At 41.3% G+C, this 221959-nt stretch overlaps 9 protein-coding genes across 14 annotated transcripts; 3 read left to right on the forward strand and 6 right to left on the reverse strand.

The window, feature by feature from the left end:
* Positions 1–12465: 12465 nt before the first annotated feature.
* Positions 12466–24210, reverse strand: bmp5 (bone morphogenetic protein 5). The gene is made up of 7 exons (XM_052079412.1): positions 23274–24210; positions 20801–20993; positions 15814–15962; positions 15122–15319; positions 13726–13802; positions 13528–13638; positions 12466–13377 (listed from the first exon to the last, which is right to left on the reverse strand). The coding sequence occupies exons 1-7, from the start codon at positions 23761–23763 to the stop codon at positions 13228–13230; spliced, it is 1368 nt and encodes a 455-aa protein (XP_051935372.1). The 5' UTR covers positions 23764–24210; the 3' UTR covers positions 12466–13227.
* Positions 24211–25156: 946 nt separating this feature from the next.
* On the reverse strand, positions 25157–53694 carry col21a1 (collagen, type XXI, alpha 1). 2 transcript variants are annotated; one of them, XM_052079410.1, is made up of 29 exons: positions 53344–53686; positions 46969–47095; positions 46319–46879; positions 45298–45463; positions 45002–45230; positions 42573–42746; positions 41382–41459; positions 40527–40610; positions 40071–40133; positions 39787–39840; positions 39659–39712; positions 39507–39560; positions 35800–35853; positions 35672–35725; positions 35546–35599; positions 35147–35200; positions 31109–31153; positions 30970–31023; positions 30842–30895; positions 30563–30616; positions 30356–30427; positions 30112–30147; positions 29639–29683; positions 28430–28462; positions 28199–28345; positions 28060–28114; positions 27786–27977; positions 27631–27708; positions 25157–27349 (listed from the first exon to the last, which is right to left on the reverse strand). In XM_052079410.1, the coding sequence occupies exons 2-29, from the start codon at positions 47063–47065 to the stop codon at positions 27162–27164; spliced, it is 2883 nt and encodes a 960-aa protein (XP_051935370.1). In that variant the 5' UTR covers positions 47066–47095; positions 53344–53686; the 3' UTR covers positions 25157–27161. The 2 variants fall into 2 exon arrangements, with proteins under 2 accessions (XP_051935370.1, XP_051935371.1); XM_052079411.1 differs by lacking the exons at positions 25157–27349; positions 27631–27708 and having other exon boundaries at positions 27813–27977; positions 28199–28341; positions 53344–53694.
* Positions 53695–57294: 3600 nt separating this feature from the next.
* zmp:0000000760 (collagen alpha-1(XXI) chain) lies at positions 57295–70449 on the reverse strand. 2 transcript variants are annotated; one of them, XM_052081220.1, is made up of 27 exons: positions 70185–70449; positions 69528–69641; positions 68960–69083; positions 67139–67532; positions 66970–67044; positions 66799–66894; positions 66673–66726; positions 63737–63790; positions 63596–63649; positions 63448–63501; positions 63306–63359; positions 63024–63077; positions 62876–62929; positions 61764–61817; positions 61603–61647; positions 61467–61520; positions 61226–61279; positions 61093–61146; positions 60905–60976; positions 60762–60797; positions 60134–60178; positions 60024–60056; positions 59808–59954; positions 59240–59416; positions 58299–58389; positions 57937–58014; positions 57295–57815 (listed from the first exon to the last, which is right to left on the reverse strand). In XM_052081220.1, the coding sequence occupies exons 2-27, from the start codon at positions 69604–69606 to the stop codon at positions 57598–57600; spliced, it is 2304 nt and encodes a 767-aa protein (XP_051937180.1). In that variant the 5' UTR covers positions 69607–69641; positions 70185–70449; the 3' UTR covers positions 57295–57597. The 2 variants fall into 2 exon arrangements, with proteins under 2 accessions (XP_051937180.1, XP_051937181.1); XM_052081221.1 differs by lacking the exon at positions 70185–70449 and adding an exon at positions 70035–70142.
* Positions 70450–71177: 728 nt separating this feature from the next.
* On the reverse strand, positions 71178–171813 carry dst (dystonin). 2 transcript variants are annotated; one of them, XM_052081217.1, is made up of 104 exons: positions 171443–171813; positions 171196–171227; positions 170153–170341; positions 164280–164493; positions 150737–150798; positions 149339–149428; positions 146024–146122; positions 144507–144584; positions 143017–143109; positions 138803–138969; positions 137627–137739; positions 137383–137489; positions 137186–137305; positions 137007–137102; positions 136793–136920; positions 135505–135598; positions 134938–135092; positions 134441–134855; positions 134219–134347; positions 134067–134144; positions 133821–133982; positions 133585–133689; positions 133364–133459; positions 133160–133285; positions 132912–133064; positions 132616–132770; positions 132421–132547; positions 132158–132341; positions 131902–132059; positions 131652–131830; positions 131423–131561; positions 131151–131344; positions 130710–130872; positions 130495–130578; positions 130267–130374; positions 130084–130182; positions 124111–124257; positions 122853–122941; positions 122657–122765; positions 115348–122151; positions 115110–115256; positions 114438–114653; positions 114221–114364; positions 113493–113729; positions 112793–112945; positions 112438–112671; positions 112062–112334; positions 110468–111016; positions 110110–110286; positions 109767–109890; positions 109464–109672; positions 108706–109023; positions 108460–108626; positions 108204–108360; positions 107914–108040; positions 107729–107779; positions 106997–107232; positions 105454–105583; positions 105047–105246; positions 104003–104501; positions 102037–103505; positions 94732–94893; positions 94451–94621; positions 94026–94192; positions 93569–93728; positions 93066–93392; positions 92829–92913; positions 92505–92746; positions 91586–91792; positions 91338–91457; positions 91155–91262; positions 90859–91077; positions 90575–90778; positions 89874–90099; positions 89507–89733; positions 89299–89421; positions 89101–89202; positions 88155–88256; positions 87456–87629; positions 87217–87372; positions 86856–87053; positions 86202–86330; positions 85619–85780; positions 84633–84788; positions 84276–84482; positions 84027–84146; positions 81707–81876; positions 81276–81435; positions 80050–80373; positions 79783–79926; positions 79514–79702; positions 78990–79119; positions 78634–78797; positions 78392–78554; positions 77799–77953; positions 77466–77540; positions 77283–77300; positions 76256–76372; positions 75058–75175; positions 74452–74565; positions 73100–73290; positions 72781–72891; positions 72232–72358; positions 71178–72079 (listed from the first exon to the last, which is right to left on the reverse strand). In XM_052081217.1, the coding sequence occupies exons 1-104, from the start codon at positions 171624–171626 to the stop codon at positions 71823–71825; spliced, it is 24822 nt and encodes an 8273-aa protein (XP_051937177.1). In that variant the 5' UTR covers positions 171627–171813; the 3' UTR covers positions 71178–71822. The 2 variants fall into 2 exon arrangements, with proteins under 2 accessions (XP_051937177.1, XP_051937179.1); XM_052081219.1 differs by lacking the exons at positions 113493–113729; positions 114221–114364; positions 114438–114653; positions 115110–115256; positions 115348–122151 and having other exon boundaries at positions 171443–171786.
* Positions 171814–173698: 1885 nt separating this feature from the next.
* Positions 173699–179806, forward strand: znf451 (zinc finger protein 451). 2 transcript variants are annotated; one of them, XM_052080570.1, is made up of 13 exons: positions 173699–173813; positions 174435–174495; positions 174689–174772; positions 174852–174965; positions 175251–175353; positions 175506–175653; positions 175743–175869; positions 175949–176108; positions 176270–176417; positions 176672–178110; positions 178620–178712; positions 179184–179246; positions 179351–179806. In XM_052080570.1, exons 2-13 carry the CDS (start codon positions 174439–174441, stop codon positions 179389–179391), a joined length of 2577 nt encoding a protein of 858 aa, XP_051936530.1. In that variant the 5' UTR covers positions 173699–173813; positions 174435–174438; the 3' UTR covers positions 179392–179806. The 2 variants fall into 2 exon arrangements, with proteins under 2 accessions (XP_051936530.1, XP_051936528.1); XM_052080568.1 differs by lacking the exon at positions 173699–173813 and adding an exon at positions 174169–174302.
* Positions 179807–180348: 542 nt separating this feature from the next.
* On the forward strand, positions 180349–183532 carry bag2 (BCL2 associated athanogene 2). The gene is made up of 3 exons (XM_052080581.1): positions 180349–180620; positions 180777–180886; positions 181206–183532. The coding sequence occupies exons 1-3, from the start codon at positions 180499–180501 to the stop codon at positions 181598–181600; spliced, it is 627 nt and encodes a 208-aa protein (XP_051936541.1). The 5' UTR covers positions 180349–180498; the 3' UTR covers positions 181601–183532.
* Positions 183533–184119: 587 nt separating this feature from the next.
* Positions 184120–190488, reverse strand: rab23 (RAB23, member RAS oncogene family). Of its 2 annotated transcripts, none has more exons than XM_052080580.1 (7): positions 190138–190488; positions 188139–188340; positions 187980–188065; positions 186648–186804; positions 186458–186540; positions 185756–185848; positions 184120–185662 (listed from the first exon to the last, which is right to left on the reverse strand). In XM_052080580.1, exons 2-7 carry the CDS (start codon positions 188291–188293, stop codon positions 185529–185531), a joined length of 708 nt encoding a protein of 235 aa, XP_051936540.1. In that variant the 5' UTR covers positions 188294–188340; positions 190138–190488; the 3' UTR covers positions 184120–185528. The 2 variants fall into 2 exon arrangements, with proteins under 2 accessions (XP_051936540.1, XP_051936539.1); XM_052080579.1 differs by having other exon boundaries at positions 188139–188375.
* Positions 190489–191206: 718 nt separating this feature from the next.
* On the forward strand, positions 191207–205067 carry prim2 (DNA primase subunit 2). Its single transcript, XM_052080573.1, has 14 exons — positions 191207–191356; positions 191755–191904; positions 192000–192112; positions 192208–192302; positions 192382–192502; positions 193766–193861; positions 194393–194530; positions 196690–196757; positions 197734–197806; positions 197883–198068; positions 203364–203490; positions 203729–203811; positions 203979–204047; positions 204493–205067. The coding sequence occupies exons 2-14, from the start codon at positions 191760–191762 to the stop codon at positions 204736–204738; spliced, it is 1560 nt and encodes a 519-aa protein (XP_051936533.1). The 5' UTR covers positions 191207–191356; positions 191755–191759; the 3' UTR covers positions 204739–205067.
* A 3435-nt stretch (positions 205068–208502) lies between these two features.
* LOC127610412 (CSC1-like protein 2) lies at positions 208503–219250 on the reverse strand. The gene is made up of 20 exons (XM_052080571.1): positions 218541–219250; positions 218200–218267; positions 217184–217283; positions 217053–217090; positions 216800–216942; positions 215635–215680; positions 215449–215557; positions 215243–215313; positions 214620–214700; positions 214416–214530; positions 213582–213952; positions 213329–213482; positions 212606–212712; positions 212438–212524; positions 212269–212334; positions 210454–210616; positions 209941–210046; positions 209384–209551; positions 209187–209302; positions 208503–209092 (listed from the first exon to the last, which is right to left on the reverse strand). The coding sequence occupies exons 1-20, from the start codon at positions 218718–218720 to the stop codon at positions 209003–209005; spliced, it is 2379 nt and encodes a 792-aa protein (XP_051936531.1). The 5' UTR covers positions 218721–219250; the 3' UTR covers positions 208503–209002.
* Positions 219251–221959: the final 2709 nt, after the last annotated feature.

Raw genomic sequence — 221959 nt, forward strand, 5'->3', positions numbered from 1 at the left:
TGCCAATGTCAACTGCATGGTGTAATAAAATCCCTTGTTAAACCAGATCAACAAAGAAAGAGCCATTCTTCTCAAGCCAGATGTTAACAATAGAGAGGCTTAATGAAGTCCTTGCATTCAACCATCTCAGTGCACTCAAGGAGAGACCTCAAACTCTCTCTCAGGGGACTGAGGCGACCGTGATGTCTATCAGTTGCAACCCCCCCATCTACAAAAAGATTTACCCCAAGATTTCGTCTTATCATGAAACAGAAATTTCCATTGCATTTTGTTTCGTATCTCACTTTTTAATTGTTACAGGTGAACGTTACAGGTTTTAATCTTCAATCCAGCCTCAGCTGTCAGCGAATGACTTTTTTGGGTGTTTCTGGATTCATTCCAATTGTATGTGTGCTAACATTAGCTAGCAAGGCATATAATTCATATGATTTTTTAAAATTTATCTGGCATCAAAATATTAATGTAGGTCACTGTGCACTGTACATAGTGCATCGTTTTCTATTAGTCCCAATCAGCACTAAATTAACTCATTTTCTGCAGTGTATTTTCACAGGTCCCCTCTCAAGGTAGTGACCAAAAATCAATCGGTTGAAATAATTTTATTAGGTTTTACAAGATATTTTATTTTTTCCCAGTACCCGTAACTAACTCGAATTCTGTTTTTAATGTATGATATTCACATGTATGCAAAACAATGCTATGTCAAAGTACCATATTTTTGGGACGATAAATCACATTTTTTTTCGTAGTTTGGCTGGTCATAAGACATTCAGTATAATCAAGTGTGTCTGTTCGGACAGGCAGTGTGTACTCCACTCCCATTAATTTCTGAACGCTGCCCATGTTATAAAAAAAATCAGTATCTCGTGATTGAAGCATTTCCATCCGTACTACTTGACTCAGTGGGCTGCGTCACTCTGAATAAAACCAAAAGGCACATTCGAACAATGCTCGAAGTTCCCCCACACTCGGTGCGTTTTTCAGAACGCACCCACAATTAGAGAACGGGTATGTTGGGTACGGGACTCAGCTCTACTGTTCTTGCTGAACCTCACCACCCTGAAAATGCAATTTATTGTCTGGAGCGACTCATGTTTTTTTTTTCCTTCTTCATGAATTTTTTGACTGGTGCGACTTATACAGTCTGAAAAATACCGTAAAACAACACATAATAAGTATAGGTTAGTAGTTTGGGTGTCCACTGTGACAAAATGTTGGCCCTTTGGGTACTTTAAAATACCGTATGGACTTTTAACCACTGATAATTGCATCAGTCACTGAACCCTGACTGGCCTTTTAACGTTTCTTTTTTGAGGAAACTCAGCAGCTCCGGTTTATCTTGACAAATACCAGCTGCAGCGAGTCACTTGAAACGAGTGGCCTTCTGGGGCTTTTAGGAATGAATGCAATCCACGTTTGTCAAAAACCTAAGTCAGCTTTAGAAAGGAGGAAAGGTGGTAAAATCCTGTTAAAACAGGGGATTAATCTTTAATAAATGCATCAATTTTTCAGTTTCACAATGACATTCAAAATGATTCTACACTTTGGAAGGCTAAAAGGTTTACTTAATTTGGCCTTTATACTGTACACCAAGAGAGTGAATTTGAAATAAAACTGATACTGTATAACTGAAGGGTGGACTCATCTTTAAAAGTAAAAGTTGGAATTGAGAAACAAAGTCAATTATGCAGATTATCTCAAACTCCAAGCAACCAAAATTCTTAGCAGCCAATGACTGCTTTAAGTTAGGAACCCATTCAATTGCCACCGTCAAGTGAATTTTATTCCTTGAGGTGTGTTGGATTGCGCATTACTGGCAGTACCACTCCCCACCAGTAGAGAGCACCAGTGTGTAAGGGACTGGGAGCAGACTACGAAGAAGCTGAGAGAGTGACCTGCGAAAAGTTCAGAGCAAAGAACGAAGGAATGAAGGGAACAGTTTGCTACAGAGATATGTAGGCGAGTGCTGAATATAAAGACCTGAGTTACAATACTATGATTAAAAGTGACTCAACGGTTCATGGGCTCTCCTGATCAGTCACCAACTCAACAAGGTGCTTTTCCAAAGCCTTGACTGCAGTTCATATATATATATATATATATATATATATATATATATATATATATATATATATATATATATATATATAGATAGATAGATAGATAGATAGATAGATAGATAGATAGATAGATAGATAGATAGATAGATATAGATATAGATACAGATATATATTTAGAGCTGTCAGTTTAGTGCGTTTTTATTGGCATTAATTTAAATGAATTTTAACGGGATTAAAAATTTTCTCGCGAGATTAATGCGGCACACGTCACAAGCGGATGTTACGTTGCTCTATAAATACACCAGAAACAAAACAACAAGCGCGCTGCAGAAGTCCACGCCCATGTCTGTTTTGCCAGCCACGGCTGTGCGAGACACCGAAAACTGATACTTAAAGTGTTTATGAATGGAAAGTTTACATTTAAAAAGTCACCATATTGCTCCACTGACAAGACAAAAGTTATCTGTTCTTCTCTCTCTCTCTGTATCATACAGGTATTCGCTGTATGCCACTGATGCGATTGTTACTTGTTTGGAACTATTTTGTGTGGAAGGTTACAGTGTGCTGTGTCCATATAAATAAAGCGGGTGGAGCTTCTCTGTGTTCGTCTGACAGTGACAGTGCGCTACAGTGGTAGCGACCTAGCGAAAGTAAAAGGTCTCCATTGTTGTCATCGAACCAAGTGTAGTCATTCGAAATGAGGTCTACACAATATCGTAGAGAGACTTCCGCGCAAGAAGGACCAACACAATAAACATAGCCTGACTGTGTTAGAGGGAGTGACCACCCCCTTTCAGAATGGTTTGCTCCTGCAGCACAGGGGAAGTGCGTGTGCTTGTTTGTACGGCCGGCAGTTTCCAATACAGCGGCACATAATGAACACTGGTGTCCGGTGTCTCGTTATTCGTTAACAAACATACAGAAACAGACTGCTGTGTTGAAAGCAAACTTGAGAAAAATGAAGTATACAACCATGGTTTAAATCCACTACAGGCCGAGTACTAGTGTACTCTAGATGTGCACTTTATAATGTTATATTGCTCTGTTTTGATTTCATTAAAAAAACTGTTAAAGCAGCTGTTGTGTGACAAAATATTTTTTTCACCGTTATTGATGGACAGTAATATTGTGTGAGGGATTATGTGTGAATAACTGCACCAAGTGAAAAATGTTCATGTAAAATTGAAAATCGAAATTGTTATTTCAGTAAATATTTGCATTTGGCACATTGAAAACTGATTCATGATTCCATGTTGACGAGAGCATTAAAATGGGGGAAAAATAGGACAAAAATGTAAAAGGAAATTCAGAAACGATAAAAAAATGTATGAGTAATCATGATTAATTTTTTAGTTCATTTGAGTTAATTATGACAGTTGCATTTTTAATTAAATTAAATATTTTAATTGTTTGACAGCTCTTATATGTATATATAAGAGCTGTCAAACAATTCCATATATATCATGGCGAGAATGAAAGCTGGGCAACCTAGAAACCGATTACAACGGCTATGTGAAGTACCATCTGAAAGTCTCATAGAAAGTGTGAATGCAGCACTTAGGGCGATCCCTACCGTAACGATCACAGAAACCAATGAGCTGATATACGCTTCAGCATCAGTGATCCTGGAGACTGTGGGCTATAAGAGCAACCATGGAAGCCATGAGATACGTTACCCACCATGGAAAAGACGGTTGGAGGCTAAGATCAAGGCGGCCCGGAAAGATGTGAGTCAATTGACAGAGGCCCAGAGAGGTGTGATGAAAAGGCCGATACCCGAGAGGTACATCCAGATGACCATACCTGAAGCACTCGAAACTGCCAAACAAAGGCTCCAAGCCTTGTCCAGTCGCCTAAAGCGGTACACGAAAGAGAATGAGGCCAGACGAATAAACAGGTTGTTCGCAACACAACCTGCGAAAGTGTACGCTCAGTGGCAGGGTCCTAACAACAGAGCCGACCCACCAAGACTGGAAACTGAAAGGTACTGGAAAGGCATATGGGAGAAGGAGGTTGCACATAACAGCAGTGCACAATGGCTGGTGACCCTGAGAGAGGAGCACAGCAACCTCCCTTAACAGAACCCAGTTACCATAACAGTGGCAGACATACAGGAAAGAGTCTCAGATATGAAGAACTGGACAGCACCAGGCCCGGACATGGTCCACACCTACTGGCTAAAGAAACTCACAGCACTCCATGAGCGCCTAACAGTACAAATGAACCAGCTGCTGAGGGATGGGACTCACCCAGAATGGCTAACCGAAGGGCGAACGATCCTGATCATGAAGGATCCCTCGAAGGGTGCAGTTCCATCCAACTATCTGCCAATAACCTGTCTCTCCAAAACATGGAAGCTCATGTCAGGCATCATTGCGGCTAAGATAAGTGGACACATGGATCAATACATGAGCGAAGCACAGAAGGGCATTGGTAGAGATACTAGAGGAGCCAAACATCAACTCCTGGTTGACAGAACAGTCGCACACGACTGCAGGTCCCGACGTACCAACCTGTGCACAGCTTGGATTGATTACAAGAAAGCCTATGACTCGATGCCACATACATGGATCACTGAATGCTTGGAGTTGTATAAGGTGAACAGGACCCTAAGAGCCTTCGTTGCAAACTCGATGAGGATGTGGAAAACCACACTTGAAGCCAATGGCAAGCCACTTACCCAAGTGTCCATCAAATGTGGCATATACCAAGGTGATGCACTCTCCCCACTGCTGTTCTGCATAGGACTGAACCCCCTAAGCCAAGTAATCACCAAGACAGGCTATGGATACCGCCTCAGAAATGGAGCTACAATCAGTCACCTCCTCTACATGGATGACATAAAGCTGTATGCTAAGAGCGAAAGGGACATAGATTCCCTGATCCACACAACCAGGATCTACAGCAGCGACATCGGGATGTCATTCGGGCTTGAGAAATGTAGTCGGATGGTGACTCAGAGAGGAAAGGTAGTCCGCACTGAAGGCGTCTCACTCCCTGACGGAACAATAGCAGACATTGAGGACAGCTACAAGTACCTTGGTATACCACAAGCCAATGGCAACCTCGAACTGGCAACAAGGAAAGCGGCTACGGCCAAATACCTCCAGCGAGTGAGGCAAGTCCTAAGAAGCCAGCTCAATGGCAAGAATAAGACCCGGGCAATAAACAGCTATGCCCTGCCAGTTAACAGATACCCTGCAGGAATAATAAGGTGGCCAAAGGAAGAGATTCAGACCACGGACGTTAAGACCCGAAAGCTCCTAACCATGCATGGAGGGTTCCATCCCAAATCCAGCACCCTGAGACTGTACGCAAGCCGAAAGGAAGGAGGCCGGGGACTAGTGAGTGTGAGAGCCACTGTCCAGGATGAAACATCCAAGCTCCATGAATACATCAAGGAGAAGGCTCCAACGGATGACGTACTCAGAGAATGTCTCAGACAATGGGGAACAGAAGATGAGGCGCTGGAAGAGGGACCATCATGGGAGGACAAGCCCCTACACGGGATGTACCACCGGACCATAACTGAAGTGGCTGATCTCAAGAAGTCCTATCAGTGGCTAGAGAGGGCTGGCCTGAAGGACAGCACAGAGGCACTCATCCTGGCTGCTCAGGAACAGGCCTTGAGCACCAGAGCCATCGAGGCCCAGATATACCACACCAGACAAGACCCAAGGTGTAGGTTGTGCAAAGAGGCACCTGAGACGATCCAACACATAACTGCAGGGTGTAAGATACTGGCAGGGAAAGCCTACATGGAACGCCATAACCAGGTGGCTGGCATAGTCTACCGAAACATCTGTGCGGAGTATGGACTGGAAACCCCAAGGTCAAAATGGGAAACACCTCCGAAGGTGGTGGAGAATGACAGAGCGAAGATCCTGTGGGACTTCCAGATCCAGACTGACAAGATGGTAATGGCGAAACAACCAGATATGGTGATCATAGATAAAGGGCAGAGGAAAGCCGTTGTAGTGGATGTAGCGGTCCCAAGTGATGGAAACATCAGGAAGAAGGAACATGAGAAACTCGAGAAATACCAAGGGCTCAGAGAGGAGCTGGAGAGAGCCTGGAAGGTAAAGGTGACAGTCGTGCCTGTGGTGGTCGGGGCACTCGGGGCAGTGACCCCCAAACTAGATGAGTGGTTGCAACAGATCCCTGGAACAACATCGGACATCTCAGTCCAGAAATGTGCAGTGCTGGGAACAGCAAGGATACTGCGCAGAACCCTCAAGCTTCCTGGCCTCTGGTAGAGGACCCGAGCTGAATGAGGGACGGACACCACCCGAGGGGTGAGATGAGGATTTTTTTTTATATATATCCATGTTAAAAAAAGGAAATGGTTAAAAAAAAACGAAAACATTAATTCTGAACAAGTAAACTTGAACCATACGTTCAAGAGTCTGTGCAAAGACAGTAAACATTCCTTGGGTATATGTTGTAAAACTTCATTGAATTTTCATTATAAGCAGATAACCACAGATGCTTTTCAAGCTAAAATGAAAAGCCTTGATTGTAGCATTCTTTCCGGAAGGCTGCTGCTGTCAGCCAACTTTCCACAGTTAACCTTGGAGACAGCATGTGTGTTACACATTATCTTGACACGGAGGATCCCCATGTTGCTTTTAGTGCCGAAAAGTCACTAACCTTTATGTGAGGTTTACGGTATGTTCACATTATATTGAATAGTATAATCATGTAAATTTGCATTTCGTATGCAAGTTGTCATCGTTGTGCTTGCAGCTTGATGTGCGGATAGTTTTGTGGGGTTTTTTTTTCTCCATTTGGGACCTCATAGGTAATTTATCATTGCAACTGGATCATAAAAAACTTTTTATCGGTCCAATATGCAAGGAAACCAAGGGAGCCCCGCTTGGCTTAAACCATGGGTGGGAAACTCAGGATTGTTATCAGGCTTTGACTGAGCTTGCTGATGAGATGATAATTTGAATCAGGTATGTTGAAGGAGGGAAAAATCTACAAGCAGGATAGTGACCCTCAGGTACCGGAGTTGCCCAGCCCTGCTTTAAATGGTCAGTCCCTCAGGGAAGCCTTGTGCTGGAAAAAATCATGAAATTGTAAGGAACCTTTGGGGAAGCAAGATCGGATACTGTGAGAGGGAATGGTTGTTTGTCTCAATGTGCCATGAGCTTGCCAAGTGACCGTTGTGTACTCCAGCTCACAACCCTAATGATGAAAAGAACTATAGAAAATGGATGCACAATATGAAAATACAAATAAGTACAATAAAAATGCATTAAAAAAAGCCATAATGCCCTCCGCTTTTGGAATTGGCATCCACTGTCTTGGAAAACAGTCCAATTTACTTAATGTTACATATTTTCCTGATAATGTTACAATGTCATTTACTATACGGTTGTTTAATTTACCTGTGATCATTTGCAGAAGTTATAGATTATAAACCACCAAACCACCACTGAGCACTTGCCTCTTTTCTCGCCAAGAGCAGACTACTTTCTGACACCAAATTATCAGCTGCGTTGGGGATGAGGCTTCTTCATATGCTGCAACACACAGATGGGTTTCGAGACAGCACCAAACATGCTTCACAAGACTTGCGCTGGCACGAAAATACAGTTCTGCCTGTTTTCAACCTGAGCATACAGCCCCCCTGACCCTCTCTACTAAAAAAGCGCCCATGATGTTACCTTGAATTTTAGGTTACTTTAACATTGCATTGTGGCATAAAAGACTGCGAAGTTGTGTTATTTGAGGAAATAATTTTCATCTTTGTATGTACATATACAGTATATTATGTATACTTTTTTTTAATGAGCATAATTTAGTTTTGGAAACACAATGTTGCTTCATTCAAAATGATCCAGTTACCTCTCATATTATCTAGAGCAGGGGTGCCCAAACTTTTTGGATCGAAGATCTACTTTTTGATCAACTAACCTCACGGGATGTACCCTTACCGGCGCGCGCACGCACACACACACACACAAATTTAAGATTTACCTGCTTTATTTTATTTTTTAAATACATGTACAAAGACACACAAATGGTTGTTTGTTTTTTTTCTTCTCGACACTCCTCGGATCTACTTGGACCTGTCTTAGATCTACCGGTAGATCAGGAGCTACCTAATGGGCACCCCTGATCTAGAGCATTATTATCAACACATTATTGTTGTGAAATGACGTGAGACATAAAAAGCCAAAAAGATGATAGCAAAAGCAAATATAAAAACTGTCTCGAAAAGTAAAAAGTTAAATATTTTGCTACTTTGATGAGTGGTTTCCAATCAGGAAAATACACATAAGCCAATATAAAACACCCTTTAATTAAAGAAACAAGAGTAGAAAAGAAGAATAACAAATAACGGAATCAGTCTTCACTCAACTGCAAATAAATGATGCAATTGCAGAGTTCCAGCTTGACTGAGTGAAATTACCTCCAATCTACACGAAAAACAAAAGATCTGCACTCTCTTGGCTCGTGCTGTGGTGTACCAATTAGTTCAAACTATCATTTAAATCACCGTGCTGTTCATGTTCAGCATCCAAATTGCAGGAAATTGTGTCAATATGTTACAAGCATTTGTGAAAAGTTAGCTGTGCCGATTCTGTCTTTGTGTGATTATTCATATTAGTCAACCTTTCCTGTGACCATGAAATAAACTTGCCACTGGTGCTGCCTTACGTGATAAAAGGATATAATGCTCAAACTCTGCATGCGCTTTGTTCTAAGCACAAGACATACAATCGTTTAATCTGATGGCCCGCAGATGGACTGTGCACATGCTGGTGGCAAGAAAAACCTGACCATGTTGAAGCATCACCCTCTGAGAGCACACATTCCTTGTCATACCAAACAACATGTAAAAATGTGACCGGCACGCTCTCCCTTCTCAGTCGGGACTGATTGAGCTGCATGGAAGCTATCGGCCACCCACCGAACACAAATAAGGAGAACCATATGTGTTGAGAAGGACTGGGTAAACTGCACAACATTTTTATTAGATACAGTTTCACTTGCCTTCTCGATGGACTGCAAGGTGACACCATGAAAATAAACTCAGGGCTATAGTAAGAAAATAAGGTTAACAGAACTCGAATCAATGAAACCAGGATTTATTATTAAAGCAAATACCTATAACAATGTTAACTGTTACGACATCAAAAATAACGAAAATGCTCAGTATGGACCCTTTTGGATTTGTTTTTCCAATTCCCTTTGACTCATCGCATATGTGGTTTCAAAATGGGGGTCGCAAATATTTACACAAATTACATACAAAACAGTCTTTGCAAACAATCACGATAGAATCTTTTGAGGAGCTTGTAAAAATCACTGGTCTGCTTGGACATAGAAGCAACTTAAAAGAGAGTTTTTAGAATGTGGTGGTCTGCTGAATTAAATTTGATAAATCATTTTATTCAATGGTTCTTGCGTTGTGCCCAAGAAACTAAGAAACATACATATAATCCTCAAATCATTTCTCATAAATATGCAGGCACACATTTCCACATTAAAAAGAAACCTTTTGCAATTCCTGTTAGTGAACAAATTGGATTAGTTTTAAATTAACAACCACTTATACTGTCTTTCGCTAGATTTCAATAATAAATGAGTAGCAATTGAAGTCAAACACTATCTTTCTGAAAGCACTTGGGGCTCTATTTTCACAATTTCTTCCCATTTTCTGCATACAAACTCACATCTTAATTTTCATAGCCTCTTCTAGCTTGTTTGAGAATTAGGCAGATTGCGGTGGTGGTCCGAGCGTGTTTTCCTTTACCTGCTCCCTATGCACATGACAATTTGGTGACTACAAGTAGACTAAACTTTATGCCTATTGGAAGGAGGTCTAAGTTGTGGCGCAGGGAGGGCAACACTGTTTTGGTGAATTTCATGGAGGGACAGGCAAACAGATTCTGAGGATGTGGGGTGAACGTCATCATATTTCATTCAGAAAAATGACAACAGCGTACATCAAACCCTTTGAATCATTGTAGAGAGCGTTCTCCAAGTGCGCACTTCACAGCGCTGTTCTGCGAGCACACCGGCTAACTTAACATCATCCGCTGAACTGCCCCAAAGTAAAAGAAAAATAATAATTTTACTTAAATGGTTTGTGATGGAAGCCACCCTCTGTAGAAAAAAAGTGTGGCATTCATACTCGTGCTGCCACTGCATTCATATTGTTATGAAGACTAAACCTGAGATGATGATGTATACACAATTAAGAACCTGCACTGCAATCTTTCAGCGCAAAATGGCCATGAATGTGATGGAAAGCACGAATGAACCTCTGACTCACTTCTGGGTGATTTGACCACAGAGCTCTTTGAGGAGAATAGGTCACCTACTCTAAAAGTTTGCTAATTGTTTCTTTTTTTTCTTTTTTTTAATTAATGTGGCCAAAATTTGGCCTTTCCACTCTTAAATAAGTGCTTATTCATAGTAGCTACCCCCAACCCCCACAAGAAGATATATTGCTGAATTGCAGGGAACCCGTGATATTAAACAGTTGATGCGATTGTGAAGTGCAGTGAATAATCATGCCAAGGCAACAGGCCGCAGGAATGCAAAATCAGCCCTCAAGCCAAGTGTTAAGTTAGCAGGTGGCCTCTTCCATTCACTGAATGTCAACATAGTCCACAGAACATCTGGGCAGGCCAGCCACTGCTTTTAATTACGTGCAATACAGACACTCAATGTTCCAGCATATCCGAAAAAAACATATACAGGTATATAAAAGTAGGAAGGTGGGGGCTTGCAACGCGACGTATCGTGTTTGCCTTCTCCTCATTTCTACAAACTGTGAAAAATCTCTGAACAGCCAATCTGTGCAAGTGCACTTCTCTAGAAAATATGCGAATCCTGACTGATGTGCAACAACACTGCAACATTTACGCCCTCAGTTTTACTTTCAAAATATGACTGCAAATTATGTGATGGATATGTCTTTCAGACATAATGTGGAAATGATTGCTGAAAAAAATTACAATAATTTTTTTTCTACTGGCAGCTAAGCTTGTCATCATCACTCATCTGTGGTCTAATGGAGGTCAACGGAATGCCTCTACACACTCCCTACCATTAGCACATACCTAAAAGCACACTTTCATGTTTATTGGGGCGGCATGGCGGAGTGATAGAGTAGTCGTTTCCCAACAAAGAGGTTGGTAGCCCGATCCCCGGCCATTGCAACCATGTCAAAGTGTCCTTGAGCAAGACGCTGAACCCCCAGTTGCTCCTAATGCTGCGTCATCAGTAGGTGAATGCGGTAACAGTGTAAAGCGCTTTGAGGTAGAAAAGCGCGATACAAGTTAGAAATTCAACATACATTTTAGAAGGAGTGTTTTTGAGGTAAGTTTACTTGCATAGTATTCGTTTTAAAAAATTCAAGAAATGAGGATCAATACCCACAACCTTCAGTTTGGGAGACAGCTCCACTCCCACCTGAGCCATGCCACTCTGTTCTCGTGTGTCTCCAGCAGGGGACAGAGGAGGGCCTTCCCTCCAGAATGCACACCTGCCATTGTTAATCAGCCGACTATTTAAGGGCCTCCAAGATGGCATGTCTCTGTCGGATCAGTCGTGTTGCTCATGGCTCTGCCGCCAAGAATTGAATTCTTCTAGATGTTCCATGTTTCATGCTTTACGTTTTTTTTAACCTAACCGTTGTAAGTAGTTTTTCGTTGTAATTATTTGCCATGGTTTTTTTTATATAACACACGTTTTCTTTTCTTTTTTTTCTATTTATTGACAGGTTATTTCTGTTTATATTCAGCATTGTGTGTTGTATTCCTGGTGTTTTACCGACGTCCTTTGTTCTACTTTGTCGGTCTTGCGACCAATTTTTTTTTTATCAATTCTTTCTGAGTTCACATTTCTGGAGTACAATTCAGTCCGGAACCTTCAGAAAAAACCTGACGGTGTTGTTTGACAAATGGAAGACTTGTACCTCCAAAAGGACACAACATTTTGGCTCTCCTTTTTACTGTCTATCTGAAATGGTAGACCAGCCCCAGTGTTGCAAAAAAAAAAAAGTGTCTTTCAAGTCAGGAGACACTCCAGCTAAGCATTATAGAATATGGATGACTGGAACAATTAATTAACCCCAAATGGCTGACTTACAGTAAGTGCATATCATGAGGAATTTAATTACTGTATTTCCTAATACTCAGCAGTGAGCAGTAATTGCAGAGAGAACCGAAAAGGTCATCCCCACATTTTGTAACATCTGTGTTGCCGTTTTGGTGAGCAACAGATTCTGCAAATATCAGCAGCAAACCCCCATAATGACCGTGTTAACAATAATGGCAACAAAAGTAGCCTCAGGCTGTGGGAAGAGAGCTCTCGAGTATTAAAAGGCCACAGGTCATTGTGTGGAGAATACAGGAAAATTGTAAAAATCAATCAGCAAAGATTGGTATTTACAGGTGTTATGTTTATTAAAAATACACTGCATTCTACATACGCTTTGTCCAAATATCACATTGAGATAGAATGACTTCTGCAGCGAATGCCATAGAAGAATGACATATTTGGTGAAGTAAAGTGAACAATGAATATGAAATCGAATGAAGAGTTTTGCAGCGAATGCCATGGAGGAATAAGATATTTGGTGAAGTTAAGTGAACAATGAATATCACAATTCCATATGGGCTCATAGCAAACAAAAGAGCTGCAATGGAAAAGGTGAAGAATATCATTGGAGCTGAAAGATGATGACAGCTACATAGAAAATGTCTCTGCCGTTTGTTTGTATTAGAAAACTCCCATTTTCCTCTCCAACATTTCCAACGGCCATTTGTGATCGAAATTCTTTTGCCGTTTTTTTTTTAAATACACTTTAACCTCAACAGTTCACAATTTGTCGCAAAATGAATAGAGCTCAGCACGGTGTTTTGCAGAGTAATTTCAATCGCTTCGAAAAGAAGAGCAAATTGTCTATCACGATAACTCCGGAAAGACTATATGCCGACGGACGTAATTATTTCAGATCAAAATGAAATCAACATTATGATTACTAATCATATAAATATCACAATATTCAGTGCTATTTTGAACAGAGAATAAATTAGGTAATAAAACTCTATATACATAACACTGTACATCACACCACAGCCAGAGACGATGCGTTTTCCAACATATTCCAGATAGCATAAATTAAAATCAACCGCAGGCACTAATGGCAACCGCAAGACCTCACCACCATATTTCGATACTTTTTGAGAATGACGTTTGAGCTGTCATCAAAGTAAAGCACCGAAATAGCATTGAGTTTGGTCGGGGCGCAGCACGGCTTTGGCACATTGTCAGGAAACATTAAATGGACCTATAAAAGACAGCAAATAAAGTGGGCTTCAGAAGAGGTAAGAATGTTGTCATTTTGCAAATGAATTACGGCGGCGGCAAACATAGCGGTGACATTTACGCTGACAGTGTTTGCCCTAAAGGTGTGGAATGAAGTTGAGTGAGAACTTACCAGAGTTTGGACAATTGCATGATTGGTTGCGTTCATGTGTGCGTTGAGCGGAAATGAACATTCACCGTCACAGTAAAAAGCGGCATAGCCTTCAGGCGCTATAATCCAATCCTGCAGCGAAATGAGAGCGGTTATCTCATTTGATCACTGGTGACAAAATAACCACTGTTGACTGCGCTGAAAATGGTTTTGTCTTACCTGCCAACCCAAGTCACGAAAGCTGACATAAAGCTCGTGCTTCTTGCAGGCTTGCTTTTGTTCACTTGTGTTATAATCTGAAATATAAATTGTTTGTTGTTGTTGTTGTTTGCTTCTTTGTTTTTAAAGCAGGACATATACAACAAAAAGCAATTAGCACAACTGATGAGACTTACAGCTACAGTCAGGAACAACACTTCTCCCATCGAGCCATCAAAATGAACTTCAGCTGTTATTTTAAGTTCCAATTGAAGCATGTTGTTGCTTTAAAAAACATTTGGTGCATGAAGTTGTCAAGCTTGGAAGGGTGGGCCTTTGGACAAATGCCAATTTTATGACTCCATATGTGTCGGGTGCAATACAACTTTAACCCATTTTGTACGCACATGACCTGTTAAGCGACTGCAGACGAGTCATTTCTTTTCACACGAGGCGATAGTGGCATCAAAAGAGTGAAATACTGTTTTGTGCAAAATGTGAAAAATTGATGTTGGCCGCCCCAACTCAAACTGATATCATCATCTAGGCCGTTTCGACACTGCACATGCACTCGTCAATGGAGGAAGCACACATGCATATACTTACTCTCCTTATGTAAGGACGTCAACAACATACAGTGGTGAGAATGTGTTTTGGAGTTATAATAACTTACATCTGCAGGATTTTGTATCGGTAAGCGGCCCTTCTTGTATGAGTTTGAGTTTGAGGCTGATTATCAAATGTCAAAATCTTTACGAAATACGCATTACATGGAACTCATCGGTGCAACTCAGCCAACAAACCGCACTATGTGCGAGCCAGCCTCTCCTGTAGTTACTTCTTAGCATGTTGCTGTTGGCAACAGTAAAGTAACCGGTGCTGAGTGGTTAGGCCCAACAAAGCCTTCTCTGTTGGCCTATATATTAGAAGTTGTACATTTAAAACTTCAATTCTAGTATTTGTCCCATAAAACAGTATTACTTCTTCTCTTCATTCCATGGTGTCTCCGTTGGCTGCACTGCTTCCACGATATGTGTGGATGGTAGAATTTTTTTGTTTCTATGTATTTTTTGGACAATCAGATTTCAGCGTCTATGCATTACTATGTCCATCTAATTTGCCCAGGTCCTTCAGAATCAATAGTGTCGGCTGATGGGTTGTTTTTTTTATTGTTGTTGTTTTTTTTGAGAGGACATTGAGGGCCACTACAGCAAAGTGGAGACTGGTGACTATATATAATCCTGCAACATCCAGAGCAAAGGCGGAGCAACATGGTAAGATAACGTCAACATGTCAGCTTGAAACATTAGAATACGGCTGACCGGGTTTCAAAAATGCTAGGTGTTAGTGGCTTGTTTTGCCAATGGAAAAGCGTCATCACAAGCAGATTAGCGAGTGCCAATTGTGTACCGTGTACCTCCAGTTTTCGGTGCCCTTGATGATTCCTGTTGATGGGTTGATTTATTGCGGTTGTGGTTTTTCTTTTTCCCACCGGCGGCTCTGACGGAGCGAAGCAACACCCCGCTGGCCTTGAAGAAAGCAACCAGGAAGGGCTGCTGGGACTGAGGCCCATTGCGCCCCACAATGCCGGCGGACTTCATGTTGATACTGCGGCCTTCAAAACATCACAATGACAACATATGTAGAGGACGAGAGAAGGAAGGAGAAGGACAATCCATTGGCCTGTTAACATAATGAGGCAGTACATGTGTTGCATGTTAAACGTACTCTAAACATTAGAGGCGTTTCCAAAAACACTAGGGACGGTCTGACTGACGTTTAAACAATACATGTTCATTCGTGTGATTGCCATTTGAATCGGTCTATGAAGGCAGAGGATTATCCTCGCAGCTGCCTTTCAGATTTTGATGAATCATATTTCTATCACATCTTTGTATTACTTTCTGCTAGATCCTACTGCATGCGGAATGTTTTTTTTTCTGTTTTTGCTTCCTCTTTATACTCATGCCGTGTCGAGTTGAGATCGTTTCTTTGCTTCAGCTCCTTGCACATTATTAACAAGATGCTTTCAAAAGATAGTTTAAAAGTAAACATCAAAACTTCATTTATTATGAGGGGGCACGGGGGTGGAAGATGACCTTGACATACCATCTAAAGTCTCCACACATAGTTGGAGGCCCAGATTCTGCTGTGGGTTCATCACCCAGTGGTTACTGGTAGCCGTTATGTCAAACACCAGCCAACCGCCGTCAGATGCTTGGACCCTTTTGGAGTCGAGCAAGAAGGTCTCCGCATCTCTGCAGATGAAAGCACAACTATTCACCACCAGAACTTAATGAATGCATACACTTTGAAATGACTTACAACCCCTTCTGCAGTTTGAAAGGGCCGTTTGAGGTTCGTTATCAAGTTTCACTCGTTGTGCTTTTCAGCATCAGCTCCGCTCAGTCGGTAAAATGAACGCGGGCACTTATTTGCTGCATTACAAACAAATTACTAAACACTTGGGCTCGCCTCGGCTCCAAAGTAAATCAAAACTTTCTGTGTACCTCGGTATTGCAAAGCCTTAATAGGCGCACGCAGACAAAAAGAAACCATATGGGTCTTTGAAGGTATTCTCGTGAAGGATCGGGGAGGCCAGCAGAAGTCACAAAGCAACAGATAAATGAAGTAACAGAGACTTGCAGGATCACTAATGGATGCCTGAGGTCCTACTCTCCAAAAGGAGCCAAAAGCCACGTTCCGTGTTTCAGAGTCTCCATCTCCTCAAACTGATAACCTCTTAAAACTATCTTCCTAGAAAGTACCTCTAACATTGAAACCAAAAGATGCACGGTCCATTTTTTTCCCCACTTTGTTTTGTTTGAAAGCTTTGCGCTGCATCCATGATTGATTGCAGAGCTGTGTGGTGAAGCGTGACAGTCAGAAAGAAACACGGTTTTTCCACATGGCCCCAAAAGTTCAAGAGTTAGTCACGTGTTTATTACAGGTGTAATAAAAGCCAACCTCATGAGGAATTCCACATAAATGTACAGTAGTGAACCTAAATCATGTGCCAATTCAGAGCGCACGTGTTGTACAACTGCAGTAGTCCTTGCATTCAACCATCTCAGTGCACTCAAGGAGAGACCTCAAACTCTCTCTCAGGGGACTGAGGCGACCGTGATGTCTATCAGTTGCAACCCCCCCATCTACAAAAAGATTTACCCCAAGATTTCGTCTTATCATGAAACAGAAATTTCCATTGCATTTTGTTTCGTATCTCACTTTTTAATTGTTACAGGTGAATGTTACAGGTTTTAATCTTCAATCCAGCCTCAGCTGTCAGCGAATGCCTTTTTTGGGTGTTTCTGGATTCATTCCAATTGTATGTGTGCTAACATTAGCTAGCAAGGCATATAATTCATATGATTTTTTAAAATTTATCTGGCATCAAAATATTAATGTAGGTCACTGTGCACTGTACATAGTGCATCGTTTTCTATTAGTCCCAATCAGCACTAAATTAACTCATTTTCTGCAGTGTATTTTCACAGGTCCCCTCTCAAGGTAGTGACCAAAAATCAATCGGTTGAAATAATTTTATTAGGTTTTACAAGATATTTTATTTTTTCCCAGTACACGTAACTAACTCGAATTCTGTTTTTAATGTATGATATTCACATGTATGCAAAACAATGCTATGTCAAAGTACCATATTTTTGGGACGATAAATCACATTTTTTTTCGTAGTTTGGCTGGTCATAAGACATACAGTATAATCAAGTGTGTCTGTTCGGACAGGCAGTGTGTACTCCACTCCCATTAATTTCTGAACGCTGCCTATGTTATAAAAAAAATCAGTATCTCGTGATTGAAGCATTTCCATCCGTACTACTTGACTCAGTGGGCTGCGTCACTCTGAATAAAACCAAAAGGCACATTCGAACAATGCTCGAAGTTCCCCCACACTCGGTGCGTTTTTCAGAACGCACCCACAATTAGAGAACGGGTATGTTGGGTACGGGACTCAGCTCTACTGTTCTTGCTGAACCTCACCACCCTGAAAATGCAATTTATTGTCTGGAGCGACTCATGTTTTTTTTTTCCTTCTTCATGAATTTTTTGACTGGTGCGACTTATACAGTCTGAAAAATACCGTAAAACAACACATAATAAGTATAGGTTAGTAGTTTGGGTGTCCACTGTGACAAAATGTTGGCCCTTTGGGTACTTTAAAATACCGTATGGACTTTTAACCACTGATAATTGCATCAGTCACTGAACCCTGACTGGCCTTTTAACGTTTCTTTTTTGAGGAAACTCAGCAGCTCCGGTTTATCTTGACAAATACCAGCTGCAGCGAGTCACTTGAAACGAGTGGCCTTCTGGGGCTTTTAGGAATGAATGCAATCCACGTTTGTCAAAAACCTAAGTCAGCTTTAGAAAAGAGGAAAGGTGGTAAAATCCTGTTAAAACAGGGGATTAATCTTTAATAAATGCATCAATTTTTCAGTTTCACAATGACATTCAAAATGATTCTACACTTTGGAAGGCTAAAAGGTTTACTTGATTTGGCCTTTATACTGTACACCAAGAGAGTGAATTTGAAATAAAACTGATACTGTATAACTGAAGGGTAGACTCATCTTTAAAAGTAAAAGTTGGAATTGAGAAACAAAGTCAATTATGCAGATTATCTCAAACTCCAAGCAACCAAAATTCTTAGCAGCCAATGACTGCTTTAAGTTAGGAACCCATTCAATTGCCACCGTCAAGTGAATTTTATTCCTTGAGGTGTGTTGGATTGCACATTACTGGCAGTACCACTCCCCACCAGTAGAGAGCATCAGTGTGTAAGGGACTGGGAGCAGACTACGAAGAAGCTGAGAGAGTGACCTGCGAAAAGTTCAGAGCAAAGAACGAAGGAATGAAGGGAACAGTTTGCTACAGAGATATGTAGGCGAGTGCTGAATATAAAGACCTGAGTTACAATACTATGATTAAAAGTGACTCAACGGTTCATGGGCTCTCCTGATCAGTCACCAACTCAACAAGGTGCTTTTCCAAAGCCTTGACTGCAGTTCATATATATATATATATATATATATATATATATATATATATAGATAGATAGATAGATAGATAGATAGATAGATAGATAGATAGATAGATAGATAGATAGATAGATAGATAGATAGATAGATAGATAGATAGATAGATAGATAGATAGATAGATAGATAGATAGATAGATAGATAGATAGATAGATAGATAGATAGATAGATATAGATATAGATACAGATATATATTTAGAGCTGTCAGTTTAGTGCGTTTTTATTGGCATTAATTTAAATGAATTTTAACGGGATTAAAAATTTTCTCGCGAGATTAACGCGGCACACGTCACAAGCGGATGTTACGTTGCTCTATAAATACACCAGAAACAAAACAACAAGCGCGCTGCAGAAGTCCACGCCCATGTCTGTTTTGCCAGCCACGGCTGTGCGAGACACCGAAAACTGATACTTAAAGTGTTTATGAATGGAAAGTTTACATTTAAAAAGTCACCATATTGCTCCACTGACAAGACAAAAGTTATCTGTTCTTCTCTCTCTCTCTGTATCATACAGGTATTCGCTGTATGCCACTGATGCGATTGTTACTTGTTTGGAACTATTTTGTGTGGAAGGTTACAGTGTGCTGTGTCCATATAAATAAAGCGGGTGGAGCTACTCTGTGTTCGTCTGACAGTGACAGTGCGCTACAGTGGTAGCGACCTAGCGAAAGTAAAAGGTCTCCATTGTTGTCATCGAACCAAGTGTAGTCATTCGAAATGAGGTCTACACAATATCGTAGAGAGACTTCCACGCAAGAAGGACCAACACAATAAACATAGCCTGACTGTGTTAGAGGGAGTGACCACCCCCTTTCAGAATGGTTTGCTCCTGCAGCACAGGGGAAGTGCGTGTGCTTGTTTGTACGGCCGGCAGTTTCCAATACAGCGGCACATAATGAACACTGGTGTCCGGTGTCTGTTATTCGTTAACAAACATACAGAAACATAGATGATGAAAAGATGTGGAAAAGTTCAAAGGAAAGGAATGCGGATGACTACATTGAAATGCTCGTCAAATGGCTTGTGGGTTTGCTTGTACACTCCATATAGAGTCGATGAAGCTTTCGCAGCAGTATCCTCAAAAGTCGACGCAAATTACCGAGTTAAAAAAAAAAAAAAGCAAACAAACAACAACATTTTCTCAAATTGATTGGCTCACGGACTCTAACATACATCATCCTTACTTAATATTTCCAGGTACCACCATTTAGAATTTTTTTTTCTCAGTTTGTGTGATCGACTTCCAGTGTGGTTTATGTGATTTGGGTTTCAGTAACACAACCTGCAATAGCCTACACCCTGTGAAAACAAATATGCCAACATAAACCTTTCCCCTTTAAGACGGTGGAGTTTATTGACTCTGGCCTATTCAAAGCCCTCGAGGGTCATATCTCCCTTTCGATCACCCACACTTTTTTTTTTTCAGCAGGCAGTGCATTCAGCTATGTCACCATTTAAACTTCCGTTATATAGTGGAAACAGGCAGGTATAGTGGGTATAACAGTGACCGCGGGGAGCACTATGGAAGCCCCCGAACCCTCTGATAGGGGCCCCTGCGGTTTTGTCTGGGACTCGGCCAACCAAGCAAGAAACACAAGACGAGTGATAAGTGATGGACCCTCCAAGCTTCATAAGTGGCTAACTTGCTAATGGGCTTCTCTTTATCCGAGAACTATATTTGTAAGGCTGACGTGGTGTGAATGAAGGAGAACAGAGATAGTGATCCAAGGTTGTAAGATAATAGCTGCCACTGTCGCTTGTTTAAAAAAAAAAAAAAAGAAAAAAACGGAATCAAAAGAAATCCTTTCCAACTGGAGTGCTGAGATGAAAAGGTAAAATAACGCAAGACTGATCATTTTAATTTATTTCGAGATGAATTCTAAAATGTTTAAACCATCACTCTCTGAAAACCTTGTACAACTCATCTCAACATTTATAACTCTCATATAACAGCAAAAATAATAATTGAAGTCATGTTTTAGCTGAAAATGATGTCAGACTTGCAGTTCCATTCTGGGTCTTTATGTTTGATACTCACTTATTTGGAAATTCCTGAATGACTTGATGAATAGTGACCTTCAGTGTGAGATTGTCAAAGCGGCCATGGCTGCGGTCCTTATAGATGCGAAACTCTGCAGCAGTGACCGCCTCTCCATCCAGGATCTGAGTCAGATCAAAACGGAACTCCTTGTAGTGTCTTCGTTGGTGAGAGAAATCTTTATCTTTCTCCACTAGGAAGTAAAATAGTACAGTGTGAATTGCATTTCTCGAACTGCCAAATACGACTTCACACCTCCTGAACATATTGTCTGAAGTGTGTCATTTTTCACATCTTCTTTTACATTCCCGATCCAATCCAAACATTTTGACTCCCAACAAAAGTACTTTCCACTTCATTAAATCAGTCAAATGAATACAGGTAGTGGTTCCCAGACAGGCCCTCCACTGTGTGCCTAACTGCATTCTGTGGCCATGATGAATGAGCTGTCAGTGAAGAAAAACAGGCTGATTTCAATTAAAGACACTTTTCTGTGCTCCTCATGACAGAGAAGAGAGCAAACGGGATTCCTCAACGTCAGGTGAGGCTCTGCTTGACCTCATTGCTGACCTTGAGTTGACCTTCTTTGGTAAAACCTGAATACAGTAATTCTGTAAATAGTGGCCTCTGATGATAGACATATCTCAATTGATGACAAACACAGACACCTGAACGAATAGTATCTGTAATAAAATCTCAATATATCAATGATTCAAATTCATTTGCTAACAAAAACAGCAGCACCCACTGGATGCTGGATTTCATCCAGTAGGTGCAATGAATTTGTGCCGCACCGTCTGACTCTTGCCATTTCTGTGCTTTTTCTGCATGACAGTATTTTTATTTTGCTTTAAAGCTCACTTCAGACATCATTTATTTGGTATCATCCAACCATACTTTAATGCTTGCTCTCATAAGGGTCGTGGATGAGCCTATCCTAGGTGACATTGAGCGAGAGGTGGGGTACACCGTGGAAGGGTTTTCAGATCAGCTACACAGTTATCATACATATTTATTTCACATGAATATAAATTTTGGCATGCAAAGGCCTCTTCCACTGCTTGTAAGGAATAGTGAATATGAAGAGGTGATCCATATTGAATTGTACATGATCATCCTACATTTTCTGTATCACAATATATGTAAATATAACTAAACACCAACATAAATACTTGTGAAATAAATTGAAAATGGTTGAGCGCAATAAATGCCCAATAAGGTTCTCTGATCCAAGAAAAAAAGTCAGCCAAAATGTGACATGCCTGAAAGGTTGTGGACTGGGACGTGCGACGTGACAACCCGCAGTCTTGCTTTCGCAGTTGGATTGGCTGGCATATGCAGTGAACTTTAATATATTTTTACCGAGAGCATTCAGTGCACTTTAATATTTTTTATCGTAAGGGGACGCCTGTGGCTACTTAGCACAAACAGGTCAGAGGTCAGGTCTGACGCTTTTCCCTGCTGAGTGTGTTCCATTAAAGGAGCCACAGGCAGTAATTTGAAGCAGAGGAGACACCGACCATTAAACATTCCGCTTTCAAGTGGAGAAGAGTTCAGTGATTCGGATTAAGGTGGGCTCTGAGTCCAGTCGTGGTCAATGCGATGCTTTAAAGATTCATCAATATCTGTCTCAACTTTTCTGTAAACTAGCAGATTTACGATAAGCCCTGTCAAGTTGCTATATTTGAGTGTACTGTAATAAAAACAGAGGCCCATTGAACACTTCACTGACAGTCACTAGAACGAGAGCAGAGCTTTTAAGGCTGACAATGTACATGCCCCGGTGGAGCGTTAAGTGGAAGCAGATGGGCTCGGGCCAAAGTGAGTTACTGCCAACAAACTCCACACAAATTCACTACTACTGAAAAATAAAACATTGAACCTGTCAGCAAGATGCAAAACCTTGCAGAGATAATCTTGTGGTACAATCACCGTCCAGTTAATTTGGGGACACGAAGCGCAGCTCGACAGTTATGAAGTCAAGGTATGCGTCAATATCAGGCTTGCTGCCTTCTCAAGTTTAAATGGCAGGAAATAATTAAGACCAATTTTCTCAAGGTCAGACAGTCATCTGATAAGTCGCACTGAACTTCAGGCTCAAAGGTCACAGCTACTGAACAAACACACCAATTATAGAGATCAGCAGTCTTTTGCACCAAAGCAGTCCAAATGCACGCAATGTGAAACGGCATTTGAACGCTAAGACCAAATGACTCGAGGCTCACATCCCACAATCACCGAGTAAATTATATGCTCATTCTACACACCATATTCAAATTTTAAAAAAACAACAAAAAACCTACGGTAAATACGCACATATTTTAACCAAACAGTCAAACATTCCTTTGGATGCCAGCCCAATCCTGTACATTATAGAACTGCATGCCTAATTTTATTTTTTTATTGACTGTTTTCTAATGGGTGGTATTTTAATTTGAGGAGTTGTTGCATTTAGATAAAGTCTGTGACTTACCTATATTGACAAAACTCATCACCATATCGGCGTCATTGAGAAAGTGGTTGTCATGCGCTATGCTGAGCGCCGGGCTTTGACCCAGCAGAGGGGCCGCTCGGTAGGACTGGGCCACACGGGAGTAGCCCACATGCTGGGGGCTATAGTAACCCTTCCTGGAGTGCCCTTGGGTCTTGGCAATGTGGCTCTTCCCCGCACCTTGCGGCACCCCCTCTTCCTCCACGGCCATGGCGTTGTAAAGGTCGAGCATGAAGAGTGGAGCGGAGGACGCCTGTTTCCCGGGAGAGAAGGGCCTCGGACGATGAGGTAAGCCCAGGATGGAGAGGATCTCCCTCTGGATCTCCCGTCGTTCGTGATTGCGCAACTTCCTGTAGATAAAACTGGAGTGCACATGGTTGTCACTGAAGGCGCAATGAGCACAGGACAGAAAAGTTAAGCAACTCCAAGTAAGTCCAAGCACGGCACGGCTCCGAGGGGACATGTTGCTCATGACAGGCTCACAAGTTCAACCACATTGCACTGTGTGGAAGACCTTGAGCAGAGATATCCAGAGTGGAATCATGGACGCATGGATGAAGCAGCGCAGCGTCCAGGCTGGTAACGGAGGAGAACTGAGAGGAGACAAATGAGGTATTAGCTTGCAGCCAAAGCAGCACTCCTCCGTTTCCTTCTCCTGCTCAACTTTGTACTCATCCACGGTCCATCCAAAGCCTCACTGTCTATTTATGGACTTGTGACAACGTCCCTCAACTCACGCCTCTTTGATGAAAAAAACAAAACAAAACAAAAAAGCAAGACAAAAAAATATATAGCTACTCCCAGAAAGGTAGGCAGGAGTGTACTGGGGATGAAATTGTAGTGGAAGAGTCAACTTTTGCCCCTGCACTCACTTTTCTCCCCACAGAGAGGGAGAGAGAGAGAGAGCGAGAGAGTGAGAGAGAGAGAGAGTGGCGGGGTGCATGTTACCCTCTGAGAACATCCCACACTCCACTTTTTGTTTGTGCATCCACCTCTAGAGGCCGCAATAAAAATGTCACAACCCCACTCCCACGGTGAATGTGTAAACGGAGACACTTGAAATTCGAGATCCCATCCTAACGAGTGAAAGAATAGTGGCCGAGCCTTTTAATCACCTCGACTTATTGAAGTCACTATGACTGCAGCATTCACACACAATGCGCTGGAAGCAGGTTTTATACTGAATGGCATGATGAATGGCCCACTGAGGAGATGTAATGAAAACATTCTTACACTTCAACAACAACAATTACTATAAGTGTGGTTCGCGGATCTGAACCCTACTACAGTGAAACACAGCGCCAGGATAAAGTATTATACATAAAAACCTTGTGTGCACAGGACTAAATGATAACCAGCTGTATCTCTATGTAGAATTGCACATCAAATCAAGCAAAAAAACAACTCTGCAATCGGGAAATACCTTTAGAGAAGCTGCCTTTGAATTTAATCAGGATTTAAATAAAAAACAAACAAACTTGTCTTAAGATGTTCTCCAAAGTGAAACAAATGATCTTAGGTTCCATTAAAATGACCAACAGCACCACCTAGTGTAAAATACAGTACACGCACGTCTTTTCTGTCCCTCTATGGTCAAGTCAAGAATCTCTTCAGAAGACTTAACATTTGCCAAGGATAAGACAGAGACTGAGGCCAAAAATTGACACCCCGTAAAATTGGGATGTGATGTTATTTTAGGTTGCTCAAAGGTCCTTCACTTTACATTTGGAAAGTGTTAGGGCCATTTAAAAGGATTAATGGCTGTCTCAGCACCTGCCGTTGAGTTCCATTTTTCGATCATTTTAATATGGGCAAATATTCGCACAACAGCGGTATTCGTTTCTTGAAATAAAGATAACATAACCTGAAAAAAAACCGTTTAATTTGAATATGTTTGAACACAAGGTACAAAATAAAAAATAATAATAAAAAAAGAAATCTTGGCAATGCTACAAATCAACAATTATGACTCATCATAAATAATAAAAATAGTTGCTACAGCAATGAAGGGCCCGATAAGTAATTGAAAACATAATGCTAGCCAATATTACAATCCTTGTGTAATACCATGGTGATTGGATAGAAAGTGAATTCATGATTAACGCTTTGAAATTAATACCACTGAATAATTAGCTAAAGGCAGCCAATTAAATGTTTGCTTTTTTTGTTGTTGTTTTAACTGAAAAAAAACAGTCCACTACTGTTCTGTAATATATTGACTGAGCATTTAATCATTGTTTCTCAAATTGTTCTTTTTTTTTTTTTTTTTTTAATACGGAACACTTACCGATTCAGTAAATGTATTGTGATCTCTTACCATCCAGTCCCAGAATATGTTTTACGCTATAAACACGAATGAAAAAGAGCATTAGTTCTTCTGTTGAAAAGACAAAGTGAGTTGGGCTGCTCACAGTTTGGGAAACAACGGTCCACGTCATAATCAGTCCATTTAGGGCCCATTATGCAGCATTCCATCACCAGGGGGCAATCTGGGATCATGGCCCAGCCATACAAACTCGGACAGTCCAAAGCTTAAACTTAGCAAAGAGTTTTGCATTGTATCATTTGTTCATTTTTATGTCAGGATTCAAATTTCAGGGCCTTAAGCCTTAAGGAGACCAAAGCTAGACCAATTTTATCATGGACATTTTATCATGAAAAAATGTGTGGTGCAATCTCGCCATGCTGATTAGCGAGATCATAGACTGTGATCGACACAAAGTCTACACACCAAATTACAGGTTACTCTAAAGCAACTATCGGAATGATTTAAAAATATCTTGAAAGTTTTGACTTGGACAATACAAGAGGAAAAAATAACAAGGGGTGAATTTTTATTTTTTGGGGGTGAAATTATTTTTTGCACAAATGTCATGTGCACTACTACCTTTTTACCAAAACGTATTTGTGAGCACTATCCCTTGTGATTTTTTATTTTATTTTTATTTTTTGGGCTGATTTTTTTGTTTTTTTGCACAAATGTCATGTGCACCGTACGCCACGGGCAACTTTCAACTGGATTTCATCTTGGAGTCTGACTGTGCCATTCCAAAATGGTTCCTCTGGCAAAGTATTTGGATGTATGCTTTTGGCTGTTATCATTCTGAAAGGTTAAATACCTCTTCAACCTCTCACAGAAACCTGGAGGATTTATGCCAAAATTGACTCCTTTTTGGACAACAGTACTCATAATTCCCTCCACATTGACTAATTTCCCAGTTCCAGCTGAAGAAATATAGTCACAAAGCACGATATTTTTACCACTGTACTTCACTGCTGGATATTGTTTTCTTTTTTTTTAGGTGTGCAACATTGATTGTGAGCCAATCATACAGTATCTTTTGGAATTGTGCTCAAAGTTCAGCCTTGCTTTCATCAGATCATAAAACAGAGAATTCATTGCAATAATAGACGTGACAAGATGAAGATGGCAGATTTCTGTCAGACATGATGAACAAAGCCTGTCTTTTGCTTGACATTCATGCAGATGCACCTGGAGCTGATGTTCCTGAAATCAGCGACACAGTTTATCGAGCAGTCTTTTTCTTTTCATTAATTTGAAAGGGGCCTCAAACTACATACAAAGTCATTGCTATGCCATATTATGTCCACTTGGCAGTTACTTCCTTCTTTGTGATCAATGGTATACTGCATAAACCACCTTGGAAATTCTTTTGTACTCTTCTCCCGACGTTTGAAAATGATTCATTCGTTTTCGTGACAAAAATGGCTTTTTGATGGTTGTATGTAGATTGATTGTCGATATTTAGAAGAGGTCAATTTGTTACTTTCCAGAGGACAACTGTAAGGATGAGAACTTCCTGAGAATGGTTGTTTGCTTCACACCAGCCTCACACTGGTGGACTTTAGTCAATAGTTTGGTCCTTTGCTGTAGTAGGACCGCCTCATCATGCTACCATAGCATAAGGATGGGTCACACACCCCAGGCTGGCCAGGTGTGCCGGGTTTACCGCTTTTACCCTCTGCTCCGTTAAGACCAGGTGGTCCAGGTTGACCTGAAGTGCCCGGTTTGCCATAACCCTGACGACCTACAGGACCTGTCAAGATAAAAATGACTTTGTTATCATCAGAGGCTAACAACGTGTCAACGTTGCTTCAAATTCTTGAACCAGGTTTTAACGTGCTTTTTCGTTGTGTAGTTTTTGTTGATGTTGCTGTCTGGTCATTTTGTCACTTTTTGCCAAATAAAGAGAAGACAAGTAACATCCAGACTCTTCAGTCTCACCGGTTGCACAGCAACTAACCTCGGGTTCATTCAGACACATCACTTGTACTGCATGACATGCGAAAGGAAAAGCAAGGTGATGAGGCATCTTACCTGGGGGCCCAGGTGGTCCTTGGTCCCCATGTATGGTGCGGCCCGGGCTTCCCTTTTCACCCTTAAGCCCAGAATCTCCTACAAAGGTACATACAATTCTTATTCGGACATGTCAACAACAGGAACAGACTACAGTTAATTCTGACTGTTTTTACCTTTTACTCCATTAACACCAGGTAGCCCTGGATGACCACGGTAGCCTGGCTGCCCCCTGGCGCCAGACATGCCAGGGAGTCCCCTGGGACCCCGGGGCCCTGTAAGACCTGGGACGCCAGGTGTTCCAGGAAGGCTTTGGCACATGGAACAGCTACTTGACTGGTGGCTCAACAACATTGACGGCAGTTCAGCTACGATAATTGTAAGAGAGGATATTTCATGTGAATGTTTGGAAACGATTGCTGACAAATAAGGAGATCCCAACGCACTCACACTGAAGAATTTCTCTGCAAACTTGTCGAATGTGCATGTCTGAAACGTCACCCGCCTGTAGTGATGCAAGTCACAAACATGAACATGCAGTTGCACATCATGAAGAAATACACCGGTGGTCAATGTGTGCAAGACGTACAGAGCTTCCTGCCGGGCCAGGTTGTCCGGCAGGACCCGTGTCGCCCCGAGGGCCTCGGGGTCCCGTTTGGCCCGCCTGACCTGGCTGTCCAGGGCGGCCCATTTGACCTTCCTGGCCTCTCTGACCCGGATCCCCTGTTGTCCCTTTCTAGCAAAATCACAAGGCCAGTGTTAGAAGTCAACATCATATTGGACAAAGGTTTGATGAGAGATTACCGGTAGGTTCACATACCTCCCCTTTAAGTCCCCTCAGTCCTGGTGAACCCTGTGGAACAAGAAGAAAATACATTTGGCAATGACAAAGCTCTCAAACTGCAGTATAAAGCAACAGCCAAGGGCAGCGCCAGAACCCAAGTACAGGTTAACCAAAGTGTCTCTTGTGGCACCTCGTCAAAACCAGGCAGACTGCAGTCTAATTTGCCCTCTTCAAGTAATACATATACAGTCCTCTATTGCAGTGGTTTTCAACTCCAGGCCGTACAGAGAGACTGCACAAACTAGTCGAAATAAAGTTTTGTTTGGTAAATCTGGTGTAGCCTGGTGCGCTGCAATCAAAATATTCATCAAGGTCAAGTGATACAGGTAAATAACAGCCTGTAACACAGAAAAATAGAGAAAAAAAGCCGACAACTTCCAAAAAAAAAAAAGAAAACTGCTTTTCAGAGTTCAATTTTAGAGGACTTGCATGCATCGAAACCAATCTGTGAAATATATCAGGAAAGGCTCGCAAAAGAGGCAACAAAGCCATCAAAACAGCTTTGGCTCAAGGCGGCCAAGCATCCATTATAAAAGACACGAATTCGGAGTTTACTAAAAGAAAATATAGATCAACATAGCGATGTTGAAAAGAATTGAAACATCACATATAATGATTTATGTAAGCATCTTTCACCCGGTACAAGGTAAATTGGATAAATTAAAATCTTATTATGTCATGATTCATGAATAAAAACACACATGATTAATGAAAGTCATTCATTGTGGATGTTATTTAGAACAGTGACCCTCAATCACTGCAGTGCCAAATAAATGTGCCATGAGATATCATCAGATGTGCCTTGAAAAATAATCTAATTAAACCTAACTGGAAGAAAATTTATCTTTTTTTTCATCAGTCAATTACCTGTATATGCTAATGATGTCTACTTGCAGGGAGAACACTTAAATGCTCCTCCACTAGGTGGCAGAAAGTACAATTAACGTGTGTATCCATGCTGCCCACATTCTGCCATTCACTAGATGAGAGAATACGTGTTAGCAAGCACACTGAGGAAGTACATTTGCGAGTAAATTGAGATGAGATCATCGTTATTTCGGGATTCGGTCAGATTTGTCTGCTGGTGTGCTGTGAGATTTTTTTCTCATGTGAAAAATGTGCCTTGGCTTCATAGAGGTTGGCAAAGACTGCCTCATGAAACGGAATGGGTCAAAATGAACTCACGTGATTCCCTGATTTTCCATCTGCTCCCTTGTCACCTTTCATTCCCTGAAAATAAAACAAATTCAATCGTTTGTACTCAAAATACAGGAAGATGTTAAGACTTTATCACTTTATTAAGCACGGTATTAAATGTAAATCACAGTTTCAATAGCTTTTAAATGATTGCCGGCTCAATTCTCAAAACTGTTTTGCTGTTTTGGAGACTCTTGAATATATTTTATTCATACAACAATCTGAGCTTGTCTTTTACTTTCGGGTTGATGGGTACACTTTTGTTCATGTGTGTTGTTTTTGAGGCCAAACCAAAGTTTTATTATCAGAAATTCAAAACTCAATCAAAATAAGTTGAGCAAGTTTTGAGCAAACGTTGGCAAGATCCACGTGGACTGTGAATTATGGAGTTCAACACTCGCTTATTAATTTATTATGTTCTTTTTACTAAAAGAAACCAGCCATCGAATTTGCAGTCTTACCAGATCTCCTCTTACACCTGCATGTCCCCTTTCACCCTAACGGAATAGACAAGAGTACATTTCAGAGTGAACAAACTGAAAGGAAAATGTTTTACATGATTTATTTAGTTCGTTTTTTTAACCTCATCTCTTTGTACATGTGCAAAAATGCACCAACCACTGGACTAACAGAACAGAATAGGGATGGCACAAGGTGTCCATTCGTAATACAGTCCTCAGTTAGTGTCATTTTAAATACCGGTACCTTGCTTCCCTTTAGGCCGGGCACCGCTGGGTGTCCGGGCTGACCCGCTTGTCCAGGATCACCTGGTCTGCCCTTTAAAAAGCCAAGCACAGGAAATTAGCAAAGAAGACTTATTTACATTCTTCGTTTTCAGATCCAAAAAAACTGAACAATACAAATGTTCACGTGTCATTATTTATCAAAAGATAAGTGACAGTTGAAGCATACCATAGAACCTGGTATCCCTTGTTTACCCGGACTTCCATTTTCACCCTTACTGCCCTGTGAAAACAGTTACAGGTCGCAGAACCGCATTGTTCGTGACATAGTTAAAATTATTAAAATCCATGTTAGCATGACATGCATGAACTTTGCTTTTCACTTCAATCTCATAACTACACAACTTGATGTATCACCTCAAAATAAGAATGGAAAATGTTTTAGGTCGACATTTCCATGTTGGATTTAACATTTTATTTTGGTATTCTCTTATTTTATGATGAATACCTTTGGGCCAATATTTCCCTTGAAACCAGGTGGACCTGCTGGACCCATCTCCCCCTGTAAGAGAACAAAACCATACAATTGAACAAGCTCTTATAATCTTTTAAATTAATGGTCAAACGTGAGTTTACAGGTGATCCATCTGATCCTTGTGGGCCCTTTGATCCAGGAAAACCAGCTTCCCCCTTAGACAAAAATATACACTATTAGACAACCATGTGCTAAGTGGCTCACTGAATGTATTCAGGTGAGAGAAAGGCAAATACTCACTTTTTGTCCTGTGAGGCCGGTGCTCCCTGGCAAACCAGGCAAACCCTAATAAAGGGGAAATAATCAGATTAAATATGTGTATTTAAAAATGTGAACTATAATCCATCCATCCATCCATTTTCTAATCCGCTTATCCTCACACAGGTGGAGGGGGGTGCTGGAGCCTATTCTAGCTGTCTTCGGGCAGTAGGCAGGGGACATCCTGAACCGGTTGCCAGCCAATCTCAGGGCCCACACCGAAACGAACTAACAACCGTGCTCACACTCACGCTGTGGGACAATTTAGAATGTTCAATCAGCCTGCCATGTGGGAGGAAACCGGAGTACCCAAAGAAAACCCACGCATGCAAACTCCACACAGGGAGGCCGGAGCTGGAATTGAACCTCCACACTGTGAGGTCGATGTGCTAACCACTGGTCCACCGGGCCGCCCGTGAAATATAACAACAATAATAATCATATCATATTATTATGATATGATATAATAATATGATATGTTCCTCCTCTCTCTTCGTTCCTCCTCCTCTGTCCTCCTCTCTGTCCCCCCTGCTCGCCTCGTCACCATGGGAAATAGAGCCTTCAGTCGCTCTGCTCCCCAGCTATGGAACTCACTCCCCGCTGACCTTCGTAATACAGCCTCATTAACACATTTCAAATCCCGCCTCAAAACACATCTGTTTCGACAAGCCTATTCACTCAGACCATAAAGCCATTGTTTTATTTATTTATTTTGTTGTATTTTTTCTTATCTTATTTGATGTAGTTTTTTAACATTGTACTCGTGATTTTAACTGCTTGTTGTAAGGTGTCCTTGAGTTTCTAGAAAGGCGCCCACAAATAAAATGTATTATTATTATTATTATTATATTGTTAAAGTAAAGAATTCCCATACTAATTCATACATTTAGCCAACATCCACAATAACTGTAGGGATGAACTGTGAATTAAAAAAATGCCCTTCTTTCAACTCTTAATGACACACAAAAAAAAAGTACTTGCAACACAATCAAACAAAATGTAATATAAACATTGTGTACTGTAATAACCTTCAACATATGTGTTGAAAGAGTTGCACATCTGCACACTAGTATATACAGTTGTGTCTGTTGCACCTAGCAAGAGCAGCAAATCTTAGCCATGGACCAAAACTCATTGAAATGAAAAATGAGCAGAATGGGCCGGTACTAGCAGGAAACAAATAAAGCCCTATTTAGAAAACAATGACAGTGATATAATTTTTTGGGTGGTTAGCAGGAGCCCTGTTCCTAAATACCAGCGAAAAGCTTTTTGTAGGGTTATTTTTCTACTGAGATCAAGTCTTCCAGATGTTCAGCGCGAGTCCCTGACAAAGAATCCGGTCACAAAGCCAATGATGAATCAGATTGGTGAGATTGTTAGGGAACATTGACGCTGATTGTGTTTTATAGTGGAATAATTTGTGTGGGTTTGTTGGACTTTTTGGAGCAAACTGAGGATGCTTTTCATGTACTAAATCAGTCTCTGTGGACAGCCTCTGTTCATGGATGCCTGGGGATGGCCTGGAGCTTTGTGGAGCATGTGAGTCATGTTTTATAGACCCATGATAGACTCTGGACAAGACTTCTAATCATGAGCGGTGGGATTGTGGCCCAGTTGAAACACTCCCAAAGCAGAATTGCCAGAGCAGCACAGCTTTCCCTCGATTAGTCATTTTATGGCTTTTGTTTAGAGCCAGCGACTTCTTACATAACAGGGTTGTCCTGGGATGGTTTACAGGGGGAATACCCTTATATTTCTACATTGTCACATGTACTCTCCATACTTTCACCCAATGGCGTCAAACAGCTGTCAAGAACATGCAGTTTGTATGATCCATCAAATCATTTGCTCCGAACAAATTCCCTTTTCGCGCTCTTGTCAGAACGCTTCCTGGCGCTACAGCCCCCTCCGAAAGTATTCGAACACTGAGAAACAAGAACATTTCACTTTTCAATATTTACATCGGCATCAAATCCACAATTTAAACTATAGGCCTATGGTCTGAAACAAAAAAAGATATATCAGTGATAATGTGACTGACTGTGTTATAACATATTTGTTAACCAGGCAGGACCTGTTACATTGATGATTGAACAATAGTATTGAATGGCTATCCTATGTTTCATACATGAGTTTTGCCTGTAAAGATACGTTAATACAAGTTAGCAGTGTGAGAGACGCTATGCCATTGCCAATATCATCATTTGTATAACAATTGTTGTGCTACATAACAGATGTCAAATAAGTAGAATAAAGAAAACAACAGTCTTGGATGACCCAAACTTTTGAAAGCTGAAAAGAAAGTCTTCCAAACACATGAAAGGGTCATATTTACTAAATAAATCCGAAATAGCAGATGCTAAATTGCATGTCCACTAACATATTACGCACGCTGCTTGTACAAGGTGTAAAAATAGTAGAGGCCACAATAATTAAAAGATTTGCACTTTATGTGACACTGATCATTTTCACCATGAACATGTGCAATTGCATTACTGAAATACAGAAAATCGATCGCTGCAGTAATTTGAGGGAAGCCAGTGAATGCATGAAAGCCATATTTTGTTTCATGCCCAGTTTATGTGCACATCCTTTGTAACATTACATCTAAGACTTGGAATAGCACCCCAGAAAACTGCTCTCAACAGTCAAAGTCCACTGAAATAAGCCAACTCAAAGAAATGCGAATTGAAGGGAGATTTGTCAGGTGACAGGGCATTGGTAAAAACAAATAAAAATAAAAATAAAAAAAAATCTGCACTAGATCATTCATAAGCTCCATAATGGCAAATCTCAATAGACAATGAATATATGTCTGATCATTTTTATTGGCATTTAGAAAATGCCACCGCTTTGTGTGCTGGTTTGGCGCTGCCTTTCAGATGTGGTATTTAAATAAAACGACGAAGAGAGCAATTCCTTTCAGGGTTCATCAATCACGTTGCATGTGCCAGATTATTTTATTATTTGCTTATACTCCTACCAATATATGAAAAATTATTCTGTCGAGTGATCCCGCATAAGTGATGCAATCTGAACAAAAAGCAGTGTTTGACAGACATTGGAAAGTAGAAAATAGCAGGAAGACTCCTGACAAGTAAAAGAGAGTTTACGAGTTCATCAGCTAGCTAACCAGGCAATGAAGGATACCGTAATGTTTCCCATGGTTGCCACAGTAATGCACAGTATCTTTATGGCAGAGTGGTAACTAGTTTTGTGTAATTAAAATATCCTGAAACTGCGAATGAAAAACCTTGAGTGCTTGGTTTGAAGTGTAGAAGTGGTCATTATGAGAGCTAACGCTATCACTCTTGGCTATGGAATCAGACATCATAAATGTTTCCGACAAATCCATCCACAGTCGTTTTTCTTATCTTTCGAGCTGCTTAGTGAGAGTAGCATAACATTCATTGTGCTGTTCAGTGTGGAAACTTAAGCTGGGAGGAACTGCTTAACCCTTAGTCTGGTTAGCGAGTAGGGTAGCCACCTTTCAGATCGGGAAATAAGGGAATCAACTCATTTCACCACACATGTGCCAACATATGTGCATGAGAGTGGACAAGAGGACTTTAGTCATTCATTTGTTTAAGTCTTATTCCGTGAGTGAATATGGGTCGCAGAAATTAAGAAAACTTCAAGCAGAATTGGTTGGACATAAATTGAAAAGGGATCGGAGACTATAAATGATACAGTTCGCCTTTTTTGCCTCATATTGATGTGATGAAAGATACACCATACTTTGATCCAAGGATTTTTGAGACAGGCAACAGTAGCTTTTTCTGTCTGGTGACTCAATTGGACACGAGTATTCAAAGTTCAACATCTCTAATTGCAGACTTTGAAGGGACAAAATTTACCCTGAGAAACTCACTTGAACCCGCAACATCTTAGAGGTTTGTAATGAACGTATCGGAAAAGTTAAAACATTTAATACAGTGTACACATGATAATCCTGCAAAATAAAAGTATATACCGGTGTATTTTTTTTCAAAAAACACTGCAGGTGCATGTATGACTCACCATATGGCCATCCCTTCCATCGAGACCGGGGATTCCATTCTCCCCACTTTCTCCCTTCAATTAAAAAAAATTAAATTAAATGAAGAAAAACAACCGACGAAGCAATGGCTAGGAAGACACACAGAAATCACACAACAGCCTCAAAATGACCAGATTCTACTCTACAGATTAAATTGACTTGTGCAATTATGATTTCAATGTTCCTTGCAATATCTAGTTTACTAAAAGCACAGTACAGTAATCAAAAAAGGTTATTGCCAGATCTGTCATTCCGATAGCTGCCAAACCTCAACAGCAACCTTTGGGAACACCAAGTTTGTCGGAACTTGCATACTTTGCCACACTGTCTGAATAATTTCACAAATCATTCAATGTTTGCACTATATTAAAAAAAAACACCTTTAGACCAGGTAGCCCAGGAAATCCATCCTTTCCATCTCTCCCAGGTTCACCCTTTAAAGACCACAATAGGTTATAAGACACTAGTAAATGGAAGAACCGTATTCTGTTTGTTTTGATACATACAGGTGCTCCTCGATAACCCGGAGGCCCGGGAGGTCCAATACTTCCTTTCTCTCCCTGTAAACCAGTAATAGTGTAAACAACCACAATTAAATCGGTGGTGGTGACAGACTTGGTATTAACACCCTCACCGTTTGTCCGGCTTCACCCACCATCCCTACTCGTCCGGGTGATCCAACCGGTCCCTGACAGCAGTAGAGATTTGGAGAAATTATGACAAGCAATGATTACAAGATTTCACATCTTGACTAGGCTCCTTTCTCAAGAGATTCCATTTTCAGTCCAGTGACAGTTTGAATGGCGAAAGGCCGTGACGGCTTACTGCACTGCCAAATAAGTATTAGCATGGCTATTCTTGCTTTTTTAATTTTTATTTTGCAGGAATACGTTCACAAATCCGGATATTAATGTTTAAATTGGAGACTAAAGTCGACTGGAGGTTGCGTGATTCATGTGGTTCGTACACTGTTGGATTTAATTCAGTGCAGCTGCTTTTTAAATCCCGATGGTGGCATAAGAATGAATTTATTTCCAGTTACTGGGAGAACAAGTTGCCTATTTTATCATTGTGGGTACAGTTCTGACAAATGTGACATTTGATAGCACTGGCATCTCCTGTCTTGCCTTTGGATTAACTGTAAATTCAGCGGTTTTAGATGCGCTTTAGATCGGCATGGACATTCGCCAGGGACACAAAGTTTCCACCATTCGGTGGCCATTCAAAATAAGAATATTTTACAAAGGCAGATGTTGCAGATGTTCTTGCATGCTGTGAGACTGGTGCTCTACATATCATGGAAAATCCCTAGAAAATCCCTGTCAACGCTTAGCTCGACATTATGGGATATTTAAAGATGACTTTTTATTGCACTTCCAAAGGCAGAAGAATACAAGAACAAGACTATATAACAAGAAATGGAACAGCTTGCGGAAAAGTTCATATCTCAAGCGAGCACCATATTACCTGACTAAACCACAATGTATCCCACAAGACATCTACTGGATGCCATTCATTCAACTACAAACAGTAGTTTTTGTTGTCGTTGTAGGTATTTTTACCTGATGGCTAAATTCATTCATTCATTCATTCATTCATCTTCCGTACCGCTTGATCCTCACTAGGGTCGCGGGGGGTGCTGGAGCCCATCCCAGCCGTCTCCGGGCAGTAGGCGGGGGACACCCTGAATCGGTTGCCAGCCAATCGCAGGGCACACATAGACGAACAACCATCCACGCTCACACTCACACCTAGGGACAATCTGGAGTGTTCAATCAGCCTGCCATGCATATTTTTGGAATGTGGGAGGAAACCGGAGCACCAGGAGAAAACCCACGCAGGCCCGGGGAGAACATGCAAACTCCACACAGGGAGGCCGGAGCTGGAATCGAACCCGGTACCTCTGCACTGTGAAGCCGACGTGCTAACCACTGGACTACCGGGCCGCCCCTGATGGCTAAATTGCAATTGTTTAAAGATTTCAGGCATCCTGTACATTGTGCCCAATAAGATGATTACAATTGACGACACAGTCGAACAAAGTGCTACAATTCTACTCTTATCAGGAGAAGTGGACATTTCTAATCACAAAACATTCATTGGCGCCTGGATATTTGAAACTGTCAGTGGGGTCCAGTCTATGAAAAAAAACTAAATAAATAGCAGATCACAATGAGCACCTCAGTCTAAATGTTAATTGGTTCAATATTTAAGTGGACACCAATAGCCACATATGTTATTCAGACTTTAAGATAAGCAGTAATATTTATTTAAGGCACAGTTCTGTATCTTCTTTTATCGCGAGGGTAAAGAGATAGGGACGGTTATCAACCTGAGACGCCAATGACTCCAGGCTGCCGAATACAATACTGTACATATTTTTTGCCGTCTTGATACGGTTAATTTGTTATACGATGATTTGAGGCCCCTCTTCCTGCAAAGTGGGAGTGGATGTCAAAGAGATTAGCCTGTCAGACCTCCGTGGGGGCAGGATGTGTTTTTTTAAGAACACTTTGGTTTCCACAAGAACTGTATCTCAAGCGGTTACAAAATAGATGTCCTCGTTTCCTCTATGTGTTTGTCTTTAAATCAAGTCTTTATTGGATCTGTACCAAAGACGTATGTCACCTGGGGCTATGGAAATAACACACACGTGAAAAAAAACAAAAACAAAAACGGCACAGGCTGGGCTTTTTCGGGGATACGGCAGGAATGAAATCCAGTTAAATCTGAATGCCAAGTCACAAAAAAACCAGCTACAAGGCGCTTTCCATGTGGAGCAGATCCAGGATCATCCTCCCCACACATTGAAGAAGTCCAACGAATCCCACATGAAGATGCGATTTGGCAACAGAGGCAAGGAAAATCTCCCATGCACACAACAAAACATTGAACACAACCAAGACTCACAAAGTCAGCAAATACAACACAATTTTAAATGTGTTTCGCTCTCAAGGGATCTGCTTTTATATTGAAAACACATGGCGACAAGAGAGATCGACGCAACAGCGTCAAACAGTGAATGTGTCTTGCAGAGACTTCCTGTTAATTCACCAGTTTATCGTCAGAGAAGCATACAATTCACTTTGAACTGATGCTTGTATTTCTCCGCTCACAAACAAGTCCTACATCTTGAATGGCGTACAAAGTTATGTTCATGTTTGTTCCTTGTAGTTTGCTTAAAATTAGTTCCCGGAGCTTCATAGGCAGTCTTATTTGCAACAGCTGTAACCTCTATTGATGTGTTTGTCATTTGGTTTCATTTAAGAGTAACATAAGCTCCCATTGTTAAGTAGTTGTGGACACGACAGATCGGGATTTACATTACATGTTTCCTGTGATCCAACTCTGATTGTTTTCTCACTTAAGGCCAATACGTATTGAAGAATCATAAAGAGGACAAAAAATGCTTTCAGCAGTTGAATGGTGTCAACTCATGAGTGCCCACTCAAACGCATAAAGTAAATCAGGTTGCAAAAGCTAAGAGGCTAAACGAAGTGAATGTCACTAAAAATTAAGTGCCAAGCAAACTGGGCCAGTTCTACGGTATTCTGCTTCAGCACCTTTCACCCTCCCTCTTCTGCACCCTGTTGGCTAGCATTCACGCGGCACTGCGTTTGTTCACCTGTCAGTACAATTGCGCATGTCATCATATCACACTGAATTATTTGGAGCTCCTTCACCGTATCATGTTTTTGTTTTGTTTTGTTGCTGTTTCAGCGTATCGCAGATTTTTAAATCGTACGGATCTAATTTTGTGTGGTGGATTTTTCACGATACCTACTGTGGGATTTTGTGGAGGTTAAAATCCACACAGACCGTTACTGCAGATTTACACAGCAATAAGTGCAAACCAAGAGTGTGTAAAAAACAGAGTAAAGTGTAGGATCATTCCACACTTTAAAAAAGAAGAAAAAAATAAGCGCAATTCCGTATATCTACTGCAAGGCAGAACTGTCTTACCCAACTTCACAACGGTAAAATCAGGATTAGCTCATGTCATTTAGCCTAGCAGCGCTAGATAGTATCTCAACAAATAGTCTTGGGTACAAACGTCATCACTTTCTTGAACAAACGATGAAAAAAAAACTGCTGATGGTCACAATTTCCGAAGAGTAACGTGAAGATTGGCTTACGGTTAGCCACTTAACAGCCGCGCTATCTTGACCTAATTCTTCACTGTCATTCGCTCACGCTGACGTGACTCAAGTGGCTAAACCACAAGATTGTGAGATGATTAATAATCCATCTAGTGAGTTGTCTGCTGGGTTGGACTCCAGCTTCTCCGTGACCCTAAAAAGATTGAACAAAGAATATGAAAGAATCCATAGATATTAATACCTTTTCTCCAGGTTGTCCAGGTGATCCAATTAATCCCGGTACACCTCTTTCACCCTGAGTGAAAAGAAAGGGATTAGAAAATTGGATTTGTTCAGGGCTACAGATGATGAACGAACAGTAATGCCACAAATGAGTTTTTTTGACCTCCCTACCGAAACACCGGGCCTCCCCTGCTCCCCTTTCAACCCATCTGCCCCACGCTGACCCTGACCAAACAGAACACACATTTTTACAAAGTATTTTGTGACTGCATCGATGTTGTCATTGGAATATTGATCACCTTCATTCCTGCCACACCAGGAGACCCTGGACTTCCTCTAATGCCAGCCACTCCCTTTGTTTGGGAAAAACATACACAAATATCCACTTAGTTAAAGCTATTTGACTGATCATGTCTTCAGTGACACATTTTGATTATGAACAAATTAGCACTTATTATTATTATAAAACTGTGTTTCAGCGGCTATTTTTTCCTTTTAACCTGTTGGAAACGTGTGGTTGTTTTTTTTGGGGGGGGGGGGGGGGTTGGGGGGGGGTATGTATATTGAACTATGTAGTACTCACAGGCTTACCATCAGCACCAGCACGTCCAGGCAGACCTGCTTTGCCACCATTTCCTGGTTCACCCTATAGAAAACACGATGAGCACTTTCAATGGCATGCAAGTTTTGACGGAGCCTTTCAAATGGAGTAATGACCTACCGACAACTATCTTATATGGTGGCAAACATTACGTTACAATTCATTGCACGTTTCCTCAAGGATTAACCGAAATATAAAGGCAACTTGTCTTACTGGAGTTAATATATATTTTAATTGTAATAAACATGTCAATTTATACTTTACATTCAATGCAAACGCAACACATAGTAACCAGTAAACGTAGACGTCCTCGATACTCAGATAGTGTTGGTTGCAGTAAACGTGCAGCAGTTAATGTTAAAATAGCAAAAATGTCTGTGAGACGTTTTTGGAATATTCAAAAGGGGAGAATACAAAACTTTATTAGGAAAAACTGACCTTCATCCCCGGATGTCCTGGAGGTCCCGGAGGACAAACACAAGGTTCTTGAGTTGGCTCAGCATAATCTGGACTGTTGGAACACTGCCGGAGCGAAAAAGGATCTTTTATGTATTCAGCTTTATATTTAGATTTACGTCACATCTGTCATCAAATTATAGTTAAGATATCTTGTAGAAAATTAAGATTAAGCCTATAAAAGGGGTGGGCTGTCTCTTGTATGATGCTTCTTAGTACATTGTGAGTGTTTGTATATTCACAATCACAGTCCAATGTTGACATCAGTGCAATGTCGTCGTTTTATTTCTGTATGCACCATATATGAAGGATGTTTTCCGCAGCGCAAAAGTGCTACAAGTGTAAAAATGAACACCTGATTCTACCATAGAAATGTTTTATTGCAAAGCAGATTGATAAGTCAATGAGAAGCAGATGCATTGCAAAGCTGTAACGATTGGCAAACATCTGTAATTTTAGACTTCAGAAATTGTCTCCCTTAGTAATGTAGCAAGACTGCAATAGGGAGTTCCAAACAACAAAACGATGGGAGACTAGGACATTCGCATGGCTAGAAAACACACAGCTGCAGGACCCCCTCCAACAAATATTCTAATTTACAAAATGTGTTTTCGTAAAATTTTCTGCTGGGTTGACGCATTTACTACATGGTATGATGGTTAAGTATGGGATGGCAAAATCATTTCACGCCAAATGTGCAGTCAACTGATGGTAAAATTGAGTATTAGTGGAAACAGATGTGGAATCCCGGAGCAAGAAGAAAGTGAAAAGAAGTTATCTTTGTCGCTTTTGGGAAGAAAAATTAGAAAGCCAACCTCGTTAAATTCTTGTACGTACCACTCCTGGTATTTCACATGCAGTCTCACGGTTGTTCTGCTCAGGGTCACAGTAGATACGCAGCTTCTGAATTTCAAACTGCACAAATTTGCGGACAAGACACAATTACAAGGTCAATGGTGATATAAATCAAATTAACAACTAAAAGTGGTAACAGTAATACAAGGCGGTTGTGTAGTCCCAATATTGTTTGTGCCTTGCCACTAATCCATTTTAATTGCTCTAAAACTAACCCCTGCCCAAAAAACAAAAACAAAATAAAACCGACTTTATATATCTATAGTGAGGAGTGTACTTAAGCTAGAGGCCACCAGGTGTCATGAAGTTGAGGGCTTCATCCATGCATCCATTTTCCTTGCAAGGGAAGTAGATTAAGTAGATAGGTGTTGCTGTTTTTTTTTTGCAAATGAGTTCCTAACAAAGTTTAGCTGGACTGAACAATAGTGCCAATGATGGTCGGTAATTACAGTTGTCACCCCTTGTTTTTTCTCAAGGGGAAAATATAAGCATTTACTTGCCAAGAGGTGCTTATCGGTTTCAAGTGGATGACACACCTGGCAGTTAATTGAGGTACAGTGTTTATTCGAGTGGAGGCGAGATTTTCGGAAACACAGCATACTCTCCAAAGCAGCTACGTTGAAGTCTTTGACACTTCGAAAAGGAAGGAAGGAACACAGACCCGTCACTTCACTTGGTATTTTGTTGGGGGTTTGTGGAAAATTGGCGCCAGAATGTCCCACCGAGTATTTGGCATCAGTTACCATGAAAGCAGAAAGCTTTATATTTATTTTGATGGTGCCATGACAACGGCGATTTGTATATTTGGATGATTTGAAAGCTGCATTCATGCCTTTTTTGTTTCCCATAGCCAAGTAACTTGTCTGAGAATGTACAGTATTACTTGTGCTAATGGTGAGAGTGGTTTCACTGCAGTAATCAAAATCATAGCTCCTGCCGCAATGAGCAAAAAGCATAACTGTTTACATCCGGTTTGTGTCACAAGAGTTTTGAATTGCCCGCTGTTACATAACTCCACTAGAGGTTTATCAACATTGCACTTACTAAAGGACATTTTGTTGAAAAGTATTTCTTCAACCAGAAGGAAAATAATTTTCTGTTGATAAAAAAGCACATTGAGAAAATGGTCTGAATATATTCCATGTTACATGTGAACAATCCTACAGTGCTTACCGGTGCTGTTGTTTCTTTACTGACATATTTTCCAACTTGAGTTTTTCCATTGATGAAAATGCCAACAGGAGGCTCCAATGTCAGTGTTTCCATTTGCAGGTCATCAACATAAAGAGTGACGTCTTCCTCGGTGACCAGCAGTCGTAGTTGGTGCCACTTCTCATCAAACAGGTTCTTTGGGCAGAAAACCAATGCAAAAATGAGAGGCAATTAGGAATTAAATACATAAATAAATACATAAATATTATAAATACAGATATGACCAATTTTGTAGTTGTCTTTTGTTTTGCGTCTTCATCTGCCTGTAAATATAAGTAAAACGATGGTTAAGTTCAGTAGCCCTCCATGAATACTATTCTTAATATATCAATGTAGCCGCTTACAGGGCAAGGACCCATACTTGGTTTCTTGCGTTGAATCACTTCACCTTATTTTTAGGCAGCGGAACCATGTAATATTCTTACAAATGAATAGGGGTGGGAATCAGAGTAACTTGGGATACTAACGTGATATTTGTCCAAAGCAACAATATTCACAATAAAGTGATATTAATGATCACTTCATTGTTGATTATTTGAGGAAAAGCATCCTTCACGCATAACAACTTATACTGTATGTCTTCTTGCACATTAAGCCTTCGTAATGATCAAACATTTTAAAGAAGTGGGCTCAAACATTAACTTTTTTTTATTAATTACTGGTCTATAGATTCTGGAAGTGGGAAATAATGCTACATGGTTCCAGTATTGATATTTTGTGCCCATCAACACTAATGATTATAATGGAAAACATTTATAAGATAATGAAACAAATATACAGTATATGATAATTGTCACAATTATTATGTATTAATAGTTGGCCTTTTTTTCATATTGTACAATGCAACAAAAAATGTCTGCTTCAGGAAGGTGAATGGAAGAAGTCACAATATAAGTGGATACTTTCACGTCGTAGTCGAGTACATATCAAAATCGTTAAGCACATGTAGTGAAATGTGGCGTGTGTACGTGTCAAAATCCATCAGCGCCTCCATTTATTGGTGCCTCCATGAATCTTCTGTTACTGTTTTGAAGTCTTTCTTATTGTATTACCAGCTGGTCAAGTTCATAGGTCAAATATTCTACTGTATTTTTTTTAAGTGCAGGGGAAATGCTGGGTGCACCCACACTCCTTTGTCTTTCTCCCAAGACACGTTTGAGTACTGGTAGTCATGATTTTCACTGACCCTTCTAGTGTTCTGAACTTTGCGCTTATGAACTCAACAGGGCGGGGGCTAAAACGCGCAACATTCACCCAAACCAGTTAAACTTTAAAACAGGTTTTCTCCTTTGGGCCCAAGAGACAACAGGGAGCCTCTAAAATAACAAGGTTTTACCAGATGCAAGTGAGAAGTACACTGGGAAAAAAATGATGTTTTGAATTTTATTTCGTCAAGTGGTTGCACGAATCCAAATCATCTGTATCCAGATACATTTGTCAACTATACATCTAATTAAAACATGCATCCACGTGCATACAATCCAAATGATTTTATTTTGTGGAACCACTTGATCAAATATTAGTGTGCTTTTTTTGTAATGCCACAATGATTATATTAAGGCTCCAATAATTGAGAATAACATTATAGATATTGGAAACCATATAATCAAAACCTTATACCGGTATTTATTTTATTATTTATTTTAATCATAGTTTCTTTGTTCAGTGGGGGAATACGGCGATTGAGTGGTGCCTACATGTCTTTGCAAGCGCTTTCCCTCAGTACTCTGGTTTACGTTTCAAAAACATATACCTGTATGTTCTGTTCAGTGAAGACATTAAATTGTCAATCGATGTGAACATGATTGCGGATGGTTATTGGTCTATATGTGCCCTGGAATTGTCTGATGAACAGTCCAGGATTCACTCTGCCTCAAAACCAGCTTGGCGAGTGTGGGTGCATGTTCATCTAGCATGCTGCAGTTAGTTGTGTCTCCAAGTATGTGGTTATATGATAATGACAATAAATTACCATATTTTCCACAATATAAGGTGCAGCTAAATGCATTCGATTTTCTCAAAAGCCAACTGTGCGCCTTATAACTCAATGCGCCTTATACTCTATATGGATCAATATTCTTATTTCTTGGATGTAGTGTTTTAAATGTTCTGCTTTGTTACAGCTGCAGCGGTTGTGAAGGCTCTCTCTCTCTATATATATATATAAAGCTGTATTGTATTGTATTCCCTTTGGCTTAGCTCCATCTTGTGGATGCATAATGAAGCCACTATTGTAGCTTCTATTTTATGCACCTTATAATGCAATGACCTATATTTATGAAAACAGTTTTAAATGGGCCATTCATTGAGAGTGCTCCTCATACTCCAAAGTGCCTTATCGTGCGGAAAATACGGGGTAGCTTGCCAATCCCTCCTACACACCTACGTACCATTGCTGTGTTCTGTGAAAATGTAACCGTTTGCGTTCCAGTTAGTGAGTGGCTGGTTGTGGTGAACTGAACGGTGCCATGAAGTCCATTTAGGGTCACCGCCATTTGAGGTGTACCGTCACGCGTCTGGATCCTCCATAGATCCCACTCCTCCAATGCCACCGATCCCTTGTATCTCAGGGTGGCGACAAACACATACGATGGTGGGAGGCCATCAGGGAAAAGTGACCTGAAACAACAAATTACCTCAGCTTTGAAAGCACAAATACAATGCAGAAAAAAATTAAAAGTCCAACCTTGTAGCTTCACTCAAGTCAATACGAGATGTCACCTCATAGGCCTTAGTGCCATGATATGTTCCTTTTGTTTTCTTGGCTTTTTTGGCAAAATTTAAATGGTATAGGATATCAAATCCTTTCTCATCTCTGGAATCGATAGGTATTCTCGCAGGACAAACAGTCTCTGAAAAAAGAGAGGGACAGTGAAAAACCGGAAAAAACAACTCATTTGATATTTAAGTAGTCACGCTCTTCAACTTCACTATAATACTCTCAACAAAGCCTGAAACTCAATAGTTTGCAGGATAGAGTAAATGAAAAGCAGGGGAAGCCTTTCAATGACGTGTTCATTTTTCCCGTATGGATGACGTAGATGGAGCAAGTCCAACAGATCCACATTTGTAATGACTGAAAACCTGTAATAGGAATGCCGGCCAAGTAGCTCATTTGTATCTCAGGAAACGCGTCACATGTGAATGCAGAAATTGCTTTTGCAATATGCATTATCCTGTGGGAGTTGGTCTGCATGGATGTACAGTAGCTCAACTTGCTCGCTGCTGTCATTTTGGCAGCACACTGACATAGGGGTGAGCAAGTCCATCTCACTGTCAGGAAATCTAGATTTGAATCCCTGCTGGAACCCCGTGTGGTGTTTGGATGTTCTCCTTGGGATTGCAGGGGTTTTCCCAGAGTACTCTTTTTCCCTTCCATAACTAAAAAAAGATGACTCTTAGGTCAATGGTAGACTTTAACTTGTCTTTAAGTGTGACTATGAATAACTGTTGGTCTAGTACGGACATGTGATATGGGAAATCAATGGGTGGATAGATTGCTAGTGGCTAATTGCAGCCAAGTGTTGCACTCCCTTTTGCCCTTAAGTTACTTGACAATGAATTCCACACATTGATCAATTATGACAATAATTATCCGTCATTTATGCCTGTTCATATAATAAGTGAACAAAGGCTCGGCCAAGGTATTTCCCTTTTCAGCAAAACACAAAGCTGTGTAAACAGCCCCTAAATAAGCAGTTTCTTACCTTCACACAGTTTTTGTCGAATGACTTGTATGATCCTGGAAATACCTTTGTAGTCCTCCACAGAGAAAACGTAAGTTGAAAAAGGTTTGTTTGCGATGGCTCTCAACTGTGCCTCCTCCGTCTCTGACCCCACACCAATCGCAAACAAAATGACTCCTTTTTTTCTCGCGGCTTCGGCTGCCTTGGAAACCTCATCTTGAGACTTCCCATCGGTGAGGACAACTGCAATTCGGGATACGCCCATCGGGCCACGCTCAGAGAGGCCAAACAGTTTGTTTGTGGCAAATTCGATGGCCGTGCCTGTCCTCGTGTTTCCTCCCATATACTCGATGGATTCCATCGCTCTGATCAGGTCTTTGTTTGTAGAATACTTCCCCAGCGGTATTTCTAAAATGGGATCATCTGTGTACTGGACTACACCAAATTGGGTAAATTTCTGTCCAATTTGAAAATTTTGGGTTATGTTTACAAGCCACCGCTTTACTATTTCAAAGTTGACATCTTCAACACTCCAAGAACCATCGACAATAAAGACCAAATCACCCGGCGCAGTCCTACAACCTGAGGAAGAAAGAAAGCAAAACCCTGGCTCATACAGCGCATTGACAACATGAAGATAACAAGCAAGTCCAGAAAGAAGAGCTACTTACTTCTTAAGTCTTCATCTTGTGCTGCGTTAAGACAATGGAGAAGCATGAAACACATGCATCTTAAGACACAAGGCATGGATGTTGCTTTGTAACCCATATTGTAGCCACACTAACTTACCCGTTGCACCTGAAGAGAAAGGGGGAAAACATAATATTGGACCGTCAAAAGCTCCTTTCACATCGGCCATCCAAGCCAGCATTTGCATTTCCCATTCTGCATTGTCATTTTCCAGCTATGTGTGTAAGGTACCAATTGATGCCTTGAAGTGGACCGCTTGGTAGTTTCAGAGGAGTTAAAAATATTGGACAGCAGGAAGCCAGAGTGCATGTAGTTTAACACCAGAATGGTGCATGTAGTTTAACACCAGAAACTCACTGCGCAAGTGTCAACCGTCATTGCTTCTGACATCGGCACTGGTGTCATCTTATTATCTGGGTGCATAAAGCCGCATTACCTGTGTAAACATGCACTTCAGACACAGTAAAATCCTGCTTTGGCAAATTTTGTCTTCAAGGACCAGCTGAATAAACTTCGGCTCTACTGTTACAGCTCAAAGAATGCCAAGTAATAAAATACGTTTTCGCTCCTTCTAATGCCAAGTCACATTCTTGCAGTTGTTTTGAAAGAGTCACTAATATTGTAAAATGGCTAATTACTTGTCAAATGACAGCAACACAATGGATAACATACGATATTTTCCACACCATCAGGCACTTCGGAGTATAAGGCGCACTTTCACAATTTTTTTTTACTGTATATTGGGCGCACCACATTATAAGGCACATAGAATAGAAGCTACAATAGTGGCCACGGTTGCGTGATACATCCACTAGATGAAGCTATGCAAACTGAATACAATACAATACAATATAGCTTTATTTATATCAAGCATTCACAACTGCTGCAGCTGTAACGAAGCGCTTTACAGAACATTTAAAATACTATATCCAAGAAATCAGAAAATTGATCCACATAGACGGCATATCGGATTATAAGGCGCACTGTTGGCTTTTGAGAAAATGGAATGCTTTTAAGTGTACCTTATAGTCAAGTCAAGTCAAGTCAACAGCATTTATAGAGCACTTTCAAACAGCCATCGCTGCATACAAAGTGCTGTACATGGAGCAACTTAACATGCACAATAAACAGTAAGACAAATCGGTAATAGAGGTGGTAGAAAGCACCAAACAGTAAAACCAAGAACAAATCTAAGTAATGCTGAGTCGAATGCCAAAGAATACAAGTGAGTTTTGAGGAGGGCTTTGAAGATGGGCAGCGAGGAGGCTTGCCGAATGTTCAGTGGGAGGTCATTTCAGAGAGAGGGACCAGCAACAGAAAAGGCTCGATCCCCTCTGAGCCTCAGTTTAGTTCTTGGTACTTCTAATAATGTCTGGTTCACAGACCTGAGGCGCCGGGCAGGTGTGTAGGGGCGGATGAGCTCAGAGAGGTAAGGTGGCGCGAGATTATTCAGAGATTTGAAAACAAAGAGGAGGATCTTTCACAAGTCTGCAGGATGGAATGTACAAGGGCCACTGGGACCAAACAATATCACCTCTGTCTTCTTTTCGTTGAATTTCAAGAAATTTTGTGCCATCCAGGTTTTGATTTCTTCCAGACAGGATAGGAGTGGCCTTAATGAGAAGGCGTCTTTCTTGCTCAGTGGGACATAGATCTTGCAGTCATCTGCAAAGCAGTGGAAGGGAATACCATGTTTCCTTAAGATGGAACCCAATGGGAGCAGATACAGTGAGAACAGCAGAGGCCCCAGAATTGAGCCCTGTGGAACACCACATGACAGGGGAGCAGTGCGTGACTCAGAGCAGCCAAGGCTGACACAAAAGGTTCTGTCAGCTAGATAGGACCTAAACCACTCAAGAGCACTCCCGCCAATGCCCACCAAGTGCTGTAAACGAGTCAGCAGAATACTGTAATCCAGTGTATCAAATGCTGCAGTTAAGTCCAATAAAACTAGACACACGTGATCTCCAGAGTCACTTGCCAGGAGGATGTCATTAGAAACGCTGACTCCGTGCTATGCATCATCTTGAAACCTGACTGGAAGCCCTCCAAGATGTTATGTTCATCCAAGAAAAGTTTCAACTGCATGTGCACCACTTTCTCCAGAATTTTGTATAGTTTGTATATTTTGTATAGTGCTGGAAATATGGTGCTAGATTTTGCAGGCTACTTGCCCAATGCTGTTAGTATGTACTGAACTGGAATCGCAACTATTTTGCTGCCAGCCGGCCAACAGAAAGACTGGAGGTTACTTCACTTCAAGTCTCGCCCTTGCCATTGACTTCAGAGCCACCCCAATCCTGTTTCTCAGCTCTCAACGCCTTAGCACACAAAAGCATTTTCCTTTTTGACGTTGTCCAGCACATCCTCACATTACACTCTCAGCCTTCCTAAATGAATGGCCTATTAAACCTCTAAACCACAATTACCCTTGAGCTAGTACTCATTCCTATGGGATTACCAGTTCATCCCAAAAATTTGAAAACACGCTTTGTTCAAGACTTATCGTTAACGCCCCCCCCCCCCCATTTGCCAATACTTGTCCATCACATGTTCTAGACTGTTAGATGTTTTCTCCCCTCCTCGTTTAGTAGTTTAGCACTCCATCATTGAAATCAAACATTCTTAGTGACATGACAAAAGTGCCTCATCTCCCTCCCTCCTCTTCCTAAAAATGAATGTGGAAGCATTCTTCCAAAGACCACGTGTGTCTTTGTAAATTATAACGGCTGTGTACTTGCTAACTTCCTTTGCGACTTTGGTGTGTTTCCATGCTGGCAGCACCAAATGTATTTTGGGATATTTTCTGAGTCAAGCCTTCACAAGTATTGATGCATCTCTGTTTGAAGCTGGATGACAGGAACAACAATCAGGGTGTTCCGTGACTTTTTGGTTTCTTCGTACTTTCACTTGGACTCGTGCTTGGACCGTGACTGATGACATTTCACGAGCTCACCAGGGTCTAAGGATGGATAAAAACGCTAAATGAGAGGTGGCTCAAGATTTTTTTTTTCTTGTTTCTTTGTGGATCAACTTGTCTGGCCTCAGCATGGTAGGAAGGTGTGGGCCTGAGCTTGGCAAACTTGTTCATGCATAAACGCGAGTACCCAACCTGGGCATATCATCGATGTGCAGGTTATCAATGATAATAAACACCATTTATAATCCGAATAATATAGATTATCAGAAAATGTGTTATGTTGTAAGAGAATGTGACAAAGGTGTTGAAGTATGGCGAAGAGCAGCACAGTGAGGGCAGGACAGCTTGGGACAGGGAAGGGGGAGTTAACTCGTATGATGGAACAGGATGGCTGTGTCTTATTCGCACCAGTCTCATGTTCACCTGAAATAAAATACATGTCGAGGAATTTTAGGGAGAACCTCACAGAAGCAAGGGGAGAACATGCAAACATCACCGGCTAAAATTTTAAACCGTGATGTTGTGAGACAACAGGTACGCTAACAAAATGCACCGTTACCAAATATTAAATGCAAATGAGCCGTTTTTGTCCTTCAAAAGATTTTGCTCCATTAATGTTTTCTCAGTTACTGGCTCAAACGCCACTCATTTTACCACATATAAGAATACAATTAAAATGCCATGTTTCCAGGACAAGTTTGAAGCCAGACCTGTGATCATTCTGTGTTTTTGGCATTTTTTCAGACCACATTTTGACATCATAATTATATGATTACGGCATTTATCTGTTGAGCAGAGTCTCTCTGAATTGCACGAAATGACTGCAGGAGTTCTGCATGAACTTAATAGAGCACTTGTCAAAAAAATAGAATGTGATCCACAACTGGAGATGAATCAGCATAACCTGTTGAAGCATTTCAATAAATGTCACAATCTTAAAGTGCGTTGATATAAAACTAATGGCATTGGCTTTTTACATCACTCGGCGGTAATTATGCAAGGCGCAATTTCAACTTCACTGTGCCTGCTACTACGACAAGATTGAACACAATGTGGATTTATTATGACATCCAACCTCATGAAAGGAGAGATGCAATGTCGCAAGCTGATGAATGAGTTGCTTGTGAGCCGACAGCAGACATTCGATCATCGAACTCGTTTCTGCGGTCGCACTAAGAGATTATGTCTTCAAACACGGGACTGAGAAACTGCTGACATGCATTAAGGAAGCACTTGCAAATGAGGACCAGATATTGTGCAATGTACTGGAAAAAGCAGGACTCCTGGAACATACCGTTTTCATACAAATGGAAATAATATAAATCTCATTTCAGATCATGACGCATCAAGATCAACTGAACAGTAGCTGAGATTTCACTCTTAGCCTATCACGTTCATCCATTTCTGTTCAACAAAGGAGGGGTTCCAGGATCTACATGACTCAGTTTTTCCACAATGCTCACTCAGCACTGAAGAGACACACTTGAACATGTTTCAACTGGTTGTGAAAGCCATTTTATTCTGAATTTTCCCCACTAGTGTTTTCGGGGGGAGACTGCTGGAAAACCCCCTAATTGGCAAGGTGCAACCTGGACGACTTTCCCCTTCTATGACTTTCCCCAAATACGGCGTTCCGACACTTCTGCTAAAACCACATAGAATTCATTTACACCGTCGGATAGTCAAATTCCCGACTCTCCGCCAGTTCCAAACACATGTAGGACTAACGCACTTCATGATGAGCGACAGCAACTTACTTAGTAAACTCATGTTTTGCATTGCATTGCATTATTATGCATGTCTAACACCAACAAACTAACAGATGTCCACATTTGCATTGTTTTGAGCGCAACGTCACTTTGCAGCGTTGGGCTTCGAGCCTGAAAAATCTCAAATGAAGTCCCAACTCGTTGGAGGAAAAATTCCAGCAATAACTGCAGCATCTTATTCACCAACGCTTTGAAAATGTTAATGTAAATCTTATTTTTTGACTTTTGGAAGCACGAACAGTTTGTCACATCTCGATTGATATCAACGTAGAACCTCTAAAATGGAAGACAGTCCGGTCTGTGGCGATGGTTAACTTTCAAAATGTTCTAATTACAGGAAAAGTGAATGGATTTGTTCAGGCTCTCACCATCACAATAATTAAGTGCCTCTTACAGGCACATTTTAAGTCACATTTTATCGTTCTGAACAATCACACAAATACAAAAATTGTACATCATGTGATTGCGTAGCAACCACACGAGGGTGTATCGCACCTCTCGTCCAAAGTTAGCTGGAATAGAGATCACCTCACGCCAGAATTGTGGACAAGTGCTAAAGTACCGGTAAATGAATGGATGGATTATGAACTGTGGAGCTGTGTTAGGCAATATTCATTCATTTATTCATTCACTCATTTTCTTAGCAGTACTTATCCCATTGTACTTATGTGCTGACTGACATTTCTGTGACCTGCAAGATTGTTCAAACTTCAAGTTATGCTTTGTTTTGGAGGCATAAATAAAAAATAAAAAAAAACCCTCCATATCGCAACTTTTTTTGCCACTTTGGAGAATTCGCTGTCGACTAAGTCAGAACATCGACTGTAGATTCGAGTGAGATTTTTAGAAACAGCAGGTATGGCCAACCGTAATGCACCATTTGAACTATTAGGCCCCGAAGAGTTGTACAGTATTCAATTAGTACTGTATCTGTATTTTCAGTCGAAAAACTCCAAGGAGTAGATCCACTTGTCCTATAGTTGTAAAGCACGTATCTGAAATAAATTTGGCAAAAAAGAGCATTTCTTTTCCAAAATCAACAACTTCTGTTGCTGAACTGCGGCCAAGACCTTGGAAATTTACTGCTGCCAAATTCTTCAAGCAACAAAGGGAAGCCAAGTCATGTTAGTCATCCTCCTTCGAAATCTACTCAACATCCAAAAGTCTTGTAAGCATTAGCTCAGAGGGCTCACCATTCTTGCCAAATAGCACATCCAGTTTTTACATTTACTGCTCCAAGTGTCATAGATAATTACCCTTTATATGCTCTGCATTGTATGATCACCTTTGCAACGACAACAAAAACAATACTACCGGTATTCTTGCAGCTCTCGTGATGCCGTTGCGCTTGCAAAAATTCTGCAAAATGTGACTGAAGAAGTTAGTCAGGCATCATTCCTTGATGATTCCATGCATTTTTGACAGCAGCGCAATCAAGGTCCTGAGAACTGCACTTAAGAACCTTGATATGCCTTGCAATGCACTCAATAAAAGTTGAGCATACAATTCAAAGAACACTGACAACATTTTCATTAGTATGTGTAACCAACTTGCATTGACAAACACAGACACACACACACAGACACACACACATACACACACACACACACATGAGAATTCCCCAAACTCAGGTGTCCCATGCATCCCAAAGATTTGCAAGATATTACCTGTAAGCGTTCCAAGACAATGTCGGGATTCCTGTTAATCCTTCTCATTAAGAGGGATCAGTGATCATTACTGTTCCCAGTGCAGCATTGTCAGAAAGTGCAGGAAGAAACGCAGGTTTTGTCGAGTGAATGAAAGAAGGCCCTCCCTCGATTGCCTTTGCTTCTGTCCTTCTTCTTCCTCTTCTCCACCCGCCTCACTGCGCACTCTCCCTGGCATGCCGCCAGCCACAATTACCGCGGGTGGAAAGAGAAGCCGATAAGGAGAGCATAAAATTGTACAACAGACAGCCATTCTCTGACGGTCCAGAAGGAAAGTCAGAGTAATGAGAGCAGGCTCCTTCCAAGTGTTGTGGGTTTGGAAAGGCGGTTTACTGAGGGCATAACCAGAGAACATGGACATTTCTGGATGACAAGCACGGGAGCAACCCACAAATTGGAGCCTTTTTTGCTGAATAGCACATGCATTGATCGGCAAAAATGACAATATCCCCACTTCTTACAATAATGTCTCGAGACACATTTGTTAGCAGACTTTTGTTGTGCTATAACGTGATTTACTAACATTCTCTCGTTAGTAACTCATTGGTACTCAACACTGTACTCGTTGTTCCTGACGGCATTGTTGCGATGGATCTGCTTGAAAAATCCCCTCATGATCGGTACAATTTGAGAATTGTGATGCATCCCTTAAATGACATTTCAAGCTGTGAAACCAATTTTCTTGCAAGGGTAACTGATGTTAAACACCCGCTGTTTTTAATTTTTTTTTTTTATCATTGGGTGGATTTACAAGTGACACAATATTGGTGGAGTTCTGATATGGGTCATGGCAGTGTAAAGAGGAAAAAACGGCATCCAAGAACTGTATCAGATATCTGCCAAAGGGAAAGCACCATAAACGGACAGATGAGCTCTACTCTGTCAATTCGAGCCTGATGTCATGGCAATGAACCAATCGAGAACGCGTATGGTCCGTGGAAAGTTCAATGCGGTCTCAGCATGGTACGTGAGCGGTGCATAATGCATTAGTACATTGGAGCTAATGCCAATATTGGCGTATTGCTGAGATCAGATACATTTTAACATTGGTAGAAGAGGTCAGGTCAAAGATGTGGAATATTTGTAAAATTTTTACTTGGGGGTTGTTGCTGCCTAGTTTTGACACTCGGCACGTTGTTGTTCACATGCATGGGCCGTGATGCCTCGGACTGGCCTGTAATAGTAACCCAATTACTTTTTGGAAAGTGAATTACTTTTTGTACTACTATTGTGTTTCAAAGTCTGCCTTGAGACAGACAGTCAGACTGAAAATCACTGTTGGCTGCACTTTGCTATTCAAACAGGAAATTACGAAAGCCGTGCCGCTTTGAACACATCAGTTGGAACAAAACAATAACAAAGAACCACAATGGAGAATGAGGCCCTCGAAAATTTCCTTCTTGGTATGTGGCTGTTGGCCATGGTAAAGACACTTGAGACTTGTTCATCAAGAGGAAACTGGGGCGGCAAGAAAAAAAAACACACAGCCCCAGCAAAGCGGGCAGTGTTGAATAACACAACATCCAGGAAAAAGGTACAACTATAGTTTTGTCATTTTTCTATCCCTTATCCTCAAATGTCCCAAAGTTGCGGTGATGATGAATCTGCTCAAACAATGAGCGACAGGCAGTAGTTTGCATCACCTATATGGTCTCAGTGTGACTCAAAATATTAATTGGTAGTACATTCGCAGTACATACAGTACATTCAAGCTTAAAGACTTAAGTCCCACCAGATCGTGTGACTAGCAAGAGGTCCCCAAATGTAATTGTTATATTTATAAATAATGTACATTACAAATATTGGGTTTTGCCATTCCAACATTAATAGATAAATATTTCAAGTAAAAAGGAATTTTTAAAAAATTGATAAAAATTGAGGAGGCATGGTGGGCAACTGGTTCGCGTGCCCACCTCACAAGGCAGAGGTGTCGGGTTCAATTCCCTTCCTGTGTGGAGTTTGCATGTTCTCCCTGTGCCTGCGTGGGTTTTCTCCAGGTACCCCAGTTTCTGCCCACATTCCCGAAACATATACGTCAGGTTAATGTAACAGTTTAAATTATAGGTGTCAACTTCAAGGCCCGGGGGACAGATCTGGCCCGCCACATAATAATATGTGGCCCGCGAAAGCAAATCAGGCATGTCAACTTCTACCATGATTGCTAAAATCTGAACCAAAATTTCAACTCCTCATGTGTAATAAATAAGACAGATATTATAAGAATTTTCTTGTTACCAAATCCCTCATTACAGTAACTTAAACAATCATTTAATCAACCATTATTCTTGACTTCTTTAAATGCTTTCACAGTAATAACGGCCCTCCAAGGAAAACGGTCACTTCAATGTGGCCCGCGACAAAAATGAGTTTGACACCCCTGGTTTAAATTGTCCCTAGGTGTGCCTATGGAGCTGGAGGGTTGTTGGACTATGTGTGCCCATGAGTAGTAGTGCTACGTCATCTGGTTCCTGGCAGGAGAAAAGTGACTTTTAGGAAATAAACTGTTTTGTTTTATGCTAAACCTCTTTCCGCGATCCATGTTGTGTGCAACACAGAAGACTGAAAGATGACTGAGAGTTTGATGAAACAGAACGGAACAACACGAGGTGGAGGATGACGGCTGAAGTCAACACGATGCCAAGGAAACAAACGAGAGCCAGGAAAAGCCTCTGACAAGAGTCTTGAGTCATTCAGAAGTCTCAGCGGGGTCCCCCTTGAATATTTTGCTCCATAAGCTGTCGGAAAACAAATCATATTTCATGTAGAAATAGTGTGCTCTAAGGTGATTGGAGCAGTTTTTTTTTGAAAGAATCCCAAAGCAGGCAAGTCCTGCTGCCAAGGGCAAGCCCATTGCAAAGCATTCAGATAAACATTGCGAATTGAACCCAAAAGGAACATGTGGGCTTCATTCCAATCAAACATAAAAATTTTTGTTTTATTTTTTATGGGCTACAAAGTCAGCACTGGGACACAATCAGGGCAGGAATTGAAACAGTCTTATGGTTGAAGGCCCAACCGTTTGTAACATTCTCCACACGGGGAACTTTTTCTGTTAGTGTCATGACAGTCATCACTGCGGCAGCTTCTAACGACGATATATGTTATCTACTAACACGGTGACAGCTAAACTCACGCGGTTGCCAGTTAAGTCAAACAAAATGTGAAATCAAATGACATGTGGTAGGTAACAACTTCCAAAGTTTCTGGGGTGAGATTTCTCGCAGGTTAAGTTGTTCAGCCGCAGGGAGTGGGAAAAAATAATAAAAAGTGAGAAGTTAATGGTACTTCCGTCCCGGTGGGGGGGGGATGAAGACTTTAATAAATGTATACATTTATTTACAATTACAACAAAGCTCTTGATGATTTCAAAATGTACTTTCATTTCTTTTTGAATCACTTTCTTGGTGTTATTTTGGCATTGGTGTTGATTTCCGTTTTTGAATGAATTGTTGCACTGAAACAAGGATTGTTCCATCAATTATTAATTACTAGTATTAGCTTGCTTCTGGTGAAATTGTTCTGGTGATGTTGGAAATTGATGCAAGAGTTTACTACAGAAAATGTTTGGACAGCTGTAGCACAGGTGGTCCGTCTGCATGTTTACTTTCCCATTTTAAAAACTACGGTGTTCTCAGGGTCAGAGGCAAGATTCATGTAGCACAAATTTTCTGTGTAGTGGCTTTCTGAAAAATGAAATCTTTAAGAATAAGCTTAAGGAATGTACTAGCTAAGAATAAATCTGACAAAAATGTTTGAAGTTTTTTGGGGGTTTTTGAATATGACAGTGGTTTGAAATAAAATTATTATACAAATTTTATATATGATGTACGGACATACTGTTGCAACAATATTGATTGCTGTATATTAGAACCAGGATTTGCATCACATGGTAAATAAATATCAGTCTGATCGTAAGAGTCAAACCATTTTTTCTTTGTTTTTTATTATAAAGAAAAGAAAATGTTTAAAAAGTCAGATTGTGAAATCTTTTAAATAAAATCAAATAAAGTTTCCATTTTTACATGTTAACGAGCATTCCATTTTGGTGTTTTTCGGGTGTTTATTTGTTCATATGGTCAAAAAAAAATCAGCCTCAGTAACAAAGAATATTTACATTAAAAATTCTATTTATATGACTGAAAACATATTAACATGATGATGAATCCAACACTTTTTGGTCCTTTCAATATTCAACTCCACCTGGGCTCTTTTCTATTACTGGCGGTTCCAGAACCTTCGCGGGGGTGCAGCCTGAGGAGCAACTTGAGGCGCTGGACTTGTCGAAGTGAGAAGAGCACACCCAGAAGTGAGGCAGACACCCGGGGGCCCTCTGAGACCTGCATGGCCCCTGACACCACGCAGACCTGAATGTCCCCGCTCGCCCGGCTTCCCTGGCTGTCCGTTAAACACCCGCCCGGGACGTCCGGTCTGACCTGTGATTGACGGGAAAATACATTTTCAATGTTTACTTTTACGGGTATATAGTATCCGGGTACATACTGTATATTTAAACACAAGCATTCATTTCAAGCAACATTGTGAATTTTTTTTTACCAATTTTTCCCGGGTCTCCAGTGTAGCCAGGTAAGCCATGACCCTTGGCTCCTTTATCACCTGGCTCTCCTCTGTCACCTGCCCATCCATGCAAACAAATACGCATTTCTCAGAACACAACAGACTGACCAGAAGAATGACATTGCCTGGAAATGATCCACTGATTAAAAAGCATGTGGGACTGAGACATATTCTTCGATATCATTGTCCTGGGTGTAATGTGGGGTGGGTGGGAGTGTTCTTATTAAGCCATCTGATTTTAGCTAAAGCCTGAGGCACTTGTATTACTAGCGGCACATGTTGTGACTTTAGGAATCTGTCCAACGCCGTGAGTGCATTCTGTCTGCTTTGTTTTTCCACACCTGGCACTCCCTGCTGGCCTGAATCTCCAGCTTCACCATAAAATCCTGGCAGGCCAACTTCTCCAGGATCGCCGTTTCTTCCAGGATCACCCTGACAACATCATAAAAAGGAAAAATATAACATTCATCTTTAATACATCAATTCTGTGTCAACCTTGAATTATTTGGTTCTTCCATTCCTCCTGGATGGTTCCACTCACATAAAAGCTGAACTTGCCTGTTTTGCATATGTATATTGTACTGAGAAATATATGTAACAGTCACATGTCTCATTCTGGTACTTGACAACTTAGCTGTCCCCCACTATTTTTTTGTTTTAATATACAGGTACAGGTACTTAGAATAGTATGGATAATAATTTGGGTCATACTGAATATCCGCTTGAAAAAAAATATTCGTAAAAGACAAAGCTTATGTAAATGCTTCTTTCTGGTCCTGAGAAAAAAATTCATACGCTGAAATCTTTGGTGTTTTTTCAGTCTGTTGGAAGCAGACTGTTGCATTTACATTTGTAGGGGAATTTTAACATTCACTCACTGAATAAGACAGTGTTTTTAAAACTCAGCCTTTTTTCCTTCAATATGACAATTAATTTATTTATTTTTTTTGCAACCAATATTTTATTTTCAATTTCACATCTTGTATCACATCTTCCTTGTGATAGAAGATGTGATGGATTACCGCTGTGCGCCATAACAATATGGAAAGGATTTGATGGTAGTTGAAATTCTCCAAAAAACATTCAACGCATACCAGGAGACCACGATGCGATTCTATTTGTCCTCATGTCGATGTGGGAATGCTTTCGTTGTTAGTTTTTCTGCCAAACGCCGCAGATGACTTACTCCAGACATTTGCAATGTGCACAGCAGAAGTGAATGTATGGAGAGTAGCCCTGGTAGAGCGTTGCAGCTCAAGATTTGAAAAGTGTTCCAACTTACAGCAGGTCCAGGTGGGCCTGTCTGTCCAGGTGGACCGGGGGCGCCCATGGGAACGTCCCCGTAGAGAGGACACACCGCTGCACACGTCCTCTTGACTGAGTTGGCGAAGGCAGACATCTGCTCCAGCACTACTTTCTGACAAACCTCAATCACGTGTTGAGCCGGCAGCGTTGGACCCTGTATAAGGAATCAGCAGCACATCCATCACTGGAAGTCGCCCTACTGTGGAACATGCCGGATGAATATTCCAGCAGAGACCATGCTGAAGTGATGGCAGCATTTCAGAGGAAAGCCCAGTCAGAAATGAGGCCAATGAGATTTCCCTCTGCTCATTATGGATTTATGGACACACTGATGGATGAGACCTCGTGCCCGGATGAAAGTTGAATGAGAAAATGTTGACAAACTGTTATTGACCTCAATAATTTTAACGTTCCAACAACTCGATGATGTCGGTTAGCCGACCACTGTGACCATATCTTGCAAATTAGCTCAAGTACATTGCTGTTACTCCATTGTATGACAAATACAAGATAGAAAAAAAATCATGCAGTTGTATTTTACTTACAGGGGGACCCGGGGGACCCTGAAAGCCATCTGGCCCTGCTTCACCTCGCACGCCTTTAATTCCCACGGGACCCGAGCGTCCAGTCATGCCCGCCGGGCCCCGCTTGCCTCGTCCTCCCTGAGGACCTGGCTGCCCTCTGTCTCCAACCTACATGGGCATGAACCGCAGATATGAGATCCGACAATGAAAATGTGGCAGGTAGCGACGTTAACTCACCCTTCCTTTTGGTCCTTTGACACCTTTTTCTGCCTTCAAAAGACCAAAAATGTGTTTTGAGAGCAGACGTGATGAGGGTGGGGATGGTCAAAATAAGAAGGGAGATTTACCTGTTCGCCTTTGACTCCTTGAATTCCCGGGATTCCTGTGTCACCCTGTTTAAGGAAGTGGGGGGGAAATATTTGATGTTGTGAGAAAAGATGAGTGTGAGATTAATTTTTCGGGTGCACTGTTTTACGATGTAATATTTTAAGATGTCATCACTAGTTACTTGCTGCTGTTTTTAACAGCCGCTGTCCATACAATGCTCTTGGTCCATCAGCTCCATTCATTCAGTCAAAGCTCCCCGACCTTCACCAGCCACTACATTAGGTACACTTGCACAATAAAAGAGCAGCACTACACGGGCTCTAGTAAAAATGTGCTTTTACAAACAGGTGTATTGATTTGGCAGCCCGGTGGTCCAGTGGTTCGCGCATTGACCTCACAGTGCAAAGGCACCGGGTTCAATTCCAGCTGCGGCCTCCCTGTGTGGAGTTTTGCATGTTCTCCCCGGGCCTAGAGGGTTTTCTCCGGGTACTCCGGTTTCCTAGACTGTGCTGGCGCAACGAATGTTGAGACCATTGAGTCTAGATTCTACCTCCTCTCTCTTTTCAAATGAAACATTTGATTTGTTTATTTCAACATTCAGAATTCAGCCCTCTTTCATATTCCCCTGTGGTATAGTGACAACAATACCTTGCGTCCTTGTTTACCGGCCTCTCCAACATGTCCCTGTGAAGTCATGACATAATTTAATGACATTTAGGGAAAAAAAAGTATATTATATTATATATATATATATGCGCATTTTGAGTTAAAAGTTTGAGTTTTAAACTTACATTAGGTCCTGGTGGACCAATAAATCCCGGTCTTCCTGGTTTCCCTGCAGAGCCTTTGTAACCTCTTGGACCCTCCAGAATAAAACATTTATTTAAACTACATCAGGAACTGCGTCATTCTGTGTCGATTATTTCCCTTGAAAGTGGTGAATAACACAAGAAGATTTTCTTCAGTAGGTACAACTTACAGTTCGACCTTGAGGGCCCATTTCTCCCGCTTCTCCCTGTCTTCCTTTCTCCCCCTGTGAAAGACAAACAAACCAAATGAACCGATCGCAGTCAACGCAGTATATTGACCGTTCTCGACAACTTCAGTGATACCTTTGAGCCAACTTGTCCGAGATTTCCATGGTGACCTTGTGGTCCTTGATAGGCCTGGGAAAAGAATAACAATGATTTCAATTTCAAGGAATCCCATGGTAATGGACTGTAAATACAAAGCGCAAAAAAAATTAGATTGATTCTTGCACTATTGTTTCTTTAAGACAGCATAAGTATTATCATTTCTTATAATATTTACGGTTTGTCATTCCCCTTCATGAAGGAGTAGCATGTACAGTACCTCTATACCAGGATCTCCATCTCGACCCGGTATTCCGGGATCTCCAACAATGCCCTGAGGAAATGTTACTCGGATTTATTATTGATAACGATGATGATTTTTGTAGCGCAAATGATGTTTGTAAGGATGGTGTTACCTTTTGTCCGATGGTGCCATCTTTCCCACGAGGTCCCGGGACCCCCTAAGACAAAATGGCATTTTGACATGCATCGATCCAACCATTTTGTAATCCGCTTATCCTCATGAGGGTCATGGGACATGTATATATATTTGACAATGATTGTGTGGTGTACATACGGGCTTGCCCTTCTGTCCAGCAGCCCCCCTCTCTCCCGGATCACCGACAATACCCTGTCAAACATTTAACAGGAAACAAAATTAAACTAGTTGCAGCACATTGTTGTTGTTTCTTCTTTGGTGTTGGGGGTGTTGGTCGGGGGGACTTGTACTTAACTCATAAATAATAGCGTTGGTAAAGCACCCATTTACTGGTTGTTGCGATACCCACTTACGACTCGTATAGTTCCGCTAGTTTGGCAATGTGAAGTTAGACATTTGACACCAATTTACCAGTTTTTGATGGTTGTTCAGTTATTCAAAGAGCCACCAAATAGGAATGTCAGAATACGGTCTGGTCGCTCTATTTGGGGACATGGAGCGGTCAGAACGTCAGGCAGAACTGATTGAGTGTACAATCCATGTTTACATTTCAGAAGAAAAACAACAGCTTTATCATAACTGCATCGCTTTTCTGTATTTACCAAAATGTGGACATTTCAGATCACTTCTGACAACAAATTGCATTTAGTTGCACATGTTTTTGGTTTTTATTTGGCTGTTGTTAGGCCAACTTTAGCCTTATCTTATGGTCATAAGTAATCGTCAAATGGAAAATGGGCATCTTTTGGGGTAAATAGTCATTGTAACCCCTCTCTCACTCTTTTTCATCCGATCACAGACATGCACACACTCATTCCGGTTGTTTTTCAAGTGCTATATATCTGAGCTACTATGAATACTTTTCTTTTTATATTCTTGTTCACACTTAATTTAGACATACGATTCCAAAGAAATGAGGCAATGTATCAGACATTCTGCACGTGTGTAGCATTTTTCAATAAAAACGAGACTAAGAAATACTTTTATATCGATATTATAACATGATAAGAAAAACTACAGTGTTGGCCAACTGGTTATTGCTATGATTTGTGCACATGTCAGCAACGTATCCCTTCGCTTGTTAAAGTAAAACCCAACTTTATTTCATTTGAATAAGTCTAGCAATTTGTTAAATATATTCAGGTAGATGAAAACAAAAACAAGTAACATTTTGAAGGGACCTTTTTTGTTTGTAGTATTTGAGCCACATCTTAACACTACGCTAAACCACTTATGGATGAGGAACCCACCTGCGCTCCTCGCGGCCCGGAGTTCCCATCTGAGCCGGTGCGTCCTTTATTGCCCTACAAATATACATTTTTAAAAAAAAGGATCACAAATTATCAATATATCTTTTTTTTTAAATGCAATAAATAAATAAATAGAACAGATTCATACCTTTACTCCTTCAAACCCAGCAATCCCTTCATATCCTCTTTCACCTTTCGCACCCTTCAGGGACAAAAAAAAAAACACTATAGTAGGGGTCGCCAAAATTAGGGTTGGGACCTGGAATGGCGAATTCTGGGGGAGGGTCGGAACTGTTATTTGCTTGGCTATTTTGGATTCATATTTGGGGTAACAATGTGATCTTTCTGATTATTTTATGATCAGTACAGGAGCATGTAAGTGTCCAAGGAGGAATCACGTAACTTGCAAATTAGGCGAGGGTTAACTTACATCATTTCCATGCCTGCCAGTATCTCCAATGTCTCCAGAGGGTCCGCGGACACCCTTTAATGACAGTCCAAGTGTCATCAAATGAATTAAAAGTCAATGAAAAATCTGCAATGACAGTCATTCTTCGACTGCTTAAATTCACCTTGAAACCCGTTGCCCCCTTTAAACCCTTCAGCCCTTTCACACCTCGCTCTCCCTACAAAAACAACATATTATATGTTAATTGTGACATTTTATAAGTATAAGTATTGTGTTAGTGGAATAGATGGTTTGAAATACAACTGCTTTACCGCAGGGCCCCAGAGTCCTCTCATTCCTTTCTCGCCTTTGCTTCCCATCTCGCCCTGAAAACATGCATGTGAACTATCATTAACCAGCCTGAAGAGTCAAACGGAAGCGTAACTTGATAAGAGTGTGAAGACAGAACTTACCTTAGGGCCTGGCTCACCCACATTGCCATAGTCTCCTGTGTTTCCCCTGATGCCCTGCAAAACAAGGTGGCAGTGAATAATAATTATAGCCATTAAAGGTAATGAGTTGTACAAAGATGAAAGATTCAGATTGCGCAACTTTTGCTTGATGCAGTTAAATGACAGACTGAATAAAGTCTCAATAAGCCTTTGTTTTTCTTTTTGCTTGTTTGTGTATTTTATATATTCACATGATAACATTTCTTACATTTTAACACACGGACGGGAACCCAATTTCAACTTTAACTATTCCTGGAGATGGGAAAAGGACCCGTGAAGCTCAAGCAATTTATTCTTCTCATCAAAATTAAAAAAATAAATAAATACAACACAGCATGACATTTTGTTCCCAAAATTAAATTAATTTCAAAAGTGCATCTAATAACATTATTAATGGCATGAGATACGTGATATTCTTTCTGATTGTTATGTAGAAGATCTATCTGTACCCAAATCAAGATTTGCGAAAGGTAAAAAGAATCATTTGCATTCAGTGCTATGTATTAATCCATCACAAGCTTTTTTGTTGAATTGACTTTTCACATTTTGGAATGCAAAAATACAGTACATAATAGGAGAAATAAAACAATGCTGAGCATAATGAAAGATCTTGGGCCTTTCGGTGCCTTCATGTTTTTTTGTTTTGTTTATAGTATAATAAAAAAACTACAAAGCTGATCATTATAGCACTGCTGAAAAAACATGCATCCTTTTAATGGTCGCCGCAACAACCGCTTATGTATATCTGTACAGTACATTAGCTCAGCCGTGTGTTGCTCACACAAGACGCAACATGATATTGTTTAAGTAGTTGAATATGGTAAATATTTTGGTAAATATGTACATTCGCCTTACTTTTGAGTCATTGTTGATCAAGTTTTGTCAATGCTAATGTAAATAGACTTTGTATGATGATGTTATCCAGCTCCTTTGGGCAAGAGAGTGAGGAGTAAACCTTTGTCGAAAGCTACATTTCGGTCACTGTCATGTTAGTTCCATTAGTGGAAAATGTACACCAGAATATTCCACTGCACTCTGTATATACACACACCAATCATAAATGCAACTAAATGGAGCGCTCTTGTTTAGACAGATGCTAACCACCTCAAAAGCAGAAGGAAAAGTGTTGCCCTGGATCAACAAACAAAAGCAGAACTTCGCCATGTTATCTGTTTATTTAAACATCTCATTATTTTATAATCGGATAACCTCAAAGATGGCCGACGGTATGGCAAAAGGCAAGACCGTGAACTTCACGGCATGTCTACGCTGGCAAGCTCAAGCTAGCTTAAATAAAAAATTAAAAAAAAGACCACCCATAATAGTTCGTAAATATGTGCCAGGAAAGCGCCTCCTCAAGATGCAAGAAGGGAAAGAGATAAACACGCTGGGCCTCTGTGATTCAAGGCGTTACAAAAGACAGATGTTTACTCTCAAACGACGTCCAGCTGAAGACTGATGAGAGAATGTGGCACGAATGGCTCTGGAATCTTCTACTGTAGGCCTGCGTACTGTAAATTTGCCCAGGCGGGGTCGGGGATTTCCTTAAAAATGTATTCAAGTGGCAAGTTCCTTCCTAATGTCCTTTCTTCTTTCTACATACATTCTTGCTGCTGGAGGCTGTAAATTTCCCCAGTGTGGGACAAATAAAGGATATCTTATCTTATCTTATCTTATCTTATTTATCGTCATACAAGTTGACTCAAATACAACTGGACTTGTTTGTTCTTTTCCATTCTATTCAAAGATACTCTTCGATTTTAGCTGAAGCGCGGATCCAAATGTAACCCTTCTAATAAATTTTTTTTAAAAAGACATTTTCGGAGGTCTGCTCCAATTTTACAGAGGATGTTCAACATCAACGAGTCAGGAATTTAAATATGCGCAGTTCCCCTTGAGCAAAAGTAAGCGCAATGTGCCAAACTTCACACTCCAATAACGCAGACATGGTGTCATGCCCCCCTAGAGTCGCTAACTCTAGGGGGGCTTGGCCAACTGCCTTCCATGTCTGGGCTTGGTGTGTTCTCATGAGAATTTAACAGGAAATTGAGTCAGACTAAGAACCATTGAGTGTCCCATTTGTCAGCTTTGCCATGAATAAACTACTCTGATGACATACTTAAGAACAAGCGTCTACTCCACAAACACGGTCAACATACTGTGAGAACAGTATGCCGCGTTATATTTCATCACGGAGTCAACTTATCCACATCCACCCAGAACCTTTTAAAACACAGCAGGATAGCACTCGGATCAACGGTATTGGACTGTAGTGATGAAAAGAGATTGGAGCTAATAGGCCAAGCTCTCCGTTTTCCCAACCACACCTTCGGTGACTAAGCGTGGGTCATAATTGAATGAACAGACAAGACGACAGATACAAGAGGAGCCAACGGATGCATTCCTGACGCCTCCCTGATGAAGTGTTCCATAGACTATAGGTGGCTTTGAGGAAATACCGTCCAATCAAATCACGACAATCAAGCGGCGTGATATTTTCATGACAATTAAATTCTGAACTTTTCATGCAATTTCCTCCGACACACTTGAGTTTACTCCATTTAGAACCTCCAATGGTAAAAACCTCAGAAATCCCGTGATCACCTGCCAGTTGGTTTCTGTACACCTCAGAGAGAAGAAATTCATCACCACATCTGATCATGTCCGATTTTATCTTGACTTCCGCCAAAATCTATTACAGGGCAGGCAAGTGTTTTACCCATGAGAGGAGCCCCAGCATTTATTATCCCATAGTGCTTCTGGTTCTAGGTCTGTTTCTATCCAACCGTGTTATTTTCCCCAGTTTTACTGTATATCTCATCTCCCGGCTGATTTTTATCGTATCGTACAGCCACGAGTTTAATTCTTTAGTATGCAGCAGATCTGCAGTCATTTACCCAGTTTCCTTGTCTTCCTCGATCGCCGTCTTTCCCGGGAAGACCTCTGTGGCCCTGCATAAGAATGAATAAAAGGTCAACTTGCTTCAGCTCACTCGGGCTCACACGTTTCATATGTTAAATCACCTGTGGGCCTGGACGTCCCTGAATCCCTGGCTGTCCATGCATGCATTTGCAAGATGCTCTTCCGGCTGTCAGTCCGATCTCTGCATAGCCGCCACACTGCGGCAGTGAGAGAACGCTGTTGTTAAACGGTCCAGTAGAGTATGAGCTGCAAAATGGTTGTGGACTCACTACCTCGGAAAGCTCGCAGCAGCCTTCGGAATAGGCCTTCTCTGGGTCGCAGGACACGTCCATCTGCTGGAGGTCCACCTGGCGTGAGTTAGGATATGGAGACTTTCATTGTAAAGCCAGAGATCCCGTGAAAGTATTTTTTTTAAAAAGGACAGTCGTGCTGCAGACATACTGAGAAAGAGCGGTCCCTCGCAGCCCGCTTGACAATGGAGGTGTACCCCTGCCGGATGACCGGCATTGGCTCGTCAATGGACTCCACGCTGACCTCCTCGCAATCTATCAGCAGCTTCACATTGCTGCCCTTCACACTCAGCGCCAACTTGTGCCACTCGCCATCAAACAGTTTCCCCACACCGTGGAATGTTCTCAGCATCTGGTTACCACTTGGGCTAATGTAGAAGAAATCCAGCGAGAGGGCATCGCCCTGGAAACGCAGGCCCACTTGCTCTTGACCGTCCGGTGCGCTAACCTGCCACAGGTTCCACGATTTCTTAACCATGCCCTTTGTCAACTTAAAGGTTGCAATGACGGAGTAGTCAGAAGGAAGACCATCTGGATACACGTCTCTGTGGAGGGAGAGCCGGCATCGTATAATTGAATAGTGCCTCCTTCTCGACCTTGAGAATTGATGATATTCAACGTTGTTAAATTGTGTCTTGTGCAAGCCTTTATCACTTTTTCGTCCTCTCATGTGGCTTGTGGCATGTGGCATCATGTGGCATGAAAGCAAAGCTTCTGAAGGCACACTGGGTTAACCCCTTGAGGTTAAAACCTTGTTTATAGTCATCTCTTGGAAAGCCTTCATAGTAAACATTCATTCATTCATCTTCCGAACCGCTTGATCCTCACTAGGGTCGCGGGGGTGCTGGAGCCTATCCCAGCTGTCTTCGGGCAGTAAGCGGGGGACACTCTGAATCGGTTGCCAGCCAATCACAGGGCACACAGAGACGAACAACCATCCACGCTCACACTCACACCTTGGGACAATTTAGAGTGTTTCAATCAGCCTGCCACGCATATTTTTGGAACGTGAGAGGAAACCGGAGCACCCGGAGAAAACCCACGCAGGCCCGGGGAGAACATGCAAACTCCACACAGGGAGGCCGGAGCTGGAATCGAACCCGGTACCTCTGCACTGTGAAGCCGACGTGCTAACCACTGGACTACCGGGCCGCCCCATAGTAAACATCCTTCCCAAAATAAAGTTTTAGTTGAATTTACTCAATTTGATTTGATTGGGTGCATAAAAAATGTCATCATTTGGATCCAGATACATTATTTAAGTGGATGTACTTTCGTAGATGTTTTTTGTACACACAAAAAAAATTATCGGGATCCAGATGATTTTATGAACTCTTTCATGCACCCTTTAACCGGATAACATCATAAGCCGCCCACTGTAGTACACCCCACTTGATGAAATGAAACTGAGTAAATTCGACAAACTCCAGACATCCCTGGACCATCTAACAAGGAAGCTCTCCAATCGGTCTCCTGTGTAGATGTCCAAATCATTTCGAACAACAGACTCTAATCCGTCAGCCATCCCCGTGGAGCTAATCATTGGACATAAAGATAACAGTTTTCATCTGTCCCAAGACAGTACGCAAGTACGTTCTCAAGCTGTCAAAGTCATGTGTCGATGATACAAAAGGAGTACCTTTGAAGGTTAAAGGTTCCACTGAGAAGCCATTTTACAACTAATGATAATGTACCCAAGCCACATAGCGTAGTACATAGGTGTCAAACTCAGGTACTGTGGGGCCGCTGTCCTGCATGTTTTCCAAGTCTCCCTGTTGCAACACACCTGATTCAAATGATCAGATCATCAGCAAACTCTGCCTAAGCCTGACATTGAAACCTGTTCATTTGAATCAGGTGTGTTGCAACTGGGAGACTTGGAAAACATGCAGATGGCGGCCCTCCAGGACCTGAGTTTGACACCTATGGTGTAGTACATGTTGCATGATTCTACCTGCATAATCAAGCGTACCTCATGGTCTTCTGCAGATGGATGGTGGGGTTCACGCGGTAAGCCACCACCTCTGGTTCCGAGCCTTCTACTCTCTTCACTCCTCTCAACTCGGACACACGGAACTCTTCCAGGAGATCGAAACCTCACAACACACACACAGACACACTTCATCAGATGAGCCCCAAGTGAAGATTTGCATCAAGAAAGGAGGTCACGTAGTAGGCGATGCCAACTAGTTATCAGATAAGAACACATTTGCTCTGTGTCACATTCATACATCTCCTCTTTTGTCAGCACACTTCTAATTAAGTCTTTGTGAAAGGTGGTTAAGTTGTGTGAGAAATTATATTTTGTTTTCTTTTGGGGTAGTCTGCTATTTGATCTTCTGACTTGTGAGCAAAAGCATGACAATTAAGTTACAATCGCTCGGCAACAAAATGGATAATAAAAAGACAGATGCTGTCATCTTGTGGGCATTATTTGGTAGGGCAGCGTTATAGGCTTGAAGGGTAAATTCCAGAATGCTTGTTTTTATGTATGCAGTTGTAAACATTTACTAGTCAAAGAAAACAAAATAAAAACTTACTTGGTAACGTCTGGCCTTGTGTGCATCCTAAGATGATAACTAGTGACGCAAATACCAGCATGGCTTCGTAGGCTGCCATTTTCAGATTTGGAAAAGTCAAACGGCTATAAGTGCCTAAGGAGCAATCATGGAAGAAATGTTATAAATGAATAGATCAGACAGAAAATTCAGTTTTTTCACACAAAGAATCAGCCAAAGAATGATATACACAGATTGATACACATTCACCAGCCCACAATTTAGTCAGACCCCCCAAAATAATGCCATAATAATAATAAACATCATCATCATCATAATCAGGTGAGCTTTGATTGGCGGTGCCAGAGAATGTTTATCATGGCGGTTCTAAAACTACTCTGCATCATACTGAAATATGCCTCAGATTTTGGTGACCTTTATTAGCAATCCGAAAGAGAGATAAAATATTACTTCAGCTCCCAGTATGGTAAACTGCGGCTCCTCACGACTGCAAACGCCCAACACAATAAGAAACACATTGTTACGTACCAATTTGACAGTATCAATTAAAATGATTTTTCTCATCTTTGTAAGGGTTGACTAAAATACAGCTCTTGCGTTGGATTTCATTCATCTGCGTAGGTGTACTTGCATGTACCTGTAAAAGCAATTCAAAGATCAATTCAGATAATCACTTACATATTCCTCCAAGTGAAGATGTCTGGGACTTGTGCGGATGGATCTATTCTAGGTCAGGCTGTGTACTGATGTCCCGCTCTAAAGTGCCATCGTGGGCCACACTTTGAGCTCAACAGGAGGACCATTCAAAGTGGAAGCTGTGGGGCTCAGACCAGCGTGACCCCTGCGCTCCGCTCCACCTTTGGTACCGACGGGATCCTTCGTCTCTCATAGGCCAGACATCCAGTCGCTAGAAGCAAACAAGCGCATGCACTCTCGCGCAGCTCGATACCAATCTGGAATCTATACAATTGATCCGATAGAAAAGATCAGCGCAACTCCTATAGATGATTTTAAGATGTCGTCTTGTCTTCTTTTCAAAACTCACACGGTCGTTTGGTTTTATTTAATCCTTTGCCGCCATAGATACAAACTTAGTTGCGAGTTCACTGGGTCCAATTTGTCAGCATCCGCACAGGCTTGCTGGGAAAAAGATGTAGTATGTCACAGCTAAACACAAGATGCTCTGCAAACATTCCACCTGGAGGAGACCACAACTTCAGCCTTCAAGCCACTCAGTCGGTCACACACTGCGCAATATGAACCCAAAAATTATGAAAAGAAAATGCAAATATTTAGGCCCCTTTGGTTTGTTTGGAAAAAATACACTTTTGGCCTTCTCGTGGTTAGATTGAGGCCAATCGTTCCATTCTGCTTTGGATTTTTTCACTCAGTCATTGCCAACCTTCCCGGTTCAATTCAAATTTGACATCTTCAGCCGTGCGTGGCAGTGAATGAGTGTTAACCAATTCAGACACAAAAACATGGAGATGTTTAAAGCATTCTTAGATCACGTAAGAATCTTTGTAAAATATTTGCAACATGCATCAATCTTTCAAACACTTGAGCTCAAAAGCACCCTAAACCTCACTCTTGCACATAAGATTAAAAATAAATAAATAAAAGACTCTTAAGGAACACGAAGGACGACTCACAATGCTCAGGAGGTCTAAGTCAGTTTCTGTTAGCTTTGTGCAAGCAAGGTTTATTACAAAGTAATAATGTTATCGTAACAACTGAAATGAAGCGACGTGCCTACATAGAACGTCAACGCGGTGGGGCTCACATGTTGCTGCAAAGTCATCTGCAAACAGAGGACTTTGTGACTGCAAGGTGTCTGCTACTTGTAGTGTTGTTAAAGGTTTCCGCAGTGCTTACCATATAGTTATATTGCATTGCCCTTGAAAGTACATTGTTAGCACTTTAATAAATACATATTTGCAATGCCACACACACACACACACACGCACACGCGCGCACACACACAGTAGCGGGAAGCTACTCCAGAGTCCAGAACACATACGTGACCAAAGGACAGTAACTTCTCCCGAGCGCTATTTCCAAGAGACCATCAGACTATGACAGGCTCCATCAAATAAGATACAGTAGAAAAAACAAACAAAAAAGCATTTGACAATCTCACAAAAAAATTAAATACATTAAAAACAAGTACACAAGGCCATCACCATTGCATCCACGCATACTACACAATCATCTTGCCTCTCAAAAAGAATATTTTACAACTCAGCAACAATTTAAATAACAATCAGCACATTTGCAGTCTTCCATAATTCCAGTGTTTGTGGCATTCCATTTGTTCTATCGTTTGGATCCCTTGGCAAGTTTGCTCGTGGGAGTGCTTCTTCTCTGAGGTGTGGGGATCTTGGAGGGCTTCCCTCCGTGTTGGCGGGACACCAAACGCGGGGTGCTCCGCGCCCCGTCCCCGACCGTCTCCGATGCATCCGAGCACACCGACTGGATGTCTGAGATGTCGAAGTCTGAGGCGTCGCTGCCTCTACGACTGCTGCCTCTGCTTCCCGCTTTGCTACCAGGTCGGCTCGAGCTTCGCCTCGATTCTGCAAGGTTACAACCAGTTAAGTAGTCCTTGGATTGAGATGGGCAAACAGTGTTGTCAAACAAAGCTTTTTTTTAATCCCAGGTGTATAAGGCAAAATGAACTACTCATTTGTATTTTGAGTATAATATTACAACTAACGGTTCTACTCACCGCCGAGCACCTGACCCCGAGCTTTGAGTACGGCGGCGTTGATCAACGTTCCCTCATCGCTTGACTGAAATCCTTTTCCCGACAAGTAGCCTGGAAGACGCAATTTACTGCCCTGAACTGGTGTTGTCTGCAAAAGAAAACAAATGTTTACAGCAATTATTATTCCTATTGCCGTTATGATTCTCTGCCGACGATCCGTATTAATGAATTAGTTGGAACCTTGAGGGAAAATCAAAGTATCACAGCAGAAACCATGTTGTTAGTGTGTTTCAACAGAAGAGGTAAATAGAAAGTCACTCATGCACAAATGAACAAGGGGGAATCACGATGCTGTACGGGAAGCAATAAAATCGTTAGTAGTTGATGACCCAATTCAATACCCATCTGGAATCTGTGGTTTCATTTTTTGTGGGGGGGGGGGGGATTGCATGTTTGTTTTTTCTTAAAGAATGTTTAGATTATTTTGATTATGGGACCATATTTAGAATACAAAGCAGATTCCAGTTGGGTTATATCATGAAGCTCTGCACGTCATGTACGTGGCAATACCTCTGAGGATGAATCTGGGCTCCCGAAGGAGTCGGATGATTTAATTGGAGTGGAGGGTTTGCTGTTTGTAAGCCATGGCTTATCATAATTGCGGCTTATGTGTTGGCACGTCTGGGAAACATGGGCAAATCAACAGCACAAAGAAACATGGGATGACAAATCAAATTCTACAAGCCGTATGGGTTGGCTGTGAAGAATAAACCAAACAACGAGGGAGTAAACTAATCATAATGTAAAACAAATGTGATTGAAATGAACAATGATGGAGGATTTTGACCGTGGAGTGGCAACTCAACGACTGAGCTGGCAGACCACACACCTTGGGAGTGCTGTTCACCGCCGGGTTGGATGGGACGATGCAACTTTGGCTTGACATGGACCTGTTGGGCGACGCAGCCCTCGACGAGGGCCGAGAGCGTCTGCCCCGGTAACGGAAGCTGGCCATCACCTGCGTGGTGCCCTCGGGGACCATGAACTTTTCTCGCAGCTCCATGTTGGTCCGGCCTTTGGCTGAAATACAGGAGACACACCGAATGAGCATGTGTGTGTGGCTCTGTGCTCAAATGGAAGTGGTGATAATGATGATGGTCTCACGTGGCGAACATTTGATGATGACAATAAACGTGTATTGATGGAAACCAACACTAACCCATATCATGCGCGTGTTGCACATCTTCACCGTGCTGTGACTTTTCAATACGAGAAGCTTCTGCGTTTGATGCAAGACATTCATATACAACCACAAGGACACTTTATTAGGTACACAAGCACAAGGTTTTGAAACACTTTGGATTTTTCAATAATTTGTAAAAAAATAAGGCCCACGCATGTGGACTGACCAATCGTATCGATTCCTGGACAAATATGAAGCTGACCAAATAGGAGAGCCCAGCCCAACGCCAGCAATCCATTTATCGATTATAGCCAACAAAAGCCCAAATGTACCATCTTAGGAAATCAAAACATTTTTTAAATAGAAATTAGGTCGGATTTGTCCTTCTGAAGATATTTTCCCATTTCACTGAATTTTCAGGTGAATAATTTTTTTTGAAACCGAAATACTGTTCATAAATCAGCTATTCTTCGATTTTAAATTTGAATTGATTGAGATGCACCTGTACAGACAGTAAATTAGCCTTGCAAACTAAATGCCTGTGTTCTTCAAAATTGAGCATTCCAGAACAGAATTTTGAACACAGCTTTGTGGTGGTGTACCTATTATTGTGGCCAGTGAATGTATGCACAAATCTTCTCTCCCCCAAAATATGCTTGTACTGTTAAAACAAACCTTAGTGTGAGTTGCATGCCGTGACACCCATCTTGCCAAACCAAGTGAGTGACGAGTGTCATATTTTTTCCCCAATGCTTTTTTTTCTTTTTTACACTCATGAAAAACAGTCTTCAAACTGCCATTTATCCTTCACACATTTCCTGTGTGTCGGATGGAAGTAAAATGTGAAAGCTGCAAAACAAGCTCGGCCGAGTACCGCCCGTTTGCATGCCCATGAGGAAATAAAAGACGCCCCTGCAGGTGACGTGACCACACAAAACAACCACATGCACCAACACCAAGGTGAGTGAGTGCTGAGCTTCGCAGTGCATCCAGCACACCCGCACACACTCAGGGGCCCAACACAAGTAGCACACACTGGGATGTGCGGACAGACATACCACTGGTGGGTTCATGGAGCAGGGTGAGAATGTGTGAGATTTGCCAACCTATAGGAGACTGAGTAATCGACGAGTTTGATTCCGAGCGCAACATTTTGCTCCCGTGGTGATGAACTAGAAGAAATGATGAAGGGTGTTGAGTAGGAGGACAGAAAAAAGAAAAGAACAGAAGGCGTTAGCATAACGTATTCGCACGTGTACATTGGATTAGGGAAGTTTGATACTTTTTAAAAAAAAATTCTTGCAGATCGAGATCTGTCGGAGTATTCGCCGACACCTCTACCACTTAAAATATATCAAATCATCATTGAGGACAATGATCTTTCTTTCTGGCGCAAATGATGATTCACAGTTGGGTATAGCGCCAACTACTATCAAAGTCGATACACCCTTGTTCAAATGCCAGCTTTGTGCAATGTTTAAAAAATAATAATACAAATTTCAAAAAAATAAAGTGAGAGAGAGAGAGAGAGGTATTTTTGGTTATTAGAATTTAATTAATGTGAGCTTTCCTTTCCTTCAGCATGTGGTGTGGGAGATCTCAAATGTGTGGTTTTAAACTTCGAACTAGTTAGACAGAGAAGAAGATTGTGCTTTGTAGCTCACCTCGACAGGGGTCGTTCTTCACCAGGAACTCATCCAGCGCCATCCAGCCTCCGCCCACTCGCACCATGACAGTGCTGCGCAGGATGCGCACCAGACGCAGCTGCTGGGAATCTCCAAACTACAGCGAGAGGACGTAGTGAGGGGAGGAATTTAAAAAGAAAAAGAAAACAAATGTGAACCAGGAACACTTCAACACTGCAGCTGTCAATCTGAGCAACACTGGAAACCAGATTGAGTGTGACATAGATAGTTATTTTTGCGGTGAAGAGCCACAGACATGCAAAATTCTGGAATGGATAATCGATTTGAATCGGAGCTCGTTTCCTTTGTGTGTTGCAAAGATTTTACACCAACAGAACTTTGACACACCAACAATTTGTTACTCTCAAGGACAAACAGCTCAAGGTCAATCCAACTGCTTTTACTTCCATTGGTGTGGAATTGACTCGGGCCAGTGTTGCTGATGGCACATTAGATTTCATCATCGTACCACCCATAGTTGGACTGCATGTCACATTGAAGATTAGGATTTATGTCAACTGCCTCACATTGCTCTCTGTTGAGTAAGTGGAGGATGACACCAGATTAAGCCACATGGTAGCGCTGTTGTGCTAGAATTGGCCTAAAGCTACCACAAGCCCTTAGAGCAGCATTTGCAATCATAAAACTAAATTACCTAGCCAGATGTGCTCATAGTGGACCCAAGGAGCAATTCATGCACTTGGATGTGACCTTGAGCGTTCAACACGTGATTGACACAAGACGACCACAGCTGCATGCTTTCTGTCCAGATTGGGATCAGATGGACGCACAGACAACAAACTCCTGCGACTCCAGCACACTAGTTGCACGCCTCCATTAGTACAGTCGAAGATACATTGACGGTGATGCAGAACCAAGGCAGCTAGCGCCAAACGACACACATGAGGAATGGTTCAAACTAGCTCTCAATGTCTAAATTCATCACAGTGGAACACTCAAACATGAGCAAACACTGATGGACCCTGCACCGAGTGTGCCTGACACTAGCATATCGTATCTCATTATGAAAAGAATCTTGCAATCGGTATGATTCTCGGAATGATTCGACGTCACTGGTGATTTTAGTGATCAGATACATTAAAGGTGATGGAGTTTGAGTCATGAATCTGGAGGAGAAAAAAAAGGCACAAGAAACACTTGAAGAATAACCATTTACCAGGATACAGCTTTCCAAAACTGCAACGTGCAGGTGAGGGGTTAGATTTTGATTTTCCCTGTTTGCTATTGTCTCATCGCCGACTATGGAGTCATGTAAGCAGTGAACCAGACCAAACTGTCAAAAAAAATTAATTCAATTCATTGTTTGGTGAGACATGAACACATAACAACACTACTCCACTACCCATTTGAATTACACCTCCCATCAATAACCCAAAACAATGTGACCCATAGCTGTCATGAATCTTACATTTAGATATGCGTTTGTATTGGGGTTTAAAAAAAAAAAAAAAAACGTCCAAATGAAAAAACAACAACATCAAGTTAAAAAAAGCATCAGCCAATGTTGAGGCAAGACATTCCCATGAAACTGAAGCGCCCATAGCAAGCACACACATTTTAGTATTCCTCAGTGGCCAGCAGATGAATAATTGTTGGAAATGTGGCCTGAAATGGTATTTAGCACGAGCAACTGAAACTCAAAAGTGGTCTATCTGAATGTTTTTTCTGGAAAGAAAAGTAAGTAGGCCCATGCGACAATCACTGATTAACCCTTTCTGTTACGTTCCGGGTCATATTGACCCATCTAAGCGAGTTTTGGCAAGAAATGTAAACAACTTATATAACGCACAAGGTAACATTTATGTAACATAATTGCAAATTCAGTTATTTAGACACATAAATAACGCTTGTTGGGATTCCTTTAGTTTTGGATACATTTTTAATAATTCAAAACAACGCGGGTCAATTTCACTTTGCAACTATTATTGATGTTAATGAGAAACAACAGAATCAATAAATTCAATTTACTTATGATTTTGAGCAAGAACAACCTCCATGACGCCTAGCTTGTGTAACGTGAAAACGATGACCGCAGCATTTTTTTCCTACTTCTGAGTTCCAGTTTGTAACCAGCAGCCAGTGGACTGGGCAGAGTGTTAATTGGAAAGCAAAAATGGGGGCATGAACAGGCCATTTCTTCAAGGCACATAAGCACAGAGAAAAAAAATAACATCATTATATACCTGGTTTCCAAGGTAAAACTGGTGGTGTGAAGAACAATAAGAACAACACAAAAAAAAATCCTGGTTAGTATTAAACATTACATTTTGGGTTCACAATCCTAACTTCAGAAAATTCCAATGAACCATCGATATATTCTAAAATGATCAGTATGTTTCTTCAGCTGTAGCTTGCATTCTGCTTACCCTGTACTTGTTGGCACCAATTTGCTCCACTTGAAACCGTTTCGGACATTTGCATTTGGCCACTTGACGCGTCACCTATAAAAGAAAAAAAACAAAAAACGTTAATTTAACGGTTTTACATACGGGATGAAATGTATTTTGCACATTGGGAGCAGAGAGTCCAGCAGATGGTGCTGTGGTGAATGAAAGTGAGTTACTTCATGTTTGTGTATGAATAAATCCATCCATTCATGAATAATTAAAAAAATAAGAATTTAGATTAGCCAACACTGGTTTTATATATATATATATAAAATTGTATAGATTTAAATTCAGTAGACAAGTTGTCGTTACCTCATCTTCGATCTTGTCGGCATCTGTCAGAGGTTTGTAGGCATCCTTGTTGGGATGAAGAGCAGCAACAAACTCGTAGTAATCGATGTAGCCGTCACCGTCCCGGTCAAATATGTCTGCCACAGCGCTCATCTCCAGTCGACTTGTGGGGAATTCTGAGGGGTACATCACCAAATATGTGAAAAAAGCAATTCTGCTCGATGGTAAGAATGATAATAATACCAACTTTTTATTGATAGCACTTTGGGAAAACACAATTAAAAAAATATACATTTTTTTTTATGTAACTTGGGCATTTTAGAAAAACACTCAATGTATTTACGCTGAGCATGTCAAGTTGTTATATTTATTTTTTTATGTAAATGGCTATGTTCAAGATCATTCCCTAGTGTGTAATCAAAAGACAGGGTTTTTATATCGTGGACAATACAGTTCGTCGTCAATCAAATGAAAATTTGTTTTCAACACTAGTCAGATGCACAAATCAATGTGCTGCTCAACTTACACTTAAGAAACGTTTAGTTTTTTTTCAGCACAACTGTGGAACACGTAATTCCCAAACACAGGCAAAGATGGTCAGTGCATCCACTTACTGGAGGACAGGATGCCCTCGATGAACTCCTGCCTTGTGACTTTGCCATCCTGATCTTTGTCAATGCGCCGGAAGAAGTCCATGACGCGAGACTTTTTGTGGTTCATCCAGCGCATGTAGCGCTTCCGCCAAACGTCAAAGTCAAAGTTGGCAAACTCTTTCAACTGGAGAGAAAGAGCAATTCTACGTCATCTACGTATCTGATCCAAGCCACCCCAAAACATAACAGCGAACAGGCGTTACCTCCTCCAATCTGTCCAAAGCATCATTGAGTTTCCTTCTCCTGTCCAGAGCCAGCAGCCACACGTGCTGCCACTTACTGACCAGCTGGTTAACCCGCGGGTTCTTGGTTTCGATGGGTGCTTGTGTCGCTGACGCATACATGGTTTGAGTAGGAGAACGTTTTCCTGGAAGCGAAAGACAAAAACCCTTCAGAAGTGGATCGAAAGTGTTTTGGCGCCATGTGATAAGTCGGTGATGACATCACTCCAGGTGCCAAAGAAAACACAATGAGGATGTTGAGTCACTGTGCGGTGACTCATCACCTCCCAGATGGCGCCAAGTTGTGCTTTGGAAGGCTGCGTTTGTGGGATACGTACTTCCAGCTCTTCCTTTGTCCAGCACGGGGATCTGAGAGTGGATCTGAGGCTCCAGAGCAGCCTTCCTTTTGTGTGTCTTTGTGATTTTGTCAACATCTGGTTGCTTCCTGGTCATTTCCTCCATAAAAGCCTGCAGGACGAGGCAGTAAGAATTTCTACTTATCGAGCGCAAAGTGTGGGTATCGACACCAGCTCGTTAAAAGAATACGCACAAAATCTGAACCGTTATCCATGGAAATTAGTGAACTTTGAACGCCTGATATAAAATCAAATAAAAATTCACCCATCCAGCCACCCATTTTTTAAAATACGGCTCATCCCGGAGTCAAAGACCCCAACTTGAGAATCGCGAGGCACATGTGCTAACCACTCATCACTGTATCGACCTAAAAATAAGTGAGGCACTCAATTATTTCTGAGTTCAGTCTCACTGAGGGGCCCTCTAGGATTTCCTCTTTATAACCACGCTGGCTTGGATCTTTATATCAATGAAAAACAAACCTAAATGAAAGACATTCCCTGACCTGGTGTTCTGCTATGAGACTTTTGACCTCCTGGAGCTCCTGTGGTAGGACTTCTTTGTCTTTGTCGCTCAGGTTCAACTCGGCCCATTGCAGCCAAGTCAAAAGGTTTTCCAGCAGTTCCTGAGTGGCTAAGAACTCGCTGAGGGCTGCGGCCAGTCGTTGCTGGTGCTGCCTGGCCCAGGCTTGCACCTACAAGAGAAACGCGATGACCAAGAACTCTTTGTGCGACAGCGATCATCAAAATGTCCTCACATCTTTAAGACATTCACCTCTTCAAACCGAGCTTTAATGATCGTGTTCCAGTGTTTGATGGTTGTAATGGAGTCAGGATGACAGATACTCAGAATAGCCTCGCCCAGACTAATGGCTTTATTGAGAGCAACACGCTTTTCTTCCAGTTTTTTCATGAATTCCTTTGAAAGACAACAGAGACATATTAAGATTTGTAACGAGGCCATAATGTGTTCATACCACAAACATGATCGTTTTAAAAAATGCATAATAGTGTACGTTTTACATGGAAAACATCTGCTTGCCTTGTGCTGGTCGATAAGTGCACATAGAGCCTCTTCATCATCAGGTAGGCTGCCGTGGAAACGCAAACTCTGCTCGGCCTCGGCCAGCCAGTCCAGCAGGATGTGAACGGTGGAGTGAAACTCCTCAGCCTGGCACAAGGCCTGCTCCAGACGCGCCTGCTTGGACACCGAGAGGTTGCATACTGTCTCCCAACGAGTGCTCAGCTCCTGCATCTGAACTTTGACCCAGGAGGAGTCATCGTGACTGGTGTCAATCAGCTCTCTGGCCGAGCGTTTGAGGGCCTGGATGCTGACCGTCCTCTTTCCAAGCTCCTTCTGGAAAGCCTGCAGCGTGTTCCAAGTGAAAGATGTGGTCAAACAAAAACACGTCCATGATCTCAAACATGCAGGAACGGACGCAACAAGATAGCTAGTCTTGATTATTGTGGTTGTGGTTAGCAGTAGTTTAGAAATGCACCACCTCAAACTGAGGTGTTAAAAATATTAGCCTCTTCAGGTGTTAACCGAAACCCAGCTTGATCACAGTCATTCTCAAACCTTTACACCAAATACCCCCTAAAAAAAAACTGAGCACTCCAAGTATTACCATAATGACCAACATTACAGTAGCGTATTAGGTGTAAGTGTTTATGAAAATAACATTATTGCAAGTCACTGTCACACCATGCAGATTAACACTGTACCTAAATTTTGAAAAATTGTACTAAAAAGTTCAAAAGAACTGAACTGTACTCGGGCAGCAATTGTCTTAAATACCACTGAAGCAAGCTCGAGTACCACTCGTGGTACTGGCACCACACTTTGAGAATCACTGTTTTCTCATAGTCATAGGAAGAGTAGTTCGGGTTAAACATAAGTATGGTCCTGAGACTTTTCATTTTCAAACGTGTTTTTTGTAACATATTTGTCTTTCCTGTAATATGAGGACCTTTATGCACACATTTGATTGTTCCTTTGAGAGAATCCTAGCCAGTGCAACAAAGAGCCATTTGTTGGGCTTATTCTTATTGACATAGTGCCAATGACATATTTAGGCGTGTATTTGTCACACAACATGGCTGAAGTCACACTGCTTCGATTTCAATAGTGTGGTAATACGAAACCAAGCCTGTTTATTCTCTTGTCTCCAATATGTTTAAAGCGTCTTTTTTCCTGTTGTTATACAAGAAAATATCCATTAAATGTGAGTGTGTTTTGGAAGCTTCAGATAAGAGAGAAGTTTGGACCTTGTGGTTGTGAATCAGGTTCAAAATCAGGTCGATGTCTCCATGAACTGGCTGGTCCTCAGCCATCTGAGGCTCCACCCTGTACAGCCAGTCAATGAGAGCCTGCAGAGCGTCTTTGAACTGGCCGGAGAACAGCAGGGCCTCCTCCAGCTTGTTTTGCCTGCAGAAACATGCACGTATTATCAACAACCGACCAAGCTCAGCAAGCAATCTGACTCTAAACTGAAAAGTGGATTAACGAGAAATGCATAGGTATCGTCAACTACTATTTGTTGTCATATCGGGTATCTGCCCCCCCCCACCCCCTATGTATTACAAGACAACAGTGTAAGAAAACACATTTATACAGTTCATCAATTAGTAGATACCATTTTTAAGCCATTTTGAGATGTCCAAAATCTAAATGAAACCTGACCAGCGTGTGACTTCACCTCTCTATGGACTTTCCACAAACAGTGTCCCATTTGTCCCTCAGTTCGCTCAGCATGTCGTCCAGTTTCTGATTATCGTCCTGAAGTGAGGTCTTGTCCTTGAGGGCTCGTCCCGTTCGTGAGGTGGTATCATACACCGAATGCTTACTGCCCAAAGCCTTCTGGAACTCCTGTTTGAGAGAAATCCATATTGATATCATACACAACTCGCGGGAATTGTATTGCAAAGGTACCTAGCCTGCTGCCTAACTTTGTGTTTGCATGCATTGGATAAGAGTTGTCGCTCATCATCATCATATCTTGTCGCGCCAGTACTGGATCCATTGCTTGACAGCATCACTAGTGTCTAAGAGGTCTTCATCTGTGCAGGTGGGCCCCAGTTCACAGTCCTGAAGAATGTGCTCCATTGTTTGTATTGCGTGGCCACACGGACATTCACTGCTGAGTGAGAGTCCCCATTTATAGGTGTTGTTCCCAGTCTTGCCTACTCCGGTTCTTGCTCTATTTAATGTCACCCAGTTGTTTCTTGAGAGGGCTGTTCCACTTGGAAGATGTTCGTTTGGGCTTTGGATTGCACCATTTAGTGCAGAGCTGTCACATTCTCTCAATTTTTCGAGCCTGTGGTTTGTTGACTGCTCAGGATCTAAACTTTGGACAGTCATAAAGCTCTTTCTGGACTTCAGTATTCTTATTGAGTCACTATGACCATAGAGGGGGTGTCTTGTGCCATTTTCTTGACTATGCTTTTGTGTCCTTGCCTGACTGTCTCTACGTATGTGTGGTGGTGCGATGCCCGCCAATCTGTAGAGTGCTGGCAGTGGTGTTGGTTTTAGTGTGCCAGTAATTATTCGGCATGTGTTGTTCAGCTCAGGATCTATTTTGTGAGCATGACATGATCTTGCCCATGCTGCTGAGCAATATTCAGCAGTAGAGTAGCATAGTGCTAGAGCTGTTGTTCTCAGAGTTTTAGGATCTGTTCCCCAGTTAGAGTTAGCAAGTTTAGCTAAGAGGTTGTTTCTTGTGGCAACTTTTGACTTGAGTTTCCTTACATGTTCTGCGAAGGAGAGCGTTCGATCTAATGTGACTCCAAGATAGACGGGATAGTCAACATGCTCAAGTCTCTCATTATTCCAGTGGATGCTTAATTTTCTATTTGCCTGGTGGTTAGTTAGGTGGAATGCACACACCTGCGTCTTTCCTGGATTGGCATTAAGTGATTTTGTTTATAATACTCTGTTAGATGTTGAAGAGCAGCTGATAGTCTCCTTTCGGTGGTTTCAAATGAGCGCGATTGGGTGGCAATACACAAATCATCGGCATATATAAATCTTCGGATGTTTACAAACTCTGGCTGGTCATTTGTGTAGATGTTAAAAAGTACTGGAGCCAGAACAGAGCCTTGTGGGAGACCATTTTTTTGTGTTCGGCATCTACTTTTCTTGCCATCCATTTCTACAAAGAAGCGTCTGTTTGTAAGCAGTGATTGTATGATTTTCACAATCGTTGTATTATGAACAGCTTAGGAGAAGGATTCTGTGATTTACTGTGTCGTATGCAGCAGTCAGGTCTACAAAAACTGCACCAGTAATTTGCTTGGCATCAAAACCATCCTCGATGTACTGAGTGAGGTTTAATATTTGGCTACAGCATGATCGCCCTGGACGAAATCCAGCCTGGTCTGGCGATAGTTGTTGTTCCACTGAGTTGTCGCTGAGACTTTCGCCTTGTCTTATCACCGGTCGCCATAGAGAGTCACTCGCTTCAATTTGCTTGGCACGGTTTTTACACGAGCCTTCTTAATCGTCCCGCTGAGTGCATCTCAGATAGTGGCTTAATCTGTGTGTACGTGTATGTATTCTGATAAGGAACATGGCTGTCCGTATGGGAAGCCAAAAATGGGTCAAAGCTCAAGAACCACAGCTCCGAAGGGATTAAAAGTATCCCAAAGCATGGCCACCCCAAATACATTTGCTCTATCCCGGTATTATGACAGGATTAACACAATCTGCCCGTGCACAACTGCAGAGTAGGGATTATGGAGCCTGCGAGAGAATCAGAAGCATGACTAATGTATGCACTATACGGTAATTTATCTGAATAGGTTTTACCGGGAACGTTCCCAGCCCTCGATGTCTCTGAGTGAAAGCACATAACTGCGGCCTGTTAAACATCTGTGTCATTGTTCGGATGTCTAAATATACTCAGTCTCTTATCCACGTGACTGTTCATTCAACGAGGTAGCTACACGTTTTCCAAGGTCAAATTGATGAACTTTCAACAACTCTGAGTACGGATGCTCAGACGCAGCGTCACCGCTCACCTTGTGTTGCGACAGCTGCTTCTTGAGTTTGTCTGGCTCATTGGCGATTTCCACCTCAGAGTCCAGCGTCTTCTCAGATTCATCCAACCACTCCATCAGTTTACTCCAGTTTTCATGGAACTGAAGAAGAACGAGATGAATGCAGTTCAACGTTCAGTCTCGCCAAACTCAGGGAGATATTTGTTTAGTTCACATTCATGACATAGCTGTAGAATAGGGCCATACATGTGGCTTGGATGCCATGGATACCTGTTTCGCTCTTTTCCTGGCATCGTCCAAAACACGACCACGTTCCACAGATCGCTGCACCAGCTTCTCCCAGCGACCTTGCACACTGAGGAGCAGGTTCTTAATGAGAACCACGTCCTGCTTCTGGCTGAAGTACTTCAGATGCGTGCCTGTCTTGTCCAGTTCGATGATGTCATCTCTGTGAGAGTTGACCTCTGTCACGAACATCTGCACAGGAGTTGACAGACATGACTTCATTGGTGTTTACGGACAAACAATCTGTGCAAGAAATTCCATTGTCTTGAAGTTTCAAATGAACAATAATAACGTGGACTTGCATTGGATGTTGTGTAACCGTCCTCTCTGTGCACGCATTACCTTATGCTCATCAATTTGAAACTGGATCGTTTCCAGAATCAGAGAGGCGGGAGACACCATGTTCAGCGTCTGCTCTGCTTGGGTCAGCCAGTTGATGAAGTCCTGCAGAGAGTTGTGGAAATCCGTGGCCTGGGTCAAGGCCTCCTCCAGTTTCACCTGAGGACATCAAACACAGTCATCCTCCATCCTTTCTAGCGGTAGCTTTATGAAACACAGATGCAGCTTAAAACAAGGTTCAATAATGAACCAAAAAGCACACAATTGCTGCAACACGAGGTCCCTCGCAGCAAACATGAGACCGCATGAGGAAGCTTATAAAGCGTAAAGGCCGATGGTGAAGCAGATTCTAGCAAATGGATTTTTAATCGAATGAGGGAGAAACATCCGATGGGCCACATGTTTATGTCACACGGCTGCCCTAATGACATTAGAAAGCTGATGTTTCATGATGAGTCTCCCTCATACGCCAGCCGGAGCGCTACGAGTGGATTCAAAGTTGTCAGTTCTTTATTCTATTATTGGAACACTTTGTTTGGCTGCAGAAGGCACTGTGGTTCTGGGAACGGGACCAAAGTAAAGAGGAAGCCGACTGTTCAGTGAGAAGCCAGGCCATATTTGTAGTGAGAGAGTCACTTTGGCTTTTTTAAATGATGGTGTTTATTTATTGAGGCAAAACAAGTAAGAACATGATGAGCGCTTTTATAACCCATGCCTCCATCCATTGTTTTCATTCGTGTTGCAGGTGTGCTGGAGCCTATCCTAGCTGACTTTGGGTAGGTCAGAAGTACACCCGGTACTCATCCCCAGGCAATTGCAGGACAATGCTTCATAATAAATATAACTATAGGAATTGGAAATGGCTGAGTGTGCACCACTGTACCTTTCAAATGTTTTTTTTAAATGTATGTACTCACTATGCATTAAAATTTTAACTTCAAAACCATCATCCAATTCATCTCGAAGTGAAAACAACATCAAAGCCCTACCTTCCTCTCAGCAACTTTGGCCTGCGCCGATTCCCATTTGTCTTTCAGGTTGGCGAGGTCTTGCTCCGTGTTGCCCTCGGGTGTCATCGCGAGCAGCTGTTGACCTTTGGCCATCAGCTCCCGGTACAGCTCCTCCTTCACACCAAAGGCAGAACACAACTCCTGCGTGGTGACATGATACAACAGTCATTTGGGGATAACATATTGAAGGTCAATAGTGTAACGCAAATACTGCGAAAAGTAATCGAGTTCCCACCAACAGTTAAAGGGAATCATGGTTGTACTTTAATAAGTAATCTCCAGAAATGTTGCCTCCCAAAAGTGGTGCTCCTTTCACTCCAAAATGTGCAGTGAAAGTACCATAAAAGGAGGAATAAAAAGGGAAAGGAAACATTCCTGGCGACATGGAAGTCAGATAATGCTGAAATGGTCTAAAACATCAAAATCTTTTGGTCACCTTCTGCAGTGGAAAAAACCAACGGTGTCATTTAATTTTCACACTTGAGCTCAACACATTGGAGACCGCCCGTCTCCTCGCGGAGCAGCCATCTGCATACGCGCTCCGGCATTGTTAAACACGTACCAGATGGGCGTTAAGCTGCTCGCGGGCTGTGTCTGGTAAGCCTCCCACAGCCTTTGATGCCAGCAGCTGACGTTCGGTGTCTTTCAGCCATTGCAGCATATCTTCCACCTCACCATGGAAACCCTGGGCCTACAACACAATACAAGCTGAGTCATACAAAAGGTGTCACACATACTCATTGTGCGGAAGCTCCAATGGGAGAGGTTCTCATTTCTTGGATTCATTCATTCGTTTTGAGACCAACAACAGTGTTTGACGGACATTCTGTTGCACACACTGTATGTTAACACGCAGAAATCTTTGCTGAAGGGAGAAAACCATTCACATTGATGCTATTCCGCAAAAAAACAAATGTGCAACATTGTACAGATTCTACTGGTGCATGAGAAGATTTTTTTTTCGTACACAATTAAAGACCAAAGTGTGTTGTTGGCACAAGATGAATGAGCTCTTATCAGTTCTGAGATCTGAGACTTTCGCCGTCAAGGAAAACGGTTTGGTGCTTTAACTTTGTTTGAAAGCACGAAACTTGACTGTTATTTTGTTCTTCTTTACCCCCAAAATTCTCCCATCTGATTTTAATGTTCTTCATATAACTTAACAGGAAGTGAACGGAAAATCTAAAGAAATGTATCTTGTCGCGTCTTTATATACCTGAAGCAGAGCACTTTCCAACTGCTGCTTCCTCTGCTCCGTCTTCTCCAGGATGGCCTTCCAGCGCTGGTCGAGGTCCTCCAGTTTATTCCTCAAGCAAGAGGCTTCCTCTCCGGCACTGGATTGCACTAGCTCATTCCCCGCTTTTTTCACCGTTTCAACTGTTGACTTGTGAGCCAGTACGTCAATTTGGAGGACCTAAGGAGAGAATAGCGATGAGGAAATTAACAACAGTAACTGCAGAAAAGATAAATTCATCCCTCATACAGTTTGAAAATATATATATTTTTCAGTTGGCAGCGTAAATATCACCGATATTTACTGTATGTATGCTCAAGAGATAAAGAGTAAGACCATTTACATGATGCTTAGCCAGCTCAATCTCAATGGCCTTGGGGTCTCCTCCTGCCTTTCTCTGCTCGTTGAGCAGCTCCTCGGTGTGGTTCATCCAGGCCAGCAGCTCGTCCAGTGCATGCTGGAACTGTCCCAGTGCCAGAAGGCCTCCCTCAAGTTTGTGCTGAAGTAAGGACAGAAAACACATTTAGATGGCGCAGTGCATAAAATCACGACTACATTGACCGTTCTTTTATTTTTGGGCACCTGCCGGCTGATGATCTTCTCATCCAGGTTTCCCCACAGCATCCTTAGCTCGTACATAGGCTCCTGGATGGTGCAGCGGTCAGACTCCTCTGTTACCTTCTTGAGCAGGAGCCCCGCTTGGTGGTTCAAGCGCTCCATCTCGATCTGCAGCTGGTACGCCTCGACTTTGAACTCCTAAAAAGTCACGTTGGCAATACACATATGAAAGTATACAGTCAGCACACTCGCTGTTCTCTTTTAGTGACTTAATGTGAATGGACAGTACATACTCTACTTATGAAATTAATTGGTTCTGGAAGAAATTTCTTAACTAAAACATTTTGTAGTGTAGTGTAAGTAGAGATGTGTTTTTCATGTAAATGCCCTAATTTGTTCCAAGCCGCGCTAAAATTCTGACATAAATGTTTCCTACAGCATAAAAATGCATCAAAATACATAATGAATACATGTTACGATTAGATTATTGCACAACACATGAGATTTGTGCATGATGTAAATAAAACAAAGAATTAAGAATAAAAATGTGGTTATTTAACTTTTAACTGCGTCCTCATCGTTTTTTGCCCTCTTTAGTCCATCGTATCTTGACAATTCTTTCGTAACAAGAGGCAATTTTTTCCTCTTGAGACTTTTCTTAACTAGAAATTTTGTATGAAGAGCCGTTTGTAAGTAGAGGTACCACTGTATTAAGGACTATACCTTGAGCTCAACAATCTGCTGCTTGACAGTTTCAAGATCTGTGCCCACAGGGGACATGGAGTCCAATTTGCCCTCCAAGATATCCACCCAATCAAACATACCCTGCGTGAGAGGCAAAGGAACACATTACGGAAAGACAAAGTATTGCGCACATTTCCACTTTTGCATACAACTTTACCCCAGAGTGTTCTGAAGTAAATCCACATTGAAATGAGTAAAATTACCCAAAAGAAGGGAAAAACAAGTCACATATCAGAAAGATTATTCTGATTCTGATATCATGTAAAAGGTGCTTATACAATGAGCAGCTGCGTGGAGGAACAATTCATGCGGGTTTCAGTTTGATCCAAATATCATAAAGCAGCGTGGGTGGTGTCGCAATTAATTGGAAGCTCATAAAACTGTTCTGTCACTGTAGCTGACTGCGATGGATGACAGTGCAATCTTTGTATTATGGTTTTCAACCAAAGGCCTTGAAAACAGTCTGGAGTAATGTGAGTTGCAAAGTACTCTTATCACTACAGGATGGGAAAAAAAATATTGCATAATTCAAAGTTTGACATTTACAACACTTTAATCTTCTCTGACTCGAAATGCATGGCCATAGATAACCACAATGTGTCCGTGTTGGAATCTTTTTCTTTTCCATAAATTCTGAGAGGAAAGAAGATCAAAAGTACCACAATAGTTTCATCTGCCTTTTGAAAAAATAGTGTCATAAATTTGCCAAGTAGTATGCAAAAAATATCCAATGTTTGTCTGAAGTTGACATCTTAAATCATGTAATAATCATATCACAAAATAATAACAGGTTCCACAATCTGTGGTCTGCCTTTTGCATACACAAAACAAATGCACAAGTCAATACAATGAGCCCATGTGGTGATCAAGCATAATATTTTTTTCAGTTTATGGGTCCAAAGAAAATCAGCAGTGATCAACGTACCTGCAGGCCATCCTGAAACTGCAACGCACCCTGCATGGCCTCCTCCAGCCTCTCGACTCGGTCTTTCCAAGTCTTGTTGAGGTTTTCCCATGCCGAGTTCACCTGGTGGAGCGACATCACACGAGTGAGACAAAGCAGACTGAAAGCAGCCCCTCAATAATTGAAAGAGTAAATAATTCATTTCGAAAGAATGAACACCTCGTCAATGCTTTTCTTTATCACAGGCTTGTCAGGTTCTCCACATGCTGTCATGAGCTCAGAGCCCTGGTTTCTAACTGAATCCAGCTCCTCTTGAAGCCCATCGATCTCCTCTTTAAAACCCTGCAGAGATTAAAATAAATAAATAAAAAGTGAAAACTTCCAACACTGCCTGTCAGATTTATGCAGCGCCTCTTTCTGTGCGGACCTCAACAAACTCCTGCTGCTGTTTGACAACTGAAGGATCCACTCCAGGCTCCTCCAGCTCCCTAAGCAGGTCTTGGCTGTCCTTGATGGTGGCGATCAGAGCGCAGTGGTCGCACCAGAACCTTTCAGCCAGGTCCATCACATCCAACAGCTTGGCCTCTCGCTCCTCCAGTAAGACTTGAACATCGGTCCATAGGAACACCATATGGTCCAGTTTGTCTTGAACAGCTTGTGGGAGAAATATTTGTTTCATCTTTATGCTGAGCTTTTTTTGAAAACATGAAACAAATGTAATTTGACATGCAATCCTTTGAATGATTATTTGAAATCAATGTGAAATGATGCCAAGATGTACACAGTGGTGATACCTTTGGCAGATAATTCTCGATCCTCTGACCGTGCAATCATCTCTTCGCCTCGCTGCTTCAGGGTCTCATAGGAAGGCTGCAGTTTCTCCAGGTCCACGCTGAGACATTTGTTCTCTGTTATCTGCTCCTTGATCTTGTCCACCTCCACTGAAATGGAGGGAGGCTGACGTAGGCGCTCGGCAATCCGCTCCAGGGATTCCAGCATGGGGTCGATTTTATCATGGAACTAGCGTGGAATGACAGAATTTCAGTCACAATTGCAACTACAGTACCAATCTTTCCACTGTATGTTATTGAGATCTTGAGCTGTACACTAACCAATGAAACGACACATAAAGCGATCGACCGGTGGTGTGTATGTGTGCACGTGCAACAGAGGTCGATCGCGGAATATTGGTTGGCATGAAAAGTCTTTGGTCAAAAAAGGTTGGCCACTGCTAAAGTAGATTATATCCAGTAACTACTCTGTACGCAAACAAGAATTGTATTGGGAAAAAACTCATTCACTTTTATTAGAGAATTAATTGGAATGTATAATTATTTCTGTGTTACTGATAGTTACAATTATTATGATTATTGCTCTGTACAGACACGATGCTCTGAAAACACGATCCAGTATTTCTTCGAATCGTATCTTTTCTCATGACGGTTTGGTGAGGCATATTTCATTCATTACTAGTCATTTATTTTGCACCATTCACCTGAGTTGATTTGGAGATGGCCTCATCCAGCTCGGCAGCTCTCTGTTTGACATCCGTCTTCAGTTTGGTGTAGAGCTGTTCGGACGTGGTGTACTTCTCCCTGATGGGCAGTCCTTCCTTTGGGCTCAGTTCCAGTAACTGAGGTCCCGTCTTATTCATCTTGTCTATATGTGGTTTGTGCTCGGCAATCAGCTCTCGCATTTGCTTTAAAGCACAAACATTTTTTTAAAATATAATTTGAAGAGCTTTTGAATTAAGACATTGAGCCTCCTGCTTCTTCTTACCCTGAGTTCCTCTTGTTGCTGCCTGAGTGTGTCGTACTCGATGGCGGGCGGAGGCAACTGGTTGAAGGCCTTCAGGGTTTCCTGAAGCCATGGTGACAATTCTTCATAGGTTTCCCAAAACTGGCTTGCAAGAGACTGCGCTCTTTCCAGCTGCAGACTGCGCTCTGAGTTCAGATGACTCACCACACCACACTTCTCTACAAGAGTCTGGGTCTTGGCCTGACATGAGACAAGATAGTGTAATGTATATTGAGTAGAAACCAGGAGACAAATAAATGTTTGATTTGGTTGTTCACCTTTAATAGTTCCTTTTCCTCTGGCTTTTTGCTACTCATAATGGCTTTTCCCGTTTTTACTATTGCATCCACAGAGTCTTTGTGCCTCATGATATCCATAGAAAAGACCTGGAAAACACACTTAAGTGACTGTGGTTGAATGTTGAACAGACCACACTCGTAAACAGATCGCGAAAGACTGACCTTATGTGCTTGTATCTGGGCTGCAGTTTGGTCTTGCTCCAATTTGATCTCCCCAATTGAGAGTAGCTTGCTTTCAGCATCCGTAAGCCACGCTAGTTCAGAATTTGCTGCCTCTTCAAACTAGGTTGGTGGCGGAGGGGACAGAACCGTAAAAAAAAATACTTCAGAAAAATGGAAGACAGCTAAAGTTGGACAAAACAGGGGAAAACGCTTGATGAAGAAAAATCACCCCATTCATTCTGGCTCACCTGCTGCGACTTGAGAATGTCAGCGTTGATCCGGTCGACCTGCTGAGTGATGCTGTCACAGACAGCTTTGTACCGCTCATTGTCCTCCGTCACCAGCTTGTCAAGACCTTCTCGGGTGTGCCAGGGAATGAGATCCAGCAGGGAAGTACTCAATTCATTCAGCTTGTCCACTGCAGCTTTTTTGTCTTTAGTCTCTGTTAGCAAGGTCTGGAAAACAAGATTTATCGGTACAATCAAAACAGTGTTGTGTCATCATTACCCTCTGTAACACAAATTTGTTGTTGCTGCTGCCGTTGTTCACATTTACCATAGTGTACTGCCACTGTCTACTTGAAGATATACTTGATACAATTACCCATTTAGACTTCATCAGAACTGCAATCACAGCAGCATGGTATGCTGGCGATTACGATGCTATTTTTGCAGGAATTTTCTAAAATGGTAATGTTCCTTGGCGATGAACAGGAATTTACTGAAAATTGGCAAAATAGTGAGGTAATCTAAAGGGGGTACTTAAATGTTTTGTTTTAGAAATGGCACCATTAAAAACAACAACAACAAAGACCGAATAGTCATGCTAATTCAGTGGATTTTCTATTTTGGCCTGCTCATCCCTCAGCCCGATCCACACAGTACACAATTTATGGTAGAGCAGGACCATTCAATACACACAGCCAGCAAACACGTTGCTGAAGTTATATTATGCTGTCTTCAGATGAACACCTGGATTCAAGGGTGATTCACAAATAAAACACAGTAAAGATTTCATTGTAAATCATTAGAAATTCATCTTTATGAAAAGTGTACTGCTTTAAATATTTCATAGCAATTCTGGAAATCAAATGGACCACCACATACTAGTCTTCACTGAGTTTCTAATGAATGAATTTACATTTACATTTCCAGTGCACAATCTTACCTTTTGAATGTTTTGGGCTTGAGTGAGCTGCTCGCCGTTAGGCTCCTGATATACATAAGAACTGATGTGCGCCTCTGCCTTCACCAGCCAGGAGCTCAGATCCTCATGTGTATGGTGCAGCTTTGTGGAAAGACTCAAAACACACTCCAGTGTGTTCAAAACATTTTCACTCATAGAGGCGATCTCAGCATATTTTGTTTTTATTCCATCCAATTTCCCTTGGATAACAACAACCTCATCACCTGTAATCAGAGAACCATGTGTTGTTATGGGGCATAACTTCGAAGGAGTTAGAGCTTGGTGGTGTTGTACGGGTGAACATACCTGTTGTTTGCTTCAATAGTTCCATCCCATTGAAAAGGGCTTGATCAACATTCTTCTTCCTCAATTCAATATCATTTTGTAGAGCCTAAAAGAAAAATTACAACCTCAAACGGTGACAAGAGAACATGTCCTTGAAGAGAAAAAAATAATGGTAAAACAACACGCAAAATCAACTGAGAAATGATTAACTTCACAGAAAAAGACAAAAGGATGCTGGGCCCTGGAATGAGTGTGTACCAGTTGCTCTGCCATCTGCTTTTCAAGTGTGTCTACTAGGTAGTCTTCCACGGACACCTCACTCAACCGTGCATGTGCCTCGCTGAGCCAGTTCATGAGCGCCACCTCGTCCTCTCCAAAGAGCTGGGCGTTGGCCAGGGCCTGCTGCAGCAACTCTGCTTTCCTCCTGCAGCGCTCCTGCAGCTCGATGTAAGCGGCCTGCGTGGCGTCCAGCTTGGACTGAACAAATTCCTTGTCATCAACTGAGCTCACAGCTTTGAGCATCTGACCCAGACTGACCGCATGAAACAGGTCTTTACTGTGATTCATAATCTCCTCTTCTATGGCCTGAGCGCAGGGGATGGGGAAACAATGCGAAGCAAACAGAAAAGACAAACAGAAAACCAACTGAAATTGAATGGAAATGGAACAAGTGAAAAGTAAAAAAAAAACGTAACATAAAAACAGAATGGATAAAAAACTTAAAAGGGTGGCGCACGGGTGAACATGACATGGAATTTTACTTTATGATTGGAGAGCTGTTCTTCCAGCTTTGACGTTTCTGTGCCAATTGGTTCCGAGTTGGAGAGGCGCTTCTCTGTGACGGCAAGCCAGTCGCTCAGAGGTTCCAAGGTCTCGTGGAATTGCTGAGTCACCACCAAAATGCTCTCCAGTTGCTTATGCCTGACAAAGAGACAATAGCAGTACAGGTACACTTTATTTTGTCCAGTCAGTTTCAGACGTTGAACTGACATATTGACAATATGATGACCCTTTAATCAAGCTGACAATTGTCTTTGAGTACCGTAATAAAATGACTGGATTGGCACCAAAGTTAACTGGGTGTCAGAGATAGTGGAATGGAACACCTTAAAAACTCGCACATTTCATCCAGGGTAAGCTGAAATCTTAATGTCGGCAGCTTTTCTACTTGGTTAACCTCTTTCTGCAAAGTATTGAAGCAACAGGGCGCACACCAACCTGTTCTCAGCTTTCTTGAGCAGAGTGTCCCACCTCTGCCCAAGGGATTGCATCTCTTTCGCAACCTTTTCCTTATCCACGGACTCTGCGAGTTCTGCAACCTTCCCCCCTTCGTTTTTTATCAGCTCCACTGTGGGCTTACGGTCATCCAACAGCCTCTGTAAGAGCTGCCAAAGCGAACAAAGGATAAGACTTACTGGGCATCATTAAAATGCTCTGAGCGCAGGAGTTTCTTCATGGTGGAAAACAATCAATCAAAGGCATGTATTACGTCTCCATTAGATCTTTAGAAGCTTTACGAACCGCAATCAAGCGGAACAATGACTGTCAGTTAAAGAAGATGAATTGTCAAGCCCTAATTGCTGGAACCAGAATGGTGTTTTATGTACTGCAAGTGTCGCTGAGTGCACATAACGCATGCTTACTTTCTGCTCTTGTATCTGTGCCTTGACCACTTTGAATTCTGCAGAAGGCGGTTTCTGATTGGCCATGAGCTCTTCTGTGTCGGTTAACCAGCTGAGCAGAGAGTCCAGAGCATCATGGAACCTTCCACAATGCAACAGGGCTTCATGCAGCTGGGCTGAGCGCTCGGCAATCTGTGGATGACAAGGTAAAAATCGATGTTAACTGTGATATCACCATAACTGTGTATTTCTGTGACACATTTCCGATGTTTGACTGTAATGCTAGCCGGCCAATCGCATACCTTTTTATTAAGTGTGTTCCACTTGGTGTTAACCTTCTCCAGGTCATTCTCAAGCTGCTTCGTATTGGTTCCTCTGGCAGCATTCTGGATCAGCCCGTGACTGATGGAGTTGATGTCTTGGAGTTGGGCCTGCAATGGGTCGATGTCTTCCTTTTGGAAAGCCTACAATCAACAGCAAACAATGGATTCATGAGGGTGCACCATCAGGGTGAACTGTAATTATGGCAGCGGGGATGCCAAAAGCCACTTAAGTTAATACATGTTGAAATTAAATGATCCATAATTCTAAAAAAAATGCATCCCTCCATCAAGGGACAGCCACATCTATAATTTAACACAGAAGTCCTGCAAAATAACAGCAATAACAATAAACTGGGGCCTGTGTGTCCACGTGTGTGGACATGACGTCTTTGGCTTTGAAGATTATAAGGTTAAATTTTGGACTATAAGGGCCTGGCGTCCACATATAAGGACGTTTCATCAAGTAAAAAAAAGAATTCTTTGTTTTCTTTGTCAAATAATATGGCAATTTATTTGAGGTTCTAATTTAGGGAAGCACGGTGAAGTGACTTCTACTGTTGCTATTGTAGATAGTGCTTTGCAAAGCATTTCACAATTTTAACTCATTCGCTGATTGTACGTGGACAGTACAGTCATGCAAGAGTTCGGGGTCCAAGGAGGTTATATACTCAACCTGGCAAAGGTGGCATATTCTATCAGAGCATTGGAGGAACAATTTGGCTTCACCATTCAGATTCCATGCAGTTCATACAGATCCATGTAAGATAGCATTTGCCTCAAGTTTGTCATTTCTTCCAAGACTCATTATTAATAAAATGCCACACGATTCTAAGAATTTCTGCTTTCCCATTTAAGATAGTAACAGATTTACAGTCATTATTTATTGTTGACAAAAGTTATTTAACATTATTGCCACTGAGCATGAATGAATAAACTGTTTTAAAAACCTCAGTGGCAAGGTCAAAATATTGCGAGCACTCTAATGCAGAAGTCCCCATAAAACTTTAGTTCTCAATGTGAAAACATGCAAGACACTTCTATGCGCTAACGTCGAAGAATTATGTCTCGTATAATTTTAAGATTTTGTAGTTTTATTGTTACATTCACCAGTTCTCAAAACCCAATCATAAAACCACCTATACAATAAATACTTTTAGCATGTGCACTATCTCGAAAATTGCCACGACATTGAGTTCTTCCAGATTCTGCCGCACAATTTGCCCAACGCTGCTCGATTTAGTGTTAAGAGTCCAACTCAAATAAACAACTCTCTTAATGCTCTGTTCTACCAGTGGAGCCAAGTTTACAGTGAGCGGCAGCTGCATATAATCACACAGACTTCCATGCAAAACCGAATTCACCCATCATTGTAATCAGATATGTACGGCACAGAGCCAACAGCAACTCGTCAGACGATCCATATCATCCAGTGTGACATGCTCGAGACCAACTAATGGGGATGATCTTAAAATGAGTGAAGAGGTTATTTTTGGGCACCTGTGTGCAGTCCACTTCTGTACAAATAGCATTCAGTAATGCCTCAATCTCTCCTGCATGCTGGAATGCGTGTAAATCTTTGGGCAGGCAGTCCTCCACTGACTGCAGGAATTCTTCCAGCTCTTCCATATTGTATTGGGACGCCACTCGTTGCACAGTGCACGGCTTGGTTTGCTGACGGCCATCAATGGGTAGAGTTACAGAGTTTCCGTAAGTCTCAGGCTCTGTCACCAGCACGGTGCCAAGCTCACTGTCTTCTTGAGATGACACACCCTCTAACAGCTCAGCGGTGGATAGCTCTTCATAGTCTGTTGGAGTCTTAGAATACCACCCAGAGGTTTCATTAGGAGTCCGAAAGGCTGACCCTGTAGATGATCTCCCTATGGAGTACTTGCAATCTCCATTATTCAGAGTATCCTTTTCATTCAAGTTTACCACATTTGATTGCACCTGCTGTGGCTCTTGAATCAAGCAACCACTTTGGTAAAGGGAATGGTTATCCCGAGTTGGCGTGAACGGGAACTCATCTTGTCCTGAGCTTAGGGACCGAAGCCTTTTCAAGTCCCCGGACAAGTGCATGGCCTCCGAAGAGGAGAGGCTCCTTGTCCCGGGCCCTGGCCTCCTGTGGGAACGTTGAGCATGACGTTCCTTCTCAACAGTAGGGCTATACAGTCCTGAGTCTTCGTCGGATGTCAGAGAGTTGGTCACACTCCGTCCTCTTCTTCCACCGATCAATCCTGCTCTCTCTGCACTCCCGGAACACAAAATTCCACCACGGCCAGCGTACTCGCCAAGATTTGTAGGGGCAAAAGTCCGCCACGAGCGCCGATATTGAGGTGGCTTCTCTCCACTTTGAGGACGTGACTTTGGCAGCACCGTATCTGTTGCTCTCATGATATTGCCGTTGAGTTTGAGTCCGTCAAAGACGGTCCGCTCGTCCAATGTGGCGGGTTTACGGGTACGGAGCTCAAAAGAACTGGAGGTGGAAAGGACTCCATTTCCACAGAGGCTGCTGAAGTCGAGAGTGCGGTGGGTGTAGGGTAAGGTCCCCACAAAGTGTCGGGATGTGAGGCTACCCTTAGAGCTTGAGTCTATCTGCTCATTGAGTCGCACCGTGTCATAAATGGACCTCTGAGGCACATAGCAGTCATCAATGTTCAGGTCCTCCTCCTCCCCCTTCCCCAAGCAGGACGGGTTTTGTCTGAGGCAATCTGGTCGGCTCAACGGCTTCCCCATGCCAAAACATGCACTCTATTGTTTACAAAGAAAAAAATACATACATACTATCTTACTGTGTAGCTTGCTTCAGTGTGTGTGTATATTCTTGGAAAAATGTGCAAATTGGATTTCTGCTTTAAAATACCAAATAAATAATAAATCTTTATTTTACATAAAAATAGCATCTCATAAATTATGGTGCATGGATATAAAAAGACGATCTAAATAAATTATATTCTAGTGCTGAAGTTTCAAAACGGATCCATTCATTCTCTCCATTGAGGCTTCCCACCCTTTCCACTGACAAAAGTTAATCCTATTTCTTCTGGTTCAAGGTGCATCCTATTCCTCTGAAATGCTGGGAGCATCATTTCTGAATCGTCCAAATGTGCAGAGTGAAATATCCACGCATGAATCCTGACAGGAAAAATTGTGGCTTATTCCAAAGTGTGCTGGTACTCGATGGATAAACAAAACAGCCTGCCCTTTCTCCCTCGCTACTCGGCTCGCAATGACAGACACCCTCCTGGCAGAGGCTTCCATGCCCCGCCCCCGCTCATTATTCATGCAACATCTGCCACAATTCCATTTGTGCGGAGAAGGGCACCAGCACATGCTGATTGGTCGATGGAATATATCCGCCCCAACCCCTCTTTCTAATTCCCCTTTATGTCTGCAGGGCCCTTATGACTTCACTTCTAAGTCATCCTTTACATCCTGACATAATCACTTTTCTTTTTTTTTTTTTCCTTCTTTTCAGGTGGACTGGGGCGAACATGACTCTCATCACAATGTTCTCAACTAGCTATAGATTATTCTTTTTCATTGTCTTTACCCTTGCCGGACGGTTGTGTTGAACCCTGCAGATACTTTTAATTACTTTGGAATGTTGAGGGAGGCACAGGTTGCAGGTAATTTAACACCGGATGCCATGCCAAGTGCAAGAAGCGTCTGTTTTGTCCGGTGACCTGGGTAGGGAACAGTGAGACAGCGGGAGGATATCAGGCAAATGATGACGGGAATTTATTTTCGTTTCCCCAATTTTCAGCAGCAGTCAACGACTAAAGGAGAAAACAATCTGAACTTCTTTGTCCCACTCGTCATGCATGAGTGGAGATGGGGAAAAAAAAGATGGTGGCAGAGATAAATTACCATGTGAGATATGCCCGGATTAAAAAACTGAGAGCTTTTTTATGCAGGTCATTTTTTGGTCACGTTGTCTCTATTAGTACTTTTAAGGCTCTATTTGATTTTGGCAAGACAAATAATGTAGTGCTATAAAAGCCCTTTTTTTTCGAACATTTTCCCAGCAGGACCATTAATCAACCTCCACCTAAACAAAGAATGACCATTGGGAACGAAACCCAACTACTCTTCTAATTTTCCACATTACGTACATTGTGTTTTGCAGAAATCTAAAAAGTATTTTCTTTGGCTAACAGTTCCTTCTGATACTGCACCTACTGCAGTGTACATAATTAAGAAAAATGATTTCAGCATTGGTAGAAAGGTTTTTAAGAAAGCACACAAATGGTAGTCCGTTTTAAAGTCATACTGATGTAACAATAGTTTAAAATAGGAGAACATCATCTCAGTTATTGCCATGGCAACAACAGATGACAAACCTCAGTGGACTAAACTTTAGAGGACTAGTCTGATACCAGGCCACGTTTCTATCAACTATTCCATACTTGTGCTTGGATGTGTCTATGCTGTACGGTGATGAGTAATCAACATTTTTCTTTTTTTACCATAAACTCTGACAACATGGATTAGCTAAGGTGACTCAGAAGATAGAAATTCCATTTTGAATGGAAACAGACTCTGATGTCATGTCTGAAGAGCACGAGTCACCCACACTATAACCCCCAGCACTTTTTAGCCAACGAACTGCCAATGATCCCATAGAGTACATAACAGATACCGTCCATACAGTATGCACCTTCCACAAGGCAAGCTTCTTGACCTTACGTCAGGCATATCTCTTACAAAAACTGACCTAAAATGGTAGTAAGAGCCCATGAGAGAGAAGCACAAGAGCAGTTCTTCTCTGTTTGTTCTTCTTTCACTTAAGTCAGTAACACAAAGCTTATCCTCAGACTACAAATCAAGAATATGTTGCCACTGCATCATGTATGTTAAGCATCAAAGCTAATGGAAAAAAGTCTGATTTGCTGCTTTTGACAATCCTTTGACACAAATTAATGCAAAGGGGGGTTTCCCCACTAATTCCCAGTTGATTCCCAGGACAAAGAGGGGTTGAAAACATCGGCCCAGCAGGACTCCCCCATTCTTTAAAAAAAAAAAAAAAAAGAAAACCAAAACAAACAAAAAAAACAATCCTTTGACCTACATCTTTGCGCAGACACATCTGTGTCACCGGACCAAAACACATCTGTTTACATTGTTTTACTGTAATGCTATTTAAAACCTGAAATGATCCCAAGTGTTTATCATTGTGCAGTTCTAAATGTAGGCTAATCCTCTATTGGAGAACTCCAAAGGAATTTATGGGCTTTTAAAATATTTGTGTCAAAACCTCGTTAATAGCTACTAACACTTTATCCTTCACTGATAACAATGGCGACATCCAGCGTGTGTGTGAGGGGGAGGGGGGTGTAATTAAAAAACGGGCCTCCAAAAAAAAGTAGCATCAATACCATTTAAGCCTGTGATTACAAGGATGAAATGGCCAAGTTAAATCCATCATTTTCACTATAAAAGTTTCTATAGCCTTTGGGAAAATGGTGTTCATTTCCATTTGTGCCAGCTGAGCTGTGTAACGTATATATTGCTAAAACACTGCATGATAACATGAACTTGGCTTGTTAGAAGAACACAGTATAAAAACAACACCCTCAAACTTCTTACTCAAGGTGGAAGAACAGAAGAAGGAAAGCGCCTCCAAATTAGCTTTCTTTCCTGGTTGCTACTTTCATAAGTGAACACATCAGGAAAACTGAACCTTAAGCTAATACTGGTTGAAAACACTTGACTCTGATACAAAGCCCATATTCATCATCCAGGACTAAAATGACACCCTGCTGGCAACCACCTGGCTGCGTCCCAAAATCTACCGACCGCCTAAGGCAATGGCCCTTTTGTTAACAGCAGATGCCTTTGACGAGCATGCAGTCTCCAGAGGATTGGTGCTTTTGTACTGAGAGGGTTCGAATGAAGACTGCTGGTCATGTGCTCCACTGGGAATCGGTGTGATGGAAATGATCTGCATATCTTAGCACTAGTACTGTGAAACTATAAAAGTAGTATGATAAAACGGTGATTGGCTTGATTGATTCGAAATTGAAAATGTATCAGACATAAGATGAGGACACTTGAATGCACCTACATAGTATAACGACATTAATAGAAATAAGGGCTGTATCAAAAATGGACTCTGCGTAGGATGTTATTTTATACCATTACTAGCTGGTTCGCCGCCCTCCGGGCGGCTCATCAGCTAGTTCCTGCGGAAGGCTGGTAAGGTGGTGGTTCGCCGCCCTCCGAGCGGCTCATCAGCTAGTTCCTGCGGAAGGCTGGTAAGGTGGGCCTTCGGCCCACAAAAGTGTTGTTGCTTGGTTCAACTTTTTGTTCATCTTCATTGCTTATCGCGAAAATAAAGAGATGTTTAGCTCTACTAAATAACTAACAATTTCATTGCAATGCTTGTGGGTAGACAACATTTTTTCGCTAAGATGCCCGCGCGATCGTAGTGAGCCACTGCCTGAGCGGCGCAGTGGCGGCGCGCAGTGGCGGCGCGCAGTGGCGGCGCGCAGCGGCGCGGTGAAGTAGGTACGTTTTGAAAAGGGACAGACGGAAGGACAGACCGCGTGCGGGACGACGCGCAATATATATATAGATTAATTCTTACATATTATGGAACAATTACAACACATGCTGTTAATAGTACAATCTGTTTCCATTCATCTACACATTTACTATTTATTCTGTTGACAACTGCTGGAAGCTGGAGCCTGCGCCAGTTGACTTTGGGCAAAACAAAGGAGCCTACAGCTAGCCATAGAAAATCTTTCACACTCATATTTGCACTGTAGTTGATTGGAAATGCAACCTATGCTGCATGCATGGCAAGAGAATCACTTCTAGACATCCGCACGGACTCACAATCAATCAAGCTTAGTAAATGAAACGATGCACTTCTGTCAATTAGTAAATCACGGTCAATAGTTTTCAAGTTTTTGTTATGTTAACATGAAAAAAAATGCATTGACGGGCGTGGCTCTCCTTGCCCACAGGCAAGACAGTTATGTCATTACCCACATCTACTGTATTGAATCTTATGACGTTGTGCAATTGAACCTAATGATGTGTCCACTGAGCGGATGTCATATCTGAATCTGGAGTTAGTATGCAAGCAGCTGCTTCAGTTTATCAAAATGTGCAAATATCTGTGTCCTGCACTGTATGTTAACTCATTCACTCCCAAAGACGTTTTTATACGTCTTTTCAGACTTGGTCCAGAATTGGCTGGTACTGAATTGAGTTTCTATGGTGACATCCAAAATTTTGTGCCTGGACTTGTAGAACAGGATAAATGGATAAACGCACCTTAAAGGCCTCCAGCTGTTGCTTGATGATGTCTGTCTCCATGCCGACAGCTCCTTGGGACGCTTCTTTGTCCACAGCTCTGCAGAGTTGATCTTCTACGTGGCGGAGTTTTCCACAGAGCTCCTCCAGCATGACCAAAGTACTCTGCACCTGCCTCTCTCGGCCTTTGGCTCGGTCCATCAACTTCCCACACTGTTTGTTCAGCGCATCCAGATCTCTCTTCAGGCCCAACAGGTCAGGTGAGGAGTTAGTTTCCAGCATTCCCTTACAGCCATCGCCTGCATTGGCTGTGTTGACCATCAGCTCTTGCAGCTGAGCAAGAAAGCTCTCAATGTTCTCTTGCTGCCCTTTAAGAACAGTCAAGTCCAGATCCACCGGAGGCATGCTGTCCAACTCATCATCCAGATCTGTGAAGCGGCTGAACATCTCCCGGATGCTATTTTGGAACTGCCCAATGCCCTGCAATTTTCCCTCCAGGACCTGGCATGTTTCCTCAAGCTCCTTGTTAAGGCTCCTGTAATCCTTTTCTATGCTGTCGGCTTGCAGTAATAAGTCAGTCACTCCATCAGCATCTGGGAGATCAACTACAAGTGTCTGTGCCAATCTCGAAAGGTGTTCCACTTGGTTTCGCATCCCTTCAATGCTTTTTTGTTGTGCTCTCATGTTTGTCAAGTTCTTATTGCTGCAGGCCTGCACTCCCTGGGATTCATAAGCTTCTAAGAGCCTCTTAGCTCCCTCAAGATGAGCCTTGGCCTCTTTGGAGCCTTCGTTAAATTCTTTAATTGTATGTGAGAGCTTTTCCAAGGATTCTCTTTTGTTTTGAAGCCCTTCAAAGACGCCATCCACCCTTTTAGAAATGCTCGCCGCCTCTTTTGTAATTTCTTCCGTGTCAGTGTCAGCCACCTCGACAAGGCTGGCTGCGGCAGCATTCATCTGTTCCACCATCCCTCTGTGCTTATCTACGTCCTTCTGAAGAGCTTTGACCTGAGCTACAGCGTTCTCCACAGCAACGGGCTCAACAGCAAGTTTGACTCGGCCCTCTTTGGCTTCGCACTCCTTCACCCAAGTGTTGAGCTTCTCAACGTGCTCCTCGAACGTCTGAGCTCTCTGCAGGGCAGCTTTAAGTTTGTCAGCCTGTGCCTCAGAGCTCTTCTTCACCTCCTTCCAGTTCGAGGAGAGGAGAGATAGTTGACCTTGCAGGGCCAGCTTTTCTGCACCATCAGTGCTTTGCAGAAGCATCTCACCTTCGCCCGCTATTTTATTGTAAGTGGCCTCTTGTTCACTGAGCGCCACCTGCAGGTTCCTGTGCTCATCCAGAGTTTTTTCAAGGACGCCCACTTTGGCAGAGATGGCCTGAGGCTTCGACTGGTCCTGCAGCTTTTCAGCCAGCCATGACTGAAAGTCTTTGGAAGTTTGGTGAAACTGCTGGGAGCTGGCGAAGGTTGAGTTCAGCTGCTCAATCTGTTTGGCTGCAGCATGAGAAAAAGAAGATTGAGAGAGAGAAAAAGAAGATTGAGAGAGAGAGAGAACACTTTATCAAGGCTTAAACATGTGCTATGTGCATAATAAATGACACTATGATCAGGATATCAATCTTAGAGTTTTCTGGATCTGGGAAAAAGGAACGACATCTATTCAAAGCACAAGATCAGATGCATTTGACATCCGAAACAATTTGAGAGAGATATAATTTTTTTTTCTTTCACCTTCACTCAGTGTCATTTTTACACATTTGTTAGTTCAGTCATTGTAATCACTCTCAATAAATAATCAATGGGACGATTCGTACAAAAACTTCACGGAAAGTCCCTGGAAGAAAGATTTATGTTGCCCAACCACAAACACACACGAAAAAAAACAAAACAATCTTGGGCTCTTAAATTTAATTTTGCTGTAGGTGGAGCCAGGACCATTTATTTTTCCTTAACTCTTGGCCCACTGTTGTCATAAAATAAAGATGACACACCTGCTCTCTCTTCCAGCTGTCGGAGAGGTTTGCTAACAGTCTCCAGCTGCCTGTCTAAGTCAGCTCTGAGATAGTCCTCGGTCACCATAGCTTTGAGCTCTGCATGAACGGCTTCGGCCTCGTTCAGCTTCCCCCTCTCCTCTCTCAGCTGGACCGAGATGTTGTGGACGTCCTCCAGTCGTTTCTTCACCGCATCGGGCTGCGTGCTGCTGGTCTGGTACCTGCTGAGCTCATCCTCCAGCTGAGCAGCGGTCTGGCCGATGGTCCTCAACAGCTCTTGGAACTGCCCCGTCTTCACCACAGCTTGGTCGATGAGGCCGTCTCGCTGATCCAGCTGCCTTATAAGTCCTTGCCATTTTTCAGTGACAGTAGTGAGCTGCGCCCTCACCAGCTTCCCATTTGACGGGTCCTGGTTATCGGATGAGTTCAAGATGGCTGACGCAGCTTCCTTGAGTTGCTCGAACTGAGGCTTACGGCTCTTGAATTCATTCTGGAGGATCTGATCAAGAGAAACAGAAAAGATGTTCAGTTGGTCCCGTTTACTTGATGGCTGATTCGGAGAAATGCCTTTACAGTTGATATGTTGACAGCAACATAAGCAGCCTGGATCAGATCCAGATGGAATTTAGTTCACAATTGCAACCTCCGACCCTTCATACAGTACATCTATTGAAAATTTTGTTCAAATGGAATCAAGTTTGACAGAGAGAGCAAATGCATTTCTTCTGTTTTCCCCACCGCAATTGCAATGAACAAATTACCATGGACAATCAAGTGACAATTTTACAAGAATATAGTTGTCAAATGATGAGGCAAAAGAATCATATGAAAACAGGGTTGTAATTCATCAATAAAAATTTAGTTTTGATTATTATATATTCGTTAATTCAGCCGTCATATACTTGAATCGAAATCCACCCACCTCAAATTAAATTCATATTTATTAAGGAAAATATTATATAACCATACTATAGAATTACTTTATCCATATTTTATCACATACATGATCAAATTATTTGAAACAACACTATAAATTGTGTTTACCTGGACTTGTTGCTTCTGCATTTTCAGCATGTTGGTGTCAATTGAGAGAGGTCCAAGGACACTCATCATCAGCTCCTTCTCTGACAGCCACTGACCAAGCTGCAGTTGAGTGCTTTGGACAATGTCCAGATTCTTGTTGGACTGCTCCAGGTGCTGCTTCCTCTCCAACACTGAGCCACTAATATCTGCCCAAGCAGCATCTATAATAACAAAGCATGAGTCAGCGTCATTCCATGAAGTGTCCACATCTCACACTGTGCAGTATTTGGCTGTATAAACGTGTTAATTTAATTTCAAACAGCAGGTGCTGTGACATTCAACGACAGGCGGGGTGCATTCTGGACAGATCACGAGTCAAACACGGCCTCAAGAAAGGTCACATCAAAAGAAAACCTATTGGTGCATACCGATCTCTGCCAACATCTGCTTCCATTTGTCTGCTTCTTGTGAGTTTGGATGAGTTTCAATCAAGCCGATAAGCTTCTCCCTCAGCTTGTGGAGCTGCTCTTTCTTCTGCTTCATGTCATCTTCAAACACCTAAAAAAGAGATTACAGAAACAACGAATGAATGCATGTATATATGAATGGATGTCGTGCATCTAGAAAATATTCATAGCATTTCACTTTTTCCACATTATATGTCATAGCCTCATCCCAAAATTGAAGACTTTTTTTTCCTTCTGCATATGGCACACAACACCCCATAATGAGAGTGAAAAAAAAAAGTTTGTATTTTCATTTTGTAATTCCAGCCTCAAGTCTTTCTGAATATGATGGCACAGGCCAGGTCTACAGACTGAGGTCTACTGACAATTCCTTTGACTTCAGGCTTGATTTGAGTTCGGACATCCACTGTCACCTACGGAACCCTATATGGAGAAATGCGTGTGATTCCAAATCACATCCAATCAACTAAATTTACCACAGGTGGACACCCATTAAATTGTACAAACCTCTCAAGAACAATCAGTGCAAATATGATGCAACTGAGCTCAAGGTTGAGCTTTATGGCAAAGGCTCTAAATACATGTACCGTATTTTCCACACTAAAAGGTGCATTGGATGATGAGGTGCACCTTCAATGAATGGCCTATTTTGTCATTTTTTTCATATATTGGACGCACCGCATTATAAGACGAAATATACAATGCAACCACTAGATGGAGCTACACTCAAGGAAACACCAACAGAACACGACACTACACCCTGATTTATATAGCGACAGTTCACTTCACCAACAGCAAGTTATAATATTGACTCGTTAACGTTGAACTTTCTTGCTGCTGCTCTATTTCCGAGGTCAACTGCAAAACCGAACGCCTTTGGTTTGAACTCTGCGTTGTAAGCATGTTTCTAGTAAGGAGCCATTTTGGGGTTTGACATATTACCGTAATGACCATACACAAGGTGCATCGGATTTTAAGGCACGCTGTGAGCTTTTAAGAAAATGGAAGGCTTTTACGTGCGCCTTTTAGTGCGGAAAATACGGTAAATGTAGATTTTTAGTTGTTTAAATATGGAAAAAGTGAAGTGCTGCAAATACTTTCCAGATGCATGTATGTCTGTATCTATATTGACTAATAAAGCACATTAATTGTAATGATCCCAGAGGAAGAGAAATTACGATATTCCCTTTGTTCGGCCTATTTCTCCTAAACAGACTAAGCCATTTATTGGATCAATTGTAATTTCATGATCATAAAAATCAGCCACTGAGAAATAGGCTTGCAGTTTTATTTGGATTAAAGATATTAACAAGCAATATTCTCTCTCACATCACTGATCTTTACTTCTCTGAAATTAACCCAAGCTCATAAAATCCATGAGTGAATCTTTTCTGCAGCATTTTAAAGACAAGCTGTCAAGTTGGCAAATTTACACAGCACATTTTAGTGTCAATAGCTTTAAGCGCCATCTTAAAGAATATTTGATACCATCTTATCTCATCACCTTCTGCTGTTCAAGTTGTGTTTTCACTGCATCTTTCTCTGTGGCACCGTTCTTCCACGAAGCTGCCGTCTTTTTCATATCCTCCAGCCATGTCATCATGTTTTCGGTCTCCTTTTTGGCATCCTTCAGCTCCCGCACCGATCGATTCAGCTCGGCTGTTCGGCTCTTCAGAGTGTCACCCAGACAGGAATAGCCCTCATTGACGAATGACATATTTTGCTGAATTGTCATCAGCTCTGAGGAATTCAAACAATTAAAATATGAATATGCCATTTCCTCAATTTTGCAGATTAACACAAATGACTGACACAATTACACGCAAATGGGTCCAAACATTTTCAGGACTTTTTTTTAAAGATGAAAGTTAGTGTCTTAGGGATTTTATTATCTGCTTGAAATAAGATGAATAAAGAAATACACCTGGTAAAGTTCACCTCAAATGATAATTAAGCTTACCTTTTAGAATGGGGTTAGGATACTTATTAGGATGAATATTTAGAAATACAATCAAAAGCGCTTCAGAAGCTCATGCCAAGGTTCTCCTGGCATAAAACAACAACAAACGGCTGGACAACGTACACAAAATTATGACACTAAGTCATGTTAGTCCAGATTTGATCACAGTGCATGCCCACAGTAACATTTCAGTATCTCATCAACTACTACAATGCAGCCAAAAACACCAATGTTAATTGCATCCGCGTTGCAATACTCTCATGCACGCTTGATTACCTTTATTGGTTAGGTAGGAATGGCTCGCTGGACCACCACCATTAGTAAGTGCTAATACAGAGACGTGAAGACAAAGCTTAAGTTAAAGACGAATACCCCAGTTAGCCACAATGCAGCATTAACATGCACAGTGACACTGCTCTTCCAAATCCCTTTTTTATAATTCAAATAGACGATGTGTTTACCTGTCTTGTTAGGAATCTTGGCTTTGGCAGGGGATGTGAGAATAGCAAGGTGACTGCAAAGTGAAGATCCTCTGCTGTTCAGGTCCTGCACAGCAGGGCCTTTAGACGTCCATTCTTCCAGTAATTCCTATGGAAAAAATTACCAATCAAAATACGTACTTTCGGATTCATAGCAAGTGGACAGAAAAAAAAATGGTTTCACTCCATTCGTCATTATTTATATTATGTTTGGACAATGATAAATAAGATTTTGGGATTCATTAATTTGAAAACTGCATACAGTGACTCACAGAAACTATTTGGAGGTCCTTCTCCAAACTTTTAGCGCTGCAACTTTTCTGCACCACAGGCACCTTCTCATTAGTCACTTCCAGCCACTTGCTGAGAGCACCGGCCGCAGACCTGAATTCTCCTAACAGGTCCTGACAGAATGATACCTCCTCCTCCCTGCAGAATAAACCAAACCAGTCGTCATGAAGTGTCATTGATTTACTCTGTGCGCCTTTGAAAGCACAAATATTTAGGAAATGATGACACGGAAAGTACTTTTCTTTGAGCGTGTCTTTGAAGGTGCTGAAGATGTTTGAGAGATTGTCCATTTTGCTCTGGATCTGTGCTCTGTTACCATCTTTGCTCATTTCGCACAGCTCCTTGGACAAGGTCTGCAACTTCTCCAAATTACTGGCATGTTCAACCATCTCAGCCTTTGTTTTCTTAAAAAAAACACACACACACTTTGTTGTTTGCTTCAGTAACAGCAGCTAAACTGTACATTATTGGCAGCCCACTCACCTGCGTTAGCTCAGAGAGTTCTTCAAAGGTTTTTCCCGGCCCGTCAGTCTCATGCAGATCTTGTGAACGCTTCACAATGAACTGCTGGACATTTTCTGCGACCTTCTCAAACTGCTCCACCTTGTCTTTCAGCTGTTCCAGACGTGAAACTTTCTGCTTGTGTTTGTCACAAGCGTCCGAGAAGCGGTGGGTGAGGGCATCCATCTTGGACTGCAGGAGTGCCGCTGAGGAGGCGTCGGCCGTTTCCACAAACTTCTTCACTTTAGATTTCATGGCTGAGATGCTGCTCTGGCGACTTGCTATGTCCTGCTCGATGGCCTTTAAAAGCACAGAACATGCTACACTGTGAAATGGACTCAAACATAGGAAAATACGAGCATGAGAGTTGGCTAACTGGCCACAGCGTTTTTCTTATCTACATTGACTCATCTACATGTTTGATTTTTATTTTATCCAATTGAATTTCAGCCTACACTTGTTGTCATATCAATTTAATCTGCGCTGGGTCTTCAGAATCAGTAGTACTGACAAATGCAACTGTAATGTTATCAATGGGACATCTCCTTGAACAAATCAGATTTTGAATTTGGCCTCAAGGGGCCCTTAATGACATCAGCATTTTACTATGGTCTCGTTGAATGGTCAGAGCAAAACTTTTTTTACAGCCAGGTTCAACTAGCAAACCACATCTGTAGCGATCTGCACACATGAATATTTTTAAAAATCAGCGCAGGTACGGTCCTCACAAAAATACATACCGTTTCTTTGCTCAACATGTCTCTGATGGATGCAGAGTCGAGTGGAATTTTTCCATTTTCTTTCACGCTGGCCTCCACGCCCTCCATCCATCCCATCATCTCATCCAGTCCATCCTGAACACTCATGGAGCGAGTCAAAGTCATCTGCAGTTTCTCATTGCGATCACTCACAGACTTGGACAAGTTGTCATAGCGCTCCACTATGTCATCTACAGCACAAAGATACATATCCAGTTGTCATTAAAACTTCAATTATCTAAATGATGATGTAAAAAGCATCCATTATGTCATGTAGATTCTCACCTACTGTCTCCTGGATCTCATCTAAGTTGCTCAGCAGGTTTCCATCAGATGAGATCAAAGAATCTGTTGTTTTGCGTAGCGCGTCAATAGCCGTCTGATGTCCGCTCATCTGACCTTGTAAAGCCTGTGGAACACAACATGAGGTTTGTAATATGTCGTGAGGAGGACAGAATCAAAAATATTAACAACATGGAATAAACGAGCCACAATATCAGGTACACTATCTAGAGTCCCAATAGAGGATTTGTATCAGAGATTTTGCCTTTACAAGACAAGGAAGCCGCTAGTCTTACCTGAACTTAATATTACGCTTATAGCAAATCACATTTGTAATGTTTCTTGCCTTGGTGTCCTCCAGCTGTATCTGCAGAATTTGTGGTTCAGCGGCGATGGCTTCTGACTGCTGCTTCCTCGCCTCCTCCTCAGAACTCGCAAGCCAGTTAAGTAGGTCCGTGCTGGAGTCGTCATAGTTCTTATACTTGCCGACAACATCAGTGAGATTTTCGCCAAGACGGTGGCACTGAAATCAAAGTAATGATGATTTGAGTACAAGATGTTCTTTAATTTCTATATCTGAAGGTGTGCAATTTGGTTTTGGTCTTAAGTGGACTGGTCATGCACAGATTTTGCTCGGGAGACTAATGCTGCCACCATTCGGTAGATATATTTCATTACACCCATGATATTTTCCAATCAAATACCTGAGAGTGAAGTGTCTTATATCGACTGGCTGCAGAATCCAGTTTATCTTTGACAACAGAACAGGTTCCTGAAGTATCCACTTGCATCAGGCCAGTTTTAGACATTGGGTCAGTGACTCCGCATCCTTTGGCCACATCCAGAACCTTCTGGCCCGAAATGGTGATAAAACGAAGGTCGCCCTTGTGAGAGATGACATCCTCCGAAAAGCTCTTCTGTCGTAGCAGCTTATCATTAAGGATTTTTAGGGAACCCGCTGAGGCGCCCAACTGCTCCACCTCTCCCTCAGCCTGTGTTAACCAGGCTTCAAACTCTTTGCAATCATCATGGAACTTCTTTAGCTCCTCCTGGACACACTGCACCTGCCTCATCTGCTGCTCAGCTATGGAGAGGGAGGCGTCGTAGCGCCCCTTCAGTTCCAGAATGTTCTCCTGCAGTTTTTCCTTTTCTTGTGGTGACAGAACATTGGTTTGCTTGTCCAAAAGAGCTTGGGCTGACTGAGTGGCCATGATCAAATCCTGTTGCTGGGAAAGAATCTCCTGATGGCGAGCCTGCACGAACACAAAAGACATGACGCCATATTTACATAACATATGTGATATCAACGACATAAAGAAACCATATTGGGCACTCCCTGCCCAAAGCATAAAAACTACAACTTAAGACTCCTATTTTATCAGATAGTTAGGGATGCAAAATTCTCAAAAATCATACATTTATTGGAATTTACCGCAATTATAACAAGCTTAAATTTGTGTTAAGTTCGTCTGTATAGATTAAAAAAAACGCAGATTAGTTAAAATAATCTAAATGTAATAGTTTCATTTGATTCCCCCCCCCTTTTTTTAACGACAGGTTAATTGAGGTGATACTGCCACATTTGAACACACACAGACTACACAGTCAAATATATTATTTTCCTGTTATTATAATGAGTATGTACACTTGTACAATCATAATAAATTTAAGCAAGCAAATTAACTCTTACTTTGAATCAACTGCATGAAGAACACAACACCGAAAGGATTTATATCGGATATTAATAATAATAATAATAATAATACATGTTATTTGAAAGCGCTTTTCAACCCACTCAAAGACACTTTACAAGAGCATAAAAACACAGGATAAAAATGTGCATTTAAAACAAGCAAACATAATTTACAATAGCACATTTAGATGAACAAAAGAAAAATGGGTAAAAGAGATTAAAAGGTATTAAAAGCATAGCGGAACAGGTGAGTTTTTAGGGATGATTTGAAGAATTGGGTCAGTACAGTTGCGGATGTGTTGTGGTAGAGCGTTCCAGAGGGTGGGGGCGGCGACAGAGAAGGCTCAACATACAACTTCCCATAAATATGCCATATTCCCATTAATATTTCAGACTTTGATTTCCTTGGAACATCTCAGAAATACCTCTGCTAAACTTCCCGTAGGACTTTAAAATCGTGAAAAGTGTAGTTTTGTGTGTATAGCGTCACTTGATGAATTGACGTGGTTGCAGGTGGTGGTGAAGTTCAAAACGTTCATAGTCAGCTATGCCAAATGATGCCGTGTTAAATCAGTGTGTATTAAGTTCAATAAAAGCAAACGTACCTTGACTCGTTCATATTGCTTGTCAACATCCACGCAGGCGTCGCTTTGCCCGTCAAAACCACTTTCACTTCGATGCAAGGTGTTTCCATTCGCGTCACCCTTCTCTCCTTTCTGTAACTTGTCTAATGTTTCCTCTGGCAGGTTTCCATTCTCTTTGCTTATGAGGTCTGTTTCATCAATAGTTTGTCCATTTTTATCCCCAATGTTTGAGATCCACTGAAGTAGACCTTCTATTTTATTCTTGCTTTCCTCAAGACGCTCAACAGCTGCAGCCTGAATGGACATTAAAAAATTGCAATAAAGCCACACAACGGGACAATTGTGTTTACATTCCAGTGCATTTCAGATTTATGAAGGTGATCCAATTTTTGCTGACCTTTTCACTCTCCTGTTTTATTGCAGTGGTAACAACCTTCTCCAAGTCCTTCCTGGACTCCTCAGCTTGCTTTTGGATAAGCTTGGCTTTACTTTTCGCTTCTTCCAACTTGGTCTCAATGTCAGCAGTTTGCTCGGCCGTCAGCTTTCCTCGATTTTCCTCCAAAAACTTTTTAGTCCCGGTGATGACCTCATTCAATGCAGTGGCATTTGTCAAGGCCTCCTTTTGCAAGGCCTTGAGATCAGACGAGCGTAAAGTAAGAGAAGGCGTCAGGGCATGAAGCTCAGTTCACCCTGACAGATAACAATGAATTGCATTTCCTAAATTCCAAGTAAAGCCAAGAAGTTTGTCGAACCTGATGCTCCTGCTGGTACTGCTGCAGGTCTGTAACACACTCCGCATTGTTAGCCTGCTGCTGGTGACCAATCAGACGATTCTCAGTCAACGTGAGAGCGTCGCACACTTCCTCTAACTTGTCTGCAATCTCTTGGTGCCTTTCCAACATGCACTGTAGACAAAAAAAGGCAAGGCCATCTGATTATTAAAAATACCTGCTTAAACAAGACAAAACCATTCAAAATATGCATAAGACGTGTTGACATAAGATCTTGTATGCTGTAAACATGCTGGCCGGCCAGTGCATTGGTCTTCAGAAGAAAATAAGCACAGAGAGAAATTAAACCGAATGAGTGAATGCATGAGATCACTGTGGAAAGAATCCAGGCATTGTATCGTTTCCAAGGTTAATTGTATAAAGGTGTCTGTAGGCCTGTAGAACACAATCGGCACAGAGGTTAGTGTAAAGCACCGGTCAAGTACTGGAACATGCAATCACACACTGAATAAGACAAATTTTGCTGGACTTCAGAATCATAGTATAATCCACATTCGTTAGTTTCTTGTCAACTACGTTTATAAACAAACAAATGCTACATGGAAACAAGTATTTGGGTGGTTTTATGTAAACTATTACCAACTAGAATTTTAGTCTAAGAGCCATGCCAAAACAGATGTTACATCATCTGTGATATTGAGCAAGATATCCATCGGCAGACCTTCTTCTGGACTTCCCTCTCCTTGGTGTCCAGTAGGACATCTAAGGTACACCTTGTGGCAACAAGTTGCTCCGCGTGGTCCCTGAAGGCTCTCTGAGTGCTGCTGAGGCACTTGAGGAGGCAGCTGCTCTGAGATGGACTCAACAAGTGAGCGTGCTCACTTATAAAACCCTGGATGGCAAATGTGACATCCTCTAATTTAAATTGAACCACATGATGAAGATGAGTCTCAGCATCCTGGAATAATGAAAAAGAAAGAGTAAGTATCTGTTTTGCTTCCTCCAAAAATGTTTGTGCGAATCTTCCTGCCTACGGTGTACAATATACTTCTTCCTTTCATAACTTTGCTGCTGTGAATCAGGAATTTCTCCATTGCGAGACTAATAAAGGTTTTCTTAATCTTAATCTTAATATCACCGTGGATTTCTGGATGCATTAAAAAAAAAAGTAGTGTTGTATCAGGGAGGGCATGCTGAATAATAACCGTGCCGAAGAAATCAGGCGAGTGACTTGCTCTGACAACCCATGATCGGACATGTCGAAAGACGTAAAAACATTTACTTTAAATGACTAATAATACTGAAACAAATATTCAAGTAAAATCTGATCTGATTAAAACAAAATGTGCCATGTGCATGCAGTCTGTAACTGGAATGATGTTAATTCAAACTATTTTCCGCTATTCAAATGCTAGTCTTGATCCTTACTCATTGACCAAGAGAAAATACCTTGTTTTTTTGCATGCAGCTTTTGAGTGCTTCAACATCACATGCGTTGACATCTGCATCTGCCATATTGAGCTCGTTTTGGATGAGGCCCACTAACATATCAAGATCAGCAAGATGTTTTTGGTATGTTGATTCCAAATGTGCCTGAAATCACATCGACAACAAATATAACAACGACATCACAATCAGTTTCTTGTACTGCACTTGGTACACTCACTTTCCTGTCTTCCATGGCTTGAAACAACGACTGAGTTCTTTCTGCACACTCGTGGCAAACTGCAGTAAAATTGTGCTGTAATTCCACATAGGTCGAAGACAGATCATGGCGGATTTGGGTAGGAATGTTCTCATTCGCAGCATTTAAGAGCAGTTTGGCTTTTTCCAAATCTTCAGTCAAAACACCAGCCAGGAAGGAAACCTGGGACTCCAATGACTGGATAAAAGCAGATTTTAAAAAAAGAGTTAAAATGCATGTACTTTCACAAACTACACTATAAGTACACTTGCACAATCTTATGAGATCTGGTACTAGAGTCATATCACAAACGACGCCTTTACGACGAACCAGTTACTCGGGTAAATGTTAATGGCATTCACTCATACAGCTTTTATATTTTACAGGTACTCATCGTGCTTTAACTGGAGGTTCAGTATCTTACTCAAGGACATCTGACAAGGCTTAGGATTGAACCCAAGTCGCCACCTTCCTTGTCAATAAGAACGGACCAGTAACATATTGTTTAAATTAAAAAAAAAGACAAAATGCCCACTTTTTTATTGGACAACATGCAAAGTAATCATTATTGTAATTCTTGTATTTGGATCTGACTGTGCTGGAGTACATAATGTTGTGACTTCACTGATGTGTCATATCATTCATTTTTCTAACCTGGATTTCATTTATTTGCATCTGTAATTCCTCCATGTTGGTGCCAGTTGGTTCCCCAATTGAAAGGTCTTTTCTTACGTCATCTAAAACATCAGCGTGATCTTGGAGTCTCCCAACACACTCGAGGTAATCCTGTGTCGAGAAGAGCTGTTGGAAAACAGTAGACGTGCATAAGATGTTTCAAAGGCAAACAGAGAAGAACTGGGTGTCATTTTTACCCAAAAAGTGGTTGATTTACCTGATTCTTGATCTTCATGATGTCGGCCGAGAGTTTAGGAGACAGTCCTGCCAACAATTCATCATCTGAGCTCTCCTCCTTGATACATTCCAGAGTGGGAGTGTCACCCCCGAGAGTGTCCCTTTCCATCACTTCCTGGACCATTGAGAGGTTTTGGCCTGAGGAAACATTTCTAAGTACCTCCAGAAGCTGCAGTTGTATAGTTGAAGCATTTGCTTCCTCGTTCTCTTTTCCTGTTGGGAATTCTGGGTTTGATTCATCTTTGTCCGGCTGTGTGCAAGCGACATCTTCACTATCAAACTGCTTTCCATTTTTTCCAGTTGGAGAGTTCGCCTCATCTTTTACAAATGTGGATTCAGACATTGTGTCATTTTCTGAAGGTAAGATATCAGAGTCTGCATCTCTTGTTGGAATCTTCAACTCCTCTTCAACATTTATTTGGGAGGGATCACATCCTTGTTCAATTTTTTCAGGTGGTGCTTCAGAGTCATGTTCATCATTTTCAGGTAGAGCATCAGAGTCCTTTTTATTTTTTCCAAGTGGTGCATCAGAGGCATCATCATTTCTTCGAGAGAGTGTTTTGGACTCCTCGACAACTTTTCCAGTTAGGTCATGAGAACTCTCCTCATCCCTCATTGGTGAGGCATTAGACAACTGTTCAGAACGCTCTTCATCTTTTCCAGGTGCGGTTTGAGAGTCTACTTCATCTATTTTGGTTGGAATATGGAATACTTCAATGTTCCCAGTCAGGGTATTAAAGTCTTCATTTTTAACATCAACATCAGACACCACTTCACCTTCTCTGGTTGGAGTAGAAGAATTCCCATGATCGTTTCCAGGTGGGGTATCAGAGCCTTCAGCGTTTTCAGAGTTTTGTTCATTTTGTGTAGTCAGGGTCCTAGTTTTGATACTTCCAGCTGTTGTTACAGACTTCTCTTCATCCTTTGAGAGTGAGACATCTGACCTATCTTTTCTAGATGGGGTATGACACCAATATTCATGGGCTTCAGTTCGGATATCACACTCTTGATCTTGAGTTATGTCTGTATACTCTATTATGTCATTTATGATTGAGGCATCAGATTCCTTTTCATATCTTATGAGCGTTCTACCTTGAGACTCATTTTTCTCTTCTGTTGGAGTAATAGAATCTTCTTGATCTTTTCCAAGTGGGGTAGCCGAGCCTTCTTTAACGTTTTCAGAGTCTAGTTCATTTTTTCTAGTCAGGGTGCTGTACTCCTTTTCAATGCTTTCAGGTAGCGTTTCAGATGCTTCATCATCTTTTAAAAATGACACTTCAGACCCCGGTTTTTGTATTCCATTTGAGGCATTAGACTCTTCATCATCTTTTATACTTGGAGCATCATAATCATTGTTAGATTTTCTAAATACGGTATGAGAACACACTTTTGCAGTTTGGGTATCGCGCTCTTGAACTCTTGTTGTGGCACAATACTCTGCTTCAAGTGAGGCCTCAGCATCCTTTTCACATTTCACAGGCAAGCCATCGGGCTCCACTTGATCTTTTCCAGATTGTGTCAAATAGTTCTCATGATCTTTTCGCTGTGGGAAAGACACATCTTCATCAGAATCTTCTTTAGGTGTTCTGTTTTGAGCTATGCAATCCTCTTCATCTTTTGAAGATGGTACAGAGTGCTTTTCTCTTTTATTTGGGGTACAGGATTCCTTGGAAATGTTTTCACTTGAGGTATGAGACCCTTCCTCAGCTTTTGTAGTTGTGGCTTCACACCGGTCTTCATCTTTTACAGGTGGGCTTTTTGGTTGTTCTTTACAAGATACGGGTTGGGCAACGGACTTCTCTTGATCTATTTGTGTTGGAGCAACAGAGTTGTCCTTTTGGTTTCCAGAATGTGCGCCAGAGTCTTTTTTGTCTCTTCGAGTTAAGGGATCAGACTCCTTTTCCCCTTCAACTTTTACACGTGAGTCATCAGGCCTCTGTTTATCTTTTGACAGACAGGCCTCAGACACATTTTCATATTTTCTTGTCGGAGCAACACTGTTCTCTTCATGCTTTCCATATGGGGCATCAGAATCTTTTTTATCTCTGCTAATCGGGGTATCAATGTTCTCAGTCATTGTATCAGAAACTTCATCTTTCATTATTGCGGCATCAGACCACTTTTCATCTTTTGCTGATGGGGCATCAGAGTTGCCATGAACTTTTCTAGTTGGGGTGTATGATTGACAGTTTCCAGTTGGAGCATGACAATCCTCTTCTGCCTTTCCAGTTTGTGTGTGAGAATCTGCTTGACCTTTTTTAGTTAGGCTCTCATATTCTTTAACCTTTACAGTTGTGCAATTAGATCCCTCTTCATCTCTTATTATTGAGGAAGACTCATTTTCATAGTTTATTACAGGTAGAACATCAAACTCTTCGATCTCATCTGTTTCATCCGGAGATGAACCCTCACAGTATTCTTTATCGCTTCTAGTTCGGTGATCAGAGTCGGTTTTTCCAATTGTGTCATTACATCCTTCTTGATCTTTGATGAGCAAGGCATCTTCTGCTTTCTGAAGTGGGACAAAAGACCACTCTTCATCTTTTACAGGTGGCATACAAGAACCACATTCATTTTTTATAAGTGAGACCTGGGACCCATCTTCATCTCTTGTCGTTGGAGAATCAGGCACCTCTTCATGTTTCCTAATTGTATGAAAACAGCTGCCTTCATTTTTTCCACATGGGTCGTGTCTGGGAAATCTTTTAGTGGGGTCATTTGACCCATTTTTATCTTTCATCAATGAGACATCAGAACCCTGTTCCTCTTTTTGTTGCTGGGTACTGAAGTCTTCTTCAAATCTTATAGCTAGGATAGTGAACTTCTCGTCATCTTTTTCAGTTTTAGAACTAGACGACTCTTCATTTCTCTCAGTTGTGGACTTTGATTCTCCAACCTCTTTTCTGGTTGGTACATGATCATTTCCAATTACTTCATCTACAGTCAAAAAACACGGCTGCATTTTATGAGCTTTTCCATCTTGGTGTTGTCCGGTTTTGTCCGAAATGTGCCCATTTTCCCCAACTAAACTGTTAAGTTCTTGCTTCACTTTTGTATCCAAGCCATCAGAGCTCTCTTCATCTTTGACTGCTAGAGCATCAGAATACTTTTTATCTTTTGTGGTTGGTATTTCAAACTCCTCTTCAACCTTTCCAGTTGAGTCATAAGACCGCTCTCCATGTTTTGTTACTGGGGCAACAAAACCTTTTCCATCGATTTTAGCAAAGGTATTGCACTCATTTTCGGCGTTTCCAGTTACAGTATCAAATCTATCGTCATGTTTTATAAGCGAGTCACCAGTCTCATTTTCATCTTTTCCAGGCAGATCCATAGACGTATCTTTATATTTTTTTGTTTGAGCATCAATGTTTTCATCATCTTCCACTGTTGGAGCATCATCATCAACATCCAGTTTTTTAGGCGGGTGCCAAGACCACTCTTCATCATCTCCAGGTGGCACACAAGGGTACTCTTTATTTTGAGAAAAAGAGTTGTCTTCATCTTTTAGAGGAGGCACATGACACCACTCTTCATCACTTCTCGTTAGGTTGTTAGATTCCATTTCAACATTTCCATAAGCGGCACAAACATTCTCTTCATATCTGCTTGGGATATAAGACTCCTCTTGAACATTTCCGGTTACGGCATCAAACCACTCTTCACCTCTTCTAGTTAGCTTGTCAGACTCCACTCCAACATTTCCAATTATAGCATCAACATTGTCTTCATCGCTACTTTGGATATATGACTTAATTTGAACGCCCAAGTCCTCTTCAGTATTTGTAGCTGGGGTATCAGACGGACTTGTATTGGTGGCACTTTCACAATCATTTCCGTTACAAGTTTTATTCATCAGGTCCTCGTGGTGATTGACAAAAGGTTTTTCAGAGTTTGAAATCAGTGCATTGCTTAGTGACAAAATATTGGTAACTACTTGACGATTTCTGTCTACATCCAGCACATTTTGATCGGAAAGTATATGGCCTTTGTGTTTCACTCCAATCACATTTTTTTGGGTGGAGTCTGGTGAAGGGGGTGGGCTTGAAAATGATTGAACCATAATATTCTGTTGACTTGTTTCGCCCACCCACTCCTCACATGATGACTGATAGTTCTCCTCAGAAACGGCTGTTTTGCTTTCTTCTGGGTGTACTGGACTGCACCTCAAACCAGTCCATGTGTGTTCCAGATGATCACTGGCCGACGCTGGCAAACAATAGTCAACCTCTATATTACACCTTTCATCATTATAATGATTTTTGGGTGTACATGTATCACGTACAACAGATCGAACAGATGATGCATTGAACTGTTGCGAAACTCTTTCACTGAGGAGATCAGAGTTGCCAGGTTCGGGTTCAAGAGCATAACCACTCTCTGAAGGAAAAAAGACCAGCTGGAGTCTGTCCCCATCTTCTTTTTTGACAGGGTCACCTTGTACATCTAAACCATTGCGTGCATCTCCAAGTGATGAAGAACTTATCTCAGGGCCGACAACAGCGGCAACCCAAAGTGATGATTTTCCCAATTCACATTTTGTCACATTTCCAGCTTTGAAGAACTCATTCTCAGTGAGCATTGAGTTAACTTTGTCACATTGATTAGCACCAATAGATGACTCGCTGTGACTTTCTTGAGCGATACGGCTGCATGGAATGAGTGAGCCAGATGAAGCAGCCGTTTCACCGTACTCATCCTGCTCGTCTGCCAGCAAGTTACTGACTCCATTCAGTGAGTTGGTGACATTGGAGAGTGAAGCTGATTCTTCCAATTGAAGGACCCATTCGGGAGAAACCTCCTCCCTAAAGATGGGTGACAGCGGCAAAGGCTCATGACCGCAAAGTAATGAAAGGGAATGATGAACATCACTTATCTCTGTTGCATTTCCTCCTGTCTCATTATCTAATACTGAAACTTGATTATCGTCCTCTATCAGGGGAGAAGACTTCCTCTTGGATGAATTGGATGTTTCTTTGGCTTTGTTCACATTTAGAGAATCAAGATTGTCATCTGGGTAAGGCTGGTTGCACTTTCCTTCTGATATAACAGTGTCTATATCAAAGAGGGATGGACTAGGCAACATGGCGTTTTCCTCTTTTATATCTTGGTTTGCAAACAGGTCCAAAACGGTCTCTTCAGTTGTTCCCGGCAGCTCATACACAGGTGTGTCATTCAAAATGCCCTTTTCTTCATTGAAAATACTATTTTCTTCAAATTGTGAATCATCACTATCGGCAATGTATAAACTAGCGTCAAGTGTTTTGTAGTCGGTTGTGCCTTGGGAGAACACAACAGCCTCTGTGCTTCCATCCACAAAATCAATTCTTAGATCATCATTTGCATACATGTTGTTCTCAAGTACCCCATCGAATGAGGGAACTGAATGATGAGGACTCATTTTGTAATTCTTTGCGTTAACCACCATCTCCTCTGCTTTCTCACTTATGAATGGCACCTTGAAGTCCATCTGCTCTGAAATATCTTTAACATTAACAGTCAAAGGCACCATATTGTGTTGGGCGGTGTCATCAAATACAGAATCTTCAAGAAAAAAATGGATTATTTTCATTAACTGCTTGTCGAGTATTAAAACCCGTTGTTGCGACTTCCGATCGATGAAGGTGTTTATCATCAGGTAGGACATAAACAGCTCCTTTGTCTCTGTAGGAGTAAACACATCTCCATCGTGGTTCAATCCATCTACTCTGAGTTTTCTATACATCAGCCAGGATGAAAACTTTTCATTAAGTTGATCAAGATCAAGAAACTCATCTGGGATTTCGATGGACTTTAAGATGTCTGCCATGTAAACGTCAATGTAACCGTTTTGTACCGCACAATTGATATCCACGAGCTCAGAATCTTCTGGAATGTAAAAAGCTGTTAATTTCTCTCCACGGCTGAGCAGCCTGCTGCCACGCACATCAGTGATGCGATGCTCATAGTACTCTGACGAAGAGGGAGTAAATTGGGATTCATTCGGCCGAGGCATCACGAGGCCTATGAACTGATGACTGTTCCCAAGTACGATGAGCATACTGCTACAACTCATCAAATCACACTGAACCTCAGCATCCACCATTAGTCCATCCCCATGGTGTAAATTGCCAGAGGATGAATTAACTCCTTCTGTTACACTTGAATCCTGCTTTTCTGTTGGGCCAGCAACATTAACCTCAGTGGGATTCAGCGTTAATATTCCGTTTCCATCATGGACAAATGTCATAGTGTGAACAGCTCTTTCAGGTGTGTGCAATTTATTCCCGCTTATGCACTCCCCTATGAGCCTATTGATGTGCATCACTTCTAAATGTGACTCATTTGCAGTAGAATGGTCATGCATCATTTCCTGGCAGGTCTTATGCCTTTGAAGAATGTTAATGTAAACAGAAGCGGGAATCAAGCCTTCTTGAAATGCCGTCTTAAGGCTCACTGTATCTCCTGAGTAGGATACGTTCAGTCCATCACTGACTTGCTTGACCTCTATCATCTTCACAACAATGTCATCCATCCTGGATGCGTCCCTCGCTGCCGCTACGATGTCACCGATGGACACAGAGGTCACATCTGAATCCTTTATGCACTTGTTCTCCCTGTTTAACTCCTGAATATGATTCCCAATTGATTTGTAAGGAGCATCTTGTTCGTGAATATCATCCCAGGACAGATGAGGCCCAGACTGAGAGAGGTCGGGGGTCGGAAGGAGGAGCCCAATAATGTCATTATTCAGGCCGTCCATTGCCTGGGTCCAAACAGAGTCAATTCTACTGGTGGATTTCACATCCTATGAAAAAAAAGAAAACCATTATTGTTGAACTGATAATTACGGAAATTATGTATTCAAAATAAAGGCAAATATGTACTCACCAGTCGGCCAACATGTTAAAAATCACGTGCATGAGTTCAACACTGCATCAGCGATGCAACAAGAGTGTGTCAGGCTGTCAGCTTATAGTGGAAGTAACCATGCTTTGACTTGATGCAGAAGGTGTTTGTTAGTCACATCACACATTGAAGTCGAATATCAGCATATGAAGCACAAATTGGCAAAGCATGTTTACAGCATATTCAGATGATCTGGTTGGAAATATAATTTTGTTTATTTTCAATTGAAAACACTCGTGAATGATGCAGCACAGTAATAAGAAAGGTATCAGTACAAACAGCAAACAACTGCTACAAAGAAGAAGGAGAAAGGATTAACATGCAATGAACCATCGAACAGCACTCCTTTTGAGGCCACTGTAAAATACAAAAGCATTCCATTAAATAAAAGCAAAACTTCCAACCTCATCTCCATGTGTGGGCTGATCAGAACAATGCTGGGAAATGTCACTGTAAGCCTGGCTGAGGTCCTTCAACTGCTCCTGGACTTTTTCTCTCTCCTCTTCTGACATCCTGTAAGTCAAAAAATGATGCTCGAAGTCCAGATAATGCACATATACTGTGTTGTAGATGTCTCAATTATGTGACTGCCAGACTTACTTTTCACTGTGTTTGTTCAGCATCATTTCTGTGGCCCTCACCGCTTCTGCGATCTGCTCTTTCTTAGTAACCATTTCTTCTATGGAGACCTACAGCATCAAACAATCATTTGTCAATAGTTTTATCAATACAGTACAAATCATGTAAGCAATTCACTAACAGGCCATAACATTAGGTATACTTGCACAAGCCAATGATATCTAACACAAGGAATAAATGCTGTTACTAGGATTAAAATTATATACTGTATATATATATATATATATATATATATATATATATATATATATATATATATATATATACACACACACACACACACACACACATATACATACTGTATTACCACATTGTTAATCTAATACCTCACTGTCTGTCAATCAAAAGTTATTGTTGTGACTTATTATTGTACCAGGCAGCATCTTTAACATAAATGTTTTTTAAGATCCCAATATATTGTGTACTTAATATTTTGGTCAGTCAGTGTATAGCCATTATTTATTGTGGTGAAAAGTATAATATGAACATTTGGGCAAAATAATGAATACAACACAATAATGGTGCAATATAATAGTAAAGCCTTTGAAACATGAAAAGTGTTATTAATTTTAGGCAATATGATGTACTACTTAAAATTTAAAGAATAACTAACAATTATATCTGCAATTGTGTGATATTTTGAATATAAATAGAGCAAAATATCTGCTCATTTGTGTGCCTTGACTGAAATATACGATGAGTTATTTTTCGACGGAATGAAAACGCGGCCAATGCTTTGAGACCAATTGTTTTCTATCATCATAACTAACAGTATGAATACAATTATGCCTAACCATAGAACTTCATTGTAATATGTAAAGTACTGTATGAAGACACTGGCATTTGTCTTAAAGCCATTCAAATTGGTTCTTGGTATTACAGATTGAAATTTTGAATGTAATTACTTGATTTTACAAAGGGGAATAAATGGTGTCTGTAAAGTCAGTGAATTAGTTCATTTCAAGTCGGTCTGGTCTGAAAACGTGGGTGCTTGTGCAACAGTAAGAGGAAGTTGTATCCGACTGAGCACTTGATGTGATTAACAACATATCCTTTTATAGTGTAAAATACATTGAATAAGTAGATCAGAAAGATGCTCTTTTATTAAAAAGCACACGTGACAGGCAATGTCTTATGGGATACGAACAAAAATCTTCAGAGCAAAATATTGTTTTCATAAAATCACGACAACAACAACAAAGCAAATACATATTATTACCTGGGAGTTATGTGAAGCATCTGTGTTGGCATTACTATCTTTCAAAGTGTTTCCCTCACTGCTCGATTTCTTTTTCACATTAGACATCCAAGCTAATAGTTTGCTAACTTTATCACCATGCTCTCGCTTCTCTTCATCCACCGATCTCTGGAATCAGAACAGGTAGGGGTATGAGAATATCTAAAAAAAAAGTTAACTGTTAAATATCAGTTTCCTCAATCACTAACTGAGAGTTGAAGACCAGACCCAAACCAGGCATCTATTGGGAAAAAAAGGTTTCAACCTTTGTCAATAAAGCAATCACAACATAAATTGAAGGCAAGCACAGCATGTTGAAGTAAATGTTATTCAAGCATACAAAAATAATATAGCTACACACACTGAACCAAAATAAATCATATTTCCAGTATTCAATTTTTAACAAGAATGCCCGCAAATTTTTATTTCAACTTTCTGTGATGCAAAGTTGATAACACTCCAAAACCTTGATCTTTATCGGCCTCTAGTAATCTTAAACCTGTGTGGCAGTCATAAACACTTCTGTTGAGCGCTTCTTTGAATGTGAGACGTCTCTTGGTCTTTGGACAAGTGATATTTTTGATGTGGGACTTCTCGTCTTTGATGGCTGAGGCTGTGGCTTTGTCAACAAGGCCCCTCTGAAGGACTTCCTCCAGCGAGACTCGGTCGTGAGTGTCAGGGTTTATCAAACCACCGGTCAGGAGCTGAAACTCTATACAGCGAGTGCCGACATCTTTGGGCAAAAGATTTTCCTGGATTGCCTGAGTGATCGAGACAGACTTTGCAGTCTTAGGGTGAGTGATGCCATTGAACACCTGCTCAAATTGCTGTAGTTTCTGAACGAACTTCTCATTTAAAAGACCTTTACTGAGTGCATCATTGACTGTAAGTTTCTCCCCGGAGAAGGGGTCACAAATGCCTCCGGTGCAGGCCTGGGCCTCCAGCAATCTTATGGCAGTCGTCCCGTCAGTAAAGCCTTGTTGAAATCCATGAAAGACAGACAACCTCTTCTTCTGTGCGAGGTCCCAAAGACCAGCAATGGGGCTGTTTACATCCTCCACAACAACCATTCTTGAGAATATGATGTCAGCAATCTCGTAGATACTAAGAAGGCCATTCCTGTACCGTTCTAGCTCGGAGGCTTCAAGAAACCTTTGACTCACAGCAGACTCTAGACAAAGCTTTCTGCCATTTTTGACATCGGTGAGGATGTGACGCAAACCTCCACTGCCATCCTCTACAGACGTCTCATGCCATTCGCTCTCCTGCTTTGACAGAAAGAGATATGTCTGCTTGTCAATGTGTTTCTTCTTGAAGGCTTCATGGGCAGACATCTCTGTGCCACGACTGCTGCTGATAACAGACACCCGGTGAGAACTTGTGGGAGAGCTATTGGTAAGATGCCTGTCCCCAATTGGAAGGAGAAGCACACCGCCGTCAATGTCATACAGACACGCTTTGAGTATTTCACAGTAGTATGCTTTCTGTCCAGTATATGGGTTGTGAAAACCTTTGGGATTGCGAACAGGATCATACAGAACTTGAAGAGTCTCCTTGTTTAGAAAGCCGTGATCAATAGCAACACTAGGCGGCATTCTGAAACCACCCTCTGGGTTAATCACTCCACCGGTGGCTATCTGTACTTCAAGGATCTTCTTGCCTTTGTATCGCTCAAGAATACTCTCCTCCATCGCCTGGAACACAGACAGCCTTTTGCCAGCATGCATATAGCCATAGAAAGCTTTCTCAGCCTCCATTAGTTTATCTTTTAAGCTTGAATCAAAAATTCCTCTCTCAAGAGCCTCACTCAGGGAGTATATCTGGCCAGTGGTCAGATCAGTGAGGCTTCCTGTCACTGCCTGAGTTTGCAGAAACTCCACAGCATGCATCTTTGCCAAGAAACCCATCTCAGCTGCCTCTAAGAAAGAAGCCTTTTTCTTACTCGACTCTACATAAACTCCAACAATGGCAGTTGGTTTGCCGACATAGGGCGCAAGTGATGCTTGCACTTTGTCTATTGTGGTCAGCCCCATTTCTAATTTATGGAAAATCTCTTCATCCAAGAGCTTATATTTGATTAGGATTTCAATAGTCCTGCTTTTTTGCAGGTCAGTGAGATTGAGTGCGGTTGGATTCCACAAGTTAAAACTGTCCCTACTTTCTGGAGCACTTTTCACTCTTGCTTCAGGAGATTCTTTCAGATAAAAAGTTCTTGTCGGAAGGATGCTGTGTTTTTCTCTCTGGGACTCTGTGGGTGCACATGGGGTCATGTATCCCTGTGTTTTTGGGACCAAACTTTGACCTAAGTACATGTGATACAGTTCAGTCGTATAGTCTTGTTCTGGGAATGTGAGATTTTGAGAAATTGAACTCGTCAAAGTCGTCTCACTCGGAATGACTTTCATTTCATCTGGTTTGAACTCTTTAAGAATGTCTTCTTTCTGCAATGTTGCCATCTGTGGATTGGAAATGAGATCGCCCTCTGATTAGAAATGACTACGAAAGAATACAATATTTTAGAGATGAATTGACTGGTGTCTGTGTGACACAAAGACTTCATCCCATACCTCTGATGAGCTTTTCATTTGTAGAATCTCCTCCTTGCTGCTTTGTGGCTCCTCTTTCTGAATAGCTGTCTTCAGGTTAACAGTCTCTGAGCTTTTCATATATTGATGACCGCCTTCGATGACGTCCTGTTTCCAAAACCTCTGGTTTTCCTTCTCCGTTATAACCCCCTGATGAGTTGGAATCTCTTTGGTGTTTGAGTCGATTTGCATAGGATGAGAGCTTGCTTCCTTTGGCGTCACTTTACAAGCGACATCTCTTCGGAATTGTATTGAATGCTCGTTGCTTTGTGAAGCATTCACCCTTGAGTATAGTTTGAGTTTGTCCTCTTCAAGTTGAGCAGTTTGCAATCTTACCTTTAGTAAATCTTGGTCTCGCTTATTTTTTTCTAGCTCCAATATGTCCATTCTGCTCTCCACTGGCTGCTTTGATTCTGATGTATTTCGTGGGGCCGATTTCAATACTTGAATCTCTTCTTTGAGATACTCTGTGAGCATGTTTTCTAATTCTGCCCCACGCGAAAGCTTTTGTGACACATCTCTCTCACTTGTTATTTCCGACTGCGCTAACATCACTTTCTTTTCCATTTCCTTCTGCACTAACATCAGATGCCTTTCATAGCCTTGCCTCTGAAGTTCCAGCTTAGTTTTTAATTCCTCGAGCATTCTCTTGCACTTCCCAACTTGTTCCTCCATCAGCTGCGTCCTCACCCTGAGCAGAGAATTTTCTTTTTGCATTCTATCAGCTTCAGCGTTGTTACGCTGCAGCTTTTCCTTCAACAGTATGATTTCCGATTCCAATGAGATACTTTTCTCTAGGGTCTCGTTTTTCTCTCTCCTAAGGACCACATTTTCATGTTGGAGATTTGATTGGGAGTCATCTGAGTGAGACTCTACGTCTACTGACGTTTTATTTCTCCGAAGCTCACGTTCAAGCTGCATTATTGTAGATTCTTTGTTTTTTCTTTCTCTGCTCTCTTTAGTTAATTCCTCTTTTAGTTTCTGCATAGATGAGCTCAACTCTGAAACTTTAGCACTCAAGTTTTCGACATTTTTCTCTGCAGCTTTTTTCTCCATCTGAAGAGCAAGTACCTCCTGCTTTAAATTCCCTGCCATTATGTCTGAGCTCCTTGCTGGTCCCTTGACTATATGCTCATATTTACAAAGCTCATCTTCCAATGCTTTCACTTTGCTGAGATGTTTGTTTATCACAGAAGATCCCTTCTGAATTTCTGCATTTTTGTTTTTCAACATTGTGTGCAAATCGTCAATCGCAGCACTTTGCATGTGGACCTTCTGCTCCGCTAGCTCCTTCGCAGCTAACGCAGACTTAAGATCAGATTTCAGCGCTGTTATTTCTCTCTGGTAGTTTACGACACTGCAGCTGAACGTGCAGTTTTGTTCATTTAAGGTCTTCACGTGCTCATTATGGTCCTGCAGTTTTACTTGAAGCTCATGGGAGTTCTGGGATTTCGCATTGAGCTCAGCCTCAATAATTCGGACCTGTGATTGAGCGGCTTCAACCTGAGACTTAAGAATTTCAATTTGTTGATCTTTTCTGTCTACTTCGATCAGCACTTGGTCGTGTTTCTCCCTTGTATTCTTCAAAGTATGTTCCAAGTCAGCATTTACCTGCTTTGACTCATCTGCTTTCTTCTGCAACTGTGAAGCCACAAATTCACAATTCTGAATTCCTGCCTCAAGACTTTTACATTTGAACAGACACTCCTGCTCAGATCTCTTCATTACTGCAACTTCCTCTTTGGCCTCTTGAAGCTGCTCTTTCCAGCTCTGAATTTCACTTTTCAGAGACTTCATCTTTTGCTCTAAATGGGATCTGTCTTTTTCCAAAGACTCAGTCTGGAGCTGAAGAGCTCTCAGATCACTTTCGGATGACATGTTTTCTCTTCTAAGCTCAGTACATTTAAACTTCAGTTGATTTATTACCACCTGCTTAGAAGCAATGTCTTCCTCTAAACTGCTAATCTTTTGAATGTTATCCTGATCCAAGGAGCTCCTTCTGTGAATTTCTCCTTGAGTAATCTTCAGCTGCTCTTTGAGACCTTCAACTTCGGTATTTTGGAAGAGAGCATTTTGCTCCAGTGAGGATTTTGCCCTGTGAAGAGACCTGACTTCCTCTTGCAGTTCAGAAATGGTTCTCTGCAAGGTTAGTGTCTCCTGGTGAAGATCTTCTAATTTCTGTCTGAGGCTGCACCTCTCTGCTTCCATGTCCAGTTGAAGCTTCTTGAGTCGGTTATCTCTGTCATCCAATAGCTTCTTATAACTCTGAGCTTTTTCTTCAGACATTTCTGCTCGTTTCTGGACCAAGACCAACTCATCATATTTCTGCTGTAAATCGTCTTTTAATCTTTGATATTCTACAACTATATTTGATTGGGACTCGCTGGAATAACTGTCTAATGGTAAAAACAGCTGAGCTTGGACTTCACTTTGAACATTTTCCTTTTTAATTTCCTCCACTATTATTTTTCTTTGAAATGTGGAGCTCTGACTCATGAGAACTTGGTTTTCTTTGACAAGGTCCTCCAGTTTCCTTTGAGCATTCGACCACTTAGCCTCTGCCTGCTCAACTAACAGTTTAGAATGACTTAGTTCTTGCTCACCAGCAGCTTTGTCAGCCATTACTCTCTCCAATGTGGCCTGATATTCTCGAACATCATGCTCAAGCTGCGATTTCTGAAACGTCAGATCATCATTCATCCGCTGTTGTGTTTTTAGTTCTCCTTCCATCCTTTGCAAGTGTGCTTGTCTTTCAACCAGCAAGGTCTCTTGTTCACGCACCAGAAGATTAAGTTGGCTAAGTTTTATATCCCCTTCAGCTTTTTGGAGTTCCATGTTCTCTGTCCTTTTTGTATTCTCTGCTCTTTCAAAAGCCATTTTGTTCTAAAATGCAAAACAATCAGTTATCATCATGATACATATGATGCTGATTACCTTCTCCCACTTGACCAGAGTGCGGAAGCAAGCTCATGCAATAACCTGGTATTCCATCATCACCCAAACAATCATTTCTGATAATTCACCACAGATATCACCATGATTTACTCATGTAACAACTCTCTGAAGCGCTTTTACTCTCCCATAAGGTCAAAAGTAATGATCCTTAAAACTCCAGCTCATTCCAAAAAATGCAGTTACCAGCATCACCATGTTACTAACACATAGTAACATGAAAGCCTTTGTATAAGCCAACAACCAGGTAAACCATTGAAGAAAGAGGGAGAAAACCTTTTTAACGAGAACCGTTTGAACAGGGTAATGAGACACCAGAAGCGCATGCAAATATGAGAAGGGCTTCATAGCATTCACATCAGCCTAAACGTCTCCTCTGCTGTAATGTATGAAAAAAAATACAAAATGACAGTCTCACCTCCTCGTCTTCTGCTCTCTTCAGGGTTTCACTTGCAAACTTCACATACTGAGTCATGAGGGTCACAAGAGCCGTGTAGCGGGTGCGAAGATCCATAAACTGGTTTGTATATGTACACAAAATATTGATGAGACAGAAAGATACTGCATGTGTTTAAATTTGTTTTTTAAAAAAATACGTTACCTCCTGCTGGATGGCATCTGAAGAGCTTTGCATCTTGCGTTTCTTGAGGGGAGATTTGTGTTGGGAATCAACCATTGCTCTGAAGGTCATCAGCTGGAGCTCATAATCCTAAAAAGAGGTTTCGGGTGAGGCCACAAAAGTTTATCCTTTCTTGACATGTCAGAAAAAAAAAACATTGTGCGGTAAGGGGAAAATGGCGAAGCGATGAGTTTAGATATAATGCATTACCTTTATGGCAGATGAGCACTGTTCGGAGTATTTCTGACATTCATCAATCTGATTCTGCTTTTGTTCAATTTCAGCAACAAGAACCTGAAAAATAAAACATACATACACACACACTTTATTTATTTATATACATGTATATATATATATACACACATACACACACACACACACACACACACACACACACACACACACACACACAGCCATTGTCCTACCTTCTGTTTGTTCAACAGTTCAGCAAGAGCCTTGCTATCTTCTGGTTTATTTTCTTGGGCCTTAATCTGTTCTTCTTCAACTTCTTGAACCCATTCATCAAGACTACTGTAGGTGTCTTTGTAAAGCTTCAGGCATTTGCTGTTACCATCCAGATCCCTCAGCCTGAAAAAAAAAACATTGAAAATCTTAATGTGCAATCCATGAAAAGAGAGTGTGGGGATGTCCATTTTTTTCCATTGAAATGTATGAACTCCGGTTGGTTTCCAGGCTAGCATTGTATAGAAATGGAGCTGTGTTATCGAAGAAGCCATGCCATGTTTCTGTTCTTCAGTCTGCAAACTATTTGATACTGCATTAACAACTCAGGAGCATCATTTGATCAATTTATTGATTTAGATGCCCTTTAGCTCTAAACTGTCGTTTCCAAACTACACTTTTACCTGTTATCTATTTGGGAATGAATGTTACGCCATCTCTCATTCAGTTGATCGGCTTTCTCCTTGTGCCAGTCCAGATCAAAGTCACGCTCGTTATGGGCCTTAAACATGCGATCACTGATGAGTCGGGCTTTGTGCAGTTCATCTTCCATATTGTGGAACACTTCCTGCTTTTCATCAATCTCTGTCCGCCATTGCTACAATGAGAGGGAAGAATATTTACTCAAAATGGGTAACAACATCCTAATGTTTTCGAGGTCAAAAATATGCACCACCTTGAGTATGGAAATGACTGTTTCAATCGAGTGAAGGTCAGTGTTGATCGCATCTTCCTCATAGAGTTTGGATTCGTAGGCCTTCACCAACGCCTCTGCACTTTGGCTATGCTTCACCACCAAACTCACAGTCTTCAACCTGCCACACATGTGAAATACGACATGAACATTTATGTCTGAATGCCCCAAAGTTCAACTGTGTGTTGCGTGATGATGAATTCACACTAACTTGTCCATGTAAATAGAAGACATGGAGTGCACATCGCTCATGATCTGAACCACAACGCCGAGTTCGGAGGAGAGAGTCGGCGCCGATGGAAAGCCAACAGCTAGTCGGAGGAACACCTCACACTTCTCCTTCAAGTTATCCAGGTCTTCCTTACATTTATTCAGCTCTTCCATCTTCTTCTGCAAAGGGAAAAATCATGATTACAAACAAAAAACTTAATGAAATGTTCCACAACAAATCAGACACGGACTTCCTGATCAGTGATGCGCTGCAGACTCGGATACACGTCGTCTCTGTCCAGAGGTGTGCGGATTTGCCGGAGCAGTTGCTCTTCGCGGGCCTCCAGATGCATCCTCAAGTTGCGTATTTCCGAGATGTAATGATTGTACATAGACTCCTCATGTTCCTCTGTTCAACAAAAAACAAACCGGCAGAACTCATTTGTAACACAATGTTCAAGAGTTGAGCTTTGAAATTCCAGAAATGTCCTGCTGCGCAAGCCTTGCCTCTCTCTGCGGATTTGAGGAGTTCTTGGTAGTATTCTTTGCAGCCTGCAACGTCTCTCTCTAGCTGGGCACAGTCTGCCACGGTGAACACCTCCGACTCTTCACAGTCTTCCAGGAACTCATCGAAATGAGACTGAAGGTTGCTCAAAACTTGCTGATGCTCACCTGGTAGCATTGTTTTAAACTGCAACAGGGAAAGAAAACACGTGAACAATTTCATCTGACGTGTGAATGAGATGATGATCAGCTGGTAAAGAACATACAGTGGCTACATTCCAGTGACGGATGGCGCGTATATCGGTCATGAGACAATGCCAAGACACCACGCTCTTCATGTTGATGTGGGAGCGATGCCAAAGTGAAAGGACATTCTGGTATAACTCTTCTGTTCTGGAAGAAAATAACAGGTTAAGCTCATATCAACACGTCATACGCTACAAAGTCGGGAAGCATCTTACTTTAAAGCCATATCCACAGCCTCTTTGTTGGGCGGGGGCACGGTGAAACAGACAGAAGGCACCATGGCCTCATTGCCTGCAGGGTTGATGACTTTCCACTTGGCCCGATGAGCGTTGTTGGCTAGCACGCACTCATCATCTTTATAAATGGTTATCTGAAACAAATTGACACAAAATTACATTTTGACGGACAGTAAAATGGCTAATTCAACAATCGGGGAGTTCTTAATTTATGGTAACGCCTTTTTAGACCACTGACTGATGAGATTGGTGTGAAAGAAGACAGATTTTTGTACCTCGATCTGTCGATAATCACAGATAGCTTTGACGGGGATGGAAGACCGAAGAGTGCGATCAGGGTTCCTGGGCTTGAGTTGCACAATCTTCTTGGCCCGACCCATCAGCCCGGCTACAGTGTTGCGGTATTGAAGAAGCTGCTCTTTCTCTTCCTACAAAGACACAACCGCCAGGCAATGTTGTCGCTTTTGGCTTTTAAAAGTGTCTCTGTAGGTCATGCATGCCTTGCATGCTCATGCACGTTTACCATGGATTCCTGAATGAGATCCTCCAGTCTGTGCAAGCTGCTGTTCCGGTCGCAGCTGTACTTTCTCTGAATGGCGTCTTGCAAATTCCTCAGGAACTCCATGGATTCTTTGGCATCACTGAAAAACTGCACAAAGGGCATCGCAAAAGAGCGGTGAGCGGCAGCCACATGAAGCGGATGTCGTGACTTGAACGGACGACGCACCTCAAAATAAATAGCGTTCTCCTTTAGATGCTGTTCCACACACGAGCACAACTGCAGGATCCAACTCCATTGTGTTTGCATGGCAGCTTTGTATGCCTGAAAGCAGCCCAGCCATATTAAAGAAATCAGACAAAAATATCCAAGTATGAAAAGTCTCCATTGAATTTTAAAAATAGCACGCAGGGTGGAGACAATCATGCCGTCATGAAAGCTTGGCTCACTTCAATAGATAACCTAGCTGGGTGACTCTTAAAAAGAAGACGCTCTGCGAAGTCTTGCACAGACTTGATCACTTCGTCCTTTTCATCAAGCTCCTTCATCAGATCCTGTTTGGACACATTAAAGGATTTATGACTTAAAGCAAAAACAAAGGACTTGCCACTGCATTCCCTGCACACACTAACATTAATTCACCGGGATGCATTGATGCATGGGTGTCGAAATGAGTCAAACTCACAGCATGGTAGTCTCTTTTCTTGGCTACGTTGCTGTTGCGATCGCTCCAGTCAAACGCGACCTCCTCTTCCTCCTTCTCATTGAGCCAGATGAGCTCACGTGTTGCCTGCGACACAAAGTCGTGCAGGCTCTCCAGGTGGCCTTGTCGCTCCTTTGAACACCTCTGACAAGCACACACATCAGAAATTCAAATTGGAGAGGAAGTGAAGCTTGAAAAGATTCCGACTGCTCTCAAGATGTGGCTTACCACTAGTTTGTCATACTGCTTCTCGAGACTGCTTAATTTTTCGGAGTAGGTGAGTTTCAAGGGTAGATTCATCTGACTCTGCGGGGAATAAAATTAATTACTTTTCCGACAGATGAAACCTGTTGTTCGTTCGTCACGCCGGATTGCTCTACCTCACTCAGTTTGGCCTCTTTCAGGCTCATCTGAAATTCTTCAATAGCTCTGTGCACGGCTTTGTGGTTATCGATATGCGCTGACACGCTTGGCATGTCAGATCCCCACTCCGAGCGATCCAACTGCAACTGAAATAAAATATAAACACAAACACATTCAGTTTCTTAGTTTATACCTTGATGAAATGCACGAGAGACGAGCGCAAAGCCTCAATGGCTCACCTGCATGTCCTCCACCCAGTTCAACAGGTCGTCGATGAATTTCATGTTCACCTCTTCTTCCGTCAAGCTGGGGTCGGCCAGTGAGGATTTCATTAAGGGCTTGGGGATGTGCACGTGTGTCATTTGCCCGAGGTCGCTCGACTCCATATTGCCAGCACTGCTCACGTAGGTTTGCTCTGAAGCAGACTGCAGCCCAGGGGTCAAGGACGACGTAAAGCTCGAGGTGAACGTGGAGCTATCGAACCCTCCCTCGGATGGCATTAGGCTGATGTTCTGGGAAAAGCCAGAATTCAGGCTCTGTGTAATCCCTGAGATCATCCTTTTGGTCTGCTCTGTGGTTAAGGTGCGGCCTTTGCTGTACAAAGAGGCATACTGCGCTCTCAGGGATAGAAGATCATCTCGTAGGTTCGATACCCTGGGTTGCAACATGGGGTGATGTCAATATTTGTCCAGAATTGTTGTACGTTTAAGATGGAAGTCATAAATTGGATTTTTACCTTCGAACTAGTTGATCCGTGAATGGAAATTTCCCATCTAGAAGAACTTGAATATCCACGACTTGTTGTCTCAGGATGCTCTCGCACTCCAAAAGGTAGCTGGCGATCTCGGCTTCATTTAGGAATTGGATGCCGGATTGAAGGCGTTTAACATCCTGAGGAAATAAAACAAAGGTGAAATACTACATTTGCAGCTACCATTCATGAAAAGCAACAAGTCGAACAGCTGAATGGCGGTTTCTCATTTGCTTTTGACTGATTCCCACCAACGGTGGTTAATATCAACATCCACCTCCCTCACTCGCCCACTGAATTTATTCCTCAAACTAGAAAAAAAATGTGTCACTTGAGATTAAGATTTTTTTCCCCCCTGATGATGTCTATCAGTTTATCAATCAGGATTGTTTTTGCTTTCATTTCTTGCAATTCCCCCACTTTTAGGCCAATATTATTTATTTATTGTGCTTCCAGCATTTAAGAAATAGATACATGCTCGGAAATGTATTTAGTTTTCTATAATCACATGAATCAAGAAAAAAGTACAAATGATTCCACTACAAAACTTACAGATTGCAGGGAATGTCTTGCCAGCGCCAACTTGTCCTCGCCATGAACACAGTCTCGCTGAACCCTGCTGGCAACCTGCTGGAGTGTCTCAAGCCTTAAAAAAAAAAAAAAAAAACAAAGCAATTACCGGTACTTTATGTGTTAGTCTGTCCAGGAAAACAAAATTCAAGCATGCATTTGAGACCGAGCAGGTAACCCACCTGGATCCATAGACGATGTTGTTGTTAAGAACATAAGAACTATTCATTAGGAAAGGTTCTGATCTAGTTCTAGTGAAGCTATTGTCACTGGAACCATAGCTGTTGAAACTACTGTTGCTAGCTGATGAGACCCTGCTTAGGAACGCCATCTTTTCTATCGACCGCCACTTCCTTGTCCACTTTATTGTACTACTCTCTCGTGGTCCATTGTTTGGATCTTAGCCTCTAAAAATTCCCCAAACAGATGGAAGGGATGACAACTTGCTCACATTTATAGTGTCAAGGTTGGGTAGGGTGGGTGTGATATGTGAGGCCAAACCCACCCTGAAATAATATTTTGTCCTGAGGGGAACCAAAATCACAAAGCAGGTTGAGACAGTGCCCCTTTATGAAAGCTTTTAAGAAATAGTTTTCCAAACACACCCTTCATTTAATGCTGCTAATGTGGAGTGTTTAAAAAACAACTACGAAGGCAGGGGTGGGTATGTCGATTTGTACAAACCATTGTCAGTTGAATTTCAAAAATTGAATTGAATTGAATTCAATTCAATTCAATTCTCTAGACTATGATCCAATGTATCCATAATATTGTGGGATTCTGCTAATCATGTTTTCCTTGTTATGTTCTGAAAGGTCATTTAACAAGCATTGCATATAAAAAAAAGTTTAGTGTAACTAAATGCAGTTCTACACCACAGTGTATAAACCACTGCCACAATAATAAATGTAAATGTTTATATAGGACATATTTATTATTGTTTTATTTCATTAGTTGGCGCATTTGTTCCTAAATTGAAGACCATTGAGAACAATTCACAATTTTAAGATGATGATGATAAAAGAGCAATTAGGCCATGTCTTAAATGCAGTAATCCCTGTTGTTACTGGTAATTACCGGTATGTTAAGAAAAGCAAATAATTTGCATGTAACATGAAATAACAGCTATGTACAACTGTTAGCGTAAAAAAGAAGAGGTGATGTGTATAGTCAAGCCATAATCACGAGGGAACATGCCATAAAAAAAATAATAAAATTACATTTAAAAAAATAATAATAATTTGACTGACATGTTCGTAGGGTCACATACCTTTCTACCTCAGGCCTCAGGCTCTTTTCTCTTTCCAGCATGGCAACAATCAATTTGCCCCACTCCTTCTCCACATCATTTGGGTGGTGACCGGGCGGTAAATGTATCCGTCCGAATTCGATCCACACCTGGCAAATCACATCAATGTGACATATTATGATAACAGAGATGTGTTTTTGACGTGCCCAAAGGTGATAATTTGACATGTGCATACCTCAAGCATTTTGTAAAAATCTTTGATTTTTGTCTTCTCGTTTTCCTTCAGCGGGATCTCATGTTCTTTGAATTGCAGGTATTGTGTGTAAAGTGCCTGTGGAGAAATTGTCAATTAAACCTGAGAGCTTTCACACAAAATAAAGATGCCGCGAGTCACACGTGACTGTAGTTTCATACCTTAAGTTCAGCAGGATTGTTGGGGAATGATCTTTCGGACATTGCGGCCACATTATGTTTGATCCACTGACTGAGGTATTTGATCATGTTCTGGTACTCCACCCATTTGATATCAATGTCCTGTTAAGAGCATAAGGATCTGCATCAGCCTGTGCATAAACAAGGGTGTGTGCCGCTGGGTAGTGCCATCAACTTACATTGGGGCTAATTCCTTCTCCACCCTCAGGTACTCGAGGGAAGGCATCGTACAGTGTCGAGACGTATGTGATGACTGACTTTTCATCAGGAGACTGAACATCGACATCTAGTACGAGAGGAAAAAAACAAATTGAGAGACAAGAAGTGGAGTCATTGTCGATCGAGCTACAGATTATGACAATTGAGTAGAAATTGAATGGATTATGAAATCAGTGCATCAAACGCAGGGTGTGCGGATCACACCTTCTGGGTCGAGTAATCGGGCCACCCCGAGTTGTTCAGCCACACCGAACGCAGCCTCTAAATTGGATCGGTTGGTCTGCGTGGATACCCGGCTCATGTCAACTAAGTCGGGTCTGGAAAAAGGCACAAGATAGACATTCATGAAAGAGTCTGGAAGAGAAATGAAGTACAGTAGGTTTCTGTATATGTAATTAGGCACACATGATTATTAATGCTCTCCTCTTTCATCCATGGAATACATTTATTTTACAAATGACTCCTTTTATACTATGTGGCAGCATAGTGAAGTGGAGGAATGGTTAACACGTTTTGGTTCCAATCTCGGCCATGGCCTTTCTGTGTGGAGTTTGCATGTTTCCCATTTCTTTGATACTTTTCCTCCAGACACTACGTCTTTATCCTACATTTCAAAAACATGGCTGCCGGGTTAATTGAAGATGCTTAATTGTCCTTCTTTGTGTAATATAAAATGCATTAGCCTTATATGACATCCTGTTCTCGGTACTAAGTAGAATTTTGTGGATTTTACATGAATAAACATTGTTGTTAGTTTTATGGAAACAAATATGTACAACAAACACAGGGTTCAAATTCTAACTTTAACTTTGTGAGGAGGCTACAAGTGAAGGAACTGGCACGCATGCACACAAAAGCAATACAAGAGTGCGCACAAAAGACAATTTAAAAAGTTAAAACGTCCGCCTTGCTGCAGATAGATATTGTCACATGACGCATCCCAAATGACTGTTGTACAGAATAATTATTTTAGTAATGAATGGAAAACTTTTACAAGAACATTTAAGGTGTAAAATAGGTTGATACATATGCAGCAATTGTATAACGCTTTGGGGATTTGGGCGCTTTTGAGAGGGGCCCCACACCACAAACAAGCAACCGGTAGTCTTTATCGAATCACCGTATGGTATGTAAAAAATAGAAGATTTCTGTGACAAAAAAATAAAATAAAAACACAACATCATCTCATAGCTTCTGTGCCATATTTGTGAAATATGATTTGTTAGGGTTACTGGTAACTGTTTCGGAAAGCATCGGTGTGCAACTTTGCACATATCACTTGGAGCTTTCAATGAACATTAGGAAGTGCATCGTTTTTCATGAGTTCCTACGACATTGTTTCAAAACCTCACATGTATGCAAATAAGAGTGTGCCTCTACCTGTATTTATGTATGATGGCGTTAAAGAGCCTCCCATCCCTCCAGGACGTGGTAAAATTGTCACATCTAACGCCGACGTAGCCGTCTGTTATCTGCTTGGACCAGAGCAGCAGCCTCTCTTTGGCCGTCATGTCCTGTGACTCGCCTGTGACGTGAATCTCTGAGATCTGGAGCAGAAGAAAGATGACACAATTGATTCAAAACATGCATCCATGCATGGTCATGTTATTCAGTTGCAACGAAGCATCAAATTAAGAAGTTTTCCCCACTGCGATGTTGAAAAGTCAACATTAACTGTAAGAGCAACATCTGCAGCAGCAGCAGCAGCGACTGATAGGATTATGTAATAAATTACCCAATAAAGCACTGAAGCCTGTGATAATCTCTGACAGTTTGACATCACCTCACACGTCTACAGCACAGTGTGCAGGTAAAAAGTAAAAGATAATTTATTAATGTTGTCGGATGACACACGCAAAACACAAGACCAAGACGTTGGAAACACTTGCTCCATATTCTTTCTTTTGCAGGCAAAGCAAATGATTTTGAAAAAAAGTAAATAAATACAGTTAATAAATAAATAATCAACTTTTTTTTACTTACAATGTTTCCAATAATATGAACTAAGGTATCTCTTCTAAATGAGCTCCAAAATAGTGCAGAACTAACAACAAAGACAATAAAACAAAAATGAAAGCATTCAATTCTTTGGGAAATTGTACACCCTTAGTTTGAACATAGAAGCTTTTGTTATAATCAAGCCTCTTTGTACTCAACAAAGTTTTGATGACAACTAATGTAAATATTTTGGTGTATTTGTTAGTTGGGACATTGGGCTTTTAACAGATTAAAAGAAAGTTGGTCTTGATGGTATGGCTGTGTGCATGATCATGAACATCAGCAAATGATTTTTTTGAAGGCTTAATGTTCTCATGTCCACAGGCCCTGTACTTAAAATAGCAATTAATAACAGCTTGATCTGTTTACCTCTCGCTGGCTCGTCATACATTTAGCACCTTCAATGTGACCAGAGCAGGTCCGACGCCTGGTCCTCCTGTGTGGCCGAGAGTCCCAAATAATCCTTGTGAATATTTCCTCACTCCCAGAGCCATCCTTGCCCCTCAAAGTCTGTAACACATGCTCCACTGCTCCAAAACTAACAGCCCTCCGGAGTTGGCGTCTGAGTAGCTTCTTTACGAGCAGACCACTCTTAGATGGGATACCTCCAGAGAAGATACAATGAAGCTTCTGATCTTCGGCAGACGTGACTCCTCGACCACTTAAACAGGTGCTTCCAAGCGTGCTAGTTAAGATCTTACCATGCATTTCTTTGGAGGCATTAACGGAACCAGACGCACAAGCCTCTTGTTGCCACTGGACACGGGGACTAAGGATGCGATTTTCACTGCTTAGATGTTTCTCCACCGCTGAAGGTTTTTCCAGGGTGCCATTTCCTTGCATGTCACTCATAGAAAGATCTATGTCCGATTTCACGGTATCGGTAGCTCTGCGCTTGTTTCTGCTAAAGTAGCGACCACCTTTGATCTCCTTGGATCCATGGCTGAGTGGAGCTTTTTTGGGGTCAAGGTAACATTCCTCCTTTGGACCCCGCACACAGCCACAGGTATTCCCCATAACACTGCAGTCGTTTTCAGAATTGAAATCCCAGTGGGTTGTTATCAAGCAAAGAATCCGGCTCGATCGCGGCTATTCCACTGACAGGACGACGATCGCGGCTATTCCACTGACAGGACGACATTGAGTTTCCTTTCATTGACTCCGAGAACTGGTCAGGCGCTCTTTCTCTCTCTCGCTCTGTCCGTCTTGCTCACTCGTGTGACAGCGGAATCCATTGTGACCTTTGAAACACTTCCCTGGCTATACTAATCCAGCACAAACATCATAAACGCACACGCAGCTGTGACCCACGTGTTTGCTGCTCTCAGCTGAGCAAGTACGAAAACTTGTGCACAGACCAGTTTGGGGTTGGTCGATCGACTCTTATTGACGCAGTGAGCGAAATGCAAATCGCAGGTGCCTGCTGTGTTTCCCGATATTTGTGTGTGCAATGAGGTCATGTTAGCCTAGGGGAAAATTTTGGCTCACCAAGTTGGCCCGCTGTGACCCAGACAGCATTGCAGTCTGATATCAGACATTGCGGGTCGACATGAGAATCGCTGGTAAATCCAAGAGAGCTTTGCCTTTTGTCTTTTAATCAAGACGCATACAATGGCACAGTCGGAGGCGGCTTTCACACCCAGTGGTTAAAACAAACTCTCATGTGAACAAAGCAACAGCGTGACCCAGACCAGGAAGTGATTTTCCATATCAGACCATTACAACATAAGTACACCACTGGTATTAGAAGAACACAAATAAGGAATATATTCCATTAGCCGTGAAAATACATTTTGAACATTTGGCAACTATGCAGCTTGACTAATGATTGCAAATATCTGAACACAAATGTCAACAGGTCAAAGTCAACATCCAGCACGCTTCAAACTGCAGTGTACTTCTAAGTGGCCACTTCATAAAAATTCAATCATTCCCCCGGGGTGAATTTTTATGTTTTTCTAAGAATCTAGACCAGTCCCAGGTACGAATGTATTTTATGTTCTTTTCATGTGTGTGTGTGTGGGGGGGGGGGTAATGGAGGACATGAAAATAATTGCCATTATTAAGGAGACCAACAAACTCTAATGTCAGGTTTCCCAAACATGTTCAGGTTTTCTGCATTCTACACTGACAACGAACTAAAATACAATATTGTATTGTACTCATTATAAAGTATAGTGTATGAAAAATGACAATAAATTGTAATTGTGGATACAGTATTCCTGTTCAATTATCAATTCAACAGCCGAGGGAGCCGACAGCATTTTAATTTAGACCAAATCAATCATCTAAAACTTTGGAAAACACACACCAGAGCAAACACACTGGATAGCAATAGCAGAAAAGCACATTGTCGGGTATGCATCCATTGCAAAACCACAGTCCAGGTTGTTCAATGTGACGTGATGAGCACGCCGCATGGCCACTTTGTGTAATCGAATCTGATCTGTGGGCACTTAGTCACACACAAGATGACACTGTATGCATTACCTTTGCAAAGATCCAGCAGTCCAAATGAGTACAGAGCTTCACTAGCCTGGCAGTACACACAGTTCATTAACGTTTAGAGAAAAGTCGCCACAAGCAACGAGAAAAGCATAAAGATGCCTCCAAAATTAAATAGGGATGTGTCAGCCAAAGCCAGTCAGAATAACAGTATTATAATATTGTCAATCTTATGTAAGTAGTGTTTTTATATGAAAGCCAAGGGTGGATGTTAGTCGAAAATGATTCATTGCTTTCTCCTGACACGCCTGGGAATCAAGAGGGAACAGGCCTCTTGCTGCAGGATGGAGTGCTGGAGGGCTTGCGTGAGACTCAGTGTTGGCATCACAGACGCTACCTGTCAATGTGCTGAGGTTTCTAAGTCAAATTGTCTCTGTGGTTCTTCCCAGGCACTCTCGTTTTAAATCTAAGTGTCCTCATCATAATGTTGTCGAATATCGCACAGAAAAATATTAGAAAAGGAAAAACAATCCAGGAGCCACTAACCGTGAAAATTAAATGGCTTCACAATGTTTGTAAAGAGGCAGTGAGAACGTTTTTGAGCTCAGCTAAATACATAAATGTATATCTCTTGTGCACTTGGCAAGGTGATTATGGCCACAAAAGCAACAAAACCATGTTGGACATGTTGCTGTTATGAAAACACTCCTTTTAAAAATGTTTGATTTTTTTTTGTCATGGATCCAGGAGGACTGAGTAATGAGTCAAGTTATTTATTATAATATTAACACCTGGATTCCTGGTAAGTGCAGCCACACATTAACCGTGTGCACTCTCTGCTAAGAAAATTCATGCAGGAACATGAGCACCTCTCAGAGGACGCCAATCCTATTTGGAGTGGTACCAAAATACAAATGCTTGGATATGCACAGGTACGAATGTTGAACTCTCATGAAAATAGTGTTGCTTTCAGTAAGACTCTTTGACATCACCTCATCGTGACCTCATAGTATTACATATTGCAACTCACGTCTTGAGTTATTATGCATAGAAATTGAGTAGGATCATGACAACGTTGGTAAGGAACAATCTGATCACAATCAATCAATAAATACATACCAATGAACTAGCCATATAATGATAACACTGACCTGAAAGTGCAGTATTATGGTCCAGATCAATCCCAAAGTCAGTTTGGGATTGCCGTCTGTGATGTCATCATTTCTGATATTTACAAGTTTGACCTAAAAATGAAAAGAAACATTATGTAGATATCCATATAGTGTATATTTATATAATACAAACGATTACCTTTTTGCGTGTAATGTAATGTGGCTCTCGACTCGAGGTAACAATTTGATCACATGTTTCCGTTTGTCCACAAGGTGGCACAATTGTCATGGATGCAAGAAAACACGCTACAGTACTATAATAAAAGGGCTGCTGACTGAAGCGTCAGACGGAAAGCACAATTATGGCAGAATAACGCCGCAATCCATATATATTCATTCATCAATTCCAATCAATAAAGACGTATACATGTTGACAAAATTTAGAATGAATGTGGACCGTGGACGAAACAATAGAACGTCTCCACTGTGCACATCTATGACTCCTTTGTTTGGGCGTCACATGTGGCAACAGCTGAGGCTGCCTGCGCTCACATTATCATACTCTGACTTTGGTGGGGGAGGGGAATCCAATCAAACCCCTCCGAAAACCCACTGATGGGATTTGAAGGCAGTGCTCCTTGGGGGCTCCCAATTACCAGCCATTATTGCCATCATTTTTTTAAAATATTTTTTTTGAGGAAAACATGTCAAAGTGATAAATTAAAACTAAACACATACACTTGAACCATTGTTTTACAATTTCAAATCCATTGTGGTGGTGTACGATAATCATAAATAGAAGCTCAATCACATCGCCAAATACTTCTGGACCTAACTGTATTAGTCTATTAATATATTGTCTCGTTTATGACAAAATGAATAGGACAGTTCATTTATTTAATAGTTCAATCACAATGGCAGCTGATAAGACATAAAAGTACAGTAGTTTCAAAGGCCGGCGGTTCTAATTTTGAATCTCAGCACTGGCGTTCCTGGGCATGTTCTGATGACTTCCTCTGAGTGGCTTCCTCCCACATTCCAAAAACATTAATGTTATGTTCATTGAAGACTAAATTGCCCAGAGGTGTGAATGTGAATAGTTATCCGTCTTAACTGTCCATGCATTTCATTAGCAATCAGTCAAGAGCGTTCCCCACCTTTCGCCCTAGATTAGCAAGGATGCAAATGCCCATCTCCAGTTAAAATGAAAACGCAAGACCCCTTTTACTCTTTTTCCACCAAAAACAAAGTGATGTGCTTAGAAGGTGCTTAACAAGTTCTTAACGAAGAACGTGTTGGGTTTTCAACCCGCAAAGAGCCAAGTAGGAGCTCCGTCATTATGTCATCGTAAAGTGTCCAAACGTCACTGCTTACGTCAATGTTACGTCAATGAATGATTACGAGTTTGGCTGCGAGTTGGAGATCGCATGCTATTTGGGAAATTCCACGATTGTTCTTCTGGTGGGACACAATTACCACTCAACAACTGTTGAAAGCATGTTCGTACGTTGAGGTAGCCTGAGTCTTACCTGCCGTCTCTTTAAATAATCAAGTGCAATTTGTACATTCTGGAGCCTGTGGAAACGCATCCTTCCTCTCTCTCTGGGCTGTGGACAGAAGGAAATATGCACGGTGATCAGGTTGTGTTCAGTATCAGTGGGCCAAAAAGGAATACAAAAAAAAAAAAAAGTTTAGTGGCATGTAAGATACTGGGCGTGCTTCTGCTATCTTACTCATTAATCCGGATTCGATTACAGTTGAGGATAACAACAGTTTCCACAAATTCCAACTCTCAACAACATGCTCCGAAATTGCAAATGATCATGGTGGAAGCTTTGAACAGGAATGCTTTTCTCCAAGCCACTGTCCAATTTCTTGTACAAATGCTCATTGATATTCAGATGCCAACCATACAGCAAGAGGGAATAAAATGGAAAATGCAATCAAGCCAGGATGCAGCAGTAGCAAAAAAAAAAAAACATTGTGCTGCATTCAAACTCTCGAAACAGTAGCATTTGCAATGATTCACTTGTGAAGCCATCATACAGTATGACGTGAGATGTAAAAGTAGCTGAATACCAAAAGCAGAAGATGAAAATGTCTTATGGAGTTAGACAAAGATGTTTTCTTTTAGCCAAATGTCCTCTTCATACAGTAATACAATTCTAGCATGAAAGTGTATCATCAGCTATCATCTGATACAGGTGTCAAACTCAAAGATTAGACCTGGCCTGCAACAGCATTTTAGGTGGCCCGCAAAGGCAAATCATGTCAACTTGATATTTCTTGCAAATGTTCTTCACTTTTAACAACGATGAGATCAGTATGTTTTTTTTTTTTTTAAGAATTGAAAAATACTTGACCAAGCAATTTAGGGGCATCTGATTTCAAAACTAGTTATCCATGAAATTGTTGTGTATATGCGATAATATATGGCAGGAATGGGCAACTGACAGCCCGCCAACCACATGTGGTCTGCGACCACACTCTGAGTGTCTGAGTGGCCACTTGCCCCCACCACCACCACTGCCCCCCAAAAAAGACAAATCTAATAAACTGTCAATCTACGTTTTCCATATAAAACAGGGAGGAAATGGGGACAAAAATATAAAACGCAATTATTTTTTATAATTACTGAAAAACATGGTGAACATGAAAATCCACGGATGCCGAACTGCGAGTATGCAGGCAGAAGCCAAGTGTACTTTTAATTTGTAATATCATCATTCACCACTAGATGGCAGATATGGCTCAGTTGCACTTGCAGCGGGTTTTAAACAGCCCTACAATACAATGTGAGTAAACCTAATTATTTTTTTTGCAGATTTGGAATGATGTACAGGAAAACATAGTTCCTCAATAATGTTCAGTTTATATTTCCATTTTACAAAATGTCCCAACTTCATTGGTGTCGAGGTTTGTACATCGAGAGGAAGACCAATCATACAGTGGGATTATTTCTCCACTTGTGGCCATACAAGGCAGCCACAGTACACTGTCATGTTAGTTGGTTATGAGGGCGTGGGAGTGGTCAATCCACACGTACCCCCTTGTCATCATCCAGCACGTCTCCATGCCGCTCAACTGCCCATGCTTCTGTCCCACTCACCAACCGCAATGTCTTCAGGACATCGCGCTCCCTCGGCTTATCGGGCCAAAAGGCAACACGTGAGAAGGAGGACGGAGAGGGAGGAAGACAGACACAGCGGCCAAATCAAAGGAAGTCAGACAATTGACAGAAAAACAACCAAAGAGCAGAGGAGACGAGGGGATAAAGAGGGAAAACAGCAAACTAGACTGCTGGAGAATGAAAGTTAGTCACAGTGGAAGTAACTCATAGGGCAACGTTGGGACATGGAAATACATGCCGTTTGCAGTAAAGCATATGATGACATTATGATTACAGTACTGCGTAAAGGTTTTAGGTCACCATTAGATTTATGTCGCTGTCCGGTGGAAAACACGGATGTCCATTCTTTTGTCGTTTTGAAATGTGATAGGGACAGCGACCATTTGTCAGTTTAGTTAAGATGTTATCACTGTACACATGATATAATAATTGATCATTTCTGTATTTCACTATTTCATTCACTTATAGTGTTTCTTTGGTCTGTCTCTTGGCCATATAAAATTTCATATTGCATTGAAATTATCAATGAAGGCTACTCAAACATGAGAACACAATTAAACAATAAAAAACAAAGGTTCAAATGTGACCTCGTCTCAGAGTTAAATATTACCGGTACAATTAAACTTTTTTTTTTTAAACAAATGTGTACAGTACTATTATGCAACAATATAATGGCAAGAGAATGAACATGAGGACATAATATTAAAGTCATTCAAGTCACCTGAATTTATCCTATTTGTTACATGTCATGGCATTACATGTCAAAAAGCTTTCTGTTAAAAAAAAAGGAGTAAATAAAACAAGCAAGTTGGTTGTGGCCTAAAACCTTGTAACAGTACCGTATGAATAGTCTACTGACATGTTAAGTGAAGAATGAAACACTTGGTAACAGGCCGCAGCAGCACCACAGTAAAGTATAATTATACTGTATGTACTCGCTTCACTTCACAAATTTGTATTTATTATCGGAATTTTTTTTAAATTCTAAATTATTTCTATTCCTTAACTTTACTTCCATTCCATTCCATTTCTGTCTATGTATGGTGAAGAACATGCGACCTAGCCCCCAATTCACTTTATTCCCGGAGGATCTCATGGAGAAACGAATATGTGTGTGACGTCCTGTCAGACACCGGAAGTAGCATCTTGGCATTTGTTACAGCATGTTTCCTTTTACGGAGAGGATTCTTTCAACATTGTTTCCCCCGCTCGGAAATTATCAGAAGGATCGCCACAGTAAGCTGTAGTTAGCACTTATGGACAGGAAAATGTTAAGCTCATGAAGATCGATTGCAGTTTATGTCACACAGGGACATTTAGCTTATTTACATTAATTATAACCATCATGTGGTGACCATGCAGTTGGAAGCAGTTGGTGTGACTAACTCTGACATCTGCTTTAAGCTAAATAACACAGTGTCCAAGCGCTGTGTAGGTACCGATTTGCCTCAGAGCTTTTGAGATTGCTCATTGCTTCACAGCCGAAAAAAATTGATTTCAGAAATCACCAATGTTGCTGCCGTCTCGTTCGTCGCTACATGAGTAGGAGGCCCTATTGAAATGTTTTCTCTTCGATGCTGCAACAACTGATTTTCTCACATTGTTTAAGTCGGTATCTGTGATGGAAAGTGGACTCGCGCATGGACTGACCATGTAAACAAAACTCACGCTAGGTTCATGGGGCGTGGAATAAAGTGGATAGGTCGAGAATATTTTTTAATCCAATAAAGTAGAATTGCAAGTGGTTAAAAGAAGCCGTCAACATGGTACAAATGTTTTCCATACATTTGACATGACTATTCATGATTGAAGCACATAAGCAGCCCAGGCAATTGTATCAGCCAGCGACAGTGAGGGGGTTGGTCTGCTATGCTCACAAGTGAAATGTAATAAGCTACTGGTTATTCCTAGGGTTAGAAATTGACACCCACCAACTTGCCAAATGTGCGTTGCACTCAGCGCCGATCACAAGTGTGGCTTTTTGTTTTTGTTTAACTCAATGTATAATCGGGACATGAGAAGAAATTGTGCAAAAGACATTGCATGACGTGTTTAAGTTAACAGACTGCCGTGCCTGATGACCTTAGTGCCTCCTCGATCCCCTGTGAGCCTCAGCCAATAGTGTGCTAAACTTCAGTGTCATAATTGAGTGAGTTAAACAATAAAATATGTTCATTGCCGAGCCACTAAAAATGAATGACCATGGTAAGGAAAAAAAATCATTGAAATCAAGAATTGCTTCGAACCGGAATCGTTCAAATTTAAATGAGGCCCAACCCTATGTTATGTTTTGTTTTCAGCTATTTGCCCCCCAGGCAATGACACCTACATTTCCAGTGTACTGTGCTGTAATCCGATGTGAATTTTCCCATTGGCTGTGCGAATGCATGTATTGCACGCTACAGTCTACAAGTCAACCAGTGCGAGAAATGAACAGAGATTATAATGGAGGTAGGACATAGCGGAGTTTAAAGTGGCTGGTGGAAATTCTGATTGGATGGTAACTTCAGAGAGTCGCCAACCACATTGGCTGGTGAGCAAAAAAGTGGATTGGTTATTCCTATTTCATGCGTTCATTTCATAACACTTCACAATTCGTGAGTTAATAAAGTTACGAAGGAACTTTAACAACGACATTACTCTTTGGCTGCCAAGTATTTGTCAACTCCTTTGAGCCATTTGAGAATTAAGATATCCCACTTGTTTTCCTCTGATGAGTCCGCTTGTGAGATGCAACTTTTCAAATGAGAGTCACATTCCAAAGTGACTCCTAAAAATGGCATTTCAAGTATGCCCTCCCTGCGGAATTTACTAGAATAAATAAATAAATCATGCAGTTTTGGCCACTTGAGGGAGCAAAAGAAAAAATATTCGGGACATAGAGTAAATAACTATGCAGAAAGAAAAAAATTCTACGGCCTGGCAATGCACTGCTGTGAAACTTGGAAAGACGTAGGTAGGAAATTGCAGATACAGATATGCTTGTTTGCTAGCTCATCAATGAGACACATCGCTGATATTACTTGTTTATCAAGCATAAATAACACTCTTCAGCAGCACAGCAAATCATGACTAATCAATGTCAGGGATAACATTATTTTAAGTGTTCAAAAATACAGAAGAAATATCAATACTTACAGAAAACAGACCTCGGCATCAACATATTCAATCATACCAAAATATCACCTCAAGAGATCATCAGAAATAAAAAGAAACAAAATAGCAACTCACCAGTTTGTCTCCAGACAAGACCTCAAGCAGTGAGATCAAGTTATGTCCATCTCTCAAGTCTTCATACAGGTCATTTATATGCTTCCGTACCTAAGGGAACATGGTCAAAATTCAAATAGGATGTTATTAACACAGCAGAACAATCGGGACGTTCCCATGCTGCAAAACATTTGCGAAGTGGAATTTACTTTAAAAATCATTCACAAATCCACAGCGGCTACTCTAGATTTGTCAAGTGAACTTATAATGCAGCTAGAAAAGACAAGCTACTGTTTACTGGTTTTTTTTTGGGGGGGGGGGGGCAACACTCACCATGTTGTAACCATTTTGAACGTTGCAAAAAATGTCAAAAATGTTTACAGACACTTGATGACACTCAATTTCAGAGTTAGTAGAGTCTTTCAATTTCTTAAAGAGTTTCTAAACTGCCAGGAATCTTACTCGAAACACATTGTATCATCGAAGCATTCTCAAAAGTCAGTTATGCACTTGAGCCAGACCACTTGACAACTTCCGAGACCTTCTGTTTCCCGGAGACATGTCTCTGTCCTTCGTGGCCTAAATAACAGGACTCTACAATCAGCCTCCTGCTGACCTGCTTTCACACAGTGCTTTCAACACTGTAATCCCAAATACCAGCCATAGCTGCAGGGCCAAAATAGACCTGCACCCTGCAAATGTTATTGGGTCGACCCAACGGGTTCCCAACTATTACTCAGCACTTCTGATTTGTCATGAATGGGAGTTAAAGTCATAAAATATTCACTCTCAAAAATATTTTTTTTAAACATTATAAAATACACACACTGTATTATTTATCGGTGAACTATCGACTATCGCACACTGCAAACCCGGATGAGTTGAGTTTATTCAACAGAATATCTTTAATTTAATAAATGTAATGCTTATTCTTTACTATTTCAAATATGAAGTCATGACAATAATTTAGCAAAAATAATTGTTTGTTAAGCACCAAGACATGTGATGTTTGGCACAGTTTTCACAGCTACCCGTTTTCCATTCAGGCTATATGTGTGTTTTACCTCGGTTGAACCGAGGTTCGCCTAGACCGCATGTTACAAAAACACACATGCAAAAAATTGATCTGCTGTTTGATGCCTTTCACTGAGTTGCCATGTCTGCTGGTTAGTTATGTTGATCGAAATTAACTGTGTTTTTGTTAAATTACCGACACAAATGAACCATCACAATCGGCAGCTTCAAACAAAAGACATCCTGGATGACTTTTTGTGCCAAGTTTTCATAACATCTGGGCATTCATTAACCTTGTGCATGTCAGAGCCCAATAGAATTGAAATAGTTATTTAAAACAGACATTTCAACATCATGGAAAAAAATAGTATCCCAAATTATTAGTATCTCAAATTAGCTACATACCTTCATCAAATGCTGGTTGATCCATTTTGTGAATGTCTTCTTTTGCACTCTGTCCCTTTCATCTGAGGAAGCAAAAGAAAAAAAAACAAGACATGGATCATTGTTTGTTTGTTTTTCTGTTCACAATTACATAAGACAACACCAGAGATGATCGGTCATTGCACAACTCTTTCATCAGTAAGCCCTGTAGGTGGAAGTAGGCCTTCACCAACGTCTCTTACTTCATGCCAATAATTAATAGAAACAGAATCAAGAGCTCCCCAGCAATGTACAGTCAATTAGCGTTTTCCATTTTGCCACACTTGCTTCAAGACGTGATTACGTTACATCATGATTACATTTTCAATTCCATACAATCACAATCGATTTTGCACTGCTAGTTATTTGCTTCAAACAATTATGCCAAACCAAAAGAAATCAATTAGTAACATATATACCGTCACTGCTCAAACAACAAATGTTTCATTGCCCAGGATCGTCGAACCCACAAGCCCTTTCCTGCCCGTTAAAGCAAACATTTCCCCTCGCCTTGTTTCCATGTCCCTGTTCTGTCTGAAATGCACAACTGACAAGGAAAGGCTGAGACGGGTTCTTGCCATATGTCCTATAACCGCTCTGTTGCATCTATTTTGCAGAATCACTGCATATTCGGAGGCTAATTTCAGCTGATTATGCTCCACCTCACACCCACCAGCAGAATATTTGCTCAGCAGCATATGGATGGATGAGAAAATTGCAAATTCACACTGTGCCTGCTTTATAACCCCCCCCCCCCCCCCCAAAAAAATCTCTCACTTCACATTCCGCCTCCATCTGTTGCACAGTTGTAGAAAAGAAACGGCATGCTATATGAGTAACACTTGTCATAAATTAAAAGAAAAGGGAAAAAATTGCATCACTCTCTGTGCTGTGTCCTCAAAGCAACATCTCCAGCAGTGGCATATGTATTGCATGTAAGTCAGGGGGGGAAAATAAGTAGGTTTTTTTTTTTTTTTTTTAAATAAATTAAGTCTTACATCAACATGCTCTTATCGGTTGTCTGACCGGGACACATTTAAAGGCATGAACCACTTTCCGGATGCATTCAGCATGTTCCGTTTGCAAGCGCTCTAAATTACTCTCAGTGACTGCCAAAACGATCACACCCAATGATGATGATTACTCAAGAGAACAAGAGTCAACCTCAAAAACAGCAACAACTTATTTAGCCCTCTATGATATTGCATCACTCTGATCACAACACATTTAGCGGTAAAAAGCAATAAAAAAAGAGCTAGAATTGTGGTTACATTAGCTTATGTTTTAAGCAGAAGCAAGTACAGGTGTTGCTTCACGTTGGAAGAAAAATACTGACCCATACAACACATCAGAGTTACCAGGTGAGCCCCGAGTTGCCTGTCGGTTTCAAGCAGGTTTCTCATCTTCTCTACCAGCTCCAGCGGCCCAGTCAACGGGATTTTACTTCTTCACGTACAATGCTACCATGTGGACGAGCGACCGAGAAAACAGCCTTGATTTTCTGCGCCTGCCTTCATAGCTACAAGCCACTATATCACAAACGAGTTCTGTCAGATTTTCCACGGCGACTCACAATTCCAAACTGAGTTTAGTGTTTATCCAGCAGCGGGGTTTAAAGCCACAGAAGAAATGAGTGCTTCTTCTTGGAAGGAAAGAGGTGGGGGGGAGCCCAGAGTATTTCAGGGTGGTTCCAAATAAGTTCAACAGACACAGAAGACACTGATGGAACAATGTCGCATGATTGCCTCACTTGATGAGTGAGATCTTATCTAAGACACCTTGACAAATCCAGATGTGATCATCATCCTCTCCATTGTGTAAATGCCAAAACTCCCAAAATCATTTCGATGGAGGAATAGGTTTTGAACACATCCAAGGCAAGAATAAACAGATCACGGAAAATCCCTGATGGTGCAATTTTAAGTCTTGAATGTTTCCTTGTGAGGTTATTATAGTGCGGAAGAAAATAATTATAAAACCTGTAAGTCATATTATCCTGTGTAGTCATGCAAATATCTGGCATTGAACAAAAACAAAGAATGAAGTCACTTCAAACACTTTTAAACTATATATTTGCAAGTGCATGTTGGTATTGTGCTTAAAACACCTGCCTTAAAGCCGGGGATCCGGGTTTGAATCTCTGTTGGCTCTAAATTGTACATAGGTGTTAAAATGAGTGTGAATGATTGTTTGTCTTTGTCCTCTGTAATTAACTGAAGACTTGAAATTGTCCATAGCTGAATGGGAGTGTGAACACTTTTGTCTACTGACTTTCAAGCTAATCGAACATTCTCCTAATCTAAAAATAAATGGAAAAGGCTTTCTGAGAAATGGGAAGGGGGTTGACAATTTCTTAGTATGATGGCCTCAAATTTAAAAAGTTTAAAATAGGTCACAACAAACATCATATCACTCAAACAGAAAACAAAATCATTGTGAGCATCACTTCACTTGATGTAATTGCGCAAACGGTGCTGATGACAATATGAATCCACAGCAGGATGACACCATGTTACACCTCTTCCCCACAAAGACTTGTAATCATCTTATGACTAAATCAATGATATTGATGGGCTCGGAAAGTCTTCCAGGAAAGGCAGCATCATCCTCATCCTACGCTCAGACACCGTAAGCAACGGCTGAGCGGGTTTCACAAATCGAACAGCTCAGTTCAAGCCAACGTCATTGTTTCGGCATCATTCACTCGATAGTTGCATCCATCACATTACTGTGTCAATCAAAAAAACAAAGCAGGACTTTAATATGCAAAAAGAGAAAGATCAGAACATATTTTGGATAAAATATTAAGGGGAGTACAATATGAGGATGCCCTCTTCAGGATCTTAGGAGGAAGAAAACATGATTTCAATAATATTTGCCCACAATCAGCTGGGATAGGCTCCAACTAACCAGTGAGCCTAGTGAAGTTATGTAACATTAAAAAATGGATGGATAAATGAACATGTTGTCACTTTTGTTGTATTTAATTGAAAGATGTTTGGGTTTTTTTCTCTTTCTCCTTTCTACATACATTCTTGCTGCTGGAGGCTGTAAATTTCCCCATTGTGGGACGAATAAAGGATATCTTATCTTATCTTATCTTTTCTTTCTGTTGTGACAGTTTTCCTAGGTGGGTTTAGTAAATGTCTCGTGCAGTTACAGTGTACTTAAAGGTAAAGTCAATATGAATTAAGCAGCAAAATCCCTTCGTCTGGAACCATCTTAGGGGGCGGCATTTTGCCACTTGCTGTCGACTGAAAATGACATCATAGTTGCTTAGGGGTCAGCTAACGATCAATCATGGCTCAGCCTGAGAACGTCACATGACCAAACTCAGAAAACACCACACTCGACTTCCCCTTTAAGCAAATTGAATATTATCCAGAAAAATAATGAAGGGTTTCAAATATCCCATTATATTATGTCACATGACGCAAAGTGTTTTATTCTCACTGCTGTGTACTGTTAATGTCACATGAATGAGTGGGCCTGCTTTGTTCCCGTCTACAACCCAGTGGCTCCTCGTGTTAATGAGTCCACCAAAGCGCTCATAACACGCAGCCGCGAGAGCGCCTAGCCCAAGACACTTATTTGTAGACCTCAGCAAAGCACATGTGCATTGCTATAAATAACTACAACCCTAAACCATGCTGCCCCGACAAAGGCGTGCGCGCGCACGCACACACACACACAATCTTTTCTGAGACTTTCATTTCCATTCATGCAGCCAACATGAGTGTGTTGTGGATTTTAATTCAGTCTTTGTATGTCGGCTAAGCTCCTCACCAGAAACTCTTTACAGGGTGTTATTAAATAATGCATAATCTTAATTAATAGAAAGTGCTGGGCAAAATCATTCGACGACCTCTGGCTTTGTTGCTTTCATGACCTTTTTCACAGCAATTATTTGGATATAGTAGGGAATGTACAGTAAACTGGGTTACACTAAAGAGCGCTCATTAAACATAGTAAAGGATCTTACAAAAGGCCATTGAACCCCAGGTAGGATAATGATAGAGCCTGTCATCCTCCATGAACAAGAAAGTAGCCAGATACCTGACAAACAGACACATGCACACAAAAATGAAAGCATGTCATTGTTGCTTTTTTTCCACTGTCGGTGACAGTCTATCACTTAACATCTAAAAGGAGGCAATACCTTTGCACAATAATACATCACATTAAGATATGACACTCTTTGTGCATCTGAATAAGATGAACTTGTCCAATGCAAGTAAACAGCTGACTATCATGCATAATCATTTTAGTTTAGATACACCTGTGCAGTCTAATGCGATCAAATACAAGAAGTGCGTCAAACATATCTACCTTGACAAAGATAATAGTGTTTTGATTGACATAGCTACTGAGGTATTGTTTTCAAAGGATGATTATCAATGTGCTCGTAGCTTGCAGTGCAGAACTGCACTGGTCTGCTATTGCTACTATACTCAGAAGTGGGTCTAATATTTTGGTTCGCTTATTTTATTCATGAGTGCGGCAAACCATCAGAAACCCTTCTCGCTATGATACAGCACAGCATACCACAATGAACTATAACCACCAAAACATCTTTGACAGTATATAAGCTGCATTTATTTGATTTCAGTTGCATGTTGTATATCTTGTTAAATTGTGCAAGTGTACTGAATGAAGACCTCCCCCCACCCCCCTCGAAATATGATCGACACAGCCAGTAGTTGTTTTCCTCTCGGTGTCAAGCATAAAGGGAGGCTGTGGTCAACATTTTTTTTCTATATACAGTATATGTGAAAAGTTGTGACTTTCCCATGTCCTGTGAGGGGTCACCAGAGCATGTTATGTGTCATTTGTTCTTAAGAGCCTTGAACCAGAAGATACAAAGTAATAAAGAGCAGTCATGTATTATATCGTGACACTTAGAGAAAGCACAATGTAACGCAATTGAACCACGTTTTCATAATCTTTTACATGTATAATGAATGATGGTGATGGACAAACACTGATACAATCACATTTCAAATGCCTTCCCTTTTTTTCAAACAATTTCCATCGCTTCTTTCGGATATTGAATTGCGAAATGTGACACAGCCTTCATTTAGAACTCATGGCATGAACATGGCCAAATGGATAGATATATTCACATCACACATTTAGGAGTAAGAATGAAAGAAAATATACATTCCTAAATATAACACTGCCCTACTAAAGCATAATTAGTCAACTCGAAATGTCTCCCTCCCCCCGCATCAATTTGAGACACATTTCATCATGACATCCTTCTAAGCTGTAAACAAACGAGATGATGAATTTTTGTCATTCTTACAGACTGACAAGACCAGTCGACGTTCTCGGCAGGGCAAAGCAACGTCGCAAATACACTTGATTGGCTGAAACAGGTTTTGAGCTTTTAAAACAGACCTTATATTGTGTCAACACCACTATGCAATGCAATGACAATGTGGACTACAGAGAGCAGATTCAGATTTTTTTTTTAAGTCGGCAGGATAAGTGGTGTTGATAATGGATGGATAATAATGAGAATAATAATAACAACAATAATGAGTCAGTTTCACAGCCTACTAATCATTGCTTACATATCTATTTCCTGTTGCCATTACAAAATAAAGTGCAAGCATGTGCACTCAGCAGAGAAGGGCTGTGATTGCCGGAGCGGAAGGCTGCCTTGGGTGCAGCTCGTGAGTCAGAGTCAGAATAGATGATGTCATGTGAGAGAAGTTGAACAGAGCGGTGGTGGAATTTCGGTCCGGCTGCTCTCCTCCTCGTCACCATGACAGCATATAAATACAACACTAGCATGACGCAACTGCTGGTGTACTTCACAATTAAAATTCAAAAATATTCAGCATTGTTATATGGACAAAATAGCATGCATTTAAAGATTAATGATCAACAAATTGAGACATTATGACTTCAGAAGAATTAAGAAATGGAGAAGTAGATTCTATTTTGAGCGCTTTGCTGGTGTGAATCACATAGTCCATTCAAAATAAAGCTCATTTCTATTTTTTTTTTTTAATGTATGCGACATCGGCACAGAAGTGTACCAGCGACAGCAGTGAAGAAGACTCTAATCATCGCCATAGACTCAGCAATAGACTGTGACAAACCATACACACTACAATAAAGCTTTTAATATGGTAAGAGTTCAATTTGGGGGATTCATTTATAAGTTCCATTATCTTCTATGGCATGTTATTTTAATATTGAATAAAAAAATACAGTAAATGTGACATACATACTGCTAAGCATTTCAAATCAAGTTATGATGCTCATTCTTTCCAGCTCGCTGTGGAAGTGTTAAGTGCACCCAGACATATTTCAACATGGACCAAGAGTGCGTTTCACCTTGAAACATTAAATCAAATGGTCATCAAGATAGCAGGGTGCAGCGAATGAACTGATCTAAGGGCATGTCTTCTTTGGCAAAATAAACATGAAGCAGGAAGGAGCCATATAAAAGAATTTCAGGCAGGAGGTTCAATCATGAGATTACTGCACAGCGGCATAACTGCAAATTGATCATTTTGAAGAGGGTTGTATTAAATAAGTGCTGTGTTCTTTGGTGGTTAGGATACGCACCCTGAAAATTATAGACAATGATGCTATCAGACTGTGCCAATGTGAAACATGACATCATGTCCTGCTAGAAAAAAAATACAGTAAATGTACGAAATGTATTAAGCCCCTTCTTGTTTCATGTGAACAAGATTATTTAGAGGGTCACTGCTTTTTTAGGGGGAAGCGCTGACCCACTAACTGAACGCTTTCCCAGTGCTGGGATGTCAATCTGTTGAGCAGGGGAGAACACTTTCAAAGTGTGGCTCCCTGGTGTTTAAATGTCAACAGCTCAGTCAAAAGGAGTGTCAGCCACCACCATGATCAACTTAACACATGGAGAAGTCTGTGGAACTTGTATGCTGCTCCCATAAAAACAATGTGTCTTTTGTGCGATAACAGTCAGCGGAGAGAGGATGAAGAGTGGGTGGGCCCCTCAGTGGGTCGTTCGAATGTGATGAGTGGGGAAGTCGACATGGGACGATGGGCAGGGCAACGCCCAGGAGGACAAAGGGAGTGACAGTGCAAATAATTAATGAAATAAAACAACATGCTCTCGCTCGTGATTCTGTTTGACAAAATCGCATATGGCCATTTGACTGCAGATTTAAGTCATGACAGCGCATCCATGACACACTCAAAAAAATAAATTCAGACTATGATACAACCGCCCCACCAATACCACAAAATTTAGCATCACTGATACATGCTATGTCTGAACTAAACACGTTTTTGTTAAACTATTTAACAAAAATGTCCCCTTATAACAGCTGATGTCAAAAACACGTTAGATTCTTTGGCTTTTTGTGGACTTTTTTTTGAAGGACACTTTTTTTTAAAATGGACCAGCCTCAAGACAGGAATATACACAGCAAGTTACATGAACTTCACAAATCACCTTTACATTGCACCTTTGTTCGCCAGTGTTCATTGTTCTTATATTTTAACATTATGATACTTATGGGCCTGCGGATACACAATCGTGGGTGTGGTCTGTAATTGCCCGCCTCACATGTGCGGCCAACTACCTCATCTGCAAATGTAACTGTATAAACTTACTTTGCGCATGCTAATGTAATGCATGGACCCCACAGTCAATTTCTGCCTCTGCAATTTCAAGGACTGTGTGCGCATTTCCACCGCCCTGATTTTAAAGGGAATTAGGAAAATCGCTTCAATTGGCTGAGAGTCGGCTGTGTTCCATCCCACAACGGCGCCAAAATCCTCTTCCACCTGTGCGAGTTTAGGAAAATCCCAAAAGAAATAAAACTCCACCCATGCAGATTTAGACTACGCTTTGAGCTCAACTTTTATTGTGCATGAAAGCGGAATGTTTTTTTTTTTTTACACTTCGATGACAGTTGTTGAAATGTTACTCAATAATGTACAAGCTGTAAAAACAACCTGGAGTAATGCTGGCCTAATGGAACAAGGAAACATGAAACAGAGAGCAGTCCGGAAGACTGCGGAGGAAACTAGCATGTCAAGGCCACAGCAATGAAGAAGCATGGCAGCTGGACAAGGTTGGAGGAAGCACGAGAGAGGGCTCTACCCTGGCAGCACATCTGAAGCTCAACTCAACTCAACTGTATTTATAGAATACTTTCAAACAGCCATCGCATTGGCTAAACTTCTTGTTGATGCCCTGCTGACTCAACACATCAAACCTACACCATGGGGGTTGAGAGAGAGCCCCACTGTATGCTCTGTGGGAAGCCTGCTAGACTTGAGTTTGTCAAGTTATTTTGCCAGTCAAGCCTGGCTGGCAGAGGGCAAATTCCGGGTGGTGTCATCTTGCCCAGTTGGCAGAAAGGATAGAACAGACAAGGGAAAAGCTGAAAGAACTTTCCATCGGGCCCCACTTTATCAACTTTGTCCGGTCAGGGGAGATTACTGCTGCAGGATGGAGGAGTGAAGGTATGTCAGTAAGCTGCAGGGAACATCACCAGGCAAGCAGAATCCAGCTAGGATTTGGATCGTGCAAGAGTATCATTGAAGGGGGGTGCTTTGGGATCACCGAATTACGCCGAAAGCCTTCTTGAGGTTTTGTGGGGCTTACTTCATGAAATGTGATGTGTTGTGTGGTTGTAGTATTCAGGCACAAACACATTTTGTATAGATTCTGTTTAGTAATACAGTAATATTGTCATTCGAACCCATTTAAATGTTCAGAATTGGAGTGGACCGCTCAACGTTTTATTGCATTGAAACTTTGGCAATTTCAAGACAGTTGGCAATTTGAGAGGTTGGGTGGCCAAACAAACAGGCTTTGCTGGAACCGTGTGAGCCAACACAACCCATCACTCTGCATACTGACACGTAAGAAACACTGTCTTTATCTCATTCCACAAGTGTATAGTCTATTGTAAAGTGATGACTAAATTGCAGTGTGACCCGAAGTCGTTAAGTGTGTGATTACCTCTAATACCTAATTAGTGAGGCATTCTTGCAAGCTAGCGCTAACAAATACATACATGACCCCATGCGAGTTCGGGTATGCTAAATCACATCATAGTTGAATTGGGAACTCTCATTTCTTCCACAATTCCTATTTTGGGTGGTAATACAGTGCAGGTTACATGCTGAAAATGTACATATTTTTCAGTGCAATTCTAATTCTGAGTTTCCACAATGTGACAGTACCTCATTTTGTATGTAATGAGGTCGTTAAAATGAACAACCAGTGAAGTCAATGTAAAGACATTTGCGGAAACCGTCGTCTATAATTATCGTATGACTAGATGGGGAGATGCATAGAAATTCCTCCTCGTGCATAGATTAGCCCTCTGGCTTTTGGCTTGTCTTTGTGCCTGTGTTGTGATTTTGCCATGGAAATGTGTTCTTATTTTTAGTCTTTTCATCATCACATGGCGAGAAGCTTGAAGCATGAGCTCATCATAACAGCAAGAATTAAAACCAAACCAAAAACTCTTCCCCGACAATCAGTCTGCCTTACTGGGTTTTGATTGGCACTGCCAGAGTTACATTATGTTTTTTGTTATCATTGGTATATTGGTAAGATGGAGTGCGATTGGGCAATCACCCTGTGATATGTTTGTAATATTTTAGTCGCATTATTTGGCAACAAGGTAATAACAAAAATGTTCAGCTATGAAACAAAAAAAATGGCGTTTGTGAAGGCTGAATTGCTAGATAGGGGTCTTGAATTGTATGTCATTATACTGTGCAGGTATGGTCAATCTGGATACATAGCTTATTAAATACGATGCAAATAATAGCTACATTGTGTCGACATTTAGTTTTATTGATAGTGAAATATTTGCCTATTCATCCATTTTCTGTACCTCACAAGGGTTGCGGTTGTGCTGGAGCCCATCTCAGCTGACTCTGGGCACATGTACAGTGAACAAAAAAATGATTCAAACTCACAGTCACCTTTCAACAACTTTGAGACTTTAGAATCTAAGATATATGTTGTTAATGTTAAAGGCAATAGTCCCTGGAAAAGAACATATCCAAGCACATGGAGAACAAGCACACTCCACATACAAAGGAGCCTGGCTTCAAATTTCCAATCTTACCATAAAACGGATATGCTATCCAAACATTGTAATTGGAAAGCAGGTAAGAATCATGTACTTTGCAACAATTAAGATGTCCACCAGCTGAAGCCTGTAAGACAAAATCTAATCTCCCATACACTTCACATTTAACATGAAAGACCAATCAAGGAAAAAAAGATTGTAAACGCTACTATTTTTGTCTATAAAAATATGATTAAACTCAATATAAAACCATGGAATTATCACCAAAAAAACATGAAGAAAGCAAGTCTTACGCTTCTTGAGAAAATTCATCTTCAAAGTAAAAATCAGCAGGGAGTCGACTGTATCCTGATGCTCAAATATGAGTGTTCGTTTATGTGATAGCTAAAAGCCAAAGAAGTCAGCTCATTGTCGGTCATAGTTCTTCTGGCGAATTATGCTATATCATATGATCTCAATAGAGTCTAAGGAGGGTGTTTAATACCACAGCTAACTGACCCTGCTGGATTAGAACATCTGAAGGAATTAACTCCGAAGTGCATCTTTGTATCCTATCTAGTCTTTCTTTCTTTTTCTTTGCTTCGCTTTGCTTGTATGTGCCCAGAGGAGACGCACGAGTTAAAAGTCGGCCTGTCAGGTTCAGTTTAGCTCCACAGGATCTCCACCCTTTGGCCTGGTCTGGCAACTCATGTGCAATGATTTTGTTTCACTAATGTAGTCTGCTCACGTGCCCACATCCACAGCACCACATCCACTTGAGTGTAGCATTTCGAAGGAGGAAACGCCTAATCCTGCTCTGTCATTGTCTCATCTGTCACACCAGAAGATCATCGCAGAGGTGGACCACAATGAAAGGAATCTCTACTCAAGTACGTGTAAAAATGTTCAATGGGCCTCTCTATGTACGTATCGTATGCATTCAGGTTTTTGTTTGTCACCTTTTTATCCATAATGTAGCTTCAGAACCAATTCGCTTGAATAGCCACATTAAAGTCACATATTATATCTTACTTCGACCAAAATTTCCCAAACTAATTCAGCTAAAGACATCCAGTGCACGGACCAAAAACTACAAAATACATATAGTAATATAGACAAATATACTAATGCTATAGCACTAACTCCTCTCTAGAGGAAGACATCAGACAGGGGTGAAAATTTCCAGAATATTTCAAGATACAATATCACAGGATGTTGCCATTCATCGTAACATTATACAGCAATTCTAGGATAACCAATATAATTACTGCAAACTATGAATACAAAATATGGATGTAACTAAAGCAGGTAAAAGTTAGCCTTCTATACAGCGTTTAAGTGGGTGTGTAAGAAAATCTATTTTAGTTGTGCACCAAGTTCTAGGACAATCAAGGCATTCAAGTACCGGTACATGTATTTCTTTTTATGTAGACACAACTCCACTGACCATGGCAGTATTGATACCAGATGTGTGTGTATCAATGCTGTATGTGACATAACAATACAATATGATACCTACACTTGGCTCAACATCATCTAACAAATCATTTAGTAGAGAAAGAGGGAAAATGTGTGCCTCCTTGTCAACATAAAAGCTGTATTTCAGTAACAACAAAGCACATATAGCTTCTTATTCAACACTGATTACTTCCACAAAGCATCTAAACAAAACTACTATCTCATGACCAGGTTGTCAAATTGATCTCATCATATAACCCAACCTATGATGTCACACTTGAGTTATTTCCCCCTTTGCACAGCACGAATAAGGACATTATCCGAGCAGAGGCAGGCAAGAGAAAGGGGAGAGGGGGTGGCAGGCTGCTTGGGTGGGTGGGTCATGCCGATTATTGCGCTGTCAAACCGCAATCCGACAACATTCTAAATCCTCGCCACAATCGGTCACGGTCACATTACCTTTGTATTTTTCCAAAACGTCTTCATAAGCCTGGAGGTATTCCTGTTCGTCCGAGAGAGGATAGCTCTGCATGGCGTGCTGAGCCATGACACGGCCTGCAGACACTGAACGCTCACCAGCGGGCGACAGGGACACAACATGTGTGTGCGTGTATCATTTCTCTGTGTGTGGGTCTATGCCCGTGTGAATGCAGCACCTCCTCAAGAGTGATCCGGGCTGTTGTTGCACCGAAGGAAACGCCCAACATCCCTCCCTTGCGTGCAGCCCGTCCAATAAGACCAACTTCCTGCCCGGACTTGACTGGACTGATACGGAACGACCAGGCGGACCTGCACGCGCTGTAAAAAATACCCCCCAACCCTCGCGTTTCAAATAGCCGAATTTGGAATCTTGTTTTATTGTTACAATGTGATGCAAATGTTGTATTTGGAGGAAATGCGACAAATCTGTATCACAACAGACACTTGGCTTCGTGAATCCTTCAGAAATTTAAGATTACACAAATTTGATTGGAATGACGCGTTCATTTTTTGCAGCATCCAGTCGAGGCGCTCTATCGCTGGGACGGTTTCAAATCTATCAAGCAAAACTGTGTTTTCGGATTTCTGATGGGTTTATCTTAGTTTTGTCAATTAACACATTATGGATGGTGGTGATAGGAGAGATTAGATAGATAGATAGATAGATAGATAGATAGATAGATAGATAGATAGATAGATAGATAGATAGATAGACAGACAGACAGACAGACAGACAGACAGACAGACAGACAGACAGACAGACAGACAGACAGACAGACAGACAGACAGACAGACAGACAGACAGACAGACAGACAGACAGACAGACAGACAGACAGACAGACAGACAGACAGACAGACAGACAGACAGACAGACAGACAGACAGACAGACAGACAGACAGACAGACAGACAGACAGACAGACAGACAGACAGACAGACAGACAGATAGATAGATAGATAGATAGATAGATAGATAGATAGATAGATAGATAGATAGATAGATAGATAGATAGATAGATAGATAGATAGATAGATAGATAGATAGATAGATAGATATAGATAGAAACGCCCTAACACGCCCCACACCAATAAATGACTGAGTGTGTAATGTTAATTTCCAGAATAATCTGTCATTCACTTTGATCAAACCACTGAAATTCATCCAGATTATTGGAATGTGTGTACCGATTCTCAATGTTGTTATTTTTACACAGACATTTTGGGAGATTCATAGTTTGGTGAGAGCCCAGACCTCAACACAAATCCAACACTTTAAAAATGAAGTACAAGTGAGATTATGAACCATCTTTATGTGATCTCAAATTTCTATCCACTCGTCCATCTAGCCATCTTCTGCATCGATCAAAACTGGCCATCATCCTAATCCAAAATACCATCACACATGCCACAGCCCATAGCAGAGACACCAGGGTGTGTCTGCCAATAAAAAGGTTTATCAGGACGTCACAATAACGCCAAGCGTGCGCCCGGTGTAATTGAACCCTCCCCCTCAGTCACACCGCAAAACATAAGTGGCTCCTCACCTGCGATTCTGAGCACCGCTCTCTCGGCCGGATCCAGAACGGAGCCTCCCTGGATCTTCCTCTTGGACCTCTCGTGTCTGGGCAGGTTCCATGGCAAAGTGTCGCCAGGCGCCGGCGATGCCGATCCAGATTTGACACTGTATTCTTCCTCCTCGGATAAATCCGCAGAGGAAGACATGGAGCAGTGGAGGGAAGGGTTCCCCGAACAGGAGCTCTGAGGCGAAAGGAGACAACAATGAAACAAATCGTTATTTTGAATCACAGTCACTATGAAATTAAAGGGCAAATGCGTGTGTGGCGTGGGTGGTCAAATGTGTCTCATTGGGGTCAAAGTGTTTAAAATAAGAGCATTTTCACAACAAATGATCGCGCTAATTAACGGTAACACGCAGTCAATACTGTATTGCTCCCCCGCCAGGTCAACATCAAGACTTACCACGCTATACATCATAAAAAGCAACAAACAAAAAAAACCTGATCCTATTTGCGTATTGTTGTCTTCTTCTTCCGGCGTTCAATCCCACATTCCGTGCGTCCACGCAGTGCCACGCCCTTGTGGGGATGCACCGGATGGGTCACGATTTGAGCTCATTGCGCGAATGAAGCAAAGTGATGTCAGAGCTCCAAAAAGGAGCCGATGAGATTGTCGTGATGGCGAGCAGCGTGCTGTCGAGGCTGGCAGGCAGACTGTGACAGGAGGGCAGGCAGTGCATGTGTTCCACACCGTCATGCGCGCCAGCCAGCCAGAAAAGAGGCTGCGAGCCAACAGCGACCCACAAAGGTGCAAGCAGGATACAAACGCAGAACAAGCTGGGAGGACAAGAGCACCAGGGGGCTCCCGCTGATAGGCTTTAATGTATAAAACATAAGGTGACACTATTGAGGGGGATTTGGACGCAGTTAGAAAGCATTAATGAATGTGTGCCGCAATTGCCAATCAGGTCCCAAATAGGCCAAAAATTACGTACTCGATGAATAACCTCCCACATCGACCAAAAAAAAAAACACCTGACACTCACAAGAAAAAAAAATTACCGCTATATACAGGTACAGTATATAGACACAAAAAAACACCTCACACTTACAAAGACACAAAAAGTGCAGTCCATATGTCACTGTTTCATGAAAAAACATGAACAGTGATAAAGCCACAAATTTGTTTGCATTATTTTTGTCATCTGATTTAACTGAATAATTCCGTGAAAGTGTCTGCACGTCAAAGTATTGAGTAAAATAGCTATAATTGAAGTAGATGAATGAACTACCTTTCAAATGATTCATGGTTCATTTGCTTTTACATTACTGTAAAACTAACCCAATAGACCAAAGCATTTACCTATCATTAATCTACTAATCTGTTAAAAAAATACATGGGGAGAGGACGATGGAAAAAGAACCATTTCATATTAAATTACAATTGCAATATTGAGGGTAAACAAATCACAATCGGATGATTTTTCAAAATCTTTCAATTTACACAACTGTTAAACATGTCTTAGATTATAGTGGACGTGGGATTTAAAATGCCCATCTTGGTTGAATTCACAAATATGCAACCCACTCAATGTTAAAATACTGTAAATTATGAAACAGATGTCAGCAAGAACGCTATTGTCAAAGCGCACTAAAGTGCAGTAATATATTGTTTTACAAAGGCACAACTCACCAAGGACAAAAAAATAAAAGAAGAAAGCCGTTTCTCTCAGCCGAGTGAGTGTGAGCAGAGAAATGTGGTGCAATCTGTGTGTTAGTATGCCATGAAGTAGCTTTGATTTATGGGAGCACAAAAAAATCAGAAATAGAGAAATATTACTTTGATGTGTGATGAATAGAGCACAGTAAACAAGACTGGCCAGGTCATTTTAAGACTTGAGTTGAATATGGGGCGGGGGGAGGGGGGTGTAAATCTCACATTTACAGGGATTCAAGAAGGAATTCTAATTTAAGAAATCAACTTCAAGAAGGGACTGTTCTGAGCTCAGTCAAACTGTTAATAATAGAAACAATATTTTGTTCACTTTTCATCATGATATCGCTTGGCATTTTTATCATCCTTTTCAGTGTGTTCATAATTCCTTTCACAAAAGGATGAGATTATGATACAAAAAATTCTAGCACCATGGGGAAAAGTCTGCATCCTGGGTCAGCCTTAATGATTCTCTCCTTTATATAAGAAGCAATCTGGACAGGGATAAGAATAGCTGACAGATTAGAGCCCATCCCATGTTTTTTTTTTAATTCAAGGCTTATCCCCCGTCTTACAAGAGGTACACCATTCTCAGCGCAATACCTCAAACTCTCTAATAAAATGCTGCATCCCTGAGCATAGCTCTCAGTTAGGTTTTAGAACACAAAACTTGACAAGAAAGGTCAAATACAAAGCACAGAAGCATTTGCATTTTTAAAAAGTTCATAGATCTGTACGCATGTTTTGACAGCACATTTCTAAGTATCCACACATGTGTGCTGAATGCAGACCAAAATTGATCACCTATAAATAGAACCTTTGAAGTTGTTGTAAGCACCCTCAAGAACATTTATCTGTGCTCCTTCGCTACACTTTAAAGCTACTGACTGCACAACAGTATGGCAGTAGTGGTTGTATTTTTATTTTATTTTATTTTTTTAGGCACCAGTGAAAACCTGCCTTCTTACCGACACAATAATGTTCGAAAAACATAATTTGAATCATGAATTTGAGCCATATTGTATAAAAGAAAGTATTGAAACACTTGTTAATCTACTCATTAATTAATAAGGTTTGGGTGAGGCACCCTAGTTCCTTCTAATTTCAATAGGATTGATGGTGAGAAATAATAGAACCAAAACCCATCAGACAAATTGAGACGCCACCCTGACCACACCATTTTTCTTCTGGATCAATGAATATAGAAGAGTGGATGTTGTTATTACTGCAACTGAATTATGTATTATTTCAGTCATGCCAAGCCAGGTGACCCAATACTTTTGCCGATAGTATTGTGGATTTGGATTTCACTGTAATAGAAAACAAATGTCTCAGGTCATCTTAATGGGTTTCATACGCTATCCGCATTTCTGTCGCACGACTAATGGAGGCGGGAAGTTGCTGCACAGCCGCAGAGATCGATGAGATCATTTCTCACTTGGTGTAAACATCTGAGCCATGCAATTTCTATCACACTGGCTGGAGACATCACTTGGAGAAAGAGAATGCCTGCATATGATACTTTATATCTTGCATGGAACATTTCATATTATTTGTGTGTGTGACATCTTTCTCAAGAACAAAACTACACGGTATGCGCATATTAGAAGTAGGTGTTCACCAGGAGAATTGTAACTGCTCCAAACAGCTGGCCACTCTCTCAGATTTAACGCAAATTCTCTCAACTGTTGATATGACACTTTTTTTATGGAGTTCTAGCTTTGCAGTTTTATATTATGGATGACAAATGTTTTGCGAAATTGGATACAATCTACCAGATATGGAAGTGCACTTTTCAAGTTGTCCGCCACATTATTATATATTACAGGTACTGTACATATATTTTTATCGATATTATAACAAAATCTTCAACCAGATAGGTGAATAAGTAAGCACAAGGAAAAAGATTAAATGAAAAATACCAAGGTGTTCTAAACATTGTCCTTTTTCCTGTCTTCCAAAAATATTGAAAACGACAAAGGCAATTATGCTAATGCAGCCGACAACATTGCCTGACCATCAGCTACCAAAAGGACACACCCTATTTTCAGTCACACAACCAACAGAAAAAAACAGTTAAACTGTATATTTAGATTTAAACTCTACTGTGTGACCATTTCATACAAACAGCGGGGAGAAAAAAGTTAACACACATCTGCTCAAATGCCAGGTATCAGGGATATTAAAATGAGACCAAGATCAATCATTTCAACACATTTTCACCATTCCACTAAATATGTGTAGGACTCCAATGGAAACAAAAACACATTCTCTGAAGCCATTTAGAGAGAGGAAGCAAACAACTATGATGATGTACTTGCAAAAGTGTGCACTTCCTGTCAGAATAGGTGATGTGGCCGTGTTCCGAATCAACCAATGACATTCAAACTTTCATTAAAGTTTTTTTTTCCCAAGATGGCGCCCGAGTAGGCAGCCTTTGGCAAGTGCTCTTCAAGAGCCTTGCTTTTTTGTTCTTTTTTGCTGTTTTTGTCTTTTGTTTCGTCACATGTTGTTTGTTGTTTCATTGTGTGGACCTGATATGGACTGTTTTCAGCGCTTTTTGGCCACGACATTCATCAAAGGAGCAGTATCTGTGCTTGGTGGTTGGGCTTTCTCGGCAGCACGCCTGTACCAGCACAGATTTTGATTGGGAGGAATGTCGGCGCCATTGACTGTCGGTGCTGGACAGACCTGGGGCGCTTGTGGTTTTTGCGCCAGTAATGGTCAGCATTTTTCACAACCCCGATTTGTTCAGTGGCTATGTCAGCGCTGTTGGACAGTTGGCGTTGGTGCAGCTGGATGGATGGCCGCTGAAGTTGAGGATGAGAGAGGAGCGTTGGCGAAGAGCGCCGATGCGTATTTGGAACCGTGAGTCGCCGCTTGGAATTGAAATGGATTTCCATGGGACAGGAGAAGTGAACCAATCTCTTTTTTCGTCAATGGATGCTACAGCTTCTTGTTGACTTTGAAACTTTAGCTTGTAGCCGATGTGTGCACATTTTGAGCATGACGTCTCTGATCCACTGGTTAAAGGACACTTTGATTCTCTCCTCTTTCATCTCAAACTGCTTCAAACAACAAAGCGTGTGATGGAAAAGTGGTTAGAACTGCATGACTGTCCGTGTTTTGTTATGTGTAGTGTTTATTATTTTACTATATGTTAACTGTTTTGTAAAGCGCTTTGTTACAGCTGCCGCTGTTGTGAAAGCGCTATATAAATCAGCATGTATTGTATTGTATTGTATTGTATTGTATTGTATTGTAAAGAGTCAGCACACACCTGCCTCTTAGAGTTTACTCTGATTTACCCCCAAATAAAGTTTAGCTGCTTTTGTAGCCTTTTCCTGACATTTTTGTAATCACATTACAGCACAAGCCATAGTCCAAAGACAGCTTCCACAGCAGCTTATTGATTAAAGATAAAGATAAATGGTGTTAATTTTTTTAAACGCCATGTCCTTAATAAACCACGAAAGAAAATAAAGACATCATCAAGTGAACAAAATGTGGCACAACAATGGCATGACTAAGGTGCTTCTTGAGCATCCATACAAAATTTATGAAAAAAACAAAAAAAAGGACATTGGTCTGGGAGGCTACCAAGACACCAACAGATGCATTAAAGGATCTGCAGCTTTTTCCGGCAAGAACTGGCTGTTCTTATCAACAATCCCCCATTTTCTTTATACAAGTATGTGTGGAATATGGTGGAAGGCTTTTCTCATGTCTTGGAAAGTGTTATGGTCCTCTGAAATTAAAGTGGAACTTTTTGGCCATAATTCGAAATGGTATGTTAGCCTGCCGAAATCCTAAAGAACATAAATACAGTGGCAGCATCATGCTTTGGGTGTTTTTTTTTTTTTTTTTTTTTGAATCGGGGCCATATTCGAGGCACAATGTAGGGAACTATGAAGAGTTCGAAATAGCATAACACAGGCAAATCCTTCATATTCCATCATAAAAACGTGCGTACTTATCCAACCATATGATCATAGTTTTTTTTTTTTTTAACTTTGCCAATTGAGAAAAAAATTCTTGTAGAAGTATATAAATCACATAAAAGTAGAAAATGTTTTAAAATAGTTTATATTTGTCTAATTTTCTTATGTAACAGAAGCATTTTAAAAGTTGTTTGGAGATTTTTGTTTTCCACTATTAGCTTTGACCATTCACCTTAAGTACCTACAGTTTTGCGTGTCGGAGTGACTTGCACAGACTGATAAAACTCCGGCAGGACTCGCTTCTTCACTTTGCGTTTCCTGAGAATTGATGAAGAATCCAACTCATTGCCTGGGACCTCCACCAAATTGGACTTTTCCTCCGTCACTCGAGCATGTGAGCTTCTCCTGGAGTGGCGTGGACTGTGTCTGAAGCCCTGGGAAACAAGAGCAGACATTTACAATCACAATTGGGTTACTTTAGCAATGGTGCATTTAGTTTGCATATACAGTAGTTGAAGAAGCAGAAATGAGTAAGTCCAAACAAAGACAATTCCATTAGATTGAAGTGTATGCACACTTTGCTTACGTACTCATCAGTAGCTATATTCACTCCATTGTTTACAAAATAAAAGAAACAAGGGTCAGTAATAGTTTTATTATAAAAAAAAATTGTTCAGGACCAGGAATCCCTAAAATATATTTTTTACATCTGTACTACAACTGAATTCACTTCACCCCAGTTCTAATGACGTTTTTTTTCCTAAATGTTATTTTTAGGCGTGTGTAGTACAGTATTCCAAACGTTTCACCGAGTTCGAGGTATACGTTTTATTTTGAAAACAAAGTCCCATAACCGGAAACAAAAAAAACCGAGCATACCTTCGATAATTACGACAACAAATGTTGTACTGTAATTGTAAACAAATTATGTACTTATTATTTATTAGTTAGACAAAATATCAAATAGTACTCTGCATATTGTTGCAAAAACAAGTGAATGTTAAACCTGCTTGAAATGTATCTGCCAAATCGCCCACATTATTGATGACACATGCGCACTGCGCACTTGATGGTCCATAAATAGCAATGCGGTCTTTCATTAAAGTAAAGCCAAATGTTTTAGCCACAACGGGTGACATGTCTTAATTAGTAGTAATAAAAACAATTTAAAAAATACTAACAGTCTGCGTAAAGTAACAATTTCAAAAAATTATCATGACTGATGATGCTGTTGGTGACTATGACGAGAATGACGTACTAAACTTATAAAGACAAAAGTTCATCCTACCTCTGATCGAAAATGATGCGTTCGGAGGCCCACTACGGAACACAAGACAAGTTAGCCTTGCAGTAAATCCAAGAGGCAGCGTACAAAGGCAGATAAACAGGTCTCATGTGAAAGGGCCATTTTTGACAGCATCTTTGCGCACATGAACACCTCAGCGGGTGCTCGGCGCTTTCAAATAAATTCTTGTTATATGGAGAAGCCATGACAACATGAGCCATGAGGACATGAACAATATTCCAACACTCACCGCGACACTTGGAGCGCCCCGAGAGCGCTGATTTGATGGGCTGCTTCCCGCGAGCGACGTAGCGTTGCCAGCTACAAAAAAACACGATAGTGGCAACGGTCCCGAGTAACAGAAACAGCAACAAAAGCGCGCACTGAACGGAGAGCGGCCTGAGGAGGACCAGAAACACGGCAGCGATCATCATCAAGCTGAGATGAGGTAGCCGAGAGCCGCTTGACTCACACCTCCTCCTCCTCTGCCGCCGCCGCCTCCTTTACCTCCCCCAAGCCCAAAACACAGCAGACGCACGGGGGCTCGCCAATCATCATCACGCTTACTGGGCCACTCGCGGAGCGCAAACGATATCCGCAGCCAGGCTACCGTACTGTTACGTTGGGAGTGAGTCAGCAGCAAGTCTCACTTATTAATTCATTTCTGACAACGTGCAGGAAGAGAGTCAGCACATTCATCCAAGCTCTTGCAGTAATCTGCTGCAGAGATGCCCAAAAAGGATCAAGCTTTTAGATCTCTCTATGGCAGGGAGAGCTTTACATAATCATGTTGACATCTTTTCCACCAGGTCTATTGTAAAATACAAGCACATCCTTATATTTTTTTAAACCCAGGGGTTTTGATCAGGATGGAGGTATTATTCCACACCCTTTCAGGGGCAAACAAACACTCTTATGCCAGACTGATGCAACAAGGATGATGTAATTTTGGAGCTAGGTGTGGTGGAACACGTTTATTATGATTTTTTTCTAAAACAGTTCATCAGAGGTATCATGTCGTTAGAATTGCATGCCACCATGGTGAACTTCTCATATAGTACCTACTGCGTGTGACCCACAGGCTCAGTCGCCCATGCCTGTTAGCATCCTACATCCATCCATCGAGGGCCAGAAAAAGCTTTATGGAACCTGTACCCAAATATGACATGGGGGTTCCTGCCAACATGTTTTTGTAACGTGTTTAGAAAATACTTAAACTTTGGTCCACATAGGAGTCCCCAAGCAGCTGCGTAATTTGCTTGTGCCTCGAGCCGGTTCTGTTCCATTTTCTCGAGTGCTTGTCCTCATTTGGTTCTTAGGTGAGCTGGAGCCAATTCAATCTTACTTTGGCGCGAGAGGCAAGGTACATCGTGCAATAGCAGGGCACTTGTTGGCTAGCATTTAAACAACTTACATTCACATATACCGTATATTAACCTAATACACATGTTTTTGGAACATGAGAGGGAATCATTAAGGGATTGCATCGAGGGAACATGCGAATGCCACACATGAAGGCCCAAGTCACTGTGCTGCCCTTGGTTCCTGCAGTCAAAGTCAAATATTTCAAAGAATGAAATTATGTGAATGTAAAATATAGCAACAACAACAACAAAAAACATTAAATGTACTAAACTGAGTACTATATACATTGAACAAAAATACAAAGCAAAATCTTAATGATGTGACTCTCAGCTTTCTCTGGAGCACTTAAACACAGAGAGCGGTCACAAATTACTGTACATAATAAATCACAATCACACAGGGGTACATGACTCGTAAATATTGGTACGGTAGCATCTCATATTTTTGTACTTTGCATATGTTTTGTTTTTCTCTTTTTTAATTGAAACTTAATGGTTTATTTTCGGCCAAACTGCCTTTCATACAAAACATGTGCATATACTTGCATTGATTCATCTTTCCACTGGAGGGCATTCTGCGAGTGGCACAGCTGCGGCAAGCTCTTCATGATATCCATTTGTCAATCAACACATTATCATCAAAATGAAATATCCACAACAGGTCTCACGTTAAGGTAAAAACATAAAGGGGCAATTTTTTATTTTTTATTTTGGTAAAATTAGTATTTTGTTTTGTTTTGTTAAATTAAGGGAAAAAAGATAACTACTGTTTAACAAAGTTAAAGTAAAAATGTCTTATTTCCCTAAAAGGGCTATTTCTATTATTAAGCAGGCACAACTTAACAAAATAAAAGAGTTCCTGTGCCCCAACACAATAGCTCTCATTATTTGCTGTGTACTGGCAAAGTGAATAATTGTTATTTTCATGCACCCCATTATTGGTTGGTTGTGAGGAGTGTTGATTTGTATAAGCTTGGCTTGACCATACTAAATGGGCATATAGCCCTGCTCCCCATCACCGCCGTGCATGGGACCTTGGTCTTATTAAAAAAAAAGTGGACCGACAGCATTTCTAGTTGAGGACCACTGCTCTAAACAGACACCAATGCCGCCCGCGTGGGACGACCCGAATTAAGAATGAGTGCTCCTGCTTTGAGTCACGATGACGTAAATAGCGCAATTGGGCATGCTTTACGGCAAACCAACAAAACGGAACGGCGGGAGATAAGTCATAAAAGCCGGAGTACAAGCGAAAAGGTAGTAACGTTGTAGTTTGGTGGTTTATGTCATTTCCCACAGACTTAAACTATGGGTTTCCAATCGTAAAAGTGAGCTCCCGGCTCCACATTTCGATCGATTCCAGCATTTTGTTTGCGTCAATAAGAAGACAGTCCCCTATGGTATTTATAAAGCTTCACAATGGCGTCAAGAAAGTTAAACTAAGAAATGCGATTTGCGTCAATGCAGTGCTTGCACAACAGAAAAAACTGACATTAAATTATTAGTTTTTTTTTTTTTTTTGGTCTTCTGCGATCAAATAAGTACTCTGAATTCACACATTAGCTCTTTGCTGCCTTTGGTGGCCTTTAGTATCTCTGCAAAAACAAAACTCCAGTAATAAAAGTACTGGGGGGACAGGATCCATAAAGTTGCAGAAGGTTAGCAAACGCCTTTTCGGTCTCGAGAGGGTGTTGAGTTTACGCCACTTGTCAGCTGCATTCTCTGGAGCGCTTCATGCATGTTCATGTGTATCCAGTTTTGAAGCTGAAACAAGGCGGATTTAGTCACCAAATGTGCTATATTTGAAGTCTGATGATCTTTGTGCTAGAATTGCTAGTTCCCTGTCCCACTTATGTATATGGTGTCTCTTTTCTCCAGATACATGTCGTCTCCAAATAAAGAAGACGACGATGAGTTTGAAGACGTGGAGTTTGTATCTGTAAGTTCCACATCATGTCAAGTGTACAAAACCATATCTAAGTACAATTATATAATAAATATCTTACAGATCTATAAGGATCACGAAATTGTCTGATAAAGACGGGTTGTTTCAAAATTTATGTCAGGAATATTTGCATTAATTTAGCATCTTAGAATGTGGCGATTGAATGCTGTTCTTGTTCTTTCCACAGGAAGGCCAACTCAGGCCAGTGCTGGAATGTGTTGATTTGCTGAGCGATAGTGACGAAGAGGGATGTTCGTCCTCATCAAGAATGGTGAGCGGCCAAACTAAGTATGTATCACAATTAGGTGGGAAACATATCCATTTTGATTGATTCCTTTACGCTCCTGAAGATCGAAGATGAAATCAACCGTCGAAAGGGACATGCTGAATCTATTCTGGATACACTGGGAAAACGGGTGGCTCTGGAGCAGCAGGAAAGAGAGGATAAATCGAGAGCATTCAAGGTAGGGGAAAAATCTATTAAATTTGATGAGTTGGTTATATTAGAATTTTCTGAGCTCCTGTATCCATGATTTATTTAGCACCTCAGTAGGTTCAGTAGAATAGTTGGTAGCATAAAAAATCAGGACACAAATAATCTACAGTTCATTTAACATACTTTGGGAAACTCAACATCATGAGACCTCAAACTGTTTGAACAAATAAAATCAATATTTTTGTTTCCGCATATAGCTTCCTATATACTTACGTGATATGTCACAATGTTCTGTTGTTTCGCTTCTACTCAGGAGAAACAAATACAACAAAAAATTCATGCACAGCAGGAACTTGCACGACATGGAAGAAATCTAGAGGCAAAGCACTGTGTGGAGATGTGGCTAAAAATGCCAGGTATGTTATGCATCTGAAAAAAAATACACACTATGAAGTAACCACAAACCTCTCCTTATTAAACATGCACAGTTTACAGATTTTTTTTCTGGCCATAGTTTAAAATTGATTTACCTTGTGACAAATTGTCAAGAATCTGCCTCTTTTTTCAGACCTGCAGCCTGGAGTGGTCAATTCTGGTTCTGAAAGACGACGCAGAGCTGCTTTCCCTATGAACACTTCGACTAAACACGCATGTCCTGTAATTAACTGTTGTCGTGTTTTTGATCATGTGGCTCTCCTTGACGGACATCTGAAAAGGTTATTTTGATACTGTTCATTTTTTATCTACATTTATGTGCAAATGTGGATAGTTTGATCGACATATTATTGATTTATTTTATTTGTAGGTTTGACCACTCGCCTTGCGATCCAACCATCAGTCTTAAGGGAAGACCCAGAAAGCTATTCGCCTGTGTGGCCTGTTGTCGTCATTTTCAGACCAAAGAAGAGTGGCAGACCCATCTTCTATCTAAGGTTCCTCCTCCATAATAACCCGTGAAATACCCCATTGACTTTGAACTCCATGACTGAAGGCAATGTTTTCATTTCTTAGGCGTTGTCATCTCATCCCGACGGTCACTGCATGTCACAGAGCTCCCAATCCATCGTGGGCTTTGCCTGTCCCACCTGCTACCTCCTTTTCAACCAGCGGGACGAATGTCTTCGGCACATGGCAGCAAAAAATCACTTCACTGAGTCCCTCACTATGAGCGGTGAGATTACGTCATATGTCTGTACCGGAACCTCTGCACGTACATGATAAAGCAGCTCCTGCCCTTGAAGTAGCTGATTATATAATCTGTCAATCAGGTTGCTGATGAGCTGTCTTGCCACTGAGATAATTTGTTTTTTATTTAACTTCTATTTCTTAAAGACACCAAAAGAGATGTGGTACCAGTTCCGGTTCCGTGGCTCGCTAAGGATCGCCTCATTGCCTTGTGCAAGGAAACCCCATTCACCGTCCGATGCTCTTTGTGTCAAAAAGTGCTGACTTCTCATCAGGCAGCTCTAGCTCACTTTAAGTAAGTTTTTTTTTTAATTCTTATTGTTTTTTAATCTCCCCATACCCTTAAAATGCATCAGTATCAAAACCTGTTGCTCCACATGTAAGTGGCAGAAACAAATTTGAATGCAAAGCCAGTGTGTCGAACTCCACACTGTCCATCCTGTGACGATATTTCAGAAAAAAAAAATCATTTTTGGTTGTTACATTTTGAGGCCACTTGGTACATTTGATCATTTCGGATCTTATTTTTCTATGCTGTTCTTTCCTTAGTGTGAACTGCAGACATGGCAGTGCAGTGGCAAAGGCTGATGCGACAGTGGTGCAGATAATGAAACAACTGCAAGTGCGAGGCCAGTGCCCTCGGTGCTCTTTAATCTTCCTGAGCCAAACAGAAGTGGAACGTCACAAAGAAGACACCCAACATGAGGTGGCGGTCAACAAGACCATTGAGCAAGCTCTTCTTCAGTACAACTGGTTTCATGAAAAACAAAACAGGTCCAGGGGTAATATTGACGACGAAAGTATCTCGGGCAAGTTTCGAGCACTAATTCATCAAAGCAGCAAGACTAAGCGCGAGTTTGAAAACACACCTGCCAAACGAAAAAAGAGAGGCCGCGCAACCGCATGGTTCTGCGAGTGTGGAATGAAGTTCACGGAGGAAACCTCGGCCCTTAATCACCTCTTAGATGCGAACCAAATCTGTTACCAATGCGGTGTGTGCGGCAAACGCATGGCAGAATCTTCCATCCCCGACTTGCACATGAGCCGTATTCACGGGGGTGGACATCTATCCAACTTCTTTTTCTACTGCCGCAAGTGCAAAGTGGAAATCCCTCGCCTCGAGGATATCATGTCACACGTGTTGGACACACACGCCGGGCACACGTCCTTCATTGAGCAGGATGTGCCTGAGGATGCCCAACCGTCGACCAGCAGTAACAGCAAAATGGACCCGTGCACATCCAAGTCCACGATTCGGCCCAAGCCAGCGGCGGCAACTACGGCGTTGACTTGGATGTGCAGAATGTGCGAGGACATCTTTGACTCGGAGGCTGCCGTCCGGAAACACTGCGGCGACCTGAGCAGTCACAGCTTTCAAAGGTACAAGTGTGGCCACTGTCCACAGAAGTTCTTCAAAGAGTCCACGGTGCGGCGGCATTGTGCCAACGAGCACGATGGGCGAATGAAGAGCACCTACTTCTGCGGTCTCTGCGACAGCATGCAGTTTGAGTCTGAAGGAGAGTTCCTGCACCACTACAAAAGCCTGCACAGTAACGACTACTACTCTATAGGCAACACCAATCTTGTTCAGCCCTCTGTGCGGATTACATCTGCAGAGTCATGTCCCTGCATGAACTCTGAGAAGAACAGAGATGAAATGAAAGTTGCCTACACTCAGTGCATGAAGACACTATCATCTGAAGGTCTATGTCAATACGTGTGTGCTCCTTGCGCTCTTTGCGTGTCCTCCTATGCACAGATCAAGACGCACGTCAACACCACGCACGCTGCATTGAACTTAGACAAGACCTTTGAACTAGAATGCCAAACTTGCAAGCAACGCTTCGGAGATGTGCCGAAGTTCCATAATCACCATCATTCCCAGCACTGTGCGTTGCAGCCATGCGTGAGCTCCAGGGCCTGTGGGAAAGACATCACGAAACAACCCCAAACACTGAATGATGTTGAGGTCACAGAACAGCGAAATGGTACATCACCTCACTTCTTTAACATTTTTATTTACTTTTATGACAAAACCTTCATGACTTTGGAATGCACAAAAACACCATAAAGTAAAACTTTTGAGGCACCGATAAAACATTGGTTCCAAAAGAAATTCTCCATGGTGAATTCACAAATGCTGCAATTTGCAAATGGATGGGATCATTTCATTTGAGCTAAATATTATTTTTAATGAGATGGGGGGAAAAAGCTCTCGATGTTCTGAGCTGCTTTTTCTCAGCTACTGTTGTATGTGGCCGAAATATTGAGTCGTGCCGTGGTATGGCTGTAGTTTAAATGATGTTCTTTAGACTATAAAGTAGTTGAGACTGAATCAACAGCACTTCTGCTGGTAGCAGCCAAGTAGTGCCCTCCTTTGCCTCATAGCTCGATTAATCAATATATTTATTCTTAACAGTCAGCTTGACTTATCCCTTGCACATGGTTAATTTAAAATGAAGTAAAAATTATCTGTCCCGACCCCCCACCCCTGCAGACACACTAGGAAGTGTCGTGTTTAAAACGGAGCAGATGGAAATGGAAGTTGATCAAAGTGAGCATCAAACCCTGCATGGCTCCGGCTCATTAGGTAATACACTCATACTGCATTCCAATATGATGTTTCCTACCTGTGCTCCACACATCGCCATCTTCACAATGCTTAAATTGTGATTAAAAGTATTCTTAGTAGCCAAAATCTGTGTTGATCACACACATAGAATATGCAAGCATAAATATTGAATCGGTTCAACATCTTCAATACAATTGTCTCTCCCAACTGTTTTCCGAGCAGGTTGAGAGGGATCACTCCTCCACCCCCCCCCCCCCCAACCCATTGCTCAGGATAACCTTAAAGACCACTAAGAATCTTTTGATCTTAACAAAAGGAAAATGCATTTTTTTGCCTGGTTGTCAATTATACATGTAAGCCATTTAAATAATTATTGCGTCTTTCCTACTTGTGAATACAAATGAAAGAAAAGCAGACCCATGTGAGGATAAACGGTACAGAAAATGGATGGCAATAAGATGGTGTTTAATGTATTGTTTGCCGCCACAGATAAATCTGATGAAAAGGTGAAAGAAGCACTGGCCTTAAGCGCGGAAGACCGAGAATCAGCAGGTACGTTATTGAAATCTGGTATGGAATCCCACACGATGTTAGACATGTTTGTTGTTAAATATTAATACAGTACTGATGCTGCCGGCTTTTAAATTGTTTTACAGATCTCAACGAGGCTCTTCAAAGAAGCCTTCTGGACTTCTGAGGAGAAGCTTTTTGCACGAGTTATTTTGCTGAGATGTCAAATCAATGACATTCCGTGCTCTTACGGGTTCCTATATTACCCTAGAAACAATACAGTACATCACAGTCACTTCTGATTTGAAAAAGCCTTTTTTTGTTTATGCCTTTTGACGGCGTTAACACACACTACTGTTAATGGCAACAGAGAACAACAACCAAAGAGAACATACATAGCCACGCTCTGTTTCACAGCTGTTTCCATTACAGCATCCAAAATCCAAAGCATTACACGCACCCTCAAGAAAACCTGCATCCCAAGGAGTGATTCCTCTTTACAGCAATCGTCCACAAGCAGTAGTAAGAATAAACTATTGTCTCACTGTGAATGAAACCGCTCAATGCCTTCATTGAACGGAAATAAAAAACTAATGTGATACACCAGCATATTCAAGTTTAGAGTGTTGTGTAATTACAGCTGCCTCACATCAACAGTCTTATTAGGATTATTTCTTGAAGCTTCAGCGAGTTAAGCAGATGTCAGTATCACAGATGTCCGTGGCCCCTACTGTGCCTGTCCTCTCTTTAATCTATTTCACACTCAAACACTATCTTCTGTAATGAAAAAAAAATCTAACATTCACTGACATGTACGTATTGGCAACGGCGCAGTCAAGGGAAATATGCTATGAAGAGCAAAGACTAGGTAAAATTAATACAATTTAATGGAGCGAATTTAGGTTGGAAATGTTCATCTGTGGTTCTGCTTGATAGCCCATCCCTGATTTATTGTTAGTGCGATTGTATTCATTTCATTATCTATTATTAATAGTGGTGGCGTTCGTTTATTCATATTATTAGTAGTCGTAAAAAACATAACTGCAAAATAAACTACTGCAGTAAAACCTTTCAGTGAGTTTAGTAATCGTCTATTCGGAACTCTTCGAGAAACTTCGGCGAGGTAAAACGGAGGAAGTCCCTGCCCATATTTGGCAATGTTCCCTCGGGCAGTCAGCTGGACACAACTTGCTGGTCGGACGGATACCACCGTACTCTGAGTGCTCCTTGCACAACAGACCAATTTGAAAGAAAAAATATTTCGATTATTTTGCACATTCGGTAACCCACCGCCATGTCCCAGGCCAAAATACAAGCTAAACTCAACGATGTAACAGGCGGCAAGTTTAAGAGGACAATGTCCATGGCAGACCGGGCGGGACAACTTTTGTCGAATTTGGATCAACTGGAGATAAGGTAACAAGTGGGCTACGGACGGTGCCTCGGACACGCGTGGGCACGATTTGAAGCAAAAACGACAATTTTGCTGCATGTTAATTATTGTTCGCGTGTAAAAGTATGCGATTTCTTGTGGTGCTGATTCATCTTTTTGCAAATGTGTGCGCGTCACAGGGTGGAGGCACTTCGCGAAACGGCCTCGGCCATAGAACAGGAAAGGGAATGCATCCTGGAGATGATTCAATCCTTACAGAACAGTCAAGAAATGCATAACATCAGCGCCGGTGAGCTCACTCCCGACTTTCTCTTTTTGAACACTTTGATTGCTATCCTTCAGATGTGAGTTTGTGTTTGTTCATTTTCACATTGTGTACAAATTAGGTTATTCTGGACCTCGGTGTGGGTGTTGCCCAGGGGGAAAAAAAAACAATCAGATAATCGTAGTATTGTGCCCTCCAGGTCTACCTACGTGGAATTTGTAGGCGCCAAGAATGAAATTTGCTAATGAATTTCTCAAAACAAGGCTCTCGTCGTCACACAAATAACGGGGACTAAGACAATGATTCCACCCTTTCCTGTCAAATCTACAACATTATTTTTCAGGAGAGAAAGAAGAGTTGACTTTGACAGCAGAGCGACTAATGGGCCGCACCTTGTCGGTGGAGATCAACGTGGGCACCATCAGGAACAGCCAGCAAGAGGAGGCCTTGCACAAGGCCACGTCCATTATTGACGAAATTGTTCAGAAGCTGCTGGTCGACATGACCGAATCTAGGCAGCGACTCCTTGCCCTGCACTCGGCCTGCGTGACGGAGGCGCCGGAGGTGCCCATTGACCAGAAGTTTCAAGCTATTGTGATCAGCTGCGCTCTGGAGGACCAGAAGAAAATTAAGAGAAGGCTGGAGATGCTGCTGAGGAACGTTGGAAATGCTGAGAAGAATATAAAGATCATGGATCATCAGAAATTAGAGGAGCCAAAAGCTAATGGCAGTCAATAAGGAATTGTCACCAAAACCTAAAATGTCCTTCACTGTCTTAACCAAACTCTGATAATGGATACCTGCATATGTTGTGTACCCGCGGGCCAAAACCACCACCACACCAGCATGAAATGTTTGTTTTTCAAATAAATTTCAGATCTCTATTGATGTTTGCAAAAATATACACATTTAAAAAGGGGTCTGAAGAGTACAAAGGTGTGGGAAAAAGCCATTGTACACTAGTAAAACGAGACTGAATTTGTACAGTGGCGGGCCATGCATTTCAACCTTCGGCGTTCAGTGACGTCACATACATTAACACTATATAGGGTCGTCAGGCAGCACTTGATTTCAGGAGCATTTAAAACCATCAATTATGCATTCACAATTAAGAGCAGGAAACTAAATGTACAGATATTGTCAAAAATAAAAATATTTTAAAAATACTAAATAAAATGCCACCCAAATTACGCTGTGTGATCATAAACAAGTCTGTACAATAAATTGTGCAATGTCGTTTCATATAAGACACCAACCACACAATAACAAAACAAATTATTCTTTGAAAACAAAATTAACAGATCATTTGCAGTTTGAGAATAGGCTATACAACAGCAAATAACTGAAAATGTTGAGCAGCTGAGATTGAAATAATTTTAGTGCACGAAGTCCACAATGCGCCACTATAAATTGCAGGTGAGCTGATTTATTTGATACATTTTTGTATCTTTGTCATTTTATTTCGTGACCATTAATACTAACGAAATAAAATAACAAGAAAGAAGTAAAATAAAATTCATTTACTCACCAATGTAGTGCCGGTTCACTGAGCTGAAGATCTACGCGAGTGTCCCCAGACGTTTTTAAACGCACCATAGCTTGTAAGTGCCTTGCCGTGGTCTGATGTTTCCTTGCTGCCTTGGTAAAACAACTTATATTGGTAAATCCAGTGGAAGGTCCGTCTTGAAAATAGTTTGGAAAGTCGTCCTGCAACCAGATCAGCGTCTTCTTCTTCGGCCATTTTGGGTCCAAATGCAGCAACAGCTCCCTCTAGCAGGCGCTAATCCAATCACCGAACGCGCACGTCCAGTGTCGACGTAAGCCCTTCTAGCTGGCCCTGGTACGCAGACTCGTGATCTGATTGGCTATTGCAAGCTGACTGTGCAACGTTCATTTACAGCGCACAGGGGCCTGCTGTTTAATTTTAAAGCCCCGAGCAAGTTTGTTTAGTTTACCTAGCAACACAAGCTATCTGAAATATGATTGGTCAAAAACTCTACCATAATAAATAAGTTATTTATCGAGTGGCTTTCAACATTGAAAGCCACTCGACTAAGTGGAAATCATATGACGTAAAGAATACAGAGAATAATTTTGTTGACATATATATGAAAATAAAATCAATTAAATTTATGTTATTCTCAGAAGTAAATTTAATAAATTTACTTTTCTGAGAATAAAAATAAAATAAACAATGTTTACCCCAGCAGAGAAGGCCTTGCTGGCCCTGACGAAACACCACTGAATTTGTAACATCAGGATGAAGAGATTCGTATGAGACATCAACATTCGTATGAGAGATGACCTATCATGCATAATTACGTTTTGATGACCGACATTAAAACAAAAGCGAGCCTGTGAACAAAGTAAAGTTTCATTTATGTCACTTAACCCTACTACACCATGATAGCTGGATCACAGCAATCTGGCACATTTCAGGTTACATTTGTTCGAACAAAAAATGCAACAATGATCAATTTCTGTCAAAGAGATAAACCAAACATGTTTTTTTATGTGAAAATGTAAAAAAAAAAAAAAAAAGAAAGCAAACAGAAATTCATACAACACCTGAGTGACAGCACATAAGTGATTAATTTTAATTCCCGGTTCGTAGTTAGTCAAATTTTGTCATTTTCATAATAAAGTGCATGACGTCCATTCCATTAAAAACTTTTAAGCATTGATTAAGTACAAATGTGATGTGCAGGCAGGCCATCTTGAGGGGACTGAAAAAAATGCTTCCTTGAGGTCAATGTGATGTAAACATGGTTAAGGCATTGTGGCTTTGCAACCAAAATGGAACATTCACTGATCTGTCACAAGAGGCTTTTGCATGCAACATAACTACATTGACCATTTTTCTTTGCTTTCAAAAACAGTGTCCAAAATGTACACCATTACAAATATTTGAATGTTGGGACACCACCATACATGCGAGAATCAGTTCCAAAAGAACAAAAACAATACACATGCATGTGTAATTTGCCAATGAATGATATATTCATCTAAATACAATTAGGAAAGAAGTTGAGGGATGATTTCACATTACAATATTTAACAGGAGACTTTTTTTACAACAGGTTGTGTTACTTTGTGCTTTTCAGAGCAGCGCGAGGGATTAAAAAAATCAACAGTTTCACATGTCCTAGCGCAGATTATGAAACATTTTTAATAGCCGATGATTTGAATGTTTGTTGAATATTCGAGCACACCCGAGCATATTAAAAGCAAACTTACAGTCCTTATTTCATTCCCCCCCCCCCCCCCCGAATTTTTAACTGTGCATCTTGATGTTCAACACCCAAACAATATACTGTATTCCATAAAACCTTGAAATGATGTCCTTGACATCTGCTTCGTAAGATGGACAACAGTGATGATTCACAATGTAATGAGTAACTTCAAATTCTACCAAGTAAAGATGACGTAAATACCAGCAATTTAAAAACAACCACACCCTACAGCTGAGTGGGATTTAAGGAACTCAAGAGTGTCTGCCTCCTGTTAAATTCCAAAAAGATCACATTTCATTAACAAATTGATGAGTGGACAGTACAGTACACACATGATATTCATTTTTGGTTATACGTTAGCACAATAGATTATTTGAAGGTTACATTCAAACATCTGCTTTGTTAAGAATAATTGGCAACAGGAAGCCGTTAACACTTCAAGATATCACTCAACACTTTTATGATTGGTATAAAAATACATTTAACCAGCCGCTGAATTTATTACAGATAAACTAAACCGTAAACTAGTGAGAGGGATACAACACTCAGCTTGTCCTCTGTAATTCATACAAAGATGTGTAGCTGAAATCCGTAGGAGCAAGCGCAGTGAAATAAGGACTATTTGGAAATTATTCTATTGAAGGCAATGTATGATATCATTGGGAAAATGTTCCTTGAAATTACAGCAGACAATCATGTATCACACCAGGCATCTCGTATCAAGTAAATGGCTTATCTACCTCCTGGTGAAAATTATGAAATCAATCTGTCAAATCTTTCGCATCTCAAAAGTCTGGACAAGTGGATATCCTTTTTGGCCTGCAATGAGATCTGCATTGTATGAAAATAAAATGATGATTGTTGTTCTGCACAACCCCCCCCCCCAAAAAAAAACATTGTGCAAGATTTCATTCATTCATTCATTCATTCATCTTCCGGACCGCTTGATTCTCACTAGGGTCGCGGGGGGTGCTGGAGCCTATCCCAGCTGTCTTCGGGCTGAATTGGTTGCCAGCCAATCACAGGGCACACAGAGACGAACAACCATCCACGCTAACACTCACACCTAGGGACAATTTAGAGTGTTTAATCAGCCTGCCACGCATGTTTTTGGAATGTGGGAGGAAACCGGAGCACCCGGAGAAAACCCACGCAGGCCCAGGGAGAACATGCAAACTCCACACAGGGAGGCCGGAGCAGGAATCGAACCCGGTACCTCTGCACTGTGAAGCCGACGTGCTAACCACTGGACTACCGGGCCGCCCTGTGCAAGATTTCACAGATGAAATTCATCCATCAATTTGGGCGGAAAAATTTTATATGGAAATAAAACATGAGATTGGTATAACGGAGTGACTACCAGTCTTTGCACTTTGGTTTCTGTGACTGGTCAGCACAAAATGACAAAACAAAACAAAAAAAACGCTGTTCGTCTAGAGGAGGCTGCAGCTGCCGAATGTTTTTTTACTCTTCTTGGTCCTTTGTTTGTTTGGTCGCAGTGTGATGACTTCTCTGCCGTTGCTGGAGCTCTGGTTGCTCACATTACTACTTGTGGTATTAAAAACTCCTGCGTGGAAAAATAACATGTGAATGACCTCATGTACGGCAAAAAAAAAGAAAGAATAAAAAGCACACACACCCTCATAGTAAAGCTTCTTACCAATTTTATTGCTTGTTGAGTGTACCGCCTCTGTCTCCTCTGCTGTTTGCTGTTTGAGTTGTTGAAGATATTTCTCAGCTAAGTATTTAAACACTGCAAAACAAATTGTCAATGCACAAAAACATTTTATGCACAACATGTTAAAATGAATATTATTATTTGACATGTTTTTACTAATGTACTTGCAAAACAGTTACGAATGTTAAACCAATACAGGTACTTACAACATTTCCCTGACAATTAATACAACGTTTATGATGGTGACAATTTGAGGCTGGAATAAATAAATCACTCCTTACATTGCAATATATTTAATGTAAAAAGTATCACAGAGTGGGTTCCATTATGAGCGTTCTACTGAATTAAAAGATGGAATTTGGCTTGTCTTTCTGATCCTACCTTCTCATCATGCGTTTGTCAGAACGCACTACTGACAATATGTATTCACCCAAGGGCTTTGAAAGTTACCCCTCACAACTGTAGCGGGAGCCGGAAAGCAAGGCGGGAGTACCGGTATATGACAAACTGAAAATTCATATTTTCCTGAGAGTGTCAGTCTGAACTTATTTCTGCACAGTACACAGTTTTGGGATACGGCCCTTGTATTGTATCTGACTAGATTGTGCATGATTATGTATTTTCAATGTGCCCAATGTGTTAATTTCAAAGTCAACATGGTTAGACCATTTTTCAACAACTTACCCTCTGTGACATTTAAATCTTCTTTTACCGAAGCTCGGTAAAATCTCAATTTAAGCCTCTTGGCCAAGCCCTCGGCTTCCTCACTGCAACACAAATAAGGAATACACTGAATTACAAATCAACTGAACATTATCTCATGTTCAAATGCAGGTGCGTTACTATTGACGAACGAACATGAGAAACAACTTACTTTTTAATAACAGTTTCTTCCAGGAGGTCAATTTTATTCTGCACAAGGACTGTGGGAATATCTCCCACCTCTGCTTCAATCTTTTCCTTCCAATTGTCAATGCCCAGATAAGAATTTCTGTCTGTGGTAGAGAACACCAGCACGCACGCTTGGGCACCTGCAAAGTTAAACACACCGCCAAGTGCCATACATAATTTAATCCCAACGCTTGAATATTGTCAGAACAGTGTCACAGGAGCTTCTCTTCGCGGACTCAATTTAACACCCAACGGTCATTTCATTAGGGAACCTGTCCAATCTAAAAATAAAAATTAAAAAAAAAGATAAGCTCGGGGAGTGATATTTCTTCAACTAACGAATATTGACACACACACATAGAGGTAATATAACAATGCTCAAAGGCACATGTTCTTCCCAATCTACGAAAAAATAAGTCATGTTATTGATTAATGGAGCTGAATTGGAACTTTCTTCTTCTACTCTTCTCATCTCATTCTAAGGGCACACTCCACGCATGCACAACACTGCACTGCCTCCATGAGGCCAATGCGCACACAGCAGGAACCTCAGGTATGTATTTTTATTTAGTTTTTTAAATAGCTATTATGTTTGTATTTTATTTTATTACTAATTTATTTTTCTGACTACTCTTTCAGATTATGTTTAAAATTGAGTTTTCAAGCATTTAAGGATTTTTTTAAATTGTTGCTCACTTTACCTAATGAGATGTCACGAATACACTATCAGAGGTCCCATGTTAACCCAGTAAGTTCCAAAACATGTGAAAATAAAAAATAGAATGACAAAATAAAATGAATACAATAAAGAGTGAGAGATAAGAGTGAGGCTTATTGACAGTTTAAATGTCTGCAAAGATGCAATGCAGCAAAATGACAAGGCAATAGGAATGATTTCCATCCATCCGTTTTTTGAACCGCTTATTCACAAGATATTGGTATTCACGTCATTTTGTACTTTACAAAAAGAATAGCATCTTAAAGAATGAAGTCTTTCAATAATGAAGTCTTCAATGTGCAGGTATGAATGGACATGAGGCCATGATTGTAGTAGCAATGTTGAGTAGTTGAGCTCGTGATTTCAATATCAATCAAAACTCTCCTTATTTTTTCCATAATTCCCCAGCCCTACTGCAAATTACAAGCAGAATTAACATTGTTTGACCTGAATACCATCAATGGCATTATTTTTGTAAACTGACAGAGCTCGTTCAAACAAATTTGCCTAATGTGGCCAATGAATGTACGTCAGTATGGCAACAGTTTTGCTTTTAAACATGCATTGAATAACCTGCTCTGAACTGTGGTTCCTTACCGCGATAGTACGCCTTAGTGATGGCGTCAAACTCCTCCTGCCCAGCGGTATCCCACAACATAAGGCGAACATCTTCGTCGTTAACACTAAAACCAGCGGGACAGAGAATGAAATGAGTCACCATGACACCAGCGTATATCAGGGTCTCTTGTCACCCACGTGATCTGCCTTTCGAGGAAGTCCACTCCAATGGTCTTTTTATAATCCTTGGTGAAGACACCCTTGCAGTAGCGCTGGATCATGCTGGACTTTCCCACGGCACCGTTGCCCACCACGACCACCTTGATGGCCACTTCCATGTCCTCCTCCAGCATGGTTGCGCCGTCGCAGCTGCTCGTGTCACTTTGACGTCGATGGAGCACTTATTCACCAATGTGACACATACACATAAAACCCCTGAAAGCATAAAATGTAACAGAGTTTAGAGGGTGTCCAATGTGAGCCTGCTTTCAATGGCTCTAAATTTTACAGTGGGCTTGTTTGTAGAAGCTGTCTGAAGTGTTTATTCTGCCATCAACACTGTGGGCTGCAGACTCAGCATGGCAACTTGGTTTGTGACAGGCGTGCGGGTGTTGGTGTTACTCTAAACAACATCTTGGGAAAGACGTTCCCAGTGAAAACTGACAGCATGGCCAGGGGGTCCCAACAGCCTGTCAGAATTCCACTTTCAATAGGCAAAATAAAGGTGTAATGTGCAGTGGTGCTGAACTGCTGAGATTTGGACCATTTCAATTGCTGGAAAGTTTTCTTAATGGTAGTAATCTAGTGTTGTTTAGTAGTCCTTACATGGACTGTCCTCAGCTGGGAAACTACAGTTAAAATTAATTACATTTTTACCAAGGTTTTGGTCAATGTGCGCAGCGATGGGGACGTGCGTGTAACGCCGGGACATGAGGATGACACAATTGGACATTGGTGGTAATTTTCTCAGTCCATCACAGCCAGCAAAACATAAATTGAATAGATCTGTTATTTTGCTCACATGATGAGAGTTGAGTGGGGAGAGTGTAAGATAAATCAATAGCCAATGTGAATTGCCACAATCATAGAGAAATGTGGTAATTTACTCGATTTAATAAGTGGCAGTAACCAGAAAATTTATTTCTGTCTGTCGTGTCTCTCATCCGTTTTTTTTCGCAGTCAGGTAGCTTGCTTACCATACTCATCTCGGTGTGTTACCTATTGGTTTCAAGATATTGACAAAATAAATGTGAACCTGAATGGTGACGAATAAACGGCGGTTTACCATGCTTTGTAATTGTGTTGTTTTACACCAAGATTCAAGCCTCTTTCTTCCATTAGAACCTTAAAACATGGCACAAAGTGCACCTGCTGTTCTGTCGCATGAGGCTTAAAGCTTTTTAAACAATCCCTGCAATCTTTAAGGCATACAATTAGACATGGATAGACCTATGTACTGTACTTGTGACACAAAACCGCTTGTTTGGTAGCCTTTTTCCACTTGGATTCTCACGCATGCGCAGAAGAGATCCGCAAGTTGCTTAACACTGCCCACATCCCGATGGGCGGGCCGCAAATGCCCCCCGGGCAGTAGTTTAGACATGAATGCACGAGACCTCGTGGACATTACTTAATATTTTATAACGCAAAACGTGCCTTAACTGACTTAATAAGGGTTTGGAAACAATCGCTTAGTTTTGCAGTATGATGCGTCGCAAGACATGATGAGCTTTGCGAAGGCACGTTTTTTCCCCAATAACAGCTTTTGTATCGAATCTCGTGTGCCGTGACCAGTGAGTGAGATACTGCATAAAAACAGTAGTATCTTTAAAAAAACTATTTAAAAAATGACTGCCATGAATATTTCCTCAGATGATGATTTTCACATTGCTATATAAAATACATTAGGTAATTGGTAGAATATGGCATCTGTTCAGCTTCACCACCACACCTCTGAACACTATAATTATATCACGCACCATTAATGCCAAAGCCGACAGGATTAAATCGTTAAATGGACATGAGCTGCGTCCACACTCGGTTCTTGTCTGTCGTTGTGCGCTCACACGCCTGTGGCTTCACCTCTTCCATTCTAAAAGGAGCTCCTCTAAAGTGGCCAGCAGCTGCTTGCGTGGTCATGCTGGCCAACGGGCTGACAAGTCAAGCAAACCTAACCAGAATAACACGAACTGCTTACCTGGAATAACGTTCGTGTGTTGAACAACATCAGATGAACTGTCTTGAGGAGAAAGTGACTCTTTACGCCAAAATGACTTGGCCGCCTCGGTCCTTTTTAGCAGAGAAAAAGAAAAAACACTACGCCCCTCCTAATAGTGTTGCGAATAACTACTAAATGCACAATAAACGAATCCTCCAAACAGTAAATGCAGCCTGCTCAGCGTCGATGTAAGATTAATAATAGTGCCATTCGAGTGGATGATAATTCTTCATCACCACCCACCCGCAAGCTCTGGCTGTGGTGAGCTAGCTACGTAGGGCACGAGCGTGGCTAGGTTGCGTTGCTAACTCGCTAATGCTTGTTGCTAGGCAGCAGAGCCTGAGTGCTATTACGTCAGCTTTAGAGGCTCATGGGAGCAGTTGTAGTTTTAAGTCACAGATGTACAAATAGGTCATTTCAGCGGCTCACATTGGCTCATCATCATCACATACAAACTGCAAAATGGTTTACACAATGTAAAAAATGCGCACATTTCTATTAAACCAGCAGATAACCAAGATGTAGTAGTGTTGCTTCCAAAACAGACGCCCTGGGGGTAATCAGTGCTGAGGGTGGACCATGCCCCAGTTCTCCAGTGATGTACTCAGCCCAAGAATTTTCAGCTTTTACACCATGGTCTGTGGGAAGATGGTATTGTAATTCAGGAAAAGCAGAAGGATGTGGGAGTTGCTGTTTTCAGCGATTGTTTTTTTAAATTATTATTATTATGTTTGCCTTGATCATCCCATCACTGTATGTGTTCAGCATCATAATCGTCGTCATCATCATAATTATTATTAAAAACAATATTTCGCAATTGTTGGAAAAATATATGGATTTTCGATTGTAAGTGTTCATATTTCCGAAAAAAGTAAATTGCCACGAGCATCATTTTATTCTTTTTGTTTTCAATGTGTTAAGACTTAATATTTGTGGCGGATAAACCAGTCACGAAATAACATGTTTAAGCGATACAAAAACGTTTTGTATTTCATCTGAAGAGATGGGAAACGGGACAAGAAGAACAACAAAACGAGCCCTCATAAATCACGACGGGGCGGGGCGTAGCCGGCTACACTTCCTGGTTTGGGCATTTCGTCACCAGTTCCCCGCGTTACTGAAACACTCAGTCCTATTTGGCGGGATTGAACCAGGAAGAAGCCTTTGTCCAGACACAAGCCCTTCCATTACTTACTCGGTAAATAACTACATTTAAATCATCTATCATTTTGTTAGCTAGTTCACTGGTATATGGCACAACGCCTCTAAGTCGAGCTGTTGTTGTGCGCATGCTATTCCAACGGTATTCACGCTTATGTTGCGTTTGTAACATAATCAGCAGTATGTGTTAAGGGGTAAAATTAATATTGCCTTATACCACGTTAAGATAAACCCGGTATATGAAATGAGCACGAAACGATAGACTCGTTGATAGCTGCTTTTACCAATAGTGCCTGACATCCCCTTAATAGTTGGTTATGTTGCAGTGTGTGTTTGCAATAAATATTACCGGGGATACTACTTTTGGGATCAATTTATATTTGCCTGTTCTCCTGTGGTACATCTCAACATGCACCCTCCCTCACTTGCTTGTAGACATTATGGAGTTTTCCAGCAGAAGGAGGAAATTTGCCACGACTCCTCAGATGGAGCTCTATGGACTTCCTCTGCAGTTCTATGGACAACCACCACTCGAGAACATCTCTCTCACAGAATTTGAAACATTCGCGGTGGAGAGATTGAAATGTAAACACACGGCAAAAGACATTGAAATTTGCATTTTACTTCTCACCTGCCATCTAATGATGTTGTGTGTCTCTCATCTTTTGATGTCCCTGTAGTGTTGAAGACAGTTGAGAATTTGGGCGTGAGCTATGTGAAATTGTCTGAGCCGTACATCAAGAAGTTGGATCTTGAGTTTAAAAACTTGAATTTTCCTTACAGAGTAGACGCTGTGAGTAGGACTTTTGACAGTTGTGTTAATCAACATCAATAACCCAAATCATAAAATGGTTATGGGCCAATATGATTGCTCTGTTTTTACAACAGGATGACAGAAAACCTCAGTGTGGGCCAAGTGAATATGAGAAACGAAGAAAGGACCACATCTCCCACTTCATTTTGAGACTCGCCTATTGTCAGACGTAATTGATGTTTCCAAGTGCACGATGTCCCTCAATTAAACGGCAATCAAAGTTCGTATTCACATGGGATGTTTTGCAGGGAGGATCTCCGAAGGTGGTTCATACAGCAGGAAGTGGATCTATTGCGCTACCGCTTTAATGACCTACATCCCAAACTGAAACTGGAGTTTCTTCACAAAAATAATCTGGAATATGATGCGGTATGATTTATTTATTTGTTTTCGCTAACCATTTATAATATATAATTATAGTTTGTACTAGACATCATGTTGCTTGTTGTCATTCATAAATACAGTTTGGGTGGATTTTGCTGCTGAATTTATTCCACAAACCAAATCTTAATCAGAATGCCCCGTTTAGACTAATCTACATCCATTGAACATATTTAGGTTGACTAGTTAGCACATCCGCCTCACAGTGCAGAGGTATGGGGTTTGATTCCGGATTCGGCCTTCATGTGTGGAGTTTGCATGTCCTCCCCGTGCCTGCGTAGGTTTTCTCTGGGTACTCCGGTTTCCTCCCACATTCCAAAAACATGCACGGCAGGCTGATTGAACACTCTAAATCCAAATTGTTCCGAAGTGTGAGTGTGAGCGTGAATGGTTGTTCGTGTCAGTGTGCCCTGCGATTGGCTGGCAAACAGGTCAGGGTGTCCCCTGTCAACTGCCCGAAGACAGCTGGGATAGGCTCCAGCACACCCGCAACACTTGTGAGGATAAGCGGATTACAACATGGATGGATGGACTTATCCTTTACATATGCAGTGAAAACTATATTTCCCTTTAGGGTTAATAATTTTTAAAATAGGAAAAACAAAAGCAGCAGCAAATCACCCAAAACTGCGCTTCTACCCGTTTTCACTAGAGGGCGCTGTTAGACTACCGTAAGACACACAACTGATTTCCAAGGAGTTTGTTACATTTCTCGTTATACATAATTAGCTATGATGAACTATTCGCGCAATATCGCTCTTATGTGCACCTGACACATATTGCATATGTGTCAGGTGCACATAAGAGCACCTGACACATTGACACATATGCAATATAAGTCAGGGTTTCAGTAACATGGAGCTGAAGACTGGAAATCCAATGAATTAAACATTTAACAATTCCAAGCATGCTTACTGGTGCAAGTCATATTTATGCTTTTGAATTCATCTTTTTGGGCCTCAGAACTTGTCTATTTGAACTCCATCCAATTTTGTACCGCTTATTTTATTCAGGATCTCGGGTCAACTGGAGGCTAATGCAGCTCACTTCAACCTGGTTTGGTCGTCAGCCAATCGCAGGCCACATTTAGGCAAACAACCATTAGCACTCACATTCACTCCAATGGGCAATTTAGTCTGAAACCAATGCCGGAGAACCTGCAGAAAACTGCATGGAAACAACATGCAAATGACACGGGACATCTAATATACTGTACTTTAAAGTGGTCATCACCGACTACATTTATTTCAGATTTCTATTGAAGAGAAGCGAGTGCTGCAAGATAAACTCATCGATTCCAGCTACGGCATTAGTGGAAGCACAGTGGAGGATCAAGATTTCTACAAAGTGAGTTCCTCAACTCACTCACTCTTTAGTGTTGTAGCACTCCTGACCTCAAAGAGATCCTAGTTGTTGGTTTGTATTTTTCAGAGTTCTGTATAACTTGTCAAACCTTTTTTGATGTTACTTCAGGGCAGTAAATTAGACTTAGCTCTTCGTTTTGTTCTGTTTCCTTAACTTTAGTCAGAGGCATGATAGTGAAATGAATAAGAAGACATTTCTATAAATGAAAAATAATAAGTATGTTTCTTTTTATTTATTCATTCATTCATTTAGAAAAAAGAAAGAATAAGTATGTTTGTTTGCATTTATAAAAATTAAGACTTGCCTGTTTATTTATTTTTTATTTAGTGTTTGTTTGAGTATGAAATGTTTCCTGACTCTGAGTAAATCCTTGGGTACAAACACAATTTTAAGCTGTGAATGCTACAAAGGGATTATTGCTTTGACACCTATGTTCACATGTTGAGATGAATTGAGTCTTTAAAACAAGATTAATGTTTTAAAACACAGTTGCTCGATTTTTTTGTTGTCAAGGTTCCTTTCCAAGATGCTTTGGATCTAGTACGAACAAGGAAAGTCTACCTCAAAGCGGGCTACGTGTACATCCCTCACCAGGACGTCGTCACCATTGTGCTCAACGATTTTCGCACAAGGTTGTCTAAAGCTCTCGCGGTAAGTGTCTTAAGCTCCCCGGTGTTGGAAAGGCATCAGCTTTGATGTTCTCCTACGCTGTAGATCAGTGGTCCCAAACCTTTTCTATACAAGAGACCCGTTTCATGTAGAAACATTTTCCACAAATAAGAGATAGAAGTGCAGGGGTGTTCAACAACTCCCCGGTTCACCCTTGCTTTGTCTCTGAATCTGTCCACTTCCTACTTTTTAGCTCTTGTTGAAACCAAATTAGCGGGACAACGCGACGCCGCATTGGTCTGCTTGCTCACGGCCGCTGATGAATGTGCCTGCGAGTGCATGAGAACTGATTGACACCACACCAGTCACGTATTCTGTCTCCAATTGGTTATTTTCCTTTGCCCGATGTGAAGTGGAGACAGAACAGGCGACAACATTTATTAACAAGCGGCAGTTGCTTCCACACTGTATAGGCTGATGTTAACATAATTATATCATTGACAATGTTAACAAGCCTGCCACAGGTTATCAACAGCTTGCAGGGCATCACAGTGTACCCTTGCGTTATTGTCTCTTATCGTCCACCTGTATTCTGGCCATATTCCCACTGACTGTTTTGTGTTTACAATTCCTGTGCATGTATGGGTTTTTCTGCATCTCTGTTTGTTTGCCTCAGTGCCATGATTGCTGGTGAAGAAACACAGGGTTCAAGTGAGGGAAGGACATGTGCACGTATGACACAAGATGTCTGCGGGGTAGATGGTGCATACTCCCCCCCAGCACGCACGCACACGCGCGCGCGTACACACACACACACACACACACACACACACACACACACACTCTGGCGTGAAAAGTCCAATGTCGATATGCACTGCATTGAACACCCTCAGGCTCATGCAACATAGTGCAATACGATATTTGTGGAGAGCCGCGGGCATTTACTTCAAAATGCTGTATGTGACAGGACAACTCAGGTCCAGTTGTGTATAAGGAGAGTTTGCAACAAGGGGGCAAACAAAAGCAACGCTGCTTCATTGTTCTGAATAGATATATAGGTACGTAGCAGGGGGTGTTAGTTATTCTGCTGGAAAGACTTAATGAGCAGAAAGCATGTGTTTCAACTTTTAAGCCTCGCTGTTGGTTTATAGAATGAATACGTTCTCTTCATATATGACATTAGATTGTGTAAATAGTGAAAAATCAAGCTCAACTTGCCTCGGCTCTCAAATGGTCCGCTCAATCGTCAACCGTCGATCAAATTGCGTGACTACGACCTGAAAAAGAGATGCCACTTTGTCTGTCAATCCCTGAGAATAAACCTCGATGTTCCCCTCAGTCTGCAGCAGAATAGTCATTTGTTCTAACCGTAAAAAGTTCTCATATAATGGAGGAGTGGGGGGTGGGGGTGGGCGGGGGGGGGGGGGGGGGGCAAAAACTGTTTAACACCGTACTTTCACAATTCAGGACCTTAACAAAGTGTTGAATGGCGAATCAACCCTGGTTTGTCCCCAGTGAAGACTAAACATTACAGGGCGCATCCAGTCACTGTTGTTTGTTAAACTGAGCCGCGCATGTCTGTCAAGGGACTGGCCGCCGTTTTTTTCAAATTGGAAAGCAAATGAGAAACCAATGTGAGTGCACCATTAAGTGTAAACGGCTCATGTCGTCCACTTGGGACACAAGGTGGCTGTTTTAACGTACCTCGTGTAAAAGGATGTTTCTCCCATGTGATGCCTGCTGTTGGTTACATCTTGTATTTTAAGATAAGAAAACCTTCTTTTTTCTCACAATGGAGAAATCACCAATTTACAGCAACAAAATGATGATGTGGATTTTGTGGTATAAGAAGCATTACGTAGTTGTGTAAGACTGACTGCAGTTGATGAGAAGACACATTCATTAAATTGTAACTGTTTACAAGGAAAACAATCCATAAATCGAAAGGTGTTTTTAAGCAAATTTAGGGGGTGAGGATGCCAATTAATTAAAAGCCGAGCACAGCAAAATCAAGATTGTTTTGGACATTTTGTTCAACTGGGAAAAAAAAAATCAGCCGCACGACAAATCCATTCTGTTGTGTCCTGATTAATTCTCTCCACGGTACTTAATTTTTACTCTCAACCTGCCATGTTCGGCTCTTCTCATCCTTCGACCCACCCTGTTTACCATTACTCAAACAATGCCAATCCCTCCCGCAGTTGACGGCGCGTTCGCTACCGGCGGTGCATTCTGATGAACGGCTCAAGCCGCTCCTTACCCACCTCAGGTAAGCGACGGGAATTATAACTTTTAGCTGCTTTGTTTCTCTCTGGAAGACCTGCTTACGGAATAGACTTTTGACACCAATTGGCATTTGCGGTCCAAATGTTACACGCACGCACGCACACACACACACACGCAAACAGAGAGCCCAGTTAACTATGTGCATGATAAACACAACAAAAGTTCCATAAATCGCACAGTATAAACAAATAAAGTATGACCGTGTCCCTTCATTTTTCTCAAAGCAATTGTGTAATCTTCATTAAGTCCTCCCTTGCAGTTGATTCAATTCATTAACAAGCAGTCCAATTGTTCATTTGATAATCGGTTTGATTTATCAGTCGAACATACTAAGGAGCATTTGTCTGTACATACTGATTAAAATAAAAAAAACACCCACTGGAAAGGTGAACACCATTGGAAAATTAATCCCAAAGTAGGCAGCTCAGAGAATAGCGAGGTGTCATTTTTGGGAGAAAGGGGAAGCACATTAGTCACACATTAGCCACATCATAGTGATGAGAATTAGTGGGCAGCTTGTTGCGATTAGTGGGCAGTCCCCAAATCTGTGGTGGCGGTGCACAATATAATGAAAAGTGCTGCGACCCGAGAGAGCCAAAATCTACCGATAACATTCACTGCCTTTTACAGTTGCAGTCCTTTTTGACGTTTCCAGCGAGGTCAGTGTGGCCACTCATGCAGTTCACACCATGTTGAGCTTAGTATATCTCCAGACCACTTCATAAAGGATATCCTTTCTAGTCTCTGCTAAATCAAGCAATTCAAATTGTTCTTGAAACTGGGGTCTCCATTAACAGTGGCCCGGGGCCACACACGTTGAAATTTCATACCGAAAAACAAAACATAACATGCAAGAAAAGAAAAAAGTAACGAAACAGACATCATGATTTTTCTGAAAGGCTTAAATGTTACAGGATGAAGACACTACACATATATAAACATTGTGTTTCCTTTATTAGCCACTGCTATGTGGGACAGGACTACAGCATCCAGAAGAATGTTGGTAAAATCTCCTTGGAACAAATCGATTCAGTAAGTTCCTTGGACTCTCGGTTTGCTCGTGTTGTCAAAATGATGCTGGCAACAAGTTCTTCTTGTCCATCTACAGTTGTCAGGCAAATCCTTCCCTCTGTGCATGAGACACCTCCATCAGTCCTTAAGAGAGAACCATCATCTCCGCCACGGCGGCCGCATGCAGTACGGTCTCTTCCTCAAGGGCATCGGCCTCTCCCTGGAACAGGCGCTGCAGTTCTGGAGGTCGGAATTTACCAGAGGCAAAGTGGACGCAGACAAGGTGAAGGCTTTGTTAACGTTTTTTTTGGGAGTTGTTTATTCTCCCCATTCAAAGTCTGTATCAGTAATGAATGAGGCACTATGATAATGGGCGCTCTGACCGGTTTCAACTGCACCGGCACACAGTGCTGCTTAATTTGAATGTTTTGCTGAGGTCATCTTTGGTCATTAGGTACTCAGGTTGCCAAGCTTTATGTTTGTCTACATTTATTTTTGATTGCTCAATATCACAGGATAGCAACAGAAAAATACCTTCACATTGTTGCACTTAAAGTTTCAACATTTCTGAAAAGGGCCCTGCACAAAGGCCGTTTGCATAAATGTCCTCCCTATTCCAAAGAGTTACTGATGCGTTATCTTTTAATTGTTTTAGACTCGCTCGCACAGTCCAGAGGTAAGTGGTCGATATCACGCAAGAGAGTGTGGTCTTCCAAAGATTAAATCATGATTCTTTGGGAGAAATTATTTGAGAGAAATACTCACGTAAAGACAGGGAAAGTCGAGCCTCTCAGCTTTTTCACAGTCAAATCCAAAAGCCAAATGTCACAAAATGAAGGAACTCCAGCCTAGTGATTGTTGTTGAGAAAACCAAAGATCTCATGATGTAACTGCAGGAATGCGAAAGGCGGCATATCAACTGAAAATAGCCCACGAAGAAGGCTTTGGTGAAGCACTTTTTGCATTTCAGTATTTTGTTTAAAAATATGATTATTTTTTTAAATGTGGGGTTCTTTCCATCTACAACGTTTTTAGATCATATTTTATGTTCAAATTATATTCTCTGTGTGTTGTCCATCCTCTCAGTGTTAAGACATTTTGTTGATGTTTGTTCGTGTTTACATCAACCTTCATTGACTTTGCTTTAACTTCTGGCAAAGTGTTTGCTGGTTACCCACTGCTCTTTTACTGCTATTGTTTCCATTTACCTCGATGGCTTAAATGTAAATTACACTTCACAACTGCAGAAGAGCCGTGAGCTAAATACAACAACAACAACAAAAAATCTTTGCCTTTAAACAAGATGCAGTGTTTTCGGTTTAGTCTGCGATGCATGAAAATATACCTCATTCTTCATTCATTTTGTAAAAAATGGGGTCTGCTCCTCTAATGTTGTTTGCAGCTTGCACCTGTATTGCACTCTAATGTAATGCCTTTGGGAAAACCAATCCCCTTGTGGGTCCATAGCTCATCTCTGAATTCACATCAAAGATTGTCAATTGTAGTTGTTCTTTGTATTTGTTTTTTTTGCACTAACTAAATAACGCTAATTATTGTTGGATTCATGCCGCTGTGCCCGACTGTTTCTCGTTCCAAAAGCAAGCCAGCAGAATAATTCACAACTTGCTCATCAGCTTTCTTCTGCCGTCCCTCGTGTCTTCCGCCATCTGGTCGTGTGACTACATGAGTGCATTACATTTATAGCCGTCTTAGCTCAACTGTGAATTCCCAGGGCTGTTTTTCCACACCTACAGGACGGCACTGGCCCACGTTGTATGCGTTGTGTCAGAGGTTGGTCTTCGTTGGCGGGCTGCTTCAAAGCCGCCACATTAGTATGCGAAAGGCACATGGCAAGCAATGGGAGCCAACAACGCCGAAAGGGGGGACCTGAGGCAGAGGCGATGGGATATCAGAAAAAAATTAGATGAAATCCGTACCCGCTGTGCTTTGTCTTGGATCACAATTTAATGGCGGGGTGTCAGTGTGCCGCGTGTGGCGCACCACATCTGGAACCTTGAGCTGTGCGAACTATAGACGCCGGGTAAAGCTGCTACATCTGCTACTATAATTGACCTAATTGATTTACACAACTCGACAGCAACATTCATTTTAAAGGCAGCGTTTCCTCCAAGGTCTCTTTCCAACAGCACTTGTAAAATATGCATCACACTCTCCCATAACTGCTCCCTTATACTTTATGACCTGTGAGGGCTTTTTTTTAATAACCGGCTTGTTTAGCACACAAGCAGCCTTTAAAACTGATTTTCTTCCATTTATAGGACCACAATAATCTTATTATGTCAGGTCCTTTCATCTTTAAAAAGAAATATGTTTTTAAAAAAAAATATTGACAGTATCACTGATTTAAAAAAAACACTCCAGTAATAGTGGAGAGTTAAAAGCAAAAATGAATGCAGTGGTACCTATACTTACGAAATTAATTGGTTCTGGAAGAAATTTCGTAACTAGAAAATGTTGTCGTAGAGACGCATTTTCCATGTAAATGCCTGAATCCGCCCCCCCACCCCCAAATTCAGACATAAATGTTTTCTGAAGCATAAAAATGCATACAAATCTGTGTTACAATTAGATTATTGCAAAATAAATGAGAGTTTTGCATGATATAAAAAACAAAGAGTAAAGAATTCAATTGGTCATTTAACTTTTAACTGCGTCCTCATCGGTTTTTTGCCCCCTGTAGTTCATGTTCTCACTCAGAAGTGGTTTTTGACCGGCGTTTCGTAAAGAACAGATCCTTGGACGTTTGCTTTTGTCGGCTTTTAACAATCGAAAATGGTCAAGGCAAAAACCAGCATAGCAAACAATTGCCCGAACACTTTTTCTGGGTGATTCACATTTAAGTAAAACTATCTCACGGCCCGAGGGGTGAATGATGACAACGCTGCACACACACATATCTATCTATTTATCTGTCTACACACACAGACACATACGGTAGCGGTCCCCCTTAGCCAATGGGATGCCAGGAAGATGCTTGGCAATATCTCTGGGCTCGGATGCCAATGGCAGAGCAGCTCTAAATATGTTGCGTTAGCCCATACTGTATTTTAACCTTTCGTATCTTGAAATTTCTTTCGGAGCTAGAGGCAATATTTTACTGTTAAGGCGTTTTGTAACTTGAAAATTTCATACGAAGAGACGTTTGTCAGTCGAGGTACCACTGCAGTTACTCGGTTCGCGAGTTTGCAATCGTGAAATGTTTTGCCAAGAGGTGTGTCCCAATACTTTTATCCATGTAGTGTACCTGCAACATTTGTGCTTTTACATCTGAATTTGAGTTTAATTTGAACCGAAAAGTAGCCATTGATTTAACATAGTTAATGATAATTAAACAATATTATCAATGAATATTTCAGTTTTGCCTCCATAATTTGCTGGTATTTGAACAAAACAAATCAAGCATGGCATTCCTCCTCTTGTGGAACAGGACTTCCATATTGGGTCTGGAGTAAAATGCTTTTGTCGTTACGTATTTCTTCACAAGATGTTACGGACATTTCAGCGACTGAGTCAGTCGCTTGCCCCGCCCGTATTCGGAAATTCAACTTTTAAAGTGCACAACTGCAACTTGTTAGCAATATCTAACTCTCGTACCTTTCTTTCTGAGTGTGGAAATGCCTGTGGTGCAGATTATAAATGGGAGTATTTTAATGAAATTACATCTAAGACAGATTGGACCTCGAGGGAGATCAGTGACTATGGGCTGTGCCTAAGAAGCCACGCCAAGTGTACTGTATGCACGCACACACGCACGCGCACTCGCACATAATCCCTTTGACGGTGTCCTATTTTTTTCTGTCTCAGGCGCCGCGGGTTTTTGTGAACGTGTCCTCATGGCTGGGATGATCAAGAGCTCACGAGCCAAGATGCGCGCGAGCTCCAGCTCTGCTCTTTAAATACGGCTTTTGTACTCATGTTTTTATTTCCTCCTTGCCTCTTAGACGTTCTTAATGCTGCCAGTTTGGAGGTCAGCTATATTAGGGTACATCCGGGATTACCAGCATCGCAGTTGGAGATTTAATGGCAAACTTTAAGGCAAGAGGGGGTTGAAACTCATTTTTTTCTCCTGTGTCACATTGGCTTCAATTCATTAATGATATGTTTTTGAGTTAGAACAGCATATGTTGCAAATGACTTGCGTTGAGACGGCAAAAATCGAACATTTCCCCAAACATGTCTTAGGTGCCCAAATTTTATTTTCCCCCTATACAGTTTTTTAAAGTTTGCTTTAAAAGTACAAAGCACTCACTCATGGTAATCGTTCTTAGCGAGGACGAAGCCCACAGTGCAGGAAATGAGAATGTTGATCACATGAGGAGCAGAGTAGGCTTTAATGCAATTTCTTTTTTTTTTATTGTTGTAAGAATGCCTGGGAATGTCATCAAATAAAAAGTTTTACACATTTCTCATTAAAAAGATCATTTCAGTTCAAGAGCTTCTACATGTTGGTGCATTAATGGGGGAAAAAAAAACAATTATAGGTACTTTTTTGTTAGTAACCTTACCTTGCCTGGTGGTACAATAAATGTGTTAAGCACTTGGTTTCCTTTTTGCCAGGGGTTTTGTGATGGCATCAGGGAACTGTGGCTATTCAGTACAATATTTTGAAAGAGTTATGTGATCTTAGGACGCTTCTGCCATTTGGAGTTTGTACGGATTTGTTGCACTTGCCAGATATGTTCAAGTGTTACTCAAGACACAGCCGTACTATACAGTAAATAACGGCTTTATGGTTGAACCATTTAGATAATTTCTTATGCTTTTTTTTTTCATTCAATTTTATGGAAAAGGTTGATGGTCAGTGGCTTCTGAAGTGGCATAGAATTGTGCACTGTACTTTAAAAAAAAAGGATGACTTGATGGAGAAGATTTAAGGAGAGCATGGAAAAGGCAAAATGCAATTCAAAGATCTGGAAAAGGCTACTTTTCACATTATGCTTAACTCGATGTTTTAGGGTGTTATGATGTCTTCATGATTGCACCTAATATCCATTAAACACACTTAAGTGGGAGCGAAACGTCAGTGTTCGTCTCAATAAAAGAGGCGGGGTGCCTCAAGGCCGGAGATTACCCCGCGAATCCTGAGAGGCTTTCAATAATTAATATGAGATTTATTGTACTTGGAGAAGATTTGATGTGTTTTAAATTGCCATGCGAGATTGTTACATTGGCAAGTTCAGGGGTTTTATTGCAGCACAAATGTGTTATCGTGTGTGCAAAGGTAGGAGTGCGCTTGGTGTTTTACTGTTTGAGTTTTAGAAGCGGGCAACCTTGATTCACTCTTAATGTCTGAACGCCATCATGTTGGGTTCGAAAGCGATCCGTTGTGCGGCCTGTGAGTGACACCCCCCCCCCCCCCCCGCATGTTCTTTGCCAGTTCACATCTAAATCCTTGCTCAAGCCAAATGCGTGGAGAGGCAGAGATGGCCGTGTTAGCCATAATTCAACTAACTTTACTTCCACCACAGGTTCCCTCTAATAGCTCCATGTTTCACTGAGGGAAAACAAAGTGTCAACAGTCTGTCTAACACTACCCTCCTTTTCCTCTGTTTCTTAGTTTGATAAAGCGTACGCTTACAGCATCCGCCACATGTTTGGCAAAGAAGGCAAGAGGACGGACTACACCCCCTATAGCTGCATGAAAGTGATTTTGTCAAACCCGCCTAGCCAAGGCGACCATCATGGTGAGTTTACAGCGATTCGATGGAAAGGGCAAAGTCCACGTAAGAAAGATACACACATGCACACTTTCAAAATCGAGATTTGAGAGATCCTACACTTGAGGGAATAACAAAGCCAGGTGTCCCAATACTTTTGTCCAGATTAGAGCGGGTGCTTTGTAAGCACGATTTATTCATAATTTTTGCTTTGTTGTGCTCCATGGCTTTTTTTTAAGGGCTGGTGTTTATTTTGTATTTGTAGGCTGTCCGTTTCGTCACAGTGACTCGGAGCTGCTGAGGCAGAAGCTTCAGTTCTACAAGGTGTCTCCCAGTGGGATCAGTCAGGTGTGTCCTCCGGCCAACATTGTCCCTTCTGGTCCTTTTAGCCACCATCGTAACCACTCTGAGGCATTCCGTCCTTCCCATAGTGTTTAATGTGTTTCATTTTGGGCAGGAATAAAATAGTTCAAGTTAACTTTATTCCAATGTTGTCCTTCTACTTTTCCCTGCAGATATTGGACCTGGTCAAAGGGATGCACTATCAACTGGCTTGCCAAAAGTACTTTGAGCTGACTCACAATGTAAGTGGACTTTTTGTGAAGCTGGGGGTAACCATGAATACAGGAAGAAGACTTGACCTCTTTTGAAAAACTTGCCAGCTACATTTTAGAGAGGTGTGGCTGAATTGACCCATGTTGTTTCTGTGCCGATGCTAAAGTGAGTGTTATTCCACATTAGGGTAAATGGGGTTAACAAAATATTTGAAAAGACTCTCAGTATGGCGGAGTGCAATTCGACACCACAATCACCAAACAAAAATGTCACAAAAAATGATGTCAGTGTTACAATTTCCTTTCAAATTGACTTAACAGGTGTGAAATATGGGTCTTGTTTAATTGAACAAAATCCTGATACACTGACAGGCGTGCCTTCTTCCATTGTACGAATGGCACATTACCATTAAAACTTTAATTTCCAGCCAACAATAATTAATGCCTACTTTTTGCTTAATTTTTTTAATGCCAGGTCGAGGATGCAAATTTCTCCCTCAATCACCCCAACCAGTACTTTGTGGAGAGCCAGAAGATTTTAGGGGGTGGCAAAGATGCCAAACGCGAGATGGTGGACACCCCGCAGAGGTCACAGGGAAACTCTGCATTTAAAAACTCCCCTGCACCTCGAGAGAAAGCAGCAGCTCCAGCCAACACAAATGCATCGCAGGATTCGGCCTACATGTCAGAAGATCTGCACTCATACTTTGAAGAAGTCTGATTTTATTTTTTATTTTTTTTGCTTTTCCCGCATGTAGTAAATAAGTCTTGTTTTTCTACATAGGACTGAGGGGTTTTTTTTTTGACAGGGCATTCACTTTCACTCTGAAGTCGTATTGCCTTCCTCATTCAACATCTTTTCAATATGTTGACACTGCATTATCCTTTCTCCAAGTTGACTTGATGGTGCTTTGGCGTGAGTTCTGGTTCTGGTGATACTCACTAGAACGTTTCCCACCTGCCTCAGTAATATCTTTGTATTTGCCGGCAAGAGCGTGGAGGAATGGTGGCAGCTGGTTGGGTGGAAATAAACAATTAACTGTTGTATTATGCTGTCTACCCTGGGAATATTGCTTTCACAGTGCAAAATATACTCCTAGCATGCGTGGTCTGCTTGCAAATTTTTATCCCCTTTCTACAGTAATAAGGTGTGAAAAATTGAGGCTATCTAAAAGTCAACCTTTTGTCCTGCCTAAGTATTTGGCAATGCAGCCTTATCTCACTTTTTCCAGAAAGCGCGGTTTTGTTCTTGTCAGCATTTTAAAAAAAAAAAAAAGCCTTCATAATATGCGATCCAATTAAAGGCTCAGACTATAGTTAGCCATTGATTATATGGATGGAAATACATTACCCCAAAGAATGGCACCTTGAATAGTTCAGTGAAGCCTTCTGTAGTTGAAAGATTTATTTTGGAATTAATTGAATAACTCCTGGCGGCCCGGTAGTCGACTGGTGAGTACGTCAACTTCACAGTGCAGAGGTATCAATTTCAGCTCCGGCCTTCCTGTGTGGAGTTTGCATGTTCTCCCCGGGCCTGCGTGGATTTTTCTGCGGGTCCTCCGGTTTCCTCCCACATTCCAAAAACATGCATGGCAGGCTGATTGAACACTCTAAATCCAAATTGTTCCGAAGTGTGAGTGTGAGCGCGAATGGTTGTTTGTTTCTGTGTGCCCTGCGATTGGCTGGCAACCGGTGTAGGGTGTCCCCCGCCTATTGCTCGGAGACAGCTGGGATAGGCTCCAGCACCCCTGGTGACCCTAGTGATGATAAAGCAGTTCGGAAATTGAATAACTCCTGGTGGTGGTGAAAATTCTAAATCGACGAGTTGCTGCTGGCCTCTGTTATAGAATTCACTGCTGCTTCCACCACAGTTGAGTACACAAACGCCAGCGCAGCACATGTAGCTTCAGTTGGGTTTAAGGCAAGCACGGTGCTTGGCTTAGAGGATTTAGTCAAGTAGATAACAGTGATGTCAGCAAAAGAACATCGCATGTGTTTTGGTAGCGCGTGACACTGGCTAGAAAAATCTGCTACTTGAATGGAGTTTATCTTCTCAGAATGGATTAGTTTATTCAAGTTACAAAACGCCTCAACACTAAAAATATTGCCATGACCTTGCACTCTTTCTGGTCATTGGTATCTTCTCGGTTTGGAAAAGAAAGGTCATCCCAACTGTCCTGAGCTTCTTTTAGAAGCTAACATACTGAATGTTATTGCATGTACTCTAATAATCGAAGCTGTTTACCGCCCTCTCCCTCAAACTTTGTTGAACCAGGGCACATATTTCACAAATCTCATGGCAAACTAAACAAACATGCTACAACGATAATTATGATTACTGGGTAATAGTGGTTAATTGTACCTTCTGCAGCACAATGGCTTGGAATCACTGCTCTCGAAATATATTGTTCAGAATCCTGAAACTGGCTTGCATAAAAAAGATGCTTCCATTATCTTGCACTCATTTTACATGACCTTAGGGATCCGAATCTTTTTGCGTTGAATGTCTCATTTTGAAGCTTAACGCTTAACCATATTAAACCATAAAAGATGAGCACCATTTCTTTGGCAGCCATCTCAATTTGTTTGAAGGTCTTGTACAGTATTCTGTGGCCAATGTGCATCATAGGCTTTTGTCAGAGCAATGTCCTTTTTCCCCCCAAGCCAATTCCCCATAAATTACACGGGCAGCTCTGGTGTGCTATTTCATGGCACACCTGAAGCAAAACCATCCAGAGGGGGTACACATACAGTGGCCACAACATTAGGTACACCAACACAATGTGTACTTTTTAGTATTTTGTCACACATCAAATTAGGTAAACTACGAAAGGGTATTCCTGCCTCATCAGAAGAATATAACGTAAAGAATTATCATGTTTTAAAGTGATGTCTAGAAGACATCACTTTAAAATGTCATTGTCTTCTCATTTTAATGTGATACAATACAATACAATACATACTGATTTACGGTAATTATGTTTAACATGATAGTTTTCCAGTGGCAGGTCGTGCATTTCAACCTTCGGCCTTCAGTGACGTCACATACATTAACACAATATAGGCTCGTAAGGCAGCACTTAATTTCAGGAGCATTTGAAACCATCAAGTATGCATTCACAATTAAGAACAGGAAACTAAATTTACAGATAGTCAAAAATTAAAATAGTTAATAAAATGCCACCCAGATTACACTGTGTGATCATAAACAAGTCTGTCCAATAAATTGCACAATGTCGCAGTTTCATACAAGACACCAACCACACAATAACAAAACAAACTATTCTTTGAAAATAAAATTAACAGATCATTTGCATTTTGAGAATAGGGTATACAACAGCAAACAACTGAAAATGTTGAGTAGCTGAGATTGAACGAATTTCAGTGCACAAAGCTGACTACAATGCACCATTGTAAATTGCAGGTGAGCTCATTTGATACATTTTTGTATCTTTTGTCATTTTATTTCGTGACCATTAATGCAAACGAAATAAAATAAGTAAAATAAAATTCATTTACTCACCAATGTAGTGCCTGTTCACTGAGGTGCAGATCTACGCGAGTGTCCCCAAACGTTTTAAACGCACCGTAGCTTGTAAGTGCCCAGCCGTGCTCTGATGTTTCCTTGCTGACTTGGTAAAACAACTTAAATTGGTAAATCCAGTGGAAGGTCCGTCTTGAAAATAGTGTGGAAAGTCATCCTGCAACCAGATCAACGTCTTCTCCTTCGGCCATTTTGGTGGCAAATGCAGCAACAGCTCCCTCTAGCAGGCGCTAATCCAATCATCGAACGCCCACGTCCAGTGTCGACGTAACCCTACTCGCTGCCCCTGGTACGCAGACTCGTGATCTGATTGGCTATTGCAAGCTGACTGTGCCCGTTCATTGGCAGTGTATAGGGGACTGCTCTGTTTAATCTGAAGGTCCCGAGCAAGTTTAGTTTACCTAGCAACACAAGCTATCTGAAATATGATTGGTTAAAACTCCAAATAAGTTATTTATCGAGTGGCTTTCAATGTTATTTAAAATAACATTGAAAGCCACTCGACTAAGTGGAAATAATATGACGTAAATAATACAGAGAATAATATTGTTGACATATTTATGAAATTATTAAATTTACTTTTCTGAGAATGTTTAGTCCAGCAGAGAAGGCCTTGCTGGCCCTGACGGAACACCACAGTAGTTTTCACACGGTAAGTTTCACATTCTAACGTGGTTAAGTGATCACACTGAAAACACTGCCGTTACATCATATTGTAAAAATTAAATAAGGCAGTGTGTAAAAAGATTTAAGACTGAAAAAGACAGGTAAGACTCGCTCTGCCAGTGAGCTGAACGATTTGCTTCGTTTCATGCTGAAAGACAATTTGTAACATATTTACAGTGTCAGGTTGAAACATTACATTTATTTTATTTATCATGTTATACCGTGATACATAACTTTTGTTTTTATGGTCTAGCAATACACTCGGGTACATTACAAAATGATTAGACAGATTTATTTGTATCATTTCAAACACCAAACCAAACAATGCCCAAACAATTGTTTATTTATATTCAATTCTTAATGCAAGATAAATGCAAGAAAGAGTATTGGTGAGTCCGAAAGCCGGCTTTCTGGGCTCGGTTAAGAGCAGTTGACTAAGCAGTCCTTATCTTGCTAACACTAATAGATATTATATTATTATAATACATATATTTCTAATGCTGCATGTTTTATTGACTGGCGGACAGTTCAGGGTGTACCCTGCCTCTCGCCTCAATTTCAGCTGGGATAAGCTTCTGCTTATTCACAACCCTATTGAGAACACAAGATATGGAAAATGGACGCATTGCGTTCGGTAGACTTTCCAAATTCAAATCCATTTTCCTCAGTGCTCAATCATCTCTTAAGGTGCTTCGCCCCATTTTGACAACAAACATAACGACATACATTTAATCTGTAGACTTTAACCGCCGCCCGCACGGCACCGTGGAGAAATCTATTTCAACTGAAAGAGGGAATATAGGTTTGTGCTCTGATCTTCACCTTCTGGGTTTTCGGCCCTTGCATGTTCATGATGGATGTCAACCTATGACCACAACAAGGGATTTTAGCTTAAAAGTTGAAATAGACATAAGTCACACAACCAAACTCACATTCACCAAAGAGACAAAGCTTGTTACCTGATAGTTGTGAGGAGTGAACTTTTTCAAACGTCCAAAGCAGGCGCGTGCAATAAAGACTATGAACGTGATGAGCAGCATGGTCCCTGTGAATAGGGTGGAAGAAGCAAAAATACCTGGGGATAGAAAGTTCATGCATCAATGGCTTGAATTGCACAAAAGATTAAAACAAAAACACACAATCGTGAATGTCATACCAGAACGCTTCATAAAGAAGAAAAACTGCCACAACATTCCCAGAATGGGCCCAACCATAGCTTGATTGACAGCTCCAGAGTGGATACTCATGTCTAGCTTGGTTGGCCGATAAATGTAGTAAATGTTATACCGGTCCACTTGTTGTTTTATTATCATGTATACCAGGCCTGCACAGAGAAAAAAAGGGCTTAGCATTCAGTACCTCCACATCGGAGGCCATGGTCCTCGCATGAGAAAAGGGTGCAGTGCATATACAGGTACAATAAGTATGTATGCGTGTGTGTGGGTGGCGGGGGGGGGGGCAGTGAAATGAAAGACAGCGTTGATGGCCAGTGTGAAAGTGGCTGCTGATGCCAACCACCAAGTGACCCCAATTTTTTCTTCGAAGGAAAAAAAAGTAGCTGTTTGGCTCACACATTGAGCAATGAATTGGGACAGAGCATCGATTGTAGACTTAATTCAAGAACCAGTAGTAGTTCAACTGCTCCTGTATGTTTCAACATCATTTTACCAGATTATAATCGTGCATCAAAGGCATAGAAAAATCGAATCTTACCAAAAGGGACTATGACTGGGCAGGTGATGCTATAGGTCATAACCATGGTGAAGATACACATCATCCAGGCGTAAGACGCTCCACATGGAAACTCAGTGGCCGGTAACTATAAAAATGATTTATTTGTCATAAAATATAATAGTCTTAATAGTTTTAATCAACACATTTGTCATGTTTGGAAATATATTTGCAAATTTTGCCTTTTGCAAGCCAATTCGATCAGCTCCGCCATGATTTTTGCGTGTGGACCCACAGTGTTCATGTTAGGACACATTGAAAAGGAATTTAACTATTTTATAGGTATAAAAGTGTGTGGGAATGGGCGGTGGCCAGCAGGGAAACATTTTGCCCCATGTCAACTATGCCCACGGGCCAACAAAACGCAAGAAGTGACCATAAAGTTAAAACCTCTATCCTCCAAGCCAGTGCTTTTCAGGCTTTTGTCAAGAGGTAAATCATGAACTACTGCCGCTAAAATAAAAGCACATATTTACATCAGAATGTCACACTAACCATCCTGATGTTCCTCCGCCTGGCCTCTGAACAAGCCATGCAAATGCGAACGGCATACACCACCAAAGCCGGGATCCTCAGCAGTTCCATAGCATTACCAGTGAGTGCAGATGCAATGACACATTTAACAAAGAAGGAGCCTGTGTCGGGAAGGAACACGCACCTGGAAGAAATTATACATGATGTTATGGTTGGGTTCGAGAGTAGAGAAAAGGAAAGACAGAGAGATAAAGTAAGAGCACAAGCGAGCGTGAGAAAGATGGTAATGTAGCTAACCGTCCGCTCATCCAATCAGTCCATCAGTGTCTGACACGTGAGGCATTAAGCCACAAAAAATGAATAAGGCTATAGCTCATCCCTGACCATATGCTTTATAAAACAGGAATGATTTAAGGTTGCTCTTCAATAACGAGAGAGTTTCCGGGTCGACTCAGGTAGCAGATTCCATAGAACGGGTGCCTGATAACTAAATGTTATACCTCCCATTCTATTTTTGCAGATTCTGGGGACCGCAGGTGAATTTGTGTTATGTGGCGTAGCGCTCGAGTAGGTTCGTAAGGCACCAGGAGTTATTTAATGGATGGTGGTGCTTGATCATTTTTATAGGTCAGCAAGATTTTAAATGCAATTCCAAATTTTATGCGAAGCCATTGTAAAGAGGCTAACTATGAGATTAGATTAGATGTTTTTATTTTATTCACGCAAGTGGAAGAATGTGGTCCTTGACACTTTTTGGATGTGACTATTGAATACTAAATCATGGTCCAGGAGAGGGGAGTCTAAAGCCATTATAACTCTATTGACTTTGGCTCTGAAGTGATGGAGGCAAAGGACAATCATTTTGGTTTTTCATTCAGAAGTAGGGTATTATCAGTCATCCAGCTTTTGGTTTATTTAAGGCCTGAAGATTGATACATTGATTTACTTTCCTCAGGTTTCTTGGATAGAGTTGTGTGTCTTCGGCATAGCAGTGGGAATTGACGTGTTCCTTAATAATATCTACTTTGACACATGTAAAGACTCAAGAATAAAGGTTCAAGTACTGATGCCTGCGGGACACCATATTCAGAATCAGAATCATCTTTATTGGCCAAGTATGTAGAACACACAAGGAATTCAAGTCTAAAGGTCATTCTTTGTTTGTATTTAGAAATTGTAGGCTACCTGACAGGTATGATTTCAACTTGTTTCAGGCAGAACGTCATTAATACCGATGGCATACTCTTAACAAGGATTTTGGTGGTCATGTGTCAAAAGCTGCACTGAGTTCCAATCACATAAGTCGAGGTGCCGCCTTTATTCAAGGCAGTTAGAAAGTCATTACTTTCACCAGGGCCATCTTTTTACTGTAGTTTATTCTAAATCCAGTCTGATACTCCTCAAATAGATTTTTAGTTTGTAGGTTGTCAACTAGATAGATAGGCAACTGCTTCCTGAAGAATTGCATGCAGGAATTTAAGATTGGAAATCAGTCTGTTGTTGTCTAGGACGGTGGGGACATAATTTCTCAAGAAATATGAAGTGTTAGATCATTGGATTGGTTTGCATTATCGTTATAATCTAAACTTTAGTTTACCGGTATGTTATTTATTACTGCATCACAATATATACTTAAATGTCTACGGCACACTTTTTTGGGCAGGATTTTTATGTGGTGAACGCCGACAAAGCTTCAAGGCAAATGATGTTTAGACCTGTAATTGTAAATAAAAGCACCATTGGAACTGAGCACCCCTGCTAGAACACGTATTTGTTTGAGATGTTAGAAAATAAAATGGATATGATTACAGGATGCAGAATGCATTTGCTACTTACGCAAATCTCTGTGTCCCATTGGACAAGAACGTAGAACCAAAAAGCCATTCGAAAAAATATTCCATACTGCAAGAAAGGGTTTATTGCATAAGACAAGTAATACAATGTATTCATGCATAGAATTTCCATTCACTGTTTGCAAATGAAAAAGAAATAAATACATGCTTACTTGGCAATACCGAGGGAGGGCAGAACCAGGAACATCAAGGTTTGGAAAATATAGCACTTGTGCATTGTAACTTGATTTTCTGTTGACCTGTGGAAAAATTAGTAATCTTGTATCACATCAAGTCGCGCATCCTCAGAACATGCTAAATTCAGCAGTGTGGAACCTCACCGGGTCCAGTGGGATTCAAAAAGAGATGAATAATAGACAACAGTAGGAAGCAAGGTGGAGAACAACCACAGTAGGAAGGTAGGTAAAAACTGTGTGATGACTGGATTCTGGGAAAAAAGCAGAACAGGCTGAACGACTTACCACTGCACAAAATAGGAGGCGTTCATTGCCTCGAGGAATCAGCCGAGTATTAGATGTTTATAGAGTTTACATACGCTATGTAAAAAAGGCATTTTTGGTTCATCTGCGTCTGACACATAGTGTTCAAAGTGGTGTTACCGAGCCAAGTTTTATCGGCTGCCTTGGCTGCACATTACAGGCTTTATGATGGCCAATCCAAAATATTTGGAGAGAGATATGATGGTCACTGAGAGCAGTAATCCAGAGTGAAGTGAAGACTGCATACTGTGTTGTGACTAAACTTCCTGAGAATAGTCACTAACCTAAGCTTATACGAGTTCAACGTAGCTTGGAAACCCTATGGTAGCTTAAAACAGGTGAGTTTGGATGGCAATGTGCACAGTGCAACACAAAAATGTTCATGAGCTTGTGTTGTATTTAGAAAAAAAAAGTTCATAAACAGCTGTTTTGTCGAGGCTATCAATACAAGGCTGTCCTATTTCAAATAACTGGAAAAGGCTAAACAATATTTTCCATAACCATTAACGGTGTTGCTTGCAAAAAGCTCATTATCCAAGACCAGTTCTCAACCTGTTCACTCACGTTTAGGTCTTCCACTGCTTTGGTAAAATTGAATTCATCCAAAGTGGCCATAATGATGGATGGAGTGGTAAAGAAAAAGAGGAGTATGATGAGCAAAAGGTTGATGGCATAAAAGCGTAGCCACCATGAGATTCCACCCACTGCAAGGTGCTCCCTGTGGAACAGAGCGGTTCAGACACGGCGGGACGATGAAGCTAAACCACAAGTCATGTTTTTTTTTTTTTTTTTTTTTGCTTCCTCGAAGTCATCCTACCAGTGGACGTTGTGTGGATCAGGGGCATAGCTGACCGTCCAATTGTCTGTTTTCAGCTTGGCACTCCTGGAAGAACACCTGGGCTCTCGCTCAACGTGACAGCCGTGACAAATGCAAACATTGAAGTCCCTAAAAATTCTGAAACGAGCCACGTGTCCGCATAACGCAAATCTATCAGTCACACCAGCACCCTTAGAGCGTCTAGTGGTACGGTACGGCTTATGAAACAGGACTTGCCTTTCAGCCACGGCCTCATTCTGAAAAGTGACAAAGATCATTTTTAAATGTTTCTTCTGTACTTTCTCCCTCTCTTCCATGAAGATCTTCAATAACGATTCTTCCAGCTTGGTGTAATACTCGACCGCCTCTTGCTGGTAGGGACAATAAGTCAAATAAGTTCATCGAAGGTATTTTTCTCAGTATCACTCCGCTCAGCAGAGTTGCCTGATCAAGTCACAAATGTCGACTGATATTCAAAGCCATTTTCATTTGTTTTTTTTACAGGTCCTTCGGGGTATAACTCTCTACCTTTTTACACACTATTGAGTACGCCTGTAGTCTGTAAACACGTAACTGTTTTCTCCATTCGGTGAGTAATTACGATGGTTATCTATCTCTGGACAACTTAAGAGTTTCCCTGTTGGTGTGGCCTTTTTCAGCCAGTTTTCCCTGTTTGTTTTAAGGAAAATACAATCAAAGCATACTTCCTGCTGCTCTAACTTTTCAACACATTGTATCAGCTATTGACCAACATCAGCTCTAGCAGAGAACATATAACAGGCCCAGTAGTTCAAATTTGGTTTGGTGTAGAAATTAAGACATGTCCGTTCTCACCTCTTTGTAATGTTTGAAACACCATAAATATTGACAAAAGTTTGCGGTCATCATGGTGGTGTTCCCCTGAGCCCGTTGATCGAGGTAGAAGTTTTTTTGGCACTCTGCCCTCTTCCTGCGCACAAAACATCATCCGAGTCGAGGCGCTACTCAGGCAAAATCAGGACAAAGATGTTCAACCAGTCAGAAGAAGTTATTTGTTACCGTTTATGAAACAGCTCCAACAGCTTGGAGAAGTCGTAACAGATCCGTACATCCTCCACAGTACAGTATTCATATGCCTCCCTATTAAAGAGTAAAGCGATAAAAGGGGAAAACATTGAAAAACTCCATCATCAACACCACTCTTGTGCTTGTCATCAAACATGGCAGATTCCACTAATTACGGCACTAGTTAGCAATTTTCTTCCAGTATCTCACCCTACGTGATGCACGAGTCGCTCCTCATGAGGAAATGCATTTTGAAAGAAACAGAATGACTGTAACAAATGGCCACCCAATTTAAAAACTCCAGAGGGATAGTAGTTAATTCATAATTTTCCAGGAAGAAATGCAAAATTATATTTGAAAACTAAAATATAATAAAATCATCTCCTGGCTTTGTTGAAAAGTAAAGGCTGGAATACAGTATTTCCATCTGCACAATTTAAAGAGCTTTGGATTGGGATTTGAAAAGCCTGACGGAAAAAAAAAAAACAAGGGGAGTTTCATGAAAAAAACTTCTTACTGTAATAAAAGCTAAAGGCTGAAATTACCACCAGGGCTTTCATCAAATACGCATTACCTGTAAAATGAAGTATCCAAAAAAAATCCTCAACGGTCCTTACTCAAAGTGATGCTTTATCTCCACTGCCTCTGCATCTGTGGGGATTCCAATCACCAACAACGTACAATTCGCCTATGGGAATGTGAAGCTTTTAAGTGGTTGGTATTGCAAGCTTTGGTCCTATCAGGGGTCGCCACGGTGAGTCACTGGTGGACAAAAAGAGTGGAGGGTGCTTTTCTAACAACTCTCTTTGACCGAGCCACCCACCATGTCGTCCTGTCTGTCATGCATCTTGTGCGTGTGCTTTCTCATGCTGTACACAGTCAGGAAGAGGTAGAGGATAGCAAAGAGGTTGTGCACCCACAAACCAGTTTCACTAGGTGAGCGAAAACGGGACAGGGATATAATCACAGAGGAATGTAGCGCATCCCAATGAAATGAAAAATAACTTACTTATCCATATTTGCAATTGTGAATTTTCCAAACTGAGTGTCCTTTTCTGCGGAAGCAAAACAAGAATAATAGCATCAACATGGCATTGGAGATTTTCAAGCATGTTAATAGACCCAAATGAATTTGTGGAACGTAAATGTGGTCTCATTTGAAGTTCAACCCAAATGTTCTGGAAAAATATGCCTAAAAGGTGATGGCTCAGTTAGCATTAATTGTATTTTGCTTTTGCATTGGCTTTATTGAGTAACAATAAAAACCGCAATCAGCTCAGAATGCAGTACGTACGTTTAACTGACAGCTCAGTGTGATGTGAGCAAAACAATAAATTAAATACGGTAACCCAAATGCCTCATTAATTACAGCAATGCCTAAAAAATCACAACCAGGTGACCGGTGATGCTCTGTAAACTTCCTTTTCTTTGTTTCTGTAACCTCTTCTGTCAAATGTCTTCCATAGGAAAACACTTTTACTTGATTTTAGTCTAATTAAACTGTTGTTTTCTTACGATTTTGAACTTGATTTTAAACTTTGAACTTGATTTTAAAGTTGGGTTGAGTTGGAACAAATGAAACCACTTTAATTTACAATGTAAAAACCTCAGTCAACAAGCATCACAAAACAGACTGGGCTCAATTTTCATGACCAGTGTGAATCTGGCATGGCGAGTGGCTTATCTCCGTGCGGAGGCAAATTAGACCCGATGTTGGTAATTTTGCAGGTGAGCGGAAACTGGCGGATCCGCACTCAAGTTGCTGATTTTCATTCCGTTTAAATTGTCCCATGTGTCTGATTACAGGTCCATGAATGTCAGACTGTCTGCCTGTGCCCTGATCAAATTCAAAATTGTGTTTGATCAGCTGCGTCAGTATTTAGATGTGGTCTGAGCAGGTGTAAGTTTCGATCGACTGACACAAGATTGTCATTGCGCCGGGCACCTCTCCACACCCCCTCCCTGTGCCGGAACGCCCAGGTTGGCACGGAGCGGTCTGCCTAATTGCCAATGCGCAGAGTGAGCCTTGCACTGATATGAAACTCAGGATACAATGGCATTGGTGCCAGGGTTCGAGTGCTCTGTCATTGAAACTATGGCCTTGACTTTAGTTCCACAGTAATCAGCATAAACAAGTATTCAGACAATTGTTAAAGGATTTCCCACAAACTTACCAAAACGTTTGCCAGCATAATTCAAGGGAAAGATGACACCCATAGACAAAATAGTCACAATTATTAACAGGCCAATGATGTGACGCTGGAAGGACAAATAATTAATCACATCCTCCTCAGACCTCCTCCTTATCTCGTTTTCACTGCAGTGAGATCACAGTAATAGAATCAACATCCCATTCTGGGGAACCAGTTTAAATTGTATGACTCACTAATTTATTATTATTTTTTCCAAATATTGACAATCGCTCACCTGATTTGGACCATGTCATTAACCCAGGACATTAATCGCTTTGAGAGGAGAGAACAGAAATGTCAAAAACATTCTTTTGAGGGGTAACTCGCATCAATGTCTCCTCATTTGTCTCGTTTCAACCAACTTACTGCATCTTTAAAACCCATGTGTGGTTGAGGGGTAGGTGAACTGGAAGATGAGGATGAGTCACTGTCATCATCAATCGTGTCATCCACGTTAGACAGCGCGCTGTATGTACAAGCACATTGAATTGGCATAATGTCACACGTGTGCTCGTATGTTTGTTTTGACGATTCCTAAATGTTGTACATTTTAAAAAACCTTTACTAGAGTAAAGGAGTGAAATCAGTACTTAAAAAAAATTTTTTTAGTATATATCTACTTAGATACAGAATTTCTATATTTGCCACCAAAAGAATATGGGAAGAAAAACAAAGCCGTCATAATTTTCAGTAACTTTCAGAACTGATCAAGTGCCCATCCCCACTCCCTAACCCTCAAATAAATTAACTGCGAGCAAATAATATACTGTACAAGAGAATAGCCAAATGATGTACGTGAGCTTGTTTATAAGGTGAACAATGACAAGGTATAAAGTTTTGGCTCATACTGTATGAACAACTTGTCGTTGTTTTATCACCAATAAAACACAAAATGTTACTGAAAACATTTAAGGGTTTCCAAAAGTGACAGTTACACCATAATGACAAGATGGTAGGCAATTTCCGGGACATGCAAAATATTGCATTATGGAAATACAAAAGGTAAACAAAACGACTGTTTTTAATCATACAACGTGTTTTGAACATTAAAATCGTGTAAAACACCTAACTAGTTTTCTTTACCCACGTTTTACACACATTATAGAAATAACTGATATAAAATGAAGTAAACACATTTTAGGAGACATCACTGCACTGTATCGGTAGGTATGTGCAAATGTTTTGGCCACTTAGAATAAAACGTCAGATATTAATTATTCTGCTCCACTTTCATGGTGACTTAGTGACTCTGATGAGGACACTATAAAGGCACTTAATCGTGATACTGACCCAAGAGTTTGTTGAATGTTGTATTTCGTGTGCAACGAAAATAATAAATTCAAACATACAACAAGAGCGGTACATGGCAGTATGACACTTACGGATCTTCTTGAGGGACATTTCCCCAGCCACCGGTCATTACGCGAAAGCAGAACACACACAAAATAAGCTGCAAGTACAACACAATTAAATGGTAATTGGTAGGCATTTAAATATCTGCGCGGAGTTATATTTGATCAGAGATAGAATATTTATTGAAAGAGAGAGAGAGAGAGAGAGAGAGAGAGAGAGAGAGAGAGAGAGAGAGTTCACATATGTCTCGCTAAGAATCCCCCTAAAACAATCACCACAACAAGATGAAGTCTTAAAACAAGAACAAAGAAGAAAAATAGACGAGCTAGCTTCAAATGACGAGGGAGTTGGATGGTTTGCAAAAACTCACCGCGAAGCAGAAAAAGTGCCCATAGAGTACAATGAACACGCCACCAAAGTTGAATTTTTCCAGTAACGCACTGTGAAATCGCGCCCCATAGCAGTGGTCGATAGAATCGTTCTTAGTTGCAGCCAGTGTCATGTGGCTCATTACCAACAACAACAACATAAACAAATTCACGCACGACATCTTGCTAAAATGTATATAATTCTTTTGTTGATGTCCAGTTGTTTCTTTCGGCAACAAAATAAACACACGATCCTCAGGGGCAACTCAAAGTCATTTTCGTCTGGATGGATGTTTAAATCACACCTAGCAGGAATGTCAACGTCATTCGTATTTGCCTTGAACCAAAGATGCTGAATGAACCAAGAGGATTTGCGCCACTTGGTCACGTGACAGCGTCTTCGTTGCAAAAACAAAACAAAAAAAGTTTGGCCTGCAAGATTTCGCATTAACTCAATTTATCGTTGTGAAAGGTTGTGTTACACAATATATACGTTCCAGTTTCTTGTCATGTATAGCTAAAAATCGAACCTTTTATATTCTAGATTTTTCTATCAGTATAATACTGTACAGAACAAATTGCTTTCGTTCTCATCCGTAGTTCTCCAGCTGCCTTGATAATTGAAATTAATAGCTGGCAGCATATCTATATCTACTCAGCAAATCTGCCCAGCAGTTACTTGTTGTAGGTGAGATTCTCGAATCTCCGCCCCCCCCCCCCCCCCCACACACACAATTATGCCCCCCCTCCCACATACAATTATGTTACACGTTTACATTTGTAGATTCATGTAACACATTTGTGGCTGGTTACGGATATGGATTCTATTTAACATGTGTGTGGATTGAAATACACTTTTGGAAAAATCTTTAAAAAAGATATCTATTAATCTACTATCGAATGGAAAGTGGAAGAAGGTTGGAGTTGTTCAAAAGTCTTCTCACTTCCCACAGTGGACAAGTTGAAAGCAAGCCTACTTGACAAAGGAGGGGCGTGTGTGTGTATGTGCCAGGGGTCGGCATACAGTAATGGCTCAGACACTCAAGCAGCCGAATGCATGTGCTGACTCCCTGCAGGGGTTGTCGGGTAGACAGAGCACAAGAACTTGCTGATGCGTCATGAATTGACATAAGAGTTAGTGGCCGAAGCAGACAGGAAATAAGAATCTGTGATAGCCTGAGGGGAAACCGATGTTGAAAACAATTCCCTGGATTTCCCTTTTGACGTTGATAGATGGATGAGCTGTAACTCAAAGTTGTCCACCAGATTGCTACCTGGAGATTGATGGATGCAGAAAGAAAGTATTCCTTTCTCCGTATTTCCAGGTTAAATATAATCCAAAAGGAGTGCTTCCTTCCAAATTCGAGTAAGATAGGAGGGTGTAAAAATGGCAGTTTGTCTCACTTTGTTGGTTCTTATTGTAGTCTAGTAATCACAAAGACAGTTGTGATTGGTTTGTTAGTTCTTCAGATACTGTCGTTAAGGGAGAGGTGGCACATGGGCTCAAGAAGAACTCATTCAATTTTGGTGTGCCACTACATATAAAAAGTGTCTTTTTTCCAATAGCATAAAATAATAATAGTGTGTTTTTCATGTGTATTATTTATAACAAATTATGACATCATTTTTAAACCATTATACCCAACCAGATTCCTGGTCAGTATTCCCAATACCCAAACACTGCTGGTCCTACTTGCTGGAAAAAGATGAAAGTCATGATATACATTAAAAAAAAAATAAATAATATATATATATATATAGTATATATATATATATATATATATATATATATATATATATATATATATATATATATACATACACACACACACACACACACACACACACATATATATAGAGGGCAGAGGAAAGCCGTTGTAGTGGATGTAGCGGTCCCAAATGATGGAAACATCAGGAAGAAGGAACACGAGAAACTCGAGAAATACCAAGGGGTCAGAGAGGAGCTGGAGAGAGCCTGGAAGGTAAAGGTGACAGTCGTGCCTGTGGTGGTCGGAGCACTTGGGGCAGTGACCCCCAAACTGAATGAGTGGTTGCAACAGATCCCGGGAACAACATCGAAAATCTCAGTCCAGAAATGTGCAGTGCTGGGAACAGCAAGGATACTGCGCAGAATCCTCAAGCTTCCTGGCCTCTGGTAGAGGACCCGAGCTGAATGAGGGACGGACACCACCCGAGGGGGGTGAGACGAGGAATTTTTTTTATAGAGAGAGAGAGAGAGAGATTTTTTATACATACATTTTTTTTAAATCCCAATTTTACTAATAAAAAATATATAATGTAAAGAAGTGCAACAATTATAAGGATTATAGTCAATCATTGTCAATCCCCACAAAGCATGGCACCAAAACATACCCTTCTCCAATATGTCTTCAGTCTGGCCCTTCAGGCAATGCTCAGTTTGTACAGAGCAGAAAAATGAAATTGTTTTCAGAGCGTCACACTTTCCCAAACACTGAATTTATCATCGCATGAACACCCTGCCATACAGTTTATTTGCACCATTAAATCCCACCTGACACTGGACATGTATTAAAGAATGGAGGGTTGCAGCAATGATAGCTTGGAGAGGCAGCGTTGGAAAGGGAGCCCGTGTCCCTCCTACAACTACACTGGGTAATCTCTTGTGGTCCGTAGATTCACTCCCTCGTGAGGTTTTTTTTTTGTTTTTTTTGGCAACGCTCACATACATTTTTCATCTTCACAGCTCCACCAGCAGCTCACGATAGAAGTGCAATTTTCCCTTTGCTTGTGATTGTTAGTAGCTTGATAGTGCAGGTATCTTGCACACGTGGGCAGATTTTGTGGCTGCAGTGCAAGCTGCAAAAGCACTGACGCCATGGGATTTTAACACCCAAACAGGTTTAAAAAGTGCACACTGAGTGATGATGACTCAATTTTTAAAAATAATCGTGGTTCATGCTGGAATACCGCCTCAAATATTTTCATCTCATTCTTTGTAGGCTGCAGGCGAAGACAGGTCATACGCTTATTGAATCAGATAAGTAATACCTATAAAAGAATCAGATTAATTTTGAATGAAATTCCACATCATCCTTGGCTAAGACCCCTCCATATAAATACATACTGTATATTTGAGCTTCTTTTTTCCTTCCCCAAAAAGAAACACTAATGCAACCCCGCGGGCTGCCACTCCGATAAGATGAGGTAAACTTGAGCTCATAATTGACTTCAACAGTTTACTGCTGCAGCCCTGCAGGGCACTTTGCCACCGCAACAAAGCAGCAGCCTAGAAATAACCACTCACGTACTAGCTACAGCCTGTGGAATGGTTTCGCTGTTTGGATTTTGTTAAGGTTATGATGACAATACTGTATCGTACTAAAACTACCGCACTGAAAACATTAAACGTCGAACAAAATGTATACCTGTTTTACCAGGT

The sequence above is a fragment of the Hippocampus zosterae genome, chromosome 11 (assembly GCF_025434085.1).
Source record: "Hippocampus zosterae strain Florida chromosome 11, ASM2543408v3, whole genome shotgun sequence".
Classification (NCBI taxonomy): Eukaryota; Metazoa; Chordata; class Actinopteri; order Syngnathiformes; family Syngnathidae; genus Hippocampus; species Hippocampus zosterae.

Coding starts and splice junctions, on each gene's coding strand:
- bmp5 (XM_052079412.1), bottom strand. CDS start 23,763: ATGAGCAACATGTCCCCTCGGAGCCGTGCCGTGCTTGGACTTACTTGG. Junction 13,803..15,121: donor AAGGGCACCGAAAACTGGAG/GTACACGGTACA, acceptor TTTATATTTCAG/ATTATAACACAAGTGAACAA. Junction 13,378..13,527: donor ATGCAATTGTCCAAACTCTG/GTAAGTTCTCAC, acceptor TGTCTTTTATAG/GTCCATTTAATGTTTCCTGA.
- col21a1 (XM_052079410.1), bottom strand. CDS start 47,065: ATGGGTTACAAAGCAACATCCATGCCTTGTGTCTTAAGATGCATGTGT. Junction 45,231..45,297: donor GACTTGAGTGAAGCTACAAG/GTTGGACTTTTA, acceptor TTGTTGTTTCAG/GTCACTTTTCCCTGATGGCC. Junction 27,350..27,630: donor AGGACCACCTGGGCCCCCAG/GTAAGATGCCTC, acceptor TTATCTTGACAG/GTCCTGTAGGTCGTCAGGGT.
- zmp:0000000760 (XM_052081220.1), bottom strand. CDS start 69,606: ATGGCAGCCTACGAAGCCATGCTGGTATTTGCGTCACTAGTTATCATC. Junction 61,648..61,763: donor CTGGACAGAAGGGCAAGCCC/GTATGTACACCA, acceptor ATTTTGTCTTAG/GGGGTCCCGGGACCTCGTGG. Junction 60,798..60,904: donor TTGGTCCACCAGGACCTAAT/GTAAGTTTAAAA, acceptor ATGACTTCACAG/GGACATGTTGGAGAGGCCGG.
- dst (XM_052081217.1), bottom strand. CDS start 171,626: ATGATGATCGCTGCCGTGTTTCTGGTCCTCCTCAGGCCGCTCTCCGTT. Junction 112,672..112,792: donor AGTACCAGCAGGAGCATCAG/GTTCGACAAACT, acceptor TCTGATCTCAAG/GCCTTGCAAAAGGAGGCCTT. Junction 80,374..81,275: donor ACCTGATTCACAACCACAAG/GTCCAAACTTCT, acceptor AACACGCTGCAG/GCTTTCCAGAAGGAGCTTGG.
- znf451 (XM_052080568.1), top strand. Junction 175,354..175,505: donor GATGTGGCTAAAAATGCCAG/GTATGTTATGCA, acceptor CTCTTTTTTCAG/ACCTGCAGCCTGGAGTGGTC. Junction 175,654..175,742: donor CTTGACGGACATCTGAAAAG/GTTATTTTGATA, acceptor TTTTATTTGTAG/GTTTGACCACTCGCCTTGCG.
- bag2 (XM_052080581.1), top strand. CDS start 180,499: ATGTCCCAGGCCAAAATACAAGCTAAACTCAACGATGTAACAGGCGGC. Junction 180,621..180,776: donor TTGGATCAACTGGAGATAAG/GTAACAAGTGGG, acceptor TGCGCGTCACAG/GGTGGAGGCACTTCGCGAAA. Junction 180,887..181,205: donor AATGCATAACATCAGCGCCG/GTGAGCTCACTC, acceptor ATTATTTTTCAG/GAGAGAAAGAAGAGTTGACT.
- rab23 (XM_052080580.1), bottom strand. CDS start 188,293: ATGCTGGAGGAGGACATGGAAGTGGCCATCAAGGTGGTCGTGGTGGGC. Junction 188,066..188,138: donor TTCCTCGAAAGGCAGATCAC/GTGGGTGACAAG, acceptor CGCTGGTTTTAG/TGTTAACGACGAAGATGTTC. Junction 185,663..185,755: donor CTCAACAAGCAATAAAATTG/GTAAGAAGCTTT, acceptor TTTTCCACGCAG/GAGTTTTTAATACCACAAGT.
- prim2 (XM_052080573.1), top strand. CDS start 191,760: ATGGAGTTTTCCAGCAGAAGGAGGAAATTTGCCACGACTCCTCAGATG. Junction 192,113..192,207: donor TTCCTTACAGAGTAGACGCT/GTGAGTAGGACT, acceptor TTTTTACAACAG/GATGACAGAAAACCTCAGTG. Junction 204,048..204,492: donor ACTTTGAGCTGACTCACAAT/GTAAGTGGACTT, acceptor TTTTAATGCCAG/GTCGAGGATGCAAATTTCTC.
- LOC127610412 (XM_052080571.1), bottom strand. CDS start 218,720: ATGTCGTGCGTGAATTTGTTTATGTTGTTGTTGTTGGTAATGAGCCAC. Junction 214,531..214,619: donor TTGGAGCTGTTTCATAAACG/GTAACAAATAAC, acceptor TTTTGTGCGCAG/GAAGAGGGCAGAGTGCCAAA. Junction 210,617..212,268: donor AATGGGACACAGAGATTTGC/GTAAGTAGCAAA, acceptor AATTTCTTCCAG/GTGCGTGTTCCTTCCCGACA.